The 283,573-nt window shown below is 40.3% G+C and overlaps 23 protein-coding genes, 2 long non-coding RNA genes and 1 pseudogene across 68 annotated transcripts in view; 13 read left to right on the forward strand and 13 right to left on the reverse strand.

The window, feature by feature from the left end:
- Positions 1–7,102, reverse strand: part of synpo2lb (synaptopodin 2-like b) — a 13,083-nt gene extending 5,981 nt beyond the window's left edge. The window contains exons 1-3 of one of the 2 annotated variants that reach the window (XM_027002640.2): positions 6,749–7,102; positions 3,467–3,624; positions 2,588–3,312 (exon numbers count right to left, since the gene is read on the reverse strand). In XM_027002640.2, coding sequence (XP_026858441.2) covers positions 2,588–3,312; positions 3,467–3,624; positions 6,749–6,850 — 985 coding nt within the window. In that variant the 5' untranslated portion in view covers positions 6,851–7,102. Of the gene's footprint in view, positions 1–2,587; positions 3,313–3,466; positions 3,625–4,067; positions 6,103–6,748 lie in introns of those variants that run through there. The other variant, XM_035533484.1, reaches the window with a different exon arrangement.
- A 6,283-nt stretch (positions 7,103–13,385) lies between these two features.
- On the forward strand, positions 13,386–23,016 carry itgb3b (integrin beta 3b). Its single transcript, XM_027002698.2, has 15 exons — positions 13,386–13,615; positions 14,343–14,428; positions 14,776–14,980; positions 15,170–15,422; positions 15,931–16,093; positions 16,180–16,341; positions 16,448–16,543; positions 16,675–16,764; positions 16,907–17,041; positions 17,787–18,213; positions 19,722–19,944; positions 20,794–20,894; positions 20,981–21,100; positions 21,817–21,983; positions 22,538–23,016. Exons 1-15 carry the CDS (start codon positions 13,546–13,548, stop codon positions 22,601–22,603), a joined length of 2,364 nt encoding a protein of 787 aa, XP_026858499.1. The 5' UTR covers positions 13,386–13,545; the 3' UTR covers positions 22,604–23,016.
- Positions 23,017–28,678: 5,662 nt separating this feature from the next.
- Positions 28,679–40,542, forward strand: ndel1a (nudE neurodevelopment protein 1-like 1a). 6 transcript variants are annotated; one of them, XM_027002690.2, is made up of 10 exons: positions 28,679–29,060; positions 30,378–30,474; positions 32,718–32,871; positions 34,343–34,491; positions 35,323–35,459; positions 35,679–35,852; positions 36,594–36,685; positions 37,016–37,164; positions 37,866–37,902; positions 39,303–40,542. In XM_027002690.2, the coding sequence occupies exons 2-10, from the start codon at positions 30,389–30,391 to the stop codon at positions 39,339–39,341; spliced, it is 1,017 nt and encodes a 338-aa protein (XP_026858491.2). In that variant the 5' UTR covers positions 28,679–29,060; positions 30,378–30,388; the 3' UTR covers positions 39,342–40,542. The 6 variants fall into 6 exon arrangements, with proteins under 6 accessions (XP_026858491.2, XP_026858493.2, XP_026858494.2 ...); XM_027002692.2 differs by having other exon boundaries at positions 39,306–40,542; XM_027002693.2 differs by having other exon boundaries at positions 28,680–29,060; positions 37,869–37,902; positions 39,306–40,542.
- A 412-nt stretch (positions 40,543–40,954) lies between these two features.
- On the forward strand, positions 40,955–42,898 carry nat9 (N-acetyltransferase 9 (GCN5-related, putative)). The gene is made up of 7 exons (XM_027002707.2): positions 40,955–41,141; positions 41,275–41,361; positions 41,458–41,567; positions 41,679–41,819; positions 41,904–41,963; positions 42,045–42,139; positions 42,252–42,898. Exons 2-7 carry the CDS (start codon positions 41,285–41,287, stop codon positions 42,408–42,410), a joined length of 642 nt encoding a protein of 213 aa, XP_026858508.1. The 5' UTR covers positions 40,955–41,141; positions 41,275–41,284; the 3' UTR covers positions 42,411–42,898.
- Positions 42,899–43,272: 374 nt separating this feature from the next.
- lrrc59 (leucine rich repeat containing 59) lies at positions 43,273–45,803 on the reverse strand. Of its 2 annotated transcripts, none has more exons than XM_027002705.2 (8): positions 45,629–45,803; positions 45,277–45,376; positions 45,097–45,156; positions 44,837–44,995; positions 44,613–44,717; positions 44,238–44,310; positions 43,915–44,106; positions 43,273–43,771 (listed from the first exon to the last, which is right to left on the reverse strand). In XM_027002705.2, exons 2-8 carry the CDS (start codon positions 45,373–45,375, stop codon positions 43,515–43,517), a joined length of 945 nt encoding a protein of 314 aa, XP_026858506.1. In that variant the 5' UTR covers position 45,376; positions 45,629–45,803; the 3' UTR covers positions 43,273–43,514. The 2 variants fall into 2 exon arrangements, with proteins under 2 accessions (XP_026858506.1, XP_026858507.1); XM_027002706.2 differs by having other exon boundaries at positions 45,613–45,803.
- Positions 45,804–47,717: 1,914 nt separating this feature from the next.
- On the reverse strand, positions 47,718–62,990 carry rnf157 (ring finger protein 157). 8 transcript variants are annotated; one of them, XM_027002658.2, is made up of 21 exons: positions 62,436–62,990; positions 60,643–60,761; positions 57,712–57,800; positions 57,455–57,601; positions 56,994–57,111; positions 56,609–56,675; positions 56,461–56,504; positions 56,252–56,299; positions 56,092–56,163; positions 55,758–55,917; positions 55,434–55,546; positions 55,019–55,254; positions 54,592–54,700; positions 53,903–54,011; positions 53,338–53,519; positions 53,056–53,124; positions 52,850–52,898; positions 51,658–51,777; positions 50,772–50,806; positions 50,483–50,522; positions 50,232–50,324 (listed from the first exon to the last, which is right to left on the reverse strand). In XM_027002658.2, exons 1-19 carry the CDS (start codon positions 62,521–62,523, stop codon positions 50,772–50,774), a joined length of 1,974 nt encoding a protein of 657 aa, XP_026858459.2. In that variant the 5' UTR covers positions 62,524–62,990; the 3' UTR covers positions 50,232–50,324; positions 50,483–50,522. The 8 variants fall into 8 exon arrangements, 7 of the variants coding, with proteins under 7 accessions (XP_026858455.2, XP_026858454.2, XP_026858460.2 ...); XM_027002657.2 differs by having other exon boundaries at positions 50,238–50,522; XM_027002655.2 differs by having other exon boundaries at positions 50,238–50,667.
- Positions 62,991–64,467: 1,477 nt separating this feature from the next.
- Positions 64,468–67,928, forward strand: srsf2a (serine and arginine rich splicing factor 2a). 3 transcript variants are annotated; one of them, XR_004776858.1, is made up of 3 exons: positions 64,468–64,977; positions 65,570–67,156; positions 67,615–67,928. XR_004776858.1 is itself a non-coding variant. In XM_027002694.2 (3 exons), the coding sequence occupies exons 1-2, from the start codon at positions 64,622–64,624 to the stop codon at positions 65,880–65,882; spliced, it is 669 nt and encodes a 222-aa protein (XP_026858495.1). In that variant the 5' UTR covers positions 64,468–64,621; the 3' UTR covers positions 65,883–65,894; positions 67,060–67,928. The 3 variants fall into 3 exon arrangements, 2 of the variants coding, with proteins under 2 accessions (XP_026858495.1, XP_035389648.1); XM_027002694.2 differs by having other exon boundaries at positions 65,570–65,894; positions 67,060–67,928; XM_035533755.1 differs by having other exon boundaries at positions 65,570–67,928.
- An 839-nt stretch (positions 67,929–68,767) lies between these two features.
- LOC113572819 (matrix-remodeling-associated protein 7-like) lies at positions 68,768–73,104 on the forward strand. The gene is made up of 4 exons (XM_027002687.2): positions 68,768–69,308; positions 70,229–70,376; positions 70,463–70,571; positions 72,574–73,104. Exons 1-4 carry the CDS (start codon positions 69,075–69,077, stop codon positions 72,686–72,688), a joined length of 606 nt encoding a protein of 201 aa, XP_026858488.2. The 5' UTR covers positions 68,768–69,074; the 3' UTR covers positions 72,689–73,104.
- Positions 73,105–76,260: 3,156 nt separating this feature from the next.
- LOC113572794 (alpha-N-acetylgalactosaminide alpha-2,6-sialyltransferase 1-like) lies at positions 76,261–79,681 on the forward strand. The gene is made up of 9 exons (XM_035533788.1): positions 76,261–76,463; positions 76,748–77,060; positions 77,215–77,377; positions 77,692–77,860; positions 78,167–78,305; positions 78,555–78,658; positions 78,928–79,011; positions 79,186–79,285; positions 79,511–79,681. The coding sequence occupies exons 1-9, from the start codon at positions 76,372–76,374 to the stop codon at positions 79,679–79,681; spliced, it is 1,335 nt and encodes a 444-aa protein (XP_035389681.1). The 5' UTR covers positions 76,261–76,371.
- Positions 79,682–85,757: 6,076 nt separating this feature from the next.
- On the forward strand, positions 85,758–118,888 carry LOC113591257 (caskin-2-like). Of its 7 annotated transcripts, none has more exons than XM_035533336.1 (21): positions 85,758–85,906; positions 86,127–86,705; positions 97,260–97,311; positions 100,614–100,711; positions 100,987–101,132; positions 101,886–101,981; positions 102,301–102,413; positions 104,511–104,619; positions 105,153–105,261; positions 106,599–106,693; positions 109,647–109,764; positions 110,654–110,824; positions 111,667–111,800; positions 112,186–112,285; positions 113,585–113,682; positions 113,844–113,954; positions 114,063–114,164; positions 114,301–114,439; positions 114,531–116,225; positions 116,331–116,586; positions 116,806–118,888. In XM_035533336.1, exons 2-21 carry the CDS (start codon positions 86,612–86,614, stop codon positions 116,900–116,902), a joined length of 3,933 nt encoding a protein of 1,310 aa, XP_035389229.1. In that variant the 5' UTR covers positions 85,758–85,906; positions 86,127–86,611; the 3' UTR covers positions 116,903–118,888. The 7 variants fall into 7 exon arrangements, with proteins under 7 accessions (XP_035389229.1, XP_035389230.1, XP_035389227.1 ...); XM_035533337.1 differs by having other exon boundaries at positions 86,357–86,705; XM_035533334.1 differs by having other exon boundaries at positions 85,758–86,705.
- Positions 118,889–120,145: 1,257 nt separating this feature from the next.
- Positions 120,146–122,270, forward strand: dusp29 (dual specificity phosphatase 29). 4 transcript variants are annotated; one of them, XM_027031709.2, is made up of 4 exons: positions 120,146–120,249; positions 120,470–120,706; positions 121,029–121,255; positions 121,493–122,270. In XM_027031709.2, the coding sequence occupies exons 2-4, from the start codon at positions 120,543–120,545 to the stop codon at positions 121,750–121,752; spliced, it is 651 nt and encodes a 216-aa protein (XP_026887510.2). In that variant the 5' UTR covers positions 120,146–120,249; positions 120,470–120,542; the 3' UTR covers positions 121,753–122,270. The 4 variants fall into 4 exon arrangements, with proteins under 4 accessions (XP_026887510.2, XP_026887511.2, XP_035389234.1 ...); XM_027031710.2 differs by having other exon boundaries at positions 120,483–120,706; XM_035533341.1 differs by having other exon boundaries at positions 120,507–120,706.
- Positions 122,271–123,647: 1,377 nt separating this feature from the next.
- Positions 123,648–134,103, reverse strand: adkb (adenosine kinase b). Of its 3 annotated transcripts, none has more exons than XM_027031720.2 (11): positions 134,063–134,103; positions 132,941–133,015; positions 131,323–131,376; positions 129,066–129,144; positions 128,358–128,530; positions 127,965–128,073; positions 127,296–127,466; positions 126,802–126,837; positions 126,545–126,659; positions 124,801–124,887; positions 123,648–124,356 (listed from the first exon to the last, which is right to left on the reverse strand). In XM_027031720.2, the coding sequence occupies exons 2-11, from the start codon at positions 132,994–132,996 to the stop codon at positions 124,232–124,234; spliced, it is 1,005 nt and encodes a 334-aa protein (XP_026887521.2). In that variant the 5' UTR covers positions 132,997–133,015; positions 134,063–134,103; the 3' UTR covers positions 123,648–124,231. The 3 variants fall into 3 exon arrangements, with proteins under 3 accessions (XP_026887521.2, XP_026887520.2, XP_026887519.2); XM_027031719.2 differs by lacking the exon at positions 134,063–134,103 and adding an exon at positions 133,878–134,045; XM_027031718.2 differs by lacking the exon at positions 134,063–134,103 and adding an exon at positions 133,590–133,854.
- A 650-nt stretch (positions 134,104–134,753) lies between these two features.
- Positions 134,754–157,419, reverse strand: vclb (vinculin b). Of its 2 annotated transcripts, none has more exons than XM_027031714.2 (21): positions 157,073–157,419; positions 150,949–151,019; positions 150,419–150,569; positions 149,952–150,060; positions 149,714–149,836; positions 148,646–148,806; positions 144,573–144,663; positions 144,263–144,410; positions 143,625–143,778; positions 143,165–143,340; positions 142,740–142,930; positions 141,581–141,780; positions 140,113–140,241; positions 139,554–139,703; positions 139,086–139,194; positions 138,499–138,801; positions 138,141–138,265; positions 137,423–137,608; positions 137,053–137,256; positions 136,336–136,440; positions 134,754–136,015 (listed from the first exon to the last, which is right to left on the reverse strand). In XM_027031714.2, exons 1-21 carry the CDS (start codon positions 157,238–157,240, stop codon positions 135,869–135,871), a joined length of 3,201 nt encoding a protein of 1,066 aa, XP_026887515.2. In that variant the 5' UTR covers positions 157,241–157,419; the 3' UTR covers positions 134,754–135,868. The 2 variants fall into 2 exon arrangements, with proteins under 2 accessions (XP_026887515.2, XP_026887514.2); XM_027031713.2 differs by having other exon boundaries at positions 144,573–144,666.
- Positions 157,420–163,288: 5,869 nt separating this feature from the next.
- exoc7 (exocyst complex component 7) lies at positions 163,289–181,352 on the reverse strand. 8 transcript variants are annotated; one of them, XM_035533402.1, is made up of 22 exons: positions 181,169–181,352; positions 180,843–180,969; positions 180,659–180,724; positions 179,079–179,263; positions 178,871–178,976; positions 178,288–178,504; positions 177,659–177,826; positions 177,346–177,357; positions 175,393–175,482; positions 173,925–174,070; positions 173,576–173,728; positions 173,043–173,141; positions 172,691–172,753; positions 172,462–172,528; positions 170,110–170,148; positions 168,192–168,257; positions 167,680–167,800; positions 166,856–166,951; positions 166,587–166,650; positions 166,101–166,142; positions 165,697–165,830; positions 163,289–165,602 (listed from the first exon to the last, which is right to left on the reverse strand). In XM_035533402.1, the coding sequence occupies exons 3-22, from the start codon at positions 180,659–180,661 to the stop codon at positions 165,500–165,502; spliced, it is 1,974 nt and encodes a 657-aa protein (XP_035389295.1). In that variant the 5' UTR covers positions 180,662–180,724; positions 180,843–180,969; positions 181,169–181,352; the 3' UTR covers positions 163,289–165,499. The 8 variants fall into 8 exon arrangements, with proteins under 8 accessions (XP_035389295.1, XP_035389290.1, XP_035389291.1 ...); XM_035533397.1 differs by lacking the exon at positions 180,843–180,969; XM_035533398.1 differs by lacking the exons at positions 177,346–177,357; positions 180,843–180,969.
- A 1,903-nt stretch (positions 181,353–183,255) lies between these two features.
- On the reverse strand, positions 183,256–187,329 carry tvp23b (trans-golgi network vesicle protein 23 homolog B (S. cerevisiae)). Of its 2 annotated transcripts, XM_027031721.2 has the most exons (7): positions 187,244–187,329; positions 186,326–186,402; positions 186,000–186,144; positions 185,390–185,479; positions 185,002–185,139; positions 184,667–184,795; positions 183,256–184,437 (listed from the first exon to the last, which is right to left on the reverse strand). In XM_027031721.2, exons 1-7 carry the CDS (start codon positions 187,253–187,255, stop codon positions 184,411–184,413), a joined length of 618 nt encoding a protein of 205 aa, XP_026887522.2. In that variant the 5' UTR covers positions 187,256–187,329; the 3' UTR covers positions 183,256–184,410. The 2 variants fall into 2 exon arrangements, with proteins under 2 accessions (XP_026887522.2, XP_026887523.2); XM_027031722.2 differs by lacking the exon at positions 187,244–187,329 and having other exon boundaries at positions 186,317–186,403.
- Positions 187,330–187,881: 552 nt separating this feature from the next.
- On the reverse strand, positions 187,882–193,763 carry LOC113591260 (annotated as a pseudogene).
- Positions 193,764–194,058: 295 nt separating this feature from the next.
- Positions 194,059–205,652, reverse strand: fads6 (fatty acid desaturase 6). Of its 3 annotated transcripts, none has more exons than XM_027031704.2 (7): positions 205,602–205,652; positions 201,406–201,662; positions 199,125–199,291; positions 198,481–198,661; positions 198,033–198,217; positions 196,716–196,895; positions 194,059–195,384 (listed from the first exon to the last, which is right to left on the reverse strand). In XM_027031704.2, exons 2-7 carry the CDS (start codon positions 201,656–201,658, stop codon positions 195,235–195,237), a joined length of 1,116 nt encoding a protein of 371 aa, XP_026887505.2. In that variant the 5' UTR covers positions 201,659–201,662; positions 205,602–205,652; the 3' UTR covers positions 194,059–195,234. The 3 variants fall into 3 exon arrangements, with proteins under 3 accessions (XP_026887505.2, XP_026887503.2, XP_026887504.2); XM_027031702.2 differs by lacking the exon at positions 205,602–205,652 and adding an exon at positions 201,816–201,829 and having other exon boundaries at positions 201,406–201,679; XM_027031703.2 differs by lacking the exon at positions 205,602–205,652 and adding an exon at positions 201,816–201,826.
- On the reverse strand, positions 205,606–212,093 carry LOC113591261 (Usher syndrome type-1G protein homolog). The gene is made up of 4 exons (XM_035533822.1): positions 211,736–212,093; positions 207,007–207,457; positions 206,324–206,845; positions 205,606–205,890 (listed from the first exon to the last, which is right to left on the reverse strand). The coding sequence occupies exons 1-4, from the start codon at positions 211,897–211,899 to the stop codon at positions 205,606–205,608; spliced, it is 1,422 nt and encodes a 473-aa protein (XP_035389715.1). The 5' UTR covers positions 211,900–212,093.
- Positions 212,094–212,345: 252 nt separating this feature from the next.
- On the forward strand, positions 212,346–215,402 carry LOC118242447. The gene is made up of 3 exons (XM_035533823.1): positions 212,346–212,424; positions 212,878–212,911; positions 213,774–215,402. The coding sequence occupies exons 2-3, from the start codon at positions 212,902–212,904 to the stop codon at positions 214,556–214,558; spliced, it is 795 nt and encodes a 264-aa protein (XP_035389716.1). The 5' UTR covers positions 212,346–212,424; positions 212,878–212,901; the 3' UTR covers positions 214,559–215,402.
- Positions 215,403–220,433: 5,031 nt separating this feature from the next.
- On the forward strand, positions 220,434–222,532 carry LOC118242444. Its single transcript, XR_004776862.1, has 4 exons — positions 220,434–220,474; positions 220,983–221,024; positions 221,864–222,069; positions 222,292–222,532. It is a non-coding gene; the product is annotated as an uncharacterized LOC118242444 (long non-coding RNA).
- Positions 222,533–226,890: 4,358 nt separating this feature from the next.
- On the forward strand, positions 226,891–232,225 carry LOC118242441. Of its 2 annotated transcripts, none has more exons than XM_035533791.1 (6): positions 226,891–227,169; positions 227,411–227,507; positions 227,903–228,036; positions 228,679–228,702; positions 229,273–229,306; positions 231,177–232,225. In XM_035533791.1, the coding sequence occupies exons 2-6, from the start codon at positions 227,455–227,457 to the stop codon at positions 231,181–231,183; spliced, it is 252 nt and encodes an 83-aa protein (XP_035389684.1). In that variant the 5' UTR covers positions 226,891–227,169; positions 227,411–227,454; the 3' UTR covers positions 231,184–232,225. The 2 variants fall into 2 exon arrangements, with proteins under 2 accessions (XP_035389684.1, XP_035389683.1); XM_035533790.1 differs by having other exon boundaries at positions 227,018–227,169; positions 231,250–232,225.
- Positions 232,226–232,510: 285 nt separating this feature from the next.
- Positions 232,511–234,091, reverse strand: LOC118242442 (keratinocyte proline-rich protein-like). 3 transcript variants are annotated; one of them, XM_035533794.1, is made up of 2 exons: positions 233,216–234,091; positions 232,511–232,948 (listed from the first exon to the last, which is right to left on the reverse strand). In XM_035533794.1, the coding sequence occupies exons 1-2, from the start codon at positions 233,397–233,399 to the stop codon at positions 232,530–232,532; spliced, it is 603 nt and encodes a 200-aa protein (XP_035389687.1). In that variant the 5' UTR covers positions 233,400–234,091; the 3' UTR covers positions 232,511–232,529. The 3 variants fall into 3 exon arrangements, with proteins under 3 accessions (XP_035389687.1, XP_035389686.1, XP_035389685.1); XM_035533793.1 differs by having other exon boundaries at positions 232,511–232,975; XM_035533792.1 differs by having other exon boundaries at positions 232,511–232,999.
- Positions 234,092–234,618: 527 nt separating this feature from the next.
- Positions 234,619–239,903, forward strand: LOC118242440. Its single transcript, XM_035533789.1, has 4 exons — positions 234,619–235,274; positions 237,543–237,595; positions 238,101–238,142; positions 238,982–239,903. Exons 1-4 carry the CDS (start codon positions 235,000–235,002, stop codon positions 239,764–239,766), a joined length of 1,155 nt encoding a protein of 384 aa, XP_035389682.1. The 5' UTR covers positions 234,619–234,999; the 3' UTR covers positions 239,767–239,903.
- Positions 239,904–240,099: 196 nt separating this feature from the next.
- LOC118242443 (keratinocyte proline-rich protein-like) lies at positions 240,100–241,665 on the reverse strand. 2 transcript variants are annotated; one of them, XM_035533796.1, is made up of 2 exons: positions 241,321–241,665; positions 240,100–241,080 (listed from the first exon to the last, which is right to left on the reverse strand). In XM_035533796.1, exons 1-2 carry the CDS (start codon positions 241,502–241,504, stop codon positions 240,635–240,637), a joined length of 630 nt encoding a protein of 209 aa, XP_035389689.1. In that variant the 5' UTR covers positions 241,505–241,665; the 3' UTR covers positions 240,100–240,634. The 2 variants fall into 2 exon arrangements, with proteins under 2 accessions (XP_035389689.1, XP_035389688.1); XM_035533795.1 differs by having other exon boundaries at positions 240,100–241,104.
- A 24,194-nt stretch (positions 241,666–265,859) lies between these two features.
- On the reverse strand, positions 265,860–271,180 carry LOC118242388. The gene is made up of 4 exons (XR_004776810.1): positions 271,098–271,180; positions 270,134–270,434; positions 269,578–269,628; positions 265,860–266,254 (listed from the first exon to the last, which is right to left on the reverse strand). It is a non-coding gene; the product is annotated as an uncharacterized LOC118242388 (long non-coding RNA).
- Positions 271,181–273,364: 2,184 nt separating this feature from the next.
- On the forward strand, positions 273,365–274,966 carry LOC118242387 (tetra-peptide repeat homeobox protein 1-like). Of its 2 annotated transcripts, none has more exons than XM_035533215.1 (2): positions 273,365–273,709; positions 273,926–274,966. In XM_035533215.1, the coding sequence occupies exons 1-2, from the start codon at positions 273,526–273,528 to the stop codon at positions 274,393–274,395; spliced, it is 654 nt and encodes a 217-aa protein (XP_035389108.1). In that variant the 5' UTR covers positions 273,365–273,525; the 3' UTR covers positions 274,396–274,966. The 2 variants fall into 2 exon arrangements, with proteins under 2 accessions (XP_035389108.1, XP_035389109.1); XM_035533216.1 differs by having other exon boundaries at positions 273,950–274,966.
- Positions 274,967–283,573: the final 8,607 nt, after the last annotated feature.

Genomic DNA, 283,573 nt, shown 5'->3' on the forward strand with positions numbered 1-283,573 from the left:
TTGGGCAGGAAAAAGTGTGTTTGTTCCCACCGTCACGCCATCAGATTTAAATAAAAGGACACATGCACTCACATGCAAGTGGAGAGGAGCCAGCAATCCACATCCCATCCTGGATCCTTCGGTCCACGACCTGCTGCAAGACCTTTTAAATACCTTTTGTCTAACCACAGGACCTTACTTCAGGCTGAAAGGAACCCCATTATGTCATTCAAACTATTTCCAGTCAGTGAGCAGCACTGACGAACATGGCCCACCTGTTTGGGCTCACCACTCCCTGTCTGTTGGGACTGCTTGGTAAGAGCCCCTGGGCTTAAAGCATTGTTGGGATCCACAGGGACTCCCAAGGGTCGCTGTTAAGAAACTACTCGTTATGACCATTGGCACTTCTTACTGTAACTGTCACATTAAGATGTCTGTGTTGACACCTCACAGTACATGGCCACAACCAGTTGTGATCAACTGTCAACAGTACAATCTTAACATCATCCCTGACTTCAGTTCTATAAATCAGTCTCAGTTAATAAGAGAAGGGTGTTGTCTTTGAAATCAAATGAAACCAGTCTATTTTTCTTCAGCCCCTAAATCGCTAAATTGTTTGCTGTATATTTCACCTCAAATTCTTTAGTCTGAAATCAACAGGTCAAATCATTTAGAACTGTATTATCACTTTTGGAGCTATATTTCACTAATATAGTTTGATAGATAAGTTTTATAGTTACCATAATAAACTTAAGCTGCAGTCCATATCTTCTTTTGTGAGAGTGAAACACATTGTCAGGCAGATTCCCTTCCTAGACTGCATCATAGGCAGGATAGATTTTTTTTTTTTTTACCACTACTGAGCAAGTGAATGTGTATTGTCTTATTATGTCCTACTAACTGTGAGGGCAAAGGGCGGCAGTTAGAATGCTCCCTCGCACTAAAGTATCATCTTTCAATAGAACACAGCTATACAAGAGCTTCCACATGTGGACTGCATTACTCTGTAAACAGGAATGGAGTTATATGCTACCAAATGAGCTACCAAAGGGTTCCCTTAAGCAAGTGGTTACTCTACCATCAGCTGAGAGGACACCAATTCAAACCCTTCAAAGGCAGAGCCTAAAATACTAGCTAGATATGCTATGTGCACTATAGCCTATCTGCACTGCATAATGTAAAACATTGAATAAACTTCAGCCCTATTTTTATTTTTTATTTTTTTGTCTTAGCAATAGATATAGATGCAGTTTTTAGATCATGAAATAGGAAATAAGAATTTGGTGATTTTATTATTGTTTGATAATGTTGTTGTTATTTTTTTAATGTTGATTAGTACAGATACACACAATGTTTCAGTTCCATGAAAACGAGGTTCTGATCTGAGTGTACCTCATATATCCCAACAAGGAAAGGAGTACATAAAATTCTTCTGGCCAGAAACAAGCAGATGGCTCAGTAGATCAATAAGAGATGAAAAACAAAATGAATGTAAGCGCTGGCAAGTCCCCTAATACATGCAGAAGTGACAGCGAACAGCAGCTGGACATGCCTTTCCAGACATGCAGCAGACACACTGGTGTTATGGGAGTGAGTCAGGTGGAAAATATAGCCCTGAGCTCTTCCTCGCTCCCTTCCCTCTCACCCGATGGCCTCTCTCCCATGAAGCCTTTTCATCAGGGCCATGAGGAACCCCCATTCCTCATATAAGCTCATGACCAACCAACTCCACTTACAAAACCACAGCACAAAACTGTCCAAAGCTATCATGTCCACAATATTTTCATCCTTGTAATCTTTTTGTCCAGGTTTGTTCTGTCCTTCCATCATAGCTTTACTGCCAAGTTTTCATTGCATTGTTTATATTGTGCGCATGTTGTTTCAGTTGGATGTGTTGTGTTGTTTTAATAGTGGTTTATTTTTATTTGATATTATTGTGCAACATTTTGGCTGACACTTGTATTTTATATGCATTATAGAAATAATGGTGACTTGACTTGATCCCAAGTAGAAGTTGTGGAAGCATCCGTATAATTTGTGTTTATGGCATATATATATATAACTAGCCCTGTTAGGAGGGGTCACTAAGTGACCAGCTAGTACCGATATTCAGAATGTTTCAGTTCCATGAAAAGGAGGTTCTGATTTTATTTGACTTTCTCTGACAAAGTATTTCACCTCCACTCATAATTATGTTAATAGGTGACAGCATTGCATGAATGAATGTAAATGTGTCAGAGTATTATGGTATGATGTTCATCACTTCATGGTCTGAAGTATGTCTGAATACCATCAGATCTTGATTGGGGGCCCCTCCTGGCTCAGTGGACTAGCCTTTTAATAACTGCTCTCTTGGAGCCAACATTCAAACTGCCCAAGTCCAATAATAGTGTATGAGCCCGGACCCCGAAAAGGGCCCGGAGCAAAAAAAAAAGCGGCTATCATTGCTGTACTCAGAATGGAATGGTAGAGCTAAGACAGACATGTAATTCAGATAGAGAGTGCATTACTTGATACAACCATTAATCTCAATAGAATTTGTGGCACAGCAATGTTCCTTGTATGTGTGTGTGTGTGTGTGCGTCTGTGTGTGTGCATGTATACTCACTAGCTTGCTTGGCCTTATCCATGTACGTGACAGTGAGCTCTTCATCCACAGGGTTATCCACAGGCCCCACCATGGGCACCAGCTGTCTGTGAGAGGCTAGCATGAGGGCCTCTTTGGCCCGCTCTGGGGACACCAGCGGTGGGGGCACTGTGGGAGGCTCTTGGAAACCACTGTCCACCTCTGCAGCACCTGTTGGGCTTTGGTCCGAGTTCTCAGAGGAGTTCTCAGCCTGAGAGGACCACCCCCCATGGCTGGGCTGGTAGACCACCTCTCTACGGGCCACTCCAGGCAAGCCCTGGTGCTGTGGCCCCTTGTCTTCCAGTGTGCCATTAGGAACAGCCCAGCTCTGACTCTGAGTGTACACATAGGCATCAGGTGCGCTTTCGTAGCCACTCATCTCGGAGTTGTCCTCGTGGCGGGGTGAGCCTCGCCCGGGGCCCTTGGCGGGCGAGCCACTGGGGCTGCGGCGCTTCTGCCTGCGTTGTCTCTCTTGAGCCACCACGTCTGCGTCACTGTCGGTTTCGCCGTAGTACGCCTCGCTGTCCGGGGGCGACCTCAGGAGCTCAGGGCCACTGGAGGGAGACATCACCCCCCCTCTGAGGACACATGGAGGTTTGGAGGCAGATGGGGGTGACAGGGCTCTCATTGCTGCCCTGTACTCTTTATCAATGCGAGGGGAGGGGGCACGGTCTGGCAGCACTACTGACTGAAACCCTGCCACGGACCTGAACAGAGCAAGAGAAAATAATATCCAATAATAAAAATCATACCAAACAGAAGAGCTTAAAACTTCAGGTTAAATGTTGGAATCAGGTAAACAATCAAAGAACGGCAGCCATTATTATAAATGAAGTGCTTGCCTTGTTGATGGGGACTCACCCTAATCTTTTAATCTGCAGCTGAAGGGTTCCCTGGCCACTGTCAATGAGATTCATTGCCTCAGCATGAGACAGTTCTCTGCAGGAAATGTCATTGACTGAAACTAGTTCATCTTCCTCCCGAAGACCTCCTCGGCATGCCTTACTGCGCTTCCTCACCTGCATCAGCAGAGGGAGACAGTCAACATAAATAATCTTAAACTGACAAACTTTACTGAGTCTAATTACATCATCTTAAGAGTTCTGTATAAGAGTTCAGTGTAAGGTAAATAAAAAATGTATTTTTATTTAACTACTATCTATACATAGAAATGTCAAATTGTTTTTACTACTGTTTATTGCTCAGTTGTTTTCTATGCTATAGCTATTATTGTACCAATCATTGACAAATAAGTCAAGCTTTAACGTGGATACACAAAAAGCTAAGGTTTATTCACCCTTGCTACCTGTAAACAAATTAATAAACTACCTCCAGAATTCAAAAAAGAGGTTTGTACAGGTTGATATGGATGACTCTACATCTAAATGTTTGCCTGAAGATAGCAACTATTTTGTAAAGATTTATTATAGTTATTATTTGTTTTTGACAGATTGGCACTTACTTTCCAGAGCATGCCAGTATTGACAGGATGGTTGTATGTCCGTCTTTATGTTCTAGCTCTCACCTTCCATTATAGGAGTTTTCCTTTTACAAAACAGAGCTGTAAACTACATTCAACAATCTGGTAAATTAAAGCTCTTTTCTGTACCTAAGGTTAGAAGGAAGTATTTATAGAAGTTTGTCATCCAAATTTGCTCATGTTCTAGAGCCATTTTATCAAATCATTATCAAATTTGTTTTAATCACGATCCTCTAAATAACTGTTCCATCCACCATCACCTTGCAACCAGAAATATAACACTACTATATTAACTTGCTCTTCCCAGAATGCACCACTGAACAGCCTCAATCTGAGAGGCATTTATCAGAATCTCTACCACCATCATCAAACATGTCTAACACATGTCTAACAGGAGTGAAAAACAAAACAAAACATGAAAGCCTAATTCTAATACACTTTGGCCTGCTTTTAAGTATAAAATGGACAGAGAATGTGGACAGGTCAGGCAGCACACATGGCTGGTGCCAGAGCAGCCACTGCCCTTCTGTCCAGGCCATGAAGGGCATTCTGTGAATGTACCATGTGTTCCCCTTCCAGCCTAAATAAGGACCTCAGCTTTTGTCAGGGGACAGCTGTCAGTGAGCTACAGCAGGTCCTGGATGAACGTGTACAAGAGCTTGTGCTTGAGTGGAGGACAAGTAGCAAAGCAATGAAATGGAAAAGAACATAAAATCATTAAGCACATGTGAGGCAGGGACGGTGTATATGACAGGTACATGAACATGTCCAAACCGTATTAGTAGTGAACAGTGAGAAGATCATCAAAGTACTTTTGAAACACTGCCAGAACACTGTCTGAATGTTGTTGGCTGAGTAAGTGTTACTGAGGTCGTTCTGCATGCCGGCGTTAAAAGGGGCAATCAGACTGGCTGGAGGATCAGATCGGGCAGTGGAAACAAAGCCATGCCACAAATGGAAAGGCAGATAGAAGTTTCCAGAGGTGACCTTGGCTTTAATGGAGGAGCTGGGCAAAGGGGTATTGCTGGACCTTGTAAAAACAATGAAAAAATAAATTCTTCTTTAAAATAACATTTTATTTTATATTTGTCATTGCCTTACAAGACTTGGAGCTCAAGAGTAGGATAATCTACCACTTATGAGCACTCAATCTAGACTAGACTGTACCAAGCCATGGCTCATCACTCTAAAATAGCCCTTAGATCAGGGAAAATGCATTGCACACAGTCATCACTTAGGAAATGTGGCACAGCATATGGGTAAATATAAGTCTGAGCTTGTAATTCTAGTCAGACCTAAGATAACATCCACATTTAGATAGGCATCAGAAAAAGTGATACTTGAAAAGATTTGGATTCCATCAGAAGCCAAAGGAAATGCAGACAATGTGATGAGTGAAGTTATGCCATGAAGAGCCTGCTAGGTTTATCAGTAAAGCCAGTGAATGAGACATTTCAGACTTTAACTTAAGAATTCATCAAAAATATCCAAAGGCAACCTATAATAGACAGAAATAGATATACTGTAAATCTGGTATAATATAGGGTGCACTAAAATAATGGAAGATAAAAAAGAGAATGAATGAATATTTATAATTATGTAAGATCCCTTCACTGTATATCACAAGTGTCACGGTTGGTCGGCCGGATAGCAGGAGGGACACGCCTGCTCCTCCTAGGGATCACACTCCTTACCTGCCCCATTCACAATCACCGGAGTATTGAAGGAAATCACCTGTTTGTAATCAGTGTCTGCTTATTTAAATCCACAGATCACATAAGAACATTAGAAGATCCATGACACCAGTCTCATCTAATCATTGCGCCCCTCAGAGAGACTTACTGTATGACTATTGGTTAGTTGTTAGCATTGGCAGACACTGATGGAGAATAAAGAGCAATTTGCTGCAACCCCACCTTTCGATTCTTCCGTGCCGCAATCATCACAACAAGTCTATATCATTTTATATTAGTGTATCTAAAGTCCATCTGATTTTCTCTGCATTTTAATAGAGAGATACATATCTTAAAAAAAAAAAACCCCAAAAAAACCATATATATATATATATATATATATATATATATATATATATATATATATATAATGAAATATATATATATTTCATTAGATTTTTGTGTGAAAATAAAACGTATACTGAAAAAAGGAATTATAAGAATTGCTTCAATAACTTTGTGAAGACATGTAGACATTCACTGACTTTCGCACATACTTAACTATACTAAAAGTGAAGCACCACTAAACATTGGCCTCAGTAACTCCACACTGTGCTGCAGCAGCTTTGCATGTCTTTAACACATTCTTCGCTGTCACATGCGGAACAGACTTATCATCTCAGCAGCAGGAGATCACACACTATGACCTTTGAGGATTAAAGTAAAATCACAACCCCATATATAATATTGATGGTTCGGTGTTTCCTGGTCTTGTCATGTCTGTTAGTGATCAAATTGTGTGGCCTTTGCCAGAGGATTATGGCATCATGACCATAACACACATACTAAAAAATAAAACAAGATCTACAAAAAAAGAAAGAAATCTACACAGAATCTATATGAAATAGAAATTTTTACCACTAATGACATGTGACTAAGCAAGACTGAATGGCCTCCCACCCACAAGCAGCCCAAGCCAAGCAGTCTTACCTTGGCCACTTGAAGGGGTCTCTGGTGCTCCGCACCCCCCTGCAGTCTGAAACCCCACGGCGCTCCACCCGACAGGGTGACCACTACCTCCTCTGTGACCATTGTAGTGACTGGACTGACTGTGTGCCTGTGTTTTTGTGGCTGGCCCTGGTAAGCCTCAGTCAGCTAGTCCCATTCCTAGCTTCTTAGCCCTCTTCAGTGGCCCTGCTTGCCTGCGTATTGCACTCCTGCCAGTTCTGGGAGGTGCATACAGATACCCATGCCATGCAATATTAGTCTAAGAGAGTTGGAGAGAGAGGGTCAGATAGGAGACTGAAGGATTTACATGACTGCATGTAAATCTCTCTCCCTCTCTCTCTCTCTCCTCCTCTCTCTCTCACTCTCTCTCTCTCTCTCTCTCTCTCTCTCTCTCTCTCTCTCTCTCTCTCTCTCTCTCTCTCTCTCTCTCTCTCTCGGGAATGCTGAATAGGCCCTCCCTCTCTCATCCTTCTAACCACACTTGTCCTGTCCATCCAGGCCCAGAGAATTCTGATAGTCTTTCTAAAGATAGAACAGCAGCAACCTTGTAGCTTTGTCTATGAGAGCCCCTAAAATCTGCCAATTGAAAAACACATGGGTGGAGTCTTAGTTATCCACTGAAGGGTATACTGGAAACATAATTAAAATTAGCATTATATAAAAACTGAAAATGGCACATCCTCATTAATGAGGTCAAGAAGAAACCACAGGTTATGTGTAATTGGAATCTTATACCAAACTAGGGAAAGAGGTTCTAGATTACCTATTTATTTACATCACCTAGACTATGACAGTTTGACATTTAAAAAACAGAGTATTGTTAGGCTAATGCAATTTTGGAATAGCTAAAAAGATCATTTTAATGAATAATTTCACTTCAAGGTATAAAATCTGGTCAGACACGTTATACCTTTATAAACAAATTCTTTCACACTGAACATACTGTACAGTGGGATGAAACTATAGTTATGTATTTCCAAGTTCATGCCTCTAATCCACAACTTTAGAACATCAACATCATAATATAACAAACTGTAAACTAGATCAGTTCAAGGTTTCAGGTGATGGTATACCTTTATAATGCTTCATTATGTAGTAGTTCCATGTATCAAAGTGTACTTTGTATCACTTTGTATGATGTAACAATTTCCTATATCCTATATTGTCATAATAGTCATAATGATACACTTTAAATTTATTATTTTAAAGTTTAATATTTAAAATATTATTATTATTAAAACTGTGGGCTATTTTAGCTTTTTAAGGGCCTACCTGGTGCATATAATTGAATTTTACTTGAAAGACATTTAATGACCATAGTTTTCATTAATAGTAGTATAAAACATAATTCAGAAGATAACTGAGATTTTAAATTATTATTTTTCTCTTAGAACCTTTTTTACTCTGGAGTAAAAAGTAGTTCTGGAGTAGTTGATATGGCCCTAGAGAAACAGATCTGGAGTACTTAATATGGCTTTAGAGAAACAGTTCTGAGTAGTTGATATGGCCCTAGAGAAACAGATCTGGAGTACTTAATATGGTCTTAGAGAAACAGTTCTGAGTAGTTGATATGGCCCTAAAGAAACAGATCTGAAGTACTTAATATGGCCTTAGAGAAACATATCTGGAGTTGTTTAAATGGCCATAGTTGATATGTCATTAGAGAAACAGATCTGGAGTAGTTGATTCGGCACTTGACAAACAGATCTGGAGTGGTTGATACAGCCCTGGAGAAACAGATCTTGCATAGCTGATATGGCCCTAGAGAAATAGATCTGCTCCAACCTGCTTCAGCCATGTTGCATGTCCCATTTTAAGAAAGCTCCTAATGCTATATGAGACTATGAATAAGTAAAATTCATGAGTAAAATTCAATACAATTCAGTCCAAATGATCAGAAACATCTGTTCAGCAGCCTAATTTAACCCTGTGACAAAAAGGCACTTACTGTTTGGGTGGAATGACTAAACATGTGGACATTTTGTATGTATATCTCACTTCCTCATCTATCTGTTTTTATACCATATTCATTTGTCCACACACATAATGTTGCCCTGCTGTAGAACAAACAGTAAAACTGTTGCCATAATATTTGGGCCATGTTTTCAAAATTCTAAAACAGTCACAAGCCAAAATGCTTCCATTTAGATACAACTATATTCTATGTGCTGATATCTGCAAAAATAAGGCTAATGAGGCAAATTTAGTAAAGGCGAAATCCTCACTGCAAAGAAGTCATATTTCAGAAGCCCAAGAAGCTTATCTTAAAAATGGTTTTAATTTGATCAAACCACAAAAGCTATTGATATTAATTATAAAAAGTAAAAAACAGCTCATAATTCTTAATTCATAATGTTGCCCAGTTTTCCTTCTACCCTCTGTTTGAGTGGTGATTTATTCTCAGTACAGAACTCACACTGAATTGGTAGGTTTTGAGCTGGTGCAAGGGTATCAAGCACAGCCTAATTATAAAGCACTGCCATTGTTGGGTTAAAAGTAATTGTGTAGTGGTGTATAAGTTCAAATACAAAAGGTAAGAATCCTACCATGGTTTCAGTATCACCCAGTCAACTGCTAATTTAATCCGGAATTTGATTCTGCATGCTTTTCAGCTCTGGTGGTCCACCACCCAAAAATATCCAGCCAAGAATGGTCCTTTCATCAGACACTAAGCAAATGCAGAGCCATATCCTTCTGAACTCAAAACGCATGTACAGTCCTGGATGTTTTAATCACTGTTTGTTATTGATTAGTTAATGTAACCAATTGGGAAATCTGTAGTCCCTGGACCTTGGCAGTTGTGAATTCAATACCTATGTTCTATGACATCAATTAACTACTACTGATTACAAAATCCCGAATCAGATATTGCTGTTAAGGTCTGGAGTCAAATATATTTGAGCAAAAAGATGACACAAATAGCATCATATAGTATGTATGTGTTAACTCATGCTGTCTATATCTGATAAACAATGTCACTTGTTTGAAGGCAACCATTCAGATAAAGAAATCCTTGCAATGACAAAACCATGGCTTTTTCATTGCCACATGTGGTTTTGTTTATGTCACATATAGTTTGTTAAAAATAATTATTTCTTGATCAGGGATTATTTTTTCAAAATAAACTTAAATTAAAGTTTGGATTTTTCCCTTTTTTTCAGTGTGAGATTAAGCTAATTCATCAAAAGGTGAACCATTTTACTCCTCATTAATATGGTGTGCCAATAATTGTGGGGTTGACTGTATAGAGTAACTGCGTAGTGCCTTCAGATATCCATGTTGCCATTGCCAGCACTGTAACTGAGACTCCCCTGTTTTCCCATAGGTTGCAGCCACTCACAGTCCCTAGTGGAGAGCTTGCTAAGGTGCAGAGGGCTATATATAACAAGCCTGGAGCTGTCTGAGTCATCAGTTTGACTTGATATGAAAGGATACAGGTGCCTCTACCTGAACCCATACCCTTAGTATTTCTGAGATACACTAATGACATTTTTGGTTTTGCTACATGCATATTTGAAAACCTCCAACTGTTCATTTCTTCCTTCTCCAGGTTCCAGCCAGCTCTGTGTCACGTTGAAGAGGCAGGGCAGGATGCGGGGGCGAGTTGAGTAAAATAGAGACATACGTTTACTAGCAAATACAGCACAGAAGACGTAGCTCACAGGCTATCGGGGTTAAACATCGACAACATCCATGACAAGACAAGAGACAATAGGGGCACGATAATGACACAAAATAAGGATCAGGTGAGAAACATGTGAGGGCATGACCATGCAAAAACACACACACACACACACACACACGAAGATCTTTCAGGGGGAGGGGCCGTATTGTGACAGAGCCCCTCCCCAATGGTGCGAATCCCAGCGCACCAGCCTATTGGGCCATGGCCATGAAACCTATACCAAATGGTGAGGCAGGAGGACCAAGTGATCCCATACGAGCCAGAGGGAAGGAAGACCGGGACAAAGACAACAACAAACACAGGGATGGTTACACTAATGGGAACGGGCAAAGCGATTGGTACACTAAGGGTGACATGGATAGGTACTGTGACAGGAACCGGTAAATGCACAAAATTACACGATGGAAAGTGAAAAAGTCCAGGGAAGCCAGCAGGAACTGCAGTCTGTCCCCCATTCATCGGTTGGGTTGAAGTCCATCAGACCTGTGGGGGACTGCCCCTTGATGGTTCAGGCGGTGGTGGCTCTCCTAGCTTAGGTGCAAACTGGCCAGGAGGCGCACCAGCTGTTTTGCCTGTCTCTGGGGTGGGCACTGGTGATGCTCCCTCTTCCCTCTACAAGGCTTAGGCATGAGTGCACAAGCTCTGGGGCTGTGTTCCTTAGGTAAGGGAGTGTCCTGATGAGATGATGATGCTGCCTCTCTGTGATTCACACAGGGCAGCTTACTGGCTCCAGAGCAAAACACCCGGGGCGGAGCCTTGGGTGGAGCCTTGGTTGCCGAAGGCTCGTCGCTCTTGGAGTCTGCTGACGCGGTGTCCATAGCAGAGGGAGGATCCTTATAGAAGACTTCCTCCACCTCCATCAAGATCTCCCACACTGTGAAATTCCGAGTCCAACTGGAAACTAACGTCAATAAACTCCCTACTCTCTCCACGATCCGCATAGCCTTCCTGGTAGTCCACATAGGAGCCTGCTGAGTCAAACTCCTGGTACTGGTCGTCACCGTACCAGTCCCAGTAGTCCGTCTCAGGTCTGTAGGACTTCACAGAGTACAATCCTGGACCACACTCAGGGCCCCCCAAAAATCCTCCTGCAGCACTTTCCCCTGTTGTGGGAGTCTGGAATGTGCCCAAGAGTATGGAGGGTTTTCCTGCGAGGGCTGTGAAAGTATTTTTACGTCCTTTCTTCCCATTCTTCTTTTTACCTTTCGTCCCAGGCATCCTTCGGCAGTCGATGTTCTGTCATGTTGAAGAGGCAGAGCAGGATGCGGGGACGCTACCCTTAGTATTTCTACCACCATCTATTATATACCTAAGAACTTTCATTCCTACTTACAATACAATTCTTCACATTCCACGGCCTGCAAACTCTATCCCTTACTCACAGCTACTAAGACTGAAGTGCATCTGAGTGAGAATGAAGACTTCCTCCATAGAATTATGGAAATGTGTCAATATTGTATAAACTGGGTTTCATAAGGAAGTCATAGATGATGCCATTGCTTGTGTTTTACATGTTCAAAGAGTGAAAACACTGGCTTATAAAAAATCTACTGTTAAGAAGAATTCCTGTTGTCATGAATTGCATTGGTGCTGACTTATCATCCTACAAATAAAAGTGGCTAATATTATACTTAAACACTTCAGAATCCTTCAGGTTGATGCACAGACAGCATGGATTTTTAAGGATTCTCCACTAATCTCAGCTGAGACAAAAACATCAAAGACATGCTAGTCAAGAGTGAGTTAAATGGCCATTCAGATAATAACAACACTAGATGTGCTAAATGTACATTTAACACAGCCATCAAAAATAACTGGCACAAAAAGATCAATTATCATCACCCATGCCTCTTCATGCATTACTGTGGGTATTGTCTGCTGTATTACCTGCAAGAGATTTAATCAGTTTTACACTGGCCAAACCAAGAGAAGGCTTGTTGATCCGTTTGTTGAACACAGGAAAATCAGAATTAAAGATTTGTCATTGTAAACCATAGTCAGAGTATGCAGGATCGGAGTAGGTTGAGGGGGTGTGTCTGTCAGCCATTGTCGATGGACTATGGAACCATATATCGGCCCAACCCAAGAATCCACCCCCTTCAATTGCATGCCCTCCAAAGCAAAACATTTGTTTGTTTTAATAGTTTTAATATCAGAGTTGTGCCTATGGCTGAAATTATACAGTATTCTTAGATATTTATTAGAATTTCCTACAATGCAGTTCTTTTTACAGTAAACGAGTTTATTCTATCCACCTATATTAAAGATATATTCTCTGTCATGTTAGCATGTCTAGTCTTAGATATGTGCAAGGCTATGTCAAATATAGTTTGAGCTAGTGGCAGATGGCTAGTAGTCTCATTTGCATTAGTTGCATTTGCTATATCATTTACATAGTTCCTCTTACGCATCTGCTTAGCCATCTATATGTTCTCATGTATCTCTAAATCAAGTGTACTGCTTCTCAGCAATCTATGTCACTCATTCTGAGAAACGTGCCCCAGGGCCCTGATGAAGGACAACCAGACCAGGCGAGGGACCAGATGGACAGTTTAAGGAAAATATGTATTTTTTCCTTTACAATATTACTTACAAAAATGTTTAATAATGAAACTGTGTACTGTTCACTTATTGCAAGATGTTCCCGTCATCTTTTCCGGAAAAAAAAAATCTCATTACGTATTGTGCGTTTTCAATTGGTCACGTGGGACACTAGAACGAAAACCACAAAGTATTTGGAAGGCTCAGATGTGAACTTGGCTACTTGCTTGAGCAATCAAACAAACAAACAAATTTTCTTTTTCACAAGATGTTTAAAATGTAAAGATCACCTAAAACAGCATTATCCAATTAATATGTTCACTCATGAAAGATTCAACAAAACAGAAGAGCTACCAACAATCAAACTGTCAGTTAAGGCAGAGTGTGGCCCCACCTCGTCCTTACTTTGCTAGTAAAAAACCTCTTCGCTACAGTTTACTCATTTTTTTGATACTTGTTTCCGCTAGAAGGGAAAAGCGAACACCAGCACATGAAAGGCCAGTTGGCAAAGGCGCGCGTCTGAGGAGCGGCTTGTTTACTCCAGACGAATAAAATGCCAGTTTTACTCGCGCTAAATGTATGGATTTATTATCTTGTTTTACTCCTAACAGATTGTGCTCTTGGTGAGTCCGATTTTCCTTTTTGTTTTATCGCTAAACCTGTCCAGTTTTATCGCTTAGAATGTCGTCGACCTGTTAGATAATTGATTGGCATAATATGCTTTAGGGGTTTTGAAAGACTAGTCTGTCCATCCAGGAAACTTCTAAGCGTACAGCCGTGTTTAGATGTTGCACGTAGTCAATAAACTAAACAGCCTACTGAACGGAAAATAATGTTTAAAATAACGTTATTATTAGTTGAATTTTATGTGTATCGTTTATATTTCTCTAGTATTAGGACTTTTTTCTTTTCTCTATCTTTTTTTTTCGGGGGGGGGGGACTTATTTTCCCCCGACCAACTGAAGAATTTATTCATCGGTCCCTTTACAATTGACGTTTCCATGTGGCTTTAGAGCGCTAAATCCGACAGCGTATTTGACCAAACTTTAATCAAACTGTATTTGACAGTTCAGTTCGGATAAGTGGCCTCGGATTCCACAAGAGCTTGCACAAAGCATGTGAATGATATGCTTATGGGTTTGTTTGTTTGTTTGTTTTTTGTTCACATCTGCTATTTCAAATGGAACTGAAATAATGTAATATCGTGAGAATGTTGTATGATTATATCTCAAGACTCAAGAATAAATAATAATTTAAAAAAATAAATAAATGCTGTGTGTGTGTGTGTGTGTGTGTGTGTGTGTGTGTGTGTAATCAACGAACTACAATCAATATTTTTATTTGTTTCAGGCTCCAATATTTGTACATCTCGAGGAGCCAGCACATGTCAGCAGTGTTTAGCAGTGCATCATTCCTGTGCATGGTGTTTCCAAGAGGTGTGACCCACCACCTTTGCCAAGCCATATGAAAACATCTGTTTCAGAGATGTGACCAGCATGTACACTTCACTAGACATGAGGAACACAATAACTAATAAGTCCAGATACAGAATTTTGTTTGATTCTTTTCTTGTGACAAATGTGGTTGAAAATAGATGTTCTTTTTCTGTGTAGTCTTTTTGTTCTTGTATAGCTGTGAATCATTAATTTATAGTTTGCAGATGTCTTGTCACTAGTTATGTGACGATATTTTCATATTAAACTATTTTTTACCAATATCTACCACTATGTCCCACTATGAGGAAATTTTTGTGAGTTTGTGAAAACCCATGATGTCATATCAGGAGTTTGGGCTAAATACCCCTGGTGCCTCCCGCTGTGACCTGGAGAGGAACCTCATAAAGGCTGGATGCAGGAGAGGAGCACTGGAGTACCCCACCAGCCAGCTGCTGGTTAAAGAAGACAGACCTCTAAGTGACAAAGCCTCTGGAGCCACCACTGAGGTCACACAGATCCGACCCCAGAAACTGTACATAACCCTGAGACCTGGTGAGTCCAACCCAACCTGAAATCAACACTTCTATGGACGGGGCCAGGGTTACTTGGAGAAACTTTACATGACACACACTATGCTCGGTCCACCTGCTACATACCATGAGATATAGATCATTGCAACAGTTTGTAAGTGACCGACTCTAAGGACTGTTCCCGCTACCATTTGTATCTTATCTTCCGTAGATGACACCAAGCAGTTCACGCTGCAGGTGCGACAGGTGGAGGACTACCCTGTGGATCTGTACTATCTGATGGACCTCTCCTACTCTATGAATGATGACCTGTCCCAGCTGAGGAGGCTTGGGAAAGGGTTGGCTGAGGAGATGAGTAAAACCACCAGCAATCTGCGCATGGGCTTTGGGGCCTTCGTGGACAAACCCGTGTCTCCGTATATGTACATCTCCCCACCCGAGGCTGTGAAGAACCCATGCTACTCGTGAGTGATTGACAATGCCAGAAACTGGATTATATCCGTTGCATAGATGGTAGCTCATGGTATTTCCTTAAAGTATAGGGGAGTGTCTGTGTGCCTGAGGACAAACACAGCATTTTGAGTTAAACATTGTCTGTATTTGCCATCCTTTGCGTGACATGACCAAAATGCTTCTAACAGTGTGTCACCATAAAGGTAATGATTAAAGTCCTACTTGAATATGGTCATTTAAGTGATGTGTGTAAGCCTTGACTCAGTGGTTTCATTAAAGGATCTGTGGCAGACAGGCACTCTTGTCCAGACTGAGCTCATCCAAACGTGCCGATTTTTACCATGATGACTCTCATGGGTTATCTCTCTGTGTTGACAGCATGGTCATATCATAAATCCCATGTATAGCTCCCCCCCCCCCCCCCCCCCATTTTGGTAAACCTCACTTTAACCTTTGTGACATGGCCCTGCCAGTTGCTATGGCAACCCTAAGCAGTCATTTGTCTTCTGATGGCTATAGGATCCCGTACAAATGTCAACCACAGTTTGGCTACAGACACGTCCTGTCTCTGACAGAGGAGGTGGGCCGCTTCACAGAGGAGGTGAAGAAGCAGAAGGTTTCTCGGAACAGGGATGCCCCAGAGGGAGGCTTTGATGCCATCATCCAAGCAGCTGTGTGCAAAGTGGGCCACATCAAAAGTTCCCATGTTCAGCCATGATGCAATAAGAAACCAATAGTATTTAATTGTAAATTAAATCTCATTTTCAGGAGAAGATTGGCTGGCGGCCAGGTGCTTCTCACCTGCTGGTGTTCACCACGGATGCTAAGACCCATGTAGCACTAGATGGGCGCCTGGCAGGCATTGTGCGGCCTAACGACGGCCAGTGCCATGTGGGCACAGACAACATTTACAACATGTCCACAACAATGGTACAGTCTTTACAGCAGTTTTAATCTTTATCATGCTCATTAGCATGTCAATGCAAGAAAAAAACATTTGTTTAGATTTACAAATGATCTTTAAATGATCTTCCAGGACTACCCATCATTGGCCCTGATCACAGAGAAAATGTCAGAGAACAATATAAATCTAATCTTTGCTGTAACCAGTCCTGTGTTGTCACTATACAAGGTATGAATTGCAATGATCATTGACTGAAAGGCAGTTTTTTAAAAGAAAGTTGTTGTTGCTGTAAAATGTTTTATTTATTTCAAGTTTGGAATACTTCATTACCTATCTTTCTATTCTATTCTGCCTGACAGAATTACAGCAATCTGATCCCTGGCACTGCAGTCGGTACCCTGTCAGAAGATTCTCGCAATGTGATCCAACTGATTCAAGACGCATATGCTGTAAGTACAAAGGAAACTTCTGTGTTTATTTTAGCATGACATTGTGATATACCTTTATACACAAATTTACTTGAATGTTGTGCAAGTGCAAAAGTTATGAAATCTAATGGACTTATCTCTGTTTTATGGTGTTGGACCGCAGAAAATTCGCTCTAAGGTTGAACTGGAGCTTCTCAATGTCCCAGAGGAATTGAGCCTGTCCTTCAATGCCACGTGTATAAATGGAGAGGTCATTCCTGGGCTTAGGTCATGCTCTGGGCTCAAGAGAGGAGACACAGTCAGTGCCCTTTTCTCTCTTCATACTTATTAATTCTATTTATTAATACTATTTATTCAGTCTTTTTCTCATTCACAGTCCTTCCTTCCCTCTCTAATCTTCTTTCTCTTTATGTGTATATATATGTGTGTGTGTGTGTGTGTGTGTGTGTGTGTGTGTGTGTGAATAATTTTTCAGCTGCTCAACCCAAAGTTCTCTGAAAGCATGTTTCTTTTTCATTCAAACGTCACTCCGCCTTATTCAGTTGTTCAGTTTGTGGAATTTGTCCTCACACATCCCCAAATAAGGAAGAGCACAGATGAACATGCCTTTCTGATGTACATTCACCATGATAGATGACTTGCATATTGTTTTGTGGGTTCAGTTGCCTCAGTTTGCTGTACTGGTAAATGATTACGCACGCACGCACGCACGCACACATACTTACAGGATGCGTGAAAGGATGTATTTGAGTATATCTGCTGTGCCTGTTTCCTGCCTTTTTCTGCTCTGTTTCTCTGAGTCACCATGTTAAGCATTACCTAAGCTTGCACATAAGAACATCAACACATTAACACATTTCTACCCTCATCACCAGGAATGGGGGAGGATAAAACTCATAGCGCGCACACACACACACATATAAAAAAAATACCATTTCTGCTCAGTCAGGAGCCTTTGCATTATTGTAACATCATGCATTTGTTGCCACGTTTAACGTCTATTCCTACACAATGTAAACGACTGTCTGTCCTTGTCCATGTAGGTGTCCTTCAGCGTAGAGGCCCATGCCAGGGGCTGCCCCAAGGAAAAGCTCAAGACTTTTACTATTAAACCTGTGGGCTTCAAGGATGCACTCCTGATCACTGTCGACTTTGAGTGCGAGTGTAAGTGCCAGGCTCACAGCCAGCCCAACAGCCCCGTCTGCCACCATGGCAATGGCACCTATGAGTGCGGCCTCTGCCTGTGCCACCCGGGCCGACTGGGCCCACAGTGTGAGTGCGCAGAGGGTGACTATGGTCCCAGCAAGCAGGACACATGCAGCAGCCCCAATGCGTTGGTGTGCAGCGGTCGCGGCGACTGTGTGTGCGGCCAGTGTGTGTGTCACAGCAACGACTTCGGCAAGGTGTGGGGCAAGAGATGTGAGTGTGACGACTTCAACTGTCTGCGGTACAAAGGAGAGCTGTGCTCAGGTACGAGGCATAGAGCCATTCCCCATGTCTGGCCTTGTGTTTGTTTGTTTGTTTGTTATTTTAATCTGCATGTGCAAAATACTCAAGCGATAGGATGGTCTTTACCCATTATAAAGACATCTCCCTCGCACTTCTCTTCTCATGTAGTTAGTCTCAGAGGAGGAATGTCATTGCAGCAGAGTGCCCTGCTGTGTTTGTTGAAGACCTCATTTGGGAGGAATTACTTGCTATAACACTGGATGTCTTTTGGCTCTGCCCAGCAAACCAGCTGCTTTAGCAAAATAAACATGATGTGTGGAGGTGTGTAGGGGCTCAGCCCTACACTGGCCTGCCAGGGAACCTGGGTGATGTGTTATGGGCAGTGACTCAGGATGGAAGAGGCCAGTGCTTCCAGTAATGCGCCACATGGAGAAACTTGGCTGGCTACCACCGTATGTGCCTGTCAAGTTAACTACCCTACTTTGATCCTCAGTGTAGAGCCGCCTGACTTTAAGTAACATAGTGCTTCACTGTGTTTTCATTTAAAACAAGCTTACTCACTCACCATTACCACAGCACAAGTAAGGCCTTATTTACCATATTCTCTAAAGCCCAGTGATTATTGAGAAAATGCCTTTCTGCATTGTCATGCACTGATGATGTCAGAGCACTAAAATAGCTGGCCCGGTGAAGGAGTACACTGATGTCTGGCTTGGCTGAGCTAGAATAATTTCAGGGGGGTTGTTTTTCTGTGGCATGGGTGATTATAGGCAGTGAAATGTTTGTCTTAAAGTACTGGGGGGGGGGGGGGGGGTTGGCTCTAGATGTGGCCATTGTATATATTTTTCTGGTTTCTTGTTTCCTGATGTTCTGCAGTTATACTGAAAAGAAAGTGAGAATTGTTTTGAAAACTGTAGTAAATATGCATGTAAACTCACATTAACACTACTTTACTTTAAAAATATAGATCTAATGTTCTCTTTTGCTATAAAACTAACGTTTAGTATTACTATTTCCTCGGCATTCTGTGAAAGGTGAAAAGTTAATAAAAGGACATATTATTTTGCTTCTTCACATTATTGTGAAATTCCAAATGCTTCTCAACAGGAAGATTCCACTTTGAAATGTTGTATGATATAAAGGGAGACTGGTACATTTTGGCAAGGCCTGAAATGTATACCTCTGGGATTATGGTGTGTGAATTGCATAAATCTTCCAAGGATGCAGTAGGAGTGAGCTCTGCTTCTGTGGGCACACCTTCACAAGCTTTTTATGGGCAAACCTGTATCTAAACAGAGAAAGACGTGTTTTCACAGAAAGCATTATAGGCCAAACCTTTCTCCTGTAACCATTATGCATATTAGATGAGACTATGGGTATGAGTAAATCTTCAACGCAAGGGCTGTACAACATTTACCTATTTCCTCTTCTCTGAATCACTTCAGAGATATCTGTTACCTCAGCCACTCTGAATCTGGCTAGCCCTTCCATCACTTAAAGCCCTGTGTTAATTCTGTGTTCTTACGTAGGCCATGGAACATGCTCGTGTGGTTTCTGCCAGTGTGAGCCAGACTGGACGGGTGAGAACTGCAACTGCTCTAGCCGCACAGACACCTGCATGTCCAGCCTGGGTTTGCTGTGTAGTGGCCATGGCCAGTGTGTATGTGGCATCTGTGAGTGCACCCAGCCTGGCGCCTATGGCTCAACCTGTGACAAATGCCCCACCTGCCCTGATGCCTGCACTATGAAGAAGTGAGTGAATGCATAATCATGGGGCACCTGTTCCTGTTATACATTATTAGTTGTTTGAAGGCCTAGGAAACCTAAATCTGTTTCATTCTAAGTATGTTAATCTTGTTCTTCAGGGCACATAATAAAAATATACAAAATGAGTCCTGAAACTACCATTCCAAAGTTTGATAAGTAACTAATTTAGTTCACAAGAAATTCTCCCCATCCAACATAAACTGGGTCATCCTTATGTTATATGCAGCTTATGTAAGCTTTACTCTCAGCAGTCAGAAAGACCCTTAGCCAGACCCCGTAGCCAGATGTGTAGTGATTTTCTTGCAGTAACATAGGCCTAAATTTGATTTTGCGCATTGTTTTACACAAATCAGGGCATCCTGGTGACACCAAGATTGCATCTTGTAGAATGATTAGTTAATTCTAAACATATTAAATTGGGGGATCAGGCTACACTAACATTAACTACAGGACACTACAGCTACACTGCAAGTTGTTTTGCAGTGAAAAGTTTCACCATCCACAAAGCTGTCCATTTGTGTCTAAGCCTGTACTCCATTCTCATCCAGGACTCAGGTTCCAAATTGGTTTTTGGACAGTCTTTTACTGTATTTCTTTTCTGTTTTTTATTTAAAATTAGCAGAATTTTTATCTAGTTTGTCATACTAAAATAAGTTTCATACTAAAATAAGTATTAATTTAGATTATATTACCATAGGTCCTTACCTATGAAGTAGTGACTTTTAAACGGAAATTATACTTTAAATATATATAGCTAATTGATGTGTTTGTACCAGTTGCTTTCTCATATACTATTATATAGAGACTGTGTTGATTGTTTTCCCATTTCTAAAGGGAATGTGTGGAGTGTAGGCATTTTAAAAGAGGGAAGCTTTTTGAGGATGGTAGCTGTGCTCGGATTTGCAGAGATGAAATTACATTGGTTGATGATCTAGGTAAGATGCTTGGCTGTAATTTATTTTTAGTCCTAAATGTCTTTTAAATGGACAACATAATTTCTTCTTACTCATCTGTACTCCAGCCTTTCATGATAAGAATGCTGTGAACTGCACCTACAAGGATAAGGATGACTGTGTGCAGAGGTTTCAGTACTATGAGGACAACAGTGGGAAGTCTATTTTATCTGTGGTGAAAGAACCAGGTAAAGCTCCACCCACAATGGCCAAAACGTGAGCAAAAACAAAAATGTGTACAGGTGCATGGTGAAGAGTCTATTATAAATGTGTGTAACTAAATGCTGTGTGATGTTCTTGTGATATAAGACTGAAGAAATACAGATTTGGGGCTTACCAATTTTGTGTCAATTGTCCATTGTGAAGGTGGTGGTGGTGGTGATGTGGGTGGGTGTGCAAGTGAGAGAGAGAGTTTCTGCTTTTTAAGTCCATGGGGAGTGTGTGGGTCATTAGGCCTGTAAAAGCATGGAGCCTGCAGTGAGTCTGCCCCTTTCCTTTAGCAGAGCCACATGTGCAACATGCACCCCATTAATTATTCAGCAACACACAGCGCTAGAGCACAGAGAGGAGCCCATATAGCAAAGCAAGGCAATAAACAGCATTCAAGCTACTGTGGAACACGCTGACATGGCATCAAGGGTACCACAGAATCACACAGAAAGGATAAAGGGCATGTAGGCACACACAGATGGTAGATATCAGAGAAAATGTGAAATTATACAAGACCATTTGTGTGTCATTTAGAGGGCTAAAAGACAAATAATGGTTTATCAGAATTTATTGAGTGAACAAATCTGTATATATGTATACCAAAAGGCTGTTTTTAGTACATTTTCATGTTAGTTTTACTTATGACTGTAGCCTAGCTGTTCTTGCCTGATTCTTCATGCCACTCTTCCCCTAGACTGCCCTAAAGGCCCAGACATCCTGGTGGTGCTCCTCTCAGTTGCTGGAGCTATACTGATCCTGGGCCTGGTCTCCTTGCTCATCTGGAAGCTGCTGGTCACTATCCACGACCGTCGTGAATTTGCCAAGTTTGAGGAGGAGCGGGCACGAGCCAAGTGGGACACGGTGGGCCTGGCACCTTGCCGACACGCACATAATTACTCATATCAGTCTCCGTTACTTTTATTTACAAATACTTCTCATCCAGCCATGAATAACAACTTGCTTGTTGGGCTGCATGCACACAAACATTCATTGAACCAGCAAACACATAACTACCCTGTTTACAGAATTGTAACAGCGGGTATTACTATTTCAGAGTTGCCTGAAAAATCATAGATGTAGGCGGTATGATTTTATTGTCTCTGTGGCATGCTGTTTTGCCTATAGAACAAAGGAATGCCTCCACTCCCTAGGGCATGTTTGTTTTAAATGATGCCATTATAATTAGGCTGTCCTGGTGAGATGTGTAGCTTTGCACTCACACGGGGCTATCACAGCCACATCTGGCCTCCAGTTCCTCCACAGTGTCTCCACTTTAGCACTCTTGCAACTGTCTCCAGTTTTTTTTTTCCTGCTTGAGAGTAAAGATTACAGAATGTCTGTCAGGTGTGGGCCTGGATTGGTAAAGTTTTACAGTCTGAAACATTATCTTCTCTTTTCATCTGTCTTTACTGTAGGGCCACAACCCTCTCTACAAAGGTGCAACTTCTACTTTCACTAACATCACCTATCGAGGCAACTAGGAATAGAAGTTCCTCATGTTGGTCATCGGTGCAACGGGGGGGCAGGGCCTACGGGAGATGCTCATGTTCTCTCCACGTAACAGTTTTTACAGCTGTGAATTATTGCTATTATTTTATCTTTGTGGAGGGTGTACATGTTTTGTTTGTAAATATAACAATCATCTTAAATTGTTGGGGGGGGGTTGGCTTTATAGATTTCATCACTTTTTAAAAAACGTTTAGTTTTAATTCTGTGTATTTCATGTACATGTGCACCCAGCATGCACAGTGTGAAGCATTTAAAGGCTTCTTTTTCATGTAGTATTTCTAGAAATAGCGAATCATCATGACACATGCTTCTTTGGCCTACTGTGGCTTCCTGATTAGTAGGGCCATGCAGAGACTCTTAAAGAGGCAGGTGCTCGAAAATGGGCATATAGATCAACAAGGACACCATGACCTGCTAATCAAACTGCTGTTCTTTTTAATTTTAGATCCACTGCCTCACACAATACCTTTTTTACTATTTTCTATTTGCTTTCTTTCTTTTTAGCTAACTACAAAGCAGCTCAGTGGTTAAGGTACTTGACTTGTAATTTGAAGGTTACTTGTTCAAGCCCCACCACTGCCAAGTTGCCACTCTTGGGCCCCTGCGCAAGGCCCTTAACCCTCAATTGCTCAAGTTGTACTCAGTCATAATTGTAAGTTGCTTTGGATAATGTCAGCTAAATGCTGTAAATCAATATTGAAAGATAGGACGGTTCAAATAAATTGAGAAGTTAACTATAATCTGTCATTGAATCAAACATGACTGCAAAAGCTAGGTAGTATTCTGTCAAAGTAATGAAATGGAAAACATTTTATCAATAAACACATAGGCAGTACATGTGAAAGATAGTAGATAATCAAAGACATAGATGCATGTAGCCTGCTTGCTTAGACTGCACAGCATACTGTTCTGACCTTCCAATTCCCAAAGTCATTATATCCCAGGTAACACTATAACAGTTAAACACAATGAGTAATGCACATGTTTTGGCCCCATTAAAATTTGATTAATAGAAAACTGTCACCATCTCCCAATTTTCAATTGGGTGGCGTCAGTAGGTTGTGGCTGTAATCTAATGCCATTTCACATGATATAAATTCACCAACGGTAATCAGGTCCTTTTATTTGTAATTAAATCGTTTTGTGTACTGTATTACTTGCAAGAGATGTAATCAGCTTCACATTGAAGACTCTCTCTCTCTCTCTCTCTGTGGGCACAGCACCCCTTTTTGTGTACTTGTACTTTTTAAAGTACATTCTACAATTTGTCATTTTACTTTTTCTTAAGTATGTTTTGTATGAAGTATTGTAATTCACTACATTTTAAATACATCCATTAGTGAGTTTAAAAATATAAACAAAAATGCAAGAAAAAACATTGCATCCAGGAAACTGCTGCAGTGAATGATGGGTCAGAAAATAAACTTTTGCTAAAATCAAGTCAGACACCTGTAGTGCTGACCCATTTGAATGCGAAATCCTGTTCAATTCTTCTGGAATTGAACTCTTTATTATGTAGAGTAAGTTGTGTTTGCCCAAAGAGACTGAAGTAGCAACTTAGAAAAACTAAGCATCAAACCTGTGCAAGCATGTAGAGCTAAGTTCAATAATACTTGTACTACTGCACTGGTACTTAAAAATGGTTGTTTTCATAGTTTAATAAGAGACGTTGCTCAAATTGACCAAAAGACATCAGTGCATGACATTGCTAAGACATTGCTAATGTAAATTGGCACTATTAAACAGGACTAAGTTAGCTAGCATCAAGTTCAACAGGCTATAAAATAATGCCAACGTTTAACACCAATTTATTGATAATAACAGAAATAATGCTAATTTGAATCGATAACTGCAGCTACAGTCTGTTTAGGTCTGTAGAGTGGCTCAATCCACCCATCAACTGATAATTCACGCCATGGCAGGTGCTTAGCTATGTGTAGACTACTGTATGATTGGTCTATGAACTTATGCTGGAAAATGATGTCCCATTAAAATGACCACCTGTTTGAATGTATAAGAAGTCATATCTCTATTTACAGTTGCATCAAAATTAATTGTGCGATAGTTCAGTTGTTTTGAAGAGGGGTTGTATGACAGACACTGCTGAACACAATACAACAAGTGAGACTTATTGGAAGAGTATAATATTTATTAGAAGAATATAATTGGTTTTTGTTGCTGTGGTCATGTTCCTGTGCTTAGTGGATCTCTGTTCCTCCCCCCAAAAAACCCCCCGATGTCACGGAACGCACCTCTTTTACTGGTCACGTGGTCGCTAATTGTGTATTTGTAACCACGCCTACGTTATTAAGCGCACACCCGAATCAGTTTATTCTTGCCATGTTTGTAATTATTTAAGCCCTTGTCAGTGTGTGCGTTACTGTCAGTCATTGTTCACGTTCATGTTTACAGTTATTGTCCCTGTTAAAGTTCACGTTTGTGTCTCTGTCCACCGTCTCAATGCCTGTTTTTGTGTTCACCACTTGTGTTAGATGTGAGTGCCGATGTCTTCAGTGTTCGTCAATAAATGTCTGTCTCTGTCGAGCGATTCTGTACATCCTGCTGCTTGCCCTGCGGCACTCGGGCCATTACACCTGAACTATCCCTTTAATAGTAATGATGTTCACTATAGTATAGGTGTACCTTCCACTGCTTTTAAGAGTCAAATTCATATTTTCAGGCATCTGTGTGCAAGACTTGTGCATTATGCAATGTAAAAGACAAATGTATTGAGATGTATTTTGAGATTTATATCCCCTTGTCCTGAAAGACACCCCCTCCCACTGTTTAAAAAAAAAAGCAACTTTTACTCTGAGTAAATTTTAAATTGGTTGCTTTTTACATTAACTTGAGTAGATCTTAGATCAGTAAATTGTCTTTTACTTAAGTAAAAATTTCATCAAAGTAATAGTACTTTTACTTGAGTAGAACATTTTTTACTTGAGTAGCACTCTTTCCAGCTCTACTATCTTCTCCCTAAAATTAATGAGAAAAACAATCCTGGATGTCTTATTGTATCTACTTGTTTCTGCCCAACAGAACCTATATCCCAGATTATGGATGACATTTTCATCCAATTGTTCAGTTTTTACTGACATGTTAAAGACTTCACACTTTCCGCAAATTCTTGAATGACTGAAAGAACAAATGCTACCTGCCAATTCCCTACTTTTTTTCAATGGGCATTAAAAGTTTATACACAGACATCATTAATGAAGATGGTTGGAGAACATTAAAACATTTTCTTGATGCAAGACCTGAGAAGAGCCATTCCAAAGATATTCTCTTAAGACTCAGAACTTCTGTTAACTCTGAACTGCTTCACATTTGACTCCATGTACTATTCACAAATAAGATGATTTAGTATTGGTACTAACATGGGACAATTCTATGCAAACCTATTTGTTGGATTTGTTGAGAATTTTTTGAACACTATAATGGACCTGCGCCCTTAGAATTCCCGAGAGGCCCTGATGATATTTTGTTATTTCTGCATGCACATTTGAAGAGCCCCAAGTGTTTATTTCTTCTTCCTCCAAGTTCCAGCCTTCTCTGGAATAGTACATACTGGTATGAGGATAACCTTTTTGGATGTTTCAGTTAAGTCAGGAAATTCTTGTTTAAATACCACCATCTATTATAAACATACAGGCTCTCATTCCTGTTTGCAATACATCTCTTCACATTCCAAGGCCTGCAAAAATTCCATCCCTTACTCACATGTACTAAGATTGATGCACAGTGTTACCACATTTATTTTGTTAAATCATGCTGATATCCTGGGCACAGCAATATGCAGTACATCAGACCTAGGAAAACCAAATACTTTCTGTTTGTCACTGGTGCATATTAGTTGTGTCTCATTATTATTGTTGTTGTTATTTAGCTAGTCTGTTTTGGTTTTAAGAATTTGCTCTGTTTCAATTATCAATAATGCTCTGGAGGATTCTGCAGCCACACATGCAGTTCCAGTACCACTACCTGCATACCCTTCATATTTATTATGTCAAAAATGTATACATCCTTTATCTTCTCTACCAGAGACACAAAGACATCGTGGTTGAAGTTTGAACCTGACTTCACGAGATATACTATTAGTACATGTTTACTACCATTTGATTTTTAACTACAATGTATTGTCCATTAATATAGCTGGAGCTAAGAAATTAATAACTTTGTATTTCAGGAACAGGACATTTCCAAATGCAATTAATAACTCAGAGACATGGAAGAGCAGGCTGCTAGTTTGATACGTCATATTTGGCACTGTGTGGGCGGGGAATGCGCATCAGTAGAGGAGAGTACCTGTGGGCTTAAGCAGTAGTGAGAACAAAGGAAACAAACAAGGCACAGGTGCTTGTGCTTAGTAATCAAGAGATTGGGAGTGGGGCAAGTGCAGTGTGTGTGTGTGTGTGTGTGTGTGTGTGTGTGTGTGTGTGTGTGTGTGTGTGTGTGTCTGTCTGTCTGTCTGTCTGTCTGTCTGTCTGTGTCAGTGGGCATGTCCTTCAGGCTGGGTGCCTAGCGTACTGTGTCACTAAGAAGCTAAGATCATTGTAAAAAAGGTCGACACTGACCGAGTACAGACTCATTGACCATCACATGGCCATAGAGACCAGCATACATAAACAGTCCTGGTTACCTAAAGAGCGGAGACTGTGCTAGCAATGCCAGGACAATAAGATTGGGACAGAGCTGAACTTTCTAACTGAATATAATAAATTTACCCAGATTAGAATTAAATTACAAAATTAGTCACATATTCCCAGAGTTTTAAAAAATCTCTCTGATGAGAAGCTGCCTTATGTTCTTGGTGAACAGAAAGAGTTCAGCACACTGGCAGCGCTGTACATTCACTCCTGCCACAGTCTGAGGGACCATATCATATACCAGAGATACAGAGCCTATTATTATTATTATTATTATTATTATTATTATTATTATTATTATATAATGGTGATAGGAGTATTGTAGTTATATTATTAATATGGTGGTTGTTATTACTATTGGTAGCAGTTGTATTATTGGTGTTGTCTATTATAGCTTTGACAATATGAATGAATATTTGTCATGCCAATAAAGCACCATTTGAATTTAATTTAATTGACTCTCTCTCTCTCTCTCTCTCTCTCTCTCTCTCTCTCTGTGTGTGTGTGTGTGTGTGTGTGTGTGTGTGTGTGTGTGTGTGTGTGTGTGTGTGTGTGAGTCTTTCTGTCATTACTCAATATTTACTATGGCTTTACTTGATAATTATCACTTTGTATCTACGGGATAAGCTCAAAGACTTAAAGGTAATGGAAGGCTCCACTTACCCAGACCAGGCATTTATATTGTGTTAAGATAACCACTCATTCCGTGGCAAGAAAACAATGTAATTCTGTTTATTTGCCAAGTAGACCAAGGACAGTTTTTTGTTTGCATGTTTATTGATATCATTTTTCATACATGTTTCCAGTATATACAAAATACTGTCTATGCCTACAATTATAAATGTAGGGAATACAAAATTCTAATGTATCTATTGTATCACTGCTAATGATATGCACTTTATGGTAATTTACATGAGATACTGTCAACTTGTGAGTACAATTTACATTTCAGTCCATTCAGCTGTCTTTTATAAGAAATCCCATGCATGAACTACTGAAATCATGCTTTCACACACACACACACACACACACACACACACACACACACACACACACACACACACACACACACACACACACACACACACACACTTGACATTGGTGACTTGGCATTTTTTCATTCTCTCGATATCAGTAAAAAGTCTACAGAAATAGTCACAAGCAACATTCCACTTGGCCTAAGTACATTTTAGCGTATCTTTGCATCTTGCTTGTGATAACACGCCATACTGATGCAATCATTCCATTTTGATGCAAACGTTTACAGAGCAGAAGTTATGGGCTAAGGCTTTAACACAGCGCCCTCTGCAGCTATATATATTTACAGTTTTCTGCTAAATTCGGCCTTCCTTGGCCTCGGTTGGCAATTTCGTCTTCGTTTAGAGGACTAAATATCCGTACAATTACAATGACAGTCCAGCGCTATGCTTGGGCCTTTACATATACATCCAAAAGAATGTTGGATTAGACAATAGGGGGCCGTACTCTAACAATTTTCAAGAAAGATTAAAATCTTAAATCGGTACCTACAATGACAATAAACGTTAGTCGACTTTTTTTTTTTTAATTTAAGTAAAAGTGGGAGTAACCAAAAATAAGGCAGATCGCTTGGGGAACTTCACTTAAGAATGTGACATTCATATCTGGAGATTTTTTGACACAGGGTGGCTTTGCGAGGTTTGACTAGGCAGAGATTATTACGTCATCAGAAAAATGACGCGCCTCTGGTGTGTTTTTGGATAGACGGCATTCTCAGATAAACGCAGAGGCTGGAAATGCTAAGGTAAGTTTGATGAAAGGTTTGGCTTTCGAAATATATTGCGTGACAGCCAATATTAAGAAAGGTTTGGGTTTTTTTTTTCGTCTGGCTATCTCGCTAGCTAGCTAGCAAGGTTGGCTAATGTTGTGAAGAACTGGAACAAGTGAATAACGATGACAACATCGTTCAACACCAACTTCAGTTATAAATCAAAACTCCATATATGTTCATAATAGTAACGCTGACGACATTTATCTAGGATAGACATAATTCTATGTTGGGTCAACTAACTAAATAGCTTTAGGCTAGCTAGAGCTTTTGTGGGGGATCATTTAGCGTTATTTCTGGCGTTAACTAGCCCAGATAGTTGAGCTAACTAGCTAGCGTAAAGTTACCACTGTGTAATCACGCGCCCCAGTCACATCGTTGCTAACTAACTAACTAACTTGGCTATAGCTTTTTCTTTTTTTTCTACCGCTGATGACAATTCTCATTTTATTGTTTAAGTTCACAAGTGGAATTATTCACTTTAATGAAATGACAGAACCTTCAATATTTATTATAAAACAACGTTAGCTATCTATATAACAGCTAGTTTATTTTGTTTAAGGTGTAACTACTATCATTATGCTAACCTAGCTACCTAGTTAGTTAACTAGCCAGCTAGCAAGTTTGTCCGAGACCTAAAAACTGTGATTTGAAATAGTAGCTAGCTTTTTTTGATTGATTGATTGATTGATTATTGCTGCTGGTTGTGTTGTAGTCCTACACTAAAAATAATATGGAGATGAAAAGACTAGGTACTAATTCGTTGTTAGAGTTTCTTTTCTTAGGGTCAGGGCAAGGATAGCTTGCGTTAGTATCATAAGCTAATTTTCGCCACCCTCATACTTTTGCACTATGCTGATTTGTATAATATTGATGAGACTCATTCCCCAGTCAACATCTGTCCTGAGGAGAGCACAACCACACAGACCTATAACACTGGTGTAGTATACAGCACAGAAATATGCTTTCCATGGAATTGTAATTTTTTTTTTAAATATAAGTTGTGCATCTTTGTTGACCTGTACTTGAAGGGTCATGGGTGAGCTAGGCATATAATTTAAAATAGCTTGGTACTGGATGTTTGGAGGTCATGTTTGGTCCTATTGATTTTGTAGAGACTGACACTGCAGTGCAGATGTAAGCTGAGCCTAGCATTAAATGACTCAGTTGTACAATGTTATTGTGACCCGTTGATCAGGGTAGAGGCCAAGATGGAAGCATTTTTCCCTCCCGTTACTTAAATCATCTTTTTGCATAATTGTGATTATTATTAACATAATTGTAATCTTTTAGGTTTATCTGTCATGGATGCAGATGTGATACCCAAATTCTCCTCCAAAGATGAGGAAATTGAATTCTGGAAAGCACTTTGTCTCAAGTACCAGAAAAGGTAGGTCACAATAAGTTTAACTGCATTATGCCATAGGTCTTACCATTTAGCTGACGGCACTTAAGAGAGTTCTCTCTCGACCTTGTTATCTTGGAGGAGCTTTGTTAATTTGTGACATCACTGCTAGGAAGGAAGTTACCTTAAAAAGTGTGACAAAAATGAAACCACACTCAATCACGTGATGGAGGTCCTCTTTCTTTCAAAAGGCACTAGGCCAAACTTTTTAACATAGATAGCCTTTAGCTACGTTACGGCTTAAAGGAATAAGCTTTATTTGGTGTCGCCCATGTTAGGAAGTAAACTCTTAACAAAGAATAAATGAAAGCAGCCTAAGTTCAAACAACAATATACCAAGTTTTACACTTTAGATGTAGCATTTGGGCTGGAAGTTCATCTCCCCAAAAAGCTCAATCTCATTGGTATGTTCAGAAGAATGGCTGTCTGTAAAATACTAATCTGTAATATGGTTTACACAGTCCACTACCAGCGGCTTCCTCTTATAGGTTTTTGTTGTAAGATGTGCCAGTCTTATAGGGAAGCCATTGGCTGCAGTTTTGTCCCACTACAGCTAAGATTAGGAATAAAAGATGCGTGTGTTACATGGGAAAACACATTTCATAGAACTGCATATACATTCTATCCTGGAGGACTGGGTTTAGACTAACCTGATTTACAATTACCCTCGCCATTGAAATGAAGAGCTGCTAATAACACAGTGCATTTTTAGCCTAACGGTAAACTAGTCTAAAGTTACGCCTGGGTTACATAAGAAACCCTGAGCATGCCAGAGGTTTACAGTCTCACATATTTACAGAACACCACAATCTGAGCAGAAGCTTAGATATACAAATGAGAGCTGTTCTTGTTTATTTAATTAGGATTTACTGTTACTGCCAAAGAAGACTTTGGTTACATAGCCAAAGACATTTTTGGTTAGTCAGAAATATTTGGATTTTGCAGAGTGGTTGTGAGAGTTTGGCAGTGCTTGATTAGGTTTGGCAGCCTGCCTCCAATTTGCTAATGGCTTATGACTATTTATTAGATATGTCGCATGGAGGCTGTTCCTGATCTCTGCGACACATGACTAGGGCTTCCTTTGCACACCACCCTTCTCTGCCCAGCAATTTAGAGACCAAAGAGGGTGCAGGAATGTGTCACAGATGATAACTGATAGTGCTGCCTAGCCACACTAGTGGTGCTCTTGAAACAGATGGATGCACACATCATCCCACCCTGTTCTCTGTCTCACCTGTTTATACAGTGACTATATTGTAAAAATATCTTTCAGTTATGGTTGACACATGATACTGGGTGATTACATAGCCAACTCTGAAGAGTTGCCCTTCCCCCAGTCACCAGTCAATCCTGAACTCTTATTCAGAATTCTATGCAGAATGCATGAGTTGAGGTGTTTTTAAGCAAATAGAAAAATAGAATGGCCTTGGTGTGACGAAACAATAATTTTTCCTAGATGTGCTCTTTTAGGAAAGATGCTCTTCTAGGCATCAGCATTGATCCCTGTATTTCAGCAGCATTTTAGTTCAATGGTATCTTGAACTCTAGCCTACTGTACTGGCTAGGATGCATTCTGTGTGTAAATGAAAAAGCACTTTTGTAAGGTGCTCTGAATGAGAACATCTACCAAATGCTGTAAATGTAAAAGTAAATGTCTGTGTCCATGTGTGTGTCTGTGTCAACATGTGCATGTGTGCACGTTTTTGCACATGCATGTGTGTGTGCACATTAATATATCAAGCACAGATAGCATTTATCAGGTGTCCTTGACAATACCTTAGCTTTTTCTCCAGTAGTATTGTAACTGCTCTGAGCTTTGCCAAGTATAGAATAAGGCAATAGTTCACTGGCCAAAGGCATCCAGAAATCTTTTTTGGGATAATTTTATAATAGTTTTTCTTTTTGATGTAAAATAGACTTGAATAAACATGTGTCAAAGGCCAGCGGTGTATTTCATGAGTCTATCAACTGTATTGTGTATAGAGTGCTCCTTCTGGAAATGGCGTTAAGGCTACAAAATTTATACCCTCTGTACTAGCAGTTGCAAAAAGAATAAGCTGCAAATGTGAAGTATATTAAGGAAGAATGTAAAACAAATGATCCCTGTTTTATTTCCCTTGTATTAGCCTGTTTGATGAGGACTGATCAAATTCAGTTAATTTTAGAAATATACAAATTGTGAATGTGTTTTTTGTTTGTGTTTGTGCGTGTGTATATGATGTGCTCAGCTGTAAGGAGGCACAGGAAGAACTCCTGGAATTTCAGGAGGGCAGTCGTGAGCTGGAGGCTGAGCTGGAGACTCAGCTGGGCCAGGCTGAACACTGCCTTCGAGACCTGCAGGCAGACAACCAGAGACTGCAGCGCGAACTCGACACTCTTAAGGTGACAGAAATGGAACCAGCCTGGAGACTTACTGAAGCCAGGTTCATTTTCATGCTCCCGTTGATGAAGGCAGAACTTGCATCTTTAACGCCATGTTGTGCTTCGTTTTTTTAAGTGCAATGCATGTTGACGTCACATTTTTCCTGGCACCTTGGCTAAAAAATTACACTCACGTGAAATATGTGATGAAACATATTCCTGTGCCAGGACAGCACTGTTAACACTACCCTACCCTTAAGTAGTGATTCATGTTATTTCAGCATGCTTTTTTTTATCATCTCCCTTTATTTTCAGATGACCATATGCATAGTATATGGTACTTTCATGTGTGTTCTGTCTTTGCAGTTCCCACTGCATGCTTTCCATTGATACATTACAAGCCCAGCTGTGTTCCATTATGCACATGTGAGAAGTCAGGTACCTTTTGTCTCCTCAGTGTGTAGTTTCTATAGATGACGTCTTTTCTTGTAGGTTATTGTGTATATGAGAAAAATAGATTGAAAAAGCTCTCTGGATTTTTGTTGGTGAAGGCACTGCAAAGAAGCCCAATACTGTAGTGACAAAGCTGACTAAAGTTCAGTGTTGTATCTGGATGTGAAATGAAAATTATTTAGACTAACCATAATTTCTAATGTGTAGACCTTTTTAAAAATTGTATAATATACATGGAAATTAAATGATCAGATCACTTGGCAACACAGATTTATTCTTTCCCCCAAACTAAAATGGGTGGTCCTTTATAGTAAAGGCTACATTTAAAATGTTTAAAATGGCAGGACAATTAAATTTTATGTTAATTATATATTTAGAATTAAGGCTGTTATTACACTTAGAATGTGCACAGATGTACTTCCAAAATGTACAATGTATGATTTTGCCTATATTTGGCATCAGGAACATTCGTCTTTCAGTGTCCAACGGTATTCTGCCATCAATAGTCCTGATCCTCTTTATTTGGTACCACTTTTCTATACTGTACATAATGATATTTGAGTATACTGGACCAAACAAATATGGGTAATAGAGAAATTCTGAAAACATTTGGAACATGTAACATTCAACATGTAAAAAATACATAATAAACAGGTTTTGGGTTTTTTTGGGGTTTTTTTTTTTTTGTTTTTTTGCAGTAACCAAAATTGTTGGCCAGTGAATCAGTGCAAGGTCTATCCTATTTTGGCATATTGTTCTTCCAGTAGGTCACTAGCATATATGCATTTATTTTTTCATTGGCACAAAAAACAGTTTAAAATGTGAATGTATAGTGCTAGCTTTTTTATTCTTAGCCTAGGAAGGAGAATGCTCAACAAGAATTTGTGTGTCCATAGCAGTTTGTCAGATATTGGCCCTGCCATTAAATTTGACTTGAGTGTGAGAAAGCAGTAAATATGTATCCCACAGACTAAGCACAATGAAGCCTAAAAGCGCACACAAAAAGAATTAATGTGTCCCCTTCTGTGTGTGCTTTTAGGAGAAGCTGGAGCAGCAGTATGCACAGAGCTACAAGCAGATCTCCATTCTGGAGGACGATCTGGGCCAGACCCGGAGCATAAAAGAGCAGCTGCTCAAATACGTCAGAGAGCTGGAGCAGGCCAATGATGACCTGGAGAGAGCCAAGAGGTCAGAGGTCGTTGCAGCGGCCTTTTTCTGCCATAGTAGTTACATATCTCTGTAATCTTTACTGACTCCAGTGTCTTGTAAAACTACTTTGATGTTTATTGGAAATTAGTGTTTTACGTAATCTTTTGACTTTTCCCCTAAAAAACATCACCATTGGTTTTTACATGTAGACAAACACAGGAAAAGACACTGGGGTCAGAGTATGTTAACTGCTGTGCAGTACCACTAGTAATGTTGTGCAGTACCTCTGTGTAGTGCTACTGTCAATTAATATTCTGAATTGATTGTTATCAAATTATTAAAAAACCCAGATAATTGATTGACAATTAATATATGATTGTTGGGGGAAAATAGCAGCACTAGCTTGGTTGTTTTCCTGATGTCTGTAAGACCATATAACAGTACAGAGAGAGAAATATATACATAGGTTTGATCCAGTCAAATATCAGTTTTCTGTGTGTCTCCCCTCCCCCCACTGCTTTTTAAAGAAGGAATAATTGAATTTTTGACCAATTTTGACAGCGCTACTATGCAGTACCTCTGGTGATCCTTTTCAGTACCTCTACTGATGCTGTGTAGTACTTCTTTGTAACTCTTGAGATGTTGGGGATATAGGGATTTTGTTCTAACTGCCAAAGTTCTTGCCAGCAGCTGATTGTCATATGGTTCCTCAGCCAGTCATGAAAATTAAATCACTGTATCCCTTTCATTGGAACTGATGCCATAAATAACCTCAGTGTTTATTTCACTGTGTCCTGTGGTCAATCTGAGTTATGGGTTTGAGCAATTAAAGTTTTATATTCAAATTTCTGTGATGTTTGTTCCCTGCAGAGCTACAATTACATCTCTGGAGGACTTTGAGCAGAGACTGAATCAGGCCATAGAGAGGAATGCCTTTCTGGAGAGTGAGCTGGATGAAAAAGAATCTCTCCTGGTGTCTGTGCAGAGATTAAAGGATGAGGCTAGAGGTGCTAATTGACTTCTCTCATTCTTCAACCTGCACAGTGTCTCTTGGTATTTCTGTCTAACTAAAGAAAGCCCTCTCTTTCGCTCTTGATTCTAAAGTGTTATTGGGTCCCTCTCTCTTGATTTCTCTGTCTAACTCTAATTTAAACTTAGAGGAAATGTATATTCTCTGCATATGTAACATGTACATTTTAAAATGTGGTGTGCGTATGTGTCTTAAGATCTGCGGCAAGAGCTGGCTGTGCGTGAGAGGCAGCCTGATTTAACAAGGATGTCTGCTCCCAGCTCTCCGACTCCAGACAATGAGAAAACGGATTCTGCTGTGCAGGCTTCTCTCTCACTGCCTGCAACACCGCTTAGCCAGAGCCTGGACAATGCCTTCAGTGGTCAGAAAGGTACAGCTCCAGATACAGCCCTACACCAGGAAATGAGTGGGACTGTGAAGTCACAAACATCAAGAAAGGCTTTTGATTATATGTATGTATGTGAGTGTTTTGTTAATAGTGAATAACCTTAATTCAAACTTGCAGGATTACTGTTTCTCCAGGCGAAAAAAAATTAAAGCAGATGTTCTAATTTAATTATACAATCTATATAAAAAACAAAACAAAACAAACAAACAACAGAAGAAAGCCTGGAAAAAAAATCTAAATTAGTAGTTACATGTGACGCGAGGAGGCTAAGCAGGATGCGGGGATGAGTCGTGGGAAACAGAACAAAATGTTTATTTCCAAAACAGAGAATGTAGCACTCAGGCACACGTAAGATTAAACACGGACAACATTAACAATTAAACAAGAGACTTGTACACACGCACTATAATAATACAAAACAAGGAGCAGGTGTGAAACACGGGGATGGTGTACGCGCACACACACATTGGGCTGGCGGGGGTAGACATCTGGGGGGAGGGGCTGTATGTACCGTGATATTACTGGAAGTATTTAATCACAGTTTTCCTAGCCAGGATGTGGGAATAAGTAATGGTTCCTCATGTCTTTTTTAAATGAAATGTTTCTTTTATTTCTCTAATTTGTAAAATGATAACAGTGACTGTAGAACGGTTAAACTGTTTTGTTTAATTCACTTGACTGAGCGTATGAGGCAACTACTGATAGATTTTTTTTCTTCTGCAGTGTTGCCTGATGGGTGTAATAATTCAGCCCTTACTCCAGCTGCTAGAATATCAGCTCTCAATATCGTTGGGGATTTATTACGCAAAGTTGGGGTGAGTACTGGCACCAAAGTGCTTCTTTACAGGACTTGAATCTCCACCACCTACATAAACTGGGAGAAGCATAAAAACTGGCTTTGCCTTGTGTTCACTGTGAGGATAGTAACAAATGATAGAAATAATTCTTGAACACAATCCATGGCATTATAAGATTGTATTGTTTATAGCATTATTCAAATTTATGTTAGCAAGTTTGATTGGGTACAAATATTTAACGCTTGCTTAACATTCCAATAATTACTATACATCATATCATTACTATACATACTATATAGTACTAGAGCTTTCTAATGCTTTTTGTCACTTTTTACTTTTCTTTGGCAGGCTTTAGAGTCTAAACTTGCAGCCTGTAGAAATTTTGCAAAGGACCAGGCTGCAAGAAAGAACTATGTCATCAACGCCAACGGAAACCTTATAAACGGGGGGATTCATCAATATTCACACTCACTGCACATGTCCTACTTTGACAAGGCGTGAGTATGCCCTCTCCATCCTTTCAGGAGTCTTGCATGTCAAGAAATGTTGCCAGCCACCACCCAGTAATCAGACAGTAGTTAACTGTTGGTTTGATCAGGTAACCGCATTTCTCATGTGTATTAGAATCCAGTTGTGATGCATTATCTTATTTAGCCTAAAGCTCATTCATAATATGTATTTGTTTTTAATTTTAGTTTTTGGTTGTTTCCCTTAAGGTTGCAAGATGGCTTCAAAAGCCATTTCTGATAATAAACAATAATTTCATAGAGGGCTTACAGCAGTCTCTGGTCATATACTTAGTGGCTACTTATCACCTGCATATGTCTTTCAGATGTACTGACAGGCTGAACTGCCCTGATGGAATTTTTTCTGGCTATTATACCTAGTCATCAGATGAGACACTACCAAAGAGTATGACACTGACAGTCAAATACTTTGCAGTAATCAGAAAGTGATCTATGAAAAACCCCATGGAAACAATGCATAACTTGTGCATAGTGCTACCAGCAATCAGATAACATCTGAATACAACAGATGAGGCAGCAATATGTCCTATATAATTCAGAGTTGTGTGTAAGACATGGTATTCTGTTAATTATACCTGTAAGGTAGGCATACCTGATAAAGCAGTTACTGGGTGTTTATAGGGGAAAGAGCCATCCTTCTCAGACCCTGACCCTGTGTGTTTTTTCCCCAGCAGAAGAGAGAGAGTCATTTTCCCTGCATTTCTATGGGTAATTGAGCTTAGTAGAAGCTGTATGTGGGGTGCTTGCATGCTGGTTAACACATCCCCTTTAACCCATTTAGAATAAGCTTCTATTATCCTGTAGGACTGAATCCTGTCATCTCCATTAACTGCTTGGTGGTGGTTCAAATCTTTTGCATCAAGGTGCACCCTACAAGTGTGTTCTAACCATGTTTCTTAACCATGTTTTTTTTAAAAAAATTTAACTCACTGATACCATGGGAACTTGTTTTAGTCACCAGCCTTAAAACACTGCTTGGCCTTTTCACATGGAAGGAGAAAAGCTGCTGTTACATTCAGATGAGACTGATGATCTTAAACATGACAATGTGTTAACAAGAGTGGTCTTATGGAGTTTACAGTTAACCTTAAACTGAGCCAGTGGTTCCTCTCATTATCTGCCTGACAGGATGCCTTTCATCTTAGTTTTTGTAATAAGAAGTGAAGCCGAGCACAAGGGTAGCTGGGGTTAGTGACTGTTTCCCTTTTCACGTCTGCATGCTGCATCTGTGGGGGCTGGCTTTGGGAGAGGTCTCCACAATGCTCCATCACTGCGCTGCTGATGCAGTACACGGAGAAGGACACTGAGAGGAGATGCAGAGCACTAGATTTTTAAGTGTTATTGGGTCCCTGCAGTTTTTGTCAGCATCTAGCTATTACCACTGTGGGAGAGAAAATATATGGCATTGCTGATTGCAGCTGGCAAAACTGCTTAGAAACTAAAAACATTTTTATTTGTAAAAAGTACAGTCTGAAAATTAGTTTCATCAGTTTTTCATAGTGTAAATTCAGTTTCCAATGCAGTACTAGTGGTTATGGAAGGCAGGATGTATGTGTGGCTGTGGCTGTTGTCTGCTGATAACTTGCACCTGCTGGTTACTTGATTTTCCTCATATTGAGTCCTAGAAGATATTACTTCTGTAAAAGTATTGAGTGTCTTGTTTTTTACTTTGTGAGTCATCAGACTTGATGTATCCACATTTTCAATTCACTCTGTTCATCTGGTGCAAACCTTTCTCCATAATTATTTTAGGGTTTGACTGGTTATGTGAAAACTTGAATACATACTCTTCTTGGTACAAAAATATGATTTTTTGATTTTTTTTTTACTGTGATGGCTAAATCAACTCACTCAGTAGCTAACTATTCTGTTCCTTGCACAACACATTTATAGAAGTACAGTAACCTACCTAGTTGGCATGAATTTCACATTTAAAAATATACAATCATATAATAAATCTTGGGTATTATAGAGTATTACTAAAAATGTTTCTTCCTGGTGCATGACTATAATAGTGCCTACAGTGATATCCTGAGCAATATGCTATAAGATGTTGTGTTAATCAGTAAGAAGCTTCTAACCAGTATAACTGTGTTTGGTGTTTGCAGCAGAGCGGTAAATGGCCTGGACCCTGGTGTCATGACTGACAACAATCCACCTTGTACCAACTCTCCCTCAAGCCTGGTGCCCTTCAGTGTGTGATCCTCTGATACGCACACTGAAAAAGACTTCTCATGGCTGCCTACACACAAGGAAATCTTCCAGAGCACTACATTACATACCCAGTCAGACAATGGTGTCTCCATTTATTATAGTTTTGTCCAGTGGGAGCAGTAAAATGTTGGCTTCTGTAGGGCAGTAACAGAGTGTGCTATGCAGCCAGTGGCAGCCTAAATAGTAGTACCTCAGTCTGTGTTCTCACTGGACTTCTGTAATGCATCTTAACTTAGAGCACATGTTAATAGTTTCTCATGTGTTTGTAAATGTAATACTTGTTTAATGCTTGCATATAGAAATCTGCTTGTAAAAATATGTAATATTTAACTAACCTTTATTATCCATTGCTTAATTTTTGTTGGAAAATGAAAATGTATTTTAAAAATGCATCTATTTATTGGTAAACCTGTGAACAAAATTAGTTGTGATGCAAAGGGAACGTACACTTTTACACTCTTTCAGTATCACAGGCTTTACTGTAGACGTGTGTTCATGGGATAGCCAGGAAAGGGCTTGAATTTCTCATTTTAGACCAGTTCTACCTTAATGAGCCCCAAATACCTTAACAGCTTGTGAGTTCCTTTTGAAGGAAGAAAGAAAAACATGAGATAAACCATCAATAAAGGGTCTAATGTGGTATGATGGTTGTAGGACAGTTAGAAACTTGTGTGCACTCAAGTATTCACTTAGGTCACCACTTGGGTCAGTGATGTGATTCATAGAAGGATGGGTATTTCCTCATGCCACATCTTGGTGTTCTCCATGTTTGTCCGTGTACCTCCAAACATGACTCGATGTGAAGTTGCAATTGTTCCAATATTTGAAAGTAAATTTGTTGAAAATGTGATAAAGGGCCTTTTCACAGGTAGCTGTTAAACTTTTAACAGAATGTTGGCCATATCCATTGTTAAATTGACATGACTCATGAAACGTCTGTCCCTTAATTGTAAATTTAAGTCTCAGTTTTTGTTTGATTTCAGCAGAAAGACATACTTTCCTGTTATTGCACTTGTGAAATACTGTATTGAATTTGCTTGAAATGGCAAGTTTGCTTGTACTTTTTCTAGTGAGTACAAAATTGTTGTGAAATGACTGTATTGTATTACAGTAATACACTGCACAGCAACTAAACTAGTTGTGAAATCTCATTCATAGCAGTAAAACAACTGTGACATAACCTAAACCATGTTTAGATTTGGACAGTATATAAAATGGCATGTGATGAGTGTGTAAGCATGTCATTTTGGTTACAGCTCCCCGAGAGTTACATGTCTGTACTTCCAAATATCCATAGATGGATATGGTTTTTAGCTGTGATTATTTTAAATAAGAAATCCTATTTCTGGGATTCTAATTAAACGACCATGCATAGGAAGATCAGCTTGATATAGAAAAAGTAACCAAGCCCGACAACTGAAAAAGCTAGAAGGATGATCCGAATGATTACAAGGGCCAACCATCCCTTGGTTTGTTGGCCATTCGTGGAGTAAAACGCCACCCTGTGGTCGTTAGACTGGAGGAGGTCTTAGCCGCATAGTGATGACGTCATAATATCGCGCATACGATGACCGTACGGAAAGTTATAATTTAGTTACACCAAAATATGTTCATTTTTAGTCATTTACACTGGGTACAATGCATGTTAAGTATTGAACGTCATGACACGAAGGAGTATTTGAACATTTAATAGACGACACCGCACACAACGTTCCACTTACTGTTTGAATCAGGTAGGCTAACACTGAGGTAACTAGTTAGCTAGGTTAGCTAGCTAGTACTATATCGCTGCCAGCTATCGGGAAAAAAAAAACATTATGCGGTTATGATTATTGATGTTTTAATGACACAGAACTTCTTGTACAGGTTCCAAGCGATGAGAATAAATGAAGACACTTTACTGGAAGGGAAGAATGTTGTTTTGGTACCGTACAACGCTGACCATGTTCCTAGGTATCTCAGTTACCCCTCCTAATTCGTACAAATACTTGTCTTAGCTAGATTAACTGTATAGCTAGCTAACCTAAAATAACCTCTTCCTAATTTCAGATATCACCAATGGATGGCTTCCCCGGAACTACAGAAGCTGACCGCATCTGAGCCTTTGACGCTAGAGCAGGAATATGACATGCAGAGAAGCTGGAGAGAAGACGATGACAGTGAGGCTTCCTTCATTACTCCGCACATATCTTGTTAGTGTCGTCTGTCTTAGTGACCTCTCTTTGCATGTAATTTACGTATTTTCATTCATTATAATTTCTGTCCATTAGAATGCACGTTTATCATATTGGACAAGCAACGATGGGCCGATCCGAATGTTCCAGAGGAAGGGTGCATGGTAGGAGACGTCAACATCTTCTTGACGGACCCCAGTGACCCTTCTCTGGGAGAGTTGGAGATCATGATTGCAGGTTTGAATTAAAGTTATAGGCAGGTATTTAATCCATGCAAGACTTCTGAATGGCCAAAGTATGCTCATTTTCCCCACTTGACAGAGCCCAGCTACAGAGGCAAAGGACTTGGCAAAGAAGTGACACACATGATGATGTGTTATGGTAAGATTAAGAGATTAAAAACCTAAAATCAAAGGTTGCATGCTGTCTCAACTGTACGTTTACTCTATTTAACTTCAACAGGAATTCATAAACTTGGAATCAGGAAATTTGAAGTGAAGATTGGTTTAGGAAACAAAATCAGCATAGCAATGTTCAAGAAATTGCACTTTAATGAGGTACAAAATAAGAGAACACTAACATAAAATATTGCAATTACAACAAAGAATGCTTATTATAATGGTATTACAAAATAGCAGTTGCGAAGACCTTTTTCCCCATCCTCACCAGCTCTTTGTCAGTGAGGTATTTCAGGAAGTCACTCTGGGACTGACGGTAGATGAGGCATTACGAGATGATCTGCTGGACAATATGGACTTCATGCAGGAGAGGGAGTATGGAAAAGTGCGGGACTGTAGGAATGGGGCAAAACCTTCTATAAGCACATAAGCACATGAGCTCATGGAAGCAGTGGAAAGGATTTAAGTTTGCTAAAAAAGCAGTTGATGGTGTATAGAAATGTCAGTAGACCATTTACTGAACCTTAAAATGTATTGTTAAGCACTATTAATTTTATTGTGAGTAAATTGAGATTAGTTTAAAAAAATGAATCTTGAGATACAAATATAAGACAAGGTAAACCTCTAATTCACTGTGTTGTGTATGTATTAATGTATAATGTTCTTATTAACACTATCTGACTTTAAATAATTCTGTATTACACAAGAATGGATTTATTAATTCAACTTTGATTGGAAGATCCCTGAAATTCACTGAGAATCTTATAGAAACTTCTATTGTGCACTAATATGATTGAGTCATGTAGATCACATGGTCAGTATGGTGACATTTATTCATGCCATTAAACTCCCTGAATGGAAATACTGTTGTCAGAACAACAAAACAAGTTTCATTAAAAAATTACAAATGTATACAAATATGTTTGGTTGTACAGTGTTGTGGAAGACGATTTGACACGTTTATGTTCTAGATTACACAGCACAAATGTGTATTAAACACAAGAAATCTAACTGGATTTAGAAATAAGCAAGGTGCACTTCATTTGGAGTAAATGAAGCTGGTGCACTGTGTTGTCCATAGTAAGGGACAAAAATGGTATGATTTGTGCATGTTGCATGAACATTCATGTGTCCTCTTGTCAGGCTTGGGCAAGTTTTGCTGTTGCCTTAATTTATTCATAGGACCTTTTCTACAGAACTATAAATAGATAAGCATGCTTCAAATTTAGCAACAGCTCTTTTTTATTATAAGACATTGCTGTACAGCATTATATAAGGTGGCAAAGACCAATTTTTTTTTTGTTCAGTAGCTTCGCCGGCACTTGGACCTGAAGTCTACTTCCCCTGTTCCATTTTGGCAATTTGACTCAAGTGTAGAACTCAACCCATTAGCCTATAAAGGCCAGCTATGCCATGTTTTTAAAGAGATGCACAGAAACATGGGAACATCAATTCCTTAGGAATATCAAAAGCCTGCCTTTGCCATCATGCTTTCCTTTTCAGGCTAAAACCTGAGCAAAGTGGAAACAGGATCTCATGCTCGGAAGTCAGAGATTTTCTGAATGACGTGCTGCACGACCTCCAGGTCTCGGGCCCAGCTCAGCGCTTCATGAGCGTACAGATTAATGGGAGCACACAATGATTCTTTACTCAGCTCAGTCAGCTGACAAGCCACTATTGCTCCTACAGCTCCGATGACAAGCAGAAGCAGGAGCCTGAGGAGCAGAGAGAAGAGGCGAGAGCACGCGGAGCGCTTGGCCTGAGGCACACTTGGCAAGGCCTTCTTTTTATCTGCAGGAAGGGAAAGCACAGACACCCCATTTTTTTACCCACTTAGTGTTGCTTCATGTCACAATGTCGGGTGTTTTTGAATAGTAATGTATTCAGCAACAGGTCCAGCCCATGACACAAAGGCATATAAACGTTTAACAAACCGTGGTTTTGACTGGCCTTCTTTTTCTTCTCTTCTTTCTTCTTCTTCTGTTGCTCCTGTGCAGCCTGAGCAGCCACCTGCGCTTGGTATTCCTTCCTCTTCCTCTCTTTTTCTTCTGCCTTTTTCTTTTTCAGGGCTTCTTTTTCCCGGGCCTCCCTCTCCCTCTGCTTAGCTTCCCTCTTCTTTTCCTGTTCTGCAGAAGATCGAGATCAAACACGCACAGGCTAATTTGTGCTGCTAAATTTGTTCTGGTTACACACCAGAACATTCAGTTTCAGTCAGTCATCACCCATGTGATGTTTTGTCTCGTGTGGCAACACCCACCTCTCTCCTTCAGCAGCTGTCGTTCTCGTTCCCGGTCTGATTCTTCTTTCAGAGCTTTCATGTGCTGGAGAACCTGGAGCAGAGTGATTTTAGAGAACCTCTGTCTAGTCTTCTTGGTAATGGAATTCAACGACAAGTGGGCTTAACATATTACAAGTTCTGCCTAAGAACACCTAGGATGAAAACTGCATTTTTGATTTTGGTACTCATTTTAAAGGATATTGCCATTTCAGTTCTGGAATATTATTTATTTTACCTTTAGGTTTCTAGTGATGGTGATACAGAATCACATATATGCAATGCTAATCACACATCCTTGTTTAATTCACCATAAGTACAGGTCTTCAGTGCTGAAATATGTATGCATCATCTCACCCTTGTTGCGCACTGTTTACACTGCTTTTCATCCAGACAGTCTCCTGCAGCCTTGGCCAGTGTCACTTCCAGGGGGTTGTCTTTGAGATCCAGCCATCTGAGATTCTGCAAACAATGACATTTGCAAGAATATGTCCATGAACCCAGTGTGGAAAATCAAGCAAACATCAAAGGGAGGTTTATAGGTACAGTGCTGCCTGAGTGCGTAGAGCACTTGAACTGACCTTAAGGTATGAGAAACTGACAGGCAGTGATGTCAGCTTGTTGTTATACAGATCCAGATGCTGTAGGTTGCTGAGCCGCCCTACGTCCTCTGGTAGACTGATTAGCTGATTTTTGCTCAGGTCAACTTTCACCAGATGAGTCAAGGTACAGAATTCAGGCTAAATAGACAATGTTAATTTCACAGCAAAGAAAACTACTATCATACCGCACATTGTAGACAATGCAAGATATGCACAGTGCAGTGCAAGGAAACGCTTACTGGAAGAATTGTGAGATTATTACAGGAGAGGTCCAAAACAGTTGCTTTCGGAACTGCTGCCTGAAAAGAGAGTCAACAGAATAATTTATCAGACTTAATTAATGGATTCACAGTACTAGGTATGGTAGTGAGCCTTGCAAGCGCATTTTCTGCTGTAGGTCATAAGCTATTTATACTTACAAGATCCTTGACCGGTACATCTGTAAGGTTGCATAGACTAAGATCCAATTCATTCCCTTCAATCTTGTCGCGAAGGTTCTCAACTTTAATTTTACTCATACTATAGAAGATAATGGATCAGCACAGAGAGGGTTATAGATGCCAAAATAAAATAATTGTTGATAACAATAATAAAAATAATAATAATTCCCTAAATACCAAGGTTCAGATTTTTAACAGATGGCTAACCTAGCTAGGTATGTCTGAATGAGAAAAGTTAGCCAGCTAAGCTAGCTAGGTTAGCTCACGTAGAAAGATAACCAGCTATTATATATAGCAATTACTGATAGTACGTACGTTATCTAAGCTTTACCTTTTACTACTATGAATAAACACAATGTCCTTATCAAGCGCCGTAAATATTCTAATGAAAATTAAAATCAGATCCACTTAGATCTAGAGCTGAGGTCAATAAATTCAAAGGCTGGAATTTGGTGATTGAAAATCCACGTCATTCATTGAGCATGATGTGGGTCCAGCTGGCAGCGTCTTCTTCGTCGTGTGTTAAACGTCCGAGTGTTGTATCGCACACTGTGAGTATGGCGCCATCTGCCTCTCGGAGGAGCGTCTTTCCTCGATCTACACAAATACATAAAATATATTTTATAGGGGCGCAGACGAAATGTAATCAGTAAAGAGCATTATTTAAATCGGTTTAAACACATCAAAATGACTAATTTACATCAATAATTCGAGTAAACATTCAATGAAACATAAAGTTAGGCCCAATTAGTTAGGCAGAGATCATAAATAGATATCATTGTAATCATAATTCTGCAATAAACATTATACCTACAAGATAACCAGAAAATATGTTTAAAAGATGTCCACTCTATATTGACAAAAGGTGGAATTAAACGAAAGCAAAGAAAGCCAGACTGAAACATTTTTAAGCTCTGCTCCAGATCCCTGTCCTTGTCTTGAGCATCCTGAGGACTGAGGGCAGGCAGATCATGTCTGAGAAGTTGCTTCTACTTTGCCCACCTCCATCCAGTCGGAGACTCCCCGGTCAGTCCAAATGAGCTATAATCATTTGCTGTCTTCTCTCCTCTTCTTCTGGCACAAAAGACAAATTTAAGCCCTCCATGTACAATTTATTTGAAGTTATTTATAAATCCAGTAAACACCCTCTTTTTAAGCTCTGAAGCAAAGCAGAATATAAATTCATCAACCTCATATCCATGTGATTTGGTAAAGAGCTGTGAATGCTCCTAGCGACATGCTTATATGCCAATTTCATATCAGCTAAATAGGTCACTAACATTGTCCCATAGAGGCTCAACAGCATTAGAAAAAAACAAAAAACAAATGTGGAGAATACATATGGAGGTGACTGGTGGGGGGTTATAAATGTGTATGCATCAACAATGATTATGATTATATAAAGGCTTAAAGCAGATATTGCTGTTTATGACCACACCATTCAAATTGTTTTTGATATGTATCTGATGGCTATCTTCTTTGTACTCCATCTGAACAATGTTCTTACCTCTCATGGGTGTATTGTCAGATTTGAAAGTTAAGCTATCATTAAGAATGACGAGTAGAACAGACATGATCAATAACACAGTCACCTTGAAGCCTAGCTTCTCCCCTTCAGTATAAGATATGAAGAAAGAGGCCAAATCTAACACAAGGACAAGTAACAGAGAATTACAAAATGAGGCAGATGTATTTTTCTTATTGACACCTAGAGAAAACTGAGGTTATACAAAAAGGGATATATAAACATCCACAGGTTTAGTTTAATTCACTTGTACATTGGAGTGTTAGATCTTAAAAAGGTCTAATGAAAGAAAATGACAAACCACACCTGAAAATATTTAGCAATAAATCCATTAGTTTGGCAAATGTAAAGCTCAACATACTGTAGATCTTGACCTCTAGTTTAGCATTTGGTTTCATGAGTGCATTCTGGTTCTTTTCTGAGTAGAAGTGACTTAGGCACAGGTGAGGCAAGCAGAAAGCTTGATCTGGTCTACTCCCTCTAGCTTTATGAGTTTTATGAAGGATTTGTTATTTGTAGCCAATACAATATTAATTTCACTGTTATTGATTTACAATATAAGGAGGATAAGATTCTTGACCAGTGACTGGGTTTGTTTATTTAACGGACAGATGTCACAGTGTCAGAAAACCTACAGATTTTCATTGATGTTTAACTATGGGCAAACAGAGATTACCAGTTCAACATTAACTGCTGAAATATTAAACTCTGCATGGACAGAATGGATTTGTCCAGATAATTCCTTTATCCCAGTAGAAAAGATGTGGTATCTTCCATAACACATTAACAGGTTTCACTGGCTATCTTGATTGCTCCCATATCTTAACACCACAATGTTTGTTTCAGAAGTATTGTTTCATATCAGATAGCCTGTTGCAGGATATAATTCACAAAATTGGTAGAACAACATTTTAATAAGAAATGTTTGTTTTGACATTTGTATCTTTCATTCTATAAAAGTGACTAATTTATAGACTCAGTCCATTTTGTAATTCATCACAGTAATTTTCCATATCAGTGCAGGATGACAACAATAAAACATAACAGAAGGGAGTGCATTCAGATAACGAAACAATGCTCCATAAGCATTTAGGAAGGAAGTTTTCTTTACAACAATTCAGCTCCTGAAGTGTCCTTAGAGAACAATCTAACTTACATTTCACTGCAATAATCTCACTGCACAGATAGGTATCTATTATTTTTAAGCAAAAAACCATGTCCATGCAGTCTTCTAAATCAATAGACCTAATTTTTCTGAAACTTCTGTTTGTAAGCAGAGGCTGGAAACGTTAGGACAGAGGGGACTACTGTAAATATTTACTGCTAATGTACGTGTTTTTTTTTTGTTTTTTTTTAAACATACATCTATTGACTTGTGGGGAATGGTCGAAACTACCATGCTTGTGTTACACTTGCCATATACTTGTGGTCTAGGGGAAACAAACAAACATTCCTAACTGTGCACTTGTGAAAGGTCACATTGTTTCTTCTGTAGAAACAGTTATTATAATTTTACATCATTACCCATATAATTACAGAACAAAATTGACAGTCTAATAACAATAGCAAGACCTATTACAAGACCTACATAAAAAAAAAAAAAAAAAAAAAAAAAAAATCTTTTTACAAAAAATGCCTATAGACATGTTTTAAAAGGAAATCATAAATATGACTCATTTGGGATTGTCTCCAGATTTATTTAGAACACGTATCTGATGTGTCATTATTGGGGCATTTTGTTTAATCACATATGGGGCAAAGCCAAAGGAACCAATAAAATAAGATTATCAATCAATTAATGCAGATTAATTAATGCACTCCTAATCTCATAAAATGTGAAATCTTATAAGATCTGTATCCTTTGAAAACACCATTGTAAAATTCAGTGTTATCAATTGGCTGTCCACCATTGTCAAGTAGGTGGCACATTTATGCTGCATTTAATATCAAACCAAATTAGTTGGCCAAGATGCCAAGTAAACACTTTTGGATGTAGAATCCTGCAAAGTACAGTTCACTCCTGCCAAGTGGAATGCATAAAATCGCATTTTAAAAGATCTGGCAGATCAAAGTCACACTGGCACACTGGCTAAGCAATCCATATTCCTCATGCAAATCTGTTTCATGTAATGCATCTCTATGGGGCACTAGTAACCATTTATTCCCAGGTTCTGTTCAAAACCAAGTTAATTGCACTATTAATCCTACCCCTTAACTACCACCCACCCCCACTCTCCATCCAAAAAATGATGCACCAACAGTCAACAGAACACAAGAATAACTGTTATAGTAAATATATCATAGCATTATCTATATAAGGTTTGTTGCCATTTGTGGACGATTTTTTTCTGATCACCAGTGATTTTATTCAGATCCATAGCCAGTCTGATTTAGAAGGCAGGTGAGGCAGCTTTGTAGCTTTAGGCTGTTATATGTCTGTGTTTTATGCACAGCTGTAAGACCATCTCAGTGATTGCAGCAAATCTAATAAGGACAGTTGCAGCGCAAAGATGTGTTATTGCTATAAATTCATACTGTGACGTGTTAGATATCCCTTAAGTAGAGCAGGCGAATCCGTGTACTAGGGGCTTATTTGGAAAATCTTCTCTTTGTTGGGTTCTTATGTTGTTAAGCGTTGCACATTCAGCCACTTTAGAAGCCTTTTATCATCTTTTTCAGTTCCTATGTCATGAGAAAGGAAGTGCAACATGTTAATACTGACATTCCAACACGGAGTATTCTAGAGCTGAGGTACAAAGAACACAGGATTGGTTTGTCCAGAGGTTCTGTGCATGCAAATGAGTAGTTGATCCATACTAAACATCCCATCAGGCCAGTACAGTAATTTAACCTTTTCTTCTGTTGAGGGAAGTAAAAACCAGGTAGTCCAGCTATACTACAGGCAATCATAATCAAAGAACACATTATCCACTACTGACCTCTCAAGAAAGCCCTTCATGAATCATGACTTCAAAAGCGATCATCAAATTTCCACCAGTTCTGCTCATTAAGAAGGGCATTTTTAGTGCTCCTTTACATGTACTGGTAAAGGGGCCTCCACATATACTGGCAGGCACTCATTTAAATTCTTTGCTTTACACAGGTGTCAACACAACATATTTTAGCACAGTGAGGAAGGGAAGCCACATAAATATCTCAGTAACATACTGACTTGTACCAAAAGTAGAGAAAGAAAAAAAATTGAAAAGAAGTCTCTAGCTGAATTCTGGTTTTGTTAAGACCAGGGTATGGGGTGACATGATGAGTTGTGGTGTAGGGGCTTGACAGCCCTCAGGCTGCAACAGGGAAGTGCTGTGTAGGTGCGTAACAGCAGGCTGCAGTATGTTTCACACTGCTAGCGGTCCACGTCGAATTTTTGGTGTCCTTTTTGGACTTGCCCCCATGTTGGTGACCTGTTGCTTCTCCAGGTTGATGTTGCTGGTGGAGGCATGGTGAGGCAGATGTGCCTGTGAACACCGGTAAGCTTCGAGGTACAGCAGTCCTGTGAACCACACAGGGCAAAGAGGATACATTGAGGGAGGATGTGAAGAGGAGCATGTAAGAAATTTGAGGAGTGAAAACAAACAAAGGCACATGGTTATTGATTTTTCGGAAGAGAATAAGAAAGGCAAGAAATTGAAGAAAAAAATAATTCATTACAACATTTGATCCTAAAGACGGGTCATTTCTCTTTCAGCATCTGGAGACCAGCAATAAAAAAAGTGTTACATACAGGTGCTTGTCTTAAGTTGACTAACACAGATGGCTTAAGACCCTTTAGACCATTGTTCAGTCCAGCACTAGACATTCAAGAGATCATTTCTGTTTAACTTCCTCTTTGGACACTAAGGTAAAGAAAGAAAGAAGGAAAAGTGGGGGAAACTGTCTAATGTGAATATTCTGTGCATTCGGTCTTCTGGGGAATGACCCCTTTGCCATGAGCCCGTACCTATTCCTCAATGTGAACAGGACACGAGTCCTCATCTGTCCATTCCACAGACATCCAGGAAGATAAAGAGAGAGAGATGGGGTGAAAAATGTAAACAGAGAGATAGAGAGAAAGAAAAGAGTACATTTACAGCACAACAGGAGATTTAATCAGACATTCACAGAAAAGAAGAAATCTGGTCTAAGAGAGAGAGGCTGAAATGTACAGAGGTGATGAAAGAATTGTAGGCTGGAGATACCATGCATGGGATGGATGACTGTATGGTTAAGAATTATTATGGCGGCAGATTTTTTCTGTTCATCACACATATTTGGAAAAAGAAATGTAGGCCATATTTGAAAACAGCCAGCATGCGCAGCTTCTGCCAGAAGGACCTGAACAAGACTTACGATCAGAAGAGAGAAATTATTATTTTGCTAATGAGTGTGCATTTAAATGCAGAATTGCTATACAAATATTGTATTGTGAAATACAGCTTTGCAAGTCTTTCTGTGATCACATATCTCTGCCCAGTCATGGCCACATTATGAGCTGGAAATGGCATAAACCAACAAGACAAATCAGAAGGTGAACAGAAAGGTGGAGGAATGAAATGCAAAGCGCCTGGGAGCTGGCAAACAATCAGCATCAGCTTAATCACATGATGTCTCTCAGATGGATCCATTCAGAAACTGACAGCACACACACTCACACCTGTACACAACCACACTATAAAAAGGAGAATCAAGGAAAGAGTGCAGCTACCAACTCTCTTTTTAACACAATTATCAGAGGTTAAGGAAAACCATATTCCATCCCTACCAAATCTCTTGACTGCCCTTTTAAACTGCAAATCCAGTATGAAGAGCTCACCTAATCCCCTCCTCTCACAAAAGTTGCCACTCACCAGCGAATTGGCCATCAGAAGCCTGTTCATTGTCCAGGAGTGTCAGACAGTGGGTGTCAGACTGCCCCTGATTGTTATTGTCAAACTCTGGACAAGGCACATCGTTCCTGCTGCGCCCACCTGCAAGCGAGGTCAGAGGTCAAACAGAGCAGCCAAGGCACAGTGGTGCACAGCAGAGTGTAGGGGAAGGCTAGGCCTGGAGGGCATTAAAGCAGTGAGTTGCTGGATGTTATGTAGCAGCCACTGTGTGATGGCAGATGCACACATGGCATAACAACAGTGCACACATGCACACAGACAAGCATGGAAGTGCAGGGAGAAAGTGAAACTCCTAGAATCAGCTCACAGACTCTGCATTACTGTGGCAAATAGTTTCTCAAATTTGACATAGCAGCTCAGAAATCCACAATATTACATCAATAAGTACATTAGATTAGCATGCATCATTATGTTTTAACAAGTATACCAAACTTAAATGAAAACAGTGTAGGCCAAAAGCATTCACTATCAGTGACCAAATGGAAAACAAGCACCGTGATACTGCAACCCAAACAGCAAAGGCACCATTTCTGTTAGATGCCAATACCCTCTGTTTTCACAGTCTTTTAAATCCATGTCTAGTCCTTAAAAAAACAACAACAGTAGTTCAAAAGAGCATATCTCCTGTCAGTATGCCAGTATTCCTGAGTGTGGCAAACCTCATATCAGTGTGCCAGGTGATTAGTAATCAGTACAGTGACTACCAGAACAATGCAGTAACTTTCAAAATTAACAAAAGGGATACCTGTATCCAAGGCAGGCTACTTCTAAAGTATACACAATTAAAGGCCATCATCACATGCTAGAGGATTATACCAGCACAAAAACTGCACATTCAGAACACAAAACATACACATCCAGTGTGAGAATGGACTATCTAAATGAAATACACAGAGTGATAAGGCACTTGTCACGGCCTGCACTGCTGAATAACCTCATCAAAATGTTCAGTGGCCCCATAATGAAACATGTTTATAGAGTGACTGAGCCATTTTTTATGAAGAATGTGTCAACAGGATGATATAGCACACTGCAATATGCTCTCTCTCTCTCTCTCTCTCTTTCTCTCTCTCTCTCTCTCACTTCTTTATTATGTGCAATTTGATATAGATGCATGACAATAAAACAATCACAAAGCAATGTTTATGTTTACCCTGGTCTTTAGTAGGAGATGCACAGTCCTCCTCTGTGACATCATTTCCCTAAGGAAGCAAAAATTATAGGAGTAAATTCTATACAAAAATTAAGGATTAAAGCATTACAAATTTAACTGCTAAGTGAAATTTGTTTTGACCCATTTAATATAGTGATAAGGTTAAATTTCTATCCCATTTAAATGTCTTTAAATTTTGATTGCACCTCCGAATCCTGTTCTTCACCCATGGCTGTCACAAAGTTATGGTCATTTGAGTCACTAGGGATTGCCTGCTAACGAAACAGAAATGGATGGTTTTTGTGCTTCTTCTCATAATGTTAAAAAGTTCACATCTAACACTTTACTGTTTTGTATCATACATATGTGAAAGATCCAGTGATTTAATAGACTTTCTGATTTATAAAATATGATTTCAGATTCAGTTATGAACAAGACACCAGGTGAGAGGTTCACTAATCCCTGGGCCTTTCCTCTCCCCAGTTTACCTCGACCTCCAGCCGGGATGGTCCCTGGCTCTCAGCCAGACTCTCGTGGGGCTCCTCCCCCTCAGCTGCTGCCAGGTAGGAGCCAGACATCGATGAGAGTGTATCTGTGCTGATCTGGGAGTGCTGGCTCTGTGACGATGCCATGGACATTACAGACTGAGCCAGGCTGCTGCTCACTGGCTCTGGAAAGGCAGGAGAGGGTAGTGGGGAGAGAGGAAGAGAGCACATTAGGCTAAGATACAGACAGTGCTGTGCTTTCACATGGGAACATAGCGTGTTGCTACGACACTCTTAAAAGTTTTTGTCAAAATATTACAACTTTTTTCTTCTAACTTTAAAACTTCATTGTCAAAATACTGCAGTTTATTTTCTTGTAACCTGACAACTTAAAATATTACTGCTTTTAAATGCTTAAAATATTACAAGCTTATCCTGAAAATACTTTGTTCTATCGATGTTTCAACTTCATTCTTGTGGTATCAGAATTTCTAACTGAATTATTTTTTTTACAGCAGCCTTAAAAAAAATATGGTATGTAGCTGTTGATCTCTGTGTGGTGTGTTACCTTCAGGGGAGGTTATAGTGGAAGACAATGGCGTGTCTGTGCAGGAGGACTGGCCTATGGCCCCACACGAGGACAGAGTGAGGTTGTCACTCTCTGGGGTCACACCACACTGAGAAAAACATCATGGCCACTTGAGTTGTCTTGTTCAACTCTGCATCTTTACATTTTGGCCAGTCCTTTTCAGATTGTGCCAATGTACACATGAAAGTTTACATGTTAAGAAAAGTCAGTTATATATATATATATATATATATATATATATATATATATATATATATATATATATATATATATATATATATATATAAAAAAATACATATACACACACACACACACACACACACACACACACACACACACACACACATACATATACATATATATGTATGTGGTATGTGTGTGTGTATATATATATATATATAATAATTTTCAGTGTGCCTATTTACTTATTTTTGCACCTATTTTATTTTTTTGTTGTACATTTCTTTTTAAAAGAAATAACAACACATTTCATGCAAGAAAGAGAGAACTCAGTAAAAAAAAAAGAGGTAAATATCTGCAAAGTCTACAAAAAATAAAACTACTACTGTTACTACTATGAAACATCATTTGTAGTTAGTCAGCTAACCAGGAGTGAAGCTTCCTAAGTTGAAGTGAAGCTTCCTAACTCTTTAACAGTTTTAAAGTACCTCTTGCTGTTCCATAGGCAGCTTCCTCCTGCATGCCTGAACCTCTGATTCACTGCATGACTTCTCATCCTCCTCCTCGGGAAGCACTGAGGAATTTTGGGAGAGGGACCTGGGAGCATCCCAGAAAGCAGAAACACAAACGCCTGGTTGGTATGTATAGATATTTAAGTTGAAATTCACTTTATAATTTGAGCGTTCTTAAAATGGTCTGCAAAATTTAGTGGTTAATTCTTCACATCAAAAGTCAAATAACTTATATCTTATAGGATTATAAGGATTATAAAGAGTAGACAAGACTGAACACTGTAAATAGATGTAGGTGAGGACATCTTTTATAACCAATTTTGACATGCACCCCATGATGAAATTGAGATTTCCCATCTGTGCAAGTTAATACAAGTGGCATGAAGGGCTGTGGGTCACTCACTTGGAGTCACTCTTCTTGAGTTTGAGACCCTGGCTGGGGTTGATGGCATGTTCTACAGGGGAGAGTGAGTGTGCAGTCATGTGGTGACCCTCACTGCTATACGAAGGCAGGGTCCCAGAGACATGGCCCTTCTTCAGGCCTTGCAAGGGAGGAGCAGATGGCGAGGGGTTCAGAGGGCCGTTCAGGGCCTCCAACAGGGACACAGCCTCGTAACCTGCCGGAATGTGCTCCGGAGCCTGAAATACACAACAGATGAAAATGGCTGCCTGAGCTGTAACAGCGTAAGCTGCTTTGTGTTTGATCTTCATAGCTGGCATGTGCATGTGTACATGCAATACAAACAGATGACACTGTTTTTTTAGAGTCTGTGCTAAGCCAAGCTTTGTGAGGTAAAAATGCAGGTTCACTATGTTACCGAGTGTTCCTCAGAGTCAGAGGTCTGTGAAGTGATGACTGAGTTGAATCCAGTCGGGGAGATGGGGTTCAGCTTCCTCCTCAAGGCTCGGATCTGCAGTAGGGCTCGGAATGCTGCAAACAGCATCAGATAACAAAAATGTGCTCCATGAACAGGTAAAAAGAAAAATAATTTTAGTAATACTCTTGTGTGCTTGGGAGAGTTTATGTCCTCTCAGTCCTGCAAAGCATCAAGTTATTGTGCATCATATACAATCCAAACAAGACATGCAGAGTTGGGAGGTCGGTGAGGCAGTCCTGGATTGGACCCTGAATTTGTACTTACGCAGGCGGCAGATTGGACAGCAGTTGGCCTGGTAACGCAGTGTATCTGCGCAGGCCGTGCACAAGCACAGGTGTCTGCAGGGCAAGATGAGCGTATCACGCACATCTGACAGACACACCACACACTCCGCACTGTTGTCACTTATCTCGTCATCAGCCACCTGGAAAAAGTGTGGATCATAAAGGAAATCATCAGTAAGATGGTCATGAAAAAATGAACCGAAACGCTAACAATGAAGGGAATGCTCTAACTGAAATGTCGTGTCTAATCATTTTATGATCTTTAACTATGTTTCCCCTTGATGCATTTGAAGAGGATGAGACTGATTACTTACTTTAGAGTCTTGGCTGTTGTATTTGTTTTCTATGCCATAAATTTCCTGTAATAGGTAACTAACTCCATCCACCTGAAAGACCATCAAAAGACATCTACTAGAACCAACAGACAACTGCTCAACTAGACCTCACAGATAATTTCATATTTAGAGGATTTACCACTTGCTTCTGCTTTAGTGGTTTCACACAGTAGCTGCCGTCCACGTGCTATAAAGGGAGGTATAAGATTTTGTACACCCAAGAGGAACATATATGTGTCTAATTTGTTATTCACCATTTCACATAGTTAAGCTTTACATTTTACTTTTAATCAGTACTTACAACCCTAATGCCTGGACTACATTTTCTACATAACTACAAATGCCTACCTTCTCAAAAGTTGCAAGAAGAATGTGAGAGTGTCCTAAATGCTCTGCAGATAAAATGAGACAAATAAAATATAAAGTCTCACATGTTCCTGTAACAGCTACAGTAGTAATCACATATGAAGACAGAAGACAACGTGATTCATCTCACCATCCCCTTCATCGACCACTGCTTGTACAACCATTGGGAAGATTTCTTTATCCATGTCAAATAAAAGCTAAATGATAACAGTTTAACATCATTAAAACAGAGCACACAGCTTTTGCAATAGTAAAGATCTACTGGCCAGACCCGTACCCCTCAGTAGCTACAGCTGACTCTAGCTAAATTCAGTACACAAGTACTTTGAGTCATTTCTCCACAAATTCATAAAAATATAATTAATAAGAAATAAGGAGGGGCAATAGGTTCCTCTTAAACTGATTGAAATATCTTTCTTCCTTTCTTTTTCACTCAATTGTACATGCATATAAGCACAAGGACACAGACATGCAGACACCTCACTGAAAGGTCTACCATTAAAACATGCAGTTACCTCCTCATCTGACCACTCTGATAAGTTGACAGAATGTGAAGGTAGGCAGAACTGCTGGCAGACACCTCTCTTGAAATGCACAGTCTCAGACTGCAATGAGCCATCCTGTGGCAGATATCTGTCAATACACAGCAATACACAAACATAGCACCTAGCTATCAACCCACAGTCTTTTATTTAGAATAAGTGGTTGTCTTTATAGTTAATGATCACATGCAGGAACACAAATTAAGTATGCAGTGAAAAATGTTTGACACATACATTATCTTTTCTTGGCCAATACACAATAGGAGCGATTACAAGCAATATAGGCAGTAGTGCTAGTAGTATTTTTAATTGTTGATATACATTTCTCATAATAAACCTACTCTTTATTCAACACTGTGCAATAATATTGAAAAGTTTTCAAGGTTGTTCTAATGATTTTCTTGACGTTTTTGGCCATCACTCCTCTGACTCACATGGGCACACCATTGTGGAATTCCTCCGAGGCTTGGTAGTAAATAGTGATGGCAACTTGCGTGTCAGCATCAAAGGTAAACTCAATGTTGTAGCAAGTGTGGCCTTTTCCAGCCTCTTGCCCTGGTAACGTCATGTCTTCACTACACCTGGAGATGGAATACTAGAATTCAACACATTCTAAAACAGTAGAACATGTCAACAGCTCATGGCAGACAATTACAAGCTCGTATACTGCATATAAATACTGAAGTCTCACCTGACCAATCGCAGGGTATCTTTGCGGATATTGATGAGACTGCGCAGTGTTTTCACTGGTTCGTGAGGTGGTGGAGCATTGTATGGGAACTGTTAAGGACCACAGTATAATTAATAAGTCAATCGCAACAGCAATAGCTACTGAATCCTAACAAACTCAAAAATTACTATCTAAAAGATGCCTTCATCACTGATTGACTATGCAGTGTCACTTCAAGGTTTTTACAATTGTATTTAATCTACCTTATCAAATGTCATAAAACAGATAATTCTAAATACAACAAAAACCCATCTGATTAAAGGATCATATAAGTGTGCATTAATCCTTACATTCCTTTAGGAAAAATACCCTCAACAGACATGCTCGTGTGCTCTAGATGCACTGTGGGTATGTAGTTTGTGTAAATCAACATTGAGGTAAATGGGAAATCGGTTTATGGGAAGGAGTTAGTATACATTGTTGATAATTACACTGGATCAGAACACTGTGTCTGAAGAAAGCTGTATTTCACCAAAAGTACCTAAGGTGTTGCACACAAATCGTCTTCAACTGTTAAGTCAGAACATCCACTTTTCAGCTTCAATACTTTCTTGTCAGTTCCCAACTCAGCCAAACTTAAAAGATGAACTTTTCCATTAGCATCAGCTGTCTTAAGAAGGTTTCCCTCTACTTGCAGGCATTTTCCCAGTAGAGCAGGGCTCCATGAGCTCACTGTCACATCAAGCTGCTTAATGTTTAAATTAATTAGGATTGCACTCTTTTATATGCTTCTGGGAATGCAGCAACCCATTTTGCAATCAGCCCAAACCTGTACCAGGTGAATTTAGCCCAGACTTGCTTTATTGTTTTCTAAAACTACTACTTGATGTGAGAAATTAGTTTAGCTGAACTAATTTACTTACAATCTGTAACTTGGTCATTTATATAACCTAATTAAAAACAGGCTCAGTAGGTATCACACAGAGATAGAAAACCTTGAAGTCAACAAATATCTATCTATGAAATAAAACCACAGTATAATTACAGCCAGTGAAAACCTATTTTCCAAAAATTATTAAATGATGGAGTAATATAACTTATAACGATTATTTAAAATATTAATAATGAATATTAACACTTTCACATAAAAAGTTTCAAGGAAATAGGAATAATCCTTCATGGGTAAATATATAGTCAAAATAACTTAAAAAGTGGGGTTGCAGCTCCAGAGCTATGTTTACAAGATCAACTCCAGGTTGCAGCTCCAGAGCTCTGCACTGTGGTCTGTGGTGTTATCTGTATTTTTTATGCAGCACCAAATAACTTTAAATATAACAGAACTATATTAATACTACTCAGAAACAAAATTTGGTTGAAAGAAAGTGTAAACTATTATAGATTTTTCAAAATAAAATATTCTTTATTTAGGTAAAAGTCATTGTTTATTCATTTGATTATTGTAAAATATTCAGAAATAAATATTTACATGAACACATGCTGTTAATTATCCTTAAGGTTTCTTGGATGTTCAGTATAAATTTCAATCCAGTCCCACTGGCAATTGGTGAGGCATAGAATTCACATACAAAATTTTGCCAAAACGAAATGTAGCTTGGAGATCCAAACTTCAAAAATGTATAATTAAGAAAAAGTATTTGCAGTAGAACTACAAAATTTTGCAAGGTCTCATGAATTTAAAAGAAGGCTTCACAGTTTTTTTCCAAGAAATTCCATGACATGAACTAGGAGGTCTAGGTGAGTTGGCATGGAATAACCTATGAGGCCTGCCTGGTACCTCCCACCCCTTTCTCCCCACTAGAGCAGGACTTGAATGTAACTCTCTGTATTCCCCACAGGAAGCTGCTGCTTATATCTACATCACCAGCCTTTCTGCTTAGAGAACCAGCCAGCTTTTAAATCACAGTGACGCTATACACATGCATATAGGCCAACAGATTGCATGAAAAATGAAATACGACCCCATGCTTTAAAGGGGTAACCCAGTAGCCTTCTCATCCAGTATTCAGTGTCATTGAGTTTGTCAAGCTCAATACAATATAAACAATATAAAACAGAGCTTCATGGTATTGTGCTGCATCCCTGAACTGTAGAATATTTCTCTTCTGTGGCTTATAGTGCTAAGCAATACCACTCAGTAGCTGCAATAATCCCCACCCCCATGAGCATGGATTGTGCATTTTAATATATGAACATCATTTTATTATATTATTTCAGATTTAGAAATCAAAGTAATTACACATGGACAAAAACTATAAGACTTTCTATGATCCCGCATAAAGGTTTGTTTTCCCAGACCCAGTTTCATCCTAAACGTGGACCTAAACAGCAATTGTGTCCTACTGTCACAATGGCAAATGACCAGTGGTATGGCTATTTATTCCAAGACTAGGCTTAATCCATTGCCACAAATCTGGACCACTCTTACAGATGTTATACTCTTTAGAGTTGACCTAAAGGCTTAATTCAATTAACACCCACTCATATTTGCCATGGAGCATTACCATTGCTTTCACATTCATCTCATTTCACCCCCGCTGCAAATGTCTTATTGGAAGCAGAAATTAAAAATGACGGCATATTAAAAGTCATGCAAAACCATTTAAATGCTCTTGATTCAGTTCCTTTTCAGAACATGCTGAGCTCAAGTCACTATGCTCTTACACAGATGTGATTATATAGAACTGACATTAATTCTTGAAATGAGAGTGAAAAGTGTGCAGAATTTATTTTTAAACAAAATACTGTGCATGTTGACACTGGTTATGAGATCATACAAATAAACTGGTTAATTCAGACAAGTACTATTTTTTAGCATTTACTTTAATAAAACTGTTACACACCTACATTCAAAACACACAAATGTCCTCATGCTTCCCATAATAAGCAGCAATATCTATCTTGTAGAAAAAATATTTAAATTATTTGTCCTACTGTCACTGGTCTGTTTCCAAGAAAGTTGAGATCAGTGTTTTCGCCAAACAGGTAGCCCTCAGGATGGGTCGACTCAAACTTCTCACCTCCCATAATAAAATGGCTGGCAAAGTAGCTCCCTATATAACAAAAGAGAACACACACATACATGAGAGTTCGCATTAAGATGAATTTACCATAAACTAATTTACCATAGAGGTCAAATACTGGTAGCTCTGTTCAACATACAGAAAATGTAATCCTGTTCATAGACTTTTTTTCAAGGAATTCTCAGTTGCAGAAAATTGTTTTATTAAGAAATGTATGCAACCTGCAATGTATGTTTACTATACATTCACTATTAACTTAATTGTTATCCATCTTTAGCCATAGTCCATTTCTGCTCACAGAAATGCTACCGCTACTATATTTTTAAACGGCAGAACACTCTCTACCCAGAAGTGACAGTAAATGTATGAAACCTCCAGCAATACCACTGTGCCATATGTACTCATATCAGTGCAACAACCACTGCCATGTGTTGAGAATAGTCACTGCTGTGTTGAGAACATTCCAACAACCAAATAATATCTAATCAACAGTAGTCATATGGTCAGATGTTGACCATTTATGAATAGGATAAAAGGTGGCTGACAAATTGTGCATGACAAGAAAAGGGCTGTAACTAGATAGTCTCTAATTGGACAATTAAAACTGCACCCAAGTGTATGTGATAAAGTAATTTTAGAGACAAAGTAGGTGTTTCTAATGAAGTCTGTTATGAGATTATAGCCATGACATTATTGCTGAATACTAATGTTGATACAAGATATATGATAATAATCACTATGTTTCCTGGAACTTCTTTAGTGGTAAGAATGCACAACTATGCATATACTACCTGTATCATGGTCTACAATAGTCTAAAGTGGTCTAATTAATGCATGATTACATCTGCATTTAATATTACTTAAATCCCACTACTGAAGCATTATCAATAACAATTTTGATCAATAATCATAATATATTGCATTGTATAGGTTTTATAATGTCATCTTGGAAACACATTTATTGCACTTTGGCAGATTTTCTTTTTGGAGAACATTTCTGAAACTTCTGAAATGTTAAAGCATCTGTTGTGTTTGACTGATAATATAGAAAGATCACAGATTCAGCAGGTAAAGCTACACACGCTATAGTGAGCCTAACAAGGTAAATTACTTCAGCCAAGGTGATTCAGTCATAAACCTGAGACCACCCTGGGCTTATGACAATAATACAAAATTACACAACAGTGCTGTCATAATAAATTGTGAGTGCTCATTACAAATCCAATGGCACAGCAATTGTAGCATAGCGAGTGGTAAATCGTAGGCACCAATAGGCTTTATGTCAGCATAATTTACATGGTTAGCAATAAGATGAATGGCTACCTTCAAAACCAGAATAAATTGTTCAGTGAACTGACAAAATGCAGTGGGTGGTGCCCCACAGGGCAAGAACGACTTATCTGTGATTATTCCTTTCACAGTATGAACAGTAATATCATTTTAGAAAGGCAAATTATGCTTTCATCAATTAAATTACACATTTCACTAATCTAAGCAGATGTAGCACACTCCATCTTAAAAGACTACATGAAAAAAGTGCAACAATAGTTGTTTTGCAGTTTAGCAGGCCATATACTGACAAGTCGTGATTTTGCATTGTAAGTAAAGGTGCATAGTAAATTGAAAAACCTGTGCATTCTAAAACTCTAATACAAAAAAAATAATAATAATAAAAAAAAATAATAATAATAATAATATGCTTACCGGTTTTCGGTGGATATCTGTAAACAGAGTTGGATGGTATGTCAACCTCCTCCACTCCAGCATTTTGTCTGCTTGTCAAAGCTCCCATTTCCAGGTAGTCAGTCTATCTTGTAAATTAAAATTCAGATGAACGAAGCCACTGCAAGGACGGAACGAATTGTAGACTGCTGCTCCCTTTTCTCTTAATATACCTGCTCCATCTCCAAGCAATACTGATATTGTAGCTTTTATATTTTTGAGATTGCATGAGATTAGTCTTAATGCTGCCTCTAAGCTTCGCGAAGCCACAGTCGTTGTTTTGTTTCCAGACAAACAGCTTCCGTCCCCAAACCTGAGCCCATTCCTAGGCTACCTCTTCGTCTTGAACAGCATGCTTTGCCAGGACGCGGCATACAGTGCCACTTTGACGACGAGAACGAGACTTAGGTTGGATCAATTTTCGGTGTAGTGTACAGCCTACATCATCTTATAAGATACTATAGTCCTTTCAAGATAGCGGTGGAAGCTGATGCTTATGCTTGCTCTTTTCCCAAGCTCCAACTGTCAAAGGAGAGCCCGAATGGCTACCTCTGACGTCATGCATAAATCCGGACCTTTTTTGCGCAGTACAATACAGCTCCTATTTCGCTAAACATGACCTTCCCAAAACATCACTGCAGTGCAGCAGAGGCGCAGCGATTTAACGCTGCAATTATCGGTGTTTGTTTTTTGGCGCACCTAAGGGTAATGCGTTGCTTTTTTAAAGGCATAAAATGCATTTTACTGTTTATTAGTTTATAACAGATTCAGTATTTTGAAACCTGTAGGCCTAGTTGAGTAGCCTACTGCAATATAGTAAATGGAGCCGTCCATATGCAAGCTGACTGAAAGTAGTAGATTGGACTGAAGACCAATTTCGTAGACCTGGCTACAAGTATCAAAATCTAGCCTTAAATCTAACTATTCTGCATCATAGCAAATACAGTGCTATAGCTGGCTTTGACATAACCCAGCTACAGTGCTCAAATCTAACGAGCACTGGTAGTTTTATAATAAAAAGTGATATAATACTCATTCCTTGTCATTCACTCATAGAACTACTTTAAATGAAATCTGGTTTTGTGAGCTCAGAAATCATAAAACCATAACCCTCATAAGAAATGTTATAGGATATGATAAGAATAAATACGTTTATGTGATAAATATAACTGAATTAGATATAAGCGAGAATCAGCAACTAATTGGAACTAGATAGAACGTATTTAACTATTATAACCTCAGGGAGGTTTAATTTAGAACATTTCCGCTCGATTAAATCAACTTAATTATAGCATCTTACATTACTCATACTGTATTCTTTGGTTTCCTGTTCTGTCGTCTGTCGGCTTTAGGGTCTGGGGTGCGGTCTGTATCAAAGTTCTTTATTTTTCGCATTTTGGGTAGGCTAGCAGTTAACTTTGAGTCTGTAAACAACCAGTTAGGCTATTCTTTTTTCAGTAAAGCAAATTGAAGTCCGGATTAAATGCAAATTCATTTTACATTTTTAAATCATATTTATCTAAATCGCTCGTTTTATATTGTATTCAACTGATCCAGTGCCCCACATTAGTTAACCCGATCTCATAATCTATCAGTCGACTACTGCGCCTTTTAAACCTTTAACTTCAATTTATGCTTTTATTTATAGATCTGTTAATCCCTTATAGTTATTTATCAGGATAAACAAAGCTACGTAAAAAGAAGGCTGTAATAATGAGGCCTTGCTGGATTCAATTCATATCAACCACCTAGTTATCAGAGCAGAGATTTTATCTAGCCTAAAAGGTCCCAAATGTAGTATAACGTCCCAAACGTTTTCACCTTCAGATGAGAATTACTAGCTAACTATATGTAACAAGTAGACACGTCCATCGTAAAATATAACATGAATATGCAATACAAAAAGTGTTGTAAAATATATCTATTGTGCGCATGCGTGACGTTATGCGCATTTAAGGTCCAAGAAATGCCGCAAACCGAAGAGGGTGGGTAAATGAAGTAGCGCACGCCATAAAGCACTACACCGGAAATCCTCTTGCTGCCATTTTAGGTTTAGCCGCGCAGCGTGTTCAGTCCCGGTTCTTGTAATGTAACGTTGTTTTTTGGCTTTTAAGTTCAGTCTCACACTTTCCCTTTTTTTAAGTTTACGATACAGTTGTTGACCAAGGATGAGTTACGGCAGGCCTCCGCCCGATGTTGAGGGGATGACTTCGTTGAAAGTCGACAATCTGACTTATCGAACATCGCCAGAAACGCTGCGGCGTGTTTTTGAGAAGTATGGCCGAGTTGGGGACGTCTATATTCCCAGAGATCGGTACACAAAGGAGAGCCGTGGGTTTGCCTTTGTTCGTTTCCATGATAAAAGAGACGCTGAAGATGCAATGGACGCAATGGACGGAGCCTTGCTAGATGGGCGAGAACTTCGCGTCCAGATGGCTCGCTACGGGCGCCCGCCAGACTCCCATTACGGGCGCCGCGGAGGACCTCCCCGGAGATACAGTGGATACGGACGGAGAAGTCGCAGGTAAGGCCACGTAACTTAAGTGAGCCGAATATGTTCAGCAAAAACAACAGTCGTACGTCCGAAGTGCGAAATTGCATTTAAACTAAGACTGGGGGCAACTACAAAGTGCTTTGTCCTACAGGGCCTTACTGGTTGAGTGCGTTTCAAACGCTATGCTAGCTAGTAAGATAACGTTAGCCTAGCTTGCTATACTTGCCCTGTGGGTTCCAAGTTTCTAGCCAATTAGCTAGCTAACGTGATTAGCTTCCCAAATGGCTAGTTAGCTAGCGTAGTTACTTCATAAAACGAATTGGCCTGGTCCCGTATGTGATTGTCTTGGTGCAAAACGCTAGCTAGCTAACCCTACGGTTTAACTTAAGTTTAACTTTAGTTAAACTTTGGCAATATAGCTGTCTTAAAGATGCACGGTTACTAGCTAGCGAGATAGTTGGCGAGCAATCTCGTTAACTAGATGGAGCTAGTTTTTCCAAATATAAAAGCATTGTTGCAAGTGTAATGCAAATATTTGACTTGTCCTTGGACAAAAATGTTATACTTTTTTTACTACTTGATTATGAACACGTGGCACTGATGCTAATATTCTCTTTTCTAGCCGCAGTCCACGGCGCAGGAGACACAGCCGATCGAGGAGCAGGAGTCGCTCTCGTTCCCGAAGTAGATCTCGTTACAGCCGCTCCAGATCCAGGTCTTACTCCAGGTCCCGGTCTAGGTCTCGCTCTCGTTCCAAAACCCGCACACCACGTAGAAGCAAGTCCAAGTCAGCGTCGAGGTCCCGCTCAAGGTCCAAGTCAAAGTCTCGGTCCAGGAGTCGCAGCCCTCGATCCAACAGGGGGTCCAAGTCGAGGTCCAGATCCCGAAGCAGACCCAAATCTCCTGAAGCCAATGGAACTGCCCAAGAGTCATGAACCCAAGCTTAGGTAAGAACGACATCGGAATATAAAAAAAGTTGACACTGGTGTGGGGTCTTTTTTTTTTTTTTTTTTCCTCTTTCCCCCCCATAAAGTATGTCCCTTCAAGTTTGATTTAAGTTTTCGTTTTGTGATCGCTGTTCCTGAGGCTTCTATTACTAACTGCAAATATGCAGGTTCACATCAGGAGAAGTGGATGAAGAATATCTGCCATGTTATGTTCTTGGTTGACATGATGCTCTTTAAATTACAAATGCACTGTTAGACTATACATTTTATTTCAAGTGTTAACTTTTTTTGGGACCATTATCTGCTGCATCCTTTGGGAAATGATGCATGATCTGAAGGAATGCATGATTTTAGGTGTCTTTTAATGCACACCCTGATACTGATTTGGAGCAGCCAAAGGTAAAATCGTAAGTATTTAATTATTTGAAAACAATGGATTGTGGGTGGTAAATCTTTCATCTAAATGTGGAATTCTCTCCTCCAAGCTGCTGATTCCTGTTTGCAAAAGAGGAGTTTGGGGGCAGTTTGAGAGCAGTTAGTGTGTGATCCGACCATTGGCTGGCTGCTGCTGGTTGGCGGTTGCTATGGAGCAGGTCGGTCTCATTGAGTGTTGAGGTGGTGTTGAGGTACGTTCGAAGGACAATGGACTGAGGCCCTTTTCATCATCCTTGTCATACGCCCATGTCTATGGTTGCATAGACAAAAGCAGGATGGAAATGGTATGGTTTCTTTAAAGCTAGTTTAAGGAGTCAGCAAGCTGTCATAACTGACCTGTGGTTCTTTATTGCAAAAATTTGTAATGCAGCACTTTGCTGCCTGACTGTTAGTCTGCTGACATCTTAAAGTATGCTTTTAGAAATGCATACCCTACCCCCAGGTTTGTTGGCTTATTTCTGAGGTTACTCAACCCCAAGTAGGGCATACAACTAACTTGAGCAACTTTCAGACACTTGTTGCTCTATATACAAGTGTTAAAGGTGTGCTTTACTAAATGTGGATTTATTTTTTTTTTCCTCTCTTTTTAAATTGAAGGTAACAAAGTGAGCATTGCTTAACCAGCAGTTGCCACTTTTTATGGAGACGTACAAGCCGCAATTTGCTTGTATAACTGAAATGTTGTCTACTTTTAAGTTCTTCAAAGCTCACTAACTCTTTTCTTTCCTAGATGATCTCAGATGATTGAGACTTCAATATGAGGATCGCTTCGAATGGGGGAAAATCCATCTGAGGATTTCTAAGTTCACCTGATATCAGACCAAAAGGTTATTGTAACTTGGTCTACATCTTTTAAAGGATTCATTCTTTCAGTTTACCAGACAATTCTGTATCACTTTTTGAAGTTTGTGATCATATGCAATTGAATATTTACACAAGTGACATTTAGGTGAACATTTATTTTTTTGGTAGTTTTTGCATTTGTTTAGTACCTCATGTAATTGAATCTCCCAGACAAAGTAAGTTCATTTTAATCACAACTCATAATCCTTAATGACCCATTGTGTATTCGGGTCTTCAATGTAGTAGGTTTTTTTTGTTTGTTTTTTTTTTCTCTCCCTTCTTTACTGATTTAGGGAAGATTTGGCCAGATTTTCATTTGGATAAAAGCTAAAATCTTGTAAAATTTACTTTTGCAGTTGCTGAGCGAACGCTTTTGTGTTAATTGCTAATTTCACAAAATTGATTTTCTAATATTCTTTCTTGTGTATCTTTTGTGCACTAGGCGCAGTTGCGCAGCAGTTGAGTATTGCTGGTTAGCTGTTAAGGTGGCGTGTTGCGGTGCAGAGTGCTTGGCTGTTTCCGGTATTCTCCTGATTGCTCCTGTGTAACGGCTTGATTTGACGGTTTTTAAGATGAAGCGCATCGTCCTTTTGTAAAATGATCCTGTGCAGGTTCTTCAGTGACAACCTTGTGTGTTTTATTCAGACATTGGGAGGTAGTGCACCATCACATTTTCAATAGCAGCTTTTGTCATATGGGGGAAAATACATAATTGTAAAATTCATGTGAATGCTAATAAACTTCCTTTTGTGTTTATGTTTGTTCTTCTTTTTATTAATGAATGGTGTGCATTTTGTGGTAAGATCATAGTCAGAGTGTTCAGGGCCTCAAATGAATCAAAACTGCATATTTCCACTATGCACTTTTTTTAGTGCAGCATAAATTGCAAGAAGGCCTTGGGGATATTCAGTGCAACAAGCTCGTGCTGGTTTAGGTCTATACAGACGTGTTGGATCAAAAGTGAAGAGTCCTTGGTTCAAGTCATAATCATGACCGCCGTCGTTTCATTTATGAAATTTCAGAAGCACGTAAAGCACATCTTTTCTCGGGAAACCGTGTATATTTCTCTACGCATTTAAATGCGACCGCAAATAAAATCTCCCATTACAAAATTACTCCTGGATTGTGTATATATGCGATAGTCTGTTTATTGGATCCCCTTTTAACAATTACACCAAGAGAATTCCTTGTTGATTATGGTACATGATGAATAAATATTCTGATGTAGCATTGTTTGCCTAGGGTGGAAACGAGTTAGTCCGGTTGTCCTTAGGCCCACTTTATGTAGACATGGTTTTCAGTTACGCCGCCTGCGTTTCCTGATATCTAGCCACACTGCAAACAAATGAAATTGTGTGACGGTTGAAATCGAGCGAGTTTGTTCCTGTATTTGAAGGCGCTGATCTTAAAAAGAGTAAAACTATATCATGTCTGCGCAGAGGTTGCGTTTAATATGTTACTTGTTCAAAATAGTTAAGACCACTACTCCGACCCAATATTCCAGTACCAGAGTGGTGTACTGCATCCCGTCATGCAACTGTGTTGGAAAATCTTTTACAAGTGGTAGGCGGAACCTTCATACGTTTGTCGCATACTTCATACTAGCTATATACTACTACGGGGATGAGTATACATTCTATAGTAGTATAACACATCGACCACTGAATTACAGCTAACTTTATCCAAGTAGTTAGTTTATTATTTATGACGGAGTGAGTAAAGGCGTGTAAGATGTGGTAATTTGTGCCTCGCTACTTTAAGACTGCTTACACATGAGATATCGGATTAGAGATTCACATTTGCAAACAGGCGTCCGAAATCACCGATGTTCAGATAACGAGAAGTTCAGTATAAGATAGCTAACTATACGGCAACAAAAGCAGAACGTTTCCAAAAGAAATCATGGACATGTCCATGGATTTGTTTATCTTGCCTGCAGTCATTTTTACGATCTTCGCCATTATTGTAGGAGCTTTTGTGTTGTGGAAAATTCAAGTTTCTGCGCCCTCCACAACCATCTACAGGAATAGTGCCGTAAAAAAAGACGGAAAACCTTCCGAGTGCATGATATCAAGCCAAGCTGAAGCGTTTACGCATTGCAAAGAGCAAGAAAACAAAACCACCAATTGTTTAGAGGTAGGCTAGACCTTGTAACAGGCGCTTGAACCTTTACGTAGGTAGCTATAACTGTTTTAAGCACTTAATCTGTCGACCTGTTAGGAATGAACAATGTATTAGGATAGCTAACCTACATGTTCTGTCACCAGTCTGGGTGTTTTTGATGCATCCTAACTGGTCTGTTAGATTATGTATTTTATACCAAGTGGTGTAGGTTTTACTTAAATTTGGGGAGACATACTGCTCCACCCAACCTATCTCATCATATGAACATATGTCTTTTATGTAAAGCAAAACCTAGGATATTATATACACAGTGAATGCCAATTAATTATTTAATTATTTAAGCATTCTTACCTTGAATACTTTGATTTACTATGAGTATATTTTAAACATCTTCACATTAGAATTGTGCTCAAATTCACAATCAGCACAGCATCACTATACTTTTGTAATTGGCTTATATATTAATTTAATTTCAGTTTTGCTTTGTTTATTTTTAGATCTCAACAGAAAGTGACCTACAGTTTTACAGACAAAGTCACAGTGTAATAACTTGACATTAAGGAGCACTGTATGTGCACTAGGCCTACAAATAACTGCACTTCAAATGTTGAAAAACATGTACCAGTTATCAAGTAAAAAAAATGCCCATGCCTCAGTTCATGAGTGTTCCTCAAGGCACTGGTCAGCATCCCTCTTATTCTGATGGAATGATCCACCTTTTATGCCTGTCATTAGCTGTTACAAATTCAAGTACCTAATCACAATAATTTTAAAATGACAAGTTACAAAATGAAATCACAAGGATACTGTGCATGGTAATTGGGGGGGGATTCACACCCCTCCAAAGAAAGGGACCCACACCCCCGTGTTTAGCGTAGGAATTTTACCATCTTAAAGGCAAAAGTGACATCTCCCCTTTTCTGCATGTTTAGGAACTGTATTCAGGACCTGGTAAGCCCAATATTGAGTGGGAGGCTACAACACAAACAACCAAAGACATTTTACAGAGTAAAGCACATCAAACAATTGCTGAGAGTCAGTGTGAGAAGGGGAATGGTGAGTCTGCAGACTGTCCCACAGGTGGGTGCTATTAGAATATTAATAACCAGCTTGTGAATATACATGGATACATCTTGGAATAAAAAAAAAAACTATAAATTTTACAGTCAAAAGAGTGGGTGGTGAGGATAAGCCTCTAAAATGCATGCCGGGTATGTTGCGGACAAGCCAGCTTGAGAAGATGATGAGCAAAGAAGAGCTGGAGGAAGAACAAAGGTACTGTTTCTATAATAAGTCATCTCTGCACTTCCCTTGCATAACCATTGCAAGCATTTTCTGTACATTTAAAATAATCTGAAAGAAAAATATGTGCCCAAACAATTTGTGTGGGATTATCAAGAAAAATAATTTCACTTGCCTACCCTATATTGAATAAGACTGTCTATTGTCATTAAACCCCTAAAAACTCATCTCTGTTCATCCAAATGACAAATGCATAAGTTATTTCCAAGAAAAAAATCATTGAATCATTGAATAGTGTCTTAGATGTAGTTCTACACCTTGGCCTTCATTCAGTACGTGCGGATCTATGAATGTGCAAATGGTCCCCACCTCTATCTCCACCCACTCCTTTGCTTACTCACCTTCAGCTCAAGCTTACCTGCTCACCTTGGACTCTGCACATCAAACGTACAAAACTCTTGTTTGTTTTCTGTATTGCTAGCTACTGTACACTACACAATGGCAAGTGGTAATATGCCAACTAGTAACAGAATCACAAGTTGATGTAACAGAATGGTAGCGTATTTTATATATGGCCCTCTACAATGTTTGAAATGTAATGGTAACATGCCTTCATCTTAACTATGTTATCAAACAGCTAATAATGTGTTGCTAACGTTACACATCCTTGGTCTTGATCCCCACCTCTGATAAGTTAGGTACCTTTTAAATATAAACATAAACATCCATATGTACCATTGTTTGATAGGCATTGTTTGATAGGCAGTTAGCTTTGGTTCTTTCCAAAATGTGCTAATGTGCAGATCATGCATATGACTGCATATGGAAGAAGTTTACCTTGAAGCCTTTATACCAGAAAGTTCCTGTTCCATGATTAGATTTAATCTTTACTTTATTTACATCCAAATGCATGCAAAAGATTAGAGTATTTAATCTTAGTATTTACATCTCTGTTAAGTATATTTATGTAACAAATTAATTGAAAGCAGTAAGATTTATGCTTATCTAAATTAAGGTATCTAAACAGAGTGGATTAATTAAGCCCTTGCAATCCACATTCACCAGGCTCACCTAGTCACGCTGGAATCCACATGTGTCTTAGTGTCTATTTCCTTGACCACTTGCATAAATTCACTAATAGACTGCAACTTTTTAAAATAAATTATTTGTTTATATAAACAAAAGATTCTGATTTTGATTTGATTTTGATTGGTTCATCATCTTGAAATCAAACTGAAATAGTCTGAAAAATGAACAAATTGAAGAAATAAACACATTTAACAAATATACATTATTAATCCAAAAAAAAAAGTATTTATTTCAGGTGGTATGCAAGTTTTGGATGTCAGCCAGATTATCTGTGACTTCTGATCACTGGCTGGATCAAGTTTATCTTTCTTATATGTAATGGAGAGGTGTAAAAATACAAAATCCACCGTAAAAGTGAGAATATTACAAAGTTTAGGGGGGTTTTTGTGTTAAAAACATTAATAGTGCTGAGGACATTGTCTCTCTAAAACCTGCCTATGAATAAGTTATTATAGCACTAAAGTGTTATATTCTTCTTCTTCTTATTTACTATGGCATACATTTGGAGCACATTATCACTTAAGATCTTTAAACTTTTGTTTGTTTTTTTTAAACTTGCATTTGAAATACACCCTTGTATTTATTTTTGCTACTCCATCTAGAGGCTCTAGACAAGAAGGTTGTATAAAATAAAGCTGAGTGTCCAAGCTGTTTGGTCACTGTCACACTCCTCATTATAATATGTTTAAGTTGGATATTTGTGTAAAACAGCAAATATATCTTCTACATAAAAGTAGTTGTGTTTTAAAAGATGTGTATAAAATACCTCCACATTGGTGGACTGTCAACTCTTAATGTAAATTCAACTCTTAATGTAAATACACCAACATTATGCTTTGTATAATGTATGTTCATATTCTATGTCATTCACAAACTTTATTTTTCTTAAAAACAACGTTCTGTCCATTACGTTTATAGAGTGTGTATGTGTACATATTTATTTCAGAGTACAACGGGAGCAGCTAGCTGCCATCTTTAAGTTGCTAAAGGAAAACCAGGATACATTTGGAGAGATGACCGAGAAAGACATGGAACAACAGCTTAAGCTTTACTCTATCTAAACACTGTGTCCCCAGATCTTGGACTGCAGTAGCTCCAAGAAATGGAGTACAGTGCAGATTAGTGTTGCTACTGTTGAAGAATGGGAAATCAGTTTTGAAGGCCCTGGGCATTTTAAATTTTTCCTCTTGTCATGAAGTTCGATTTTTAGGATAACCCAGAATTCAGAACTGGTAAATTATAAAGTATAGTAGATCTATTATTTTTGTGTTTCTGTATTTAAGACTCTATTTTCAAGCTTCAAATATATAGTTAATAGCATTGTTGAATATTTGATTGGTTATAGAGGGGTTATTGTGTTTTAAATGTGATTACCGAATAATCATTGATTCACAGCCACACATTAAGGGCTTATTACATAACACTAGGTTGTTCATTGTCTTGCCAATATTTTTGTGTATTGTCAGTTATTAAAACACTAAAGGATGTGTAAAAAAAAAAAACAGGTATATCATTTTCACTAAAACCTTTTGTAAATATGTTCAGACACATTAAGTTCTGATGTTACGTTTACTGTAATACCATAGTCATGACATGTTTGTTCAGTTCTGATGTTGGGTATGTCACAGACTGAACTTCATTTCAGTTACCAGTCCTTCATGCCAGACCATGCTATGGTGGCATTTATTATCAGCTGCCTCCCAGGGTGAGCTAAGGCCTGGCGCATGGTGCCCTCTGACCACTGACTCACTGCGTGACTACCCTGCCTTTGTTGAACAGATTAAAGCAGTGTTTAATTACTTGTGACAGGAGTAGTAGTAGAGACTGCAGTGTATTAAGCAGGGCTCCTGCCCTGTGGCTGAGTATACCATAGAGTTTCACAATTTGGCAGCTGCCACCCAATGGATCAAAGAGGTATTTTGTAGATGTCTTTGTGGAGTTCACCAGAACACACCACCTTTGACCGCTGCCTACAAGAAAAACACCACTCCTGTCAGCACAGACAACCTCCACAAACATCCATGTGTTCTTACCTTCATCCATGTGTGTTCTTACCTCAGGTAAAACCCATACAGCTGGGAGACCTGTGTCTGTACTGACCACAAGGTCTCTAAATACCCAATTTGTCCTTGTACTGCAGAGGACAAGGCTAAAGTTGACAAGGTGAATAGCACGCTTCATGATGATTTATTTATTTTTTAATCATTTCCTTTTCATTTCTAGTTATACACACCCTTCTGCAATCCCCACAGCAGAGGAAGTCCAATTAGGAGTGGAAGACCAGTTTCAATAGAACATCTGGCCATTATGAGTACCTGGTTCTCCCATATGTACTAGCCACATCACCTTCAGCTTTTCAGTTGACAGTTCCATCCAAAGAAACTTACAATTATGACTGAGTACATCAGTGGCAACTTGGCAGGGGTGGGGCTTGAACCCACAATCTTGCAGTTACAAGTCAAGTACTTTAACCACTAAGCTAGCACTTGCTGTCCCTTGGCTGTGACATGTGCCAAATACTTCCCACTCCTGCAAAACCATTTATACTCCAAGCTTGAGAAGTATGAGGTTAGGTATCTCAGCTACCTTAGTAATGCAACTGGCATACAAATGCAGACAAGCATGGTGAAGGTGTTGACCCAGTGGCCCCGTCCCCAGACACACTATGTCCTGCAGCATTTTCTCCAACTTTTAATGAGGGGATTATCAGGGACTTTAGTACTAAAGCCAAGCCTCTAATTGATTTATTTCAAGGCAAGGCTCAGCTTTTAGAGTTGAATCTGATGGCTGAGAGTGTATTTAAAGAACTAAAGAGAGATCTGACTGCCACCCCATCCTCCAGCATCCTCATTGTTATACCATGGAGGTGGATGCCCCCAAATGGGAGCAGTGCTCTCCCAGCGCTTCGGGGCTAGCCCCAAATTCATTTCTCAAAGAAACTGTCACCAACAGAAAGAAAATATAGTGTAGGGAATGGGGAGCTTCTAGCCATCAAACTGGTCTTTGAGGAATGGAGGCGCTGGTTAGAGGGTGCTTGGCATCATTTTGTGGTTATTACCAACCACAAGAATGTGCAGTATTTACAGATGGCCAATCACCTGAATTCTTGACAAGCCAGATCTTCTATCTTCTTTGCTAGGATGAATTTGCCATAGCGTCAAGACCAGGGTCAAATAGCATAAAGGGTTAAGCACTCTCTGGTCAGTTTGACCTGGAAGCCACACCCACCAACCAAGAATCCATACTGCCCTCTCACTGCTTCCTATGTGCCGTAAGATGGGACCTCGATCATGTCATAGTTTGGACCTATCCAAACCTTCAATGTCCTACACACTTTATGTTCCTGTTCAATGCCGCTCTCCTTTCATCATGTGGGCCCATAACTCTCTGTGCACTCTACTGGTGGCCTTCTATGCAGTAGGAAGTGGCCAAGCATATGGCTTTCTGAGTGACCTGTGCCTGGAGCAAAAGTGCCCCACACTCCACCCACTGGCAAACTGCTCCCACTGCCTACTCCAGAGAGGGCCATGTGGCAGTCAACTTTATAACTTATCTCCTGGCTTTGGAAGATAACACCACTGTTCTCTCCATAGAGTTTTATCCCCCCTCCCAGCTCTTTTGACAGACCAAGAGACAGCCATGCTCCAGTTCCAGCAATTTTTTCCTGCCAGTTCGGCCTGCTAAAGGACATCGACTCTGACAGAGGTATATCATTTACATCCAAGGTGTGGAAGGAATTCCTGGATAAGCTCAAAGTTATAGTGAGTCTAATGTCTGGGAACCATCCTCAGGCTAACTGCCAAGTCGAAATGGTGAACCAGGAACTTGGTAAGTTCCAGCTATACTGTTAAGAGCATCTGGAGACTTGAACTGCATACCTACTGTGGACAGAATATGTCCAAAAATCCCTGTGGCGTACCTCCACCAGGCTCACCCTGTCCTGGGATTTTAGCCCCTTGGAATCCACCTACCTCCAGTCTCCCTTTGGAGTCCTGGTTCCAGGAGAGTGAATAAGTCCTGAGAGTCCTGAGCGAGGAAGGCAGATACACAAAGAGGGGAGACCACCATCTACCAGCCAGGAGATCATGTATGGATGGCTACAAGGTACGGGTGTTTGGGCCCTCGCGGACATGTCATTGGGTTATCGGGTCAACCTACTGAGTCAGCCTACCTGTGGGTAGACAGGTGTACTCTGCCTTTCATGTTTCTTCTCTAAAGCCCATCACTACAGACCCATTGCACAAAGTCGACTCACTTGCTGAACCTACACGGCCATGGGACATAGGAGGAGCTCTAGCTTAGAAGAGGAGCACACTCCACAACTCCAGAAGATGCCAGAATGGACTTCAATTCCTGGTGCAATGGGAGGGGTACATGCCAGAAGAGAGATTCTGGATACTGGCCAGCCAAATCCTGGACCCAGAGCTGAATGTCTAGAAACCGGTCTTCGATGGGCCCTCCAGGAGGGAGGGGTGGGGTTATAGTCATGCCCATTTATTTATTTGGAACTGATCTTATAGAATGCATTAATATTCATTTCTATGCCTTTATGGAGTTTATATAAATATCAGCTTGAAATCAAAGCTCAGTAAGTTTGATTAAATGCTCTATTGCATCTAACATTTTTCAAGGCAGAAATGCAAATTTGCAGTGGCATAGACCTGTCCTGTTAGTCTCTGAGACTATAAAGTCACTCACACAGCACACACCCATCTAGTCAAAACATCAAACAGAATCACAAACGATGCAGAAAGTTTCTCTTCATGTGATATTCCTGCTTTGTTGCATCCTGTTATATGTAGTGATTTGGAAGAAGATTCCTGGAAAATGGGTTAGGTGAGTTTAACTTTAACAAAAATAAGATGTGTATATATACCAAAGATAAGCCTTACCTTTAAGATTTTTTTCTTTGCAAAATTAATTATCAGATTGAAGCTTGATGCTGAAGTAGCTCTGATTTTATAGCAATAACCTGATATTCTAAATGTTTTTTAATATTTCAGTTAGAATGAATATTTGCCAGTTTCTACCTGTAGGCAGAAGTGAAAATGTTGGATTTTACAATTTCAACAATACAAAGGGGTTCTTGATAAATTTTTCCTCTCCTTTTTTGTTAAAAGTTTCCAAAAAGTATATAATTCTACACTGAATTCAAGAATCCTTTGGGGAAATGGATATGGGACCACTGAAGAAGTTACAGAAGCAATTTTAACTGAGTCTATAAATATGTCTTCAAGACAAAATGCGATAAGTATGGCAAAAGAGGTTCTGGATACACTGCATCAAGATAAAATGCATCACTCAGCGATCTCCAGCAGCTACAAGCATACAGAAAATCTAACTGTTCTTCCACTGCTTTACAAACATTATTTTACAAAGATGCCAAAGTGGGACTTTGAGGATGTTTATATGCAGAATAGTAATGAAAGGCTGGTGAGGTTTCTTTCTTTCAGTAGACTAAAACTATAGTTTTAAACTATAGCTTTAGTCTATAGTTAGATGCTAGTGTACGACAACATAATAATTGTTCATTACGGTGTATCTGTTGTCATTTGCTTGTAACATAATAAGATGTTATTTTTAATAGGTTTGTTCTAAGTCACTTCATAACTCCAAAGATAAAACATTTCAGGCAGCAGTTATCCAAAACATACAGCTTTGGCTGCATAAAGGCCTCTTAAATATCAGTGAATGGAATCGACTGGCACACTTCAACAACCCCTTTGGATTCATGGGATACAACTATACTGGTAAGCTCACTGGATAAACTCAACAGTTGTTTCTCTTCCTTTCCACACAGTTCTTACTATGAGGACTTTTTTTCTTTTAGCTTCTGTTTGTTAAAGGGGAACAGTAGGTGTGCAAATAGTGTTTGTTCGCTATGTGTATACGATAATCCCTAAAATTACAACACTGTTTATATTAAATATTAGCAATTGTACAAGGTAAATGGCACATAGACAATTTTATTTACACAGAAATTACCTTAATTAAATTGTATTTAAACAAGCTCTCAGTGAAAACATGGTATTTTTCCAGTCATTATCTTTGTGTGTCTCCAAAGACATAAAACCATCTGTAGATTTGATCCCGAAGCCTATGTCCTATCAGCTGCTGCCAGTGCCTGAAAGTGCGGATGATGGCTGCATTCGCTGTGCTGTAGTGGGCACTGGGGGAATTCTGAATGGCTCAAAAATGGGCAAAGAGATTGATTCCCATCCTTATGTGATTCGGTGAGAAGAACAGTTGTTTGATTTGGAATTTTTTGTTGTTGTTTTCAAAGCTGCCTGTATCTTCACTTCTTCCTTCTGCACCCCCAGACATGCACAAATTTGAACTCTCACTATTCCCTATATTTGTTGAAGTCTCAAGACATTGGCACTTGAAAAGGAGTGCCCTTAACCCCTTTACTCACTGGCAGTTTTACGCTCATTTTTGAATGATTTGTACTTGTTCACTTTAACACTAGATATCTGCCATTAGTGTACAATACTGACCTTTTATTGCAACAATTATCAATTACCTTTTGATTCAAACAGAGTGAATGGAGCTGTCATCAAAGGATATGAGGAGGATGTTGGAAGTAGAACCTCAGTGTATGTGCATACATCCTTCTCCTTAGAACAATCCACTTATCTGTTGAGAACACGTGGTTTCAAGAATGCACCAAGCGATGAGGTAGGTACATTTTAAAAGTGAGCTGTTCCGATCTGCAGTATGAGTAAAAAACAATTATAAGTTAAAAAAGTTAAACAAATTAGGGGAGTTTCCCGATGACTACATAAGTGTTCAGACTATACAGTGTTTATAGGACATTTCAAGCACTGTGTTAGCTATTGACCTTTTTAGGTAACACAAATTATACATGCATTTATTAAGAAAATATAATAATCTAATATTTTAATAAATATTTGTTTAAACCCAAAGGGAATTAAATATTTAATGATTCCAGAAGGTCTAAGAGACTTTGAATGGATTCAAGGCCTGATTAATAAAAAGAGGCTGTCAAAGGGCTCATACTCTGGCTTAAGGTAAAACTCAAATCAAAGGGATTACCCTAGTTTTCACAGCATATTAATATAAAACAGCTAAAGTTATTGTCAGTAATATAAATCCTTAAAGTTCAGGGTTTTTTTGTCGGCAAAGTAGTAGAGGTATAAGTGAATGTAGTCTCAAAATATGTTTTACGAATACATATGCTCAACAGCAAGTAAAGTCTTTTTGAGAATTACTGTAGGTTTTTAATGATGAAATTATGCTAGTGTCTTGGAAATTCATTGTTTATTCTTTTGCTGTTTAGGCCATTAGATTTCTACAGTGGGTGGTTTAAGGAGGATAGATTTTATGTACTTCATCCGGATTTTTTAAGATATGTTCGGAACAGGTATGTTTATGTCTTGTCTCGAGATCAAATGTGAGCCTCAAATCTGTTTTAAAAAAAAATTTCATCTATATTTTTAATGAATAGTATTCAAGCAATTATAAGAATTTATTACACTTTTTGATTCCACTTTTCAAACACAATATGCAATATTTAAAAGTAATGTTCTTTTTATAGATTCTTACAATCCAAAAGTCTGGATAAAGATTATTGGCGTATTTACAGACCCACCAATGGAGCATTTGCAATATTCTTGGCTCTTCACACCTGTGATATTGTGAGCAAATATATACAACTCTTTTAATAATGGATAGTGTAATATTATTAACTATCCACTGTTACAACTATTACTTATAATAATAATAATAATAATAATAATAATAATTATTATTATTATTATTATTATAATCATCATCATCATCATCATAATTATAATCATCATAATATTTTGGGTTTTGTAAGGGCAAAGATAGAGCATTTTTCATTCCTTCTTCAACTTTAGGTGAATGTCTATGGATTCATCACTGAAGACTATGATAAGTACTCCAACTACTACTATGAAACAACAAAAAACAAAGTTATTTTCTATATTAACCATGACTATAACCTAGAGATTAAAACATGGAAAAAATTGCATGAATCTGGAATCATTAACCTTTACCAAAGAAATTAAAGTCTGACAATGAGCTGAAAAGGAAACATTATTTAAAGTATTTTAAAAAACCATGCAAAAAGTGTCATGGTTAGTCCCTCCCAGCTTCCATGTTCCATGTTTTCCCTGTCTTGTGTATTTTAGTTCCATGCCGTAGTTTAATTTTCTCTGCCCCTCGTTTGATTTTCCACACCTGTTCCTCGTTTCTAGTCTTGTAACGTGCATGTATTTAAACCCTGTTGTGCTGCCTGTGTCTTGGCTGTTCATTTATGGTTGTGCATGTCTGAATGTGAATGTCTTAATACCCGAAAGCCTGTATCTGCCTGTTTGTAAGTTTTGTACTACATGCCTATATGTTTCCTCTTTTAATTTCAGTTGAACATATTTGTATTAAATGCTATTGAATGTTTTAAAGATACTCTCCTGACATCAAATAAACCCCTAAAATCTAATATTCGATAATCAAAATGACATATTTAGAAGTTATTTCCAAGGGAAAAAAAAGCTTTATTCAGTACACATGGATCTATGAATATGCAAATGATCCCTGCCCCTATCGCCACATACCCCTCCACCACTTACCTTCAACTTGAGCTTACCTGCTCACCTTTTGACTCTGCTCATAAACACAAAACTCTGCTTGTTTTCTGTATTTCTAGCTACTGTATGCTACACAGTGGCAAGTGGTAATGTTGGAGTAACTCAGCCATCCATGTTCTAAGAAGAAGAAGAGCAAATTGTACAGGATCTCCGACAAGTCAATAGTTTAGAATGGTAATATATTTTATATATGGACCTCTACAATGTTAGAAACGTAACAGTAACAAACAACATAAGCCTTTGGCTCAACTATGTTATCAAACAGCTAATACTGTGTTGTTAATGCTACACAATCATGGTCCCAATAATCAGCTCTGATAGGTTAGTTACCATTTAAACATCCAGATGTACTGTTAGGAGGAAATGCTTTGAATACCATAGAAAGTTTCTGGACAAAGGCATCTAGTTCATAACATATACAGTATGCTCTGTACATCATTATATCCATGCCATATCCATGCTCCGTTCTATTAATATGCAAATACTCCTTGCCTCTATCACCACCCATCTCTGTGCTGCTCACCTGCAGCTTTGACTCTGCTCATTAAAGACATAAATCTTTGCTTGATTTCTCTATAGCTAGCTATATTATACTAAACAATTGCAAGTGGTAATATTTAAGTAATTCAGCCATACATAAGTATCAGATATATAAGTCATCCATAAGTTGATGTATACGAATGGTAATGTATTTTATGTATCGTTCTCAAGACAACCTTGGTCCAAATCGCCAGTTATCTACCTTGATAAACATCCACATGTGCTGTTAAGAAGAAATGCTTTGAACACCACAGAATGTCTCTGAAGAAAAGCATCTAGCTTGTAACTAAATTTGTAGTATACTATACACTGAATTGTCACTTTATTAGAGACACCCAACTAATAGTGCATTGACCACCTTTGGCCTTCAGAACTGCAGCAATTTGTTGTGGCATAAATTCAACAAGTGTTGAAATCATCCTGCAGGAATCATGACCAATCTTGGTTGGCCACAATGCTTAGGTAAGCCCTACTGTCCAAACGTCCAAGAAAACATTCCCCACACCACTACTCTACCTCCCATAGCCTGAAACCTTGACACCTAACAGGAAGGGCTCATCAATTCACGCTGGTTGTGCCAAATTCTGACCTTCCCATCAGCATGGTGCAACAGAAATCTGGATTCATCTGACCATGTTTTTCTACTCCTCATTGTGGTCACATTTTTGAACTCTTTTGCCCACTGGAGTCTTGCATTTCTGCTTCACTTAGTCTGCTGTTATAGCCCACATGTGATAAAGAACAGCAAGTTGTGCATTTAGACATGTTAGATGGAGCACCAGCATTGTATTTGCCTGCATTTTGCTTGACTGTGCACCACCTGTTTGTCAGAATGATTCTCGACATCCTCCTCGAACTTCTTTTGTCAACAAGTTGTTTATGGCCACAGGATCTCCTTTTGCTGGATGTTTTCCCTTAATCATACCTTTACGGGTTACTCTCAACTTCAATGCATGAGAAAATCAGTTTTTAGGTTGGCAGTTTTTTAATACTAGCCATGCTATGCCTCATTTTAAGTCACTCAGATCACTTGATTTTCCCATTCTAATGTGGATTGCCACTGAAATTGAGCCACAGAAAACTTGCTCATCTGACTTTATGCTGCACTCCAGGGTCACGTGCCTAATTTATATTAAGGGAAGCTCTTATTGTGAAAGGGTAGGTGTCTCTAATTAAGTGGCCATTCAATGTATGAATATATATATATATATTATTTTTTATTTTTTTTTAAGGAATAACAGAAAATACACTTTAGAATTATCCATTGAAAAAAAATGTTCTAAACAAGCATCCTCATATCCAAGTCATATGATATACATGTGATATGATTATTAAAAATGTGATGACTTTGGCTACTTCTTGGCCACAGATCATACATTCTCTGGCCAGTTTATTAGTTGCACCTTGCTAATAAAGGGTTGCCTTAATTATTTGTGGTATAGGTGCAAGAAACATTCCTCAGAGATTTTTAGTCCATACTGACATAATAGCGTCATGCAGTTGCTGCAGATTTGTCAGCTGTACATACATGATGGAAATCTCCTGTTCCATCACAACCCAAAGGTGCTCTGTTGGATTGAGATCTGGTGTCTATGGAGGCCATTTGAGTAGAGTGAACGCATTGTCATGTTTAAGAAACCAGTTTGAAATTATATGAATTTTGTGACATGGCTTTTTATTATGCTGGAAGTACGGACATGGTCAGGAACAATACTTGGGTTGGCTGTGGAGTCTACATTTAACAGACGCTCTTATACAGAGAAACTTTCAAAAGTGTGTTTAAATGACACTCAGGTGGAATTAAGGGGCCCAAAGTGTGCCAAGATAATATCCCTTGCACCATTACACCACCACCACCAACCTGAAGCATTAATACAACGCAGGATGGATCCATACTTTCATGTTGTTTATGCCAAATTCAGACCCTGCGACCATCCGAATGTTGCAGCAGAAATCAACACCGGATGTTTTTCCAATATTCTGTTGTCCAACTTTGGTGAGCCCATGTGAATTATAGCCTCAGTTGCTTGTTCTTTGTTGACAGGCGTGGCACCTGGTGTGATCCTCTGCTGTTGTAGCAACGTTTGAAATGTTGTGCATCCAGAGATCCTCTTCTGCACATCTCAGTTGTAACTAATGTTTATTTGAGTCATTGTTGCTTTTTTATCAGCTCAAACAAGTCTGTCCTTTTATTTCTGACCTGTGGCCTCATAAGGCATTTTTGCCTGGAGAACTGCCACTCACTGGATATTTTCTATTGTTTGTCCATTCTCTGTAAAGCCTTAGAGATGGTTGTGCCTAAAGATCCCAGTAGATCAGTAGTTTCTGAAATACTCAGACCAGCACCAACATCTAGCACCAACAACCATTCCCCATTCTGATGCTCAGTTTGAACTTCAGCAGGTTGTCCTGACCATGTCTACAGATCCAAATGCACTGACCTTCTGCCATGTCATTAGATATTTGCATTAAGCAGTTCAACAGGTGTACCTCATAAAGTGGCTGGTGAGTGTATATACAACCACTTGTGGGAGAGTTTTGTCTTTAAGGCTTTCTCCATGTGCCATATGCATTTAAATTAACTAACCTTATCTTAATAACTCTATACTAGCAGCTTATTAGGATGACCTTTATTAAGGTAACACCAAAGTCATGTGAAGATTTCTGTTAGAATTATCATAATGAATATCATCTAATTCAGCAAACTGTTTTGAGTAATGTTTACTCTGACTTTCTTTGTCAACATCTTCAAGAAACATAAAATTTTCTGTCAGCATCAGACATGCAACTTTATGTAACATCATGGCAGGCAAACATCCAACATTATGTTGTACACTGCAGATTTGTTGTACCCAGACAATTCATAAAATACAAGATAAATAAACGTACTCCTTAACGAACATATTGGCTCATGACTCCTGTAATGCCATGCGCCCCTACACAGAATTATTTCTTTCAATTTTAATGGCTGAAATGTAGTTGTTCAGTCATTTAGTTTGGTGTATGTGATTTGTTCAGTTAGTTGTCTCTTTTCTACTTTAATAGTGTTAGAAATGTTTGTATCATGGATGGACAGCAGCCATTACCACGATGCAGCTGTGTTTGGCACTGGAGGGGAAAGCACTACATGTGCTTCTGGATCTGTCACTGGAACAACACGATGACCTAGTGGCTACCCATTAAATCTATGGCATAGCTTTATCCTGTGCACCAATCATGCCTCACTGACTTGGAGTTCAGCGAGCCTGAGGGTCAGGTTGTGGGGTCGAACATGGTGCTGCAGGAATACTACATCCATACACCACTAAAGACTGACAATACCATGTGGTCCTTGAGGAAAGAGTAGAGGCAGCTGAGAAGTGTGCTGCTGTTGTCACCCCCCAGTAACGGAGTTGAAGCTGTGAGCTGTGAGGAGTTCTGCTGCACCCATGAGGAGGATGTAGAGCTGTCCTGGGTACATGGATGGGTCCAAGCAGGACAAAAAAAGGGTTGGGCAGGTGTGATGCTGCACAGGCCCACTGCCAAGGTGTTTCATGATGGCTTGGATAACCTCTAGATGAGCTGCTGTACAAGATGTGGGAGGAACTGGTGCTTGTGCAGAGTGTGTGGCAGCTGCTGGTGCTGAGCAGTTTGAGGAAGACTGCGCTGTGTACGGTGGGCCACGTTGGCATGGGGCATTTAGCTTGACAGAGGGACCACCACAACAGTCGCATGCCCCACTTCAGTCAAGCAAACCAATGGAGAGGGTTCCTGTAGATGTCCTGGGCCCCTTTCCCTCCACCGACGCCAGGATCCACTCAGCCTGCCATCGCTACTGCACAACTCCAGTACAGTTGGGACTACTGATTTGCCATGCACGTTCACTCCAGCCCCTCTGATGTTCGGCTACGAGCTCACGATGCCCACGATGCCCATGGAGCTTGTGTTCGGCGGTCTGCTAGGATCAGAGGAAGACAGGGCACCTGGAGCAGGGTACACCGAGGAGCTCCAACACTGTCTCCACACCATGGCCCAGTTCATCAGAAGCCACCAGGGTGATGCCAGTGCTCACCAAACTCAGCCTACACCTCTTGCCAGGGATGTAAATGTGGCTGGACAACCATTCCCATACCATCTCCATGAGATATAGACTGTGGTCGGCCAGGAGGCCAAGCAGACTTCAACTTCGACAATGCAGGCATTACTTCAAGAGTGGACTGGGGGTTCGCACTGCTGAGGACATCGGACTGTGGGTCAGTTAGGGGAGTGGAGAAAGGCAAGAACTCTCATAATGCCATGCACCATTCCACACATTTTTTTTTTTTTCAAATTTAATGTTTTAAACAATACCGATGGCAGCCTTGTATTTTAAGAAGTGTTATGAAAGCTAGAAATGTTATCATTAAAATCTCATAAGGGTCTTGGATTTTATAACTCTATCTTTATACTACTCTGTCTTGTCTTTCCACATACATATACGTAGGCAAAAATGCATGCAGATGTATACACATACAGCTATGAAAAATAAAAAGCAGAATCAGCACAAACAAAACTGTGACAGTACCTATTTCAGTGACATTCTTAGGCTATAGTCTAAATTGATCATGTGTTACTTTTTCCAGTAGGTGTCACACTCGACTTTCACTTTGACTGGTATTTGGGATACAGCCAGATAATACTTTTGTTATATATTAATTATTATAAATATGTATTTGTTTGGCAAATTAATAAGTAAAGTATCTGTTTTTAGCAAATAATGACATGCAGTGATGTGTATGATTAACAGAAATCAGCACAACAATAATTAAGCTATTTTAAAGGCTTGCTTTGCTATCTACACAGTTTAAAAACGAGTAAGCTATGCATGTTTACGGATTGAAAAGCTAGATATTGCATGACTTCGTAGAGGGACACCAGACAATGTTTACGGGGGAGGAGCTCATCAGCGAGCTCAGTTCTCTCGGGGAGTGCGGGAACATTTGGCAGTGTCAAACACCGTTGACTAATCGTAATCGGCTCCTGGTCTACAACTGGAATAATGCAATTCTGTAGTTTCAGGATAATTTCCCGAAATAACTGGACATGAGTAGTCCACCAGTGCGCCTTACATCAACTTAAGCTCTCATGGTGAGTTCACTATAATAAAAAAACAAACGGAGGTTACAGATCGCCAATTTAAGGTTGACTGTAGGTGAGCAGATTTTTTTTAATTGCAGAATTTACTCTAAACAATCTGAAAGGATTTCTTTTACCCATATTTTGTGCTAATAATGTGATCCTGGCGACCAAATAACTTCAGTCGCAGTGCAGCCTACACGCTGACTCTACTTTTTTTCTGATCATTCAGATCAACAACCCCTGCGATGACTGTACGCATGTAACACCCCGAAGACTCTCACTTCAGACAGTACAGATAAACATCAAATAGCCTGGTGTACAAAAACCTGTTTGATAGTCCATGCTTGACACCATTAGGCTGACTGATAGGAACTTATTCTCGACTGTCAAACGGCGTCAATCCTCAAAACTGAAATTTTCAAGAGCAAAACATTTGACGGATTTTCCCCTTTTTTGCAGCATCCTCGGGTAGGCTTTTGGATGGAAGATGATACATGCCATGGATAGAGTCGATGGATTAATTTGCTCGACGCTTTTGCGTGATATTAAATATTCACTGGTTCTAAAAATGCTATGGACAGAATAAGGCTTCAGATAAAGGAACATGTGGGTAATGCAATGCTAGATGAAAACGTAGAGGTGCGGCATGTTGGGGACAGAGATCATTACTGTCTGAAGCAGGTTTGACACCGCACTGAAAGTTGGAAAGGAGCCATGGGCAAAGAGCAGGACCTCCTGCTGGCTGTGAAGAATGGAGACCTCCTCTTAGCTCATAAACTCCTTGCTAAGATCAAGGTCAACCGAAACAGTAAGTGAATCTTCATTTATGAAACTCCCTAACTGAAGAGATTCTGCCTACATCTACTGTATTGAGTGAAGAAGTCCGGCACAAAAATAACTTATTTTAAGCAAAACGCATCCTTGCTACATCGGATTTAAACCTCGACCCAAAATTCCCTTATCATTTAGCATGGTTTGTAGTTGTCAGTTTCTCAGAATACACTTCGGGTGATAAAGATCACTAAGATCTTTATTTGTCACACCGTACAATACTTGATATCACTCATCTGAGTCACTCATAGTGACTTTTCATCGCGGAATCTATAAGGAACATCAGCAATAAGTAGCGGTACAATCACAACACGTTGAAGTAAGGCAATTTCAAATATTCCGCTTCAAATATTTATGTCGTGAATTTAATCATACCTAGCGCTACAGCTACGTTCATGTCCCCATTTTATCAATAAGATACCGATGAACATCATGTGATGCAATAGCCTATTACTTGAGCACGAGCTTCGTTTATTGTGGATCGTGTTGCACCGGTGACCGTTAGACTACTTCTGGACACTGAAACAGCGGTACAACCTGTCAACATGTCTTACACCGGCAGTCCTACTAAATGCAACACTACCATCTGCCGTAGGGAACCGTTATGCATTCTTATACTATTGCCCGTAAGTAGTGTACATAGGTTCGCTAAATTTACGATGCACTATGGGTAACAATATAGTGAACATTATAGGGAAACTACAAAACATTACAAGAGTGGCTGACACTCTAAATAGAACACCAAACAGTAAGAGGAACGGAAATTCATACCGAGCTACTGTGTCATTTCACTCAGTATTTTTGCTGTTTATAATCAAGGCTATGCCTTCTTAGGAAGTAGGCTACACGGAAACAGGGTCCCTCTGAACCTAATCACATCTAGCAAATCCAAATTATATTAAGCTCTTATAGGCTTACAGGCAATGCATCTTAATTCCTCATTTTAATGGCCCATTTTGACTGATTTGAATAACCACAAATAAAATATATGTCTTTAAAATGCCCATTATTTGTGACTGCGCAGGAAGGCAGTAGTGAGTGGCAGAGCCAGTGTGCCCTGCACCTTCTGGGAGGCATTCTCAGAGCTGTGGCGCAGGTCTGCCCTAGGTAGATTAAAACCAAAAGCAGGTAAGTTTAGCAGGACAAAGGGCAGGCTGTCAGTGAACTGATAATGACAACATATGATTAGCCGATGGTCTTTCCCATCCTCAGCTTTAGACGTTTCTGTGATTGTTTAGTATTTCTGCTGTTCTTACATTTTAAATAGCCTAAATAATTGTCAAAAAATGTTATTCTGATAACAGATAAACTAAACTTAAAACTGAGTTATAGTCCAGCTTTGGAATTTGAAATTAAATGACCTCATCTCCATATGCTTAGTTCATTATGCAGTATAAATGTACATATTCACTATAAATGTAATGTAGAGAAAAGTTTAGTTTTTGTTCTTTAAGACTTCATTACTGATGCCTCATAAGAACCAAAGTGCTAAATTATTTTCTTATAACTGGTATTTTTGTTGCTTTAGACAACAGGAGAACAGCAAAATCAGCTCTGGCTTCCAATGGTCTCTAAGGAATCACATTGCTCAATTCATTTAAATTTCGCACTATAACAACTTTTATAAATTCATCTCAATTCCACAGAAAGATGACTCTTCCTACATGATGCAAATTGTCCTTTTTTCTGTGCACTTTTGCGTTTAAATTTAACAATAAGTGTGATGGCCTAGAATGTGGAATAACTAACTGTGCCTGCTGTTAATAATAATAATAATAATAATAATAATAATAATAATAAATCTTGTTAATTTATGGTGTCTCATCTAGCATCTTTCAGTGGGTCAGCAGTTAATGACCACTGTGTCATCTCAATCTGTGCACTTTGAAGTGTCAGTTCTATCTGTGGCAAGTTGCAGAGTGACATCTGTAAACAAGTCAAATGCATTTACAAATAAGGGATTAGATTCATTTACATAAAACGGGAGTTTACTAGTCTTCACTACACCAATGCCAACAGCCTATTTTGTTTAATCCTTTTAGCTTTGTTTGTGCAACCTATATCTGCTATAACCCTTGTCCTAAAAATAGCAGTCCAGTGCTTTAATAAGCTAAAAGGATCAACAGTCTGCTGATACACTGTTGGATCAAGGTTAATTCATTGCCACACAGAAAGTTAAGCCTAAGTTTGCACTGGGTAAGTCATGCAAGTCTGCACACATTTGAATCTTTATCCAATTCTTTCAGAATGGATGAACTGAATTTCAGTACTGCTGTGGAATCCCCTGTTTGCCAGTGTATGGGTCATACTGGACAATTCAAATTTGCTTTTGTTTAAGCTACAGCTAGATAATAATCAATCAAATTGTTTATGTCTACGACTCAAAGTCTTTGAATATTCAGTGAAATCTAAGGTGATGAAAGGAAGGTTAACGTATTAGTGATAATGAGTATTCCTCTTGCATTTCTTCTTGCATTTCCAGACTGGCCTCATTTTATATCTTTGCTCTGTTGCTTCACTGAAAATATGAACAGTAGACTGTTACAGCAGACTGCCAATGCATCTTGGAGGCTAATTTGACCACAAATCGACCGACAATGGCTTTCAGTGGCTGTATTATAGAGTACGGTTTTGTTTATGGATAAATCCTGAGGGATCAGAGGATAGCAGTGTTGCGGTAATGTATATCTGCATGAAGTAAGTTTTGTAGTTGCACCATTTCTCCCCTTTGATCATCCTTATTTTATAATGATGCAATGAATAATGAGCCATTTATGCCATTTATGTCATACTGCCATTTATTCATCAATACATAGCCTATGATTGAAGAATATAATGATTCTGTGAGTGTTCAGCTAACTTCTTTGAATAGGCAACATAGACTGTTAAAGAATAAGTATAATTATATATTCATTCTTTAACAGTACTGGGAGAAATGGAAAAAGTCTGAACAGTAATAGTTACATAACTATATGACTATAAGTAGGCCAGAATAACAGTCAACATGGTGTAAATGTAAGGTCAAATTAAAAGAATCATGTCGTTCACCAAAAGCTAAGAAAAACTGACTTGTTTTCATATTGTATTATTGACAAGCTAGTCAAAGGAATTAGCTTCCTTATGTGCTGTTCAAGGTGGGACAAGGAAAAATATTTTCAGTATCCATTATAATATCAATTATTCTAACAGAGTTACTATTTACACCTTTGTAGCCTCATTTTCAGACATTCAACCATCTTATATGGAATCAAACCAACACTGCACCTACATCAAAAGGGAAAATGTTTGACAGTTTCAAGGTGCCAGAGTTACATATAGTGGTTCACTGCCAGATGTTGCCAGGGTTCCCATGATAATTTGATAACATTGAGAACTGCATAGGGAGACAAAAGGGACATTTTAACCAAATTTGAGATTTTAACCAAAAGGTCCCGAAAACATAATAATGAATCTATTTGTGATCATCTTTTACATTGCCATCTTTGCAAAACTGATCAATTTGATTACATTTATCTGAAGATGTCTTTGTAACTAGGGTCTATTCCCCAGATGTTCTTTAATCATTATTAGTTTACTGTTTTCAGAGCCAAAACAACCCAACAAAGGCAGATATCACTGCCCTAAAAAAGACCAGAACTATAACAGTTAAACAAATTTTGTCTGATCCCAGTGCCAATATTAACTGAGATGATTTCATCTTAGACTCACTTCTGCTTTGTTTACATTATCTGTATCTTTGAAGTCTGTTCTAAGGAGTTTGATATTATCTGTGATATTTCTAGCTTTTACATGAATGACTAATACATAAGCTTACATCACATTCATTTATATGAATGAGCCATAGAAAAACACATTTGTTTGCATAAATATATATGGAAATATAGGGTAGTTCAGAGAAGATAGCTTTGGGCCATTGTCCTGGATTCTATTTAAGGCTTTTAGTTCTAGCCTATCATTGTAAATAATGTGATTTAATACCAGATTAAATAACCATTAATGTGTTCATTTGTAGAGAAAAAATATGTAGACTATTTTAAAACTGAACTTGTTTTTGTTCCCAGGCTTCTGAATTGCTGCAGTTAAAAATAAAAATGGAAACCAAAAAAACAAAAATGTACACAAGGACATCTGTTAAAAAAGAGCACAGGCAGCAACAACCCAGTGAAGTAACTACTTGAACCTTACATTAGCCTGGAAGATTTGGCACCTCCCCTGCCTCATCTCAAGTAGCCTGCTTTTCTAAGAGGAATCATAGTGATATGTTTGTCAAATATGCAGAAACTGTCATACTGGCTTTATGTAGATTTGAACTTACTGTTATTTTGTTTTGCTTTAGAAACTTTCTGCCATGCATTTGGCATGTTTATTTGTGCTCAGAGCTGTTATGCTTTTTATTTTTTGCAGCAGTGGCAATATGCCACAAACACATGGTGCCAAAAGCCATGGTACAAAAAGGCTTGATACATGCATGTCAATCATTTTACCCAAGCTTGCGAGGTTCCGATCTGAGGGGTGAAATTTTTATTTATTTTTTTTTGCCGTGTGCTTCCTCCACCAAACATTTTTTATCAGTACTTTACATTTTGTAGCTATTTATACTGTGTTTGAGCTATTCTTTAGTATTTATTATCAAGATTGGTAGATATATTAAGAAAATATTGCTCCTTCAATGGGGCAATGAACCAAGGAGAGGAAGCATTTCAAATCTTCATCACTGCCATCCATTGTATTGTTACACCATTCCTTACCCAGAGTCAACAATGTGTAAGATTTGAAGTGCATAATATTTTTCTAGAGGTGTATAGCTAATGTAGTTGCCAAGAAAACATGCATCAATACATTTCTCTGGTACCCAGGGGGTGGAAGGCATGTCCTCTGGCTGTCAGTACTGTTGAGACAGTAGCTGTGTTCAAACGAAAACTAAAGACTCACCTCTTCACTGAGCTACTAAATAAACATCTATTTAAGAAAATATTTCTGCCATTCACATTTTAGGGCTTTAGCATGATAGTAGGTTCTTGACACTAACACAGTGGTATTCAAATCTAGGCCTCAAATCCAAATCCTGTCCTGGATTTTGTAATCCCTTGTAGTTGATTAAAATGATTAATTTAACTGGTTGGCTATCTTGTTGTTACACCTGACTCAAAGGTAAAGGGAGGGTGGAAAATTTGTAGTGTCTGGATCTTGAGGACTGTGATTTGAATACCTCTGCACTAACCTATGCTCACATGATGATATGTTTCGATAGAGAAATTTCTTTAAGTTGTTCTGGACAAATGTATCTACCAAATACTGTAAATGTAACTGGAAATGCAATGTTACATCAGCAGATTTTTCCAGTCTGACTAAAAACAATGGAACACAGCAGAATGATAGCTAGCTAGCATCAACAGATAGGTTGGTACTTACAGCTAAACAACAGGCCTGTGCAATGCAAAGTAACATTAGCAAACTCAGACCAAACTTTTCTGACATTATATTTCATGTAAGTTAGCTACATATCTATATTAAAAATTATATTTGTTTACTATAATTAGTTAGTCAGAATAATAGATTAAAATGACTTATATGCTGTTGTTTCTTTGAAGAAGGAATTTAAGAATTTATCAGAATTATTTTTTCCAGTCAGTAATGATGCTACTGATATATTTTAAGTTGCTTGACATAAAATGGCTAATATAAAACTATGCAAAGCTCCAAGATTAAAGTAGCCTAGTCAACCTTTCATATGAGTTATTTACCTTTAAAAAATATGTTCTAGGCTAATGCTTAGTATTAATTGTCTGTTAGTGATTAAACTTTCTTAACACCAGTTTTGGCACGTGAAAGCATGTAATTAAGCGTTCAAACCATATGATGTCTTCAATTAATCAACAGTCAGCACATACATCTTAATAACTCACAGTTTATGATAATATGGGGTTGTCTTATTTTTCATTTTGGTCTCATTAATGGATATTCCATTACTGCTTTTGGTCTTTCTTTGGTAGTCTTTGACGCTTTTTGTGTTTAGTAGGAACTGTGAGAGATTAACTCAGCTGCACTATATTGCAAGACAGTATAATCACAATGCCACACATCCCCATGGATTTAGTTGCTGCTCTGGGCAGTAAGCCAGCACTGACAGTTAGCTGGCTATGTATGGACAAGGAATTACTCTCCAGCTCACTACATATTTCAGAATGTAGAGGTGCAACATAGACCAGCTGGTCAGTCTTTCCTACTAGACATTGCTGTGACATATTTCAGTGAAGGGGGTCAAAGGGGGAACCCAGGATGTACACCAACAAGTGTATTGGATATTGATAAGATAACCACTTTTAGAGATGCAGATTACTTACTGGTAGATGGTTTGACTGAATCATAATTTTCTTGTGATGCTGTTTTATATACATATGCACAAACATAGACCACTGAACCATGTACTCTATCTGTCCCTTCTTGAATTCCTTGTTTCTCAGACTGCTTATCTTTTCATGTACAGTCTGAAGAGTGGTTTATGTATCATTAAGCATTAACCTTTTTTAAGTGTATCACTGGTAAGTCAACTGGAAATGAATGGTTTGATATTAGGTTTCCTTAAATCACTTCATTATACATATGAAGGGTGTTGTTTTCAGGAACACATCAACCATATTAGTTTTCTGTGGCCCATTTTGCCAAGAGATGCCCACATAAGATGCAATGCACCATTCAGACAGAACAGACTACTGTTGATTGATACAAAGAGAGTTTGTGTTAAAATGTACTTGTGTGTGTGTGTGTGTGTGTGTGTGTGTGTGTGTGTGTGTGTGTGTGTGTGTGTGTGTAAAGGAGATGGATAGAGAGACATAGGGTGGGTGAGCAATGTCTGGAATGTTGGATCATGTTGAAACTTGAACTCTTCTTGACAGGCCTACAACAGCCATTTCAACAACAACTTTCCCCCTCCTATGTTGTAATTTATGAAGTGCAGGCCTTTATAGGCAGAGTGCCCACTGCCTGCTGGCCACAGCATGCAACCCTGTAGGGCAGCTCTGTTGCAGCACAAGAGAGTCTGTGATCAGGCCAGCATGAGCGGGATGGAGTCTAAAGCTTGCCTGAAAGGTCCTTCTGATTTGGCATAGGCATGGCCATCATCGTTGTGTGTTAGAACACGTATCACTTTGAACACTCTGTACCATGTAATGTTACATTACAGAGCTTTTTGGAAGGACATTCTGAATTACTCAGAGGATATAACATCACATGATAAATCATTCTCAAGTAGCATATACAGACAGATCAAATATTTGGAAAGATATAACAAAATAACAAGACTGAAACATTCAAAGACAGCATGCACAAAAGTTTATTGTAGAGCTTCTTTGCACTGCTCATAGAGCAGTGATTTGTTTGTGATTGACTATATGCCAAACACTGTGGGGAGGAGGAATCTAGTACATCTCATATTCTTCCCACCATGAAGGAGTGAACAAATTATTATTGATGCATTGTTATACACACAGAGAGCTTCTGCAGCCTGTGTAGGGGCCCAGAGAACAACAGCTAGAGTTTGAGTGAGAATAGGAGTCAGTGAGACTGCTGTATGAGGGTTATGTTACTGGATGAGTTGGAGCAAGTGCGAATCTGAATTGAGAAAGGTGCTTGACTGAATTCAATGAGGCCTTGATGTAAATCACATCTATAAAGAAATACACGATGGGGCAGGTGGCTGGGTGTTTATTGACTGGTAAGTTCCTCATAGTTACTTGTTTAAACTGATGTTACCTTTTTGTTCATTTTCTTAATGGACAAATGTAAACTTATAGAGTAGGATCATCTTGAATTAACTGCCTTTCCTTTTTTTCCGTGCCTTTATAGCTTGGTGAGTATGGCTGTAATAAAAGCTATGATTTATATTAAAAATAACTGCCTACAGTAGGTCTGCGACTGTCATTAAGTTCATCAGTTCATCTACATGTACAAACTGTAAATACATTCTGTATTGGATCACAGATTAACTTTTTATGTAGCAGATGTTTTATAGATTTCTTTATGAGGAGGACTCAAATCTTCTTGTATGAAATAGAGAGGCAGTGTCTCATCCTGTTAGAAGATAATGGAGTGAAAACGATAACTCTAGAGCACTGCATCTGACAGGATAGTTTGCTTTCAAACACTGACAATTTGAACACAGTTGTTCAGCATCACTGTGACCTAGGTTATGTTTTCCTTTTTACTAATGGTGACACTTATATACTTTAAACCTTTTCAGTTGTTTTGTAAATGGATCCAATAATATATAGCTACCTAACATCATAAGGATGAACATTTTTAGGTTGTAGGGTTCACATTGCAAATGTTCATGCGAGTAACTGAAATTAATGGTTTAGGAAGAAGCCCCTGGCTATGACACTGTGATGACACTGGTATTTAATTTACATATGCAACTTATACATAACTAATCCCACTGATAATGCTTTAGAAAAGAGATCTTATTGATGAGGCAGTAATAAATTGCTGATATACTGTATCATTTTCATCAAGTTTTTAAAATTGTACACATACAAATACAAAAAGTAATCCCAGGCAAGCCTCTTTAGTTTTGTTGATTAACATTAGTTTTATGTTTGGTAATTATAGGATTTAATTATAATATGATGTTAATTATTAGATAAAATAGGATTTTTAACTCATACTGTGTCTGACGAAAGGTGTAAGGATAGCTGTTGGATCTCATGGGTCTGTGACTGCAGCTCAGGAATGGATCTAGAATTTGACAAAATTGTGGGCCATACTCAACACAGAGGGGCCAAGTATGTGACACATTCATACATAATTCTTTGTTCAGTGGGCTTTATACATATTTCACCAGTCATACTTTATTGTTGGCTGTACAACCTTATGCAAGAAACAGGATGCACATTATTGAATATACTTTGCAAATTTCTCATTAGAACTGATCAAGCAAAATATCTTTACTGACAACATGCAGAGCTGCATGAAGTATCTTCAGTTTACTGCCCATATATGTCCAAATAGTTGCACATGTGGAGCCAAAAACCATACCATACACCAACTACAGATTGGGTCATACTTTGAGAACCGCCAGACCTCCGACCACTACAAGGGGCAAGAATTCAGTTATTCCTTTAATTTTTGACATCATGTCATGAGAACAAAGAATGCAGTTAGCTTTACCTACAATTATTAATGCCGTGTCTAAATGTTTGCTGACCTGGCGAAAGTTTAAAACTTTAAGTAAACTCATTGGATACCGAATCTTAGACTTTGCCAAGGACTGCTAGCTAACGCTTGCTTCCTCCTTTTTCAAACAGAAAATACATAGGGTGTTAGAGCAATTTATGTTCATCACTCCTCTAATGGCAAATGTGTTAATCAACCGCATAAACCGCATTCTAGATTGTTGTGTGTGAACGGTAAGACCTATCTATGCAAACTAGTAAAGTAGCTAGCTATGAAGCTAGATTCCTATCATTAGACGACAGAAATTCAGCAAGTAAATCCACATTCCTATATTAGCTGGGTATATTGTTAAATTGGTTGTAATTTACCATGACGCTTGTGGAGGTGACAAAAAAAAAAGTCACCTCACGTTTGCCATATGGCTCTCTGTTTTGGTGTGAACTGCAGCTTGTCACAAAGTACAAGAAACGTTTAACATTTCGCTGTGAAATCAATTAAATGTGACTTTTTGCATATCAGAATTTAGCCAATTAAGTGTTCTGAAGCGACAGTGAGTGCACAGGGATACCTCTCAGTCCAGATTTCAAGCTAGTCCAACACCCTCTGTAGCCTTCCTGGATCAGCTACCGCTGCAACTCATCATTACGCTTGTTCAGGGAAGATGAACAGAACCCAGCAGGAAAGTTTTACCTGCCGTGAGATTCATACAACTATTCGGGCTAAAATATATTTTTAAGAATATGAAAGTAAATTTCTTATGTGAGCATAATATACGCACTAAATATTTTAATAGCCCTCATGCTGTATTATATGATTTGAATACATATTTTCGGAAATAAGGACGATGTAACTGGAGACGCATTTTGCAGCTCTTTGCGTAAGTTTACCCAAGGGATATCAATCGTGATTTGATTCGTTAACTGCGTACTTGGTCGCCGAGGAAGTTCTGACTGAACGTCTCTCAGTAATGAAGCTATCTGTAAGCACTGGCCTATCAACACTTTTAAATGTTCCAATACTCATGCATCACTATCACTGGAACTACTGTGTCAAAAACATTTAACAAAAAAAAGTGTTTCATTTGAGAAGGTTTTGCTTGAATGTAACAACAACAACAACAAAAAGGAAAGTAACATTTTTAGGTAACCAAACAGACATCATCCATAGGTAAAGCCAGGCGTAACAATAAGCACCATGAATCTCCAGCTGGTTCCCATGGGAAAGAGAACTGTTGAGCTGCAAGTGTCATGCTGTAGCAGCATATCATGCCTCATATTTTTCCAGTGGCTGACAGATTTGTTGTATATGTCACATATTCTGACAGAGCTTTTTTTCTGCTATGTTCTCATTGTTTTCATAGAGATACTGGGCTCGACAAAGAAACTGAATGTCAACTACCAGGATGCAGACGGGTGAGTCAGTTTGGCAGTATGATTAGCTGTTGGTATAAAAGAACACCACCTCATTTTTCATTTTATAGCAATTAAAATATGTTTTAAAACATGCTGTTCAGCTGTTACACACAAATTAATGTAAAATGTTTGTATGTGTCTGCTGAACCAGCCATTCAACTACTGTGTGTTTAACTTCTGCCAGGACTATCAGGTGGTTGTGTGTTTTTCATCATATTCTTAGTTTTCTTTGTCTTTGGCCACTTCAACATCCTTAAACAGCATTCATAACCCCTTCAGTCTTGGGTGCACTTATCACGCAACCCGAGGCAAGGATGGGAGAGACTGACAGACACCATGGCACATAAATTACTTCTCAACTCAGAATATACTGTAGATGAAAGGTCCATCTTTACTTTGAATTCAAGTTCAAGTTCAAGTTCAGTTTATTCGTCACATACATAGTCATACACAGTATAACTCGCAGTGAAATGGTGGAGAGTGCTCTGTCCAAACTGAGGAAGAGAAACAGGGGTGCATAGAGAAAAATATATATATGCAGATAAATATATATATTCTATGTATGTACAAAATATATTAACAATGTATGTACAATATATGTATATTATGATTATATACACAATGTACAATGTATATGGTTGGGTATATATGTACATACATATATATATATATATATATATATATATATATATATATATATATATATATATATATATATATATATATATATGTACATATATACATATATACATATTAGAATTCCAGTCTGAGTTTGAAAACACTCAGGCTATTATCTGTATTGTTAGCTGGTAGAATGCTGTTTTTAACTGGATGCCTTAGTGGGGACATCATGAAACAGGTATGAAGAGAATGCAGCTGAACTTAGTCTGTATTTGTCCTCCTGGATGACTTTAGGTCCCACTGGACAGCCCAGTGCTTGCATAATCTCTTGCATGCTGCATACATGGTTCAGAAAAACTAACACTTTCTGCAAATATTGAGATGACCTTTTGCACTATTTTGTATATTTTAGATTTTCCCAAATAAGTTAAGACGTGTGACTTGTCATAAACCTCAAGGTAAAAATAAAGAGAAGTAATTATCAGTAATGAGTTTAGGGAATCATCTAGAATGATTGCTCTATCTATGGAGGAATTATTACAATTCTCTGCAGTTGCTGAGAACAGTGGAAGGTTAAAACAGTTATGCTGGGTTTTGAGTAAATGCAATAAAACAGAAGAATATGCTTAAAGATATGAGAGCTGTTGTAGAATTTGAGGGTCCTGCAGAGACAAAGGCAACGCAGCATGGAAAGCTCTGATAGAGTTAGGGGAAGAACATTAGCATCTTTGCACATTAATTTTCAGGGTAGGAAGAGCTGAGAAATATTCTCCTCAGGGAGCACATGAGGAAGAGGAAAACATTTCATAATTCATCACTGCTACTAACACTCATCTATCACCTTTCTTTTTAATTTTTTTCTTCCTTTGTGTAACCAGCTTTTTACTTTCTGTCTATCTGTGTTTCTTACATTCCTTCTGTAATTATTCAGTTTATTTTTACATTCATTCATTTGTGTATTTTCCCCCCACACATAGATATGTGTTCTTAGATATTAGGATTTTTGCCTAACATTCAGTGCTTCTCAGTGATGACTAACAGCCTCCGGACCTGCTTCCGGTGATGGCTCATGGTTGTCTGTTACACTCAGAGACACATGTTAGATCAGACCCCTGAAAGAGAGGGTGGTCTGGATCAGATCCACACAAGGCCTTATGTATCAGATGAAAGGCAGTGTACATCAGATGTGTGTCACTCACTGATCACATCTTGGCTGAAACTTCTTCTCTCTGTCAGGCTCACACAGTTCTGTTCGGTAGCGCAGACCTACGTGGGCATGTTTTTCATCCTCAGATCCTCAGATGTTTTGTATAGTCCAGCAAGAAAGGAACTCATTGGTGGCATTTTAAGGAGCTCTGTTACTGGAGCTGAGGGATGTGTGTGTGTGTGTGTGTGTGTGTGTGTGTGTGTGTGTGTGTGTGTGTGTGGGTGTGTGCACATGCACGCTCTGTCTCTGCATGTAGATGGGGGTTTAGATTGTCTGCTCTTCATGTGGGAACATGCTGGATCACTTTGTCATGGTTGTGTGACAGGAGAAGGGATGCAAAGTGAGGGCTTCAGAATGCACTGCTTTTGTTGCCAGTGTTGTTGTGTTTAACCCTACCTAGTTTTCATGCATACATACACCCGTGATGCCATAAGCATGAGTAAACCAGTAAGATGAATGGGTTTGTGATCCAAAGGCATTCGACCAAAAACAGATGGGGGCTGGGAAAACACTGAGGATTCACTGAATTGAAATTCTCAGGCAAATGGATGAACATACCTTTTATTGTACCTGGTGTTTTTAGACACCTGAAGATTGCAGAAAGATGTATTGCTTAGTGTTAAGATATTGCCATAAAACATATCTTTTAAAGACAAGGAGATGTTTCATGAAAAGTTTTGTTTGTTGTTTTTGTTGATTTTAAAAATATCTGATGAAGGAATTTAAAAAAATATATTTCTGTGCTATGATTATTACATTATTATTATTATTATTGAACTGCTTCCCAAAGTTATAATGATCATTTATATTCATGTTAAATTATGCTCATTTGAGGGAGGAACCATCATGGTACAAGTTAAATTGTTGCCAAGAAACTGGCTGCATATCAGTACAGAACTTTGAATGAGGCTTTGTACTGAACATTTACTATTAGTCACTTGCCCTCTTATAACAGGATCCTATTGTCTCTACATATCTAATGGAGAAGCTAAATAAAAGTAAGAATTAATATGAAATTCCAGCCTTCTTTGGACATGTCTAGAGAGAGTTTTTAACATACTTTTCCTTTAATATTTTTTTTCACAAATTATATTACACACGAACTGCATTTATCATGCTCAGACAGAAGGGCTTTGTTAGGATTAACACTTTTACAACAGATCCATTTTCCCAATCTATGGAGGAGTTAGACTGTGACTGCATATCAGAAATGTCAGCTTAATTTGGAGCTAATTATACAGCTGTTATTTGTACTGAAAGATCTGTAGCTTGCCATTCATAGACACTGTGGATAAATGTCACAAAGTTAGCTAAGTCCATTTTACTCTGAAAGACTTAAGGTGCTTGGTTAGCATCAAGTGAACATTGTCCTCAGAAAGTAAGTACATGCTGCAATGCCTTCGCATCTGAAATGGTCACAGCTCTGTCATTTTTGTCCTCTTCACCTTTCCTGTGTGTGACATTTGCGGTGCAGGTTCTCCGCCCTGCACCACGCGGCTCTCGCAGGTACCAACGACCTGCTCTCCCTCCTGCTGGAGGCTCAGGCCACAGTAGACATCAAGGACAGCAATGGTGAGGCTGTGTGACCGCCCTGCACATGTCCATCCTCTCCACAGCGTTCAGTTAGCTAGGGGGGATGCTACCACAGGAACAAATGACAAAAAATTGAAAAATTCACTTGTATTTATGGTTTGGGTTTCCTGCATTGTTTTTGTGAAGATGGTTATATTAAAGGTTAAGAGTTAGACTATGTTTGAAAGTTGCACGTGGTAATCTATGTAAGACGTGCCTTGGCCTATTTTGCCTGGGTTCTGACCTGCCGTTCCTGCCCTTCACGGCTGTCGCAGGGATGCGGCCACTGCACTACGCCGCGTGGCGAGGAAAGGCTGAATCTGTGCTGATGCTGCTCAGATATGGGGCTTCTGTTAACGGAGCATCACAGGACGGCCAAATCCCTCTCCACCTAGCAGCCCAGTATGGACATTACGAAGTTGTGAGTACCACCTTCCAGGGCTTTCCATGGCATTGATAGCAGGGAAGGCAAATCCTCAAACAGAATTCAGGCTCCTTTATCTTCAAATGAGTATGCTTTTGTCTTTATTTAAGCAGACATGATATTGTATTATGGTCAAATGACATAAATAGATTGACGTTGCATGTATAACATAAGAAGCCATGGTGCAGTTTACACAGATGCTTTTGGAGTATTCTTGTGAGCTTGACTCCTAAAGATAACCCAATGTATCTGGAGGACAAAGCATAGTTCCATTAAGAGACATGAAACCCTGTCAGCCAGGTGGGCAAGTGGTGGAGTTTTTGTTGTTTTTAGTCCCTGGTGAAAGACAGACAGAGTGCAGGAGAGCGGCTGGATGGCGAGACTTGTCATTGCATGCTCATGGATAAAGACCAGTCCCCACCACTGATAGCACTGAGTCACTGCTCCATTGCATTGTTACTAAACAAAGTATATTTGAGCCGACCCCATCGTTCATACAAAGCGTTCAAAAAACTAAGCTAGACTGGCAGTTTCCTTCACTCAAAGGAGTTCTCTTTTGCCAAATCCTGTGCATTTTCATAACACATGCAACATGATTCTGTGCTCCCAGCACACAGAGAATAAGATTTATTTATTTCTCTGACCACCCAATGAAAGATGTTTTTTTTAATTGCAGGCATAATTCATCATGGAAACCTTCCATGTAGAGACACCTGCTAACTTTGTGACTGTGTCTGTCTGCTTCTCCAGACAGAGATGCTATTGCAGCACCAGTCCAACCCCTGCACGGTTAACAAGGCCAAGAAAACACCACTGGACCTGGCCTGTGAGCTTGGCAGGCTGAAGGTTGGTTTGACCAGAGGGAATTGTTGGATGGGACTCCATCATAAGCTGCTGTAGCAATGGCCTACCATTATGGTGCACTTGGATGCGGTTTACTTTACTTTCTTTTGTTGGAAACCTGTTTCTCAGCTTCACTGGGCAAATCCTCAAACGTTCAGATGTCTAGTAGTTGAAAAAAGTCTATATTAGCAGATTCTTCCCTACTCAAGTAGAGGTGAACACAGAAGTGACTGTTGAAATAGAGCTTTAATGAGGTCTGTGGTATTTTTGAATGAATGTCTGTAATATAAACGTCTTCCGTATGGGTGTGTGTGTGCACCAGGTGGCCCAGCTGCTGCTGAGCAGTAACATGGTGGTGGCTCTGCTGGAGGGGAATGGAAGGGACAACACACCCCTACACCTCGCAGCCCGCAATGGCCATAAGGACATCATCAGGTCCTCTTCCTCATGCTCATCACTGGCTTTCCTCATCCTGTGGCTGTGTATCCACTCCTCCTTCACTCCACCTTCCACTAGGTTCCTGCCTACTTATAGGCTGATGTCAGGGAATTGTGTGTGTGTGTGTGTGTGTGTGTGTGTGTGAGAGAGAGAGAGAGAGCGAGGGAGAGAGAGAGAGAGAGAGAGAGAGAGAGAGAGAGAGTGTGTGTGTGTGTGTGTATGAGACTGAAAAAGAATGTATATCTCTGTCTATTTGTGGGCGTGCGTGTCTTGTGACTGAGTAAGTGGGTAGGTCTTTTAACCGTATGTCGCATGCTGTCATGCAGGTGTCTCTTCAGGCAGCCACTGGCCTCTCTATTGACATATGACATATATATTTGAAAAAGAAGTGAGATGTAGAGACTGGTGAAGGGTGTGTGTGTATGTGTGTTTATGTATGAGTGTGCCAGACAGTGCACATGGGTGTATGTGTGTGTGTTTGTGTACATAAGCACATACGTTTGTGTGTGTGTGTACAAGAGAGTGTGCATGGAAGTGTGTGTCTGTGTGTGTGCATGTTTGACCCACACTCATCAGCATTGTGCAGGGATCTGAGTGTGCTGAGTGTTGACATGGTGTAGGAGTGAGGCCAGGTTGGGTTTCATTGGCCAGTCAGCTGCTCTGCCTTGTTTCTCTAGTGATTTCCATATATGAGAGCTCACACTGCATTCCCAACATAAACAGCTCCCCACCAGCACCCTGCTGAAACACAGCCAGTAAACAAGCAAAAGATGGACAAAGGCAGGTAGGGAGAGAGTGAACATATGAGTCTGTTGGCACTGAATGTAAGCTTGTTTTTTTCCGCTTAATTGTGACATCAAATAACCTCACAACTGAACTGACACAAACAGATCAATTAAATCATATTGAGAATAAAGAGATATAACATCATGTTAATCTGATGTGAGCTTTACCGCAGTGTGACAGTCCTGCCCTTTCTGAAGTCAGCCCTTTTCAGAGGATGAAAAGGCACTTAATCCATCCAATTCCCAGAATCAATGAAAGCATCCTGCAACGGCCAGGCCACAGGCCTTTGGCTTTTCTGCTTTAAGAGCAGGCTCGAACTTGATAGACAGTGCAAGGTTCTGTGTGAGACCATTACATAAAGACTGGGGCCAAGCCTTCCTTGGAGACTACAGGGTACTATTAAATCACATTCTTATCCACATTCTTATTTTTAGTTTACTTCAGCGTAAAGTCAACCTCTGAGTGACCTTTAAGGCCCGGGACAGGGGCGGTCTCTACAGAATGTCCTTAGCAGTATACAATCCAGCCACTGATCATCGGTGCCAGATATGCTGAGGTGGGGGTATTCTAAGTCCATGTTTATGATGCATCCATCTTTCTCAACACTTTTTTATACCACATCCCATTTTCTCGGGATATGACTGAAACCTGAATATGACTGAAACCTGATGACCAGAGCAGGTCCACTTGATATGCGTGTTCTACACTACAGTTGCATGGTATCTAAGCTAATCAGTGCACTGGCAGCTGACTGCTGAGAGGCAGTGGAAGTAATGGTCCAGCTGGAGGCTGCTGGAGTGGAGAGGTTCTCCTTGGATATTTGCATATTTGCTGGTGTGGGAGTTTGAGATTCTCTTGTGCTTTTCTTGATTATATCATGCATTCTGCACACACTCTCTCTATCTCTTCTTTTTTTACCTCTCTTTCTTACTCTCTCTTGTGCTCTTTATCTCCAAATCACTCTTTTTCTTGTTTTTTCTCTCTCTCTGTCTCTCTCTCCTCTCACATGCTCCACAGCTCTCTGACTATCTGACTACACACTGACCATTCTCACTACCAGGGAGGGTTTGTCTGTATGAATGTTTATAGTTGTGTGTGCGTGCTTGAGACTATGTGTCTACATGTCTAATACTTACCTATTTATCCTTGACTTTTGAGAGGCAGTAAACAAGGAGTTGTCTATGAAAATATTGTGTATTACAAGAGAAATTAGCTGAATTATTCATGGAAGTTAATGATGAAATAAAGGCACGGGTGCATGTTTGTGGAGGATTTATGGTGGTGACAATGCTTCTCCACCTCTTATAGACTGCTGCTAAAAGCTGGCTTCGACATCAACAGAACCACCAAAGCTGGCACCTCCCTTCACGAGGCTGCCCTCTACGGCAAGACAGAAGTAGTCAAGCTACTGCTGGATGTAAGCAGAAGATCATGCATTTTTTATTTTTCCCTTTATCGAAGTAAGCCTGCATCAGTAAGCCTGCAAGTCTAAAAGGACTAAAGAATGGAGCCGACAAGATGAAAAAGTGTGCTTGTTTTACAGTAGTGTGCTTGTCTTAAGTATGCCAGGATTTATGAGCCTATAAAATGTGCCTGTGCTTTTATTTATGTTTAAAGTGTTTGCAGAAGACATTTAAAGCTCCTGGCCAATTTAAGGACGAGGCCACATCATGGAAAAGAGCTTCTCATTTCTATTTTTTGATGTTCTTGATTTTTATACCTAAATTAAAATTTAACAGTCACCCTTTGTACTTTCACTTTTAACTGTAGCTTTGAGTTCAGTGTCAACCCTATATGCCTGGAGGTTTCATGATGAAAGCGGAAAGCCATTTTTTTCTTCTCTCTTAAATAGCAATTTATTGGGTGAAAGGGGATTTTCTCATGACAACAATATTTTACTTTTGAAACACTTTAACTCAAAATGCCATTTTACATTACCATTTTATGTAGGCTGGAATTGATGTCAATATCCGCAACACCTATAACCAAACAGCACTGGACATCGTGAACCAGTTTACTACTTCTCATGCCAGTAAAGACATCAAACAACTGCTCAGAGGTGACTGACACCAGTACAAGCCTTTGTCATCTTTTATTTCTTTCACTTAATATTTCACTTAATATCTTGCATTGTATTTTACGGTGAGTATTATTTTTTATAAGACCTTTATATGCTGCTGTTAAAATGTATTATCTGAACATGCTCACAGTAAAAGACAGCATATTTCACAAAATTCTTCTTCTTATTATTATTAAGACGTGTCGGTAATACTGAGAAAAGAGAAAATGAGAGTCATGTAGGAGGGTAGAAAGTTGCATATTGTGACCTGTTTTATTTTCAAGTCTGTGTTAATTTCATCTGCGGATAAGCTTTCTCCTTGCTCTATGTTTGTGCATGTGTGTGTGAGGTGTGTCAGTGGTCTTGCGTGCATCTGTTGCTGTTCTGTGAGAGCTCTGCTGTTCCACTCCCTTCCCTGTCAACCTTCCTTTCACCATGTTACCTTTGAAGTCTCAGCTTTGATAACACTGAAAGGCAGTTACTTGTGAAGACAAGTAACATTAAAACCTCCATGTCAGCTTTCTCTTACTTCATTATATTTGGAAGGAATATAGACTATTTCATACATCTTTTTTGTGAGTTATTTGTGAAGCTAGTTACAAACTAATTACAGTTCTAGGCTACTAGTTTATATTAGTATTATATTAATCTTTGATGTTGCTTATTGTTTCTTGCCTCGTTGCAGAGGTTCTTTCGGAGGCCTTTGTGGTCATTGGGCATGCATCAATACAATTTCATAGAACGTTAAAAAGTACTTAAAGAAATGTTCTAGACAAAATCCTTTTGCATTCTCAATGATCTGAATGAACACGATTGCAGCTGAAACCCCCTAGAATGCTTCAATCATATTTCTATGCATTTCCCCTCTTAGACTGACTCAGGAGTCCTATTTGTCACTAATAGTAATTATGGGCAGTGGTTAAGGTACTTGTAATCAAAAGGTTGCTGGTTCAAGCCCCACCAGTGCCAAGTTGCCATTGTTGGGCCCCTGAACAAGGCCCTTAACCCTCAGTTGCTCAAGTTGTACTCATAATTGTAAGTCCCTTTGGATAAAAGTGTCAGCTAAGTGTCATAAATGTAAATGTAGTCCAGATGCAAATAGTTAGTGTTAGATATGTTAGAGTTTCACTGACGTACTCTAATGATCGTAATTAATATCATTATCATTGGTATCCTGTAATATTTGTAATCGATATAATATTTCAGGAATATAATAAATTACATAACAGCCAATACGTGTACATCTCTATGAAGTCTTTGTTGCCTAAACTGAATGTCCTGGTGATGTCGGCCTTAATGGTCATCCAAGTGTAAGCTGTCTGTCTCGTGTATGTCAGAGGCTGCAGGAGTACTGCAGGTGAGAGCCCTGGAGGACTACTGGAACCTCCATGACCCTACAGCTCTTAACATACGTGCAGGGGACACCATCATGGTAAGCATCATCATGAGGACATCATTGTCTCTTTTTGTAGTGGGTCTGTTGGTTACCGCTCTATCCAGACACCAGAAGTATGTTTCATGTAGCCTTTGTTGTATAAATGCTATATGTAAACTATTTGTATTTACTGAAAGAGGGGAGTTCTTTATAAAAATAGTATAAATATAGAATCAAGAGATCTACAGTGCATCCAGAAAGTATTCACACTTCACTTTTTCCACATTTTGTTATGTTACAGCCTTATCCAAAATGGATTAAATTCATTTTTTCCCTCAAAATTCTACACGCAATCTACAAAGTGAAAAGTTTGTTTGGAATTTTTTCAAATTTATTAAAAAATAAAAAAAAATTTAAAAAAATCACATGTACATAAGTATTCACAGCCTTTGCTCAATACTTTGTTGAGGCACCTTTGGCAACAATTACAGCCTCAAGTCTTTTTGAGTATGATGCTACAAGCTTGGCACACCTATTTTTGGGCAGTTTCTCCCATTGTTCTTTGCAGAACCTCTCAAAGCTCCATCAGGTTGAATGTGGAGTGTCGGGGCACAGCCATTTTCAGATCGCTCCAGAGATGTTCAATCAGGTTCAAGTCTGGGCTCTGGCTGGGCCACTCAAAAACATTCACAGAGTTGTCCTGAAGCCACTCCTTTGTTATCTTAGCTGTGTGCTTAGGGTCGTTGTCCTGTTGGAAGATGAACCTTTGCCCCATTCTGAGGCGCTCTGGAGCAGGTTTTCAAGGATGTCTCTGTACATTGCTGCATTCATCTTTCCCTTGACCCTGACTAGTCTCCCAGTTCCTGCTGCCGAAAAACAACCCCACAGCATGATGCTGCCACTACCATGCGTCACTGTAGGGATGGTATTGGCCAGGTGATGAGCAGTGCCTGGTTTCCTCCAGACGTGATGCTTGAGAGTTCAAACTTTGTTTCATCAGACCAGAGAATATTGTTTCTCATGGTCTGAGAGTCCTTCAGGTGCCTTTTGGTAAACTCCAAGTGAGCTGTCTTGTGCCTTTTACTGAGGAGTGGCCACTCTACCATACAGGCCTGATTGGTGGAGTGCTGCAGAAATGGTTGTCCTTCTGGAAGGTTCTCCGCTCTCCACAGAGCAATGCTGAAGTTCTGTCAGAGTGACCCTTGGGTTCTTGGTCACCTCCCTGACTTCTAGGCCCTTCTACCCCGATCACTCAGATTCGCTGGGCAGCCAACTCTAGGAAGAGTCCTGGTGGTTCCAAACTTCTTCCATTTACGGATGATGGAGGACACTGTGCTCATTGGGACCTTCATTGCTGCAGAATTTTTTCTGTACCCTTCCCCCAATCTGTGCCTCTATACAGTCCTGTCTCTGAGGTCTACAGACAATTCCTTGGACTTCATGGCTTGGTTTGTGCTCTGACATGTACTGTCAACTATGGGACCTTATATAGACAGGTGTGTGCCTTTCCAAATGATGTCCAGTCAACTGGATTTACCACAGGTGGACTCCAATCAAGTTGTCGAAACAAATGAAGGGTGATCAGTGGAAACAGGATGCACCTGAGCTCAATGGCACCTGAGCTCAGTGTCATGGCAAAGGCTGTGAATACTTATGTACATGTGGTTTTTTGGGTTTTTTATTTTTAATAAATTTGCAAAAACAAACTTTTTTCACTTTGTCATTATGGGGTACTGTGTGTAGAATTTTGAGGGAAAAATGGATTTAATTAATTTTGGAGTAAGGCTGAAACATAACTGTGCACTGTATATGATAAAAATGGTGACTGATTTTGAAACACTTTTAAAAGCATGTATGTTTTCAGTACAGTTTTATGAAAAGTATGATTTTGGTAGTTTTATGAGTATATGCCTCTTCTGAGAATTTTTGGTTTGTGTGTGTATATGTGTGTGTCATATAAAGGTGTCTATAAAGGTTTTGAACTCTGGTAATCTGCAGAAGGCTATTGACTGTGGTGTTGTGGCTGCAGTGGTGAAAGTAACCCACTGTTCTCTGCAGAGAGGATGTGTGGTGCAGCGCACCTTAGCAGGCTCACTTCTCTTAGCCATGCTGGGTGACTCAACGCAGTCTGCCTGCTCACAGCCGACTTCCTGCTCTCATTCCATTGCTCCTCAGTGCTCCTCCCATGGCTGCAGGCTGCTTTGGCTTCACTGCTGGCTGTGTTGGAAATGTGTGCCCAGAGGCCTTGTGCTGAACACATAGGGGAGGGTGCTTTGCTCACATCGAATGCATGCATGCGTGTGTGTGTGTTTGTGTGTGTGTGTGTGTGTGTGTGTTTGGTAAATGGTATTTATGATTCCACAGAAACTTGGGTAATGAAACTATATATTTAACTGACACCTATGGGGAAAATGAAGGTGGTTAAAGATATTAACACTTTAATAAAAAGCATTCAGATATATCTCTTGCTTGTCAATGGATGTTCTCATGTAGGGCCTCGTTCCTTTAAGTAAACAGAAATGAAGGGCTGCACATCCCTTAGACTGATGTCACAACTCCTATTCAGCTGAGTGAGGATTTAAGGCACGTTAAAGAGCAATCTGTTACCCAGCATTGTAAAAGTCATTGGGAGAATACAGTGTTTTGCACTCTCAAGCAGAAGTCCTGGGCACCATCCGTGGAATGCCAATGGTCTCGTTTGCCCAGCATGTTCTGCTAAATGAGGACTAGCACACAGGATTCTAGGACTTAAGGTTATGAAAAGCTTGTACCAACAGACTTTGACATTGGGAAGGGATGAATATTAATATTTAATGTGGTCTATGTAATGTATGCAATTAACACTATTCTGTAGCTCAGTGTATTTATCAGAAGTCTCCCCATAAACAAATAATTGTAATTACCACTAAAACGCTTATAGGCCAGTGACACAAAGTCTGATATAACCCATACAATCACAGCTTTTGTGGAAAGGGCACTCTACTGGCCTAAAGTTATTTGTCTGTGATAGGTGTTAGAGCAGCACATAGACGGACGCTGGAAAGGGCATATCCATGACAGCCAGAGCGGCACAGACCGCGTGGGCTACTTCCCTCCTTCCATCGTGGATGTTATAAACCCACAATTAGGTAAGCAGAATCTGTCTGTTTTACAATGTTCAAATTATGTATTTTATGTAAGAATATATATTTTTAGATTTTTAAACATTCTATATAAAAAATTTAAGTTGTTTCTCTCTGTTTGGGGAACATGTCATTTTTAGATTTTGTTTTACTCCCATAATAATAGAAAATGTTCATGAATCAGTATTTAAAATAATGATCCAAAGCAAACAAATTCTTTTTTTTTTTTTTTTTTTTTTACTTGGTCCACTGATAAAGTCCACACACATGCACGTACACACACACACACAAGATTAACATGGACATAATGGGTGCTTTCAGATCAGCTGTAAATCCCAGAGCCTCTGTAGAAGGCTTGTAGGTCCTGAGCTGGGAGGCCCTGGGTAGAAAATCTAAGCTGAGATGAGGAGCTGTTGACACTTTGTGTGTATATGTGCGCCTGTGCTTATGTGTGTGTGTGCGTGCGCGTGACTGGGGGAGTGAGTGAGTGAGTGAGTGTGTGGGAGAGTGAGCCTGGGAGAGAGAGGCAGATTCAGCACTCTGCCTTGTCATAGTGTCAGCATCCTGTAGGTTCCACAAAGTAAGCCTCTGTAGTTCACTGTTGGCTCAGTACTGTTGAACTGTAGATGGTGAGGGCAGAACACATGCTAACAGATCAAGCCCTCCCCGCTCAGCTCAGTGTGAGTGCAGGACACATAATCACAAATCAGACCCTTCCTGCTCATTCAGTGTGTATCCTGCCATTGTGCTCTCTCGCATGATCTGTTTCAGCTAAAAAAAAGCTAAAAAGATATGACCATTGTGCTTGCAGGATGTGATGATTGCCTCTTCATAAGTGATGATAAATTAATGAACTCATCAGAATTCATCATGTGTTTTCATGTTATGTCTGTAGGGGGCACTCTCTCTCGCCAGGCCTCACTGCCTATTCAAAGACATCATACACTGGCCAGAGTCCCCACCCCCTGCAGATCACATCCCAACCCAAACACTGATGACTCTTATACCCTGTACACATCTACTCATCCAACCTTACCTTGCCAAAATGACCTGGACAAGCACCCAGGTACCTAGAACTGCACATGTTTGAAACACACCCACATTCACCCTCTGACACAAAGCCCTTTCTCTTTCTCATGTGTGCACACTCACATACATTCTCTTATTCAGGTTTGTAGGTTATTGCTGTAAGAGGATCTTGTGATCAGAAATAGTCACCCTTAGCGACATACCCTACCCTGTAGCATATACTGAAAGACTCCATACCCTGTAGAGAATATTATTGGCGCACAACACCAGCAATCAAGTGTATATTCATGAAGGCAGCTCCCCTAATGTAGATGACCATCAACCCAACCTTCCTCCCAGTCTTCCTCAGATGACAACACTCTTTATGACTGGTTGTCCACTGGGTCTGCAGACACCCATAGCTGTCCCCTTCGCCCTTTAAAGTGTTTGTGTTTGCTAGGTCCTCCTCCTGGCAGCCCCAGTACCCTGTATTTATCAGCTGGCTCCACAGAGCCAGAGGACAATTGGGTCCTCAGGAGCTCTCTAACTGGTAAGAGTTGCCCAGGTCCCCTTTGGCCACCTGTCTGTTCTCGCAACGTCTCGTCATATGCCTGGCTCCCCCTGCTGGCCGTAGTGCCCGGGATAGCAGCAGGCAGCCATGCTCAGGTGGGATGAGCAGTGGTGAGAATGACATCTCAGCAGATCTGTATCTCCCTGTTTTTCCCCAGCCCTGGTTGTACATTTAATAATCCACCTCCTCATCTGCTAAACACTGTTAGTGCTCACAACCTGTGCTTCCACTATTTTGTAATACACAAAGCATCCTCCCAGCGGACTCTTCTCTCCATCTCCCTTCCTCTCCCTCTCACCCTTTTCTCACTCCCTGCGCCTGTGTCTCAGGAGACAGGAGCAGTGTTGGAAGTGCTGGCAGTGTGGGAAGCAGTCGTAGTGCAGGCAGTGGGCAGAGTGCTGAGGGCAACCTCACCCATCATACCCAGGATCAGCGCAGAGTTGCTGCCCAGGACACCAGCCAGGTGTGCTAGACATGCCAGGAATCTTATGTTAATATGATACATGCTTCTAGCTCTGCGAGACAATGTGAACATGAACCAATAAGTTATGGGTTTGGTCCTAAATAATGTTTTTATTTTCATAAATAAAATCATATACTTTATTATATACTTTAGAAAATTACAGTTGTATACATCTTGTGACTGCTAAATGAAGACGTGTTTCTGTTGGACAAAACATAGTAACTAATTTTGTAGTGTGACAGAATTTCTACAAAACAGCAAAACATAATTAGGAAAAAAACAACAAATACATCTGATATTATGATAGTATGATAGTACTCATAGTAATTAATATTCAGAATTTTAATGAGACATGCCGAGTGTGCTATACTGCTTTGTTTCACAGATCTCATTTTACCAGTGTTCTGTTCAACTGTTGCCCTCTTGTGCTGAACTCAGAGAACAGCAAAGTCTGACTTCCCACCTCCACAAGACTGAGCCTCTAGGTAAATTCAACTTATAATGAAATTATTTAAACTTATTATAAAAATTGATATACATATTGTAGTCTAAACAGATTTTGCTGATTTTGACAATTCTGATACACCACAAAGTGACAGTATCTTGGATGGTGTACAGGAGAGGATAAAAGTATTGCCTGTACATTAACATAAATAAATTTGATTCTGACACAAAAAAAGAGAGTAATAGAAACTGGAAGAACTCTTCCTTCTGTCAGCCATTTGAAATGGCCTCACCTAAGATGCCTAGACTTACAGGGTCAGCATTCTCTGTAGGAGGAACAAGGAAGAAAATAAAAAGACAAGACTGAGAAAGACACCCACACACACACACCCACACACACACACCCACACACACACACCGAGACACACACGCACACACACCCACACACACACACACACAGACACACACACACAAAATTGTATAACACACTGTGATTCTAAAGAGAAATGATGGGGGGGATTTGTTTTGATAGGCCTGTCAGTTTTCAGAGGAACTGAAGTCCCTATGATCTACTGTAGGAAAGAGATTGAGGAACCTTTATTATATTATTATTTTATTCAAGGAAAGTGTGAAAAGTGTGATATGTTCACAGCAGCTTTTCTATGCAGCTTTTGTGTCACACTGGTTAATTGGAGCTGTTGGTATAGTTAATATTTAACTGAGTACCTCTACCTGTCTAATTTTTCATGTCAGAGGCACTGGCATTCTTCATGAATAGGAAAAATCATTTTAAGCAGTACCAAGTGTCCGATAGATGTATTTATAGTAAATGTCTCTCTTCCTAAGGTAAGTGTATGATTTCATACAGATTGACTCCAAAAGGCTTTCCAGGTACACTGATAGTGTTTGTAACAAATCCATTTTATCCTTGTCCTTCAATGTAGACTTTTTGTGTGGTAGCATATACACACAGACACAGAGACAGAAAAGTGTGACACACACACACACACACACACACACACACACACACACAGACAGCCAGACAGATAGACAGATCGTTAGTCGCTAGCTTTACTGCAGGGTCCTCATTTATCTTGGTTAAGTGTCACTGTCCAGATTCTTCAGGGTGAGAAACACTGAAGTGGTTAAAACATTCTTCTCTACTTTTCTGAAACACAGTCCTTCTTTTCAATGACTCATAATCCTGGATATCCAACAGCAGATCATGTGTAGGAGTGAGTTGGGGCTGCTTGCACTAGTGGTAGCACCAACTCTGCAAGTTTATAGTTTTCTAACACCCAAATGGCTGTCTTTTTTGTGTGCTTGTTTGATTTGTGTAGGAGCTCTTGGTCATGCACAGATTCTGAACAGCTCCAGGGCTGAAGATCAAGGTTTCAGTCCACTTGTTAGCCGTCCTCAGCAGCTACTGGAGAGCAGGGTTCGTGCTCAATGTCTGGTCATGTTAAGCATTCGTCCTGCTTTATATCAATTTATATTCATACAGATATTCCATTACACAAATTGCTAGTGTCAGTCCTGAGCCTGAGTCATACAACACATCAAAGTAGGTCTTCTTTAGCATGTGTGTCTATCTATAAGGATGCACAGGCCATCTGCCAGTGGCTGAGTGGGTTTCGGCTGGAGCAATATACACAGAACTTCCTAATAGCCGGCTACGATGTGCCTACCATTAGCCGAATGACTCCTGAGGTGAACCATTTATTTTGAAAATTACACTAAGATTTGATTGTTACAGCTTTGAAGTTATTTGAAGAACAAGAAATTATTACATTTATTATGATCATCTTGTCATGGCAGGATCTCACAGCCATTGGTGTGACTAAACCAGGCCATCGCAAAAAGATTTCCATGGAGATCAGCAATATGAATATCCCTGAGTGGTTACCAGACTACATTCCAGTAAGGTTCTTTAAATGTTTTACAAAACTATTATCATTTTGTACAATTTTTTGTTGAAAAACATGTTGAAAAAGTGAAGTTTGTTTAGTGAATGTTTCAGTGACACTGCCTTTGTCTTCCTTTATCTCTGTTTTAGACTGATATTGGTGAATGGCTTGGTAATCTTGGGCTTTCTCAGTATCAGAAGAGGCTTGGCGATAATGGCTATGATTCCATTAGCATTGTGCGAGACATCACATGGGAAGATCTGCAGGAAATTGGCATCAACAAACTTGGTGAGAAGACCTAACATATCCCTCATCTGTCCAGTGGTACACAAGCATGTTTTTCAAGTGCTGGAAATCTCTGAGAATGTTTCACCCACAGGACACCAAAAAAAGATGATGCTTGCTGTGAAAAGGCTTTCTGACCTGCAGAAGGCTCGGAGGAACCAAGCAGAGGGGCAGGGGACCCTGCAGCGAAGGAGAACTCCTCCCACTCTTGAGGTGGTGGCTATAGAGCCACCTGACAGCACTGATGGCCCTTCCTCACCTCTCTTAACCAAGATGCTCACCTTCCAGGACACCGAGCTTAGCATTGAGCTACAGAGCGCCATGATCCATAATGGGTCCAGTGGTTGCCAGGAGGGCTTTGTTGCCACGGTGAATGGTAACACCGTGTCCTTCAGCCAGGGAAGCATTGGTAAACGCTCATGTGGCTCTGGGCGGTCGCAGGGAAGGCCCCAGGCTTCCGTCACACCCAACAGCCGCACTGTCGAATGCCTGGCCAGCTTCGACTGTAGCGCCTGCAAGGAACATGCTGCGATTACACAGTCACAAGAGCCAGGCACCGTCTTGGTGGCTGCCAAGATGGTGCAGACAGAGTCTCTACAACAGCAGCCACTGCCTTCAGCTGGCAGCCCCGTGTCTGCACAGACACCCCCAGTAAGCCCCAGTAAGATAACTCGCTTTGTTTACCCTGCAGCCCAGTCCAAGGCCAGGCTCGGCATCTCAGCATTGCCCCAACCCAACAGCGTCCATGGTTCCCCCAGCCAGAGGGGCTTCACCAACCTCCAGCCACAGAATACCTCAGACCAGACCCGCCCTGGCCTAGCCAGACCTGCGCAGTCCAGCAGCGGCATTTATAGGTCAAAAAAGCGCAGCCAGAGCCTGTCACGCTACACCTACTATGATGGAGAGGTGGAGGAAGATGACGTACAGGCACCGTCCACCAACCTGGCAACATACGCCACGCTTACACACAAGCCCGGCCGCTGCCGGCTGCCCACCGGCACCGCCAGTCGGCAGGTGGGTCGGAGTCATTCCTTCGCCATACGCACCAAGAGGAAAGGTCCGCCCCCACCCCCTCCAAAGCGAATGAGCTCTGCCCCAAGTGGGATGAACGATGGAGGTGTAGAGACAGAGAGTGCAGGCAGTGTCCGCAGTATTGCAGCCAGGCTAGAGAGCAGTGGAAGCCCCAATAAGATCCCCAGCATGTCACCCATCAAAGTGGCCTCACCCACCACCCCATCCAAAGCTTTAATCTGTCAGCAGAGGACCTCCAGCAAGACACTTCCACAAGAACCAGACCAGGCAGAGTTTAGCAGCCTCAAAATGAGGCAGCAAGAAAAGAAGCTTTATATAAGCCAGTCAGCTGCAATTTTGACATCACCTCACAGAAGCTTGGGTGAGAGCATTCCATTTGCTGAGGAGGGAAAGGTGACGATAAAACAGAGACCAAAAATGACAGCAACTAAAATGGATACTGAAGTCACTTTGGAGACCTCAAAACCTGCACAGTCACCCAATTCAGGTCACGAATTGCCCAAATTCAACCTGAAAGAATCAGACACAGTGAAAAGGCGCCACAGGCCCAGAGAGCAGGAAATGCAGCCTGCCAGTCAGAGCCCACGTCCCGAGATGGAAGGCATCCCACAGGCTGTGAAGATACCACTGCGTCTGCAGAATGGTGGACCCTCAGGAAAACTCCCTAAACAGAACCGCTACCCCAAACCTGCTTCTCCACAGAAACCTCCCACCCCATGTAAGCCTACACATCTTTCTGCTACTGCAGCTCGCTCAGGTAAATAAATAAATAAATAAATATATATATATATAATATATATATATATATATATATATATATGACATTTTAGTGCATGTTACATGGCTGCTGATCTGTTATTAGTAGATGGATGTCCCCCTGGGGGGGCGAGCAAGAAGGGGCAGAGCGCTGCCTATGCCATCTCCTCTCCATCCAGCTCGGGGGCAGTGTGTACCCCTGTTGGGGAACCCCTGGAGCAGAAAAGAAGAGGGACGGCTCAGACTTCAGGGCTTTGCCCAGACGCACTGGTTCATAGGCGGATGGAGCAGACCAGCAGTTCCTTGGAGGCAGCGCTGAGGGTTGTGGAGAGAAAGTTAGCTCAGGAAGATCAGACAGACAGGTACCACCAGACATAGGCACATGAATAATGACATCCTCTCTGTGCTTTTGAGTCATTGTCTGATTTAAATCAATTATAAGAACGTGGAAGTGATTCTTCAAAATATTCACTCTAGGATGTTCTGGCTTGCACTGGTTTTACCTGTACAACACATGAATTGATGAGTTCTGGCATCACACAGACATTACACTGACCTTTTTCATGTATTTCTCATGGCAGTGGTGTTTACACGGTGAAGTCATCTGGCAACATTCTGGATGACATTGGGAACATGTTCGACGATCTTGCTGACCAGCTGGATGCCATGTTAGAGTGACCATATTCTGTCATTTCCTACTCTTTAGTACCTTTATGTTTCTAAGAACTTCTCAGTCTCCATGCTTATGCTGGGCACTCTCACGGGATCCTGACCAGTGGAGGAACTGTGTGGTTCCAGACTGCAGCCTGGTCTTTGGCCCCACTAAACCTTGTGAGCCTGCAGCATGGCTCACACCTGAAGCAGCATTAGTGGGGAAAAAAATGCACTCCACAATTGCATCTGACTGTATCCAACATGGGATCACAAGGGCAGTGTGTCCTTTCTGTACCTGCCAGTACTTTACAGCACTTAACATTTGAACCTACTGCGTCAAAGAGAAATTATTTAATTTTCTTTGAGACACAGGCCATGGTGCTCTATGCATTATATTATAGGAAACAGGACAGTATGATTTCTCATCCTTTTAGACCTTACAGTACATATCATTTCCTTTTACTGTCTGTATATATGCCAGATAGTATTCTTATGGGTGCTTAAAGAACTTCTGGATCTGCCATGATGAAAATAACTACTAAATCCTCTCTGACAGTGAGGTGCAGGGTAAAATGATCAATACCACTATTCATGTTTGTGCTGATTTTTTTAAAAGCAAAGAGGACCAACTTTCAGACACTGATTACAAGATTACAAAGAACCAGTACATTAAGGGTTACCCTCTATATCAGATGAATTATACTTAAATGAGAATGAGCAAGTCATCACATCAAACAGCACTTTTATATGCCCTAAAATAGTATTGCAAAAATAGACTCTTTTTTCAGTATTAGAGTTGTCAGTAGTATTAATATTGAAAAATCAACTTTTTTATTGATTGTAAGGAGAGCTATTAACTGCATGCATTACATTTATGTTTGTATCTTTGTTTTTTAATGCCAGTAAATGTGGACTTTCAAACTGCAAAAATTTCAGTACTGAAAAATTTGAATTTGAAAAAGGTTCTGGATGCAACAGGAACAAATGTGAAAAAATATATAAGCAGAATTTTTGGTTTTAGTGGATGCTGAATGTGGTATTCAGATGTGCTTTCTTTTTTAATTATAATATTTTTAGCCTGTTCCTCTCACTGTTCCTTTTATATTTGTGTGGTTCATGCACTGTACTGTATGTAATTGAATTTTATTTTAGATAATTGTGTATCTTGCATGCACAGAGCACAGGCTAAATTACAAAAACCTGACACAGTTTCTGTTTGTTTAACATCTTGATATAGATATTACATCATTCAAATGAGGCCAGAAAAAAAGAGCTTCCAAAACTGGCATGTTTTTATATAAAAACAACAATGACAACACATTTTATATTACCATTTATGGTCATCTTATTTTTCAGTCTGTTAAATGATAAAGGTCCACAGGTGTTACAGTCAACTTTTAATGTAAATACTGTATACCAGATGCATCGAGTTGCCATGTAAGTACTAAGTGAAACACACAACGAGAACTGCATGTGGCTAAATCAATGTGGGACAATAATGGTATATACCTTTAATAATAAAGTGACAGCTGTTGAATAGGAAAATATAAAATGCTATTTAACAATAATAATAAAAACTTTTGTTGTATTATGGCCTTTATTTGCAGGCAAAGAAGATACAAACCTTGACCTGCCAACCTCACAATTATGAAAAGAAACATTAAATCTAAAATGGGAAAATAGGCTACTTTCCAAGTATACAAAATATTCTGTAAAAAAACATTTGTAAAAATTATACACAAAGTTTTTGTGTGCACAAAAGCGATCAAAACAAAAGAAACGCAGTGAAGGGAAATGTATGGCAAAAACCTCTTTTAGAGCTGGCTGAAATCACAGCTTTCTGCATTAGTACTGCCAGCAACACACGTTCATTGATGTAAAATAATTATAATAATAAAGCAGTAGTGTGACCGGGGCATGACTGTTCTTCATACTTACTGATGCTACAATATGTTATTGCTCTGTATAATTATGAACATAAATAAGTCTGAAAATGCTTGTTTCCTTTAATGTGTTTACTTGTCTCTATTCTGTTTTATATACTCATAATCCACACAGATCAAATATGTCCAAATTAAGTAAGTAAATCTGGGAAGTCAAACCGAGTTCCCGGTGGGTCATGGAACTGTAGTCTTAAACAGCCAGTTCATCTTAGAACAGCCTTGGCAGCCAGCAGATGCACTGAATCAGATTCCGGGTGTACTTGACTCTGCAGTGCTATGGTCCAGAATCTGACACTGCATGAAAAAGGACAGAGGCTGGTGGAACCCATTCTTTTTTGGCTCAGAAACTTTCAAGGGCCCTAGCATTAGATGGCTTTAAATCAAGACTGAAAACCTAACTATTCGCTCTAGCTTTCAATGATGCTTATTACAATGGCTTTAGCACTTAGCGTCCATACTGCAAAGATGTTTTTACTTGCTTTTATGCGTTTTATACTATTATATTTTAAAAATATCTTTATTGTTTAAATGAATGGTTTTATGTGGTTTTTTTTGTAAAGCACCTCAAGTTGTGTATGTAATGTGCTATATAAACATGCCTTGTCTCTCTTCAGTGGTGCAGTCTGCTCTAAAATGGCTCAGCATTCAAACAACTCCACAAAGAGCACAAAAAAAAATCAAGGCACCAGCTTTTACTGAGGAAATACATTTTATAAAACATAAGAGATTAAATATTTAATAACCTGTCCGCAGGATGATTAGATCCTGAAGAATGAATGCGAATGTAACAAATCAGTGTTCTGTTTAGTCTGACGTGTCCACACAGGCTCAGAGCCTCGTGTCTGGACTTAGCCTGCTTCCTACATGTGTTCCAGACAGACCACTCTAAGCAGAGGTAGTAATTTCAGGTTTTGTAATAAAGTACTCACCAAGATTTTGTTCCAGACTTTTGGATTTGCTAACTAGCATGCAAGTAGAATTAATTCACAAATGAATTGTGTGCTAAAAAATACCCATAGTAAAACAGGACTTTTACTTTTTGAATTGAAACTTCCAGACCTCAGACTGACTACGCTTCCACAGAACTGGGAACTGGGTGGTTAAACAGAAACTTCATATGAAGTCTTAGTTGGTTTAGAGTTCAGTACTGCTGACTGTCTCTCTGAGTTCTATAAATAGCCCTGAATTCGACTCCTTTCAGTGGTCTGTGCTCTGAGGAACTGTGATTCACCAGGATAAAGCCACCAGCCTGGGCAAGCTCTCTACTGATTTCTTAGCCTACACACACACACACACACACACACACACACACACACACACACACACACACACACACACACACACACACACACACACACACACACACACACCTACCTTTTAGAGACGTGCAAGGAGAAGACAGAAGCTAAATTCACAGTGAAATTAAAGGTGAGTTGCAGCACTTTCAGTTTTCTGCTGCTCTATAGTACAACAGGACTCGTAGAGAAGGGTTCACAGGAATAACTTGGTGTAGCATAGAACAGCTGTAACACCTGATAGTCATTAATGCTTACTATCCTGCTCTTTCAGGCGTTTTCATCAAGTAATGATTCTTTATCTGCCAGTCTTTGACTGTAGAGCACTGCCTGTCATGATCAGCTGTGTATAGCTGTGTGTGGTAGGTGAACCAGCATTCTCTGGGCCAGGACTGTGCGGGAGGGGAGGAGTTCTGGTGAGGAAAGATGTCATGGTGTGGAGTGAGTTATGGGGAGAAGGCAGAAGCTCCTGAGGAGCAAGAGGAATACACAACCCCCAGCAACTACGCACTGGAGAAACAGCTCTCACATGGCAGTGTGACATACACACGTGTCAACGAGGTGTGGCCCAACATCTTCATAGGAGATGAGTGAGTACAGAGAAACATCTGCGCAGAGGTACAGTGTCCTGTAACCTTGATCTACTACTCAATCTGTCAAATATTATATAGCCACTTCACACACCTGGGTCCTTGGTACTGATCTCAGGAGAAATACATGAAAAATGACAAAATACATGAAAAATAAACAGCCTTTCTACCATGACACTAGAACCCAGAATATTTAATAACACAAAGCTTAAGCACTGAGCACAGATTGTAAAACCAATCCGATGCTGCATTTAAACAGATATCATGCAAGTTCCACAGAGTAGAGAGGATGTATGCTTAGGGCTGTGTGTGTGTTCATGAGCAGAGAGACGGCACGGAACTGTTACAGGCTACAGAAGATAGGTGTGACGCATGTCCTGAACGCTGCGGAGGGCCAGAGAAACAGTGTGTGCACAGGAGCAGGCTACTACAGACACATCAGTGTGGAATACTATGGGATTGAGGCCGAGGACACACCCTCATTCAACCTCAGCCAGCACTTCTTTCCTGTAGCTGAATACATGCATCAGGTTCTCAGCAACCCATCCAGTAAGAGAACTCCCCCTCCTCACCTCAGACTGACCCATAATCACATCCAACACACTAACCCTGCTTTCACTCGACACCATCTCAAATAGTTGGACAATTTATTTTAAAATAGTTCAAATTGTGGTTGCAGCACATACAGGTTTATTCCATATTTATAAGACATCTCCTTCTGTATGGCAGTAATCTGTCTCACCCACTGCCCCTTCCACCCCCACCCACTCACTGCGTGCCTCTCAGACAAGCTGCTGGTGCACTGCGTGATGGGGCGCAGTCGCTCCGCCTCACTGGTCCTGGCCTACCTCATGATCCACGAGAAGATGACGCTGGTGGAGGCCATTGAGCAGGTGAAGTGCCGCCGAAGGATCCTCCCCAACTGGGGTTTCCTGAAGCAGCTAAGGGAACTGGACTCCTTCCTGGTGGAGCAGAGAAAGCAGCCCACTCAGGAGATTCCTAATGCTGGGAGTACTGGCACTACGGACCCTACTGAGATGCTGTGAGCGAAAACAGGAGGAGAGCAGCACATAGAGAGACACGTGTTTTGAGCTGGGTTCAGCTTCACTGGAAAGAGTTCTAGTAAGTGAGCTGGGAGTAAAGGAACAGGAACTGCTCTTCAGTAATGCAGCTATGAAGTATTATCCACACTTGGTTTGCTTGCACACACTAATACCCATCATACCCCTTAAACAGTGAAGGCCTCTGTGGGAGGAGTCAGCCGCACAGAAATACAGAGCAGTGTCACAGACCCAAAGTTTACTTGCTCTTATATACATGCTTCAGATCATTGATTAATTATGCAGTCACTGAGGTGTGCTAGAGTGGAAAACCAACAGGCATGTGCAGCACAAGGGTTGTACAGGGCTGGAACTGACAACTGACAGGTTACAGGAAGAACATTTGGACCTGCTGTGCTAGCGCTGACATGGGACCGTTCTTTATCCATATAATGATCTAAAATATTTTGTTTACTGTTACACATATTAGATTAATTATTGGGATGTTGATTAGATAGCATTAACAGTTCATCCAATAAATCATTTAACATTTCTTTGTGTGTCAGTGGCAACTATTTAGATTGCACAAATACATCCGAGAACATCCTTTTAAATGATCACATGAAGACATTAAGGCAAACTAATTTTACACATTCACTCCCATTCATCAGCATTCTACCACCTTACAGAATAGGTCTCAAACTCTGGTCCTGGAGGGTCAGAGTGCAGCAAAGTCTGCTGATTTTCCAGCTGAAACACAAGTGTTAAACCTGGTCATGCCTATGAGGTTGGATCATGTGTTTGAATACCAAACTATACTTGACCCCAGGCCTCAAGGACCAGTTTGGGACAGTGTTTCCAAATCCTGGAACACTCTTTGTACACTACAGTGTAGTATTTGCCCTACTTACAAAACATCCAACTGAACTCATCAGCTTATTCTAAAAAAAGCCCTTTAAAGAGTTTGATGGAGGTGTTAGAGCAAGAACCAGTACGTAAGTTGCACAAATACTATCTGGTCTGTTTATGAGGTGGCTGTGACACTCGTCCAGTCCCAACACTAAAATGAAGCAAATTCCCACCCTACAACTAAAGGTTAAAATTTTCTTTTCCTCCATTGCCTCTGGACTCATGAAAACAATTGGGCAAATGAATTTAAAGTTGTGTGAACATTCAGAATCCAAGCAGGTGGTTGGGGGAAAAAAAGATTAAAAAATGAAATACTTCATGGGAAAATAAGATAAAGAGCTATTTCCAACAAGACATTAAAGAGGAACATGAACGTACTGCATTCCCAAGGAACCATAACTCTTTCCTCATAACATTGGTTAGTTGCAGCTAAACTGAATGGGATGCACTTATGTTACAGCAAGAGAATCTAAATCTGTTCTGGGAGATATACAGCCTAAAAGATTAGAAGGCCTCTGCTTATATTGAGTAACTGGATTAAGCATGTTAGTGTTGAATCAAAACTCTGCAGAGCAGCTACTCTCAAAACCTTGAATTAAAAGACCCTTGGGTAGTTACCTGATACGTTGAGACAGCTCTGTGGGGACCAGGGACGATTCCAAAATGTTTAATGCAGGTGGAGGGAGCTCCTTAAAAACTGAGAAACACCTGGCTGCAACTGACCGTGTAAAATTTTACACTCATGCACACACATAAAAGTAGAATAAGAATATCTTTATTGGCGAGCAGATCACTAAGATGGTTCAGTGCAGTCTGCAGTCTAAAAGAAGTGTGTTGAACTTACAACCTCCCTCTTTCAGGCACGGCATGTCACTGTGCATATTTAAATCTTGTGCATTTTAAGATTTTGGTGTATTGAAGCAACACAAACCTAGAAACACAACAACTCATAGTGGAAGTTAATGAGGTGAAAAGAAAAAAAAAACACTACAGTTAATTGTCAACATGATTTATTCTATAATTTCCAGTTTTTTGAATATGTTTGCTCTAAAGAGACTCCACAGAGAGCTCACAGCTCAGAGATGGCTTCTAGCTCAAGCTGGCAATGCATGGATTGATCACACCTGCTGATCTGCTCACTGATCAGGTGAGCAGCACAAAAACTTCTTGAGCATAACTTTGGACTGGCAGAAAACCAGACTGATATTTTATTAAAAGCCCTTTCTGTAAGATTTTCAGGTCACATTTATATTTTACAATTCATACAGTAAAATCAGTCCCAAGCAGGTGCAGGTCAGCTGACTCAGACATCATTTCTTCTCACTCGTGGAGGAGTGAAAACTGGTTTAGAGAGCCATGGGTGGGGTTAGACTGCCACTGCCTGATTGGTTCAACCAATCAGGTTCAAGTGTTTATCAATCGCTTTAGAATGTCCTCAGAGGAACTGTAAACATACGTAGAGGCACGCAAGTTATGTTGCAGGCGTCTGTTCAGGGAATTTAAGAGAAGAAATAAGAACTGGAAAGATCCAAAGCTGGAGAATAAAGGGAACAGGGTTGAGAGAAGAGGAGAGCTGTTATTGAAAGTCTGGTTTCTCAGGGAAGGTGCAACCACAGCGTCGAATAATAGTGTTGGCAGCATAGTGGCCTGCCCGAATACACTGTTCCAGAGTCTTCTCTTGAACCAGCTCTGACAGAAACCCTGCAACACACACAAATGTGTGGATATTGTTATTTATATCTCAGTGAGATATAGAAACAAATTTTAAAGATTACATATCTCAAATATAACTGATATTAGTATATTTAGCTCATAATGAAATGGAGTTAAATTCCCAAAACAAAAAGACACAATACTCAAATATATTGTAAATGCAGTTTACATTCCTTTAACCAGTTCAAAGTGGCAGACACATTCACATTGTGTGCCACAATTCTTCATGCCACCAATCAATCACTGAACTCCACATATGTCAGAGTAGTGAATAACAGTTAAGAGTGCCTGGTCTCCCTTTGGTGTCTTCGGACTGTTTGTTGCAGTGGGTCTGAGGAGTGTGTCTAGGGGCAGGCTCCCCTGTACAAAAGTTGATCTGCTAATGCCCAAAACAAGGAGGCTGCTTACTGAACAACGTACTGAATAATTTACCTCCTACAAAAGCATCTCCTGCTCCATTAGTGTCCACAATATCATTCTGATCGATATCCAACACAGGAAACATTGTCACCTTATCACCTGAGAAAGAGAGCATTAGTGTGTGAGAGAGACAATGAGTGTAGTAATACCATAAAAATAAACTCAAAATATATACTATATAATTCCTGGAGTTTGATGTTGAATTTATACCATCAGCCACAACATTAAAACCAGGGCCTAATATTGTGCAGGTCCCCCTTGTGTTGCCAAAACCATTCTGAACCCTTAAGGCATGGACTCCACACGACCTCTGAGAGTATCCTGCAGTATACGTCACAAAGACTTTAGCAGCAGATCTTTTAAGTTTTACAAGCTGTGAGATGGGGCCTTTATGGATCACACTTGTTTCTCCAGCACATTCCATAGATGCTTGATCTCATTGTGGTTTGGGGAATTTGGAGATCAAGTCAACACCTTGAACTCTTTATGTTCCTCAAACCATTCACGAACAATGTTTGACAAGGCGCATTATCTTGCTAAAAGAGGCCAATGCCATCAGAGTATATCATTCCTATGAAGGGGTGTACTTGGTCTGTAACAAGATAAGGTAGCTGTTACATGTTAAAGAAACATCCACATGCGTTCCAGGACCCAAGGTTTCCCGGCAGAACACTGCTTCTTCCCATAGTGAATCCTGGTGCCATCTCTTCCCCAGGAAAACAGTGCTCACACCATGCCATCCACGTGATGTAAAAGGAAAATGTGATTCATCAGACCAGATCACCTTCTACCATTACTCCAGCTCTGACGCTCATGTGCCCATTGTAGGCACTTTCAGAGGTGAACAGGGCTCAGCAGGGGCACCCTAACTGGTCTGTGGCTATGCAGGCCTGTACGCAGCAAGCTGAAATGTGTGTTTGGACACCTTTCCAATCATAACCAGTATTAACATTTTCAGAAATGTATGCTACACTAGCTCTTCTGTGGGATCAGTTCAGACAGACTAGCTTTTGTTCCCCACATGCATCAATGAGCCTTGGGTGCTCATGACCCTGTTTTTCGTCCTTGGACCTTTTTGGTAGGTACCAACCACCACATACCAGGAATACACCACCCCCCAGATGCAATGAATTTACAGTTTGGCCCTTGTCAAATATGCTGAGATCCATGTTTCTTTTTTAAACATTTAAACAGCTGAAACTCATCACTTTTACAATTCTGACTGAACACAACCTCAGCAATTGAGGGTTAAAGGCCTTGCTCAGGGGTCCAACAGTGGCAATGGTGGGGCTTGAACTGGCAATCTGATTACTAGACAAGCACCTTAACCACTGTGCTACCACTGTTTCTTGCTTCCAGCACATCAACTTCAAGAACTGAATGTTCACTTGCTGCTTAATATATTCTAGCCCTTGACAGGTGTCACTGTAATGACAATCGATGTTATTCACTTCACTTGTCAGTGGTTTTAATTTTATGGCTGATCGGTGAATATTTATGTAGACAAATCATATGAAAATGCGTAAGCCATTTTTCTATACAAAAACATCCCAAACAATTAATGTTAAAAATATTAAATCATAAAAAGTCAAATTAATACAGTCAATGAATCATGTATATGTTTGGGATCAGTGCTTGTGGATAGTACGATGCATTTGGGGTTTGTGATTGAGGTATTGTATTGGTGCATGACGTGGGGAGAGTGATGTGTGAATGGTGTGTGAGGTATTGTATTTGTGCATGGAGTGTGACATACCCACAGTAGCTACTGTGTCTTCTCTGCCCTGAGTGAACACTACAATTCTCTGCCTGTTCTTATTGACTTTAGGGAGGAGCTGAACCCTCCGTGCAATCTCTGCTACATCATCCGTCTGTATGACCAAACACACCCATGCAAATGCACATACGCACGCACGCAAAATATGAAGACAGAACTATCAATTATTTACAGATCCGTGTGTGTGTGTGTGTGTGTGTGTGTGTGCGTGTGTGTGCGTGCGTGCGTGCGCTCACCTCAAACCCCTGCTCCTTAGCAAAAGCCGCTGCCTCCTGCAAAACAGAAGCACAGCAATAAAGCAAAACATCGTAAAAACATCACTCACTCCTGTCCCTGCTGCATTTTATACTAATGAGGATTTTCTTTCCCAAACAGAAATGAAAGAAAGTAAGAGGGGGAACAGTGGGGCTCTTTGAGACCTAGTTACTTAAATCACAGCAAAGGGCTACAGACTTTCCATCTTCTTTTAACCTAGGAGGGTGTGAGGACAAAGTGGACAGTGAGTCAGTACCAGTGGCTGCAAAATCCAGGTCCAGATTAAAATATTTCTAAGGCTTTAGCTATTCTTAACCCAGCCATAGACTGAGCTGTTCTAAACATCAGATAATAAATTGTTTACCAAAACGGGCGGTAGGTCCCTGCAAGAAACCAGTCACACTAATTCAGCAAAAATGCAAATATTTGGGGCAGATCTGTGTAGTGGGAGTAAGAAGAGACTAGTTGCACCCACCGTCTCATTGCCAAACAGGATGTCCACATATGGCATAACCTTCATGAGGGGCTCTTTGAAGAACTGGCTGATGAAAGGCGCCGAGAGGTTCAGGCCGAACACCTTGTTGCGATCAGATGCATGTTTGGCCACTTTCAGAATGGAGTCTGGAGACACGGTCAAGAAAAAACCCTAGAAACCACACACACAAGCAAACACAGAGACATACACTCTGAAGATCTGTAGACATGCTTATAATGCTCAGTGGTTGGACCGTAATAAGATAACTGTGCAGTCCCTAGAGACAGAGTTGCACTGCACTTAAGGTGTACAGCTCAGGTTTAGAACGTAAAGTCCTTCCCAGCAATCTGCTTTAACTACCTGGCTAACACCATCAGGAGCATAGCAGTACATGCAATACTGAAGTCAACTGGGTTTTGTGACATATTTTTGTGAGATAGAACACTGTTTGCACTGTTTGACTGCAGCTATTAAAAGATGTTCACTGTACTCTCTCTAGCCATTACAGGCCTCTTGTCACTCAGTTCTTAGCTCTCCTCTTCCTCACTCTCTTTGTTCAGTTTGTAAATATTTTCTCTCTGTATATCAGCTCCTTCTGTATATGTGTGCATGAATGTGTGCACAGGGTGTGTGTATGTGTGTGCGCGTGTGTACGCGCATTTCCCTCACAGCGATGTAGTAGACTCTGGCTTTCTCCACCAAGCCCCAGTTGTTCTCCAAGTCCAGGTGCTTCTCCTTATTATAGCAATTTGCAGCTGCCAGGTTTGCAACCAGGGACCTAGAATGCACCAGTGATTGAGTGTACACACACACATAGGCACACACAGAAAAACATATTATATACATGAGTCAGAAGCTGGTGATCACTGGAATATGTGAATCATGAAACAGCATGTGTCTAAGCGAGGCAAACACCAGCAGTCATTCTCCCTTTTGACTCTGGCTCTAAATTCATCTGGATGCATGCATGTGTGTGTGTGTGTGTGTGTGTGTGTAAGTGAGAAAGAGAAAGACTGAGGGTCTTAAATGAACGTGCTGGTATGCTTGTATGTTATTTGTGACCTGTTGTCCCCAGTGATGCAAGCAGCACAGGTTCCTGTGGGCTCTTCATTCTGTTCATAATAATGTGCATCCACATGTGCCTCTGCTGCCTTCTGCTTAAGAATCTCCCCAAAGTGATCCTTCCCTATGCAGCCAAAAAAGGTTGCCACCTTATGCGGCTCCTGAATCATCCACTAGGGGGAGACAAAACACAAACAAGTCAGAGGAGCCAGAGGAAGGGCACATAGTGGTACATATGTGTCACTAGAAGTAAGCGACTGCAGGGTTTCATCTCACTATCCCAAAATATGGGAGTCATGCAACTTTTGTGCCCAAGTTTCCAAGCCATTAGACCATTTTGGTCCTTTGTATGTATGCTTTTTCACTTTTACAGACCAATATAAAACATACACAGCTTGACAAAGCCAGTTAATCATGTAGTTTTTTTTTTTTTTTTAATTCTATAATGTTGAGTATCTCCATATACACATTCACACTCACCCACACACAGCACGCACCCTCCCACCCAGCGACAAAGCTCAGTTACAATGCCACAGATGCAAACAGGTAACACATTTGAACAAGAAGACTTGCACAGTCTGCCCCCCCCATTGCCCCCAACAAAGAAAAACACACCGGAAATTCAGAAAGATTATAACAAAAATTGCCAAGAATGTCAGGCAAGAAAATAAAAAAAATGCAAGAGACAGAGAGAGAGACTGAACTTGCCTGTGCAATTTTGACCGAGTTCTGGGTGGAGCCGCCTGCATGGTACTCAACTTTACTCTTCTTCACAATCTCATCAAATCTGGAACAAAGACACACAGTCAAAGAATTCTTAAACAAGATCATGTACCTGCAAAAGCCTCCTTCATAGTGCATGTAACCTAAGATCGATAATTGTAATAGTTTGACAGCTATTCAGTTGAAACACAAGAATCTTCCCTCACATACCCTACCACTTGCCTGCTCAGTGACTAACCCAATGCTGAGGTGAGCCAAAGTTCCTCTGACCCATAACCAGAGAATGTGGCTGGGAATGTGTCTGCTATTGAGCTCTGTCTCGTCAGTCCAACCTGGGCTAAGATTTAAGCAAAACTCATTTTAACTTTCTTCTACCAGTCAGAATACACGCAGTTACAGGAATATTTTACCCTAAACGATTACTCCAAGGTAAACAGAAATTTTACAAGCTTAATAAACCATAGTGGGAATTGTTGGTTCAACAGCATCATCTGACCAGCAAGAAGCAGTGTTGTGTAACCACAAAGCAGGTTTTACTTCAGTTTTACTCGCAAAGTCAGCAGTGTGGTGTTCAGTGAGCTAGTCAGTATGTGCACACACGGGGGTATAACATTTATCCCTCTCCAACAGGTATTGGTTCACATGCTGACTCAGCACTTCCTGTGTGACCTCTCAACATTTCCTGTTTTCGGCAGCAGCAGACAGGCCTGGTACATGAAAACTGGTTTTGGTGAAACAAGAAGCTCTAGACAACACAGTCCACTGTACCACATGCTGCCAGTAAGGGTGTGGCTGTTGAGAGGTGCCAGAAGCAGTAGGGCAGGTTATGGGTAGGCTCAGAATTAGATTTCACACACACTACAGAACATCCTGTTATATAAAACCACACATTCCAAGCAACTGCCTAGAAAACTGCACATGCTCAAGTAGCAAAAGACCAGCCCAGCAGATCAGATAATTAATTACTGTTTATGACAATGAATAGAAGCCAAAGCAACACACATTTTACACATACTAGAAAATGCCTACCAGTTACAATGAAACTAGTAACAGCACAAGGGATGCAGGCTAACCTAAGTCTTCGTGAGTGTGTGAGCATGTATGTGAGCACGTGTGTGAGAAATGAAGGCTGACTGTGTGTGTTTGTAAAGTAGTATGACCTTGTGTCAGCACATGTGATTTAGATTTAGAAATGATGAGATTCATTTTTCATAGCTACTTTTCATATTCCTATGTTACTGCCAAATACACTACTCACTCACCATGAACACATGCACAAACTACCTCCAAGCACATCACATGATGTGTGAATAAATATGACAACTCAGAGTGGATGTTTATGTAGCAAAAATAAACACCATCACAGCTGCACCCACACATTCACCCACCCATGCATGTCTCTCCAGGAGGCAACAGCGTGAGACCTTTCAATGATGTCATTGTCAGCTCTCTAGCAAACACTGATAGTCTTTTAGGCAGAAATGGGAGCCTTTCAGATAACCAATTAACTCGAACTGCCAGATAAACTGTTTCGTCAATATGATCAGTTAAGAAGCTCATTTCTAATAAACTAAACAAAAACAAAAACAAAAAAACTCGAATTGGTGAGTTTTCTGATTTGGGTTGTGAAGAATGTTCAAAGTGCAATGCCACAGGAAGACTACACACATGATTGCATGTCAAATCTCCCTCACAGCAGAATGACTCATGGGTCAACTTTCTAGAGAACTACCAGTCAGCCAAGTCTGACAGGAAAACACAAACTTCCCTCTGACTACATTACATCAGTGCTCTGATTTCTTGGACATTCTCTTTCACAGTACTGTTTGTATTTGTTAATAGTGGAAATGAAATCTAGGTTGAGTCCTTGACTTAATCACTGACTAATAAGAGTGAGAAAGAATTCACCAGGATTTGCTTCAATACCCACTTAGTCAAGATTTGCTCACGCAGCACATTAGCTTTGACACTTTCATACAGGAAACTTCATGTTTATTGTTATTCAGTTAGTTGAATTAATTGTGTGATTTACGAGCTTTATTTTTAGAATTCAGTTATTCTTTGGGTCATCTGCCAAAATGACATGGTTGTGCCCCTGGTGACACAAAATGACAAGGCTGCTCTAAAGTGCAGTGACGACCATCAGTCCAGAGTCTCTTGCTTTATGATGTGGGAATACATATGACCGTATAAGCATGCCCACAAGAGTATATTAATTGTGTGTGTGTTTGTAAAGACTCACAGAGCTTTGTGTTTTTCTTCTGCTAGGATCTGATCATTGGGTTTCAGGCCATACCTGCACAAATGAACACATACACACACACACACACACACACACACACACACACACACACACACACACACACACACACACACACACACACACACACACACACTAGCAGTTGTGTGTACCAGTGACATGCCCAAATACAATCACAGACACACATTTTCAGACATCTTAAAAATGACATACAAACACTGCAATTAAAAAATGGAAATGTGTATTTCAGAAATAATTAGATAATAAAAAATATCAAATAATCCCATAATACATGGTAAAATAATAGATTTTGCAAATTATTTATTTCCTTTATCTTAAAAAAAATGCAACCTTTGCTGCCCAAATTACAAATCAAACTGCACCCTGCCCCTCCACAAAAGAGAAACCACATGTCCCCACCTCAGTGCTCAGCAGACAGCAGCCCCATTTACATGTAATCTACAGCCTGAAAGATCCTAGTCTGTTGAATGTTTCTTAGTTGTATAAGCAAATAGTCCGTTTACAGTCTCATTTACATGCATTCCAGCATAGTTTGACTATGCGCGAAACAAGACCTTTTTCGTGACACAGTTACACATTTAACGAAGTTCTGGTTTTATAAACACACTTCCAGTCTGTGGTTCACTCATGTAGCAATGGTGACATGCTTAATCAAGTTCAACAAAACTAGACTCTTGTAGCCCTACTAGTAGGTCAGGTAGAGCAAGGTGCTGGTAACACCAAGGTCATGGGTTTGATTCCCAGGGAGCACACATACTGTTGTAATGATAAAAGTGTTTACGTCACTGTGGATAAGAACATCTGTTAAATGCTGTGAATGTGATTACACATCCTCTAGCGATTACATTTACTACAGGGAAGTGAAGCAACTGAGAGCTGACACAGATCTGACTATCTACATGTCCAGTGTGACTGGTCTGGGCCATGTGTTTTAATTAGGTTAAGCTTAGGTCATAAGATCTTTGACAGACTGAATACCAGACCATGCTTTTTATTTGATTACATCTTGGTCAGACTAACAGTTTTACATTAGTATGGGACCACTGCTATCCATGTAAACAGTCATCTGTGAGGTCAGCATTACACCACAACCTGTTAGGTTAGGCCAAATGTGGATGTGGATGTGGATGGCCAGGTCCCTGATCCCTGAGGTGGGACACACATCAGCAGCCAGTGACATATATTCCTACAGCATTTTTATTCTCAAGTATAAATTAGGTATATGCAAAATTACTATTTACTTAGCACAAGACAAATCTCCTGTTTCATGCACAATCTTTCTCTAACACACAGGTACTTACAAACACACAAATCTGCATGATCAAATCTTTGATACACAACTTTTAAGTGTTTCTAAAGTCAAGTGTTACAGAGATACAGGCCACAAGGACAGGTAATCTACATGTCTTATTCCACATGTACCAGCTGTACAGGGAATATCTCCTGATGCAGGTGGCAAACATAGAACTAGATATATAATCATTCAGTAACAATAACCATAATAATTCAGTAACACAATGTAACCCATCCCTTAGCTCAGGTATAGTGGTATTCAAGTGCTCCTGAAGAGTTTACTTACTTGTCCAGAAAATCTTTGTCCACCACAGCAGAGATATCCAGCAAAGGATTGCCCATTCCAAACAGGGCATTCTGACTAGATGGAGGGAGGGAGACAGAGAGCAACAGTAAATCATTTTGACCGGCACTGTAACTGCAGGCGAGTCAGGTTTCAATGGGTTCGCACATGGAGAACACATGGTTTAATGCTGATCAAAGTCGCAGAGGAAGGTGTATACACACACAGACCCACGCACACGGTCTCTCATAAACATAAAACTACCACTGATGCAAAAATATTTTTGGAGAACAGTGTGGAAAGACTAGTATCGGGCTACATTGTATAAGCGATCGGCAGCTCCTTTAAATCACAGGATCTCTCTACATATAAAAATAATAATAACAGAGAGCGGATCCACTCATCAGCTACAGTTCGGTGATGACGAGATACAAATGTATAAACGGTTGCGTGCAGCCAGCCGGCGACTGACCAGTAGCACCTAGTTAACCCAAGCACGAGTACGCAGAACTGACGGAAGGCAGTCAAACGTCATGCCTCGTGCATAGTCAGATAGTCCAAGACATTTATCACTAACTGCATCCCGTGTCTGGAGTAATGCCAACGAACACCGTGCCCATTTCGGAGTGTTTGGCTGCGACGGTGTACTTACCTCGGTGTCGGCATGACCTTATAACCGAACCACTGGAAGCTACAGATAAAGCGCTAGCGCTGGCTGTATGCGTGTCGCTATAGAACGCCGCAGTGGCAGCGCATGGCGTCCCTTTCGCGTCTGTGTCAGTGAAACCGGAAACCGTACAACTGTTGCCACAAGCGATTGGTTACATCAGCAGTGGGAGGCTCGGTTCGATTTCTTGGAATCCGGTTGGTTCAAAATCTACTATCTATTTTAGGTTCAAACCATAATATTTACGTAGAAAAATAAAAATGAGGAACTTGCCGGAAAGGAACTTGTTCAAATGATCACCGTTCACAAAGCCCGAGTTCTATATGCTGCCCGATGTGCAAACATGGTTAATTTAAGGTCATGGGAAGCTTTCCCTTTGCAGCGCGACCAGATCCACGTGATATTCTCACGTGCATGACTTCTTTAAACTTCAACCGATCTTTCTGACACATTCTGACCTTGTGTGGTTACAAAGACTGTCCAAAACCCCCACTTCACAGGCGACGTCCGGTCTTAGTGACGCAGGACGACGGTTGAAACAAATCAGAGGTTTTCATGTGACGCTGCTGTATCCTCCAGCGGTTGTCAAAGGGAGGAAGAAAACTCCAGGAAAGGACTGTACATGAAGAGTCGCGTCCAGCGGACTTACTGAAGCCCTTTACAAGATAAAGAATATCGGTGATTTGCTCTTGGAATACATGCATTTACATCGTGTAGTCAAATGCGTCTCCGGTTAAGCATATTGAAAAATACAAGTCTGCTCATACCACCTGACATTCCAACGTCCTGTTTTTATTCATTTATTGTTTGTTTGTTACATGTGTCTCAGGCCCCTTGAAATGGTTGGTCCAGATGCTCAAGAAGCATGAAACGACGAATAAACAGTCTAAATAACTGATACGAAATAGATTCATATTGCAATCGTTCCACATATAAAAGCGAGCCCTTGTTGAGCACGATCATTTTAAATTCTTTGCCCTTTAATATTGGAAGAGTATTGCACTCTTCTGCTCTTTTCTTTCTTAAAATATAACTCACTCATGTTTGGTGTTCGCTGAATGTTTGGCATGTACTGTAGATCTCCATCAAGAAGCGGGGTCAGCTCATTCTCGATATGTTGGCTATAAAACTTACTACCATCACTCATAATTCTGTTCATAAGTAGTTGTTTTAATAAGGCACAGGAACAAGTCTTACAGGGCAGACTGATATTTACATTCAAATTGCTGGTCACCATTAGAAATGTACTATAAAGCATTAGAATTCTTATGAACATTAGTGTATTTCAGCTGTGTGATTACCTTTCGAACATTAAAAGATGGCAGAGTACACACAGGCAAATTAGCCTTGGTTAATGCTGAATACACACTAGAGCACCAGGCCAAAGGCCTAAATTGGTTCAGGAAAAATGTTTGGTTCTGAATGACACAGACTAACAAAAATCCAATAACAAATGTGATCAACTTCACAGAGATGCCAGTTACAGGAAATGGAATAAAATCCAACCAATCTGTTCCCATAATTTCAAGCAGAGTAAAATGTTCAGAGTCATGTAGAATGTGAGTGGTTTAACTATTTCAGCCCCCAGTGCTCATTCCCTTTTGATACACAAACACAAAAGCAAATCGGAAGATCAGCAAATCTTTGGCAGTACTACTGACAAAGCATAAAACGTAAAAGGAATATGGCCTTAAAATAAGATTCCTACACGTTTCAGTGATTATTCTTATTTTACCACGCACACCTGATTTAAGCGGCTCCTCCATATAGAGCCAAACACTGAAATGAATACAATGGTTTATTACTTTGGGGAATATAAGGATTCAGTACAAAAGAATACAATTTGTGCAATTTGTTACAGGAGAATTTCAAAAAGTCCATCATACTTTGTATGCCTACAACATGAAAAGTACAGGAAAACATTAAAGGTTTAGGAAAGTAACAAACAATCTTTACCAGATTTAAATATAAAACACACTTGGGATCACTCAAACCTGTTTTTAACACAAATTATAAAAGGAATTTTCCCTTAGAAAATAATAGCAGTTGGAGTGACATGGGCAATCCCTTAGCTTACATTCTCTGACAGAGATTTGTAAGAGCAGCAGATATACAAGTTTGGGATAAAGGGCTTACCAGCTAAACCTGAGGGGAACTGTATCAGAGAGAGAGAGACAGAGAGAGAGAGAGAGAGAGAGAGAGTGGTAGTGGCTGGTGCTGTGTGTGGTGTGTGCTTGTGGAAGTGGTCCAGATGTAATGCTCTCTCACTGGTACCAGGGCGTCTTCCGGACCCAGCGGAGGGTAAATCCAGCGTCCGTGCGGATCTTAATTGACGCAGCCTCTGCTTCCCGCACAGTCTCCTTGACGGACTGCATGAGGTTCTGAGCATTATGAACGAGCATCTCTGTAGCCTGCATAGAGCAACAAAATCACCATTACTATTGTTAAGAGCACAGCTCATGGGGTTGGGCATAGAGACAAAAAGTGAGAAAAACAGATGGAGAGCGAGAGAGAGAGAGATCAGACATAAGGTTGGTGATCAAATTCATTACTTTTATTTTATTAAAAATTGGTCTTTTACCAAATTTTGTACCTCAACACCTAAATAATCTTCTGTATGGGAAGACAAGTCCAGTTCCTTCAACTTACTACCACTAATTCAGTGAAATGATGACTGAAGACATTACCAGACAGATGTTAAGACAGAGAGACAGATCTAGCTAAGTCTCACCTGCTCAGATTCTTCCTCACTAATGTTAGTGCGTCCCAGCATGGTAGCCTTTACTGTAGACAGAATCTTCAGTTGGGTGCTGATTGTGGGTATACGCTCACAAACCTGCAGAAAGGCAGAGAGACAATTCAGAGAGACAGACGCAAATGTTTAGCTATGCTGGCAAAGTTCTACATAGGTGTGTTGTATGTGGAGGAGGAGGAAGGGTACCCCTGTGCAGGAGCAAATTTACTGTTTATTTTCATTGTTATTTTTTGTTTGACCACCGGGGGGTGCTTGAGACGTTAACGCTCACTCCAAAAGCACAGTCTGAAGGCAGTACGGTTGTCTTAAGAAGTCAACAGTATTTTGACCATATTGTTCACAGCAACAGGCATTGTTTTTTTTGTTTTTTGTTTTTTTTGGGGGGGTGGGCATCAGGGGGGGTTTGTTGTTTATAGAATATGCCTGGACATAACAAATCTTTCCAATAGCTATGGACAAGTGATTTCTTGACTCCAGTTTTATGAGCAGTCCTAATAGTGATGAGTCAGCCATAGTGAATCCACCTCATTGTAGTGACTACTTAGCTTCATAGGAAAGTCACTACACTCAGTGTAAAAATTGGTGTGTGCATATCTGCATTAGGTTATTGTTGTGTTTGTGTACACATGTACCTGTCATAGGTTAAGGATATTGTGTAGGTGTGTATTTACATTAGGTGGAGGGTGTGTGTACCTGCAGTAAGTTGGTCCTGATGCGTTTGTCTGTGCATTGCTTGGCAACCTCTTTGGCGAGGCGAGTCACCTCATCGGAGGCTTTGGCGATGTCTTTAGCACACTGAATTAGAGCACGCTTATTGCCACTGCCCCCCCGCACCAGCCGAGACATCTCTGCCATCAACAGAGCCATGCGCTTTGCTGCACCAATGATATCATTACCCTGGAGGCACAGACATGCATGTGCTTTTACAATACAGAAATATATATTTAATATCAGTGTAGCCAACAGGCCAGTTATTTTAGGCTAATGACCTCTTTCTCTCTCTCTCTCACACACACACACACACACACACACACACACACACACACACACACACACCCCCTACCTTGCTGGACCACTTGCGAGCTTCATCATGGAGTTGTCGGGCAGCGACCATCATTGGTTCGCTGACCATCTCGCCTGCCCTTTGCTCTGGAAACTCTTCATCCTTCTCCTCAGGAGGAGGGGGTCTCGGAGGCGGCACCTCACCCTCCGGCAGGGGGGGTTTTGGGGGTGCGGTGTCATCATTTAGCTAATGAAGAACCAAAACAATCAAGATGGTGTATGTCAAGCTGACAAGAGTATGTTTGAGTGAATGAGCATGAGGTCACCTGTGCCTGAAACAGTGCTCCAGTCCAGTTATGGACATCTACCACCCTGTAATGTAGTTACAATCCTAATCTTACACAGCTGATCCACTTAACCAAGGCCTTCAGTAGATTCTTAATATAAGTGCATGTTGGATCTTAACTCTGCAGGATGGAAGAGCTCAGGCACTGGAGCTGAGCAAGCTGTGTTTACAGCAGCAAAACACAAGCAATATTTTAAGATCAGAATAGAGATTCAGCAGCAGTAATTGATTTTGAACTTCTTTCTGCCACTTAACCTTGAATCTCACACCCTTCATCTAAAGCTTGTACCTTAAAAGACATGTATGCTTAATGCTTAGCCTACACTTCTATATGCTGTGTGCAGACAAAATCATTTACAGGCTGATTTACATTTACAGAGATTTAGGGAATAAGGAAAGGGATTAGGGAATAGCAAGCATCTTGCCGACTCACGCTTAGTGGCTCAAGGTCAGGAGGGGGTGGGGGAAAGTCAGGCTCCTGAGGCTGGAAGGCCTCTTGCACTTTAGCTACAGCACCCAAAATTCTATAGCCAGAATCCATAAAGCCTTTTTGAAGAGCTGAGAGAGAAAGCAGAAAAAGATTTTATGTACAGTTATCATTTCAAACTAAATACTTTTTAATTGAATAATAAGCAATACTGTAGCTACATATGGGCATGGTAATAAAGCTAACTGAGAGAGTGAAATTCATGATGCTTCATGTAACAATCACAGCTGTGTTTACATTATGTGCAGTATGTCGGTATTTAAACAATGATTTGGATTAAACAAACATAATGTGATGGTCTCACTTGGATCCTGTATGTTGGCAGCGACAGCCTTAGCCCCCATCACCATGGGAGAGATGGTGCTGCTCAGTTCATCTGAGGCTGCTTTCACTGTCTCACGGAACTTGGGGTCCTCAGAGTTCTCCACCTCCCGCTTGGCCACCAGCAGAATACGATTGGCCCGTCGGGCGATGCTGGTTGCCCCGGCAACCAGCATCTGCGGCTGGTGATTGGCCATGGCAACCTGACATTTCTCCAGATCATTTTTAATTGCCTCTTCAGAAGCATCTAATAGCGACTTGGTATCTATTGCTTCGTCCACCAGAGCTGAGAGTGGGTGAGAGTGAGAGTGAGAGTGAGAGAGAGAGTGAGAGAGAGAGAGCGAGAGAGAGCGAGAGAGCGCGAGTAAGAGAGAGAGAGAGAGCGCGAAGAGTCAGAAGAGGTCATTTAAATGCTTTTAAAATCCTCTAACTAAATAACAAGAATGAACCAAAATAGAGTATGATGTAGGGGAGGGATGATCTGTCCTGCTTGCACTAATAACTATTTTCCTCTTTGCTGAAAGAACAGTGTTGTGTTGGAGTTAAACAAATGGTGCCATTTGAACTCACCAGTCATCTTCTCCACATTGTCGATCCACTGGTTTTTCATGGTTTCAAAGTGTTCCTGCGCTGCCTGGTTTCCAGGGTTCTTCAGAAGGATCCGAGCAGCAGAGACCACCTGCACACAAATCACAAAAACACTCACTATCTACTGCCAGCTTCACCATTAGCATCTACCTCTACTCTCACCATCACATGCACATTTAGTGTGTTTGTTCCCTGAGAACCAAACCTACACCCTTTATGTTGCCAGCACTTTTCTCTACATGCACAACAAGATGAGATTCATCACAAACACCATTACCTTCTACCATTTACTCTCACCATCAGGAACACATTCACCATCTAACATTTACCATCACCATTTACTCTCTTATCTGCCTCTACTATTACCATCATAAATCACCAATATGCCACCTGCCATTACCCCAAACTGTACACATGCATGGTCCAGCTCTCGCAGACCCCCCTCAATACCTGTGGTGTTAGGTCTCTGGCAGACTTCACTGCAGCATGTATTCCCTCCACCGTGCTTCGATTCGCTGTTCCCACAGCAGCAGCCTTTTCTGCTGTCGCCCCCAGCCGCCCAGCATGGGTCTCAAAGTTCGCTGCCCGCTCCTCAAACACCTATACACGCACCCACCCACACACACACACACCCCAGTTTAAGATGTAGATTTAAACTTGAAGTGACTGAAGACGCAAACGTTATGCTCTGCAGCCAGAGAACATGAGAGCATGTGGTTTGGTCTCCTGAGTGCCTTATTCTTGCAGTCCGCTGTGGAATGTAGTGAGAGCTGTATTTTTCCACTTCAATCAAAAGGAACTTTTTCAAAACAACAGTGCAGCTTATATTTAAATAACACTGTGATAGACTGTTCATTATTTGTTGGTAATTTGGGTAGCCGTGTTCCCAGTGGTGATTTACATATTACTTGATAAATATAAATGCATGTAGAAGTCTACATATTACAAAATACACAAAGGCTTCAGCACGTGTGTGTAACTATATGGGGTGGGTGGGTAGGTAGGTTACCTCCTCTCTGTTTGGGGTGCCTTGTGGAGCAGTTGCAGCTACAGAGAGTAGTTTGATGGGGGTGGTTGTGTCACTGAAGATGTCTGACACTTCCTGGGTCATGGCCTCTTGCATTTGACCCTTCAGTTCCTGAAACAGACAACAGACACAAACATTGAAAAAAAAAAAAAAAAAAAAAAAAGTGGAATATTTATGAAGATTCTATGAAGACGACTCCAGGGAGTAGTTAAAAATGTAGCCACAATAAAAACTGCAGTGTAGTACATAAGATTTCCAAAGAAAGGATGATCAAGGCCAATGACCTTGATTAATAATGCAGCAGAACCCTTTGGAAATCATAACCTCTTTTCCACTGTATGGCCGAATGGTTTTAAGTACAGGCAGTAACTTTTCCAGTTCAGCATGGCACACATACACACTGTGCTCAGCATAGTTATCTAACTGTTGTCAGAGCCACAGAACCGTTAGGGTGGCATGGCATAATGACGGAGAGATTCACTGACTAGTTCTACACAAATGGAGGAAGGCCTTCTGTTGGCTTCTCTCTCTCTTGCCAACGGTTGGCATTTCAATATGTCCTTGCTGTTTTGCACACACGAAAAGTAACTAATAACGGTCCAAACTCCAGATATCCAGATTATCTAGCTCATCATGCACATGTAGGGACCAGAGTTGTTTACTTTTCACTGCTACAAATACTTCATGACTGATTTCCAGCACATTGCTCGTGGACAGTTCAGAATGCACAGAGCAGCCAGACACAATGGCATGGCCACAGTAACCCTTTGGTCCCACAGTGGAAATGAAGCTCTTATGTAATACAATGCAATTTCTCATACCTCTACACACACACAGTTTTTATTCATGCTTCTGGGGAGCTTATTTGGATTCTAAACATGGTGAAACTTAAAATATGTTGGTAAGCAAAGGAGACTTGACAAAATTGTCAACCGCGTGAATATAATGCAAACTGTGCCAACATTAACATTTATAATGCTGACATTATAAAAGGAGTGGATGGCACTCTTTGGGGGAGGACATAATCCAGGCTAATAGGACTTACCTCACCCAGTAGATTTATAGGATTAACTGGACTTTGATCACCCAGTAGACTCTGAATGATTCAAATATTTTAGCCTCATATTCAGAGAATAAGAGAGTGTGAACTATTCACAAGAGAACTGAAGATGAATAATTCCTTGAGTAAAAAAAAGACTTAAAAGTGCTGAGAGCAGTCTGGGTCTTATTTGAACTGCTGAACAACACGTGGGGGAAACTGAGAGAAATTTCAGCCGAGAGGATGAGTAGGGTTAGTGGTTGACTACCCATTGTTACAAGTCCAAGGGTTAACAAGCATAGGAAACGCCACTGTGTGTGAAAGAGTATTTGAGTGTATGATTAAGAGTGTGTGTGTGTGTGTGTGTGTGTGTTTGAGTAGAGGGAGAGGGAGAGAGAGAACATGTTCTACCTTAAGTGCATCCTGTAGCTGATGTGCGAGGGCACGAGCGTGTGGTGTGTCTGCACCTCCACGGGCCGACATCTCCGCCAGCTGACCCATCAGCTGCTCCACCTGCTCACACTTCCCCAGAAGCTCCGCTCGCTGAGAGCCTGGCAACACGTTGGCCAGGCGACGGCCCTCAGCAACCAGCCCACGAATCGCTGCTTGACCTGAAGAAGCACACAAAATACACAAAACTAGTTGTGTACTACTCCAATATACAGGATTGTGATCAGCACTCAACTAAATCATGTGACCGAACCAGTCATTACTGTTTCTTAGCCATGAACTTTATAAAACTGTAATAATGCATTATAAAGATTTTAAATGTTTAGAAGTTTGCACAAGCCTAAAAATTATTTTCATGCGTTGGAATTAGTTCCAGGAGAGAGTGGAATTAGCATCTCTACAGAGAGAACACCCAGAATCCCCAAGAGCAGTGACAGCAGGTTTGACCCTGGAGAGCTCTGAGTCTCTGCGGTGGCATAACATATGAATGAATTCAGACTCAGCACAGACAGCTGACCTTGCCTTCTGTCAACAGTAACCTGGCAACGACTGCTGGGTGATTAGCAACCTGCTTCTATTATATATGCTGTTAAAACTGAAAGTGAGATTTTAGTACACTGGGCCAATACTTAGGGGGATGGTATTAATGATATAAACAAACTTACTGAAAGGAAGAATTTTTTTTTTTTTTTACAAAGTAATACTTTGTATATAGCATATATTGTGTATGAAAGTCCATGAAGAGATTATGTTTGTGTCTATGTGTGAGCATGTGTAAGTGCACACAAACCCAACATTAAATGTAAATGGTCCTACCAACAAATCACTGGTCTGAAATTTAACAAGAACTAGATAAATGCTTCCTGAGACCAGTGTCACCATTTGCTCATCACTGCTCACAGGAGCTGGAAACAGGGAAATTCACTTACATAGTCGTCTTACATGCAAAGATAAAATCATGAAGAGATTTAATTGTTTGATATAAAATTCAAACATGTCTGGGTGTTCAGATTATTGCTTAATATTATGCAATTTTGGATGTGGACATTTTTTGGCATGTATTTAACTGTGTGTACAACCTCCAACTTAGCTATTGTACAGAGTGAGCACATATACCCACCCACGCCACCATCGTCCATGCTGGGGTTATCCATCCAGCGCTGGGCCTGCTCCATCTTCCCCTCCAGGTGCACTGCAGCTTTGGCTGGCCGACTGTTGGCTACAGCGCGGCCCGTTTTGGACTGCAGGTTCTGCAGAGCTGTAGAGATCTGCTTAGCCAGGGCCCGTGCTTCAGGGGTGTCTCCTTTACCCCTGTGTGCACACACACACACACACACATTCAGATGAGTGAGATGCACATTCTTCAAAATTAAAATCACACTGGAATCAGAAACTACTGCATTGGTGAATTAGCATCAGTGTAATTAAGAATAAGCTTACAAATCTTGTCTCAAACACACACGCAAACACAAACACAAGCATCTGCATTCACACACGCACGCACGGTTGCATAATGGGGTGTGTCATGTTGGTGTGGTCACGTACGCCTTCCTGAGCTGGCTCAGTTTGCCCGTGAGGGCAGCGATTTCGCCCATGCTGCGCACAATGTCGTCTCTCTCACGAGGGTCTTCACACAGCTCCGCGATCTTCCTCGCCTCTGCCAAGACCGCCTTCACATGCTCCTCCCCCTCAGGGCCAGCAACAGGGTCTGCTAGCCAGCCCTTCACACACACACACACACACACACACACACACACACACACACACACTTACTCCTCATCACTGCAGTACAGACTGTTTTTTATCATGTTCAACTTGCAACACCTTGCATCACCTCTAAAAATAAAATTGTGTGCATATGCTGTTATTACATACTAGTTATGCACTCGAAGTGTCTGCATTCTGTTCTAGACCAGTGTTCCTTTTGAGTAGCTGAACTGAACATGCGAGTGTGCCTGTGTGTGTGTGTGTGTGGGGGGTATGATGCCGTTGTGTGCAGGCTCACCTGTGCAGCCTCTGCCCTCTTGGCCAGGGCCTGTTTGGAGTTGGTCATAGCCTCCAGTTTCCGCGCAGCGCTCCCCACCTTCCCCGACAACACGTCCAGCCCCTGAGACACCTGCTGGGCCTTCTGAATGGCCACGGGACTCGTACCTGAACCCCTGTAAACCACACACATACGTATACACACACACACACACACACACACACACACACACACACACACACATGTACAGACGTGCACATGCACAGCCCATTTAACATAGTTACCAAAATTCTATGGAGAGGGATTTCATAAAGTCTAAAACCACATTCCATAGGATTTTGTGAAACCGTTGAATATGATCCATTTTCTAGCTGAGATTACTAATAGCTCTGTGACCCACAATCAGAGCATCTCTGAACCTTCTCTTGAGGGCTGTAGTTTGCATTGTTAAAGTAACGCTAATCTCACACAGCTTTATCTAATCAGTCTAATTTCATCTGATCTAATGTGTAGAAGACATCATATTTTAGCTTTGGTAATGTAGCAGGAACAGTAATAAACAGGCTATGAGCTCAGTATCTGAGTTACTGTGTGTGTGTGTGTGTGTGTGTGTGTGTGTGTGTGTGTGTGTGTGTGTACACGCATGTGCCCAGCATTACCTGGCACGCAGGTCTGCCACCTGGTCTGTGAGATGGCCAAGGGTCTTGGCTGTGTCCAGGATCTCTCTCCTCTCCTTCCCAGCACACAGTTCACCCACTTTCCCTGCCTCATCCAATATCTGCCTGACTGCCTGTTCACCTGCCTCACCTGCAACACACACACACACACACACAAAATGCACAAACAAACAATATATGATGTTTCACAGGCATATGTGAGTATATTTTGGAGTGAAAGAGTTTATGAAAGAGTGTGTCTGACAGTGCCTCCTGGGATTGCATGCATGTGTGCGTGTATGGGGAGTAGTACCAGGCTGGGCATTGGGGTCTCTTAGCCAGTTCTTTGCCTGGGCTATTTTAGAGTCGATAAGTGCCAGTGCTCTCTTCATAGTCTCAGTGTCCTTCAGAAAGACAAGAGCAGAGTGAGAACACACATTTGCACATGCATGCATGTGTGAACAAGTACACACACACACACACCCTCATTCTGTGAAACATTAAAGCAGTAGCGTTATGATTTGTACAGGAGGATCAGACTCTGCTCTGACAGCCAGCAGAACCAAATCCCAGGGCTTGTGTTTAATGCCTGATTAATGCTTCTGGTAACTAACCTCTTGAGATGCAAACTCACCATTGACATTAACAGCATTTAGCATATGCAAAAGCATAATTAAAACACTGTTTCTACATATGTCATTCATGCAGGTTTTTCTTTTAGAAATTATGCACAGAACACCCATCATCTGCACATGCAATTTATTAGACTACCCATGCAAATGAGCTCTTTTCATTAGGATCTTAGTAAAATCAGGGCCTGTATGTGTCATCAATATCAAACGGTACTAACATTCTGACAGGATCAACATTTTTTGTTCTACACGTTGAAACGTTTCTGTTGCCCTTAAGCAGTTTTTTTTAAATTATTATTTCTAAACCGATTCCTCATCAGGGAAAATGACAGACACTTCAGACAGTATCCTGCTGCAATAATCACACCAGCTAATGACATTTCGGAGGAAATAATGAAGGGTGCGTGTGTGAGATTAGTCAAGCAATGAAAGAGCATATTTTTGTATGCTTTATGTCAGCCAAGAGCTCTGTGTGTGTGGTGTGTGTGTGTGAGAGAGATTCAGCACATTTCCTTTTTAGGATAAGTTCAGCTGTGGTTCCTTGGGACTGACTCACACATGAGAACGAACACACACACACAGTTTATAAATAATTCAATCTTTATGTCAACACAAAGACAAACTACCTTCTTTTTATTATTTTAACAGTGCTAAAGGCACTGTTTAAGTTGTCATTACACTGTAATCATGGGTTCCATTTTTAGTCCAGGGAGGAGCAAATGAAAAGTCAAAGTTTAATTCATTGTCAACAGTGAATCAATGACTCACATTTCTCCAAAAGGCCACAGTAACTACAGGGGAGGTCTGATACCCCGAGGGCAAAAGGCCATAGTAGGCCCAGGGTGGGTCTGATACTCAGAGGGCAAAAGGCCATAGTAGCCCCAGGGTGGGTCTGATACCCCGAGGGCAAAAGGCCATAGTAGCCCCAGGGTGGGTCTGATACCCAGATGGCAAAAGGCCTGTAGAGTGGTTCCAAGGATATCGTAACTCAGAGCATTCTTGTGATGCCTGGATCCTTAAAAGGCAAATTCCCCTTCAGGAGTGTTTTTAATACAAGCCTTTATGGCCTGTCCGAGAGGCGTTGAGAGAACAATTGCTGAACCTCTGCACACTTGCCAGGACAAACATTTACTTTCAGAATGGCCAAGAGAATCGGCAATTCTTCCCTCCAACAGTATGCCTTGTACTGTCCAGATTTAGCTGTGACATCACAAAGTGTTTAGCTGGGAAGGCAATATACTGACTCCCCACTGACACCATCCAAGCAATCCATCACGGCTACTTTTGAAACATGGGTACAAAAAGGCCAATGTGTGAGACTCCAATGTTTCTGTCAGTAAATAAACACCATTATGTATTTTGAGAAAAAGAGGTGTGTAGCTAATTAATTTGCTTTCACAATGAAGGACTTGAATCTTTAAGCCCAAGTGTTGATGCTCTAAAAAGCTTTGAAAGAACTGCCAAATCATTTACACCAAGGGTGTTAAACTGTGGACGTGGAGAGCTGGACTCCAGGTTCAGAGACCTCCTCACTCCAACACACCTGCCAAAGCTCCTCACAGTGCAGTTTAGTTATTTATTTGTTTCCCATTTTTGATGATAATCAAGAATATGACAATAGGCAGGACAAATCACCTTGTCACTAAAGACCTAACTGGGGAAAAACCCAGGCCTATAATATTTTTGTCCTTTGTTGTAATATACGAGTATGTGGTTGCATGTTTTATGCCATTTCTGTTAGATCTCACCATTTCAAATACACTTTTTAAATAGTAGATTAGATACCAGTTTCAGATTTAGAGGGCTCTTATAATTGAAATAAATAAAAAATACATTAAAATACATACAGTTAAATAATTAAGACTGAACCTGGTCTTTACCTGTGCTTTTGTAACATGCAGGTTTGAGTAACCAGGGAACGCTAGTTCTTCGCTGACTGTCTGTATAATCCATGCTGTGCTGATGTGTGTGCACTCCTACTGATCCACCCACAGTGATTCTGCTTTAAATGCTCTGACAGTACAAATTGAAGCACTGCACAAGATCACTAACACCCTGGACACACACCCTAACTATTCCACAGACACACTGTAATCCAGTAGTAACCCCAGTCCAAACTCTGATTTAACACACAGTGTGCAGCTTCTCTGCACCAGGTAAACAGGTGACATCTAACCCTGCAGAGCAAATGGCTTCCAGAGTGGAGACTGGTCCTCATCCTCTTTATCTGCTATTTATCTCAGGGTGCTTGATGCACCATGCTCCATTATGCAGTGCTGTGACCTGTCCACTATAACCTTGCTAACTACACAAGCTAGTTTTCTGATTTTGTTGTGAAAAACATTATTCATCAACCATGCAAGTATAAAAACAAAAGCTGAACTGAGCTCACAGATGCCAAAGATGAACACACACACACACACACACACACACACACACACACACACACACACACACACCATATTTATACATAAAGTATGCATAAATGTGTATAAATAAATGAGAAAAAAAAAACAAAACAAAACACAGGACAGCGAGAGACTGTGTTTCTTGTTTCATACACTTCCAGGCGGTGCTAGCATAAGGCGGGGCTGAGCTGGGCGGGGCTGAGCTGGGTGGGGCTGAGCTGGGTGGGGCTGAGTTCCATTGAGCCTTCTGTTACTCCAGGCCTTTAGCCCAGACATGGGTCGACTGTCCACAGTTTCCCATAAACAACAGCAGCAGGTTTAGACTTTGCATCTCAATAACTCAGAGGAAGCACCCCGCAATGACTCACTGACACACAGCAGGACAGAGGTAAGGAGAGGAGCTCTGTGAGAGAACCTCACCAGCCTACTACAGGCTCCGCCCACAGCACCACACTCCATTAGTATTGCTTATAATGGCTGGCCTCCACTCAGGACATACACACGTATGCACACCTTTGTCATCTGTCCTTATAGATGACGTCACAGGTAAGTAACTATACACACAAAGCCGTGAACACTCAGACTGTGGGCATGCTCAGAGAGACAGAGAGAGAGTGAGAGAGAGAGTGAGAGTGATCTTACCTTCTACATGAGTAACAGAAAAGAAGGAGAGAGGGGAAAAAGAAAATGATAGACATAAATCACAAAATTTGAACCTCACAAATATAGCAGGAACTGACAGAGGGCAGGAGAAAGGAAACAGGTCACACTCAAAACAGCCAAGAGCACTCAAACTTCGCAGGAAACTCAAATGGCCCAAAATAGTCAGATTGCTCAAAATATTCATCCAAATAGCCCAAACAAGTTTGACTCAAATAGCAAACTCAAACAGCAAACAGCTTTCTTGTTAGAGAATGACTTGACTATAGCTCCTGTGTAAAAGTTCCATTCTCACAAGTTAATTTCTTCATGCATACGCACACACACACACACACACACACACACACACACACGCTCGCTGACAGATGTCCATGCTGCAGTCTGCTTAACACTCGCTAAGAGAGCCAGGAGAGTGAAGAGCATGTATGTGGGTACCTGTGCACACACAAATAAGAACATGCCTACATACTTTGACATATACACACAGGCATGTGCACACATACACATGCAAGTGATTACAAAGAGGTTTTGTGACTTTTTGTGAACACATCTGATTATTTTTACATTTCCTTTGCTGCTGCATTTCTGGCTGGTGTGCATGCAGATCCTCATGTGTGTGTGTGTGTGTGTGGGGGGGGGGGGGGTAACGTGTGGGGGTGTGTAAGAGAGACGAAATGCTCACACACCTTGCTGGCCCAGGCGTCTTCATCCCAGGATGTGAGCTGAAGCACGCGGATAATCTCGTTGATCTCAGCGCTCATCTTGTCCACGGTGAAGTTCCTGTTCTTAAGGGCCTCGTCCACGCCGTGGCTCTGCCCTGTCTTTGTCGTCACAAAGATCTTTATGCCTGATGGATGGACACGAAAGACACCCCACAGCGCTACAATGTGCGATCTCTATGACAATATTGGCCTTTGCAGTAATGATATATAGTATGTATATAGGCAATCTACCCAGAGTCAGCCATTTCAGAGTAGGGTTCATGGTTTGGATGACTCAGAGCAATCTAATTTTGATAAGAAAAATGCAGCCCAACTAACTAACCATGTCTCCTCAAGGACTTGATAGGTTGTTTTAATGTCACAGTAAAACATATCAAAATATTGTATAGCAATATACTTATAATACAGTATTAAAAAACAACATAATAGAAAGTGCATTTTGGTGAATCGCATCACGGCTGTGATTTGATCATTATGTGTTGCTTACAGAAAGCTATTGCTTTTTTTTTTTTTCAAAGCATTTTAGAAAAAAAGTAAAGCAAAGAAGCCCTGACTATTTTTAGTACTGGAAATGATCAAAAATATATCAGAACCTTAGGTTAATGCATTCAAGCAATGAAATGGAGAATGTATGGAGAAATCACTGTGCTGTTATCAGATAACCATATCAACCATTCCGATAGTGTCATTATTATTGTGGTCACCCGATGAAATATTGACTGATATGTTCCACCCATGCTTTTTCACTGTTTTACTTGGAAATACATAATTTCCTGATTCACACTGACAGTAGGCAGTACAACTTTATTAGGAGTTTGTAAGCATCATGAATATACCATAGTTTAAACTAAGTGGTATATGCAGTAGTTTAATAAGCTGTATGAATATGCAGTAGCTATATGAATTTAATTTGAGACAGTGGTGAGATGCAAGTTGCATACATATGCTGTAATGAAATGTAATTGGCAGGAATATGCAATAAGCAGTATGAATATGCAGTAGATTAATATAAGTAGCATGAAGATGCAGTACCTGAGATGAGGATAGGCAGGAGCTCCTTCACTGTGTTCATGGAGTTGACAAGCATGACACGATGCTCCTGATGAGTCAGCTCCTGTTGGCGCTCATCAATCATCTTCGCCATCTTTGTCATTCCTGTATGCACACGCACACACACACACAAACACAAACTCAATCTAGACAGTCTTACCACTGTGGGTGTGTGCAGGGGTTTGTGTGCATGTGCATGCATGTGCTTATGTGTGCATGCCTGGCCCTAGGTTCTTCGTGTACGTGATCAGGTCATCCATTGACTCCACCACCTCAGCAACAGTCAGGTACTCCAGAATGCCCTTACACACACGGATGATTTTCCGTACCTGTGGGTGAGGGAACAGAGAGGCTCTCAGGTCCTTTCACACGGGAGGTGTACGCAGCTGTTCTGGTTCTGCTTAATCCCATTAGGCTGTTCTGATTTTTATATTCTGTGTCACATTTACCCAGACATTCTCAGTTTGGATAATAACTTTTTCCATAATTCTGGCCTGTACTTTTTGTGTCTGTGTCCATTTGTATTTGCATGACTATTTATGTGTGTGCATTTGCATGGCAGTATTTGCATGACTATGTATGTGTACATTTGTATGGCAATGTCTGTGTTTGTAAACATAGGATTGTGCGTATGTACGTGTACAACTGTGCGTTTGTGTCCGAGTGTATTTGTGTATGAGCGCGTACCTCAGCCTCGTCAAAGGTGAGGAGCAAGTCAGAGGTTCCTGAGAGGATGCCCCGGGATCCATCGATGAGGTAGTCACGTGCAGGAACGGAGTATGGGTCGGACTTCAGCATCTGAGCCGCCTGAACCAGCTTAGTGCACGCATTCTCCACCCTAGAAAGACAGAGTGAGAGATGGAATACAATAATATATAAACTTTAACCTTGCGTTTATACACACACACACACACACACACACACACACACAGTTTACCCACCTAGTTCATTCACCACAAAGAGAAGATCTGTGAACATTCTGCAGTGTTCTAATGCAGTTCCTCCTGAAAGCCACGAACCCACTGAGTACACCATTATCAGATTCATCACACAGTTCCTCTGCAAAACCCGCCCTCACTCTAATTCCCTACCCCTACACACTTCATTAGCATGTATACAAACACTTCATGAACCATTACTGACTGAAATGACCAAAGAGAGAAAAAAGACAAGGAGAGAGCTTGTGTGAGCATGTGTTGTAGGTTAATGCATCTTACTTAATGAATGCAGGAGGCATGTCTCTCTTCATAACGGCATCTTCCGTAGTTTGCACTGTTTCCTTCCCCACCTGTACATGCACACAAGCAATAAAACAAAGTGAATCTTCTGCAGAGGAAAACCATGCGAACAAAGCACATCCATTTCAGCTTCAGTAATGACCAACATCTTACAGTCATACCAGGGTAAACAGGACACTGTGGGAAGACTATCTGGACCACAAACAATCCCAGTGCTGTGTCTTGAGTTCAGTACCCCACTGAGTAAACAATCAGAACAATGAAGAAAGCTACTCCACCCAAACAACCCTCATCCGGTCAGAGCTATACATGTCTTTTCACTTCATGAGTGTGGCTTCAATACACAGGGTCAACACACACGAGGCTGATACATGCATGCCAAACACCCGCAAAACTGCCCCCTGCACTGGTGCAGGTGTAGATGGGTTCATCAGCAGGTGTAGATGTGTTTTTAAGTAGCAAAGTGCATGCGAGCTAAAAATTAAGCTATTTTGTGCCTCACCAATTTGTAATAACATCACCCACTATCTCCCACACCCTTCCCTTACTGTAACCACCTTATAGACATGTATCTACATGCAGTCTCACGCATGCTTGCACCATACTCTCACCCCATTTTTTAAACAAATAGTTTGTTATTTTTTCAACAAATAGCAAATAGTTACAGCAAGTAAAATATAGCTGTGTGCATTCATGGCTGCAAGTTAATGCATGCCTTTTAGGAGGACAGGGCTTTGTAAAGTGAGAATACTACTGTGTGAGGTCACTACACGTTGTTGGATTCTTATTGGTCGTGTTAGAGCTGAGTAGTAGTAGCATGACGTTTCATGCTTACAAATTAAGAGTAAATGTGCACAGAGTCATGTGAGGACAGGCCTCTGGTTAACTGAAGAGTGTTTCTTTTACTCAAACACCAAGCCAGCACTATGTGCAAATACTGTACACACTCATGCCTTAGCCAAGCTGTTGACGAGCTGAGACATGACTCCTGCACTTTTACATGGTCTGATCCCTGCATGCCCCTCTAACTGTAGCATGACTACAGTATACCTCTGAGTCCAACAAGCAGAACTTCACTAAATGCAGTTGCTAAGCCACAATGATTTTCGTCAGTGTTGTGGATTTTACGAGTGGCTTTTCTGCAGGTATGCCCAGCCCCCAAGTGACATCACTTCTGGCACAGGAGAACCAGAGAAAGACACACCCATTGCTGTTTATTTGCTTTCCAGGACCCTTCTCAGTATCTTTTCCCCTCCTTTCTACAGGATACATTCCCACCATATCTGGTGCAGTGTCGTGAAGTACAACTTGGTCTGGAGTGCAGAGAAATGCATAAGATGAACTTGTGGCTGGCATTTTACAGAGGATCTGCTTTGTTACAGAGCTCCTATACCCTGTTTTGCAACTCATATCCTGTTACAGAACACCCACACCCTGTTACAGAGTTCTTCTGCTCTTCTAAGCAGTTATGCTCTGTTATATGTTATAAACCAGGCAAAATGGGAAATAATGCACTTATGAAAGTCTACTAATCAGAAGTGGTGAGAGGGCTCAAAGAGTACTGTGAGAGGAATTATGCAGCTGTGAGAGGTCTGGAATTATGCACTTTACTGCTAAACCCAGAGCACCAGAGTCAGGCTAACAGATGGTGCTTTGTCTTCCTTCTCTCATCGCTTTACACACACACACACACACACACACACACACACACACCTTTCAATGCACTCTCTACATACAGAGTTTTTAGTGCACTTGCCAGGCAAAGTAAAAGGCTTCATAGAATGCAGGACTGGCATGCATGCATGCCCCCCCACACACACAAACACACACAGACACACACCTCCAAAGTGAAACACACTCACTGTCCTGAGCACAATCTAATAATAACAGGAAGCAGAGTACTTTAGTCACTAATGAATGAAACGACGCAGCAGACACACATGCTGGTGAGCTGTTATTCTACCAGTCAATATATATTACTTATGCAGAATGATTTCATTACTTAGTCTTCAATTCCCTGAAAATTCCCGACAGCAGAGGTTTTAAAGTTAGTAAATCACTATAGATTGGATAAATGCAGAGACATTCACTTATATTCTACAAATTACAACAAATAGAAGAGGGAACATGGACCTTGGAGTGACTAACCCAGGAAGCACTCAGCCCTGTGTGCGTGGGTATGTGAGTGCGTGGGTGCATGGGTGTTCTCTTTCTCTCACTGTTCTGAGAGAGTAATCCTCATCACATGGTCAGGACTTGGCTCTTTACCTTCCTCCTGGCCAGCGCACACTGGAAATGCACACCTACACTCACATGCACAAACTCTCACACACATACAAATATGTACACACGAGCAAACATGGCATGATGGCACAAATACACACACACACAAGGACTGTCACGCACGTGTGCGCATACTGCTATAAAACACCCTAGTTTCATAATGCTTTGATTATTTAATAAATGACTACAAGAATGTTAAAGAATGTTAAAGAATGTTAAAATCATATTATGGGAAGCACTCCTCTTATGTCTTTCATACATAGGATGTGAAGGGTATGAGGTAACAGTGCGGCCTTGATAACACTTAAATTAGCGCCGGCAACAACTTCAAAAAGAAAGTGGAAAGATGTGCAGTGTACTCAAGACAGTCTAGGTTCACAACAACCCTGCCTACATACAGATATAAAGAAAAAGCACATGAACATTTACGTGTGTGGGGCTTTAGGCATTTACCCTTCCAGAAGACTGATTCTTACAGTAAATCACTGTGGAGCGAGTGAGTGCTCATGCATATACAAACCAGATAGGTGGGTTTATTTATATTAGCCAACTATACATTTGCATGAAAATTAAAGGGCTTAAGGAAAGGGTGGGGTTTCAGGGTGTGGAAGGGGAGCTGTGGTTCTTTGCCACAGTAATAGAGGCTTCACTTCTGGATGACAACAGGAACATCAGAAGTCAGTACCCCATACAGGTTTTCAAGGACACACTGTTGCATGAGCAGATAGCTGTTTCAGAGTAGGTTATAAAGGTAGAACTAGACAAAAAATATATCGTTTCGGCAGGGAAAGGTGTGGCTAAGTTGGGGGTAAATTAAATAACTGGGGCTGCTTAGGCAGAGGCAGAGAAAGAGAGAGAAAGTGAAATTGACTGTGGTGGATCTCCAGACCACACCCAGCTTTGCAGAGGCTCCCCAAGCAGCTGCAAGAAGTCATGAAGTCCAGCTCAGTCTCCAGCTCAAACGGAAGCATGTTGAAGTTCAGCACTGCTCTGCAGACCCTTCCAGACTACCCAACAACTATGGACCACCAGATAACCTCAAACAGCACCATGTTCGTGAATATAAACAACATGTCTCCTACCAACACATACTGGTGAACAGAGCTCACAGAACACAACACAACACAACAACACTGGAGCTGACTTGGGGGCCCCACCCTTTGAGTCTTGGATCCTCTCAAGGTTTCTTCCTCATGCTCTGTGGAGTTTTTGCTTGCCACTGTCACCCTTGGCTTGCTCACTGGGAGCTTGGACTCAGACATTTGTAAAGCTGATTTGTGACAACAACTGTTGTAAAAAGCATTATATAAATAAATTTTACTTGACTTACAATTGTATAACCCCAGTTAAAACAGTGCAATGTGTGGATATGGATGATAACCATTCCATAAAGAAATATGAACCCTGCTTGCAGTGAGCTCTTGTTGCCTGCATGTAAGAAAGCCTTATGTTAATTATCAGTAAGAGCACCTTTTTTTCAGGTCTACATGAAAGCTCAGTACATGGGGTACTGAACACATCTGTGTATTTTCCACTGTAGCTCAATCCTTAAATCATTGTTGCAATGTAGGAGATACAAAAAGAACCCAGAACAACATGAACCAATCCAAATTCGGACATGGCATGTTCTCTGAGAATTCCCTGCATTCCAGTTGCTCATCTCTCAGCAAGCGCTGCACTCTCCACCAAGACAACTGTTCCCACTGAGGACACACTCAAGCACGCCTTCTCTCCAGTGGAAAGCCTGAGTTCAGCACGGTCACCATAAACACCATCGTGGCTCCAACAGATGCCTGGAGCAAAGTCAGCTTGGCCTAATGCAAGACCTTGTCCTCTGTGTAAGGACTCGCACGCATGGAACATCTTGACCAACAGTGAACCGGTTCTGTGGAGAAAGTGGATGCTGACGCGGCTCCGTAGGGGAAGTCACTGGGCTGCTCAATGGAAAATATTGCAAACTGAAATGCAGGGATTCCTCAGCACTGAGTAGGAGATTCACTCAACCAGCAGCTGACGATGTAGTCTATACACTAACCGTAACTCCTCCATCCACGCGAACCCTAACACCCCCCCACAGTAACTCTCTCTGTACTATATGACACTGCATGACAATCCTGTATGACTTTGAATACTAAGCCTAATCTTGTGTAATAACCCCAAGAATAGTGAACCTCTGTGCACTAAACCTGATGTGCACAGGGCCTCCTGAAACAATTAACAGTAGTGAGTCCTGAATGAGCAGGTGTTAGCAGCTTAAAGAAGTTCAAGTTAAAGAGCCTACTGAGGGACTCTCTCAGTTCTTCTCACACTTTCCTATTTCTTGTCCCTCACTTTTCCTCTTTTGCCTGGGAAACATAAGCAGGCATGCGCATCTGAGTTGGCCTGACACAGTGTGCATAATGGAGCTCAAGGAAAATTTACAGTGAAAGGACAGAAGCCCCTCCTGTCTGCTCCTAGACTGGGCACTTTCCACTAAACTCCAGTTTCGTGCTGCTGTTTCCAAACAATTCCAGAATGCAGGCTGGCACTGCGTCGGAAACATGCGCTCATCCTTCCAACAGTGCAAAATTCGTCAAAGTCACGCTCAAATTCAGCAAGGGAACAGTTGCACGCAACAAAAATGATAAATTATTCTTAACTGAAGATATCGGCCAATATCTGAAAAAAACAAACAAAAACAAAATAGTGGGCTTACAGGGGGAGCGAAAGACTTTGAAGGGTGTGAACTGCGAAATGAGCTCAAGAGAGAATTTTAAGAGGACGGGAGCTAAACACACAACTTAAATAAAAGAAGTGTGAAAGCGGTTCGTGTGAGCGCTGCTTCTGCGAAGAGACATGACTGTGTAAACGGCTGACTGACTCACATAACACCAGAGACATGTTTAAGGGCCAGGACAAGTGTTGAAGGGTGTGGACAGTGGAAGAGCATAAGGAGAGAAATCGTCCTGCACCAATCCTGCCCCCCACGCTACATTCCTTATGTCTATTCAACTATCCAGATAAACTGGACACTTATACGTAAACTTCCACATACATCATACGGATGTATCTATAATTATTCATTTACAGATAAATCATAATCCGTTGAGTAAGACGAGGTGACGCTCCAGAGAAGTAGTTAAGATATTACTCCGTCTAAATTTAACTGAACAACTGTTATGGACTCCACAATCACAGGGACAGGACAGGAATAGATTGTGAGGTCAACGTGTCATTCAGACGATATTTACAGCCTTTGGTGAACCTTTCATTTCCCTCTGTTAAACAGAGAAGAACGAGAGAGAGATATGGCGGCGAAAGATAACAGCACTCAGGCGCTGACCGGGCGGCGCTGTGGCTGGGACAGCGGCACTGTTGGAAATGTGTGATATGGGAGATGGTCAGAGGACCAACGTGGCTTTCATAAAACACTCAGATGAAAGGACACTGTGGGGCTAAAGTACCAACACACACCAGGCGAAATGGAGAAATTCATAGATTATATGTCCAAGAAAGCCAGAATGTGATAGCCAGAATGATGTTTCCTTTTTAAAATGTGTGAGATTAGTGTGTTTACTTTGTGCATTATCCAGACAGCATCGCGCGACGATGAGACAAAGGATGACATTGACCCTAACGTTACCCGTCGGGGGCTCGAGAGAAAGGCGAAAACCGCTTGGATCAAATAACTTCAGGAAACTTTAAGCATAATGTAACGCATACTACTCAAGGTTTCCAGGATGCTGAAAAACTTTTAGAGGACCACGCAGTTGCTTAGAGAAGCAAAGACCATTAAATGATCAGTTGCGCTTCTATCGCGTCCTTGTGGAAAGGCACTTACCCTGACGAGGTTGCTGACAGCTGCCTGCACCGCGGCTACGGGAGCGGTAAGATCCGGGATGGCTTTCCCATCTACTTCGCCTTCTTCGTGCATGATCACCAAGTGGGATATCTGTTGAGCCACGGGCTCCAAAATACTTTCTATCGTCTTTGTGTGAAAAACCGGCATGATGAAAACTCAGACGAGCAAGTCGGTAGAAAAAGAAAAAATATTAAGGCGCTTTAAGTGGTTAAGAGCCCTCAGTTCCTAGAGATTCTCTGCAGCGTAGCCAGCTCTGTTTCACTTCGTGAGCACACACAGAAGCTGAACTCTCCTTTCTCCCACCTATCATGGGAAGCGCCGACTGCACGCAGAACAACCTAAACCTTCGCTTCTTACTACAATTGCTACCTCGCAGCCAATAGAATTGTACCGATAGACGCACCCGTGCGCATGATTGGTTCAGGTCAACGCCACTCATCCCTTCTCTCCACCGCCTTCTGCTTTAGTCGAGTTTGCTAGAGACGCGAGTTCTTACCAAATTACGTAATACATTCTCTTGTCCTAAAAAGGAAATTCGGTTCTACCCATGAGTATTCCAACATGCCAAGTTAGCGCTCTGTTAACTGGAATGACGAGGGTGCATTTTGTCCTGGACGCAGTTTCAGTCACTTTTTATATTCTGTTACCCCCAGTCCTGTGCTGTGTTTTGTTTTTGATTCCACAGAACTGTAAACTGGTAGAAAAGATTAGAATCCATATATGGGCCCAGTCAGGGGGGAAAACCGGAACTGGCTCTGGTCGTAGAATTAGCGGTCGAAGGAAATTCCAGTTTCAAAAACTTGGGTTGGGTTTGAGCTGTCAAAATTGCCACAGTAAAGATACGGTTTTGTTTTGTTTTAGTTGTATTTCATATTGTAGAACTAGAACTGGTCATAGTACACTCACATTGACAGGGTGTGATGTACTGTATGTATTGGACCTATAACCGGGACCATAAATTAGAGTTTGCAGTAGTGCAGTTAAACAAAAAAACCACACACATTCCCCCCAGCACTTACACACTGTTGTAACATCAGGGCATTTCAGGAGCCTCAGCCAGCCCAGTGATTCCCACCATTTCCCTGGAGAGTTCCACAGACAGCACTGAATGACCTAATATGGAAGAGTCCAAAAAGCAGGAATTGAGGAACTTGCTGTACACACATCAAGAGTGATGCGCTGAACTCCACATTGCATCTCTTACTGCTCATACATCATACAACTCATACAAATTAGGTACTGCCACTGACTACTGACCATGATGCATTCAGTAGTGCATCTGTGTTCTGACCTAAGTCTTCAGTGCTGTTTCAAGTTAGTGCCTCAAGAGAAGAGTCGCAATTATATTGCCATTTACACTAATGTAATTATACAATTTACAGTTATATTGCCATTTACACGATTGGGTTTACACATTACAGTTAAAAAATAAATCCCATAACCACAAACAAACAAACAAAACAAACCTGTCATGGATTGTATGAAGAGTGTATGAAACCACTGTTTGGCACGTGGCACGGTTTGGTGGTGGGATGAGATGGTGGTCATATTTTATTTCAGTAATGACTAATACTCCTCTACACATCCAGAGTATGATTTTGGTTTGATTTTAGACAGTATTTAAAACATGGGTGTATGCTGGCTTATAAATAATCCATTTAATGTTTATATTGACATAGTTCATTGCTTGCAATATAGATCTAGTTTGTCTCCTGCTGCCATCTGTCTCAGAACCCTGGTGTCTGAGAATCTTTTTCCTCTGAGCTGTGAAGTCAAGATACACAGCTTTATCCAAATGTGCAAAACCTTCCTGTGTTATTGAATTATAATTGCTTGGCTATACTGCGATTTTCTCCGTCTGTATCTTCAAAACTAAGCATGAACCCAGTAAGAGAGGCTGAACCTAACAAGCTTAATAAGTGAGGTTTGGAGATCTCCCCATACTTTTCATTCAGATATAGAGCAATTACAACGAGACGTTTAACTCTATTCTTGATCATACACTTCCATCTAGTGGTCAGACATATAAAAGAAAACATAAAAAGAGGTTTTCAGTATGCTAACAATATAATTGTGAAAGGTACAGTGTTTATGAAATCAGTTCCTTTACTTAGCATATTACACTACAATGTGGCACAGCTGCCAAAACAAAAATAACACACATGCACACACATGCTTAACTTCATAGTTGATTCCACCATCATGCTTCTTTCAAGTAGAAAAATATAAAACGTCTTATTTCAAATAAGTAGAGCAATGCACTGAAATAAGTCCATCTTGTACTTCTAATTATGCAGATGAATTGGCATGTGTTAAAAGTCTATACAATCCATTAACCAGCTTGTCCATGAGTTGTAATGGAATGAAAGTCAGTAAAACACTGAATTAGTCACAGCAGCAGTTTCTGGTCAAGTACAGCCCAGCTCTGGTTCAGGATGCCTGAAAGCCAGCACAGGCTGTTGATTTTCCTGCTCTAAGATGGTCATTAATCCTGGTAATTAACTGAAGAGTCATGCCTTTGAGCAGGGAAATCACAGATACCGGATCAGAGAGATATATTAAGCTTTATTTGAAATCAGTTATTTCCGAGGGAAAGACCCAGCATTTTTCTCTGGAAGTAAATCGCGGCTAGAGAGAGCTTGAAAGTCACTATGCTTCACTTTCCAGATCGACCTTAACAAGAATTTTGCAGAAGCAGAGTGCACTATGCTGTTTAAAGTCTGCAGATACTTTGACAGAATTTCAAACAGTATAAGCAACAGGCAAGAAGGAATATTCTGTGTGTTCAGTGGAGATTTCTTATCATTATTACCATCTGCATTTGAAACATACAGTATCTTGAATGCTTATCTTGGCCATCTGTTCCATTATCTACAAGGAACAAGAGAGCGAGAAAGTGCACAGGAAAGGCTCCTATATGACACTCTACCACAGCGCACAGCGCACACCACACATGCTACAAAAGTGTGTAACAGACTGGTTTTAAAGTGAAGGGTAGCGTGAGTGAATCTGTGTCTGTTGATTGAGAGTAGCAGTGGTGGTTGGCAGTAGTTGCTGTAACTAAAGGGTTAATATAAAAACATGAAAATACAAGAAAGCATGTGAATTTTAATGTAGATACACTTTCTTTCAAAAAGTGCACATTAATACAATTAATAGTAAGAGTTGAACACTACTTATTTTGTTTGGACTCTGTTAGAAAACTCACCATAAATATAAAAAATACCATACTCAGGAAGAACTGCATAATCCAAAACTGAAGAGAGATGTCAGAATTTTTCAGCGCTGCTGTCGACATACCAACTCAAACAGATTCTGCAATAGAGCTGCAATGATGCTCATTAAATCACCAAGATGTCCCTGCATTAGCACAGTGCTGTGCAGGGAAGACCAGGCCTACAAATAAGCAGAAAGATGGGAGAAGCTAAGAAAGAGGAACCCAGCCAGGGGGGCCACTCCTGCAGTTATTGTGAGTTTACTGTTCGTGGCACCAGGCTGGTTTTCGGCAGGATGTAGTGGTTATACTTCATGACGTCAGGTGTAAATGCCAGGGTGGAACTCTCTGGAACATCCTTCTCCCCAACTCACCGCAACAAACAGAAAAGCTCGTACATCCACGTTACATAGCAGTTGGCCACCAGAGTCCCCCTACATAAATCAAACCCGCACACACACACAAGTTATTAAACAAAAAACTTAATTCAGCATAAAAAGTCTTTCTTTTAGATAGATCTAGATGGTTCTGTATATAAACATAAATAGAAGTGTAGATATAAAATTATAATTCAGAGGAAATCAGATACATTTTGTCAAAAGAATAGCTAGTATAAAAAAACAAGATAATGAACTGCCTATTACATTAGGAAAAAAACGCATTCCAGTGCAATTATTCTTTCCATGTTAGATGTAAAATCACATGAAAGTATTGACTTGTCATTGCTCTCCCACATCTCCTAGCTGTTCTGCATAGCTTGGTTCAGGAGTATTGGGATCTCACAGAGCAAACATGTGGATTGTCTGTGTGTACAAGTACTGGGTTGGGATCCACAAATGTTCTGTTACTGGATGAAATAAGAGAAGGTTCAAACTTTCACACCTTGCATACATCGTTGCTCCAGTCTGGAACTCGTGCACATGTTGTTATCTGTGATCATGTTGCCATAGTAATTTTTCCTTGAGCACACATCCTGTGGTAGCAAGTTGACGTTGCCGTCGCCGAGATATTTTACCATAACACACACACAAACAATTTAGTTAAACTTACCACAAATCCACAGCACTTAAACATTTGTACCATAATCTTGAAAACCTGGAAACCCAGATTTGTTTAAGAACATGAGGAGGAAATGGTGGAGAAAAATATTCATGTTACACGTGATGTAATTGTACATTGTACCATGTTGCTCTTTCCCATAGCTGGCGATCCTGCAGGATGTTTATCAGGAAGTGAGAAATAAGGAGGGAGAAACACTGTTCTCACTGAGCTCGACTCCATTGCACAGAGACCTTCCAGCCTGATTATATGCAGCAATGCTAAACACACACACACACACACACACAAACTAGGCAGAACTCTCCCAGAACACCGCTGCCATCCAGTGGTGCTCAACTGTACTTAAAGACCTGCCCACTCTCTAACTACTGCCCAGTTGGACTTCTATAATGCAAATCTCAAAAAGCAAGAGCAACAGCACAATTTAATAACTCTAAATTTCACTAACAATACATACACTAATGGGTCCATGCTAGAAATCGTCCACTGGTCAAACACTGTCATAATTTGTATCCCATGTTAAGGGACGTTCGGGTATATTATTAAGTGTACATCAAATCGGAAGGAACCCTCAGTGATAAAGCAACAGGTGTTAATTTGGAATTTGGATGTTAAAGTTTTCTCTCTGTTCTCTCTTGATTCTATGTTTTTGGTCATTGTGCACCAATTGTTTACTTTAGAACCCCCAGACATAAAAGCATTTTTGCTACATCCCAGAACCCAGCACAGCTGAACAAGAGTTAATTGTTCTTGATTGCTGCTGTGTTGGAAAAAAGTTGACCATGTGGTATAAAGTACTTAAATACTACCTCAAATCCTTCTGAAGATGGCTGGCTATGGGATATCTACCTTGCAGATTTTTCATCCCCAATACAACACATCTGATTCACTTAATAAAGGCCTTCAGTAGTTTTTGAATACTAATTCAATCCTGGTGCATTGACACTATCCCTGTTGGGCAGTCTCTCCAAGATCAGGATGGTAGTCTTTTCTTTATTCACACTCCCTCTAAAGACAACCCAGCCTTAACAACAGGCCTAGGATCATCTCTGAGCCGAACTCACCTGAGCCTGGATCTCTGAGGAAAGGCAGCACAGGGCTGGAGAGGGCTTATGGACATAGAAAAGGTCATGGTGAATATACTTTTATTTTTCACACACACACACACACACACACACACACACACACACACACACACACACACACACACACACACACACACACACACAAAAGAACAAAGAAAATGTTCATATAGTGCAGAGAGATACCTATTTGATGTATTTATATGTATATTTGATCCTTACCAGGTTCTCTGTGGCAGTATGGAATGTTGTATGGACCATTTAGGATCAGTGAAAAGGTCAATTTCAAACAGAATAACCAACACAACACCCACTGACCAGACCTCCTTGTCCAAAACTGCACTGCTTTCTGTGTGAGCAGTGTGTGAGTAGTATGTGATAAGTGCGTGTGTATGTTTGTGCAGTGTGCTTTAGCATCTTGTGATGTTTATGTGTGCGTAAGCAGTATCATTGACACCTACTCTGCAAAAGCCAGTGGACAATGTGCTGTGTGTGTGTGTTAGATTTGCCTGCAGTCGTTGTGTTGTCGCAGACCTAGAGTCCTACTCTGTACTCAAAATACATGCTTGTTTATTGAATCCCAATACAGATATTTCCACAAGCTCCAGGTCTATGACACAGTGCCTCTCTAGTGCTGGCTGTTCCCAACATAACAGACCCCTGAGTCATCTACAGTTGTACCCATCTCACAAGACAGAAGCATAACGGGTGCTTTCCGACAGAAACCGATCTACCCAGACACAATGGGACCACACACAAAGTTCAAAAGGAAACCTGCATCTCATTTAAAAAGCAAAAACAAATCTTAAAAAGCATGTCTGCACAATGGTACCACAATAATGCTTTCTAATACATTTATTTAAAACAAATTATGGAAATGCAAAATCACAGATATAGAGCACCACCACATAGAACAAAGTAGAATCACACAACCACAACTATATACAAACACATGGAATCATACACACTGACAAGCAAATAATCATAGCTATATATAACCTCAAGAAGCAAAGAGGCTAGGTTGAATTTTAGTGTAATTTAACATATGCATTAGAACAGCTTGAGCAGGGCTCTAATAGGATTCTGATCACCACTGTACAGTGTGTGGATGTCACCAGCAGCAGGGACACACAGATTAACACCAACATGTTACTGTACCTGTAAAATCTCAACCTGTAGCAGGAAGACACTCTCTCTTATCCTAATCATTACTCCTGAATTACAACTAAATTAATGCATTTGTTCTCATTCTTTTCATTTTAAAGCCAATATAAAGAAACTTGAGTTGGCATTTGACTCCAAAAATTGTATTTTGCTTTTCTCAGCATAAACATTCTCCTAAATAGAGCCAAACAGAGGTAATTTTAAGATGAAAGTTCTTACATGTTATCTTAAGGGATCATCTTACCTCTCCATCAGATCAGAGTGAGCACCAGTCCAGCCTTTGTGAATGCGAGAGTGTTGTTTTTTCTGCTTCCCTCCACTGGACTAAACACTTATTTACTGCAGTGTGTGTCCTGATTGGTGGAGGGGTGAGAAAGATATGTGGTCTGCCAACTTTTTCTCTCAACCCAAAACCAGACCAGAGATTCAGTTTTTCCCTGGTACTCAACATCACTGAACAACCCATACGAACAGGGTGGACGAACAGGGTTATTACAGTATTTCCCTATAGGCTCTGATATTTTTGTTTGCTTTTAAAAATGTTCCAAGGGTCCTGTGGTAAAATGGTCTTACTGGAGATAGGGGGTCTAGGGGCTGTGACCTCCAAGATAAAGGAGTGGCTCAAATGGATCCCAGGAATGACATCAATCTCAGTTCAGACATGCACAATCCTAGGAACAGCCAACGGAAGGCCAAAATGTAAGCCAAAACCATCCATGCTAGCTGACCACTTTTACTACTTGTAGTTTAAAAGTAAAATGAACATTAAACCACCTGCCTTACATTGCGTAGATTCCCCTCATGGTACTAAAACAGCTCTGACCTATCAAAATATAGACTCCACAAGATCTCCGAAGGTGTACTGAAGTATCTGCTATCTGCTTGATCGAAATGAGATCTGGGGAATTAGTCAACACCATGGACTCTGTCATGTTCCTCAAACCATTGCTGAACAATTTTTGTAGTAAGCAGGGCATATTATCCTGCTGAAAGAGACCACTGCCATTAGGTGATAATGTTGCCATGAAGAGACATACTTGGTCCGTAACAATGTTTAAATAGGTGGCACAGGTCATCCTCATGAATGCCAGGATTCTAGGTTTTCATCCCATAGCACATCTCTTCCCCTTTTAAGTGACCAGACCATCTTCTTCCATTGCACCATGGTCCAGTTCTGATGGTCATGTGCTTTCAGTGGTAGTCAGGGGTCAACATGGGCACTGATAATCTGCAGCTATGCACTATGTGGGATCAGCCAGATGGGCCAGCCTTCAATCCCCACACACAATGATTCTTTCTTGGACCACTTCTGGTAAGTACTAACTACGATATATGGAGAACTCCCCACAAGACCTGCTGTTTTAGATATGCTCAGACTGAATCATCTAGCCATCAGAGTGTCCTACCTCTTGATATGCACCACTGTAACAAGATGTTTTTCACTTTACCTGTCAGTGGTTTTAATGGCTTGGCTGGTTAGTTGGTGTATAAATAAAAGCCAGATTAGTGATCAATCGAGTGCTTCTGAAGAGCCTAGGAATTATTCAACTGCCTTTTCAAGAAGTCTATTTCAGAAGACAGCAAGAGACAGTGTTGCACAGATGAATAGTGAAAGTTCATTCTACAATAGAAGAGTGTTCAGGTGGGTCTCTGCTTTCTCTTGAGGGCTGGAGGTTTAAGACGAGATGAACTTGAGACATGAAGTTATGAGATCATTAGTAATCATTGCAAAAAGAAGCGCCATGGTTCTTTTTATTATTATACTCTAAACTTTAAATCCATATTAGAGGTATTTACAAATTATTTTATACAAAACGGGAGTTTGGGGCAGGAAGCAGAAATTCAGATTGGACACAGCAACATGTCTGCGTGTGTTGTGGGCGTGGTTCAGGCAGAGGTGTCAAACAGCTTCTCAATCATCTCCTCTACTTGCTCAGGTGTGTATTTGTGGTACTTTTCTGGATTCTTGGTGAATGCAATGTTTGCATACCTGTGAGAAACATCGCATATATATCCAAACTTAATAATTAATACCATCTTCCTACATGATCCTTAATATACGATATGTGTGTGTGTTGCCTCACCGCTGGAGAAAGGCTCTGTATGCCTCCGACACCAGTCTTTTCTGAGCATGTCTGATGGTGTCCCTCTGCTCCTTATCAGGAATGGCCCAAACCTTCTGGATCTTACAGAGCTCCTCCAGCCCATCATTAAAGCCCTGCAAGAAGCCCCTCATCACGACACATTCTCAGCCACAGTAAGAGGAAGTTACACTACCTTTCTGATCACACACATTCACACTATGACAAGGGACATACAAACACTAAGGGGTAAGGGGAGGCCCAAATACACCCCCCCCCACACACACACACCTCAAAGTGATGCCTAAAACATATTTGTGGTTACACACTGCTATAATGTTGCTCTGTAGGCTTCTGACAACACATACATGCTCAAAAGAAAAGGATTTTACTGGGATTTGACTTACCTTGAATTTGTCTTTGATCAATTGCCTTTCCTTGTCTTTAAGCTGGAAATCAATGTAACATTGTAAAAATAATCTTGTTTTACATTTAAGACATAACCTGCCAATAAATAACTCCTAAAGCCAGTTTTTACAGCCAAGTTGTTTACATGACACACACACACACACACACACACACACACACACACACACACACACACACAATTTTAGATGCTTACATTTCCTAACAGTTATTCTATACAATTCTTAACAGTCAAGACCAAACCAGAGTTTTATTATCTGTCAATGAAACAATGTGTGTCATTCAGAATTAAATAAACTAAATAAAACATTTTAGAGAGAAGAAAAACCTTCATTCGGTGTGATAGGAAATTCAGGGGTAAAGCTGTTACTGGGATGTCTGTGACTGTGTGTGTGTGTGCACACATGCGTGTGTTTATGTGAGCGCCTGTAGAGGAAGAATTTGAGAGTCCGAGTGTGTATTTCCACCTTAGTTCCAGGCTGAAATGCCGGCATGTTCCGCTCAGTCAGGTGGTCTGTTACCTTCAGCCAGCTGTAGACACACCAGGGTCAAAGGTCACAAGACATAACTCTCAATAATTTATTAATTTTACTGCTGTTCTTTTCAGACTCAGGTTTCTGAGTAAACATTTCACTTGGGGTGATGTCTGACTAATCTGGGAAGGACATGGACTATGGGAAGACTGGGTGAAGTACAGGTGCTGCTGTTATAGTGCAGTACAAAATGCAGGTGTTACCTGCGCTGATATGTCTGAATCTGCTGTTCAATCAGTTCTCTGTAGGAACTCTCGGCTTTCTTCTGAGTGACAGCAACCAACTGGATCAACTCGAATCTGAACAGGACATTGAAATGGTCACACACTGTGCGTGCGTGTGCGTGATCAGCCTGACACACACACTCACACACACACACGCACGCACGCACACTCCCCCTACACAACTACAATACTCTTAACAGTTCAGTTCAGAAAGACTAACAGAGTTGGCTCCTAATCAGTCTTTAATATCATCAAGTAATGGCTTGCTAATTATTCCAAAAGCTAAGCACAGGAAAAGTAGAGAAGAAGCCCTTTTATTTAATGCTCCAGAGCTAGGAGCTCATGGTCCAAAAATATCTGTCAGAGACCTTCTGTTACTAGTCTACAAATGCAGATAAAAGAACATTTCTTTCCCATTTCAGTACCAGTTATTGATGGTGTAGTTTTTATTGTTTGTTTTTGCATGTCTTTATATTTTTTCCTTTATCACTGATTTATCTGTTAATTCTACTAAATGCTGAATTGCTTATTATCATTTTATATTTTGCATTTCTTATTTATTTGCACATTTACTGGAAGGTAGTTCTAGCTGTATTTAATTTGCTTATTTGAGTTTGCTTGCCATGCACAGGGTCTTTGGAAACACATATAAACAGGGTAAACATGTAAAACCACTGGTTGCTAATTCACAATTTTTCTAATTACATTTACCATTTTACCATTTCATTACAACTACTGTGTACTGGTGTGAGACTGGTGTGCTCTTAATTGTAAAGTGCAATTGGTCAGTACTAAGAACTTACTTTTCCAGAGACTTAAGGATGTAGTTGTAGTTGTTATGAAGGAAGATGGCACTTAAGGCCTGATCCTCATATACTTTCGATTTGCTCAGCAAATTTAACTGAAGATTTCCCAGGACTTTACCTATAACAAGAAAGCAAACCAATCCCCCAAAGATGTTACACGGCGAAGACCATTCTATGTCTTAAGTTTGAGGTACTGCAGGTGTATTTGTGAGGTACTGGTAAGTGTGCCTCTATTTGCATGTGTGTTGGGTTTGGATGTGTGAGTGTGAGGCATGGCAGTGTTTTTCCAGCATGTAGCAGTGTTTTTCCTTGGCACTCTGTTCCTTTTGCCAGTACCTAACAGATGTACTGGGACCAGGCTTAGAGCAACGATGTCTGGTTGGTTCTGAAGATTGGGTTGGGTCCAAGGTATATTGAGTAGCAAGTGTGTATTTATAACTGGCAGTGCAATGTTGTGGAGTGCTGTTTTAAATGGCAAATCAATTTAAAACAGTGCATGCGTCTCTTACAGATGTAGGTGCTAAGGAGTCTACGGCTGAACTCAGAACTGTAGCTGCTGGCTGATGAGCTCGTCTCTGGAAAGAAAATGAATGAATCAGCCACACACACGCGCACACACCCACCTCTCTCCAACCCTCTTTTGTACCAGACGTTCCTTTAGCACACACCAAAGATGAGAGGCCAGGATCTGGGCATACAGGGCCATGTCGTCTACAGCTATTGGTTTCAACGCTGCCCCTGAGCTTACATTTTCACTAAATGGCTCACTAACCTTTTCTGGAGGCGGATGGTCATTTGATTATGTGATACAGGTGTACTGAACTTTTACCACCACCAAGAGGCTTTTTTGGGCTTTTCTTTTGCCTATGTACTGCCAAGCCACAGAATCTGCTATTAATTTAATATATCCATACTGCAAAATAAAGAGTCCCTTTAAAATCACATAGGCTTCTCGGTAATGCTGCCAAAATGTTTGTTAGATTAGCACAGAATATAATGCTGGCGTTTCTTAAAACGAAATGTGCATTTTTACTGTAGAAGCACACCAAAATCATGCCAGACCTTTTTATGATGGATGAGGCTGTATTTACTGATTTACTAATTTTATAAAACAAGCATGAAGACTAGTATGGATATCCAATTGAGGTTAAGCTTTACCACTATGAAACCTTTTAGTTTTTCAAATAGCCAAGCTATTAGTGCTCACAAACATATCCACCATCCATCTATGATATGCAATTTATTCTGGAAGGAAGTGATTGAATTGCCAGCAAGTGTCACTACTTTTCTTGTCCTACCTTTTAGGGAAGGAATTTTAAATGGGTACAGATTTCCTCCACAAGTAACGCCAAGATCTAATGATTTATGATGGTGCAAACAACCTTAAATGAAACATGAATGAGCAGTTCCCAGCATGTAAACAAGTGAAAACAAATCAGCAAGGGAATGTTGGCAGTTTGAAGCTTCAAAATAAGAGTACATAATTGTTAAAAAGAGAGTGATTTTGCAGAGAGCTGTAATGCTACGCTAGGTTTGTGAAGGACTTGTTTGCATATATAACTGTGCATGAGTAGTATTGCTAAGTGCTGGGGTGTTTGTATGATTATTACTCAGTATTCCTCAGTATGTAGCCTTGTGAGAGTGGTTATTTTAGAAAACTGCAGCCTCAACCACTAAATATATTTTCTGGGGTACCATTACAGTGGAAAATGCACATTTGCGTCATCAATGTTTTTGAGCTGTACAGTACAGACAATATAACTCACTCATTACAAACGAAATAGGCCAACGTTCCCACTGGGGTGTGTGCAGCGATGCAGGCTCTCCACTGTACTCCAAAGCAGCATTCACATTACAAAGGCAAGAGTGCAACAGTGTGCCTGAGCCGCTGCTGCTAGTGAACAGATGAACTGACGAGAGGCACTGCATTGTGCAGCCATCTGCACTTAAAGTTCAAAAGTCAAGTTCAATTTTAACTACTTCAGTTGATGGCCTTTCTATGGGTACATGCAATTAATTTTACAGGGAGAGTCCCCCAGTCTGCTGTTGGTGTGGGAGAAACCTGCTGCGTGTGTTGTCAGATTCTGGAGCTGTACAGTACGTGCCTGGCTTAGATGTGCATAATGTGGTTGCTGTTGCAGAGCAACTAACTGAGAGCCAGCTGTTCCAGTTTGCATAAGTGTGACCAGTGCCAGGGTCACCTTCTGCCCACTACCAGGTTCTGCCCAAGACTGCCCATTTCTGCTATTACTAAAATATGACTGGCAGACCTGACTGATTTCCTGGTGAAGTCTCTCTGAAAGAACATATTTTAGAGACTTCATTTTGAGACTACAAAACACATCCAGCCATTAGACATGAGACAAAAACTGAATAACCAGTTTAAAAGAGACAGAAACCACAGAGCAGCCCTGTTCATATGCTTACCTCGGGGGTCTAAAGGAATATTGTAAGTGTCCCCGAGTACTATAGAACAGAGGCAAAGCAGAAAAGAGAAAGAAAGAGAAAAAGAGAGAAAGAAGCAAAGAGCAAGAGGTTAGAAAGGTCGTTAGTGCAGACCAAGCATAACCAGTCACAGCTCGGCAGCGCAAGAGCGGAGGATTATGGGATGGAAATACAGAGCAATGCGAAAGCAGGTGCTTTAGGATGAGTGGGAGGGGCCACATAATGCCTAGGTGCAGAGGTGTGTTAACAGATCTTTTCAAGGCCCACAGCACTGCAAGTCAGCAAGACTTGTAATGAGCTAAGGAGTTGAATTAGGTTTAGTAACTTAGGGAAACCACTGAACCTGCAGTGCTAGGGCCTCCAGGATCGGAGCCGGACATCCTCACCCTACAGGCAGAGAGGCTGGTATCAGGGCGTAGTAGATGAGGTGAAGAGGTTAATGCTGGGTAAAAGGCTCTATATCTCCATAGCCAGACTGCTCCATTTACAGAAACCAACCCAAACCCTTAAGGAAGAGCATCTTTAAAGCAGTTTGGTCATGTAATCTAGTTTATCCATAATTTCACATTCACTGACAAGAAACATTTTTTTATGCTTAAATAGGCTTCCTAGCAATAGATACCTCCATTCTTATTTGGCTTTAACTGACAAAGTGAATAATAAAGTGGCACCAAAGTAAAACTCAAGTAAAGATCCAGTGAGGTCGTGCCAACTCTTGCTACTTGTCATTGTCTTAATCAAGCTGCATTCAAGCCTAAGGCAATATCACTACTCAAATCACTGAAGCTTTAGAGGGATACAAGCTGACTGGTAGAAAAGCAAAGATTAGCTGTTCCTCTTTACTGGTAGCAGGCAAAGAAACAAGAATAGTTGCTAAGAGGCAGCCAGCTGCGTTGAGGGAACTTCAACTAAACATCTCCTTAGCTTTATAACCACGACAAGAATACATCAAAAGTCAAACACCATATCAGATTAAAAATAAAAATAAATATACACTTAAAGCTTTATCCCTACATTACCTCAATAACCCACATTAACCGGGCTTTAAAAAAAAAACAAAAAACAAAAACAATAACAACTCACCTCTAATTTAATGATGGTAAATAACCATTTACTAAAATGAGGCGTTCAGTGCTGTTAATCTTAGACATGTAAAAATAAAACTAATAAAACCAAAAAAACTGTAAAAGCCTTCCTTCATCTTTAATGCTGCAGTGACAGTCTCTTTAGCCACATCCACAACAAGAAGAAAACACTCAAGCAGCACCTTTATTTGTTTCTGTTATGCCTATAGCAATCCTAAGAAAGAGGTGACCTGTGCTATTGTACATTTTTACTGCTGTCCCTGTTTATTGCTAGGTTCATATGAAAGACATTTCGATGTCTTTTAGGACAGCTTGCTAAAGTGTATTGTAGTGTACTGTAATGGGATGGCATTTACTCCAAGACTAGGATCAAGGAATTAAAACAGATTTCCTCACAAGGTGTTTGACCTACAGCAAAAAGAAAATGCAGAATGACAGACAAATAGCTGAAACATGAAGCTGCTTGCAGTGACTTAACAACTAAATGGTTTTTGTTTTCCTTATAATTCTGATTTGGGACCTGATTGCATTTCCTACTTAAATGTACAGTTTGGCATTAATGAGGCAGAGCTGGTCATGAACCAGCACTCTAAGGCTGGAGCAAGGAGGAGGAACCCAGAACTGAACCACAGGTGGTGAAAAGAACAGCGCAGGAGACGCAGACACGGAGGAGACAGACAAAAGAGCATTCACTCAGGACAGGGGAGTGGAGACCAGAGGACAGCATGTGCCAAAACAAACAGATGTAGGAAATGAAGAATCCCGAAGAATAGTCTATATCTACAACTGAATGGCTTTTGCCCACAGAGTCAATATTAATGTTAGGATGAGAATCTTATGAAACCAGACGTTTGACACATGACATTCGTAGCAAACTGCATGCGTAAGTGCTGTACGTTCTCATCTACATGAGGGCACTTTTCGTAGGAGTTTAACACTAAAAGCCTGGTTTACGGTCACTGACATTTAGTCTACATTTAAACTGTGGGATAAAACACTCAAAGCAGACTGACTTAGAAGTCTTAATTTGAACAGATTTTAGTTTTTTTGATTAGTGTGTGACTGAAAATAACTGCATAAATAAGATAAATAAGGTTCAAAGACTTTGTGAAACATCAGTGACTGCAACATAGATGCACTAACAAGTCCTGCTGTTTTGGGTAGGCTATTAAATCAGTATGGGTTTAATCTGATCTTTTCCTTGAAGTGTGAGCATTTGGTGTGAAGGATTCAGGTCTGGGTGTTTTACCCTGAGATGCCAGCATCGCTCCTGCGGTCTCCTGGAAATCTAAAAGCTGCTGCAGGAACAAGATGGCCTACAGAAAGAACGAACCAATGAAAGAACAAATGGAAGAGACAGAGTGAATTACACGACTGTAAGAGAATTTCAAATCATTTGTGAAGTCAAAAGGTTTGACCTATAATATAGTAACAAAAGAATCAAAACAGGAATGAAAGGCAGTAATGAAAGCGCTTACATTGCTGGTAAGCTCATGGACCGTGCCATCTTTAGGCATGTTGTACTCCTTATCTGGATCATTCTGTAGAAGAGCCACTGCCAGTTAAAACCAGAATTCTAGAGCACTGCCACCTTACAGTATGGTTTTTAATTCTACATTTACTCATCTCACTGCTGTATTCTGCACTCAAAAAAATACACCCCAATACATTTCTGCCGCATGTGTGTATATATGGGTGATTCCTTGGATGTGCAAACATACCTGGTGAAAGACGCCTTACTGTGATTATATTTCACAACTTATTCTCCTCTACTTATTCTCTTGCACTGATTCTATTTATTCTCTCCCTGTCATTTGATGTGGGCCAAACCTTTATGCTGTCCGCAAACTCCTCCAGTGCTTTGGCTCCTGTCGTCTCCATAGAGGTGATCAAACCTGGCAGTTTGTTTTTAGTGCTGGCAGCTGTGCCCTACACAAAACATGGTATCATGTCATCTCACGGCATCAACAAGTGTGGGATGTGACATCATTCCACATAGTAGAGCAGTAAACACTGAATCCACAATGCCAGTCCCAGCACCACCCCTTTCACCTATATATAGTAGGGACAACATTTTCTGACTGCATAAGAGTAAGGAGAGATATGAAATATTGGAGGGGGGGGCGGTACATGGACATATGAAATATGGGAAATATATGAGGGATATGATATATGGGGGTATATGGGGATCATACATGATATATGAGGGTAATATATATGGCATAAAGGGGATATATGATATATATGATAATAGAGGAATAAACTGGGATATAAGATATGTGGGACAGCTGCGACAGGCGACTCAGTGGTCTGGAGGTCTGAGGAAGGTCTGCTCTCCTGGTTCTCTTTCCCCTTTCTCTCACCTGCAGTGTGGAGTCAAAGTCGGGTTTGGTTTGCTTGAGATGCCGGAGAATGGGGAAGATGGTGAGGACAGCGGAGTAGTCATGTCTCATGATGGCCTTGCGTGCTGATGTGACAATGTTGTCCCCATCCAGCATCAGATTATCCAAGGCTTCCTGCAGATATAGAAAATTACACAAACAGAAATAATGTAGTAATGCAAACACACAATAATACACTCCAACACAATGTAGTAATTTACTCATGCATGAACACAAACACACAAAGTAGGTAAGTAATACACACAAATATCCTCCTATGCACACGCACACATGCGTGCACACAGAGCTAGGTGGGGTGTCTGATGCAGACCTGAATGAGGGAGTCGAAGGTCTTTTTCTGATGGTGTTCTGGAATGATCTCGGTCAGTAGAGTATACTCGCTCTGTGCCAGCTTGACAAAGGAGCTGATGCAATGAATATACGAGTCGATCTCAACATCCATATTATCATCCTTCCCTGAGACAGACACACACGCAAAGCTATCAAAGGGACAAACTGATGCCATATGATCACTACTGCATGGAGGAAGTATATTTGTATCATATTTAAGGCAATTCCAGCAGTGGGAATCAGGGAATGTGTGTTCAGATTACAGTGTTATTGCTTAAGACAGATTACTCAGTAGGCTACAATAAGAATACACATCCTCAGTGCGAAAGTATTTTGGTCCAATAAGTTGCGGACTGCATCAGCAGAGGTTTTCTGTGTGAACCTGCCGTGGTACGACAGCTTCTCATTTTCCCCCACACTGATAATACATTTAAGGCCTATGGAGAATTCTTTTACTCTCTTGTTTACACACCACAGATATTCTTCTGGGATTTCTTTACCTGAAGAAGAAACTATGGACAGATAATTGTCAAGCTTTATGATGTGAAAAAATGAATATTTATTCAGTTCACTTTCTTATGTTACCTGAAAAAACAAAACAAAACAGGTGAGCATTCACTACTGAAACATTGCGACCAGACTGTAAATCCAGGACTGTGAGATATGTCCTCTGCAGAGTACAAAAGTAAATTCCACTGTGCACTGTGAGACCATTTATCAACTCTGTGCTGATATTGGTTTGGATCCAGCATAGAGGGAATTGGGTGTGGGTGTGAGAGAAAGAGTGAGAGAGACAAGACAATGGTGTAGGCCTTTATGGTCCTTGTACAAAAAATTAAAAGGACCAATAAGGGGATAAGGAGGGCGGAGTCCACTGAGGCAGAGTTGGTACTGGGCAGGGCTTAAAAACTCACCTGAAGAGGGCCCGTGCTTGTCACTCAGTGCTTCCGTCAGGTGTTTAACCCCACGCGTCTCATGATCAAAACCTAATTGGTTAGGGGTAAAGTCACATGACCTGTGACACCACTAATGTTGAAGAAGCAGGCCCCGCCCACCAAGCCCTCAACCAGGGAAGCACAGCACATATATCCACCGAACGGAACAGCAGTGTGTGTGTGTGTTTGGATGTATGTGCAGGATGTTAGTGATGTGGTGTCTTGAGTTAGAGAACCCAGCAATCAGAGACTTACAAAAGAGGGACATCACAACAGCCTTCCTGTGAATATAAACTAGAGGGAGAATACAGAGCTGGCTCCTAACACTGCTGTTCTCCTGAGAGGACTCTCACACCTTCTTTAGCATATAGTCAGCTTTGCACACAAAAGCCATTGTGACTTGTAAGTCTCTGATTGTCATGACTGTTGTTTTTCCAAAACACACAAAACAAAAACAACAGTTAAAAACACAGGGAGAGGAAGAGAGAGTGAAACACCGAAAAAGGAGATTACCTTCTAGAGGAGTGAGGTTAGAGGCCTTTTTCCCATCCAGGCCATGCTGAGAGTACTGTTTCAGCAGATTCTGAGCCTTACGGATTGTCCCTGCACCCCACAGAGCAGCAGCAGAGAGAGAGAGGGAGGGAAGGGGTGGAAGAGAGAGAGAGAGAGGAGGAAAAATAGAAGGGAGATGAAAGAGAGGAACATGCAGAGGAAGAGAGCGGCCTAGAGAATGGTTTCCCCCAAAAACCGGCCAACCACAAAAAGCAAAGAGTGAGAGGACCCTATTACCACTGCTCCCACTATTACACACAGAACCCCTGTTTGCCAAGTGCACATGTGCACACACCCACGCGCGGACACACAACCACTTGCACCCAGTCACACATATACCCATGCGCGCGCGCACACACGCACGCACACACACACACACACACACACACACACCAACAACAGGTATAACGCATTGTACACACAGGGTGGAGAGAGAATGCACTGGTTAATTTATCACAGCAAAGGGTCATTCCACAGCATGACTCATTCATTTACAGGGCATCACATGCTGGCACTGTCATTATTAACAAATCCTCAGTCACATCTCAATTAGGTACAAAATGAAAAAAAAAACACATGCAAATTAGAACAAAATGATGCTCAGAAATGACTGAAGCACACAGACAGACAGCTGGCTAAGCTGCTGACGAAGTCCGAGAGTGAGTTCCACTGGTGTCATACACTAAAGCAGAGTTTCTCAGCGCTAGTCCTGGAAGTCTTATTCCACTGCAGAGGTTCACATTTTTCCTGCTTTAACACTCATAGCCTTACTGTCATATCATGAAGCACTTCAAAGCTGTCTGTTGTGTTAGAGGAAGGCAAACAGAAGGGCCTTAGGACTAGAGAACACTAAGAAACACTGCTGTAAAGTATATATTCAGACCCTCTTGGTTTCCTGCTCCAGACACAGGTGTGAGGAAACCAGGTACAAATGAGTAGACTGATTGCTGCAAGTGTGGTTTGACCTTGCACATTCAGCAAATTGTCTTATGAAGACAATGCATTTTCAACATTATGGGACAGTAGTGGAAGCCACAGAAGTCACTAGGAGAATCTAGAACGAAGGAAATCTCTGCAGGAGGAAATCCATCGCTACCACCTGAGACACAGCAGCAGGCATGCCCCACATACTTGCACACACATGCACGCGCACACACACACACACACACACCCTTACGCACACGCATGCACAAACAACACACCTGTGTGCATACACATGCATACATGCCCACCCACAATGCACAACTTCAAAGCAGCAGTAACTTTGCAGATCCATTCATAAGCATGCGTGAATGAAACTAAGGAGCTAAATTAATAAGGGGAAAAAACTCTGACCAAATTAGAAGACACACATTCTGACTACTTCTGTGGTAGGAGTTTATTGATGGAACGCTACTATTAATATTCCCCATTATTATTCTGATGAGGAGTTTGGTTCTTGGCTTCTGGAACTCTACTATTTAGTCTGGTTTTGTTGTAGATTTCTGCTTGCTCAACCTTGGTCCTGAAGAAAAATCCTGCCCTACTAGCTGCTGGTAGAATCCTTAGCACTGCCCCCAATTACAATGGCTACAGAATTGTGTTGAGCTCAGTTGGCAAACCTCGATCATTTGTCTTGATTCTGCAAAAGCATTCTACTGATGAAACCCTGGCTCTGCTATGGAGCTCTGTTGGTAGAACCCTGGTACTGCTGTGAACTTTGTCTATTGGTTCTGCAACAAGTTCTGCTGGAGGTACCATGCCTGAGGATGTAGTTCTATGGATGAAAATCTGTTATGATGATGGACCTCTGCTGGTGGAACCCTGATTCTATGATGGGGTTCTGCTTTTGTAGTGCTAGCTCTCTGTCAGTTGGATTGTGACTTAGATAAAGCAAGCACTGGCTAGAGCACATTAATAAAGCTGACACATTACCTGGGATGTAAACTGCCATTATTTCAAAGAAATGAACGAAAGGCAGAAGAGAAAAGAGAGAGAGAGAAAGAACATTATTCAGAGTTACAGGACACACAGAGCAGTGTGTCCGATTCCACTGGGTCTCTAAGAGAATTTAGAGCAATGAAACCGGTGTTTAGAAAGAAAGACCTGAGTGAAACTCATATGATGCAACACAATGATTGTCAACACTGACCCCAGCATGTCCATACCCTGAACCCAGCACACCTTAAAGTCAGGTACTTAAAACCATGGCTCAGTCCCCTCACACGCAGGATTAAAGGTCACTGACCTGGTCTTTTAGGAGCTTTCTTGGTTGGCGTATCCTTGCGTTTGGTTTGAACAGCAGGAGAATAGGGCAGAACGGAGGAAGCACTGTTCTTACGGAAATGCTCCTTAAGGCCCTTAATGGAGCGATCTAGCTGATTTGAGCGGATCTGGAAATACACGTTCATAAAGTCTGCAGACACACATTCATGCGCACGCACGCACACATGCACGCACAAGAATGCAAATGATTGATTAAGCAGAGCTGGTGATGGGAATCTGAATGTAAAGGGTAAGGTTAGCCTGCAGGGACGAGTTTGAAGCATGGCCTTAATAACAAACATTATTGATGCTTGAATTTATATAATGCACTGATGAGATTCACAGAAGGTAACCATGGATTATTTAATATATGAAATTCCAACTGGAATATCAGGCTAAACTTGTGGTATAAAGCATTTGAGCTTGCACTATTTTTATGTGTTTATTAACTTAAATGTTATCTGACTATTTATGATATCAGTGTACTTGCAAAATTATAATTTGTTTAAATGTGTTTCCCTGAAAATACAATTTAAAGGTTTACTGGAAAAAGATGATGAGGATGTCAAGTCTTTGTGGTTCACATTTGTATTAATGTGTGGGCATGTGTACCCTGGTTGCGTCCATACTCCACTAGCCATGTGGAGATGCAGATAAGGTCCTGCAACACAGCCTCAGGTAGGTGCTCCAGAGTGACCTCCCCCTCAAGCTCCTCGTCTCCACCAATTGCGTCCAGGATGAGAATGGGTGGGACTGGTTTACTGTAACGCGTCAGCAGAGCGCGAAACTCTGCCTCCAGCTGTTCCTTGCCTTTTTCAAAACGTACTTTCTGAAAGTCAGAGCCAGTAAGGGATTACCTTCCTCACCATCACACCCGTGGGTGGTCGTAGTAGTGGGGAACAATGCTCTCTCTTCTAGGGGAGACTGGGGCTCAATCCCCTGTGTAGTATACCAATAACTCCCAACATTGCCTTCACCTTACCTCTATAACATGAATGGAATTTTAAGTCGCTCTGGATAAGAATATATTTACATATGTGGTAGACAATCAATCAATCAATCAATCAATAACACACCCAGCCAGTCTACCCCAAACCCACTGCCAGCACATCACTGCTGCAGACACGGACCTCCTACAGTAACTAGAGGGGAGAGAGGGAAGGGAAGAGGGAACAAAGGACCAGAGCTATCGTACCACTGTGTTTAGCTCTGGGCTGTCTGGATTGTTGTCCTGAAAGTATTCCACAGCTTTCTGTATCTTTGCAATGCAGGCCAGATACTCATCTAGGCGACCACTGGGGCTGCAACAAACACATTAGCACTTCTTAAAATCTGTAGTTGATGCGTGCACTGAAACTGAAGTCTCTGATAACCACAGCGGCTCATTAAGATAACGCACTAACCCCTCCCTGATGATCTTGTCAGTATCCTTGGCAACATGGTAGTAGCTGATGACATGATCCAGGCAGAATAGTGTTTTGTCAACGTTCTCCTGAAGACGCTGCAGGTTTTCTGTCTGTTTGTGCACTGGGATTATGGAGTTTTCCAGCGCCATGAGACGACTTTCAAACGAAGACAGGATAGAGACCTGGCAGACAGCAAAAGCATGTGAATTATCAGGGCTGAATAATATATTGTTTACAATTATCACAATATTGGTCTTTGCAAAACTGATACTGCAAAAATATTAAATAATCAAAACATCTGAGAAATCTGATATTTTTCAGGTGAAAATTTCTGAAATTGTTAGTCAGTGTTCTGTTGAAATTAAGGTTAGTATTAACCATAGCTCATGGCTTATAACAATGAGAGATTAAGGGTTCACCAATATGTTATATTTGTTATGTTGCATGGTATGTCACAAACACCAAAGGCAGCAATGTAATCCCAATAATGTAGTTTTGTCCAGTTCATGATCCTCTAATTATAACATCACTTTAAAGATTTTAAGTTATTTACTAATTAAAAGTGGTAGTGTGGGATGTAACATTTATTTTGTTTTCTCAAAAGATACGGCAACCTTTTAATAAGTAAACAAGAATACATGTTCATAAGATCAAAACTCCATAGCTGTATTTAATATACTGCAATACCTTTTAGAGTAAACTGTAAGCTGAAATTCATACAGTTTCATCACCATTATTGCATTCAGAAAATAGAATCCATCAGCTGAATGCAATTGTATCTGTTTTTAAGTTCTTTAAAGATGAACATAGCTTTTAGATTTGGAAATAAATTTTAAAGTAGTGTTTAGGCACACAATTATGAATATGGCTAGTATAAACCAAACTGACCTGCTTCCTCCAGTTATAGACATCTTAGTGATATGCCTAATACAAGGCTTTTTAAGTGGGTAAAGTATCTAATGGTTGTAAAGGATATGTGTATGAACAATTCAACAGGAGAACACAGGGGATAATACTGTGAATGCAGAAAGTGACAACTACGCCAGCCCTAGAATCAGAGAATTCCAGGTGGCAAATGTGTCGCCTGACCACCAGATGAAAGAGCCAGTTCCCTAGAACAGCAGCCAGACATTTATCCTCCTGAGCAACACAGTGTACTCTCAGTCACACTGCCCTGCCCTTCGGGGGATGATGATCTTTCTCGCATTGCCCTCTCCTAATGGCAGATACATTTTAATAGCCTGTGTAGCTAGCAGCTTTTAATATGTATGACACAAAATAAAACCGGATTTAATAATATGCTTATATGTAATGATATTGCTTTGCATGTAGATTTGAATGTGACTGTAAAAGCTATTGTAGCATATTAGATACAAATACAGAGTAGGTGGTGGATAAAATGACCACCGAGAGAATATGTTTGACTGTTCTTGTGGTTTTTTTCTTACTCACAGCTGCTCTGCCCCGCCCCGCCCCGCCCCACCACACACACACACACACACACACACACACACACACACACACACACACACAGAGAGAGAGAGAGAGAGAGAAAGAAAAAAAGAATCATTACTTACCATTCCTTTAGTAAGCTGATCACTCTTTTCCAAATTCTCACGAATAAACGACAGTGTTTCCTGTTCCTTTCAAAACAAAATGATTAAAGTTTATATATATATATATATATATATATATATATATATATATATATATATATATATATATATATATATATAACGTTGCTGACAGGAAAAAAAGAACCTGCAACGTAGCCTCAAGCCCGTGTGTACATTGAAGCAGAATAGCTACGTTTGTATTGTGAATAGGCTGTTTTCGTTGTTGACCTCATCATACTCTCGGTTTTCGAGTATATGACGAGGCCTGTACACTAAAAAACACACACAAGTACAATGACAGCTTAACTGCGATAATGAATCTTAACGTAATGAAGCAACTACAATTATTACTTCAAGAAAGCTTAGGTCATATATGTGTCTGTAGATATATAATTGGAACGTCAGATCAGTCGCAGGATTTCCCGTGACATTAGGTTACCCTAAGCCTGTGCTTTTTCCAACTAAACCGACCTGTTTCAACTTCTCTTCTATCTCCCGCTTCCTCGCGGACGCATCCTCGATTGGGATCATTCCTAAGGAATTCTGATATGTATAATTTCGATCAATTAAACAGATAATACCAGAACAATCTCCCTAGGGCAGATAGTAGTCTATATAGCTAGCCTTGCATTACCATTACACCGAAAACTATAGCTAGTCAGCTAGTGAAAAAAGCAATGTTAAGCGCCTACCAAAATGGCTGTCCATTACAAAATAAAAGTGTGCCGTTCTACACGGTTGGACACGTACTGGATTCGATATATTTTCAACTGAAGGTAAACCAACTGTTATTGAAAGCATAATCATTATTTCAGCGTCCGTCCGTCCGTCCACCCCCCACCCAAAAAAAAAAAGGCTGATGATTTCAGGAACACTCAACTTTCATCTGGGAAGGGAAATCAAGTAAATCTGAGTATTCTTTAGGAAAGGGTCTGCTATATATTTCCACACAGAACCATAGTAATGAACCATGTTAAAGGTGTACGCACTGTCTGTGAAGATATCAACCCTTTGCAGAGCACATTGTGTGTATGTATATGTGTATTTTCTATGGTAATTATTATCTTGAGATAATATTCTCTGCATAATTTTATTTACCCAGAAGAAATAAAGGGATAATTAACAGCTTGATATAATGAAGTAAGCCTTTTAAATAAAGGTGTTCCCTTGAAAGGTTTTTAGGACTCTGCAACTGAAATGTTTTATAACCCTTAGAAGATAGCTCAGCGTCAGCCTCCCATATATGGTGGCCATATGGTGGTCAACATGATGTTGAAGATGATCTGCCTTCCTATCAAATACATTATTGATATGGCTGAATTGGTGCTCACAATTATTTATCTTTGAGAACTTACTTAGTATGTAATTAGTATGTTTTTTACTTAGTATTTACTTAGTATGTTATTGCATATTTGGGTTAGTTGAAAGACAAGTGTTTTCAATAACAATATATATTTTAAAGAATATCATTTGATATATTGATGTATTTGATATATTTATATATTGATGTTATTTATAAAGGCTCACCGAAAGATATTGAACATTTTGTGCTGTATATGAACTGTTTAGATTTACTCATCATTACTCATCAAGATTAAGTTTACTCATCATGTGAACACCAAAAACTGAATTTTTGGATACTTCATACTGATGGTCAAACTGGTCTTCTCTTTACAGGAAAACACAATGGAATGTGCTCCTCCAGTTTCATTAAAACATGGTTTGCCCTACAGTCTGTCTCCAAGACCCTGACATATATTTTCTAGTACAGCTGATTTCAAGGCTAGAGCTCAGACCTATACTATGATTTTCATTCCTGTGGCTATACACATTTGTCTTGATTCTGCTTTGAAGAAGGTATGCTCTTCATATCAACTGGGACACCAAAGGGAGGCTCTGAGGGAAAGATAAAAAAAAATTCTCATGTTTTTTAAACCAACATTTAGTGCCTATAGCTATGAGATTAAGAACATCAGTAACAATGACTGATAGATCTTTCAAAAATAAGTATGAATTACCTGACCTTTTTCTAGAACCCCTTTGTGAGATTTGAGAGACAAACACACAGGTGTATATTTTCCCACTACCTCAACAACTCTTTCTACTGCCCAGGGTAATTTTCCTTGACACTATTGTACTTCAAGCTCTTAATTTGTAAAACGCAAAACTTTTACCCACCCTCATACTTTAAAAACATAAGATTAGACATTTTATAAATCTTTAAATGTTTTGGTAATCAATTTCCACTTGTTCTTTATTGTATGTAAAACAAGTCAAACTATGCAGACTCAATTAATTGAATATATGTGTGATCTTTCTGTCACTTTACATCAGATAATCATGCTTTTTCAGATTTACACTTCCATGACATTGATATGGTTTTGTTGCAAAGAAGACAGGGGAGTTCAAGATAAAAAAATCATTGCACAAGGATTTGTTGGAACTTTCATCTTTGTCCCCTAATGGTATGATCAGATATTGCTTTTTTATTAACTATTTTTGAAAAATGAATCATAGACAATTTTATTGATAAAATATCCCCAGTGGAAAAAATGGTCTTAAAAAACTGAAGTATACATTTATTGTTTTAATTTCATCAAGGAGGGCCCCATTACTTTACACAGAGAGAAACCATTCAAACCTGATCTTAATACTGTAATCTGCAAGGACTTTCAAATGTAATCCAAAATTTTATTTTAAATATCACAAAAACATTATTAAAGTTCACATAAAGAGTTTCGGAAATGTTATATTCACATTCACAAAACAAAATATTTTACATAATTTCATATACACAAGTATGTACATGTTTTAACACATCTACAAATGTCAATAAAACATCAGTAAAAAGCACACAAGACATTACATGCTTTGTAGTTTTAATAACATGGATATAAACAAAAGGTATGTTTATATGTATTAGGGCTGTACAAAATGATCAAAAAGACCATACTGAAAATATATTGCTACATATTGTGAAGTCGTGCAATATCTAAAATTGCACAAGTGAACCCTTGATTTGACATGATAAAAAGGCTGATCTAAAGAAATTATTTTAACCAAACTTGGAATTTGTGAAATCCATTTTTATCAAAAAAAATTTAATACTGTTTGAGATTGATCAGGTGCTCTCAACACACAATAAAAAAGTCTGTAATCTGTTAAAGGGCCATTTGCATATTTCAGCTCTTTGCAATATTAATAGTACAAGGGCTAATACTGCATTAATAAATAAATATATTGTACAGCCCTAAAATAAACTATAATTAATAAAATAGGAAGGATTAATGAATAACTCTGTGAAAAAGCAGTCTTAGTCATTTTAAAACACCAAACAGATGAACAGATGATTTGTGTAGAACACTTAGACTCTAAAGTCTCTGAGTCTGGGCTTTTGACAAAGGACTTCATTCAACTGTCCCTATGATTTATCAGAGCAAGATACACAATTTTAAGTCCAAAACCTTCATGTAATCTTAAAGTACATCCTAAAGTTTTAAGTTAATAATTTAAAGAAATCTGAACTCCCAGCATTTTTTTGGTTTAACTTCTAAAAATTCTATGATTATACTAAATGTAAAATGTCTGTTCAAAATAATGTAGTTGCAGAGTCTGCTGTGTGGATCTAAGTAACATGCTGCTGTAAAAAAGGTTATTTCTTTAACACTTCGCAAATGTAATATTGCAAACAGTAAAATGTTCTCAGATCCTCTTCATGATCCCTCCTGCTTACTCACAGCCTTCATTAAAAAAAAAAACAAGCAGGACAAAATGTTAGCATATACTAGACAAAAAACATTTCTGAACTAAAGGTATTTAGAAACATTCAATATCAGTATGAATACCACAATTACGCTGTATTTGCAAACATCTCTCTCTTTTTTGGTTGTACATCTCTTTCTTCATGTACCATCTGAACCAAAGCAAATAACCAATAATCAACTATATAAATACACACCAGAAACACACCTGTTTGAAAAAACGTTTTCCTAAGTAGCTGGTGGCCATGTTCTTCAAGTTAGTCCTGGTGCCTACTTTACAGCGCACGTACCCGTAGAGATTAGCCCCCTGCAGGACGACACCCATAATCACCACCGCCTGCACAGAGCAATTACACATGAGCCATTCCATCACCCCAATCTCAACATCAAACACACCAATAATAATGAACACAAGAACCCTATCCGTCAATAAAAAAAAAAGTGTTAATACAAAACACATAGCACCCACTCCATTAACCCAACTTCAACCACAATTACTGTTGACAGGTTTTATTAAGACATGATGCTTTAATCTGAGCTCACCAGCCATTTGATGTTGAAGGAGAGAAGTGCAGTGAAGGTAAAAATGATCCAGAGGACAGGGCAGATGATCAAGCCCAACCAGAAGATCCGCTCCTCAGAATCAGATGGGAGAGAGGATGGAAGCTGCTTTACACTGCCCTGCGCACAGCACACGCAAACCAATGTCACTCACACATGCATACAGCATGCAGTTTGTGGGTTAGGACAAAACTCTGAATATAGTTAGATTTCCAGGAGCAGGGCTAAAATGTGGGGCAGCACATGACCAAGAGGACAGTAAAACTAAACACTGCAGAGTGGTAAGAGCAGGATTTGGTTAGTATATTGCAGTTTGTAACTACCTCGTTCTTACACAAGACTCAAAGACAAAGACAACACACAACCTTACCTTCCTGGACTCAAACACCCAGTGACTGTTCCCATCATCATCCACCTGGTTCCACCAGCGCAGGCCCACCATCAGACGACCTGTGATGTTCTGACACAAGCACAACCTATTAAAGTGCATCTCACACACAAGAAATAAAGCCTGCCTTTATTACTGCAAACAAGACCTCAGAACAACCTCAGAGTTGCTGCAGTTAGTTATCTTTTCAACACCAACTGTCAGTCTGACTCTCTCTTTCCTAGCTATTCAAAACTTACAATCAGCTCTGCTCAGAGAAAACACACCTAATAAATAGAGACATATTGTTTGGGAATGCTGGCAAGCATTAAGAGCCAACTATTCTTCTATTATGAGCTCTTGTAGACTGTGTGTGTGAATTACTCCAACTACTACTGCTGGTATTGCACCATCCTGCACCAAATAAAAGTTTGGGAAGCGGAAGTAATGCACAAGTTTACACTAGTTAATAACTACAGAAGACATCACTCCACACAGTAGTGATTTTAATGCGCTTCCATTTTAAAGGTACTTTTAAGTGAATGAAGACTACTGTGCCGTATTGTCTCACTAGCTGGATGGAATAATTGTGAAACTGAACCCAGGCACTAACCTTTACTGTCCAGAAGTCACATGACAGGAGGAGGATGATGGTGACCATGGAGGCGATGAAGCTGTTGCTGAGCCGTTCACACAGCAGATAGATGAGAGTTGCGCTTACTCGGAAAAACAGGTGGAAGAATGAGGCTATGGGGTGCCTATAGGGACAAAACACATTCAGCACCTGGCCCTCAAAACTGAGACAAATAATGCATATATTTATGTACACATGCATTCGTGAACAAACAGCAACATACATACTCTCATGAATTTAACATCACCAAAGACGAATGTCACAACTATCTGATACAAATTTATCACAAAACATACTAGGCTCACTTGATTTTTGATTTTCGAGAATTTCTGGCAGAATCCTCTTCTGCATCAAACAGTGATACTTCATCATCATTTGAATCCTGTAGATTAAAGCCAGTCAGACCTTATTAAATAAGTATTCGTCTTCCATAACTGGATGATTCATATTGGTTTGGCAACTAGTGCACTTATTTACTTGCCTTGTGACTTTGGCCTAAAACTTACACTATGCAATTTCTGTTATATTCAAAGATAAAAACAAAGGCGACCGCATGTGCATTAAGCAGAGAGCTAACAGTTAGTTTACTTGAAAGTGCGCAGCGACAACGGACAATGTTTCTCAAAAGCACCAAGAACATTGCTCTGGTACACCCATTACGACGGGGAAAGCTTTCACCAGGACAACGTTTCAATCTTAACGTTATTAAACTTGATAAAACACTACGTTTAAAAACGCAGACAGGGCAAATATATGAGCAAATTAATATAGCTAGGTTGCATTATGAAAGCATTGCGATTTTGCCGGAACCAAACAAGAGGGGATGCGATTAATGCAAAAACATCGCTCCTGGATAATGTGCATCGACTTCTCCACTGCTGTAATAAAAGCTCTAGCCTTCCTAGCCGTCCTAGCTCTAGCCGTCCATCAGTACCAATTATGACCTCAAGTTATGGTTTGTAATGCTAACTGACCATGTCTGTCGGACATTTTTTTTGTAGCTAGCTTTAAAGACATGGCAATAACTACCTATCCAGTTAGCTGGCGTTAGCTAACTAAACTAGCCAGCCAACGTAGCTTGTGATTAGAAGTATCCTCAGCTAAGATGTTCTATAATTTCAAAACATTAACCATGCTATCTCCTATAGATAATTTAGAAACAGGTGTAATTTGGGATTTACATATGCAATGAACAAAACATGAAATAACGCTAGCAAACGTACCAGCATTAGCATTGTTATCACGCTGGAATTGCTCTACACTTCCGGTGAGCTATAACTGTTTCCGTCGACGACATGTAGCGCTGTTTCAGTGTGCGTAATTTTAAGTTATTTCTGTTAAAAATGTGTGTGTGTGTGTGTGTGTAATATATATATATATATATATATATATATATATATATATATATATATATATATATATATATATATATATATATATATATATATATATATCATATATCATATATCATATATATATATCAAAGATTAATTCAATCCAGAAGTCTTATTTTAGACATTTTTGCAGGCTTAACAATTTGAAGAAAGTAACAACAACAACAATAATAAATATGTATGGATATGTGTGTGTGTGTGTGTGTGTGTGTGTGTGTGTGTGTGTGTGTGAGAGAGAGAGAGAGAGAGAGAGAGAGAGAGAGAGAGAGAGAGAGAGAGAGAGAGAGCGAGAGAGAGAGAGAGAGAGAGAGAGATCTACTTATTGAAAGTCACTGACTGTTACAGTGGTCAAGTGATGAAAGTAAAAAAAGAGAATTTGCCTTTGTTATACACTGAACCAGAATTGTGTTGAACTTAGATATATTTGAACAAATGAACAAATGAATGTGTGTTATGGTGCCTGTGTGCTAGAATGATGAGGGGCTGTTCAGAGGGAGCTCTTGCCCTGGCTCCACCAGCACCACCACATTCCCTTCTTGGGAAGCCAGCAGGCAGGGTACAGTGGCTTCGTCAGCTCTATCCGGTACTGGTTCAGCAACCCCATGTATACACCTACCGCATAGAATGCAAGCATGCTGCGGGTATAGTCCACGTACACGCCCAAGCGCATGGCTATTGGGGCTGTGACTGGCATATCCTCTACCGCATGCCATACAGAAAAGCTTTGCCCATTCCACTACAGACACCAGGAAGCACTGCTGCCTGCCAGGCACCCCTCAGCTTCGGTGCTCCACCAAGCGATGCCCTTGTAGGCCACACCTATGTGGACTCCCTTGCCACTCAGGTCCACCTCAAAGTAGTGGCAGCCCAGGTAGAAGCTCTCTGCTGCTAGCACCTGTTTCCAGTGCAGGAAATGCTCGGACCTGTCTGGGTAGTGATTTTGCCATGGTGTTGTGTTTGTCACCTTCCTCCCATCATTCATCAGGCACAGGAACTAATGCACTGTGGTTACATCAAAGGTCAGTGCAGTGGCATCTGCATGACAGAGTGGAATGGAGAGCAGTTTACCAAATGAAAAGTCTTTTTCATCATGCATTTTCATTTCAGTTGGTCTAAAATCTCAGCAACTGGGAAATGCAGTCCAAATGCAGTACAATTGAAATGAGGAAGAAAGGAGTATTTTTATGTTTAAAGTTAATCTAAAAGTATATGTTCAAAGTTAATCTGACAAAATGCCACTGTAATGTAGTAAATTAAATAAATGATATCATTGTGTCAGCAGTGATATTTTACATTCATTTGAATTGTGTCTTGTCTTTTGCCTCCCAGAATTAAATTAAATAAACACACACACACACACACACACACACACACACACACACACACACACACACACACACACACACACACACACACACACACACACACGAAGGGCTGTAATGGTCAATGCTACTGTCTGCAGTGTATTCTCATATTTGAGGAAGTCTGTTCCGCTCTTTGGTTCAGGTAGAGAGATGTTCTGCTTTATATCACTGTTGAACTGAGTCCTCCACAACAGTATTATCTGTAGTATCAGATCAAAGCTGCACTGACGTATTAGAAAAACAGTATTGCAGTGATTATATAAAGGACACATTTGTTCTTATATAAGAGCGAAATACTTTTGCTAGGTTTCTGAGACAATACAGCACTATAACTTAACAACTCTGTCTTAGTGTTGCTCTGGTAATCATCTTATATATAGATAATAACTCCATTTGTTCCTGAATAATGCGTGAAAGTCCCGTGCTGACCATTTCTGTAGGCCTCTGTGAGAGTGTTGCGATATGAGGTAACCAGACTATCACACAGCTCCTGGGTTTTGCATGTGATGACATGACTAAGGGAGCAACTAACATGTCAGACCAATGGCCGCAGCGGGCAGAGGCACATGAGAGCTGTTCTTCTTCCACTGGGAGTACTCCTGTAAACACACACACACACACACACACACACACACACACACACACACACACACACACACACACACACACACACACACACACACACACACATACACACACACACACATACACACACACACACACACACACACACACACACACACACATACACACACACACACACACACACACACACATACACACACACACACACACACACACACACACAACTCCTCATTTTTTGTGAGAGAATGTTTTGTGTTTTTCCTTTTCTTTTCTGATTCTTTTCATTACATTTTTCCTCTTTTTACCCTTTCTTGCTCTTCAGTCACAGGTGGTGTGTGCATGGCAGAGAAACCTCACACTCAGTATGAATAGCTCTATTACCCTCTAGCCAAACATGACCCAGGTAGGTTGCCAGCAGCCTTCCTGTGTGCTAGAATGGTGAGGGGCTGTTCAGAGGGAGCTCTTGCCCTGGCTCCACCAGCACCACCACATTGTCCTTCTTGGAAAGCCAGCAGGACATCTTCCTGTGGTTGTGGAAACTATGTTAATCTGTTTCAGAAGGGTCAAATTATTGGCATGCATCAAGCAGAGAAAACATCTAAGGAGATTGCTGAAACTCCTAAAATCGGGTTAAGAATTGTCCAACGCATTATTAAAAAGTGGAAGGACAATGGGGAAACATCATCTTTGTGGAAGGAATGGGATCAGAAAAAAATCTTGAATGATCGTGATCGGCAATCATGTAAACATGTGATGAAATCAAGTCGTGGAAAAACAACAGTAGAACTCAGGGTATATTTAATAGTGAAAGTAAGAGCATTTCCACACACACACAATGTGAAGGAAACTCAAGGGATTTGGACTAAACAGCAGTGTAGCCTCAAGAAAACCACTTGTCAGTGAGGCTAATTGGCAAAAACGTCTTCAATTTGCTAGGGAGCAGAAAGATTGGACTCTGGAGCAATGGAAGAAGGTCATGTGGTCTTATGAGTCCAGATTTCCGCTGTTCCAGAGTGATGGGCGCGTCAGGGTAAGAAAAGAGAGGCTGCTGAAGTGATGCACCCATCATGTCTAGTGCCTACTGTACAAGCCTGTGTGGGCAGTGCTATGATCTGGGGTTGCTGCAGTTGGTCAGGTCTAGGTTCAGCAACATTTTTTACATTTATGGCATTTAGCTGACATTTTTATCCAAAGCAACTTACAATTATGACTGAGTATAACTTGAGCAATTGAGGGATAAGAGTCTTGCTCAGGGGCCCAGCAGTGGCAACTTGGCTTGAACCAGCAATCTTTCAATTACTAGTACCTTCCAGTACCTTGATCACTGAGCTACCACTGCCCACGTTATGTGCCCAAAGAATGAGGTCAGCTGACTACCTGAATATACTGAACGACCAGGTTATTCCATCAATGGATTTTTCCTTCCCTGATGGCACAGGCATATTCCAAGATGACAATGCCAGGATTCATCAGGTTCATTGTGAAAGAGTGGTTCAGGGAGCATGAGACATCATTTTCACACATGGATTGGCCACCACAGAGTCCAAACCTGGACCCCATTGAGAATCTTTGGGATGTGCTGGAGAAGACTTTGCACAGTCATCCAAATCGCCCATCATCAATACAAGATCTTGGGGAAACATGAATGTAACACTGGACAGAAATAAATGTTGTGACATTGCAGAAACTTGTGGAAACGATGCCACAGTGAATGCATGCCGTAATCAAAGGTAAATGTGCTCCAACAAAATATTGGAGTGTGTGATCTTTTTTTTGGCCAGGCAGTGTATAAAGCTCAAGAAAGGTTCTTGTTTTCCTTGATTTCTCATTGATTTCTCCTTTATTTCCAGTTTTCTCTACATGTGTGATATACATAGACACACATACACAATCACACACACCCTCAGTCACACCATCTCCCACACCCACACACAGCTACAGGAAGGCTACTGGTACCTGGAGGAAGTGCACATCATTCTGGACCTTGGCCAGTTTCTCAAGGTGTGCTTGTGTTCTCTTTAGTTCGGCACAGCAGAGCTGTTGGTGGAGCCGGACACTGTGTACCCGATGGATCATCTGCTGCTGCTCCACCACCACAGCCTGAGGGAGCTCGACTTGTACCTTCTCCAATATTGCCTGTAATACAGAGAACTGCTCTTGCAGAACCTTCCTCACATCCTGAATACATACCTGCACCCCCCCCCCCAACACACACAAAAATAAGACACACTGTCATCATGCAAAATTCAAACATGCATTTTACCTGAGCACCTACTCATGTTAAGGTGACACCTTGAAACTATTAGGTAATCTTTCTTCTCAAAACTGAGGTGGTGTCCAATTCCTGTAGATAGAACAGCCCTGAGATGACAGTGTCTGTCAGAGGTGACAGATGTTTTTGATTGTGACTATGAATGAATGTGAATCTGTGGTTAGTTAATATTTCTCTGTAATAATGCTATTATTTGCCATTATTATACTGAGTCTCTTGTAATTCACTGCAGAAAGCACGGAAACCAGCAGAAATGGTGTAATACCAAGAGTGTAATATCAAGAGTGTATATGCAGTCAAAAACATGCACACACATACACATGCGCACCCACCCACCCACACACACCCACCCACACACACATTTGCACATGCAACCATTTATCTAATTGAAAAGGCTGATTTCTGATCTGTTTGAGCATTTATGTGAGTATGATTGCAAACTTGGCAATGGCATTAGCAGGAGAACATGAATAGGAAGGTGAATTGTTTGAGGAGGATCTTAAAAAGCCATGAACATTTGCCACGAGAAATGCACATGTAGGTGTTACATAGGAAGAAACTATAAACATATGGATTGAGGAGAGGTTCATGATTTAGAAGAAGTACTGTTACAAATGTGTTATATTTTTAGGAATTAAATACCATGTCACATATTTTGCTAATGGTAGTCACATGGTTACCATTTTTTAAAATCTTATTTTTGAAAATGTGCTCATTAATCTTAATATTATTTTCTTGCTGTTTTGCCTACCCTGCTGTCACTGGACAACTATAGCAACTGAAGCATACTGTTACTGCTGCCCTGCTTTATTAATGAAATAGTGAATCTGCCTGTACCTCTACAGAGAGGTTGCTGCACTGTAGTTTGCATTGTCTTCAAGACATTTGTGTGTTTGTCCTCAAGCTCTTTCTGTGACACACACACACACACACACACACACACACACACACACACACACACATACACACAGAGTCCATAGCAGTGACATATGTGTTGCATGGAATCAAAAGTTTAGATCCTTAGATCTTTGTCCTGCTGTCCCTAATCTGATAATGGGAGAGTACTGTGGGAAACTGCATTCTTCAGGCAAGTCCACACAAAGATGCTAACTTCAGGAATCTAGTTAAAAGGTATTTTTTATTCCACAGCAGAAGAATATAACATCTTTAGAGTGTGGAACTGTAAGTTGTAACTTCTCAGTGGTTGTATAAAGACAATGTATGCTTTGTGTCCAGTGTTGATCCTTACAGACTGGATGTGCAGTTCAGCTTTTCTTTTCTGTGCTCTGCTGCAGTGAAGCTTTCAAATGCCTGTAGACATTAGTGTTCAGCATCCCACCTATTCCTCTATGTTTGATTCTCTCACATCAAGTCTATTTGCCTGTAAATGGTAATCTGGATAAAAGATGGACCACTTTAGCCTGTTTTATTTCTCAGTAGATTTTATAGGCCGAAACAGGTAAATCAGGAGATTCTCTGTAATATTAAAATGATCATCAGAAAATTTTAAAACAGTTAATAACCTTGTACAAAATCGGCTAAAATTGTTTAACTACTGTTGTATTTGATGCTTTTTAAAAGTCTTGATTGAACAACTTAACTTTAATCTTCTTTATCTAACACAATCCAGAACACAGCTGTCAGTAGCATAATCCGACAGGGTATCATGACGAAGTTACTAGGGAGTAGTTGAGGACTGGGTTACTCCAAGAGTACAGAGTAAAGAGACATTATGATTGTGTCAGGTTGACTACATATGCAGCCTGTCTATGCAGTCAACCTGACACAATCATGTCTCTTTACTCTGTACTCTTGCAGTAAACCAGTTCTCCCAGTGACACCAGTAAGTCTGAAACAGGTGAAACCACTCAAACTTTAGTTTCACCCACCCACTCACAAGTGACTCACATAAATGAAATTACTAAAGTACTAGAACACTACCCTACCACTTGAAAAAGAACCAGAGAGACTAATTTAGTAGTATAACTGCACTCAGTAAAAAGTGTAAATAAGCAAATTAATAAATGATTACTACAAATTAGTGGAAGGCTTTTTCATTAGAGTGTTATAACTATGACTAACTATGACATTGTCTTCAACTTACTGTCAGAAGAGAGGAGACTTTCATGTAGTTTTCATGTAGTCTTCTGTCCTATGATAAACATGCATGCAGAAAGACCATATAGAGTCTCTACAGATTCCTTTAAAGGGGCACTATTATGTTTTTCTGGTTTTTCTTTCCTTTAATGTTAAGTAGCCTTTTCTGCATTAGCCTGCAAAAGAAGTTAAATGACACTTTTGCATTTTTTAGGAAACTATTTTACATTAACGTAAAATTTAAATATAGATATTTAGCTAAATAAAACATGCATTCATACCTCACCAGTGATTTCAAGAACACACAGAGAATACACACAGAAAGTTTATTGCTGCCACCTGCTAGTACAAGAGTGGTACAATATTATATAACTACTGTTTAAGATACATATTTTATTTTCAGCTGAATGGTAATCACTATACACTATATGCCTAGGAGCCCTTATAGAATGGCAAATAATTATGCATTGATTTAAAATAGCTGCCTTGTATAGATACAATCTCAAGAACACACACATACACATATTTTATTGCCAGTCATATAAATTAGGTGCTGCAGGCTGAGCTTGTGTGACCAGTGTTCTACCAGTCAACTCAGATCTTCCTCTGCTTGCTTCATCACTGTCATAGTCTCACCTATAGCTATCAACTCCCACCCATCTTCTGTAGATCCACCATTTTGGAAACATTTCAATCAGTTAATTCAACTAATTGATTAACTGATTATCAGGTGTATTATTAGGTGTGATAGAACATAATTCAAGTGGTAGCTCTCCAGTAGGGTGTGTGGATGTTCACTGGCCTTTACAACTACATGCGTGTGTTTGTTTCTGTTGATTTGTTCAGTTTGGGCTCTTGTTATGACCAGCAGCTTGTGCATGCACATTGTTTCTCTTGAGTAGTGCCCTGATCTATAGTTATGCGAACAAAACTGTCTGGATCTGATACAGTTACAGCACAGATCTAAGCTGAAAGGAATATGCCACCTCTGCTGTGTATCTGCAGGCCTTCTTGTAAAAACAATCAATTATAGAAAGACAAAATATTAAATGATTATTGGCAAATGAATTTAACTGTGGGGTGCCATATACATTATGATTCTCACTGTAATTTGAAATAGCCTCTCCTGTTCTAAGGCTAATGTGTACCTTCAGGTGTGCTGCTGGGAGCCTGGACAAGAGCTGAGTGGAGGGAGTTTGGTGGAGAAAGCAGAAACATGAGGAGTCTCTATAGCCAATCTGTCCTGCCCCTTAGTCCTGAACAGAAACCCAACTGAAACACACATCCTAACAAACACCTCTGCATGCATACATACGCACACACACATGCACACCCTGGCTATTACTAGTAAGACATATCTACAAATATTAGAAGCTCTGTAAAGAAGCAGCTAATTCTTTAGTGAGTGTTAGAAACAATGTGTGAAACTTTATTGTGACTGGATGCAAAATTAGACCTTTTTTCTACGGGAAAGTTCTGGAAGCGAGGTGTTATTTGTCTCCTCACTGCACCCCCACCAACTCGGTGATGGGTGGAGCAAACACCATCAACTCCTGGTATTTATGGAAGAAAAGGTAAAGTCGGGCGAGATAGCTGTCCTCCTGATAGGGCAATGACTTTGCCTTCAGATACTGAGAAACTATTGGCTTCACCTGCAGAAAAAGATAGAGAGAGAGAGAGAGAGAGAGAGTGACAGACTGAAAGAGAAAATTACACATGAAGGTAACTTATACAGAAGTCCATTTTGCTCCAGCAGTATGTGTGTGTGTGTGTGTGTGTGTGTGTGTGTGTGTGTGAGAGAGAGAGAGAGAGAGAGAGAGAGAGAGAGAGAGAGAGTGACAGACTGAAAGAGAAAATTACACATGAAGGTAACTTATACAGAAGTCCATTTTGCTCCAGCAGTATGTGTGTGTGTGTGTGTGTGTGTGTGTGTGTGTGTGTGAGAGAGAGAGAGAGAGAGAGAGAGAGAGAGAGGGAGATTGATTATTGAAAGTCACTGACTGTTACAGTGGTCAAGTGATGAAAGTAAAAAAAGAGAATTTGCCTCTGTTATACACTGAACCAGAATTGTGTTGAACTTAGATATATTTGAACAAATGATATGCTGAATTTTTGAGACATCATATAATGTATATTACAAGCCACTGTTAAAGCAAACAATGAATGTGAAACCAGTGTCTACAGTTTATCAATTAAATACATTGGAAGCATCTCAGTGGCAGTGAATTCCTTTGAACTGATAACAGCCTCAATAGATAAGTCCCATGTTACTGTGTGCAGTGTGCAGTGCAGCTATGGTTAGAGCATCTGTGTTACTGTACGTTTAAAAAGCAGTGTTCTAAATCCTTTCCTTTATCATCATTTTTGCTGTGAATAGCGTACTGGAAAACACTTCGTCTCAGTTTGGCTCCCATATAAGCCATACTTTTAAATATAGAAATCAGTAAATAAAATGTAGAGTGTTATTGTTTAATAAACATGTAATGATATTTCTATTTTCTGAGTCTCACAAAAATCTGATTATGGGAGGTGGTAAACACCCTAAAAGAACTAAAAACTAAAAATAGCATTCCCGGTGAAGATTCCTAGTGTTTGTCATGTTTATGGTTCATGGACCGCATGCAGTAATTGCAAAGAATCTGTATTATTGAATATAGCGGTTTTGTATAGGATTTTTAAATGTGTCCCATAACGTTTGATTCACTGCAAGGGGCTATATAAAAAGGGGTGTAAATGTGTGTACTTGTGTTTTTGAGCATAGCATCATTGCTTCATCTTAAGTTTATTCTGCTTATGAAAAGCCCCACTGTGCAATGGAAACAGTGATAAACAGAGGTCTAACATGCTTCTAACAACACAACATTTGAATTCCTTACCTTGTATTCAAATAACTGTGAGTGTGTGTGTGTGTGTGTGTGTGTGTGTATGTGTGTGTGTGTGTGAGTGAGTGTGAGACTGCAAGTGTGAGTATGTGTATGTCTACCTTTAGGCACATGTTGTCAGAGAGGGTGGGGAACAAGTGGTGCTCCACATGGCAGTTGATGAGCGAGTGGCCAAACATCCAGTCCAGCAGTGGGTTGCGGGGCAGGTTCAACACACCGTGGCTCATCTGATAGATGCGCTTGGGCCGCCGTGTCAGAGAGAACATTGGTAAACCTATGTGCTGCAGCCAACAAACACATACAAACAAACAAACAAGCACATGGATTGGTCAGCAACTGATGGCCGTTTTTTCACAAATGTGTGTGTGAAAAAATATGTGAAATGTGTAAAAAGAAAACCCCTTGTTAGATAAGCTAAAACACACTATTCACTGATGATTCATAGGATCCATATACTATTACACACACACACCAAAGATATTCAATACAACAATACACATAAACACAAAATATATTAACACAAATAAAAAAAGCTAAAGCACTGAAAGGATTTTGCCTCCATAATAAGAACCATTGGCTGCATTCTGAATAGCTTCAGAGTGGCACAAAGACGCTATAGAATCAGCACAAGCTGACACAAATACCACACAGGATCAGCAGAGATGATAAAAGGCATGGCATGTAGTTTCCAGATGGGAAAGCTGTGGATGAACTGTTCTTTTCTGTTTTTTTCCTGCTGATCTTTTAAATGAACCCTGTGAATTTGGAGCACAGTTAACACTTGACCCTGAACTTCAGAGAGCCAGCAGAAAACAAAGCACCTTTAAGAGCAGAGAGAGAGAGAGAGAGAGAGAGAGAGAGAGAGAGAGAGAGAGAGAGCGAGAGAGAGCGAGAGAGAGAAATGTGTGGACTTGAAAAAACTGAATGTGCATTTGGAGTAATCTGTTTTTCATATTTTATAAAACTTTGTCTAAAATGCCCCAAACACATCTCTCACAGCTAATTTTACAAAAGTTGCCTGATTTGTGTCTGGCTGCGTCTTATTTTTGCAGAACGATTTCTACCTGTTCCTTCAGGGTAATCTTAAGGTACAAAATACTAAGGTACTTCATTTCCTTCAGAAGGGCATTGATCTCATAAATAATCCTTACTATAACCAGCATAGAACTCTTTGAGGGGTAAAAATGTTTACATTGTTTTTTCTTCTTAAAAGCATGTCATACTTATTGGGAAAAGTAGTTATTGACACAATTGACACAATTTCATATGATCATAATTTAACAGAAGAACCCCCTATTTTATAGCTCTTTTTTATTTAGAAGATACCAATACTACACACTAAACTCCTGAGTCTACCAGGGCTTATATCAGCTACCAGTGTGTAGGTGCCAAGGACTAAAGGTGTGTGTATACCTCACCTGAAAGATATTGACATGGATGTAGGGCACAGAGAACATGGCTCTGCTCAACAACATAACCAGCAAGGCTGAGGAACATTCCAGGCCTGACACACAGCACAGGAGCATGTACTGTGCACACACACCCACACAGACACACACCACTGTACGCACTGCTACCCAGAGAGGCTGGCCCTTCAGTTGTTCTACAACACACACACACACACACACACACACACACACACACACAAGGAAAAATCAGGAAAGCAGTGCAGTATTAGAAGTGTATTTAATTGTTATCTCTCTTTATGTTGTGGTTGGGTTAACCAAAGTTCAAGTTTGTTTGAAGCTGAAGGAAACATTATAATCCTTTGTAATGCACTCTGTTATGCATTATACAGATGCTAAGCATTAAGATATTCATGGAGTCCAGTATCTTTACTCTGTGTGTTTGTCAGTGAGGCCTTACTCATGGCGACTATCGGGGTGATGATGGGCAGAGCGAGTGGAGCGATGAACAGATAGACACTGCGGGGAAGGAAGGGCACCTTCCATGTGCTGGAGTCCCCTAGACCGATCACATTGGTGTGTGCATGGTGCATTTTAACATGCGCTCTCACACCTGCCCTCGCAGTGAATGATCCACACACCTGTGAGTGAGCACATGTACACGCGCACACACACACACACACACACACACACACACACACACACACACACACACACACACACACACACACACGCATACACACATAAACTTTCCCTTTTTCTCTTTGTAGTTCAGCCCTGGCTGAACTTTCAGTACCATGACAGTGACATAGCTGAACAACTTATGGTGTTGTGTGTGTAGCTGTCTGTGGTATGTGTGTGTGTTTACGTAGGGGTTTATATATGTGTATTTAGATATCAAAAAAAGTGGGGGTGTGAGTGGACAAAGAACCAGGAACAATGTAAACTGGATACATTTACATTTCAAATGAATATCTCAATTCAAATGAATTTCAGAAAGATCAGTTTCACTGCACCACACCATGAGCATAATTACAATACAAAGGTCACCATGAAAGTCAGACAAAGCCCATCAGTGCACGGAAGTCTGTGTGCACTTCTTACCTCAATGAAGAAGATGGCCCAGAAGTGTCTCCAGGCCAGAGACTCGCTCAGAGCTCCGTGACTTGCCAGGTGTGTGCCCTTCACCGTAATGACAGTGTGAGCCACACCCATTGCCAACAACCCCAATGTGAAATACAGCACCTGACATGAAGCCAGCAGCCAGAATGCTGAGAGAGAGAGAGAGAGAGAGAGAGAGAGAGAGAGAGAGAGAGAGAGAGAGAGAGAGAGAGAGCCAAAAACAGATGGAGAGGGAGGCAAAGGGAGAAGGAGAAAGAGATGAGAGAGGACACTTTTTGTATGCTGATAATTGTAGTCGTACACCATTTCTTTTGTGTGGGGTACCTGTGAGGGAGGTGGTCTTTCATGTAGGATGTGTTTCTTTTTATTTTACCGTAGATTACTCACAAGCTATTGCTAAATGTGAAAAAAACCCCAAAAAAGTTCCATACGCTCTTTCTAGGACTTTGTGGGGAATCAGTATAAAAATGTGGAGGATTTGAACTTTAAAAAAACCCCAAAAATATTACATTGGCAAGCTTTTCCCATACAGTGTTTTATCAACACAGTCAGCCCTGATCTTGTAAAAGCCACCTTCCATACTTCTCCCATAAGAAATCTGTTTGATCTGATCAGAGATTAATTCAGAACTTGGACACCCCTGTATTGGTGCAATATCACAATCAGAGAAACTGAAAAGAGGAAAAGAGCACACACACACACACACACAAGCGCACTCATAGACCGAAGCATAAAATCTCAAACCTAAAATACAAACACCAAAAAATTAAAGAAAGATGGCAGATAAACTATAACAATAACAGATTCAGAGGGCACACCCACTTTAAGACCTAAGATTAGGGATTAGGTTTAAGTCCCTAATTAGGTTGTGTGTGTGTGTGTGTGTGTGTGTGTGTGTGTGTGTGGTATGTAGGTGCTTTATAGTGTGTGTAAAACACATATTTAAAAAACAATACCCAAAAGTAAACATTTTGAAATGTGTGTTTACTACCGATCTGCTGAAAGTCTGATCTGTTATGAATTCTATGCAGCCATTGTTCCACAACTAAAACCAAAATGTAGTTTTGCATTTTACTTTTGCACTCACTGAAACATAACCAGGGTGACTTTGCCTTTCATAAATTAAATTCATCCTCTGTGTTGCTTTGAAATACAATCTAACCCTCTAATTGGGGTCGAAGCAGTCACAGCATTTGCCTCTCTCAGCACAGTCCAATACACCATCGTATTTCTGTCTGTGCCATGCCCAGGTTTTCCTAAAACCCCACAGGTTAAGCATACAGTGAAAGGCAAATTAAATGAAACCAATGTCCAATCACTTGTGGTAGAGTAATGTTAATGAAACTATAATTGATGTACAAATTTAGCATTGAAGAATGTGTTTATTAGCATGGACTGAAATCCGAATGTGTATGAAAAGTTATACAAATAAACTTGCCTTGCCTTGCTCTGCCTTACTGTTAAAAAAGAATATAAATGCATTCCTCTGTACAGTGGAGATTAACAATGCTACTTATAAAATGATTTGCTTTACAGGGTACAGGAAACAGCTGTATCAGGCATTTTTAATCTTCCATATATGTGATGTGTCTACATATTTTTGTATCCTAGTGTGAATGGTATATATATTAACATATGTGTGTGGTCTTTTACAGAGTATGCACAGTGTGTGTGTATTACAATGTATGTGTGGTGTGAATGTGTATATGGTGTATCTGATAAGTTCTGTCTTGAGTGTTTCTTAAAAAAGAAGCTGTGTAAACAGAATGGCACAGTCACACACACACACACACACACACACACACACACACACACACACACACACACACACACACACACACACACACGAACACAAACACACACACACACACACACACACACACACACACACACACACACATACACAAACCAACAAAACAAACAACAACAAAAAAAACCACACACACATTCATTGTTGTAACACCACAAATGCAACCAGTCATGCAGCTAGTGAAACACCATGTAACATGTACTATATGCTACATACATGATTGTGGTTCTTTTTCATTAACAACCTCTGTAACACTTTAACTGAAATGTTTGTCAACAGGACAGATTGAAACATATTACAACATAAGTGTGTGTGTGTGTGTGTGTGTGTGTGTGTGTGTGTGTGTGTGTGTGTGTGAGAGAGAGAGAGAGAGAGAGAGAGAGAGAGAGAGAGAGAGAGACAGAGAGAGAGAGAGAGGGAGAGAAAGAGAGAGCGTGTGGATGTGTGTGTTACCTGCAGGCAGGCTAATGAAAGCCACAGCCAGAATGGTGCAGTCGACTCCTCTCTGCTCCCACCAGCTGCTCTCTCTCACTGTTTTCTGGACCAGCCGTGTAAGTTCCATCATTAGGGACTCTTTCTCCTCCTCTTTCTGCTCATCCAACTCCTTGGCGAGAGCTCTAGCTTCACTGCAGCTCTTGTCGGACCCATTGCTTAAGGCTGGGTCAGTGTTCTCATTCTCTCTCCATTCCTCTGGGAGGCTCTGCATGCTGCTGTGATAGGGAATCGTCTTTTACACACACACACACAGACATACACACACGTATGCACATGCACGCACGTTTAAGAGATGTCCTGTGCATGCTCACAGTGACCAGTTTTCTATACATGTTTTAGACTGACGCACATCTGAAATAGAGCCCTACCTCTTGCTCTCTTCCTCTCCCTCCCTCCCTCCCTCCCTCCCTCTTTCACTGCTGTATTGCTGCACCCTTCACCACTCCTATCATCCTGCTGTCTCCTCCTTCCCACAGCTATGTGGCTCACAAAAACATCTACAATGTCATGAGAGCCAACAGGCATCTTGAACTGCTTTCTCTCTTTCTCTGTCTTCTCTCTCTCTCTCTCTCTCTCTCTCTCTGTCTCTCTTTCTCTCTCTCTCTCTCTCCAACTCACACACACAGTAGTCGCTGCTAAAGACTTTGTCTCCTCCCTCCCTTTTTCTCTCCATTTTCACTTGTGGGACAAAAGGGAGTGAGGCATGAGAGTACAACAGAAGAGACTAAGACAGGAGAGAATATGACAGAAAAGACTGAGACAGGGGAGAGTATGAGAGAACAGAAATTGAGGGTCGCACACGCAGGCTGTGCTATATCTCTAACCCTGACCTCTGCACACTCCAAAGTACAAACAAATAAAAGGAACACCTAGAAATACTGACACCACAGCTGATAGGCCCACTGAAAAGTAAACATAGGAAAGATGTTGACACTCACTTGAAAAAAACATTTTATAGTAAGTTCCAGACAAGTAGTGACAACTCAATCACATCAGATTCTGCAGAATGGTTAAGATTGCTATACTCTGAATTATCCTAACTCAGAGCAGTATAAACAGAGCAAAATAAGCTTCAGTGTAACCAAATGCATTTTGGCCATCAATTAACAATTACTGTCCAGTTGTAAACACCACTAAATACAATTAAATGGTTTGAGTATTGGCAAAGGGATTAAACTAAATCTGTAAAACCAGGGAAACAAATACCTCTGTAGTTCACCTGATAGAGCCAGGTACTAGTAACACCAACACGAAGGTTCAGTTTCCAGGGAGTGCATGTACTGTCAGTATAATTCCGCTGCTTTTGTCCTTCTCTTGTGTTTTTCTGTTTTCATGGATTATAATTGATTATTTCTGTTGATATTTTTCATATCATTATGCTATCCAGTGTTGTTCAGAGAAGGATGGGTTCCTCTTTTGAGTCTTAGTTCCTACTGAAGTTTCTTCCTCTGAATTTTTCCTAACCTCTGGCTTCCTTACTGGGGGCTTGGACCTGGACATATGTAAAGCTGCCTTGTGATAACGGCTGATGTAAAAAACACTATATAAATCAACTTTGATTGATTGCTAAATATGTAATGGTTTGTTCACTGCATTTAGAAGTTGCATTAAGACCACAGTATATTCTGATAATTTGTGGTAATTGGTTATTTTTATAGCCTAGTTGAGCCCCATGTTTTCCCCCATGAGTAAATGTTAATGAGGCCTAGTACTGTACTGTACTAGTACTGCCCTGTACTGTACTTTCCATTATGGAACTTCCCTGAGCAATCCATATCCTGCCCATGTCTCCCAGTATGAAGGATAACTCTGGTTAATCTTGGTGAGCCTGTTGTATTGGCAGATGCTGCTGAATGAGTGTGTCAACCAAACTGTAAACAGGAATGTGTGGGCCCTTGGGGGGCTCCACATGCTATGGTGTACCTGTTGGAAGACACCCCTGACACAAATTTGGTTCCATTGGTGAAGCTCAAGCTCTATCACTGAATGGGGAAAAAACAGCCTCCAACCCTTTATGTGGTGCTGCCTGTGAGCCTTCAACATGGCTGTTTATTTGTGATGGAGACATAGCAGCTCCAAGATTAAGTTATGTGAGATGAAAAAAAGGATTCAAAGGAAGGAATGAGAAAGAAAATAAATGTTATTTAATTTATTTATATAATCCTTAAGAATGTGCATGCTTACTCAGTTATGGGTTTCATATTTTCATATTGCATGCGTGCCTGTGCACCTCCTGTTTTGCAAAGTGAATGCTTATTTCTTCCTTCTGATGAGTTCACAATATCCCTAAGTAGCATCCCTAAGTGTCACAACAGTCAGGAATTAACACATACCAAAACTCACATCTGTCAGAAAGCAAACAACATGGCCAAATGGCAATACAAACAAGCTCAAACACACAAAAGCAATACGGTGACACTCTGCAGCAGCTTGACTGACTTGGGCCCTGTTTTTACACAGAACTGTTTGGGGTCTTCAGGAGCACCAGTAGGCAATAAGCAGGCAGGACAGGTAGTTATCCAATCCTCTAAAGCACTCAGAGTGCAAGAGCAGTGCTTAATCAGACACAGAGGAAGGCTGGCATTAACCTTCACAGTTATAGCATTTCAGGAGCTCCACCATCATAAGATACTGAGAACTGTCTATGACAGACACTAGGTGACATGTTGAAAAGAAAGAAAGAAAGAAAGAAAGAAAGAAAGAAAGAAAGAAAGAAAGAAAAAATAAAATCATAATCTGTATTTCTATTGGAAGTTTAGTACTTGCCTTTGATAAACATGCTGATATCACCATCATTATCGTCACCATTATCACCACCACCACCACCACCATCATTATCACCACATCACCATCATCATCACCACCATCATCACCACCACCACCATCATCATCATTGTCATCATCATCACCACCACCACCATCATCATTATCACATCACCATCATCATCATCATCATCACCACCATCATCATCATCGTCATCATCATCATCATCATCACCACCACCACAACCACCACCACTATCATCACCACCACCACCATCATCATCATTATCGTCATCACCATGATCACCACCACCATCATCATCATCATCACCACCACCACATCATCATCATCATCACCACCATCACCACCACCACCATCATCATCATGATCAACATCATCATCATCATCAGTAGCAGGAGCAGCTGCTCTCTAAGCTCTACAGAAATCCCTATCATCATCATATCAGCATACCTTTTAAAAAAAATAAGAAGTAAATCATTACATGTCAAATTTCACTCTTTTTATTACACTCATGCATGTTTGGAAAGTGAACTTAGTGAATAAAAAGTGCATTTACTACAAACATGCAGTGCTGTTTCCTACACAGTCATTTTGGCACAGAGATAGTTTTATCATAATAAACAATACTACATAATCTAACCCTTCCACATAGAGAGAATAACTCATAACAACATCAAAATTATCACAGTACATTTGATGAACAATATTAAACCTGGGAACAATATTACTTGAATCTCCAATGCAGATACATGATACACAGAGCATTCTTCTTTAGAAGAAAATGGCCGCAGGCTAGATTTCATACATAACTGGCAAAACACTGTCCCAGCTAGAAAAACAAGTAACTCTCCAAATGGCGTGTCTGTCTTACATTTACAAATATTGGCAGGTGCTTTAATCCAAGCGACTTGCACATTCATCACTATAACACTACATGTACTCCTTGGGAATCAAGTGATTGTATGAGCATCCTGTTTGTGTCTGTGTGTGTGTGTGTGTGTATGTGCTGAGAATCATTCTCATCTACACTCATGAAGGGGGCTTTACATTTTCTTCACTGCCATTCTCTTATTAACCAGCAGGTCCCTGAAAAGGTAACAAAAATGTTTCTGCATGTAAATAAATATGTACAGGTAAATAGACTATGCACAGGCAGTGGCACACCTATATGCATACACATGAACACATCGACACATATAAATATCACCCACACGCATAAACATATGTGTGAGCACATACATACACACACCCATGACCATAGGTGTGATCACATATACAAATGCATACATACAGTACACACACATGCAAACACCTTATATAGACATGTTAATGTGTGTATGCACACACACATACAAACACAGACACACACCTGCTCAGAGTTCAGTGTCATGCATGGCCCCTGCTTGCTGCAGTGTGTGGCTACGTCTTCTGCAGGCCTCTATAAGGCATTTGCGGGGGCCGAGGGGGATGTGAATGGCGGCCAGGTCAGCTTCAGAGCACAGCAGCAGGTTCTCCAGGTCCATATGCTCTCGCAGGAACATGGAGAAGTAGTCACTCAGACTCTGGGCTGCTAGGAACACCTCCAGAGCAGCTGAGGAATATTGCAGCTCGACAACATCATCCTCTAGGCCAAGATCGTCATCATCCCATGGTAAATCCTGTAGGACACATTCACACCATCATCATATATCAGCATCATCATTGCTATATGGGCCCTGGTCTTATTGAATACTCAGAATCTTGAATTTTTTCCAAGCATAAATTCTGTAATTCACCTCAGTTAATCTCAAATTTGACCTGTAACCTGTTTCAAGTGGGAATGGTTGGTCTTTACTCTCATGGCATATGACAGTACTGTTCTCTACAAGCTACTTCCTACCATGGGAGAAAAAAGAGATTCTGTTGATTGCATGGAAATCCAGGAAAACCAAAGTCTTTGGATGAAAAATAGTACAGAAACACATGGTCAAAGCTTACTTTTGCAAACCCCTGTAATCATTAACACACACACACACACACACACAAACACACACACACACACATGCACAAACAAACACATAAACACTCACTCAGTTACGTTTGTGTGTTTACCTGTAGGTTTCTGTCCTGTAGGCTTGCTAAGCTTCCTGGGCTGGGTGATGGAGGCAGTCGGCCTTGTAGGTGCACGTTTGATACGTGCCCCACCGGCTTGCTGCCCACCTTGCTGTACAACTCATCCTGGCTGCTTAACATTCCCTCTCCATCGTACCTCCGCCGGAAGACTAGCATTCCGAGGCCTGGTCGGGAGAACAGGGAATCTTGGCTGGAGTCTTCGTAGACCTCTGAGTAGGTGGTATCATACAGCCCTGGTTCACTCAGAGCACGTAAAACTGTGTCTGCATCATCATCATCATCATCAGCCATCCCGTCCAGGTCGAACATGTTCCGGACGTGTTGGTGACTAGCCGGGCCCTGCCTCAGGAACAACACATCGCTGCCCAGCTGCAGGCCAGACAGGGAATGCACGGTTTTGCGGCCATCCTCCGAGATTTTAAAAGTGCTATCACCCTGTGTCTTCCTCTCTAGACATTTCTGGATCATCGTCTTTGCCTTAGCTGTGAAGTGCAGTGTTGCCTGCAGGGAGGTAAAAAGGTGGCAGCAGGTGAACGCAAGGAGGTGTGTGCGTGTATACCAGTGTGTCGTCAGCAGTAGTGTGTGCCTGTGTGTTCCTGTGTGAAGCTAGTCATGGTGGGTATATGAGTTTAAGTAAGAGTATTAGTGTCACTAGCGTGTACCTGTCTGGAGCTGACACTGGAGTAAACATTGCTGAACTGTGGGCTCTTGTTGCTCAAGCAGCTGTTGGAGCTGGATAAGCTTGTGGCATCGGGTATATCCATGGCAACTGCCTCTTTCAGGAAGCGCTTCTCCATGTGCAGCTGGTGCTTGTGCTGCAGTTTGGTGCAGGCTTTAATGCGACGCTCTGCGGTGCGGACTGCGCGCTCCTTCAGCTTGGTCACCAGTTTGGGGTTAAGGGTCATCTGCTTGGCGACGATGGAGTCCAAGTAACGAACGCAGTCCATGTGGCCACGGGTGGCAGCCATGTCTAGGGGAGTGTGGTAGTCGTTGTCCAGACACCACACGTTGGCGCCGAATGAAATCAGGAAAGACAGACAGTTCAGATGGCCGTTAGCAGCAGCCACATGTAGAGCAGTGTTTCCCCAGATGTCACACTTATCTGGATCTCCTCTGAGACAGAGAAAGTGTTGAAAAGAAAAGGAATACATTATATATCGATTATCTGATATTGACTGTTAAAAGGGCATATTTAATACTCAAGTCAGGTAGGGCAGTTTTAGCTGAACCTGCTTGCCCCACTGCCTGAGCCAGCTGCAGCTAAGGGTTTGTGCTTAGTTGAGATCATACTATATTATTCAGAGTATTAGAATTACAGTATCATTAAAATAGGGTAGAGTACTAGGATTACAACAGGACTGTACTATTCGGATCCTTGGAATTAGTTCAGTATACTGTACACTATAGTATTAGTATATAGAAGGCTTAGGTTAGTTTATATATGGTTTAGTACTTAGCACGTAATGGGTTAGGGTTAATATAAAGTAGTATTTATAAAATTAGTATAGAGCATATTGCAATATTTTGAGCATTAAAATTAGTTTATACATTGATTAGATTATACATTGTATAGAGAGCCAGAATCGCCACAGTATACACTGTATTATTTGGAGAGTTAGGGTTAGTTCAATGTATATTGTATTTTTTCAGATTAGTGCAGTATATACTGTTTTGAACATTGCTCTACAGCTCTACTCCTCCTGGAGATCTGCTATACCTTTCTGACAGTCCCTCACACACACTTAATCCAGCACCAACAGTGAACTTGATAAACCAGATCTGGAGTGGAGATCTGGACTGGAACTACCCTTTTCAGGAGTGAGGGTTGGTGACAAATTGATTTATTGTCCAGTTTAGCCTAGTATGATCTGCTTTGATTGCATGTGCATCTGGAAATGATGTGCAGTTAGGAGTAAAGGTAACCTGACTCTCACACAATTAAACATGAGACGCCAGGACCTATTAGAATCATGATGTGTGCGCGTGCACACACACACACACACACACACACACACACACACACACACACACACACACACACACACACACACAAATACACACTTAAAAGATGTTTAAAGATGCTGTTGTAACATAATCCCATTTTGAAACATTTATTAAACAACTTCAAACTATTTATGTTGAATATAGGTGTGGCGGTTTAGTATATTCAGTAGAACTTGGGAAACAGGCTGTTTCATTATGAAGTAAAACATCAAGAATGCTGGCTGCAATTTTACAAATTTTAATATGCATGTCATGCAGTGTTTTTTTTTGGGCACTGTGGGGTGCTGGTGACCAGAATTGTATATTTGGAGGGACATAGGTAAACACAGGGCTGCCATACAGAGTGCGCTTGGGAGAGATGTCTGATGTTTGTTCAGATTCTTTCATTTACTGCATAGCCCTAAGGCACAGTGATCCAATGGACAGAATTTAAGTCTGTCATCTGATCCCGCTGCCGCTATACTTAAACCCAAGATGCCAAACTGTGTCTAGAGTGTAATGACTGATATATACGTATATTAAAACTCAAATCTCAGGACAATAATGTTATGAGTCTAGCCACGTGCAAGAGACTCTTGCTAACAGCATCACATATAACACCATGTTACTGGGAAAATGTTCTTATTAAATCTATGATATCTATGAGTGTGTGATGCATAATCTATTACTTTTTAGGCATTTTGGCCGTTCCATGCATACCTAAGAAAGACATTTTTATTTAATATATATAATCCTTAAAAAATTATTTTGTTTCATAATGAGTTATGGGTTTCACATTTTCTTCAAATGCTTGACTGTGTGTAGGGTATCAGTGGACCACCTGTTTTGTTTATCTCACCACTGTGGTGGATGCATAACAGTGTTTCACAAAACAGTTGTGCAGTGACCAGTGGGTCAGTCTGACTGGAGCATTCCATATGTGAAGCCTAGCTCTCTAGTACCTTTGTTATTAGATTTTATGTCATTATAAAGAGGACACACACCTCCATGACTGTTATATATAAACCATGCTGCAATGATTTGCAATTCAATCACAAGTAGCTCCTCCCATAGTCACTTTTTATCTGTATACAAAAACAGGACACGACAACCACAGTGCACTCTGTGAGGTAAACCTAGTGCTCTTGGTAACCAGCAGTAAAATATAATGGAACTGTATATCATTTTGCTGACAGCTCTGAATATTGGCAAGGAAAGGTCAAATGTCATCATGATGTACAAGCTGCACTTTCTCTTAATGAGGTCAAAGGTCAGGTGCTTTTTAGGTGTTAAAAACACCCCAAATCTGTAAATATTATAGATAGCTAGATAGGCAGAGAGAAACATTGACATTCAAATCAGAGCCAAAACAACATGAAATTATATCTCACAGACTGAACTGTATGTGTTTAAATGTACCTGCTGAAATTATTACTAATTTTTTATTTTATTATTCCTAGAACATATTTAATCTCTGAGAGATCAGATGACAGAGAGGATGTTCTTATTTCTATTTCTTTTACCAACATTCACAGTTGTCTGCGCTGCTGGCAGGGAGATCAATGAATTAATTCTAAAATGATGGCCATAAAACTGCTAAGAGAAGTGGTTTCCCCGAGCTTCATACTGACCTATACAGACACGTAGATATACACACCCCCACACATATACATACGCACACCCATGCGAGTAATTGCCAACTACGCTCACACACTACCACAGAAAAATTATTTCATTACCATAGGGTAAGAGGTGTTGTAGCCTAGCATTCTCCATGTGAAGACATGTTTTATTATGCTGAATCTATAGCACAGTTAGGTAAATATATTTACATTTTTGTTTTTCAGCAGAACCCTAAAATGATTAGGGATTGACTTTCAGTGAGCGTAGCATTTAGAATTAAACCCCATTCAATTTTTAGATAGTTTATGCCCTTGGTTGATACATCAGGATACACATATTTTTAGATTTGTACTTATCTCTCCTTCACACACACACACACACCCACCCACAGACACACACACACGTGACAGTGTGCAAGAGAGGACATTGTAAACATTACTTTTCTTGTCTCTTATAAATTCCCTACATGATTACTGTAAAATATACATTCTTTCTGAAGTCAGTAATGCATTGAATTATTAAGTCATCTATTGTGTTACTGAACTGTTGTTTTAGCTCTTTCTTCAGAACTTTGAATTTTTATATGAAACAAGTCCCATGATGTTAAAGTGTCAGACCAAAATGTTTTGAACCGTTTGGTTATTGCTGAGCTTACCTCCTCTTTATTGATGATGTCACTGACAACAGCAGCAGAATTAATTCTGAGGTTGAATTCTGAGGTTGAATTCTGAGCAGAGTTACAACTGCTTAGATCCAATCTAATACCTCAAAACTCAGTGTACAGTATTTCACCTTGATGACTAAAAAGAATAGGCAGAGCCTCCACTCCACCCTTTATATCATGGCCTAACCTAGACTAGGTCACAACAAAGAGCCAAGAAGTGGAATATTCCAGACAACAAAACAAAAAGGCAGAAATTGAAAATGGCTTCATTACTGACCTGACAGAGCATCACCAGAAAGGATATTCTCTAGTGACGTCTATGTGTGTCTATATGGAGAAGGATAATGGAGAAAGATTTGCAATGATGTATAAATCAAGACTACTTTATTTAAATATTATGTTTATTAAAGATTACATATTATGATTGTTGGTTTATTTACATATGTTTATGTTCATAAGCTGATATACTTGTGTGTCCTTTTACACCATAAATCACAGTAATGCTTTGAGTAATGCAAAAATTGTGCAGATTATATGACCTTTGCTTCATATAGGAGAAAAAAATATTATACTGTTCTGAAGATATAGGTGAAATTTGTCTCTGCAGGTCCTGCCTTTGTGCCCATACGTTTGTTTCAGAACCTGTATGCGATGTTCTGGTATCACTCCCACTTTGAAAGGAGGCTCATGGGTTACACATACCGGTAAGTGGCCTTTATCTTTTAGTAAATCATTAAAATGCAGACACCATCACATGCCAGCTGCCGTCCATGCCATTAGTAACAGAGACAAATGTGTCTAAACATTTCCAACTTATAAATTGTAATAGCAGAGGAAATATATTTACAATAAACGATTTACTTTATGTACGATATGAAAAATATCATTTGTGTTCGTTTTTGATTAGCTTTATCGGCGTATATGTACAGCTATTTTTACTTTACACTTAGGTATGTTTCTATTTGCCGTTAGCTATGTTTCTGTTTCTTTCTAAAGATTTGTATGATTGTCATTCACAAGAAAGAAAAAGAAAGAAAGAAAGAAAGAAAGAAAGAAAGAAAGAAACCAATAGGTTATTTTTTTTTTTAAATGTTTTTTTAAGTTTAATCACGTCTACTCACCCCCGCCCTACCACAAGTCTGAGAGCATCCAAGTTGCCGTGGTATGCCGCCCACAACGTCGGAGTCATCCCATCCTCGTCCGGGGAATTCAGGTCTTTACGCGTGGCCTTTTTGAGTAAGTCCAAGAAGCCATCTCTGGCCGCGCGGTGATATTTGTCATTCATCACGTTTAAAATATCAAGTCGGGCTAATAATTCGACATTTGCCTCTTAAAGAAAGCAGCATTTGATCATTTTGAGTCCAGGTGGCTCTTTGAGTGGAGAGGGCAGGTTGTCATGGGAGCACGAGGGCTTGGATGGTTCGTGATGTCCGGAGAAAACAATCTGTGTTGAGAAACGAAGGGCTTCTGGTCAAAGCGATCAGGTGGTAGTTTTCAAAAGGGCTCTGATTCCTAAACTTTGAAATTTTACGCAGCACGCACACACATTGGTATGTGCATGAAAGCAAGAAGAAAATATATATAGAGAGCATATATATATAGAGAGAGCATATATATATATATATATATATATATATATATATATATATATATATATATATATATATATATATATATATATATATATATATATATATATATATATATATAGAGCAAATATAAGAAAATTAATGTGGAAGTACTAATACTCCTATAAATTGGGATCATTTGTTGTTCCTCTTTTCAGAATTGAAGCAAACAAAAGAGACAGGTAAGATCCATGCCGTGTTAATGGTTTATGTTTTTACAATTTGAATAATTTTGTTAATTAATTTTTAGTTTTAAATAACATTTTAATTTAAGTCTATGAAAAGATATAACCTGTCTTTTATAGGTTTCATATTCCATTTAGTTTAATATTCAACATGTAGCTACGATTACATTTGAATGGTTAGAATATATTATATACATGAATATATAATTTATTATGTATTCTAGATTTATAGTAAATGTTACCAAAGATCTTAGTTTCTTCTCATAAAACTTTGCATTGCCTTTGTAAATATATTAAGTATGATTTACAACATGGAAGGGGTTCATTAAGACATGGGCATAGCAACAAATTCAATATTAAGTAATGACAAAGTTTTAAACAAGGAAAAGCTAAACTAAGTTAAATAAAAATGACACTAACGTATACTCCATGGGTTTACTTTCTTTCCAGTTGTTATTTTCCCACATCCCCAAGATGAGCCAAGGTAATGCAACAGAAGTTAAACATGCTTTTTGCTTTTATATATCCTGTGCTAGAGCTTTGTTGCAAAGACAAAAATACATGAATGATTATTCTACTGGGCTAATATTTTTTAATTTCAATTGAAAATTCAGGACTGTCAGCACTGTCTGGTAATAAATGAACATATATTTAATATTTAGTTTCTTGATTATTATTGATTTATTCTAGTTTTCCAAAGGACCAATATGTGTCCTTAAGCACTGTGTTACCATCCTGTAGCACAGAAGCAGGGTTCTTCTGATAGTGCTGTAATAAGAAGTGACACAGCACCCCCTAGAGTTAGTCTGCACAATTTTGAAAAACGCAGTACTATTCTCTATTAGTTCTACACAGAGATATTCTTAATAATATAAGGGAACAAATTCCAGTACATCAGCTAGTACATCAGAACCACAGATAACAGTTTATGCACAAAATACAAAAATATATGTATTGCACAAGGGAGTGGTTAGTACATCCTGACAGATGCCTGTGAAAGTGGATGTATCACTTCCACTGTGTCAGGAAGGATCTGAGAGAGGACATTATTCCAAGCAGCGTTTCGGTTTGCTTATTCAGTGATCACTGCTTATTCTTACACAACAGGCTCTGTGGACTCTCTTTCAGGCTCTGACAACCAGACAAAATTAAGCATAAACGCAGGCATTCATTAACCACACACAAGTATGACCAGTTTTAATGAGCTGCTGGTGTACCTTGGTAATCTGTTCACTCCACAGGCAACACTCAGCTATGTCTCCGCTACCACAGTAGAAAGGCTTTAAAATAATCTTACAGACAACTGTATTCCCTACTTACCTGTTTTGAATTCTCTTTAATTGCAGTTCTTGATGTGATCGATAACTATGGCAGACCACGAAAAACAGGCAGTGATTGTCACTATGCTGGCACTGGCAAATATAAAAATGGCCTTACCAACAAACCAGGACAACGTGTCCCAAAAGCTGGAGCCATAGCTGAGGTTGGAGTAGGACGGGTTGGAGCAGAGAGGAGCATCTTTCAAATTGAAGCCAAAGGGCCAAATGCTTCTGCCCAAACTGAGGTCAATCTGCTGGGTGCGGGTGCTGTGGCCCAGGCTGGGATTGGAAGTGCAACAATTTCAGCTGGTCCACTCTCAATTTCAGCTGGTCTTGAAGCGAATATTGGTACACATCTCAACCCTGAGGGCATTCTTGATGTGATCGATTACTATGACAGGCCAGGAGGTGCATATGCTGAAGGACTGTATGCCAACACAGACACATATGCATATGCCTTTACTGACAAACCAGGACAACGCATCCCAAAAGCTGGAGCCGTAGTTGAAGCTGGAGTAGGACGAGCTGGAGCAGCGTGGAGCTTCTTTGAAGCTGAAGCCAAAGGGCCAAACGCTTCTGCAGCTGCTCAGGCTAATATCCTGGGAGCGAGTGCCATGGCACGGGCTGAGGTTGGAAGTGCATCAGCTTCAGCTGGTCCACTTAGAATGACCGCTGGTCTGGGAGTGGACACAGGTGTAAGAGCTGGTGCTGATGGAGTAGAAGTTAAGTTCCTGGGTACTGGCATTAAAGCTGATGAAACTGGTGTTGGAGTTTCAGTGCTTGGAAATGAAATAAAGTGTGTAATACTATAACTGAAAAACAAAATCTTGTGAAAAAGTTTGAAATCAATGAAGCAGGGAATTTGAAGTGTTTGGAAGGGATTGATTTCATTCTGAATAGTTCTCAGTACATCTAACATTTGAGGACTGCTTTAAAATGGTCTTCTTTTACCATGTAACCATGTAAAATGATTTAAAAAAATAATAAAACAACTTACAGAAAAAAAAGAATGCTGTCTTAAATTTGTATTTGTCCAAATCCTCATTAGCCAGCTAAAGGGACAGCTACAGTGACAGATGAAGGGACAAATACTGCTGGCTTAAGAAGGCCTCATAGTGCTGAGTTACTGTAACGTTTCCACTTGGAACAAGCGAGAGGCCGAATGCCTGTGCAGGGGGCAGTTTATTAACAGAGGAAAAACACAATCACTGAGGGCAAAATAACAGGGGCAGGGAGAAAACACTGAGGCAAAATGATACACAAACTAAACAAATGGAAAAGCAACGGCAAACCAACGAGCATAATTAAACACGACAGAACAAATGTAACTTACCAAAATAACCAACAAAGTAGTAGCTGGGAGAGGAACCAGACTATACACAGGAACAGACAGGAGTTCAGGTTAGACGGAGATGATGCAGAGGGCTACACGATGCAGAGACAGGGCCAAAGGGAGGAGCCAGGGATGACAAGACAGGACCGGAAACAGACGGGGAAACACAAGGAGCAACCAAGGAAGGGACAGGACCAGGGGCAGGACTAGTAATGCAGCTGGAACAGGAGGTGGGTGTAGAGTCAGGAGAGGAGAGGGGACATGCTGGTAGCAGGCACAGACGTGTGAACAGGGACAGAAGCAAAAGCAAAGACAGAGGAAAGTATATCAAGTACGACCAACATAGGAACAGGAACAAGGTACACAGTAAGCATGGATATAAGCACTGGGACAGGTAAGGAAGTAGCAATGCCACATGGCAGGGTAACGGGTCTCACTATGTTCACATGAACAGGCTTGGAGCCATAGACAGGAACCTAGACAAAATTGGCAACAGAAACAGGCGGCCACCACTAGGCCGGGAACAGGACCAGGATGGGCAGTGTCTCTCGTGCCCGGGACCAGAACTTGGTCAGGACAGGTGGCGTCTCTCGCGCTGGGGGCTGGATCCGGCCGGGCAGCGTTTCTCACGCCGGGGGCTGGAACTGGATCGGGCCTGGCAGCTTCTCTCGCGCCGGGAACAGGACCAGGACAAGGATGGGCGGCATCTCTAGCGCCCGGACCTGGACTGGTGGTGTCTCTCCTGCCTGGAACATTCATTGCGACAGCATCCACTATGCCAGGCACAGGAACAGGACCTGTTAACAGCCGGAAGAAACCTTCCACCGTTCTAGCTTCCTGAGCTCTGTGCTGGAAGATTATCTCCGCCCACGGCAGTGCTTTACCCCGAAGAAAGATCTTTATGAAGAGCAACTTCACTAGTTCTGGGGGTTTAGGGCAGGTCAGGTACTGGAGATAGATGCGGCACTGCGTAATGAATCTCCCCATCGACTTGTCCTCCCCACCATACTTACTTGGAGTCGCCATAAGTGAGGGCAGTACCAGGGGCTTCCCATCCTTGAGCATGGAGAGCAGAGTCTTCATATAACCCAACTCTGCCTCAGGGAGTAATCCAGTGTCCCTCGTTGTGTGGTGTGGGGGTTGCTGAACCGGAGAGGACGGAACATGATGCGACGGACCGAAGCCCTCCTGCTGCATTCTCTTAGTTAGGTCGGTTATTCTGTAACTTTTCCACTTGGAACAAGCGAGAGGCAGAATACACGTGCAGGGGGCAGTTTATTAACAGAATGAACATGGGAGCAGGGAGAACAAAAACACGGACCGGAATTAATGAACAGATGAGGGGTGGCGAAAACGAAACTAAGGAGCGCAACCTGTTAACTCTTGTTCCATTCCTAATGTTTTAGGACAACCATTAATGGCACACCAAAATATGAATCTACTCACAAATGTATTCCTTTAATAATGTTTGATATTTGTTCTAAATGAGACAATTCCATGAGTTAATTAACATCCAACTTGTCTCAGTATTTAAGTGGTCCTTCCTTTAAGTGTTGTTTTAGCCTGTTACAAGTCTGAACTGTGTGGAACCCGTTTCTGTGTTCTGTGTTGACTCTGTTTATGATTTCTTGGATTTTCTCTGTGTCTTTGTGTCTTACTGGGTTAGATTATTTGTTGTGTTTCTATGTTATCTTTTCTTTGGGTAGTGAATTTAGCAACAAACCAGCACATTGATTCTTCACACTCATACTTGCAAATTTTTATAGCAGATAACAGGATTAATTTCTTCAAGGTTTTCAAATTCTAAATGCATTTTGTGTAATAATATGGAGAATCCTTAGTGTTAACAACATGGCTAGTCTTTTTTATTATCCCCCACACAGAACACACTGCAGCACATATCACTCCACTCCTTCCGTACTCTCTCTGTCACAATAAATGGCCCGGATATATACACTACATAAGTGCTTACCTGGGGAATTTAAACTCACCCACAGGCAACAGGAAAATCAACAAAATAGCTTACATATCCAATAACACAATGACACAAAAATAATTCAACTGCAGAGTTTTAAGAAAGTATGCTCCACTAAACCCAATCATACACTGGATACAGTTGATACCATAGCATTCAGAAATACTATACATTGAAACTAAAACTGTGTGCAAAATATTGTTATGGCAATATTGTAAATGCACTCTTACCGACACGTGAATCGATACATAGACGGATATAACCGATTATCCTTTACCTAGTGTGAAACTGATCCTTTAAGTGCAGTATTTAAAATGTTTCTTTTGGGCCATGCCTCTCCAGTCCACATTGATAGAGAGCCCTGACACTGACAAAGGAATCACCGTTCCTTGGGAGTATCGAGACTTGGCAGAGGTTTTCAGTACAGTGAAGGCTACACAGCTACCTCCCCATTGTGACTGGGACTGTGCCATACGTCTGAGGGAGGGGGCTGTACCACCTAGGATTACCACCAGGAGGAGACCGAGAGATTGGAGCAATACATCAGGGAAGCATCATGAAACTCGCCTTGGAGGACTGGAGACATTGGCTGGAAGGAGTACAACACCCCTTTACGGTGATAACCGATCACAAAAACCTGGAATACCTCTAAACTACTAAGAGTTTGAATTCCAGGCAGGCTCGGTGGTCACTCTTCTTCTCCCAGTTTGTTTTCCGTGTCACCTACAGACCGGGAGAGAAGAACATAAGGGCGGACGTGCTCTCCCGGCAGTACAATGCTGAAGCTCAATCGACCAGCCAAGAACCAGTTCTCTCTCCCTCATGCTTCTTCTCCTGGGATCTAGACCGCAGCATAGAGGCCGATATCCCGCGTCCACACTACCCACCAAACCGACTCTATGTTCTGCCCAAGCACCGTGCAGCTCTCATCACATGGGCGCACACGTCGATGGGAATGGGACATCTGGGATCAACACCCACGGCACCATTGTTGAGTGCACGCTACTGGTGGCTGGCGATGCACAAAGACGTGGTCAGATATGTAACATCATGCAAAGACTGTGTTCGCAGCAAGATGTAGCGCGCCGCATCTGCAGGTAAGCTGCTCCCTCTACCCACTCCCATGCGTCCATGGCCCCATATTTCCATAGACTTTGTTACAGACCTACTGGTCACTGAGGGGAACACCGCCATATTGGTTATTGTTGACCGCTTTTCTCGGTTGGTCCGATTCATTCCACTGAAAGGGTTACCCACGGCGTTGGAAACAGCAGACCTGCTCTTCCGCCATGTGTTTAGACAATTCGGGTTGTCTGAGGATATTGTTTCGGACAGGGGGCTCAATTTATTTAGTGTGAAAGAGCTACTGGGGAAACTGAATATCACTGTTAGTTTAACCTCTGGTTAGCACCTCCAGGCGAACGGGCAAGTGGAGAGAATAAATCAGTAGCTGAGTAAGTTTTTATGTTTATACTGTCAACAGTATCCTGAGACATGGAGCGCGTAGCTTGCCTGGGCTGCGTATGCGCAGAATTTTTCATGCCGGGATGAAACTTACCCCTTTTGAGTGTGTTCTAGGCTACCAGCCTCTGCTGTAGCCCTGGAATCACCCTGTGTCTGACCAACTGGCTGTGGAGACATGGTGTCAGTGCAGTGAACAGGTTTGGGAGGAAATACACCGAACTTGTGTTTGGCTATTGCAGCCTGCAAGAGAAAGGTGGACAGGCGGCATTGAGCAACCCCTCGGTTTGTACCTAGACAAAAGGTGTAGGTCGCTACCAAGGACGGTTGGACTGGTCCTTCAGGCAAACTCAAGGCCAGGTATGATGGTCCATACACCGCAACTGGTCAGGTGAACAAGGTAACCTACCAGATAGGCTTGCCTGGAAATGGTCGGGCATCAACGGCCTTCCACGTGTTGGCTCTGAAGCCAGTGGTAGATAGTCCCATCTCAGAAGAGGAGAATCCTTCAGGGGCTCCGCCCCCACCACTGAAGGTCAAAGAAGCATCGGCTTAACGGGTCTGTGCCCCGCTCAATTCATGAAGCAGGGGCTCCAGATTGTAAAACCTAGTGGACTAGCTGGGGTATGGTCCAGAGGAGCGTTGTTGGATACCAGCCTCCCAAATATTAGACCCGGACCTTATCGCCTCCTTTCACAGGGAACACTCACTGAAACCTACTCCCGTGATGTAGCTAATTGCTTTTAGCAATATCTTTATTAACAAGGTAGAAACATTAAGCTCTCACAAACAATTAGATGGTCAGTCTAATTTGCAATTTTGTTAACAGTATCATAAGGGATTGTCACGGTACGGCCCCTCCTCCCAAACGTCTCCCTGTGTGTGTGTGCGTGTGTGTGTGTGTGCGTGTGTGTGTGTGTGTGTGTGCGTGTGTGTGTGTGCGTGTGTGCGTTCATCTGTATGGCCACGTCCTCCCAGTGTTTCACACCTGCTCCTCATTGTGTATCATTAGTGTGCATGTATATAAGTCTGGTGTTTATGAGTGTTGTTGATGTTTGAACCCGATTACCCTGCTAGCCACGCATTCGTCTTTGTTTTGTGTCACAATAAATGTTTTGTTGTGGTTGACATGACTCGTCCCCGCATGCTGCTTTGCCTACTAAAATAAAGTTAACCAAAACAGCACAGATGTTGCTCTCTTCTTCAGATCACTCATCTGCGGTATTAATAAACTGAAGGGAATTTTTAAAATTGCAGTTTCCTTGCTTTCCAAACCAATATGTCATATTTTTAATTAATGTTCATTAATATGTTATACTTTAGAAAGAGTCCAAAATTATAGCCTTGTCTAAAAATTTAAATTCAGGTTTAACTGGTTTTAATTGTAGACCTATACTCCATGTGCTTAGTAAGACATTGGAAAAGATCATTTTTAATCAAATATTAAATTAATCTAGCAGAAATTTATTACAAAAGCAGAGCATGTGTATGGCCCAGGGCACACTACTGGCCCTGCATTAGTACACATAACTGATCAATGGTTAACACATATGGATGAAGATATACTACTTAGGTTGTGCTCTGCAGCTTTTGAGGTCATTGATCAATATATTCTTATTGCTAAGCTTCAGTGTTATGACTTTTCACCTTTAGCTCTTGTTTAGTGAAGAGTTACCTCTATGGCAGAACAACGTGAGCAGTTTCAGCTTTTTTCTGATGACAAAAAGTACCTTGCTGTGGTTGGGCCTTGCCTGTGCTTGGGCCTTCATTTTGAGAGTTCAGGAAGTTAAGCTCAGAAAGTAAACGTCACTACCGTTTTGCTACTTCCTTACATTTATCTTTCGTGCATTTTGAAAACGCTCTTATCCAAAGCGACTTACAAAAGTGCTTTGTCATTTACTCACAGATCATTTGCTGTACCTCTATTCAGAAACAAACAGAAATAAACAGAAGAGACAGGTAAGACCAATTCATTGGTTTATGTTAATGTCTGGTTAGATTAATGGGCATTTCTTCTTTGTCAGTATTTGTTTTACTTTGCATGTGGTTTGCCTTTTTCTCTCCCCACATACTGATTGTACAATTTGAATAATTATGTTTTAGTTTTAAATTAGATTGTAATGTAAATCTATGAAAAAATATAACCTTTCTTTTATAAGTTTCATACTTCCAGTAGTGTCTTAACTACATCTACATTTGAATGGTTATAATGTGTTATAGAAGTGAATTAATAATTTATTATGCATACCACATTTTTTAAAAGTGTTTTTTTTTCCCTCATATTTTTAACTGCATTTGTAAATATATTAAGTATGACTTACAGCATGGTTGCACTATGTGAGGGCTTAGTTAAGACATGGGTATAGCAACAAATTCAATCAAATGTAATAGCAATGTTTTAAACAAGAAAATACTAAACAAATTTAAATAAAAAAATGAGAAAGCAGCACTGTCGTATACTCCGCAGGTTTACTCTTGCCAGTAGGTATTTTCCTCAAGATGGGCCAAGGTAAGGTAACAGAAGTCGAACTTGCCTTTTACTTTCATTTATTTTGTACTAGAGCTGTGTTGTAAAGAGAAAAAATGCATGAATGATGATTCTATGAATTGGGCTAATATTTAAGCATAACTGTTGCAACGGTGAGCGGTAACGAGGCCGACACGTGCGGAGAAGAGTGAGATTTATTAAGGGTATATCCAAAGTCGTAGTCGTAGAGCCAGTCCAGGGTCAAAGAGCCAACACGGAGATTACGGTGATACATGATGAAGCCAAAACATAAGTACACGAAGGCAAACAGGGGAAGCAGGCTACAACAGATACTAGTAAATAACACATGGAGGTAAGGAAAAACAAACAGTTAAGATAACACACGGGCAAACAAACGCAGGCTTCGAAAAACAGACGGGCTTTCTAACACAGCCAAACATATACACGCAATCATATAAATCCATTCAAACAAACACAATGAACAGCCCAAACACAGGGACTCATAGAGGGTGAGCAATTAAACGAGAGGCGGAGAAAATGAAACTATGGCAGGACACTATTCCAAACAAGTTTTCAGTTTGCTTATTCAGTGATCACTGCTTATTCTTGCAGAACAGACTCTGTGTGTGGACTCTCTTTCAGGCTCTGACAACCACACAAAATTCAACATAAAATTAAGAATTCATTAACCACACACAAGTATGACTAGTTTTAATGTGCTGCTGGTGTACTTGGGTAATCTGTTCACACCTCAGACAACACTCAGCTATGTCCCCGCTACCACAGTAGAAAGGCTTTAAAATGATCTTACAGACAACTGTATTCCCTACTTACCTGTTTTGAATTCTCTTTAATTGCAGTTCTTGATTTGATCGATAAAAGGCTACACAGCTACCTCCCCATTGTGACTGGGACTGTGCCATACGTCTGAGGGAGGGGGCTGTACCACCTAGGATTACCACCAGGAGGAGACCGAGAGATTGGAGCAATACATCAGGGAAGCATCATGAAACTCGCCTTGGAGGACTGGAGACATTGGCTGGAAGGAGTACAACACCCCTTTACGGTGATAACCGATCACAAAAACCTGGAATACCTCTAAACTACTAAGAGTTTGAATTCCAGGCAGGCTCGGTGGTCACTCTTCTTCTCCCAGTTTGTTTTCCGTGTCACCTACAGACCGGGAGAGAAGAACATAAGGGCGGACGTGCTCTCCCGGCAGTACAATGCTGAAGCTCAATCGACCAGCCAAGAACCAGTTCTCTCTCCCTCATGCTTCTTCTCCTAGGATCTAGACCGCAGCATAGAGGCCGATATCCCGCGTCCACACTACCCACCAAACCGACTCTATGTTCTGCCCAAGCACCGTGCAGCTCTCATCACATGGGCGCACACGTCGATGGGAATGGGACATCTGGGATCAACACCCACGGCACCATTGTTGAGTGCACGCTACTGGTGGCTGGCGATGCACAAAGACGTGGTCAGATATGTAACATCATGCAAAGACTGTGTTCGCAGCAAGATGTAGTGCGCCGCATCTGCAGGTAAGCTGCTCCCTCTACCCACTCCCATGCGTCCATGGCCCCATATTTCCATAGACTTTGTTACAGACCTACTGGTCACTGAGGGGAACACCGCCATATTGGTTATTGTTGACCGCTTTTCTCGGTTGGTCCGATTCATTCCACTGAAAGGGTTACCCACGGCGTTGGAAACAGCAGACCTGCTCTTCCGCCATGTGTTTAGACAATTCGGGTTGTCTGAGGATATTGTTTCGGACAGGGGGCTCAATTTATTTAGTGTGAAAGAGCTACTGGGGAAACTGAATATCACTGTTAGTTTAACCTCTGGTTAGCACCTCCAGGCGAACGGGCAAGTGGAGAGAATAAATCAGTAGCTGAGTAAGTTTTTATGTTTATACTGTCAACAGTATCCTGAGACATGGAGCGCGTAGCTTGCCTGGGCTGCGTATGCGCAGAATTTTTCATGCCGGGATGAAACTTACCCCTTTTGAGTGTGTTCTAGGCTACCAGCCTCTGCTGTAGCCCTGGAATCACCCTGTGTCTGACCAACTGGCTGTGGAGACATGGTGTCAGTGCAGTGAACAGGTTTGGGAGGAAATACACCGAACTTGTGTTTGGCTATTGCAGCCTGCAAGAGAAAGGTGGACAGGCGGCATTGAGCAACCCCTCGGTTCGTACCTAGACAAAAGGTGTAGGTCGCTACCAAGGACGGTTGGACTGGTCCTTCAGGCAAACTCAAGGCCAGGTATGATGGTCCATACACCGCAACTGGTCAGGTGAACAAGGTAACCTACCAGATAGGCTTGCCTGGAAATGGTCGGGCATCAACGGCCTTCCACGTGTTGGCTCTGAAGCCAGTGGTAGATAGTCCCATCTCAGAAGAGGAGAATCCTTCAGGGGCTCCGCCCCCACCACTGAAGGTCAAAGAAGCATCGGCTTAACGGGTCTGTGCCCCGCTCAATTCATGAAGCAGGGACTCCAGATTGTAAAACCTAGTGGACTAGCTGGGGTATGGTCCAGAGGAGCGTTGTTGGATACCAGCCTCCCAAATATTAGACCCGGACCTTATCGCCTCCTTTCACAGGGAACACTCACTGAAACCTACTCCCGTGATGTAGCTAATTGCTTTTAGCAATATCTTTATTAACAAGGTAGAAACATTAAGCTCTCACAAACAATTAGATGGTCAGTCTAATTTGCAATTTTGTTAACAGTATCATAAGGGATTGTCACGGTACGGCCCCTCCTCCCAAACGTCTCCCTGTGTGTGTGTGTGTGTGTGTGTGTGTGTGTGTGTGTGTGCGTGTGTGTGTGTGCGTGTGCGCGTTCATCTGTATGGCCACGTCCTCCCAGTGTTTCACACCTGCTCCTCATTGTGTATCATTAGTGTGCATGTATATAAGTCTGGTGTTTATGAGTGTTGTTGATGTTTGAACCCGATTACCCTGCTAGCCACGCATTCGTCTTTGTTTTGTGTCACAATAAATGTTTTGTTGTGGTTGACATGACTCGTCCCCGCATGCTGCTTTGCCTACTAAAATAAAGTTAACCAAAACAGCACAGATGTTGCTCTCTTCTTCAGATCACTCATCTGCGGTATTAATAAACTGAAGGGAATTTTTAAAATGGCAGTTTCCTTGCTTTCCAAACCAATATGTCATATTTTTAATTAATGTTCATTAATATGTTATACTTTAGAAAGAGTCCAAAATTATAGCCTTGTCTAAAAATTTAAATTCAGGTTTAAATGGTTTTAATTGTAGACCTATACTCCCTGTGCTTAGTAAGACATTAGAAAACATCATTTTTAATCAAATATTAAATTATTCTAGCAGAAATGTATTACTTACAAAAGCAGAGCATGTGTATGGCCCAGGGCACACTACTGGCCCTGCATTAGTACACATAACTGATCAATGGTTAACACATATGGATGAAGATATACTACTTAGAGCTGTGCTCTTGGATTGTACTGCAGCTTTTGAGGTCACTGATCATAGTATTCTTATTGCTAAGCTTCAGTGTTATGACTTTTCACCTTTAGCTCTTGTTTAGTGAAGTTACCTCTATGGCAGAACAAAGTGAGCATTTTCAGTTCTTCTGATGGCAAAAAGTACCTTGCTGTGTCCTGCTGGGGGGCTGCTTGGGTCCACTTTTATTTTTCATTTTTATGAATGATTTACCACATAATAAAAATTCCAAAATAGTTATATATGTTGAGAGACAATCTATATGTTGGTCTGTTAGGTATAATGGGTAGTAATAAGTTAGTAATAACATTGTTAGAACTTGTATTTGGTAGCATGAATGTTCAAGTGAACTCTACAATACTCAAATGGTCTATAGACTGGATGAGCAGATCCAGTTGAGCAGGTCTGCTCAGTTGAGCAGATCACTAAGACCAAATCAGACAATTTATTGTCCATGTCTGATTGAGTTGATTACATTGTTTCAATGGTGGGAAACGCCATTGTAACTTTTAGGAAATGTTCTCCATATGTTTCATCTTCTGTGGCTATGCCAATAGTGTGAACCAGTAGGAACCAGTGGGTTTATGTGGTCTCCTGCCATGCCCTCATCTTGCCTCGTCCCTCCATCCAGTGATCTGCATCTCTCCTGTCATTCCCTCACCAATGTCTCCTTCCTCCATCCAGTGACTTGTATCAAAGGCCTTGCAAGTGACCAGCTCTGCCCAGCAATCACCCAGAGAATAGCTCTTATCTCTTTGTTCTCTGAGTCATGGATTCATTTGCCACCATATTTACACCTCTCCTAGCATTCTTTCTGTAGTCTGTCACTGAAGTAACGGAGGTCCAGAGTTAAACCATTTGCTGTTTACTTACATTGTAAGTGCATTGGCCTTTGCCTGTTAGTTAACCTGTGCTGTATTAGTCTGTTCACTTGTCCATAAGTGAACTGGTGACTTTGGTGACTTGGATGGTTTATTTCTCATTGCTCTTTTAATAAACAAATCCAGCACATGCATACAGTCTCCAATTCATTACAGCTACTTGCTCAAGAAAACATGAAATATCTCTAAATTGTAATGTTCTCTCAACTTATTGTGAAAATTGCAGATAAGTGAACACTCATTAGCAGGTTTGTAATAGCCACAAGTGCTCACAGATATAATTATTCTCATAACCCACATGATGGTAGCAAGGTTAATGTCAGTGTCGATAATATGATTTAAGCTATATAAACAAGCAAACATGAAGAAATACAGATATAAAGCATTTCCTTCCTGATACAGTGGCATGTTATGCCTGTATTGCAGTGAACTTTCTGTCTTACTCAGGGTGGGATGTCAAGTTCTTAAAGCCTGCTTACAGCCTTTAGTACGATTGACATAACCCCTTATATGTGGCATATGTGTCTATTTTATGTGAGCATATTAGCATGAGAAAGAGATCCTGGGAGAGAGGTTATCCGTCCTAATCTTTGGTGTAGACAAAGTTCCAGCCACACAGTTAATGAGAGAGGATGTTCTCTTATTTGTATTTCTTTTACCAACATTCACAGTTGTCTGCACTGCTGGCAGAGAGATCAATGAATTAATTCTAAAATGATGCTCATAAAACTGCTAAGAGAAGTGGTTTCCCCAAGCTTCATACTGACCTATACAGACACACAGATATACACACCCCCACACATATACATACGCAAACCCATGCGAGTAATTGCCAACTACGCTCACACACTACCACAGAAAAATTATTTCATTACCATAGGGTAAGAGGTGTTGTAGCCTAGCATCCTCCATGTGAAGACATGTTTTATTATGCTGAATCTATAGCACAGTTAGGTAAATATATTTACATTTTTGTTTTTCAGCAGAACCCTAAAATGATTAGGGATTGACTTTCAGTGAGCTTAGCATTTAGAATTAAACCCCATTCAATTTTTAGATAGTTTATGCCCTTGGTTGATACATCAGGATACACATATTTTTAGATTTGTACTTATCTCTCCTTCACACACACACACACACCCACCCACAGACACACACACACGTGACAGTGTGCAAGAGAGGACATTGTAAACATTACTTTTCTTGTCTCTTATAAATTCCCTACATGATTACTGTAAAATATACATTCTTTCTGAAGTCAGTAATGCATTGAATTATTAAGTCATCTATTGTGTTACTGAACTGTTGTTTTAGCTCTTTCTTCAGAACTTTGAATTTTTATATGAAACAAGTCCCATGATGTTAAAGTGTCAGACCAAAATGTTTTGAACCGTTTGGTTATTGCTGAGCTTACCTCCTCTTTATTGATGATGTCACTGACAACAGCAGCAGAATTAATTCTGAGGTTGAATTCTGAGGTTGAATTCTGAGCAGAGTTACAACTGCTTAGATCCAATCTAATACCTCAAAACTCAGTGTACAGTATTTCACCTTGATGACTAAAAAGAATAGGCAGAGCCTCCACTCCACCCTTTATATCATGGCCTAACCTAGACTAGGTCACAACAAAGAGCCAAGAAGTGGAATATTCCAGACAACAAAACAAAAAGGCAGAAATTGAAAATGGCTTCATTACTGACCTGACAGAGCATCACCAGAAAGGATATTCTCTAGTGACGTCTATGTGTGTCTATATGGAGAAGGATAATGGAGAAAGATTTGCAATGATGTATAAATCAAGACTACTTTATTTAAATATTATGTTTATTAAAGATTACATATTATGATTGTTGGTTTATTTACATATGTTTATGTTCATAAGCTGATATACTTGTGTGTCCTTTTACACCATAAATCACAGTAATGCTTTGAGTAATGCAAAAATTGTGCAGATTATATGACCTTTGCTTCATATAGGAGAAAAAAATATTATACTGTTCTGAAGATATAGGTGAAATTTGTCTCTGCAGGTCCTGCCTTTGTGCCCATACGTTTGTTTCAGAACCTGTATGCGATGTTCTGGTATCACTCCCACTTTGAAAGGAGGCTCATGGGTTACACATACCGGTAAGTGACCTTTATCTTTTAGTAAATCATTAAAATGCAGACACCATCACATGCCAGCTGCCGTCCATGCCATTAGTAACAGAGACAAATGTGTCTAAACATTTCCAACTTATAAATTGTAATAGCAGAGGAAATATATTTACAATAAACGATTTACTTTATGTACGATATGAAAAATATCATTTGTGTTCGTTTTTGATTAGCTTTATCGGCGTATATGTACAGCTATTTTACTTTACACTTAGGTATGTTTCTATTTGCCGTTAGCTATGTTTCTGTTTCTTTCTAAAGATTTGTATGATTGTCATTCACAAGAAAGAAAAGAAAGAAAGAAAGAAAGAAAGAAAGAAAGAAAGAAACCAATAGGTTATTTTTTTTTTAAATGTTTTTTTAAGTTTAATCACGTCTACTCACCCCCGCCCTACCACAAGTCTGAGAGCATCCAAGTTGCCGTGGTATGCCGCCCACAACGTCGGAGTCATCCCATCCTCGTCCGGGGAATTCAGGTCTTTACGCGTGGCCTTTTTGAGTAAGTCCAAGAAGCCATCTCTGGCCGCGCGGTGATATTTGTCATTCATCACGTTTAAAATATCAAGTCGGGCTAATAATTCGACATTTGCCTCTTAAAGAAAGCAGCATTTGATCATTTTGAGTCCAGGTGGCTCTTTGAGTGGAGAGGGCAGGTTGTCATGGGAGCACGAGGGCTTGGATGGTTCGTGATGTCCGGAGAAAACAATCTGTGTTGAGAAACGAAGGGCTTCTCAATTGGTGAAAGCGATCAGGTGGTAGTTTTCAAAAGGGCTCTGATTCCTAAACTTTTACGCAGCACGCACACACATTGGTATGTGCATGAAAGCAAGAAGAAATCGCTCATATATATATATATATATATATATATATATATATATATATATATATATATATATATATATATATAAAATACTTTGTTTGTAGAGTTGATGAAGCACCTGTGAGAATTTACAAAATGTCAGTTTAAAATGTGAGAAAGTCCTGTAAAAATGAAAGTGAAAGTGAAAACCCCTATAAATTTACATCAGTTGAGGTATTCCCCCACAATCCAGTCAATTGCTGCAAGAGCAAATATAAGAAAATGAATGTGGAAGTACTAATACTCCTATAAATTGGGATAATTTGTTGTTCCTCTTTTCAGAATTGAAGCAAACAAAAGAGACAGGTAAGATCCATGCCGTGTTAATGGTTTATGTTTATGTCTAGTTAGATTTCTAACATCACTCCTAATTAATGGGCATTTATTCAGTGTCAGTATGTTCCAGACATTGCATGTGGTAGTTTGCTTTTTTTTTCTCTCTCCACATAGTGATTTTACAATTTGAATAATTTTGTTAATTAATTTTTTTGTTTTAAATAACATTTTAATTTAAGTCTATGAAAAGATATAACCTGTGTTTTATAGGTTTCATATTCCATTTAGTTTAATATTCAACATGTAGCTATGATTACATTTGAATGGTTAGAATATATTATATACATGAATATATAATTTATTATGCATTCTAGATTTATAGTAAATGTTACCAAAGATCTTAGTTTCTTCTCATAAAACTTTGCATTGCCTTTGTAAATATATTAAGTATGATATACAACATGGAAGGGGTTCATTAAGACATGGGCATAGCAACAAATTCAATATTAAGTAATGACAAAGTTTTAAACAAAGAAAAGCTAAACTAAGTTAAATAAAAATGGCACTAACGTATACTCCATGGGTTTACTTTCTTTCCAGTTGTTATTTTCCCACATCCCCAAGATGAGCCAAGGTAATGCAACAGAAGTTAAACATGCTTTTTGCTTTTATATATCCTGTGCTAGAGCTTTGTTGCAAAGACAAAAATACATGAATGATTATTCTACTGGGCTAATATTTTTTAATTTTGAAAATTCAGGACTGTCAGCACTGTCTGGTAATAAATGAACATATATTTAATATTTAGTTTCTTGATTATTATTGATTTATTCTAGTTTTCCAAAGGACCAATATGTGTCCTTAAGCACTGTGTTACCATCCTGTAGCACAGAAGCAGGGTTCTTCTGATAGTGCTGTAATAAGAAGTGACACAGCACCCCCTAGAGTTAGTCTGCACAATTTTGAAAAAAACAGTACTATTCTCCATTAGTTCTACACAGAGAAATTTTTAATAATATAAGGAAACAGATTCCAGTACATCAGCTAGTACATCAGAACCGCAGATAACAGTTTATGCACAAAATACAAAAATATATGCATTGCTCAAGGGAGTGGTTAGTACGTCCTGACAGATGCCTGTGAAGTTGGATGTATCACTTCCACTGTGTCAGGCGACGGATGAAGGATCTGAGAGAGGAAACTATTCCGAGCAGCTTTTCGGTTTGCTTATTCAGTGATCACTGCTTATTCTTACACAACAAGCTCTGTGTGTGGACCCTTTTTCAGGCTCTGACAACCTGACAAAATTCAGCATAAAAGTAGGCATTAATTAACCACAGAAAATGAAACTACGGCATGGAACTAAAATAGACGAGACAGGGAAAAGATGGAAGCTGGGAGAGACAAATCGTGATAATTGTAAATGAAAATTCAGCTCTGTATGGTGTTAAATTAACTTATATTTAGATTCTGGATGTTTTATTCATTTATTTTTCTACTTTTCCGCATGACCAATAGAAACTCTATGTTTCCTTAAGCACCGTGTTATCATCATATAGATCAGGAGAAGCCGAAGCACCCCCAAGAGTTATTAATCTGTGCAATTTTGAAAATAGCAGTTCTACTCCCATATTAGTTACACACAGTGAAATTCTTAATAATATTCTAAATAATAGTTTAAGAATAGTGTCCGCTTCGTTACCGCTCACCGTTACAATAGTTTAATAATAGTCTAATAGTTTAAATTTAATTTTGCTCACTTTAATTTTTACTTATTTTAGTTAGTACATCACAATCACATATAACAGGTTATGCACAAAATACAAAAGAAAATGTGCATTGCTCAAGGGAGTGCTCACAGACAGATCAAAGATACACACAAAGTACCAGTACATCCTACCTGATGCCTGTGAGAGTGAATGTATCACTTCCAATGGGTCAGGTGACAACTCTGTCACAACTCTACCCTGTCCCTCCCCTTCTGTTTGCTTTATCTTGTGTCAGTCCTGCCATGCCTTTTTTCTTACTCTGCCCCACCTTTGATTTTTTTGTTGTTGGTTCTGGTTGCCTTTCTGTCTTGCCATGTCATGTACTATTCTTTTTTTCCTTAGCCCCGCCCTGGTTTACTCCTCCTTGGGCATTGTTTCCAGCTGATTGTAATTACCCTCATTTAATCCTGTGTATTTATACCCCTCCATTCTTTGTCAACCGTGAAGTAATTGTTTTGCTGTCTGCATGGTTCAGTGTTGGTCTCGCCTGGTTTCTGATGTTGCTTAAACACTGAAGAGCTAAGGATATTTGGTTACACTGTGCCCTAGACACTGGAGTATGGAAGCAACATTAAAGAGGCTTTAAAACCTTTGCTCTTGCAACCTGCTTTATCTATCTCGTCATTACAAACATTCAGCCACACACCTGCTACCACAGTAAAAAGTCTCTAAAATAATCTTACAGAAAACTATATTCCCAAATTATTTACCCTTTTGACTTCTTTTTAATTGCAGATCGTGATGTGAAACGTCTTGCTGTGAATGTTAACCCTGAGGGCATTCTTGATGTGATCGATTACTATGACAGGCCAGGAGGTGCATATGCTGAAGGACCGTATGCCAACGCAGACACATATGCATATGCCTTTACTGACAAACCAGGACAACGTGTCCCAAAAGCTGGAGCTGTAGTTGAAGCTGGAGTAGGACGAGCTGGAGCAGAGTGGAGCATCTTTGAAGCTGAAGCCAAAGGGCCAAACGCTTCTGCAGCTGCTCAGGCTAATGTCCTGGGAGCGAGTGCCATGGCACGGGCTGAGGTTGGAAGTGCATCAGCTTCAGCTGGTCCAGTTAAAGTGACCGCTGGTCTGGGAGTGGACACAGGTGTAAGAGCTGGTGCTGATGGAGTAGAAGTTAAGTTCCTGGGTACTGGTATTAAAGTTGGTGAAACTGGTGTTGGGGTTTCAGTGCTTGGAAGTGAAGTAAGTTGCGCAATAATGTAACTGAAGAACAAAATCTTATCAGAACTCTATTTTTCTTGTGAAAAGGTTTGAAATCAATCAAGCAGTGAATTTGAAGTGTTTGGAAGGGATTGATTTCATTCTGAATAGTTCTCAGTACATCTAACATTTGAGGACTGCTTTAAAATGGTCTTCTTTTACCATGTAACCATGTAAAATGATTTAAAAAAATAATAAAACAACTTACAGAAAAAAAAGAATGCTGTCTTAAATTTGTATTTGTCCAAATCCTCATTAGCCAGCTAAAGGGACAGCTACAGTGACAGATGAAGGGACAAATACTGCTGGCTTAAGAAGGCCTCATAGTGCTGAGTTACTGTAACGTTTCCACTTGGAACAAGCGAGAGGCCGAATGCCTGTGCAGGGGGCAGTTTATTAACAGAGGAAAAACACAATCACTGAGGGCAAAATAACAGGGGCAAGGAGAAAACACTGAGGCAAAATGATACACAAACTAAACAAATGGAAAAGCAACGGCAAACCAACGAGCATAATTAAACACGACAGAACAAATGTAACTTACCAAAATAACCAACAAAGTAGTAGCTGGGAGAGGAACCAGACTATACACAGGAACAGACAGGAGTTCAGGTTAGACGGAGATGATGCAGAGGGCTACACGATGCAGAGACAGGGCCAAAGGGAGGAGCCAGGGATGACAAGACAGGACCGGAAACAGACGGGGAAACACAAGGAGCAACCAAGGAAGGGACAGGACCAGGGGCAGGACTAGTAATGCAGCTGGAACAGGAGGTGGGTGTAGAGTCAGGAGAGGAGAGGGGACATGCTGGTAGCAGGCACAGACGTGTGAACAGGGACAGAAGCAAAAGCAAAGACAGAGGAAAGTATATCAAGTACGACCAACATAGGAACAGGAACAAGGTACACAATAAGCATGGATATAAGCACTGGGACAGGTAAGGAAGTAGCAATGCCACATGGCAGGGTAACGGGTCTCACTATGTTCACATGAACAGGCTTGGAGCCATAGACAGGAACCTAGACAAAATTGGCAACAGAAACAGGCGGCCACCACTAGGCCGGGAACAGGACCAGGATGGGCAGTGTCTCTCGTGCCCGGGACCAGAACTTGGTCAGGACAGGTGGCGTCTCTCGCGCTGGGGGCTGGATCCGGCCGGGCAGCGTTTCTCACGCCGGGGGCTGGAACTGGATCGGGCCTGGCAGCTTCTCTCGCGCCGGGAACAGGACCAGGACAAGGATGGGCGGCATCTCTAGCGCCCGGACCTGGACTGGTGGTGTCTCTCCTGCCTGGAACATTCATTGCGACAGCATCCACTATGCCAGGCACAGGAACAGGACCTGTTAACAGCCGGAAGAAACCTTCCACCGTTCTAGCTTCCTGAGCTCTGTGCTGGAAGATTATCTCCGCCCACGGCAGTGCTTTACCCCGAAGAAAGATCTTTATGAAGAGCAACTTCACTAGTTCTGGGGGTTTAGGGCAGGTCAGGTACTGGAGATAGATGCGGCACTGCGTAATGAATCTCCCCATCGACTTGTCCTCCCCACCATACTTACTTGGAGTCGCCATAAGAGAGGGCAGTACCAGGGGCTTCCCATCCTTGAGCATGGAGAGCAGAGTCTTCATATAACCCAACTCTGCCTCAGGGAGTAATCCAGTGTCCCTCGTTGTGTGGCGTGAGGGTTGCTGAACCGGAGAGGACTGAACACGATGCGACGGACCGAAGCCCTCCTGCTGCATTCTCTTAGTTAGGTCGGTTATTCTGTAACTTTTCCACTTGGAACAAGCGAGAGGCAGAATACACGTGCAGGGGGCAGTTTATTAACAGAATGAACATGGGAGCAGGGAGAACAAAAACACGGACCGGAATCAAGGAACAGATGAGGGGTGGCGAAAACGAAACTAAGGAGCGCAACCTGTTAACTCTTGTTCCATTCCTAATGTTTTAGGACAACCATTAATGGCACACCAAAATATGAATCTACTCACAAATGTATTCCTTTAATAATGTTTGATATTTGTTCTAAATGAGACAATTCCATGAGTTAATTAACATCCAACTTGTCTCAGTATTTAAGTGGTCCTTCCTTTAAGTGTTGTTTTAGCCTGTTACAAGTCTGAACTGTGTGGAACCCGTTTCTGTGTTCTGTGTTGACTCTGTTTATGATTTCTTGGATTTTCTCTGTGTCTTTGTGTCTTACTGGGTTAGATTATTTGTTGTGTTTCTATGTTTTCTTTTCTTTGGGTAGTGAATTTAGCAACAAACCAGCACATTGATTCTTCACACTCATACTTGCAAATTTTTATAGCAGATAACAGGATTAATTTCTTCAAGGTTTTCAAATTCTAAATGCATTTTGTGTAATAATATGGAGAATCCTTAGTGTTAACAACATGGCTAGTCTTTTTTATTATCCCCCACACAGAACACACTGCAGCACATATCACTCCACTCCTTCCGTACTCTCTCTGTCACAATAAATGGCCCGGATATATACACTACATAAGTGCTTACCTGGGGAATTTAAACTCACCCACAGGCAACAGGAAAATCAACAAAATAGCTTACATATCCAATAACACAATGACACAAAAATAATTCAACTGCAGAGTTTTAAGAAAGTATGCTCCACTAAACCCAATCATACACTGGATACAGTTGATACCATAGCATTCAGAAATACTATACATTGAAACTAAAACTGTGTGCAAAATATTGTTATGGCAATATTGTAAATGCACTCTTACCGACACGTGAATCGATACATAGACGGATATAACCGATTATCCTTTACCTAGTGTGAAACTGATCCTTTAAGTGCAGTATTTAAAATGTTTCTTTTGGGCCATGCCTCTCCAGTCCACATTGATAGAGAGCCCTGACACTGACAAAGGAATCACCGTTCCTTGGGAGTATCGAGACTTGGCAGAGGTTTTCAGTACAGTGAAGGCTACACAGCTACCTCCCCATTGTGACTGGGACTGTGCCATACGTCTGAGGGAGGGGGCTGTACCACCTAGGATTACCACCAGGAGGAGACCGAGAGATTGGAGCAATACATCAGGGAAGCATCATGAAACTCGCCTTGGAGGACTGGAGACATTGGCTGGAAGGAGTACAACACCCCTTTACGGTGATAACCGATCACAAAAACCTGGAATACCTCTAAACTACTAAGAGTTTGAATTCCAGGCAGGCTCGGTGGTCACTCTTCTTCTCCCAGTTTGTTTTCCGTGTCACCTACAGACCGGGAGAGAAGAACATAAGGGCGGACGTGCTCTCCCGGCAGTACAATGCTGAAGCTCAATCGACCAGCCAAGAACCAGTTCTCTCTCCCTCATGCTTCTTCTCCTGGGATCTAGACCGCAGCATAGAGGCCGATATCCCGCGTCCACACTACCCACCAAACCGACTCTATGTTCTGCCCAAGCACCGTGCAGCTCTCATCACATGGGCGCACACGTCGATGGGAATGGGACATCTGGGATCAACACCCACGGCACCATTGTTGAGTGCACGCTACTGGTGGCTGGCGATGCACAAAGACGTGGTCAGATATGTAACATCATGCAAAGACTGTGTTCGCAGCAAGATGTAGCGCGCCGCATCTGCAGGTAAGCTGCTCCCTCTACCCACTCCCATGCGTCCATGGCCCCATATTTCCATAGACTTTGTTACAGACCTACTGGTCACTGAGGGGAACACCGCCATATTGGTTATTGTTGACCGCTTTTCTCGGTTGGTCCGATTCATTCCACTGAAAGGGTTACCCACGGCGTTGGAAACAGCAGACCTGCTCTTCCGCCATGTGTTTAGACAATTCGGGTTGTCTGAGGATATTGTTTCGGACAGGGGGCTCAATTTATTTAGTGTGAAAGAGCTACTGGGGAAACTGAATATCACTGTTAGTTTAACCTCTGGTTAGCACCTCCAGGCGAACGGGCAAGTGGAGAGAATAAATCAGTAGCTGAGTAAGTTTTTATGTTTATACTGTCAACAGTATCCTGAGACATGGAGCGCGTAGCTTGCCTGGGCTGCGTATGCGCAGAATTTTTCATGCCGGGATGAAACTTACCCCTTTTGAGTGTGTTCTAGGCTACCAGCCTCTGCTGTAGCCCTGGAATCACCCTGTGTCTGACCAACTGGCTGTGGAGACATGGTGTCAGTGCAGTGAACAGGTTTGGGAGGAAATACACCGAACTTGTGTTTGGCTATTGCACCCTGCAAGAGAAAGGTGGACAGGCGGCATTGAGCAACCCCTCGGTTCGTACCTAGACAAAAGGTGTAGGTCGCTACCAAGGACGGTTGGACTGGTCCTTCAGGCAAACTCAAGGCCAGGTATGATGGTCCATACACCGCAACTGGTCAGGTGAACAAGGTAACCTACCAGATAGGCTTGCCTGGAAATGGTCGGGCATCAACGGCCTTCCACGTGTTGGCTCTGAAGCCAGTGGTAGATAGTCCCATCTCAGAAGAGGAGAATCCTTCAGGGGCTCCGCCCCCACCACTGAAGGTCAAAGAAGCATCGGCTTAACGGGTCTGTGCCCCGCTCAATTCATGAAGCAGGGACTCCAGATTGTAAAACCTAGTGGACTAGCTGGGGTATGGTCCAGAGGAGCGTTGTTGGATACCAGCCTCCCAAATATTAGACCCGGACCTTATCGCCTCCTTTCACAGGGAACACTCACTGAAACCTACTCCCGTGATGTAGCTAATTGCTTTTAGCAATATCTTTATTAACAAGGTAGAAACATTAAGCTCTCACAAACAATTAGATGGTCAGTCTAATTTGCAATTTTGTTAACAGTATCATAAGGGATTGTCACGGTACGGCCCCTCCTCCCAAACGTCTCCCTGTGTGTGTGTGTGTGTGTGTGTGTGTGTGTGTGTGTGTGTGTGTGTGCGTGTGTGTGTGTGCGTGTGTGCGTTCATCTGTATGGCCACGTCCTCCCAGTGTTTCACACCTGCTCCTCATTGTGTATCATTAGTGTGCATGTATATAAGTCTGGTGTTTATGAGTGTTGTTGATGTTTGAACCCGATTACCCTGCTAGCCACGCATTCGTCTTTGTTTTGTGTCACAATAAATGTTTTGTTGTGGTTGACATGACTCGTCCCCGCATGCTGCTTTGCCTACTAAAATAAAGTTAACCAAAACAGCACAGATGTTGCTCTCTTCTTCAGATCACTCATCTGCGGTATTAATAAACTGAAGGGAATTTTTAAAATTGCAGTTTCCTTGCTTTCCAAACCAATATGTCATATTTTTAATTAATGTTCATTAATATGTTATACTTTAGAAAGAGTCCAAAATTATAGCCTTGTCTAAAAATTTAAATTCAGGTTTATCTGGTTTTAATTGTAGACCTATACTCCATGTGCTTAGTAAGACATTGGAAAAGATCATTTTTAATCAAATATTAAATTAATCTAGCAGAAATTTATTACAAAAGCAGAGCATGTGTATGGCCCAGGGCACACTACTGGCCCTGCATTAGTACACATAACTGATCAATGGTTAACACATATGGATGAAGATATACTACTTAGGTTGTGCTCTGCAGCTTTTGAGGTCATTGATCAATATATTCTTATTGCTAAGCTTCAGTGTTATGACTTTTCACCTTTAGCTCTTGTTTAGTGAAGAGTTACCTCTATGGCAGAACAACGTGAGCAGTTTCAGCTTTTTTCTGATGACAAAAAGTACCTTGCTGTGGTTGGGCCTTGCCTGTGCTTGGGCCTTCATTTTGAGAGTTCAGGAAGTTAAGCTCAGAAAGTAAATGTCACTACCGTTTTGCTACTTCCTTACATTTATCTTTCGTGCATTTTGAAAACGCTCTTATCCAGAGCGACTTACAAAAGTGCTTTGTCATTTACTCACAGATCATTTGCTGTACCTCTATTCAGAAACATACAGAAATATACAGAAGAGACAGGTAAGACCAATTCATTGGTTTATGTTAATGTCTGGTTAGATTAATGGGCATTTCTTTGTCAGTATTTGTTTTACTTTGCATGTGGTTTGCCTTTTTCTCTCCCCACATACTGATTATACAATTTGAATAATTATGTTTTAGTTTTAAATTAGATTGTAATGTAAATCTATGAAAAAATATAACCTTTCTTTTATAAGTTTCATACTTCCAGTAGTGTCTTAACTACATCTACATTTGAATGGTTATAATGTGTTATAGAAGTGAATTAATAATTTATTATGCATACCACATTTTTTAAAAGTGTTTTTTTTTTCCTCATATTTTTAACTGCATTTGTAAATATATTAAGTATGACTTACAGCATGGTTGCACTATGTGAGGGCTTAGTTAAGACATGGGTATAGCAACAAATTCAATCAAATGTAATAGCAATGTTTTAAACAAGAAAATACTAAACAAATTTAAATAAAAAAATGAGAAAGCAGCACTGTCGTATACTCCGCAGGTTTACTCTTGCCAGTAGGTATTTTCCTCAAGATGGGCCAAGGTAAGGTAACAGAAGTCGAACTTGCCTTTTACTTTCATTTATTTTGTACTAGAGCTGTGTTGTAAAGAGAAAAAATGCATGAATGATGATTCTATGAATTGGGCTAATATTTAAGCATAACTGTTGTAACGGTGAGCGGTAACGAGGCCGACACGTGCGGAGAAGAGTGAGATTTATTAAGGGTATATCCAAAGTCGTAGTCGTAGAGCCAGTCCAGGGTCAAAGAGCCAACACGGAGATTACGGTGATACATGATGAAGCCAAAACATAAGTACACGAAGGCAAACAGGGGAAGCAGGCTACAACAGATACTAGTAAATAACACATGGAGGTAAGGAAAAACAAACAGTTAAGATAACACACGGGCAAACAAACGCAGGCTTCGAAAAACAGACGGGCTTTCTAACACAGCCAAACATATACACGCAATCATATAAATCCATTCAAACAAACACAATGAACAGCCCAAACACAGGGACTCATAGAGGGTGAGCAATTAAACGAGAGGCGGAGAAAATGAAACTATGGCAGGACACTATTCCAAACAAGTTTTCAGTTTGCTTATTCAGTGATCACTGCTTATTCTTGCAGAACAGACTCTGTGTGTGGACTCTCTTTCAGGCTCTGACAACCACACAAAATTCAACATAAAATTAAGAATTCATTAACCACACACAAGTATGACTAGTTTTAATGTGCTGCTGGTGTACTTGGGTAATCTGTTCACACCTCAGACAACACTCAGCTATGTCCCCGCTACCACAGTAGAAAGGCTTTAAAATGATCTTACAGACAACTGTATTCCCTACTTACCTGTTTTGAATTCTCTTTAATTGCAGTTCTTGATTTGATCGATAACCATGACAGACCACTAAATATAGGCAGTGATTGTCACTATGCTGGCACTGGCAAATATAAAAATGGCTTTACCAAGAAACAAGGAAAACGTGTCCCAAAAGCTGGAGTCATAGCTGAGGTTGGAGTACGACGGGTTCGAGCAGAGAGGAGCATCTTTCAAGCTGAAGCCAAAGGGCCAAATGCTTCTGCCCAAGCTGAGGTCAATCTGCTGGGTGCGGGTGCTGTGGCCCAGGTTGGGATTGGAAGTACAACAATTTCAGCTGGTCCACTCTCAATTTCAGCTGGTCTTGAAGCGAATATTGGTGCACATCTTACCCCTCAGAGCATTCTTGATGTGATTGATTACTATGACAGGCCAGGTCGTGCATATGCTGAAGGACTGTATGCCAAAACAAACACATATGCATATTTCTTTACTGACAAACCAGGACAACGCATCCCAAAAGCTGTAGCTATAGCTGAAGCTGGAGTAGGACGAGCTAGAGCAGAGTGGAGCATCTTTGAAGCTGAAGCCAAAGGGCCAAACGCTTCTGCAACTGCTCAGGCTAATATCCTGGGAGCGAGTGCTATGGCTCGGGCTGAGGTTGGAAGTGCATCAGCTTCAGCTGGTCCGTTTAAACTGACTGCTGGTCTGGGAGTGGACACAGGTGTAAGAGTTGGGCTTGGTGGAGCAGAAGTTAAGTTATTGGGTACTGGCATTAAAGCTGATGAAACTGGTGCTGGAGTTTCAGTGCTTGGAAGTGGAGTAAGTTGCGCAATAATGTAACTGAAAAACAAAGTCTTATCAGAACTCTGTTTTTCTTGTGAAAAAGTTTGAAATCAATGAAGCAGGGAATTTGAAGTGTTTGGAAGGGATTGATTTCATTATGAATAGTTCTCAGTACATCTAACATTAGAGGACTGTTTTAAAATGGTCTTCTTTTACCATGTAACCATGTAAAATGATTTAAAAAAATAATAAAACAACTTACAGAAAAATAAGAATGCTGTCTTAAATTTGTATTTGTCCAAATCCTCATTAGCCAGCTAAAGGGACAGCTACAGTGACAGATGAAGGGACAAATACTGCTGGCTTAAGAAGGCGTCATAGTGCTGAGTTACTGTAACGTTTCCACTTGGAACAAGCGAGAGGCCGAATGCCTGTGCAGGGGGCAGTTTATTAACAGAGGAAAAACACAATCACTGAGGGCAAAATAACAGGGGCAAGGAGAAAACACTGAGACAAAATGATACACAAACTAAACAAATGGAAAAGCAACGGCAAACCAACGAGCATAATTAAACACGACAGAACAAATGTAACTTACCAAAATAACCAACAAAGTAGTAGCTGGGACAGGAACCAGACTAGACACAGGAACAGACAGGAGTTCACGTTAGATGGAGATGATGCAGAGGGCTACACGATGCAGAGACAGGGCCAAAGGGAGGAGCCAGGGAAGACAAGACAGGACCGGAAACAGACGGGGAAACACAAGGAGCAACCAAGGAAGGGACAGGACCAGGGGCAGGACTAGTAATGCAGCTGGAACAGGAGGTGGGTGTAGAGTCAGGAGAGGAGAGGGGACATGCTGGTAGCAGGCACAGACGTGTGAACAGGGACAAAAGCAATAGCAAAAACAGAGGAAAGTATATCAAGTACGACCAACATAGGAACAGGAACAAGGTACATAACAAGCACGGATACAGGCACTGGGACAGGTAAGGAAGTAGCAATGCCACATGGCAGGGTAACGGGTCTCACTATGTTCACATGAACAGGCTTGGAGCCATAGACAGGAACCCAGACAAAACTGGCAACAGAAACAGGCGGCCACCACTAGGCTGGGAACAGGACCCGGACGGGCAGTGTCTCTCGTGCCCGGGACCAGAACTTGGTCAGGACAGGTGGCGTCTCTCGCGCTGGGGGCTGGATCCAGCCGGGCGGCGTTTCTCATGCCGGGGGCTGGAACTGGATCGGGCCTGGCAGCTTCTCTCGCGCCGGGAACAGGACCAGGACAAGGATGGGCGGCATCTCTAGCGCCCGGAACTGGACTGGTGGTGTCTCTCCTGCCTGGAACATTCATGGCGACAGCATCCACTATGCCAGGCACAGGAACAGGACCTGTTAACAGCCGGAAGAAACCTTCCACCATTGTAGCTTCCTGAGCTCTGTGCTGGAAGATTATCTCCGCCCACGGCAGTGCTTTACCCCGAAGAAAGGTCTTTATGAACAGCACCTTCACTAGTTCTGGGGGTTTAGGGCAGGTCAGGTACTGGAGATAGATGCGGCACTGCGTAATGAATCTCCCCATCGACTTGTCCTCCCCACCATACTTACTTGGAGTCGCCATAAGTGAGGGCAGTACCAGGGGCTTCCCAGCCTTGAGCATGGAGAGCAGAGTCTTCATATAACCCAACTCTGCCTCAGGGAGTAATCCAGTGTCCCTCGTTGTGTGGTGTGAGGGTTGCTGAACCGGAGAGGACGGAACACGATGCGACGGACCGAAGCCCTCCTGCTGCATTCTCTTAGTTAGGTCGGTTATTCTGTAACTTTTCCACTTGGAACAAGCGAGAGGCAGAATACACGTGCAGGGGGCAGTTTATTAACAGAATGAACATGGGAGCAGGGAGAACAAAAACACGGACCGGAATCAAGGAACAGATGAGGGGTGGCGAAAACGAAACTAAGGAGCGCAACCTGTTAACTCTTGTTCCATTCCTAATGTTTTTGCCAAATACGCTCACACAGTACCACAGAAAAATTATTTCATTACCATAGGGTAAGAGGTGTTGTAGCCTACCTAGCATTCTCCATGTGAAGACATGTTTTATTAGGCTGAATCTACAGCACAGTTAGGTAAATATATTTACATTTTTGTTTTTCTGCAGAACCCTAAAATGATTAGGGATTGACTTTCAGTGAGCTTAGCATTTAGAATTAAACCCCATTCAGTTTTTAGATAGTTTATGCCCTTGGTTGATACATCAGGATACACATATTTTTAGATTTGTACTTATCTCTCCTTCACACACACACACACACACACACACACACACACACCCACAGACACACACACGTGACAGTGTGCAAGAGAGGACATTGTAAACATTACTTTTCTTGTCTCTTATAATTTCCCTACATGATTACTGTTAAATATATATTCTTTCTGAAGTCAGTAATGCATTGAATTATTAAATCATCTATTGTGTTACTGAACTGGACTTGGATGGTTCGTGATGTCCGGAGAAAACAATCTGTGTTGAAAAACGAAGGGCTTCTCAATTGGTCAAAGCGATCAGGTGGTAGTTTTCAAAAGGGCTCTGATTCCTAAACTTTGAAATTTTACGCAGCACGCACACACATTGATATGTGCATGAAAGCAAGAAGAAATCGCTCAGTAAAACCTCTAGTAACTCACGCTCTGCAATAGTTTTGCCTTAGACCAGTAACATTTTCTTCAGTCATTTTGACTCAGCAGTTGGCTAGCTGCATTCTGTGGTGTCAGATGCCACGTTAAGATGACAGTACAGTCGAAATGTTGCAGAATAAACGTCTTGGCATACAAGATGATCTTCTGTTGTATTTGAATTCCTCCAGTGGAACTGTTTTGGCATTATGAGAAAAAATCTGAGAAACAGCTAACCAAAATCAACATATATGATATGAATATATTAATTTGCCCAAAGGTGGTATGACTAACATGGATTTATGCATATATAGTACAATAGAATCTGGTCATAATAGTGATAGCCAAGGGGTCCTACTCGTATGTGGTAGTGCAATTGTTTTGGCATTATGGAAAATTTCTGATAAATAACCAAACTGTCTCCAAGTCCCTTTAACATCATTAGTATTTTAATATGGATTCATGAAGAAATGGTACAGAGAAATCTGTCCAAAATTACTCTGCTGATAGCCAAGGGTTCCAACGCATATGTGGTAGTGGAACTGTCCAGACATTATGGGAAAATTCAGAAAAATATGTAACCATACTGTGAATTAAATTGGCATGTAAACATCATTACAAATACAAGGACTTCAATACAGATTTATTAAAAACTGGTGCATTATAATCTTTTCAAACTTGGTCTGGTGATAGCCAAGGGCCACAACTCAGTACCCCCTGCCCTGCACACTGGCAACATTTCATTATCGACTACAACTGGCAGTCAAGCTCTATAATAAACTTCTGATAAAAAATCATATGCATGGAGACTAGTTCAGATTCAGATGGGGACCAGGAACGTTAGGAAGGAAATGCCGAAGAAAGCGTAAAAAATTGCTCGAGAAGTAAATGGGGAAGCTGGGGACTACGCGGGAACATGCGTATATACGCATAGATAGTTCAATCAAGTAAACTCTATGTTGTACTTTGAAATGTTGTAAAAGTGTATGTCTTCATCAAAGCTAGTCAAAAATACGCATGTCTCTTTTTCTCTTTGCTTAGGGAGAATTGGATTGCGGTGAGCAGCGAAATACCGTAAAATCGCGCATATAGTCGCATTTGAATTTAAAACTCGGATAGGTTGACTGCGGTGTTGAAAGCTGCATGAATGTGTGGATAATTATTTTTCCAAATAACCTAACTATGATAGCTAACGTCAGTAGTAATAGCAATTGATTTAGCATTCGCAAACTGACCAATTTTCACCAAAAATATTTGTTTCCACTGGGCTACAGATGTAGGTAAAAAATAGCAATTGTAAAAACGTAAAATATTTAAGAATTTCACTGTCCAGGAATTTGAAATTAGGTATCAAAACAAGGGCGCACACTCATAAGTAAAAGTGAAACTCAACGTAAGAAACTCGAGTTCACTGCGATAACCCAGTATCACGCCCAGTATTACAGCATCCCACCAATATGCATTACACTTTAGGGTTTTATACTGGTCTCTGTACAGATCTCTTGGTCTCGAAATCTGTGCCTTTTAGAACTCAAGCAAAGCACAAGACAGGTAAATATTCACAAAAATAATGTGTTTATAATGTGATATTATTCTTATTATTGTTTTTATTTATTATTAGTATTTTTATTATTAACCCCGAAATCCTGCTCTATGGAGTATGCTTACTCATTTTGTTTGTCCCTTTTTGTAGGAAAGGTATGTTTTGCTATCATTTGTTGTTGATGGCTTTTTTTGGTGTTTTGAAATGACTCGTAGATCTGATCCTGCTTCGATTCCTGTAGGTGGTCAACGGTTTTACATTATATGCATTAATGCTTCAGTGCTTGGTGCCTTGATAGAAATATTTTCTTTTAAAAGGGGGTAGAGCTGTAGGCAATCAAAATATGCTAAAATCTATCTATCTATCTATCTATCTATCTATCTATCTATCTATCTATCTATCTATCTATCTATCTATCTATCTATCTATCTATCTATCTATCTATCTATCTATCTATCTATCTATCTATATATATGTATATATATATATATATATATATATATATATATATATATATATATATATATATATAATATATATATATAGTTTGCAGAGTTGATGAAGCACCTGTGAGAATTTACAAAATGTCAGTTTAAAATGTGAGAAAGTCCTGTAAAAATGAAAGTGAAAGTGAAAACCCCTATAAATTTACATCAGTTGAGGTATTCCCCCACAATCCAGTCAATTGCTGCAAGAGCAAATATAAGAAAATGAATGTGGAAGTACTAATACTCCTATAAATTGGGATCATTTGTTGTTCCTCTTTTCAGAATTGAAGCAAACAAAAGAGACAGGTAAGATCCATGCCGTGTTAATGGTTTATGTTTATGTCTAGTTAGATTTCTAACATCACTCCTAATTAATGGGCATTTATTCAGTGTCAGTATGTTCCAGACATTGCATGTGGTAGTTTGCTTTTTTTTTTCTCTCTCCACATAGTGATTTTACAATTTGAATAATTTTGTTAATTAATTTTTTTGTTTTAAATAACATTTTAATTTAAGTCTATGAAAAGATATAACCTGTCTTTTATAGGTTTCATATTCCATTTAGTTTAATATTCAACATGTAGCTACGATTACATTTGAATGGTTAGAATATATTATATACATGAATATATAATTTATTATGCATTCTAGATTTATAGTAAATGTTACCAAAGATCTTAGTTTCTTCTCATAAAACTTTGCATTGCCTTTGTAAATATATTAAGTATGATATACAACATGGAAGGGGTTCATTAAGACATGGGCATAGCAACAAATTCAATATTAAGTAATGACAAAGTTTTAAACAAAGAAAAGCTAAACTAAGTTAAATAAAAATGGCACTAACGTATACTCCATGGGTTTACTTTCTTTCCAGTTGTTATTTTCCCACATCCCCAAGATGAGCCAAGGTAATGCAACAGAAGTTAAACATGCTTTTTGCTTTTATATATCCTGTGCTAGAGCTTTGTTGCAAAGACAAAAATACATGAATGATTATTCTACTGGGCTAATATTTTTTAATTTTGAAAATTCAGGACTGTCAGCACTGTCTGGTAATAAATGAACATATATTTAATATTTAGTTTCTTGATTATTATTGATTTATTCTAGTTTTCCAAAGGACCAATATGTGTCCTTAAGCACTGTGTTACCATCCTGTAGCACAGAAGCAGGGTTCTTCTGATAGTGCTGTAATAAGAAGTGACACAGCACCCCCTAGAGTTAGTCTGCACAATTTTGAAAAAAACAGTACTATTCTCCATTAGTTCTACACAGAGAAATTTTTAATAATATAAGGAAACAGATTCCAGTACATCAGCTAGTACATCAGAACCGCAGATAACAGTTTATGCACAAAATACAAAAATATATGCATTGCTCAAGGGAGTGGTTAGTACGTCCTGACAGATGCCTGTGAAGTTGGATGTATCACTTCCACTGTGTCAGGCGACGGATGAAGGATCTGAGAGAGGAAACTATTCCGAGCAGCTTTTCGGTTTGCTTATTCAGTGATCACTGCTTATTCTTACACAACAAGCTCTGTGTGTGGACCCTTTTTCAGGCTCTGACAACCTGACAAAATTCAGCATAAAAGTAGGCATTAATTAACCACAGAAAATGAAACTACGGCATGGAACTAAAATAGACGAGACAGGGAAAAGATGGAAGCTGGGAGAGACAAATCGTGATAATTGTAAATGAAAATTCAGCTCTGTATGGTGTTAAATTAACTTATATTTAGATTCTGGATGTTTTATTCATTTATTTTTCTACTTTTCCGCATGACCAATAGAAACTCTATGTTTCCTTAAGCACCGTGTTATCATCATATAGATCAGGAGAAGCCGAAGCACCCCCAAGAGTTATTAATCTGTGCAATTTTGAAAATAGCAGTTCTACTCCCATATTAGTTACACACAGTGAAATTCTTAATAATATTCTAAATAATAGTTTAAGAATAGTGTCCGCTTCGTTACCGCTCACCGTTACAATAGTTTAATAATAGTCTAATAGTTTAAATTTAATTTTGCTCACTTTAATTTTTACTTATTTTAGTTAGTACATCACAATCACATATAACAGGTTATGCACAAAATACAAAAGAAAATGTGCATTGCTCAAGGGAGTGCTCACAGACAGATCAAAGATACACACAAAGTACCAGTACATCCTACCTGATGCCTGTGAGAGTGAATGTATCACTTCCAATGGGTCAGGTGACAACTCTGTCACAACTCTACCCTGTCCCTCCCCTTCTGTTTGCTTTATCTTGTGTCAGTCCTGCCATGCCTTTTTTCTTACTCTGCCCCACCTTTGATTTTTTTGTTGTTGGTTCTGGTTGCCTTTCTGTCTTGCCATGTCATGTACTATTCTTTTTTTCCTTAGCCCCGCCCTGGTTTACTCCTCCTTGGGCATTGTTTCCAGCTGATTGTAATTACCCTCATTTAATCCTGTGTATTTATACCCCTCCATTCTTTGTCAACCGTGAAGTAATTGTTTTGCTGTCTGCATGGTTCAGTGTTGGTCTCGCCTGGTTTCTGATGTTGCTTAAACACTGAAGAGCTAAGGATATTTGGTTACACTGTGCCCTAGACACTGGAGTATGGAAGCAACATTAAAGAGGCTTTAAAACCTTTGCTCTTGCAACCTGCTTTATCTATCTCGTCATTACAAACATTCAGCCACACACCTGCTACCACAGTAAAAAGTCTCTAAAATAATCTTACAGAAAACTATATTCCCAAATTATTTACCCTTTTGACTTCTTTTTAATTGCAGATCGTGATGTGAAACGTCTTGCTGTGAATGTTAACCCTGAGGGCATTCTTGATGTGATCGATTACTATGACAGGCCAGGAGGTGCATATGCTGAAGGACCGTATGCCAACGCAGACACATATGCATATGCCTTTACTGACAAACCAGGACAACGTGTCCCAAAAGCTGGAGCTGTAGTTGAAGCTGGAGTAGGACGAGCTGGAGCAGAGTGGAGCATCTTTGAAGCTGAAGCCAAAGGGCCAAACGCTTCTGCAGCTGCTCAGGCTAATGTCCTGGGAGCGAGTGCCATGGCACGGGCTGAGGTTGGAAGTGCATCAGCTTCAGCTGGTCCAGTTAAAGTGACCGCTGGTCTGGGAGTGGACACAGGTGTAAGAGCTGGTGCTGATGGAGTAGAAGTTAAGTTCCTGGGTACTGGTATTAAAGTTGGTGAAACTGGTGTTGGGGTTTCAGTGCTTGGAAGTGAAGTAAGTTGCGCAATAATGTAACTGAAGAACAAAATCTTATCAGAACTCTATTTTTCTTGTGAAAAGGTTTGAAATCAATCAAGCAGTGAATTTGAAGTGTTTGGAAGGGATTGATTTCATTCTGAATAGTTCTCAGTACATCTAACATTTGAGGACTGCTTTAAAATGGTCTTCTTTTACCATGTAACCATGTAAAATGATTTAAAAAAATAATAAAACAACTTACAAAAAAAAAAGAATGCTGTCTTAAATTTGTATTTGTCCAAATCCTCATTAGCCAGCTAAAGGGACAGCTACAGTGACAGATGAAGGGACAAATACTGCTGGCTTAAGAAGGCCTCATAGTGCTGAGTTACTGTAACGTTTCCACTTGGAACAAGCGAGAGGCCGAATGCCTGTGCAGGGGGCAGTTTATTAACAGAGGAAAAACACAATCACTGAGGGCAAAATAACAGGGGCAAGGAGAAAACACTGAGGCAAAATGATACACAAACTAAACAAATGGAAAAGCAACGGCAAACCAACGAGCATAATTAAACACGACAGAACAAATGTAACTTACCAAAATAACCAACAAAGTAGTAGCTGGGAGAGGAACCAGACTATACACAGGAACAGACAGGAGTTCAGGTTAGACGGAGATGATGCAGAGGGCTACACGATGCAGAGACAGGGCCAAAGGGAGGAGCCAGGGATGACAAGACAGGACCGGAAACAGACGGGGAAACACAAGGAGCAACCAAGGAAGGGACAGGACCAGGGGCAGGACTAGTAATGCAGCTGGAACAGGAGGTGGGTGTAGAGTCAGGAGAGGAGAGGGGACATGCTGGTAGCAGGCACAGACGTGTGAACAGGGACAGAAGCAAAAGCAAAGACAGAGGAAAGTATATCAAGTACGACCAACATAGGAACAGGAACAAGGTACACAATAAGCATGGATATAAGCACTGGGACAGGTAAGGAAGTAGCAATGCCACATGGCAGGGTAACGGGTCTCACTATGTTCACATGAACAGGCTTGGAGCCATAGACAGGAACCTAGACAAAATTGGCAACAGAAACAGGCGGCCACCACTAGGCCGGGAACAGGACCAGGATGGGCAGTGTCTCTCGTGCCCGGGACCAGAACTTGGTCAGGACAGGTGGCGTCTCTCGCGCTGGGGGCTGGATCCGGCCGGGCAGCGTTTCTCACGCCGGGGGCTGGAACTGGATCGGGCCTGGCAGCTTCTCTCGCGCCGGGAACAGGACCAGGACAAGGATGGGCGGCATCTCTAGCGCCCGGACCTGGACTGGTGGTGTCTCTCCTGCCTGGAACATTCATTGCGACAGCATCCACTATGCCAGGCACAGGAACAGGACCTGTTAACAGCCGGAAGAAACCTTCCACCATTGTAGCTTCCTGAGCTCTGTGCTGGAAGATTATCTTCGCCCACGGCAGTGCTTTACCCCGAAGAAAGGTCTTTATGAACAGCACCTTCACTAGTTCTGGGGGTTTAGGGCAGGTCAGGTACTGGAGATAGATGCGGCACTGCGTAATGAATCTCCCCATCGACTTGTCCTCCCCACCATACTTACTTGGAGTCGCCATAAGTGAGGGCAGTACCAGGGGCTTCCCATCCTTGAGCATGGAGAGCAGAGTCTTCATATAACCCAACTCTGCCTCAGGGAGTAATCCAGTGTCCCTCGTTGTGTGGTGTGAGGGTTGCTGAACCGGAGAGGACGGAACACGATGCGACGGACCGAAGCCCTCCTGCTGCATTCTCTTAGTTAGGTCGGTTATTCTGTAACTTTTCCACTTGGAACAAGCGAGAGGCAGAATACACGTGCAGGGGGCAGTTTATTAACAGAATGAACATGGGAGCAGGGAGAACAAAAACACGGACCGGAATCAAGGAACAGATGAGGGGTGGCGAAAACGAAACTAAGGAGCGCAACCTGTTAACTCTTGTTCCATTCCTAATGTTTTTGCCAAATACGCTCACACAGTACCACAGAAAAATTATTTCATTACCATAGGGTAAGAGGTGTTGTAGCCTACCTAGCATTCTCCATGTGAAGACATGTTTTATTAGGCTGAATCTACAGCACAGTTAGGTAAATATATTTACATTTTTGTTTTTCTGCAGAACCCTAAAATGATTAGGGATTGACTATCAGTGAGCTTAGCATTTAGAATTAAACCCCATTCAGTTTTTAGATAGTTTATGCCCTTGGTTGATACATCAGGATACACATATTTTTAGATTTGTACTTATCTCTCCTTCACACACACACACACACACACCCACCCACAGACACACACACGTGACAGTGTGCAAGAGAGGACATTGTAAACATTACTTTTCTTGTCTCTTATAATTTCCCTACATGATTACTGTTAAATATATATTCTTTCTGAAGTCAGTAATGCATTGAATTATTAAATCATCTATTGTGTTACTGAACTGGACTTGGATGGTTCGTGATGTCCGGAGAAAACAATCTGTGTTGAAAAACGAAGGGCTTCTCAATTGGTCAAAGCGATCAGGTGGTAGTTTTCAAAAGGGCTCTGATTCCTAAACTTTGAAATTTTACGCAGCACGCACACACATTGATATGTGCATGAAAGCAAGAAGAAATCGCTCAGTAAAACCTCTAGTAACTCACGCTCTGCAATAGTTTTGCCTTAGACCAGTAACATTTTCTTCAGTCATTTTGACTCAGCAGTTGGCTAGCTGCATTCTGTGGTGTCAGATGCCACGTTAAGATGACAGTACAGTCGAAATGTTGCAGAATAAACGTCTTGGCATACAAGATGATCTTCTGTTGTATTTGAATTCCTCCAGTGGAACTGTTTTGGCATTATGAGAAAAAATCTGAGAAACAGCTAACCAAAATCAACATATATGATATGAATATATTAATTTGCCCAAAGGTGGTATGACTAACATGGATTTATGCATATATAGTACAATAGAATCTGGTCATAATAGTGATAGCCAAGGGGTCCTACTCGTATGTGGTAGTGCAATTGTTTTGGCATTATGGAAAATTTCTGATAAATAACCAAACTGTCTCCAAGTCCCTTTAACATCATTAGTATTTTAATATAGATTCATGAAGAAATGGTACAGAGAAATCTGTCCAAAATTACTCTGCTGATAGCCAAGGGTTCCAACGCATATGTGGTAGTGGAACTGTCCAGACATTATGGGAAAATTCAGAAAAATATGTAACCATACTGTGAATTAAATTGGCATGTAAACATCATTACAAATACAAGGACTTCAATACAGATTTATTAAAAACTGGTGCATTATAATCTTTTCAAACTTGGTCTGGTGATAGCCAAGGGCCACAACTCAGTACCCCCTGCCCTGCACACTGGCAACATTTCATTATCGACTACAACTGGCAGTCAAGCTCTATAATAAACTTCTGATAAAAAATTATATGCATGGAGACTAGTTCAGATTCAGGTGGGGACCAGGAACGTTAGGAAGGAAATGCCGAAGAAAGCGTAAAAAATTGCTCGAGAAGTAAATGGGGAAGCTGGGGACTACGCGGGAACATGCGTATATACGCATAGATAGTTCAATCAAGTAAACTCTATGTTGTACTTTGAAATGTTGTAAAAGTGTATGTCTTCATCAAAGCTAGTCAAAAATACGCATGTCTCTTTTTCTCTTTGCTTAGGGAGAATTGGATTGCGGTGAGCAGCGAAATACCGTAAAATCGCGCATATAGTCGCATTTGAATTTAAAACTCGGATAGGTTGACTGCGGTGTTGAAAGCTGCATGAATGTGTGGATAATTATTTTTCCAAATAACCTAACTATGATAGCTAACGTCAGTAGTAATAGCAATTGATTTAGCATTCGCAAACTGACCAATTTTCACCAAAAATATTTGTTTCCACTGGGCTACAGATGTAGGTAAAAAATAGCAATTGTAAAAACGTAAAATATTTAAGAATTTCACTGTCCAGGAATTTGAAATTAGGTATCAAAACAAGGGCGCACACTCATAAGTAAAAGTGAAACTCAACGTAAGAAACTCGAGTTTCACTGCGATAACCCAGTATCACGCCCAGTATTACAGCATCCCACCAATATGCATTACACTTTAGGGTTTTATACTGGTCTCTGTACAGATCTCTTGGTCTCGAAATCTTTGCCCTTTAGAACTCAAGCAAAGCACAAGACAGGTAAATATTCACAAAAATAATGTGTTTATAATGTGATATTATTCTTATTATTGTTTTTATTTATTATTAGTATTTTTATTATTAACCCCGAAATCCTGCTCTATGGAGTATGCTTACTCATTTTGTTTGTCCCTTTTTGTAGGAAAGGTATGTTTTGCTATGATTTGTTGTTGATGGCTTTTTTTGGTGTTTTGAAATGACTCGCAGATCTGATCCTGCTTCGATTCCTGTAGGTGGTCAACGGTTTTACATTATATGCATGAATGCTTCAGTGTTTGGTGCCTTGATAGAAATATTTTCTTTTTAAAGGGGGTAGAGCTGTAGGCAATCAAAATATGCTAAAATCTATCTATCTATCTATCTATCTATCTATCTATCTATCTATCTATCTATCTATCTATCTATCTATCTATCTATCTATCTATCTATCTATCTATCTATCTATCTATCTATCTATCTATCTATATATATTTTGTTTGCAGAGTTGATGAAGCACCTGTGAGAATTTACAAAATGTCAGTTTAAAATGTGAGAAAGTCCTGTAAAAATGAAAGTGAAAGTGAAAACCCTTATAAATTTACATCAGTTGAGGTATTCCCCCACAATCCAGTCAATTGCTGCAAGAGCAAATATAAGAAAATGAATGTGGAAGTACTAATACTCCTATAAATTGGGATCATTTGTTGTTCCTCTTTTCAGAACTGAAGCAAACAAAAGAGACAGGTAAGATCCATGCCGTGTTAATGGTTTATATTTATGTCTGGTTAGATTTCTAACATCACTCCTAATTAATGGGTATTTATTAGATGTCAGTATGTGCCAGACATTGCATGTGGTAGTTTGCTTTTTTTCTCTCTCCACATAGTGATTTTACAATTTGAATAATTCTGTTAATTAATTTTTAGTTTTAAATAACATTTTAATTTAAGTCTATGAAAAGATATAACCTGTTTCATATTCCATTTAGTTTAATATTCAACATGTAGCTACAATTACATTTGAATGGTTATAATGTATTATATACATGAATATATAATTTATTATGCATACTATATTTATAGTAAATGTTACCAAAGATCTTAGTTTCTTCTCATAAAATTTTGCATTGCCTTTGTAAATATATTAAGTATGATTTACAACATGGAAGGAGTTCATTAAGACATGGGCATAGCAACAAATTCAATATTAAGTAATGACAAAGTTTTAAACAAGGAAAAGCTAAACTAAGTTAAATAAAAATGACACTAACGTATACTCCATGGGTTTACCTTCTTTCCAGTTGCTATTTTCCCACATCCCCAAGATGAGCCAAGGTAATGTAACAGAAGTTAAACATGCTTTTTGCTTTTTTATATCCTGTGCTAGAGCTTTGTTGCAAAGACAAAAATACATGAATGATTATTCTACTGGGCTAATATTTTTTAATTTCAATTGAAAATTCAGGACTGTCAGCACTGTAATATTTAGTTTCTTGATTATTATTGATTTATTCTAGTTTTCCAAAGGACCAATATGTGTCCTTAAGCACTGTGTTACCATCCTGTAGCACAGAAGCAGGGTTCTTCTGATAGTGCTGTAATAAGAAGTGACACAGCACCCCCTAGAGTTAGTCTGCACAATTTTGAAAAAAATTGTTCTACACAGAGAAATTTTTAATAATATAAGGAAACAGATTCCAGTACATCAGCTAGTACATCAGAACCACAGATAACAGTTTATGCACAAAAAACAAAAATATATGCATTGCTCAAGGGAGTGGTTAGTACGTCCTGACAGATGCCTGTGAAGTTGGATGTATCACTTCCACTGTGTCAGGCGACGGATGAAGGATCTGAGAGAGGAAACTATTCCAAGCAGCTTTTCGGATTGCTTATTCAATGATCACTGCTTATTCGTACACAACAAGCTCTGTGTGTGGACTCTCTTTCAGGCTCTGACAAAATTCAGCATAAAAGTAGGCATTAATTAACCACAGAAAATGAAACTACGGCATGGAACTAAAATAGACGAGACAGGGAAAAAATGCAAGCTGGGAGGGACAAATCATGATAATTGTAAATGAAAATTCAGCTCTGTATGGTGTTAAATTAACTTATATTTAATATTTAGATTCTGGATGTTTTATTTATTTATTTTTCTACTTTTCCACAGGACCAATAGAAACTCTGTGTGTCCTTAAGCAATGTGTTATCATCATATAGATCAGCAGAAGCAGAAGCACCCCCAAGAGTTATTAATCTGTGCAATTTTGAAAATACCAGTTCTACTCCCATATTAGTTACACACAGTGAAATTCTTAATAATATTCTAAATAATAGTTTAATAATAGTGTGCGCATCGTTACAACAATAGTTTAATAATAGTCTAATAGTCTAAGTTTCATTTTGCTTACTTTAATTTTTACTTATTTTACTTAGCCAGTACATCACAATCACATATAACAGTTTATGCACAAAATACAAAAGAAAATGTGCATTGCTCAAGGGAGTGCTCACAGACAGATCAAAGATACACACAAAGTACCAGTACATCCTACCTGATGCCTGTGAGAGTGAATGTATCACTTCCAATGGGTCAGGTGACAACTCTGTCACAACTCTACCCTGTCCCTCCCCTTCTGTTTGCTTTATCTTGTGTCAGTCCTGCCATGCCTTTTTTCTTGCTCGGCCCCACCTTTGATTTTTTTGTTGTTGGTTCCGGTTGCCTTTCTGTCTTGCCATGTGCTATTTTTTTTCCTTAGCCCCACCCTGGTTTACTCCCCCTTGAGCATTGTTTCCAGCTGATTGTAATTACCCTCATTTAATCTTGTGTATATATATACACCTCCATTCCTTGTCAACCGTGAAGTAATTGTTTTGCTGTCTGCATGGTTCAGTGTTGGTCTTGCCTGGTTTCTGATGTTGCTTAAATACTGAAGAGCTAAGGATTTTTGGGTACACTGTGCCCTAGACACAAGTTTGGAAGCAACATTAAAGAGGCTTTAAAACCTTTGCTTTTGCAACCTGCTTTATCTATCTCGTCATTACAAACATTCAGCCACACACCTGCTACCACAGTAGAAAGTCTCTAAAATGATCTTACAGAAAACTATATTCCCAAATTATTTACCTTTTTGTCTTCTCTTTAAATGCAGATCGTGATGTGAAATGTCTTGCTGCGAATGTTAACCCCGAGGGCAATCCTGAGGATGTGATCGATTACTATGACAGGCCAGGAGGTGCATATGCTGAAGGACCGTATGCCAATGCAGACACATGTGCATATGCCTTTACTGACAAACCAGGACAACGCATCCCAAAAGCTGGAGCCATAGCTGAAGCTGGAGTAGGACGAGCTGGAGCAGAGTGGAGCATCTTTGAAGCTGAAGCCAAAGGGCCAAATGCTTCTGCAGCTGCTCAGGCTAATGTCCTGGGAGTGAATGCCATGGCTCGGGCTGAGGTTGGAAGTGCATCAGCTTCAGCTGGTCCACTTAAAGTGACCGCTGGTCTGGGAGTGGACACAGGTGTAAGAGCTGGTGCTGATGGAGTAGAAGTTAAGTTCCTGGGTACTGGTATTAAAGTTGGTGAAACTGGTGTTGGGGTTTCAGTGCTTGGTAATGAAGTAAGTTGTGCAGTAATGTAACTAAAGAACAAAATCTTATCAGAACTCTGTTTTTCTTGTGAAAAGGTTTGAAATCAATCAAGCAGTGAATTTGAAGTGGATGAAAGCAATGAATAAGATTTGAAAGGGATGGATTTCTCTATGAATAATTCTCATTATATTTAACATTTAACAACTGCTTTAAAATGGTCTTCCTTTGCCTTGTAATAAAATGATTAAAAAAATGAAATAAAAGAACAAAACATTTACATGAAAAAATGAGTGCCGTATTAAGTTTGTCTTTTGCTTTTGTCCAGAACCACATTAGGCAGCTGCTCCCTACGGCTTGAAGTCATTTAATTGTAAAAATATTAAAATAATGTTAAATATCTGCCTTCCTGTTACAATGAAATGACTTCTGGGTGCACTGAAAATTGCTTTACACACACGCGGCATACATACACACACACAAGTGAAGTTAAACTCTCTGTTTACACACCAGTAAATGAATGTGCATGTGTACATATACGCAAGTGTAAGTTATCATACGCAAATGTAAGTAACAGATTATTTATGTGAAAATGTTTCATATTTATGCGCAAGTGTTTCATAGGTATGCAGAAGCGTTTCATAGATATGTGCAAGTGGCGTGCGTGTGTGCAAGTTTAATGAATTAATGGGCATTTCTTCATTGTCAGTAGGTGTTTGACCTTGCATGTGGTTTGCTTTTTTCTCTCTCCACATACATTAACTAGAATACTGTAGAAATACAGGGATCACTGCTGATGCCTAGAAGTACAAAATAGTTAAGGTCATTCATGTCAGATGAGGTGTTAATACTCAGTGTGGAGGAGGTATGGGCTGTGAATGACAGTGGCTGTAGTAGTCCTGAGGTGTTAAGAGCATTTTTAGAGAAGGGCATTCTAACAAATATATGTTGGTTACAGGATCCCATATTAGTTATTTTGAGAGGTAAGGTTTTCCAAAAAAAAAAAACCAACATCTCTGTGCACATTACAAAATGTTTATATGACATGAAATGTTTTAATTCAATAGTGAAAATGTATAGAACCTAAAGTGACATTCTCTGAGGTTATACCATGCTGGAAAGCTTATGCATGTTAAATCTTCCCTAGATTGTCCCCATTCTTTTCTAAGCTCCATGTTATAAAGAACATTCAAATATAGCAGACAAGACAACAAGGTGCTTATTTACATATATTATTAAATTTCCACTCTGGGATATGTGTCAAGTTGCTGTCATAACTTGGGGACTGACTGAAGCAAAACTGCTGCTGATTGTAAGGGTTGATAATGAGGTGGTTTGCATGAACCATTAATGAATTTTTGTGAGCAGTAACAGGGTGGAATATGAGGCTCATTCACTTGTACAAATGGTTAAGAATATTGTCATTTATAAAGAGAAAATTGAATGTTGAAAATTGAATCAAATCATTTGGGGGCCCTACACCATTTCCTATTATTTATGCACATGCACTTTCACTCTGGAATTTGATGTTTTTTAGATGTGAAGAATCTAAAACCTAAAGCAAGCAGGAAATTCTCCACAAGGTGTAGTGTCACAGGGGTACTTTGCATCAATGACATTGTGCATCCTTTTGTTAATGAGATCCCTGGTAAGGCTGTCTGAACATCTAAGCGATCTGAACTGATAGAAAACAGTTCATCAGCAATTCACAACTTGCCCTTATGCTCATGTGTCCCACCCACATTTATGTACCCATTCACAAACTTTTGATTTAATAAGACTAAATATCAAACTGAAACTAATTAAATGCCATGTCTTGAAGTCTTGATTGAAATATGTTTAAAGAAACTGGTACCAGTTATTTTACCACCTTGGAGGTTGTGCAGCATGCTATTGGATACATCAGCAAGTATATAAATCATGCTAATATTTCCAAGTGCTTCAACCTATGAGCAATACAAAAGCCAAAAAACATGGGCTTAAACTGACGCACATCAACAGGGCAGCAAAGCACAGATATGCATGGAAAATATAACACAGAGGATAACAGCAAAACAGGATAATAAAGTGAAACAGAGGACTAATATTACGAAGATGCCGCCCTCTTGTGGTTGGTGCAGGGTACTGCTGGGAGCTAGTGTAATATTTTATTAAATCTGATTGAAATAAACCTGCCTATAACCAGTAAGCATACTAAGCATGTACTGTGCATAAATGTCTACAGGATGACTATATTGATTTATGTTTCTGCACCAAATTATGATTCTTACATCAGCACAATGCAGAAGGAACTTTTTTCTTCTCCTCAGCTATCTAGATTTGCTGCTCTTGAGTCCATTGGAAATGTGCTTTCTAGTTCTACACTAAGTATTGGAACCCATTTGAGACAAAATCCATGGTGTGTTCTGAGATGACATAATAACTGATGTTTTAGGTTTATTGGTTTCCTTGAACATAAGGAGATAAAGATTTCATTTACAGGATGGCTCTGATCCTTGGTGGCACTGGTTCCGCTTGAGATCACCTGATGCAGTGTAAAGAGCTTCAGTGTGGGGATCTGCCCCAATGTTCTGTGCTGTGTGAACAACTCCATCCAGCGCTTTGTAGTCATAACCGCGTACCACACCAGTTACCACATCGGCCTTTTAGAGTTATTCTTGAGTTATTCTTGAGTTTAAATACACCCTCTGCTGACAAGGCTTGATTTACTTTCCCTCTAGTGAGTAGGGAAGGAACTGCAGCTGCAGCTGATTTTTAAATGCAGAGCACAACAGAGCTGAGCGAGTGCAGTTAGCAGAGTAGCCTTTGTTAATGGAGTATACTAATCTGCCAGGCTGACAGCAACATCTGTGCACTTCATAGGAATCTAACATAAAAGCTTGAGGAAGAGATTTACATTCTTTGCTTGTGCCATTTCAGTAAGTGATTAGTGGAGATAGTATTACTCAATGCAAATTCTTCTTTGGAGTGACTTGTGAGTGTTTCGACATTTTATTTTTGGTTTTTAGTAGGATGTAACTATGGTGAACTTCTGTGGGGGAGGTAAAATGCACCACAATATGTAACCTGTGTTTATAGGCCCTGGGTGTGCTATATCTGGAGGTGTGTGTGTGTGCGCCAACCAGACTGTTTTCTAACGCATGCCAGAGCTGTCTGAGGAAGAATCCGATGAGGTGAAACGAACCAAAATCTATTTAAAAAACTTTCCAATTTTATCCTTAGAAATGCACACATATATAACTCTGGCAGCATCAAAGCAAAGGGCTGCAGGAACAAGCCATGGGAACAGACATTTTTTTAAACAGAAACTGATACACATGTGACGAATGACAGGACAAGTCACAAATAGCAGCACAGTCCAACACCAGGACAATAACCATGTATTGATAATTTCTCATCATTACAATGACTGATCTCTTAAAAAGATGCTCCTCAGGAGCACTTAGCTATTATACAGAATCCTCTGAGACTCTGAGATGCACCTGCAGAAGCAACTATTATTCGAGATATTGTGTATTTTTACATGTTTTTGCAAGAATGCAATTAAGAAAGAAAGCAAGAAATTTAAAAAAAATGAAAGAAAGAATGAAAACACAAACTATGTATAACCGCTTATTTTTTCATAGATTTAAAAAAAGTGATTAATGATGTTAACCAGTAGTAAAGTCACCCTATTTTGTGAAGTTGAACATTTTTTCATGCAATTCCAGTTCAGTGTCAGTTCTGTTTCCTGGACACTATTCTCAGATAGGCATCAAACCCAAAACAATGTGCACTAGCATGTGGTGCATTATGATTTTTTCCTTGCTAGAAGAGTTTATAAATCCATAAATGCATGCCTTTCATACTTAGCACTTCATGTCCATAGCTCATTGTGGAATTTAGTGTTGCTGGATTTGAGGATTAAGCATAAATTATATACAGATTAGATTAACTATCTTGCTGAACATTGTGGATATATTACCAATTAAAACTAAATTGGCCTTTTCATATATCTTAGTCAGTTAAACTCAAGGTAAGAGGAAATATATTGCAATAAGTTGACATTTTCCAAACTTTGTTTTTGTTGTTGTCTGTGACAGTTCTCTATGTGATACTGTTTGGTTTTTGCATTGCCACACCCCCCTTTTTAGCTCATTACACCTGCGCTTTATTACTCCTCTTATTGGTGTATGTTTTTAAACCCTTGTGTTTGCTCTAGAGCTTGTTGGTTGTTGTCCTGGCGTTGGACTGTGCTGCGACTTGTGACTTGTCCTGTCATTCATCACATGTGTATCAGTTTCTGTTTGAAAAAATGTCTGTTTCCATGGCTTGTTCCTGCATCCCTTTGCTTTGATGCTCCCAGAGTTATATATGTGTGAATTTGTAAGGAAAGTTTTTAAAATAGATTTTGGTTCGTTTCACCTCATCGGATTCTTCCCCAGACAGCTCTGGCATGCGTTAGAAAACAGTCTGGTTGGCGCACACACACACACCTCCAGATATAGCACACCCAGGGCCTATAAACACAGGTTACATATTGTGGTGCATTTTACCTCCCCCACAGAAGTTCACCATAGTTACATCCTACTAAAAACCAAAAATAAAATGTCGAAACACTCACAAGTCACTCCAAAGAAGAATTTGCATTGAGTAATACTATCTCCACTAATCACTTACTGAAATGGCACAAGCAAAGAATGTAAATCTCTTCCTCAAGCTTTTATGTTAGATTCCTATGAAGTGCACAGATGTTGCTGTCAGCCTGGCAGATTAGTATACTCCATTAACAAAGGCTGCTCTGCTAACTGCACTCGCTCAACTCTGTTGTGCCCTGCATTTAAAAATCAGCTGCAGCTGCAGTTCCTTCCCTACTCACTAGAGGGAAAGCAAATCAAGCCTTGTCAGCAGAGGGTGTATTTAAACTCAAGAATAACTCAAGAATAACTCTAAAAGGCTGGTGTGGTAACTGGTGTGGTATGCTGTTATGACTACAAAGCACTGGATGGAGTTGTTCACACAGCACAGAACATTGGGGCAGATCCCCACACCGCTCTTTACACTGCATCAGGTGATCTCAAGCGGAACCAGTGCCACCTAGGATCAGAGCCATCCTGTAAATGAAATCTTTATCTCCTTATGTTCAAGGAAACCAATAAACCTAAAACATCAGTTATTATGTCATCTCAGAACACACCGTGGATTTTGTCTCAAATGGGTTCCAATACTTAGTGTAGAACTAGAAAGCACATTTCCAATGGACTCAAGAGCAGCAAATCTGGACAGCTGAGGAGAAGAAAAAAGTTCCTTCTGCATTGTGCTGATGTAAGAATCATAATTTGGTGCAGACAACATAAATCAATATAGTCATCCTGTAGACATTTATGCACAGTACATGCTTAGTATGCTTACTGGTTATAGGCAGGTTTATTTCAATCAGATTTAATAAAATATTACACTAGCTCCCAGCAGTACCCCCCACCAACCACTAGAGGGATATCTTCGTAATATTAGTCCTCTGTTTCACTTTATTATCCTGTTTTGCTGTTATCCTCTGTGTTATATTTTCCATGCATATCTGTGCTTTGCTGCCCTGTTGATGTGCGTCAGTTTAAGCACATTTATTTCTGGCTTTTGTATTGCTCATAGGTTGAAGCACTTGGAAATATTAGCATGATTTATATACTTCCTGATGTATCCAATTGCATGCTGCACACACCTCCAAGGTGGTAAAATAACTGCTACCAGTTTCTTTAAACATATTTCAATCAAGACTTCAAGACATGACATTTAATTTGTTTCAGTTTGATATTTAGTCTTATTAAATCAAAAGCTTGTGAATGGGTCCATAAATGTGGGTAGGACACATGAGCATAAGGGCAAGTTGTGAATTGCTGATGAACTGTTTTCTATCAGTTCAGATCGCTTAGATGTTCAGACAGCCTTACCAGGGATCTCATTAACAAAAGGATGCACAATGTCATTGATGCAAAGTACCCCTGTGACACTACACCTTGTGGAGAATTTCCTGCTTGCTTTAGGTTTTAGATTCTTCACATCTAAAAAACATCAAATTCCAGAGTGAAAGTGCATGTGCATAAATAACAGGAAATGGTGTAGGGCCCCCAAATGATTTGATTCAATTTTCAACATTCAATTTTCTCTTTATAAATGACAATATTCTTAAGCATTTGTACAAGTGAATGAGCCTCATATTCCACCCTGTTACTGCTCACAAATATTCATTAATGGTTCATGCAAACCACCTCATTACCAACCCTTACAATCAGCAGCAGTTTTGCTTCAGTCAGTCCCCAAGTTATGACAGCAACTTGACACATATCCCAGAGTGGAAATTTAATAATATATGTAAATAAGCACCTTGTTGTCTTGTCTGCTATATTTGAATGTTCTTTATAACATGGAGCTTAGAAAAGAATGGGGACAATCTAAGGAAGATTTAACACGCATAAGCTTTCCAGCATGGTATAACCTCAGAGAATGTCACTTTAGGTTCTATAAATTTTCACTATTGAATTAAAACATTTCATGTCATATAAACATTTTGTAATGTGCACAGAGATGTTGTTTGTTTGTTTTTGAAAACCTTACCTCTCAAAATAACTAATATGGGATCCTGTAACCAACATATATTTGTTAGAATGCCCTTCTCTAAAAATGCTCTTAACACCTCAGGACTACTACAGCCACTGTCATTCACAGCCCATACCTCCTCCACACTGAGTATTAACACCTCATCTGACATGAATGACCTTAACTATTTTGCACTTCTAGGCATCAGCAGTGATCCCTGTATTTCTACAGTATTCTAGATAATGGGTTTATTGGACATTCATTTATTGGAAATTATTCATTCACTTATATAACACATTATAACCATTCAAATGTAGATGTAGTTAAGATACTACTGGAAATAGTGTGAAAATATGAAACTTATAAAAGAAAGGTTATATCTTTTCATAGATTTACATAACAATCTAATTTAAAACTAAAAATTAAACACAATTATTCAAATTGAACAATCAATATGTGGAGAGAGAAAAAAAGCAAACCACATGCAAAGTCAAACACAAACTAACAAAGAAGAAATGCCCATTAATCTAACCAGACATTAACATTAACCACAGACGCTGCATGGGACTTACCTGTTTCTTCTGTATGTTTCTGTTCTGAATAAAGGTACAACAAATTATCTAAATTTATATGGGAAAGAGTATTTTCATTTTCATTTTTACATATGACTTAAATATGACTGCCTCACTGGAATGTAGGCTGAATTCTTCTGTGTAGGGGGAATGTAGGAGGAATTTCTGTATGTATGGGCAAGTGGTGTTCAGATCAGTTCAGATCTCTAGCTGGTCAATGGTCAAAGCTCCATTCATACCTCTAGTACTTTGAACCTCATTTACAGGTCAGCTTGAAATATTAAGCTTCAAGTCTCATGGAAGACAAGCATCGAGACTATTCTCTGTCCTGGCTCCTAGATGATGGAACTAACCTCCGCTTGCTGTCCGGACAGCAGAGTTTCAGTTTCAAGTTTCAAAGTTTTATTTGTCACATACATAGTCATACGTGGTATAACTCGCAATGAAATGCTTTTGTGACTGCTCTGTCCAAGCTGAAGGGATACAGGGATACAGGGATACAGGGATACATACAGTATATGTATAATATAATATGTATATGTATATATGTGTATATACAAAATGTACAATTACCAGTTGCAATTTACAATTTACAGTTATTGCAGTCCTTCATGCTGTTATTGACATCATATGCAGTGCACAGAGTGGTCCCCACAGTTCATCAGTTGCCCTGATTCAGGGCCCGAATGGCCTGCGGGAAGAAGCTCCTCTTCAGTCTTTCTGTGTTGGTCTTCCTTGCAGTCTTCAAATGCGGACTGAAAACCCATCTATTTGTGGAATATTGAAATGACCACTGATCCTGCTCCTATGTTGACTAAATGAAACTCAAGTACTTATTGTAGCGTATTGTTTATTGCACTGATGTTGATTAACTGATTTTGGGCAGTGGTAGCTCAGTGGTCAATGTACACAAATAGTAATCAGAAGCTTGCAAGTACAAGCCCCACTACTGTGAAATTGCTCTGTTGTGCACCTGAGCAAGGCCCTTCACCCTTAATTGCTCGAGTTGTATTCGGACATAATTGTAAGTTTCCGTGGATGAAAGTGTCATTGTAACATGTGCATGGACTGAAGACCCATCTATTCGTGGAATATTTAAATGACAACTGACCCTGCTCTTGTATTGACTAACTAAATTTATACTTATTGTTTATTACACTTATCATTGTTTAAGATAGACCTTATGTATTTTGTACTTCTAGGCATCAGCAGTAACCTGTATTTCTGTATTTCTACAGTATTCTAGATCATTGGTATATTGGACTCTAAATGACAAAGCACCTTTGTAAGTCGCTCTGGATAAGAGCATCTGCTAAATGCAGTAAATGTAAATGAGTTGTTTGGGTATCCAAGGGACCTTTTAGATTTTTTTTGTTGTTACTGAAAATCTTACCTCTCAAAAGAACTAATACAGAAACCTATGTCACAATTAGTCCCTCCAAGCTTCCGTATTCCATGTTTTCCCTGTCTTGCGTATTTTAGTTCCATGCCACAGTTTCGTTTTCTCCGCCCCTCGTTTGATTACTTACACCTGTCCCTTGTTTCTACCTTGTTAAGTTCATGTTTTTAAACCCTGTCATGTGCCCTGTGTCTGGGCTGTTCATTGTTTCTTTAATTCTGTGCATTTATGTGTATGTTTTTGAAGGCCTGTGTATGCATGTATTTAAGTTTGTACTCCATGCCTTTGTGTTTATCGTAGCCCAAGTGTTTCTTAGCCTTTGTTATAGCCTGCTTCCCCTGTTTGCCTTTGTGTGTTTTGTTTGTTTGATCATGTATCCCCGTAATCTCCGTACTGGCTCTATGACCCTGGACTGCTACAACGACTCTGATTTTGGATTTGCTCCTAATAAATCTCCTCTTCTCCACACATGCGTCTGCCTCCTCACCGCTCACCGTTACAGAATGAACAGCCTAACAAGGATGCAGCGAGAGAGCGAGACTCTGGCAGCTGATTGTTCCGCTGGGACGAAACTCCAGCTGTTTCTACGTAGTCCAAGTTCGTTAAGTCTCTGCGCCACCAAACCAGAGATAGCAAATCCCCTGATGCTGCGGGTACACGGGCATCTCGTTGTTCCCGGAAAAAGCAGGAACCTGTTTATTTGATGACGATGAGATCTCAGGTAAGCGTCAAGAGTCTGCCCGTCTTGACCAACGCTGCAGGGGGGAGCGGCCTGCAGCGCAAGACGTGAGTAGGCAGAGTGAAGGCACAGAACCTGTCTAACGTCACTAAGTGGGTGCTCAAGTGCAAATGCGATCTCTCCGTAGTTCATATGCACCTTGAGAACTGTCGAGAAGATTCTGTATCTGTGTGTTCCTGCAGGGTCACCCCACCAATGCCTGTGGTAGTCTCGCAAGCCACCCAGTCTGTTCCCGTACCCGGCGTGAGAGATGCCACCCGTCCTGATCCAGTTCCCGTTCCCGGTGTGAGATGCCGCCCGTTCTGTCACCAGGTCTGTTCGTGTAGCTGTGCCTCCGGACCCGCCACCACTGGACGCCGCAGCCACACCTCCAGACCCGTCAGCTCCTGTTCCTGGAGTGGAAGAAGCCACTCCACGAGCCCTCGTGCCAAGCCTGTCCCCGTGCCTTGTGCTGTGTACGAGGGGAGAAACTGTGGCAGATGCAGGTGGATGAATCCATCATCTTGTGGACAATGGCCTATCTGACTTATCAACCCCACTTTGTGTGGCTGCAGGGCTGTTTCAGACACAGCCATGTGCAGCATGAGGGCTCCTCAGGGGACTGTATTAGCACCATTCCTGTACAACATTTACACCTCTGACTTCAGATACAACTCTGCCAGCTGCAGAAATTCTCTGATGACACGGCCATTGTGAGGTATATCAGGAATGGGCTGGAGGCTGAATACAGGAAGCTGGTGTCTGACTTTATCAACTGGTGTGAACTGAAGCAACTGCAGCTCAACATCAGTAAGACGAGTGAGATGGTGGTGAACGTTAGGAAACTAAGTCCTCCCCTGTCACTGGCTACCATCGATGGAGTTGATGTGGAAGTGGTTTGTACTTACAGCACCTGCGTGTGCCCTTAGACGACCACCTGGACTGGAGTTCTAATACCTGTGCAGTGTTCAAGAAAGGGCAGAGCCATCTATACTTTCAGAGGAGACTGAGGTCCTTTCTATGGGGGCCGTATAGGGTGAAATCAGTGAAACCCTTGCACATATCTATGAAACAAGTATGCATACCACTTTAAATTTACTGCTTGATTGATTTCAAACCTTTTCACAAGAAAAAAAGAGTTCTGATAAGATTTTGTTTTTCAGTTACATTATTGCACTTACTTCACTTCCAAGCACTGAAACCCCAACACCAGTATCACCAACTTTAATACCAGTACCCAAGAACTTAACTTCTGCTCCCACAAGCCCAACTCTTACACCTGTGTCCACTCCCAGACCAGCGATCAGTCTAAGTGGACCAGCTGATGCACTTGCAACCTCAGCCCTCAGCCCAAGCCATGGCACTCGCTTCCAGGACATTAGCCTGAGCAGCTGTAGAAGCGTTTGGCCCTTTGGCTTCAGCTTCAAAGATGCTCCACGCTGCTCCAGCTCGTCATATTCCAGCTTCAGCTACGGCTCCAGCTTTTGGGATGCGTTGTCCTGGTTTGTCAGTAAAGGCATATGCATATGTGTCTGCGTTGGCATACAGTCCTTCAGCATATGCACCTCCTGGCCTGTCATAGTAATCGATCACATCAAGAATGCCCTCAGGGTTAAGATGTGCACCAATATTCACAGTTCTCTATGTGACAATTCTCTATGTGATACTGTTTGGTTTTTGCATTGCCACACCCCCCTTTTTAGCTCATTACACCTGCGCTTTATTACTCCTCTTATTGGTGTATGTTTTTAAACCCTTGTGTTTGCTCTAGAGCTTGTTGGTTGTTGTCCTGGCGTTGGACTGTGCTGCAACTTGTGACTTATCCTGTCATTCATCACATGTGTATCAGTTTCTGTTTGAAAAAATGTCTGTTTCCATGGCTTGTTCCTGCATCCCTTTGCTTTGATGCTCCCAGAGTTATATATGTGTACATTTCTAAGGAAAGTTTTTAAAATAGATTTTGGTTCGTTTCACCTCATCGGATTCTTCCCCAGACAGCTCTTGCATGCGCTAGAAAACAGTCTGGTTGGCACATACACACACACCTCCAGATATAGCACACCCAGGGCCTATAAACACAGGTTACATATTGTGGTGCCTTTTAACTCCCCACAGAAGTTCACCATAGTTACATCCTACTAAAAACCAAAAATAAAATGTCGAAACACTCCCAAGTCACTCCGAATAAGAATTTGTATTGAGTAATACTATCTCCACTAATCACATATTGAAATGGCACAAGCAAAGAACGCAAATCTCTTCCTTAAGCTTTGATGTTAGATTCCTACAAAGTGCACAGATGTTGCTGTCAGCCTGGCAGATTAGTATACTCCATTAACAAAGGCTACTCTGCTAACTGCACTCGCTCAGCTCTGTTGTGCCCTGCATTTAAAAATCAGCTGCAGCTGCAGTTCCTTCCCTACTCACTAGAGGGATAGCAAATCAAGCCTTGTCAGCAGAGGGTGTATTTAAACTCAAGAATAACTCAAGAATAACTCTAAAAGGCCGGTGTGGTAACTGGTGTGGTATGCTGTTATGACTACAAAGCACTGGATGGAATTGTTCACACAGCACAGAACATTGGGGCAGATCCCCACACTGAAGCTCTTTACACTGCATCAGGTGATCTCAAGCGGAACCAGTGCCACCAAGGATCAGAGCCATCCTTTAAATGAAATCTTTATCTCCTTATGTTCAAGGAAACCAATAAACCTAAAACATCAGTTATTATGTCATCTCAGAACACACCGTGGATTTTGTCTCAAATGGGTTCCAATACTTAGTGTAGAACTAGAAAGCACATTTCCAATGGACTCAAGAGCAACAAATCTGGACAGCTGAGGAGAAGAAAAAAGTTCCTTCTGCATTGTGCTGATCTAAGAATCATAATTTAGTGCAGACAACATAAATCAATATAGTCATCCTGTATACATTTATGCACAGTACATGCTTAGTATGCTTACTGGTTATAGGCAGGTTTATTTCAATCAGATTTAATAAAATATTACACTAGCTCCCAGCAGTACCCCGCACCAACCACAAGAGGGCGGCATCTTCGTAATATCAGTCCTCTGTTTCACTTTATTATCCTGTTTTGCTGTTATCCTCTGTGTTATATTTTCCATGCATATGTATGCTTTGCTGCCCTGTTGATGTGCGTCAGTTTAAGCCCATTTTTTTGGCTTTTGTATTGCTCATAGGTTGAAGCGCTTGGAAATATTAGCATGATTTATATACTTATATAAATAAGCACCTTGTTGTCTTGTCTGCTATATTTGAATGTTCTTTATAACATGGAGCTTAGAAAAGAATGGGGACAATCTAGGGAAGATTTAACACGCATAAGCTTTCCAGCATGGTATAACCTCAGAGAATGTCACTTTAGGTTCTATAAATTTTCACTATTGAATTAAAACATTTCATGTCATATAAACATTTTGTAATGTGCACAGAGATGTTGGTTTTTGGTTTTTTTTTTTGAAAACCTTACCTCTCAAAATAACTAATATGGAATCCTCTAACCAACATATATTTGTTAGAATAAGTATAGAATAGGTTAAGATGTGCACCAATATTCACTTCCAGACCAGCTGAGAGTAGACCAGCTGAAATTGTTGCACTTCCAATCCCATCTTGAAAGATGCTACACTTTGCTCCAACTCGTCCTAATCTAACCTCAGCTATGGCTCCAGCTTTTGGGACACGTTGTCCTGGTTTGTAGTTGAGCCATATTTATATTTGCATGCACCAGCATAGTGATTATCACTGCCTGTGTTTTCTGGTCTGTCATACTTATCAATCACATCAAGAACTCCCATTAAAATGCCATCATTTTAGAGCCTTTCTACTGTGGTAGCGGGGACATAGCTGAGTGTTGTCTGTGGCGTGAACAGATTACCCAGGTACACCAGCATCTCATTAAAACTGGTAATACCTGTGTGTGGTTAATGACAACCCACTTATATGCTGAATTTTGTCAGTAGGTTGTCAGAGCCTGTAAAATTATCTTAAACTACTTTTTAGAATATTATTAAGAATTTCCCCGTGTGTAACTAATAAGTAACTAATAAGAACTGCTATTTTCAAAATTGCACATATTCATAACTCTTGGGGGTGCTGTGTCACTTATACCAGCACAATCAAGCAGAGGAACCCTTCTGCTGATGTATATGATGATAACACATTGCTTAAGGACACACAGAGCTTCCATTGGTCCTTTGGAAAAGTAGAAAAATAAATAAAACATCCAGAATCTAAATATTAAATATAAGTTCATTTAAAACCATTCAGAGCTGAATTTTCATTTACAATTGTCACGATATGTCCCTCCCAGCTTCCATCTTTTCTCTGTCTCGTGTATTTTAGTTCCATGCCGTAGTTTCATTTTCTACGCCCCTCGTTTGATTGCTCACCCTGTATGAGTCCCTGTGTTTGGGCTGTTCATTGTGTTTGTTTGAATGGATTTATATGGTTGCGTGTATATGTTTGGCTGTGTTAGAAAGCCCGTCTGTTTTTCGAAGCCTGCGTTTGTTTGCCCGTGTGTTATCTTAACTGTTTGTTTTTCCTTACCTCCATGTGTTATTTACTAGTTTCTGTTGTAGCCTGCTTCCCCTGTTTGCCTTCGTGTACTTGTGTTTTTGCTTCATCGTGTATCCCCGTAATCTCTGTGTTGGTTCTTTGACCCTGGACTAACTCTACGACTTTGGATATACCCTTAATAAATCTCACTCTTCTCCGCACAGGTGTCCGCCTCGTTACCGCTCACCGTTACAACAGTTATGCTTAAATATTAGCCCAATTCATAGAAACATCATTCATGCAGTTTTTCTCTTTGCAACACAGCTCTAGTACAAAATAAACGAAAGTAAAAGGCAAGTTCGACTTCTGTTACCTTACCTTGGCTCATCTTGAGGATGGAGGAAAATACCTACTGGCAAGAGAGTAAACCTGCGGAGTATACGACAGTGCTGCTTTCTCATTTTGTTATTTAAATTTGTTTAGTATTTCCTTGTTTAAAACATTGCTATTGCATTTTATTGAATTTGTTGCTATACCCATGTCTTAACTAAGCCCTCACATAGTGCAACCATGCTGTAAGTCATACTTAATATATTTACAAATGCAGTGCAAAATATGAGAAAAAAAAAACATTTTAAAAATGTGGTAGGCATAATAAATTATTAATTCACTTCTATAACACATTATAACCATTCAAATGTAGATGTAGTTAAGACACTACTGGAAATATGAAACTTATAAAAGAAAGGTTATATCTTTTCATAGATTTACATTACAATCTAATTTAAAACTAAAACATAATTATTCAAATTGTACAATCAGCATGTGGAGAGAGAAAAAGGCAAACCACATGCAAAGTGAAACACATACTGATAAAGAAGAAATGCCCATTAATCTAACCAGACATTAACATAAACCAATGAATTGGTCTTACCTGTCTCTTCTGTATATTTCTGTATGTTTCTGAATAGAAGTACAGCAAATGATCTGTGAGTAACTGACAAAGCACTTTTGTAAGTCGCTCTGGATAGGACCATTTTTAAAATGCCCGAAATGTAAGTACTTACTTACATTTACATTTCGGGCATTAAACTTCCTGAACTTATCTTCCTATGCCGGGAGTCACTTTTGAAACTACTCTGTTCCCTGAGGCTGCTGCGCCAGCCCCCAATACGGCTCCCTTGTCTGCTTCTGTATCCTCTGTTCCTGTTTTGCCTGTTTCTTCTGCTTCAGTTCTGAAAAGAGGAACAACAAATGATCCCAATTTATAGGAGTATTAGTACTTCCACATTCATTTTCTTATATTTGCTCTTGCAGCAATTGACTGGATTGTGGGGGAATACCTCAACTGATGTAAATTTATAGGGGTTTTCACTTTCACTTTCATTTTTACAGGACTTTCTCACATTTTAAACTGACATTTTGTAAATTCTCACAGGTGCTTCATCAACTCTGCAAACTATATATATATATATATATATATATATATATATATATATAGATAGATAGATAGATAGATAGATAGATAGATAGATAGATAGATAGATAGATAGATTTTAGCATATTTTGATTGCCTACAGCTCTACCCCCTTTTAAAAGAAAATATTTCTATCAAGGCAGCAAGCACTGAAGCATTAATGCATATAATGTAAAACCGTTGACCACCTACAGGAATCGAAGCAGGATCAGATCTACGAGTCATTTCAAAACATCAAAAAAAGCCATCAACAACAAATCATAGCAAAACATACCTTTCCTACAAAAAGGGACAAACAAAATGAGTAAGCATACTCCATAGAGCAGGATTTCGGGGTTAATAATAAAAATACTAATAATAAATAAAAACAATAATAAGAATAATATCACATTATAAACACATTATTTTTGTGAATATTTACCTGTCTTGTGCTTTGCTTGAGTTCTAAAGGGCAAAGATTTCGAGACCAAGAGATCTGTACAGAGACCAGTATAAAGCCCTAAAGTGTAATGCATATTGGTGGGATGCTGTAATACTGGGCGTGATACTGGGTTATCGCAGTGAAACTCGAGTTTCTTACGTTGAGTTTCACTTTTACTTATGAGTGTGCGCCCTTGTTTTGATACCTAATTTCAAATTCCTGGACAGTGAAATTCTTAAATATTTTACGTTTTTACAATTGCTATTTTTTACCTACATCTGTAGCCCAGTGGAAACAAATATTTTTGGTGAAAATTGGTCAGTTTGCGAATGCTAAATCAATTGCTATTACTACTGACGTTAGCTATCATAGTTAGGTTATTTGGAAAAATAATTATCCACACATTCATGCAGCTTTCAACACCGCAGTCAACCTATCCGAGTTTTAAATTCAAATGCGACTATATGCACGATTTTACGGTATTTCGCTGCTCACCGCAATCCAATTCTCCCTAAACAAAGAGAAAAAGAGACATGCGTATTTTTGACTAGCTTTGATGAAGACATACACTTTTACAACATTTCAAAGTACAACATAGAGTTTACTTGATTGAACTATCTATGCGTATATACGCATGTTCCCGCGTAGTCCCCAGCTTCCCCATTTACTTCTCGAGCAATTTTTTACGCTTTCTTCGGCATTTCCTTCCTAACGTTCCTGGTCCCCATCTGAATCTGAACTAGTCTCCATGCATATAATTTTTTATCAGAAGTTTATTATAGAGCTTGACTGCCAGTTGTAGTCGATAATGAAATGTTGCCAGTGTGCAGGGCAGGGGGTACTGAGTTGTGGCCCTTGGCTATCACCAGACCAAGTTTGAAAAGATTATAATGCACCAGTTTTTAATAAATCTGTATTGAAGTCCTTGTATTTGTAATGATGTTTACATGCCAATTTAATTCACAGTATGGTTACATATTTTTCTGAATTTTCCCATAATGTCTGGACAGTTCCACTACCACATATGCGTTGGAACCCTTGGCTATCAGCAGAGTAATTTTGGACAGATTTCTCTGTACCATTTCTTCATGAATCCATATTAAAATACTAATGATGTTAAAGGGACTTGGAGACAGTTTGGTTATTTATCAGAAATTTTCCATAATGCCAAAACAATTGCACTAACACATACGAGTAGGACCCCTTGGCTATCACTATTATGACCAGATTCTATTGTACTATATATGCATAAATCCATGTTAGTCATACCACCTTTGGGCAAATTAATATATTCATATCATATATGTTGATTTTGGTTAGCTGTTTCTCAGATTTTTTCTCATAATGCCAAAACAGTTCCACTGGAGGAATTCAAATACAACAGAAGATCATCTTGTATGCCAAGACGTTTATTCTGCAACATTTCGACTGTACTGTCATCTTAACGTGGCATCTGACACCACAGAATGCAGCTAGCCAACTGCTGAGTCAAAATGACTGAAGAAAATGTTACTGGTCTAAGGCAAAACTATTGCAGAGCGTGAGTTTACTAGAGGTTTTACTGAGCGATTTCTTCTTGCTTTCATGCACATATCAATGTGTGTGCGTGCTGCGTAAAATTTCAAAGTTTAGGAATCAGAGCCCTTTTGAAAACTACCACCTGATCGCTTTGACCAATTGAGAAGCCCTTCGTTTTTCAACACAGATTGTTTTCTCTGGACATCACGAACCATCCAAGTCCAGTTCAGTAACACAATAGATGATTTAATAATTCAATGCATTACTGACTTCAGAAAGAATATATATTTAACAGTAATCATGTAGGGAAATTATAAGAGACAAGAAAAGTAATGTTTACAATGTCCTCTCTTGCACACTGTCACGTGTGTGTGTCTGTGGGTGGGTGTGTGTGTGTGTGTGTGTGAAGGAGAGATAAGTACAAATCTAAAAATATGTGTATCCTGATGTATCAACCAAGGGCATAAACTATCTAAAAACTGAATGGGGTTTAATTCTAAATGCTAAGCTCACTGATAGTCAATCCCTAATCATTTTAGGGTTCTGCAGAAAAACAAAAATGTAAATATATTTACCTAACTGTGCTGTAGATTCAGCCTAATAAAACATGTCTTCACATGGAGAATGCTAGGTAGGCTACAACACCTCTTACCCTATGGTAATGAAATAATTTTTCTGTGGTACTGTGTGAGCGTATTTGGCAAAAACATTAGGAATGGAACAAGAGTTAACAGGTTGCGCTCCTTAGTTTCGTTTTCGCCACCCCTCATCTGTTCCTTGATTCCGGTCCGTGTTTTTGTTCTCCCTGCTCCCATGTTCATTCTGTTAATAAACTGCCCCCTGCACGTGTATTCTGCCTCTCGCTTGTTCCAAGTGGAAAAGTTACAGAATAACCGACCTAACTAAGAGAATGCAGCAGGAGGGCTTCGGTCCGTCGCATCGTGTTCCGTCCTCTCCGGTTCAGCAACCCTCACACCACACAACGAGGGACACTGGATTACTCCCTGAGGCAGAGTTGGGTTATATGAAGACTCTGCTCTCCATGCTCAAGGCTGGGAAGCCCCTGGTACTGCCCTCACTTATGGCGACTCCAAGTAAGTATGGTGGGGAGGACAAGTCGATGGGGAGATTCATTACGCAGTGCCGCATCTATCTCCAGTACCTGACCTGCCCTAAACCCCCAGAACTAGTGAAGGTGCTGTTCATAAAGACCTTTCTTCGGGGTAAAGCACTGCCGTGGGCGGAGATAATCTTCCAGCACAGAGCTCAGGAAGCTACAATGGTGGAAGGTTTCTTCCGGCTGTTAACAGGTCCTGTTCCTGTGCCTGGCATAGTGGATGCTGTCGCCATGAATGTTCCAGGCAGGAGAGACACCACCAGTCCAGTTCCGGGCGCTAGAGATGCCGCCCATCCTTGTCCTGGTCCTGTTCCCGGCGCGAGAGAAGCTGCCAGGCCCGATCCAGTTCCAGCCCCCGGCATGAGAAACGCCGCCCGGCTGGATCCAGCCCCCAGTGCGAGAGACGCCACCTGTCCTGACCAAGTTCTGGTCCCGGGCACGAGAGACACTGCCCGTCCGGGTCCTGTTCCCGGCCTAGTGGTGGCCGCCTGTTTCTGTTGCCAGTTTTGTCTGGGTTCCTGTCTATGGCTCCAAGCCTGTTCATGTGAACATAGTGAGACCCGTTACCCTGCCATGTGGCATTGCTACTTCCTTACCTGTCCCAGTGCCTGTATCCGTGCTTGTTATGTACCTTGTTCCTGTTCCTATGTTGGTCGTACTTGATATACTTTCCTCTGTTTTTGCTATTGCTTTTGTCCCTGTTCACACGTCTGTGCCTGCTACCAGCATGTCCCCTCTCCTCTCCTGACTCTACACCCACCTCCTGTTCCAGCTGCATTACTAGTCCTGCCCCTGGTCCTGTCCCTTCCTTGGTTGCTCCTTGTGTTTCCCCGTCTGTTTCCGGTCCTGTCTTGTCGTCCCTGGCTCCTCCCTTTGGCCCTGTCTCTGCATCGTGTAGCCCTCTGCATCATCTCCGTCTAACCTGAACTCCTGTCTGTTCCTGTGTCTAGTCTGGTTCCTGTCCCAGCTACTACTTTGTTGGTTATTTTGGTAAGTTACATTTGTTCTGTCGTGTTTAATTATGCTCGTTGGTTTGCCGTTGCTTTTCCATTTGTTTAGTTTGTGTATCATTTTGCCTCAGTGTTTTCTCCTTGCCCCTGTTATTTTGCCCTCAGTGATTGTGTTTTTCCTCTGTTAATAAACTGCCCCCTGCACAGGCATTCAGCCTCTCGCTTGTTCCAAGTGGAAACGTTACAGTAACTCAGCACTATGAGGCCTTCTTAAGACAGCAGTATTTGTCCCTTCATCTGTCACTGTAGCTGTCCTTTTAGCTGGCTAATGAGGATTTGGACAAATACAAATTTAAGACAGCATTCTTTTTTTTCTATAAGTTGTTTTATTATTTTTTTAAATCATTTTACATGGTTACATGGTAAAAGAAGACCATTTTAAAGCAGTCCTCAAATGTTAGTGGTACTGAGAACTATTCATAATGAAATCAATCCCTTCCAAACACTTCAAATTCCCTGCTTCATTGATTTCAAACGTTTTCACAAGAAAAACAGAGTTCTGATAAGACTTTGTTTTTCAGTTACATTATTGCGCAACTTACTCCACTTCCAAGCACTGAAACTCCAACACCAGTTTCATCAGCTTTAATGCCAGTACCCAATAACTTAACTTCTGCTCCACCAAGCCCAACTCTTACACCTGTGTCCACTCCCAGACCAGCGGTCACTTTAAGCGGACCAGCTGAAGCTGATGCACTTGCTACCTCAGCCCGAGCAATGGCACTCGCTCCCAGGATATTAGCCTGAGCAGTTGCAGAAGCGTTTGGCCCTTTGGCTTCAGCTTCAAAGAAACTCCACGCTGCTCTAGCTCGTCCTACTCCAGCTTCAGCTATAGCTACAGCTTTTGGGATGCGTTTTCCTGGTTTGTCAGTAAAGCCATATGCATATGTGTTTGCGTTGGCATACGCTCCTTCAGCATATGCACCTCCTGGCCTGTCAAAGTAATCGATCACATCAAGAATGCCCGCAGGGTTAACATTCGCAGCAAGACATTTCACATCACGATCTGCAATTAAAGAGAAGTCAAAAAGGTAAATAATTTGGGAATATAGTTTTCTGTAAGATCATTTTAGAAACTTTCTACTGTGGTAGCAGGTGTGTGGCTGAATGTTTGTAAAGACGAGATAGATAAAGCAGGTTGCAAGAGCAAAGGTTTTAAAGCCTCTTTAATGTTGCTTCCATACTCCAGTGTCTAGGGCACAGTGTAACCAAATATCCTTAGCTCTTCAGTGTTTAAGCAACATCAGAAACCAGGCGAGACCAACACTGAACCATGCAGACAGCAAAACAATTACTTCACGGTTGACAAGGAATGGAGGGGTATAAATACACAGGATTAAATGAGGGTAATTACAATCAGATGGAAACAATGCCCAAGGGGGAGTAAACCAGGGCGGGGCTAAGGAAAAAAAAATAGCACATGGCAAGACAGAAAGGTACCAGAGCCAACAACAAAAAAATCAAAGGTGGGGCAGAGTAAGAAAAAAGGCATGGCAGGACTGACACAAGATGAAGCAAACAGAAGGGGAGGGACAGGGTAGAGTTGTGACAGAGTTGTCACCTGACCTATTGGAAGTGATACATTCACTCTCACACGGATCAGGTAGGATGTACTGGTACTTTGTGTGTATCTTTGATCTGTCTGTGAGCACTCCCTTGAGCAATGCACATTTTCTTTTGTATTTTGTGCATAAACTGTTATATGTGATTGTGATGTATTGGCTAAGTAAAATAAGTAAAAATTAAAGTAAGCAAAATTAAACTTAAACTATTAGACTATTATTAAACTATTGTTATAACGGTGAGTGGTAACGACGCGCACACTATTATTAAACTATTATTTAGAATATTATTAAGAATTTCACTGTGTGTAACTAATATGGGAGTAGAACTGGTATTTTCAAAATTGCACAGATTAATAACTCTTGGGGGTGCTTCTGCTTCTGCTGATCTATATGATGATAACACGTTGCTTAAGGACACACAGAGTTTCTATTGGTCTTGTGGAAAAGTAGAAAAATAAATAAATAAAAACATCCAGAATCTAAATATTAAATATAAGTTCATTTAAAACCATACAGAGCTGAATTTTCATTTACAATTATCACGATTTGTCCCTCCCAGCTTCCATCTTTTCCCTGTCTCGTCTATTTTAGTTCCATGCCGTAGTTTCATTTTCTCCACCTCTCGTTTAATTGCTCACCCTCTATGAGTCCCTGTGTTTGGGCTGTTCATTGTGTTTGTTTGAATGGATTTATATGGTTGCGTGTATGTTTGGCTGTGTTAGAAAGCCCGTCTGTTTTTCGAAGCCTGCGTTTGTTTGCCCGTGCGTTATCTTAACTGTTTGTTTTTCCTTACCTCCATGTGTTATTTACTAGTTTCTGTTGTAGCCTGCTTCCCCTGTTTGCCTTCGTGTACTTGTGTTTTTGCTTCATCGTGTATCCCCGTAATCTCTGTGTTGGTTCTTTGACCCTGGACTAACTCTACGACTTTGGATATACCCTTAATAAATCTCACTCTTCTCCGCACAGGTGTCCGCCTCGTTACCACTCACCGTTACAACAGTTATGCTTAAATATTAGCCCAATTCATAGAATCATCATTCAAGCAGTTTTTCTCTTTGCAACACCGCTCTAGTACAAAATAAACGAAAGTAAAAGGCAAGTTCGACTTCTGTTACCTTACCTTGGCTCATCTTGAGAATGGAGGAAAAATACCTACTGGCAAGAGAGTAAACCTGCGGAGTATACGACAGTGCTGATTTCTCATTTTATTATTAAATTTGTTTAGCATTTCCTTGTTTATAACATTGCTATTACATTTTATTGAATTTGTTGCTATACCCATGTCTTAACTAAGCCCTCACATAGTGCAACCATGCTGTAAGTGATACTTAATATATTTACAAATGCAGTGCAAAATATGAGAAAAATAAATCTTTGGTAACACTTTTTAGGTATGCATAATAAATTATTAATTCACTTCTATAACACATTATAACCATTCAAATGTAGATGTAGTTAAGACACTACTGGAAATATGAAACTTATAAAAGAAAGGTTATATCTTTTCATAGATTTACATTACAATCTAATTTAAAACTAAAACATAATTATTCAAATTGTACAATCAGTATGTGGAGAGAGAAAAGGCAAACCACATGCAAAGTGAACACATACTGACAAAGAAGAAATGCCCATTAATCTAACCAGACATTAACATAAACCAATGAATTGGTCTTACCTGTCACTTCTGTATATTTCTGTATGTTTCTGAATAGAGGTACAGCAAATGATCTGTGAGTAATGACAAAGCACTTTTGTAAGTTGCTCTGGATAAGAGCGTTTTCAAAATGCACGAAAGGTAAATGTAAGTAACAGGAAGTTAACTTCCTGTTACTTACATTTACATTTCTGTGCATTGACTTCCTGTTACTTACATTTACCTTTCGTGCATTTTGAAAACGTTCTTACGTCACGAACGTTTTCAAAATGCACAAAATGTAAATGTAAGTAACAGGAAGTTGACTTAATTTCGTGCATTGACTTCCTGTTACTTACATTTACATTTTGTGCATTTTGAAAACGTTCGTGACGGGTTTTAGGCTCCCAAACCACTCTCAAAGTGAAGAAGAAAAAACAGAGGAAGATGATACTCTTAAGAATCAGACACAAGAGGTCAAAATTGTGAATCTGTAACTCACATTTCATCACTTGAACTGGGATTTACATGGTTGTTGTAATCTCATTATGCTGGGCTTTAAGCATAAAGCCACTATTATTACCTCATAGGTCTTCTTCACAATTCCTCTAGCCACCTGAAGCTGTAGTGGAAGCCATTGGAGATAATTTGACAGGGAATGGCACACATGAAACTATGGTTTATCCTTAGGGGTTTTGGTTCTCCATGACAAGCATACAGACACCAAAGCAGAAAGCAAACGTGAGAGAACTCTGAACACAATGCCCCTTCAGCTTCATCAGCCTACTGCAGAAGTTCACAGAACAATTAGATCTATTCTCTGGACAGGACCAAGGAAATGTCTATTTAATGGCAGATGGTCATACATCTGACTCAGGGAATTAGGATTACCTCCTTCCCAGGGTGACTGCACACACTTTTTGAGGACTGAGCCTTGAAAAGTATCTCAGAGCAGAGATAGAGTTTGATTACTTTGGTGGTAATGTGGATATTAGTTACAAAATACTAAAATGCACAAAAGTAATCCCAAATCAACAGTACTGTTCTGGGATTTTTCTTTTCAGCTTCAGTGAGCCAGGTTCAGCTCCCAGCCCAGCTGCTGCCTGAGTGGAGTTTGTGCACTCTCTCTGTGCCTGTTTGGGTTTACTCTGGTTTCCTTCCACATTCCAAAGTCATATGTCTTATGTTGATTGGTGACTCTGAATAGGGTCCGTGCGAGTGTGCGTGTGTATGTGTGTGTGTGTGTGTTTGTGTGTGTGAGTGTGCGTGAGTGTGCGTGTGTGCGTGTGTGTGTGCCCTGTGATGGATTGGCATCATGTCCAGGGTTGGTTGCTGCTTTGCACCTTGGGCTGCTTGGATGGGTTTTGACCCCCTGCAACTCTGAATTGGATTAATCTAGTTTAGAATATAAATGCATGAATTTGTGAATTTCAGCCTATAGCAATAATACGGAGCTCATCAAACATGACACTTATCAAAATTAATGAGTGTGCATGAACATGATTCTAGAGGTTGAAAATATAACTCTTTATTCACTGACAATCTAAGGTTGGAAGACCCCCAGCTCCTACAATACAAATATGATCAGAAGAAAATTTTTCTTGCCATTTCTTATTCAACCTTTGCCTTCCTCACAGTTTCTTTCTGTCTGTCTTTCTCTCTACCTGTGTCTGGGCATCTTTCTTTCTTTCTTTCTTTCTTTCTTTCTTTCTTTCTTCTCTCTCTCTCTCTCTCTCTCTCTCTCTCTCTCTCTCTCTCTCTCTCTCTCTCTCTCTCTTTTAAATTTAGTTAGTGAAGAAGTAAAATCATACCTGTTCTATGACTAGCTTTCCTCCACCAGTCACAAAGCAGCCCCATGACCTTCACAAAGCCTCCAGTCTTAGAGCTGAAGTAAAAGACCCCTCTGAAAAAGAAAGCATGGAGAGGACCTCTGGATTTTGATAGTTTTTCAAAAAAAATCATTCTGTTTTTGGCTCTGGAATGAATTATGTCATGAAATGTTACTATAGCAATATATCTGAAAAAAAAACCCATAAAAAAATATGTATATATTATCTCAGGTTTTCCAATTTATACAAAATCAGCAAGGTATCCAGTGAATACTTAGGCTACTAACAAGGACCAACTGAAGCTATTATAATGTCGATACACAAGACAACAATTCTTACTTGTCCTCGTGGTTTTTAATACAAAAATCATCAGACAGAAGATGACTTGTTTTCAGTGACATTCCTTGTCAAATTCAGATGCTATTTGTAGCACTATAGGAAAAGAAAGTGCAGCAGAATAGCCTTGGGTCAGGGGTATAATTTCTCATCATTACAATGACTGATCTCTTAAAAAGATGCTCCTCAGGAGCACTTAGCTATTATACAGAATCCTCTGAGACTCTGAGATGCACCTGCAGAAGCAAATATTATTCCAGATATTGTGTATTGTTACATGTTTTTGCAAGAATGCAATTAAGAAAGAAGAAGCAAGAAATTAAAAAAAAAATGAAAGAAAGAATGAAAACACAAACTATGTATAACCGCTTATTTTTTCATAGATTTAAAAAAAAGTGATTAATGATGTTAACCAGTAGTAAAGTCACCCTATTTTGTGAAGTTGAACATTTTTTCATGCAATTCCAGTTCAGTGTCAGTTCTGTTTCCTGGACACTATTCTCAGATAGGCATCAAACCCAAAACAATGTGTACTAGCATGTGGTGCATTATGATTTTTTCCTTGCTAGAAGAGTTTATAAATCCATAAATGCATGCCTTTCATACTTAGCACTTCATGTCCATAGCTCATTGTGGAATTTAGTGTTGCTGGATTTGAGGATTAAGCATAAATTATATACAGATTAGATTAACTATCTTGCTGAACATTGTGGATATATTACCAATTAAAACTAAATTGGCCTTTTCATATATCTTAGTCAGTTAAACCCAAGGTAAGAGGAAATATATTGCAATAAGTTGACATTTTCCAAACTTTGTTTTTGTTGTTGTCTGTGACAGTTCTCTATGTGATACTGTTTGGTTTTTGCATTGCCACACCCCCCTTTTTAGCTCATTACACCTGCGCTTTATTACTCCTCTTATTAGTGTATGTTTTTAAACCCTTGTGTTAGCTCTAGAGCTTGTTGGTTATTGTCCTGGCTTTGGACTGTGCTGCCACTTGTGACTTGTCCTGTCATTCATCACATGTGTATCAGTTTCTGTTTGAAAAAATGTCTGTTTCCATGGCTTGTTCCTGCATCCCTTTGCTTTGATGCTCCCAGAGTTATATATGTGTGCATTTCTAAGGAAAGTTTTTTAAAATAGATTTTGGTTCGTTTCACCTCATCGGATTCTTCCCCAGACAGCTCTTGCATGCGCTAGAAAACAGTCTGGTTGGCGCATGCACACACACCTCCAGCTATAGCACACCCAGGGTCTATAAACACAGGTTACATATTGTGGTGCCTTTTAACTCCCCCACAGAAATTCACCATAGTTATATCCTACTAAAAACCAAAAATAAAAATGTCGAAACACTCCCAAGTCACTCCGAATAAGACAACAATTCTTACTTGTCCTGGTGGTTTTTAAAATGGTCTTCCTTTGCCTTGTAATAAAATGATTAAAAAAAATGAAATAAAAGAACAAAACATTTACATGAAAAAATGAGTGCCGTATTAACTTTGTCTTTTGCTTTTGTCCAGAACACATTAGGTAGCTGCTCCCTACGGCTGGAAGTCATTTAATTGTAAAAAATATTAAAATAATGTTAAATATCTGCCTTCCTGTTACAATGAAATGACTTCTGGGTGCACTGAAAATTGCTTTACACACACGCGGCATACACACACACAAGTGAAGTTAAACTCTCTGTTTACACACCAGTGAATGAATGTGCATGTGTGCATATATGCAAGTGTAAGTTATCATACGCAAATGTAAGTAATAGATTATTTATGTGAAAATGTTTCATATTTATGCGCAAGCGTTTCATAGGTATGCAGAAGCATTTCATAGATATGTGCAAGTGGTGTGCGTGTGTGCAAGTTTAATGAATTAATGGGCATTTCTTCATTGTCAGTAGGTGTTTGACCTTGCATGTGGTTTGCTTTTTTCTCTCTCCACATACATTAACTAGAATACTGTAGAAATACAGGGATCACTGCTGATGGCTAGAAGTACAAAATAGTTAAGGTCATTCATGTCAGATGTGGTGTTAATACTCAGTGTGGAGGAGGTATGGGCTGTGAATGACAGTGGCTGTAGTAGTCCTGAGGTGTTAAGAGCATTTTTAGGAGAAAGGGCATTCTAACAAATATATGTTGGTTACAGGATCCCATAGTAGTTATTTTGAGAGGTAAGGTTTTCCAAAAAAAAAACAACCCAACATCTCTGTGCACATTACAAAATGTTTATATGACATGAAATGTTTTAATTCAATAGTGAAAAATTTATAGAACCTAAAGTGACATTCTCTGAGGTTATACCATGCTGGAAAGTTTATGCATGTTAAATCTTCCTTAGATTGTCCCCATTCTTTTCTAAGCTCCATGTTATAAAGAGCGATTCAAATATAGCAGACAAGACAACAAGGTGCTTATTTACATATATTATTAAATTTCCACTCTGGGATATGTGTCAAGTTGCTGTCATAACTTGCGGACTGACTGAAGCAAAACTGCTGCTGATTGTAAGGGTTGGTAATGAGGTGGTTTGCATGAAACCATTAATGAATATTTGTGAGCAGTAACAGGGTGGAATATGAGGCTCATTCACTTGTACAAATGCTTAAGAATATTGTCATTTATAAAGAGAAAATTGAATGTTGAAAATTGAATCAAATCATTTGGGGGCCCTACACCATTTCCTGTTATTTATGCACATGCACTTTCACTCTGGAATTTGATGTTTTTTAGATGTGAAGAATCTAAAACCTAAAGCAAGCAGGAAATTCTCCACAAGGTGTAGTGTCACAGGGGTACTTTGCATCAATGACATTGTGCATCCTTTTGTTAATGAGATCCCTGGTAAGGCTGTCTGAACATCTAAGCGATCTGAATTGATAGAAAACGTTCATCAGCAATTCACAACTTGACCTTATGCTCATGTGTCCTACCCACATTTATGGACCCCTTCACAAGCTTTTTGATTTAATAAGACTAAATATCAAACTGAAACAAATTAAATGTCATGTCTTGAAGTCTTGATTGAAATATGTTTAAAGAAACTGGTACCAGTTATTTTACCACCTTGGAGGTTGTGCAGCATGCTATTGGATATATCGGCAAGTATATAAATCATGCTAATATTTCCAAGCGCTTCAACCTATGAGCAATACAAAACGCCAAAAAAAATGGCTTAAACTGATGCACATCAACAGGGCAGCAAAGCATACATATGCATGGAAAATATAAACACAGAGGATAACAGCAAAACAGGATAATAAAGTGAAACAGAGGAATAATATTACAAAGATGCCGTCCTCTTGTGGTTGGTGCGGGGTACTGCTGGGAGCTAGTGTAATATTTTATTAAATCTGATTGAAATAAACCTGCCTATAACCAGTAAGCATACTAAGCATGTACTGTACATAAATGTCTACAGGATGACTATATTGATTTATGTTGTCTGCACTATATTTTT

This window comes from Electrophorus electricus, chromosome 14 (genome assembly GCF_013358815.1).
Source record: "Electrophorus electricus isolate fEleEle1 chromosome 14, fEleEle1.pri, whole genome shotgun sequence".
In the NCBI taxonomy this organism is placed as follows: Eukaryota; Metazoa; Chordata; class Actinopteri; order Gymnotiformes; family Gymnotidae; genus Electrophorus; species Electrophorus electricus.

Bases quoted from the DNA above. Each gene is read 5' to 3' on its own strand.
- srsf2a (XM_035533755.1), top strand. From the start codon at position 64,622: ATGAGTTACGGCAGGCCTCCGCCCGATGTTGAGGGGATGACTTCGTTG. The intron at 64,978-65,569 runs GTAAGGCCACGT...TCTCTTTTCTAG, and splicing joins TACGGACGGAGAAGTCGCAG to CCGCAGTCCACGGCGCAGGA.
- dusp29 (XM_027031709.2), top strand. From the start codon at position 120,543: ATGTCATGGTGTGGAGTGAGTTATGGGGAGAAGGCAGAAGCTCCTGAG. The intron at 120,707-121,028 runs GTGAGTACAGAG...TGTGTTCATGAG, and splicing joins AACATCTTCATAGGAGATGA to CAGAGAGACGGCACGGAACT. The intron at 121,256-121,492 runs GTAAGAGAACTC...CGTGCCTCTCAG, and splicing joins GGTTCTCAGCAACCCATCCA to ACAAGCTGCTGGTGCACTGC.
- itgb3b (XM_027002698.2), top strand. From the start codon at position 13,546: ATGCCAGTTTTACTCGCGCTAAATGTATGGATTTATTATCTTGTTTTA. The intron at 16,342-16,447 runs GTACAGTCTTTA...ATGATCTTCCAG, and splicing joins ACAACATGTCCACAACAATG to GACTACCCATCATTGGCCCT. The intron at 21,984-22,537 runs GTGGGCCTGGCA...TCTTTACTGTAG, and splicing joins CACGAGCCAAGTGGGACACG to GGCCACAACCCTCTCTACAA.
- nat9 (XM_027002707.2), top strand. From the start codon at position 41,285: ATGAGAATAAATGAAGACACTTTACTGGAAGGGAAGAATGTTGTTTTG. The intron at 41,362-41,457 runs GTATCTCAGTTA...TCCTAATTTCAG, and splicing joins AACGCTGACCATGTTCCTAG to ATATCACCAATGGATGGCTT. The intron at 42,140-42,251 runs GTACAAAATAAG...CATCCTCACCAG, and splicing joins AGAAATTGCACTTTAATGAG to CTCTTTGTCAGTGAGGTATT.
- LOC118242442 (XM_035533792.1), bottom strand. From the start codon at position 233,399: ATGCAGCAGGAGGGCTTCGGTCCGTCGCATCGTGTTCAGTCCTCTCCG. The intron at 233,000-233,215 runs GTAAGTATGGTG...GGCTGTTAACAG, and splicing joins CTCTCTTATGGCGACTCCAA to GTCCTGTTCCTGTGCCTGGC.
- LOC113572794 (XM_035533788.1), top strand. From the start codon at position 76,372: ATGCAGAAAGTTTCTCTTCATGTGATATTCCTGCTTTGTTGCATCCTG. The intron at 76,464-76,747 runs GTGAGTTTAACT...TTTTGTTAAAAG, and splicing joins ATTCCTGGAAAATGGGTTAG to TTTCCAAAAAGTATATAATT. The intron at 78,659-78,927 runs GTAAAACTCAAA...TTTGCTGTTTAG, and splicing joins GGCTCATACTCTGGCTTAAG to GCCATTAGATTTCTACAGTG.
- fads6 (XM_027031704.2), bottom strand. From the start codon at position 201,658: ATGCAGAGCCTCCCAGAGGAATGGAGAGAGAATGAGAACACTGACCCA. The intron at 198,662-199,124 runs GTAAGAAGTGCA...GCTCACTCACAG, and splicing joins GGGCCATCTTCTTCATTGAG to GTGTGTGGATCATTCACTGC. The intron at 196,896-198,032 runs GTGAGGTATACA...TGTTGGCTGCAG, and splicing joins TCCATGTCAATATCTTTCAG to CACATAGGTTTACCAATGTT.
- vclb (XM_027031713.2), bottom strand. From the start codon at position 157,240: ATGCCGGTTTTTCACACAAAGACGATAGAAAGTATTTTGGAGCCCGTG. The intron at 142,931-143,164 runs GTACGTGACCAC...GTGTGCACACAG, and splicing joins CTGAGCCAGCTCAGGAAGGC to GGGTAAAGGAGACACCCCTG. The intron at 139,195-139,553 runs GTATTGAGGGGG...ATTTGTGTGCAG, and splicing joins CCAGAGACCTAACACCACAG to GTGGTCTCTGCTGCTCGGAT.
- rnf157 (XM_027002653.2), bottom strand. From the start codon at position 62,523: ATGGGAGCTTTGACAAGCAGACAAAATGCTGGAGTGGAGGAGGTTGAC. The intron at 57,801-60,642 runs GTAGGACAAATA...GGTCCTTAACAG, and splicing joins TTGGAAACAGACCAGTGACA to TTCCCATACAATGCTCCACC. The intron at 54,701-55,018 runs GTGAGTGACCCA...GGATGCTCCCAG, and splicing joins CTCAAGAAGAGTGACTCCAA to GTCCCTCTCCCAAAATTCCT.
- LOC118242387 (XM_035533215.1), top strand. From the start codon at position 273,526: ATGCAGCAGGAGGGCTTCGGTCCGTCGCATCGTGTTCCGTCCTCTCCG. The intron at 273,710-273,925 runs GTAAGTATGGTG...GGCTGTTAACAG, and splicing joins CTCACTTATGGCGACTCCAA to GTCCTGTTCCTGTGCCTGGC.
- lrrc59 (XM_027002705.2), bottom strand. From the start codon at position 45,375: ATGAGTAAAATTAAAGTTGAGAACCTTCGCGACAAGATTGAAGGGAAT. The intron at 44,996-45,096 runs GTAAGCGTTTCC...TTGTCTATTTAG, and splicing joins ATAATCTCACAATTCTTCCA to CCTGAATTCTGTACCTTGAC. The intron at 44,311-44,612 runs GTGAGATGATGC...ACTCTGCTCCAG, and splicing joins GTAAACAGTGCGCAACAAGG to GTTCTCCAGCACATGAAAGC.
- LOC113572819 (XM_027002687.2), top strand. From the start codon at position 69,075: ATGGACATGTCCATGGATTTGTTTATCTTGCCTGCAGTCATTTTTACG. The intron at 69,309-70,228 runs GTAGGCTAGACC...CTGCATGTTTAG, and splicing joins AAACCACCAATTGTTTAGAG to GAACTGTATTCAGGACCTGG. The intron at 70,572-72,573 runs GTACTGTTTCTA...TATTTATTTCAG, and splicing joins GAGCTGGAGGAAGAACAAAG to AGTACAACGGGAGCAGCTAG.
- LOC113591257 (XM_035533334.1), top strand. From the start codon at position 86,612: ATGGGCAAAGAGCAGGACCTCCTGCTGGCTGTGAAGAATGGAGACCTC. The intron at 102,414-104,510 runs GTCCTCTTCCTC...CACCTCTTATAG, and splicing joins GGCCATAAGGACATCATCAG to ACTGCTGCTAAAAGCTGGCT. The intron at 112,286-113,584 runs GTAAATTCAACT...TGATTTGTGTAG, and splicing joins CCACAAGACTGAGCCTCTAG to GAGCTCTTGGTCATGCACAG.
- LOC118242441 (XM_035533790.1), top strand. From the start codon at position 227,455: ATGTTCTGGTATCACTCCCACTTTGAAAGGAGGCTCATGGGTTACACA. The intron at 228,703-229,272 runs GTAAGATCCATG...CTTTCTTTCCAG, and splicing joins GAAGCAAACAAAAGAGACAG to TTGTTATTTTCCCACATCCC. The intron at 229,307-231,249 runs GTAATGCAACAG...TTACTATGACAG, and splicing joins CATCCCCAAGATGAGCCAAG to GCCAGGAGGTGCATATGCTG.
- tvp23b (XM_027031721.2), bottom strand. The intron at 185,480-185,999 runs GTTAGTGCCTGG...TGCTTGTGTCAG, and splicing joins GTGACTTCTGGACAGTAAAG to AACATCACAGGTCGTCTGAT. The intron at 185,140-185,389 runs GTAAGGTTGTGT...TGCTGTGCGCAG, and splicing joins GGGTGTTTGAGTCCAGGAAG to GGCAGTGTAAAGCAGCTTCC.
- LOC113591261 (XM_035533822.1), bottom strand. From the start codon at position 211,899: ATGAATGACAAATATCACCGCGCGGCCAGAGATGGCTTCTTGGACTTA. The intron at 207,458-211,735 runs GTGAGTAGACGT...TCTCTGTCTCAG, and splicing joins AGACTTGTGGTAGGGCGGGG to AGGAGATCCAGATAAGTGTG. The intron at 205,891-206,323 runs GTAAACACACAA...TGTGTCCTACAG, and splicing joins TACAGGACAGAAACCTACAG to GATTTACCATGGGATGATGA.
- LOC118242440 (XM_035533789.1), top strand. From the start codon at position 235,000: ATGCTTCTTCTCCTGGGATCTAGACCGCAGCATAGAGGCCGATATCCC. The intron at 237,596-238,100 runs GTAAGACCAATT...TATACTCCGCAG, and splicing joins GAAATATACAGAAGAGACAG to GTTTACTCTTGCCAGTAGGT. The intron at 238,143-238,981 runs GTAAGGTAACAG...CTTTAATTGCAG, and splicing joins TTTCCTCAAGATGGGCCAAG to TTCTTGATTTGATCGATAAC.
- LOC118242443 (XM_035533795.1), bottom strand. From the start codon at position 241,504: ATGCAGCAGGAGGGCTTCGGTCCGTCGCATCGTGTTCCGTCCTCTCCG. The intron at 241,105-241,320 runs GTAAGTATGGTG...GGCTGTTAACAG, and splicing joins CTCACTTATGGCGACTCCAA to GTCCTGTTCCTGTGCCTGGC.
- exoc7 (XM_035533404.1), bottom strand. From the start codon at position 181,228: ATGATCCCAATCGAGGATGCGTCCGCGAGGAAGCGGGAGATAGAAGAG. The intron at 175,483-177,658 runs GTCAGTGACCTT...TGTGGGGTGCAG, and splicing joins GAAAGCTCCTAAAAGACCAG to GGACAATCCGTAAGGCTCAG. The intron at 165,831-166,100 runs GTAAGTCAAATC...GGCTTCTTGCAG, and splicing joins TGATCAAAGACAAATTCAAG to GGCTTTAATGATGGGCTGGA.
- adkb (XM_027031718.2), bottom strand. The intron at 128,531-129,065 runs GCAAGTTCAGTC...GTCTCCCCCTAG, and splicing joins ACTCGGTCAAAATTGCACAG to TGGATGATTCAGGAGCCGCA. The intron at 127,467-127,964 runs GTGAGGGAAATG...TGTGGTTTCTAG, and splicing joins CCAGAGTCTACTACATCGCT to GGTTTTTTCTTGACCGTGTC.
- ndel1a (XM_027002688.2), top strand. From the start codon at position 30,389: ATGGATGCAGATGTGATACCCAAATTCTCCTCCAAAGATGAGGAAATT. The intron at 32,872-34,342 runs GTGACAGAAATG...GTGTGCTTTTAG, and splicing joins GCGAACTCGACACTCTTAAG to GAGAAGCTGGAGCAGCAGTA. The intron at 35,460-35,678 runs GTGCTAATTGAC...ATGTGTCTTAAG, and splicing joins ATTAAAGGATGAGGCTAGAG to ATCTGCGGCAAGAGCTGGCT.